The sequence below is a fragment of the Equus przewalskii genome, chromosome 8, assembly GCF_037783145.1.
Source record: "Equus przewalskii isolate Varuska chromosome 8, EquPr2, whole genome shotgun sequence".
NCBI lineage: Eukaryota > Metazoa > Chordata > Mammalia > Perissodactyla > Equidae > Equus > Equus przewalskii.
Genome location: NC_091838.1, coordinates 25,888,280 through 26,176,637, shown reverse-complemented (window position 1 = coordinate 26,176,637; position 288,358 = coordinate 25,888,280). Strand labels below are relative to the sequence as shown.

Sequence of the window (288,358 nt, the reverse complement as noted above, 5' to 3'; positions counted from 1 at the left end):
TGAGATTATCTTATCTTTAACAACTTGGTAGACATACCCTGTGAAGCCACGTAGGCCACTTTGGTTGGGGGAGCTCTTTAATTTCTTTATTCTGTTGTAGTCTGTTTTGACTGTCTCTACTGCAGTCAATTTTGATAAGTTGTGTTTTTCTTTAAAAATAATTACCTTCTTTTAAAATAATTTTCAAGTTCACTTATTCATCATTCAGTTATTTCACTCACTATGAGATTTGTTTTGGCCAATGGAGCTTTGCAAATGTGACACCAGCTGAGGCTTGAAAAGCACTTGTGCGTTGAGGCTCGCTGTGTTGCTACAGTTGAAGCATTGTGACCACCACGTAAAAGAGCCTGAGCTGGCCTGCTAGTAGAGGCCACATGGAAGAGAACCAAGATGCCCCAGGCCTCAGCCCACCAGTAGTCAGACATGTGAGTGAGTCCGTCTTGGATGACCCAGACTCCAGCTGATCAGAGAGCCCAATAAAAATTAGCCAAGTCAGTCTAAACCAGAAGGCCTTTCAGTCAAATCACAGAGAGAGAAGAAAAGGTTGATTATTTTAGGCTGCTAACTTTGAGGTTGTTTGTTAGGCAGCATGAGCTTATTGATACAGAAACCAACATTAAACAGAATTACAAAATTTTACCGGGTGGCACTTTAAAATAGAGAATCACTGAAGAGGTGATGTTTAAGCTGAGACCTGAAGGATGGAGAGTCAAGTTTTTGAAGGAAGTGAAGGTGGGAAGGGGATGAGGATAAGAAGGAGGAGAATAACAAATGCTAGGGGTAGAGCTGCAAGACTAGGCAGGAGATTACCAAACAACGTGCGGAGTTCGGATTTTCACTGCAGTAAGAGGCCATTAAAAGGGCTATCTGGAGGAATATGACGTGATCTGAGTTTCAGGTTTTTTGTTTTTTTTACAGTTTACAGATGATTCCAGTGTGTAGGCCAAAGTTAAGAATCACTGGTTTCGAAATTATAGAAAAAACCCAGCAAGGACACCTCTGAAATAAATTGCTAGCTACTTTAACCCATCCTTTTATTCGTTTCTTCAGCCATTTATTTAGTTTCTACTGTGTACCAGGAATAGTACCTGGACCTAGTAACTTTGCCTAGGAGGTACTGATACACAGAGGAATGATAAATGGCCTTAGTCTAATGGGACAACAAAATTAAAATAAATAATATTAATGCTAATTAAAATGTAATTGTAACTTGGACTGAAGTCAATACCGTGGTTTATGTGCTGAAATTTTCTTACACTTTTATAATTTTAGTTATTCATTTGACCTGTGAACACTGAACAAGAGTAGGAGAAGGGCGGGGGGAGATGCACAGGGAGATAGAAAAGGAACAAAGGCCGTGGCTAAGGCATTGTTGTAACATGGCAGGATCCACACATGTACATCGTGGTGGAGGTAAGAAAGGAAAGGAAATGTGGCACTAGCACTGGGGATCGACCTTAATGCCAAAAGGCAAGTGCCTAGTGGGGAAGGAGAGGGTAACAGTTCAGTTCAGACAGGCCAGGCTTCAACTTCCAAGAAAGAGTGATTTTGTTGGCAGCAGCCCAAGCTTCCTAAGGCCTGGGTGTTAGGAGAGCAGCCCTCTGGGGCCTGGGCACAGTGGACTTTTTCCAGCAACATCACCTCCAGCCCAGCCCCCTCTGTGCCTGGTATCGCCAGTTTACAATCTGATCTGACCAGGGTTGACTCAGGAATTAGGTGGGATCACAAGCTAGGCTGTCATTTGAAGATATATACTCAGCAGGGTAGACCAACCAAATGCCAAAAATGTAAGAGTCAGGCAAGTAAAGCACAAGAATAAAGCAGGAAAGACTTTAAAGTTTGGGGCATTCTACTATTATTCTATTGGTTTTAATTTTCTGTTTTCAACCATGTGTTGAGAGATAATAGAGAGTGGTGGAGACTGCAGCAAACTGAAACACACATGCCTGACTAGAGGTGGCTGCCAAGCCTCTCGTAGCTTTTTAAGTACAGGAGGGACGCCCAGTGTTGCTACAGCTTTTGATTTTTCAAGAAGTCAGGAGATGACCAAAGGAAATCTTTCCATTTTGATAAAAAATATTGCGACCTTTTAACAGTTTGGTTGCTCCCCTCCCCCAAACCTGCACAGATAACATATCCGTATGCTGAATTAAATCCTGGAAAAATTTCAGGTGAATGGGAGAGAAAGGGGCAGAGTCTGACAAGTGAGGTTTTCAGCAAGGAAATGACTTCCTGCTATTCCCAGGTACAGACAGGAGAGGTGCAGGGCTTAAAAGAAAGTGGGTGGACGAGGCGGGAACCAGGCACTCATAATAGGGGCCAATATCAGCCAGTGTTTGGGGGTTGTTAGGGGTTAAAAGCAAGCCATGGATATAGAACTGTAAAGGAAAACTTCAGGATGTCAGTGACCTCAAGAATCTCTTTTTTCTCTATCCTCTCTCTCTGGTCTATTTAGCAAGTTATTCCTCTCTAGCTTTTCTCTAAATCCTTCCAGTTCCCCAGTCAAATAAGTTTATTATACTCCTTTCCCATTCCAGGATTTATTGCTTCAAGATTCTCCAAATGAACTATACTCCTAACCTCAAAAGTACATCTTACGGCAAATAAGCACATAAAAAGATGTTCAACATCATTAGCATTCAGGGAAACGCAAATCAAAACCACAAGGAGATATTACTACACGCTCATCATTTGGTTGAAATAAAGAATCGTGACAACACCAACTGCTGGCCAGGATGCAGAGAAACTGAATCACTCACATATTTTTGGTGGGAATGTAAAGTGGTACATAGAGCCGCTCTGGAAAACAGTTTAACAGTTTCTTATAAAACTAAACACATAATTACTTTGTGAACCAATAATTTCACTTGTGGACATTTATCCGAGAGACGCGAAATCTTACGTTCACGCAAAAACCTGTACACAAACGTTGATAGCCGCTTTATTCATAACAGCCAAAAACTAGAAACAAGCACATGCCCTTACGAGGTCAAGAGCTCAACAGATGGTGGCACAAACTACTGGTAGGAATGAACTATTGGCTTTATAATTTTGTCTTTCTCATTGAGATCTTTCATGCACCTAGACTTCTCCTTTGCAAATCGTGTAATAAAGAGGTTTATCTTTATCTGTCCTAGTGAGTTGGTATTTCCAGTACCCTCTACTGAAAAGGCCACATTTCCCCAATGTCTTGAGGGGCCTTCTCCCCGTGACCCTCAGTGTGGGGACACTAGTGCCAACTCCTCCCTGTGACACCCAGTGTTGGGGCACTAGTGGCTTCCTGCTTGCTGGTCTGTTCACCATCCTGTGCTTGGCATTCCACCCACTATCTGTGTAACAAATCCCCTGCACTAAATTTCCCCTGTTGTATATATTAAAGCGTTTCTGTTTTTCTGGTTAGACGCTTGGAAAGTTGGATAAAAGTTAGAGTCTTTATAGTGTTGATGGATCTCCTTCTATGGCTAGTTTTCTGAAAATGTTTTCAAAATAATAAAAAAGTATTACATTTTATCAAATATTCTGCACCATTTGAAATAATCATATGCTTTCTCTCTTCTGGCCTATTAATGTACAGATTACACTGACAATTTTCCTACTGTTGAATCCTCAAACCATTTGGTTATCCACGATTTCATTTAAAGTGATTGGAGTTCTCCTGCTACCAACTCTGGCCTGAGTTATGTCTAAGCTTCTATGCTCCTTGGATAAGGCTGCCCTGGACAGCCCAGCAGGCCTTCTTGATCGGCTCTGCAGCCAAATCCAGCCTGGCAAAGGCTTCTCCCCACAACCCTTCACTTCCCCACTTGCCCCTGCAAAGGACATGTGCTCGTGGGAGCCAGTGATGCTCCCACTCAGAGCTGGGAGGGAGGAGGTCATCGACGCGGTCTGACTAATTCATGGTCTAAAGGGCCAAATGAGTTCGTTCTTTGTTTTCGTGTCTTTTGTTTTTTTGATCTGAGCTTCACTACTGACCTGTTCTAGGCCGCTGTCTTACAGACACATGAATGTGAGAGTAGCAAGGGGCGGGCATTGGCATCACTTGGAGATCTTTGACGCTTAAAGAAAAAATACCCTTGGGAGCTATGTTTGGCCCCTCTCCCACTGTGTACTGAAGAGTTGGGCTGTGATGAGGCTGATCTGGTGGGGGCTGGAACCGCTCTTCCAGAGGATACCATCTGGGTCTTCCATCTAGAACTATTTATGTGAAGACGCTCACTGTTCATTAATACACTTGATGTTCAAGTATTAAAACCTATGCGACATTTTTTACTTTCTAATAAAACAAAAATGTTTGCTAAAAAAGAAATACCCCTGTTCCCCACCTCGACCCTGGCCATTGAACAGAATTCTCCTCATAAACAAGCTTCCTTTTTTGATGGCGCAAATTTTGGGGGGCTACCATCATGATCTTTCCTAATATTCATATTCATTCAGTCCTTGTAAATTGCTATGAGGTGAAAGGGGTTCCCCAAAAACTTATATGTTGAAGTCCTGATCCCCAGTAGGTCAGAATGTGACTATACTTGAAGATAGAGTCTTTAAAGAGGTAACTAAGTTAAGATGAGGTCATTAGGGTGAGCCCTAATCCAACATGACTGATGTCCTCAGAAGAGAAGGAGATTAGCACACAGACATTCACAGAGGGAAGACCATGTGAGGACATCTTGAGAAGGCAGCCATCTCCAAGCCAAGGAGAGAGGCCTCAGAAGAAACCAACCCTGCTGACACCTTGATCTCAGACTTCTAGCCTCCAGCACTGTGAGAAAACAAATTTCTCATGCCCGGTTGAAGCCCCCCAGCCTGGGGTGTTTTGTTACCTCAGCCCTAGCAAACAATACAGGAGGATATGAGTGTTGGGGTCAGGATGAACCTCGGCACAGGCACTACCCCCATGGGGCAATTTATGCCTTCACTTTCCTTTGTCCATACATGTATAGAAAAAGCGTTCATTGAGGAAAAGACAATCTACATAAAAATCATTTTCAATAAGTAAATGACAACTATAGTTTTTTTTTTTAGGAAACCAATATGAAAAAATAGTAGTAAAAATAAAAAATAATAGTAATAATTATAATTAAAAACATTAACAATAAAAACTAGTTATTGAGCACATACTGTTAGTTACACAGTACCCTGTAAGATTTGCAAAGATCATTTTAGTTTTAATCCTCAGAACCCAGTGAAGCGATTCTCATGAGCCCCATTTAACAGACGGGGAAATGGAGGCTCATGGAGCAAGTGACAGATCTCGAGTAACGCAGGAAAAGGCAAAAGCAGGTTTTAACTGAAGACCTAACCCCAAACTGCATTCTCTTGCCATTTCAGCTGATATGTTTTAAAAAATTATTCTATCTCCAGTCAATTTTTCTCAGGAGGAATAAATGCAAACATGATTTCCTCGAACACGACTGTAAAGTTGGAAACGATTTGAAAGCTTGCCCTGAGAGGAAAGTAAGCCTGCAACCAGCACAGGATCAATCATCCTTACCTTTCACAGAAATCACTATCATCAAAGCTGTTCTCATAGCTCGTTGATGCTCACCTCCTTTTTAACAGCTTGTATTTCAAACTTGAGCTCAGGCACAAATAGAAGATAAAATGGAGTTTGAACACATCTGCATTAGCCAGAAGAATTCTCAGATTACCTAGTGTTGACAATTTTATACTCCAAAAGTATAATCTAAGTGTTTTACCCACATTAAAGATTATACGAAAAAGAAGTTTGAATTCAAAAATTTAAAAATACAAGGCGGGCCTGGTGGCACAGCGGTTAAACGCACACGTCCCGCTTCAGTGGCTTGGGATTCACCAGCTCGGATCCCGAATGGGGACCTATGCACCACCTGTCAAGCCATGCTGTGATAGGCGTCCCACATAAAATGAAGGAAGATGGGCACGGATGTTAGCTCAGGGCCAGTCTTCCTCCGCAAAAAGAGGAGGATTGGTGGCAGATATTAGCTCAGGGCTAATCTGCCTCCAAAAAAGAAAATTTAAAAATACTATCCAGCTTCAAGTGGATGCAAGAACTTTAAATCTCCATAGAATTTAACATAAGAAGTGGTAATGAAATAAATAAATAAAACTGGAATATAAGTTGGAAAAAAATGAAGCATAATTTATTTATTTTTTTTTTTTAAGGAAGATTAGCCCTGAGCTAACTACTGCCAGTCCTCCTCTTTTTTTTGCTGAGGAAGCCTGGCCCTGAGCTAACATCCATGCCCATCTTCCTCTACTTTATATGTGGGACGCCTATCACAGCAGGGTGCGCCAAGCGGTGCCATGTCCGCACCCTGGATCTGAACCTGCAAACCCCAGGCCGCCAAGAAGCTGAACGTGCGCACTTAAGGGCTGCGCCACTGGGCTGGCCTCTGAAACATAATTTAAATACACTATTAATATTGGCATGTTTTGGGGAGATTGTGTTTTTTCCTTTCAATTATCCCCATGTATTCTTTATTTAATTTGAGGGGATCTATTTAATATAAGAAGATAATAGGAATCATCATAATTTCATCAAGCAGTATCTTTTTACCCTTTGTATTTTATCCAAACTTTCCTAACGTAAGAGAGCTGTGTCTCATTTTGCTATCATTAGGAATTGTGACTGAAGTCTTCATTAAAGTACCCTTCCATTTGCCGTGTAAGTAAGGCATTCAGCTCTGGAGAACGACGTATAAAGAAAGCATACAAAGTATCCTTTATAAAGGATAAAGAAAGTATAACTTAATGAATGTGCTTCAGAAGACAGATGGAACCAAACATTTGAAAGAATGATGTTGATATCTTTTAACTACATCAATAGAGCTTTTATCTTTGAACAAGGATGAGTTCATATTTTACAGGTAAGGTCTGGTCTGAATAGAATGTCTTGTCTCCCACCCCCCACCCCAGCCCTCCAAGATGGCTGTGCCTGGGATTTTAATGCTATATATTTGGGTTGTTTGTTTTCCAGATAAATGTTCTGACTTTAGAATCTGAAATTAAGAAGTAATTAAATCATAGCAGTTTTTAAAGAACTATGGAGAGATTTACAATTGAGCAAATAATTTTCTGTTTCCTTCTAACGGTGACATACTTGAAGAATGTCCTGGTGACCGGCTGTTTTGGATAATACTGTTAGTATTTCTCCGGGAGGAGCATACTTACACGGGGTACATGAGATGAGTTCTATTCTTATCCCCATTGTATAGTGAGGAAACTGAAGCGCAAGTTTTCTACCCAAATCCTCTGATTCGTGAGCGGAGGATGTATTAGTTATCTACAGGTGCGTAACAAATTACCCTGAAATTTAGTTTAAAGTTACAAAAATTCATTATCTTACAGTTTCTGAGGATCAAGAATTCGAGTGTCCCAGCTGAGTGGATCCAGCTGCAGGGTCTCCCATGAGGTTTCAGTCAAGAGGTCAGCCTGGGCTGCAGTCACCTAAAGGCTTGCCCAGGATAGGGGGAACCACTTCCAAGATGGCTCACCTACAGGCTGTTGACAGGGGCCTCAGTTTCTCTTTGAATGTTGACAGAAGGCCCACTTTCTTGCCATATGGCCCTCTCCACAGGGCTGACTATGTGTCCTCAGATGATGGCAGCCAGCTCCCCCAGAGTGAGTGATCCAAGAGAGTGAGAAAGGAGAAAGCCCTAGTGCTCTTCACGGCCTAGCCTCAGAAGTAACACAGCTTCACTTCTGCCACACTCTGTTCAGCAGCAGTAAGTCTCTAAGTCCTCAAGGGGCAGGAAATTGAGGGCCACCTTCTAAGGGAAGGGTATTAAAGACTTTGTGGACATATTTAAAACCACCACCCAGAAAATCTATCCTACCTATTATGACATTTTTGAGGCACACATCAGTTCAGTAAGGTGTGCCTATCTTAAGAAAACAGCTCAGTGAATACATACATGCATGTATGTGTATACATAATACACATTATTATACATACCACACAGAGCAACATGCGGAACATTCTCTGCACAGAAGAGTCCCCAAAAACAACTACTATTTTTTAACTACTATTTTCCTTTTAATAACTACTATTTTTGACCACTATTATCTGATTTCTATCATCATAGATTAGTTTTGCTGAATCTTAAAATACACACAAATGAAGTCGTTCAGCATATACTGTTTTTGTGCCTGGCTTCTCCCACTGAACGTTGTCTATGAGGTTGGTCCATGTTATTTCTGTGGTTGTGGTTCCTTTTTTGTTGTTGCACAGCATTCCATTTAAAAATATATACCATAATTTTATTTATCCATTCTAGTTTTCATGGACATTTGGGTCGTTTCCATATTGGGTCTATTACAAATTCTGCTCTATGAACACTCTTTTTCATGTCCTTTGGTGGGCAAAAACACTCATTTCTATTTAGTATTAAACTAAGACCAGAATGGCTGGGACACGAGATAGGAGATAGTAGATAATGAGAGTTTTCCAAAATAGCTGTACCAATTTACACTCCCAGCAGTGAATGGAAATTCCAGTTGTTAACATCCTTGTTAACACTTTGTGTTGTCCATGCCTAAGATTTTAATCTTTCTGGTGGGTGAGCATGTTTTTAATTTGCGTTTCCCTGATTAGAACTGATATTGAGTATCTTTTCGTATGTGTAGAGCCCATTGTAAAGTACCTGGTCAAGTCATTTACCCATCCTTTCACTTAATGTCTGCCTCATATTAATTTATAAGTATTCTTTATGTATTTGAAATATGAATATGAGTTACATCTATTGAAAACATCTTCTCCAAACCTTTAACTTGCCTTTTCATCCTCTTCCTACAGTTCTTTTTGATGAACCTAAGTTCTTAATTGCAATAAATTCTGTTTTTCACATTTTAGAGCCTATATTCTTATAACTTATATGATCGGATAGGTAAAAAAGTAAAATTTAGGAGAAATAAAGGTTAATACCTTTTGCCTTCTAGATAAGTCATCCAAAATATACATTTCACACTCAGTCCTTCAAAGAAAGGAGTATCATGGTTTTCAAGGATAAATGAAGTGAACACAGGAAAATGTCCCATGTATGGGTGAAGAAATCTAGGTGAAGATATGATTTTAGGAACGTGGCTTGGCTCCTGTCAGGGATGGGGTGGTGGGCCCCACAGGCAGTGCCTGACTGGTAGCTCAGCAGGATTGAAACTTAGGAAATAGGTACTGTGTCAGTCTTGTTTCCCTACTTATCTTGAACTCCTAGAAATGTCTGGTAAAAAAAAAATGTGCTCAAAAATATTTGTTTAATAAATCAACAGAAATGAGCCCCATCTCAAAATGGAATGTGCCTCCCAGCAAAAAGACATCCTTTAGCGAGGAAAATATGTTTTGCTGAGTAAGGTGGAAATTTAAAGGGAGAAGTAATGAGAGGACATTTCAGTGAGGCGCATATTCGAACTGCTCATACACACACATCAATGAAACAGAATAGGGAGCTCAGAATAAGCTCATGCATAAATGGTCGATTAATTTATGACAAAGGAACCAAAAATATACAATGAGAAAAAGACAATTTCTTCAATAAATGGTGTTGGACAAACTGGATGGCCACACACAAAAGAATGAAACTGGAACATTGTCTTACACCATACACAAAAATCAACTCAAAATGGATTAGAGACTAGAATGTAAGACCTAAAACCATAAAGCTCCTAGTAGAAACCACGAGGTAAGCTCCTTGATGTTGGTCTTGGCAATGATTTTTTTGGATTTGACACCAAAAGCAAAGGTAATAAAAGCAAAAATAAACAAGTGAGATAACATCAAGCTATAAAGCTTTTTCACAGCAAAGGAAACCATCAACAAAATGAAAAGGTAATCAACCAAATTGGAGACAGTATTTGCAAATCATGTAGCTGATAATTAGTTAATATCCAAAATATAAAGAACTCATACAACTCAATAGCAAAAAACAAACAATCTGATTTAAAAATGGGCAGAGGATCTGAATAAACATTTTTCCAAAGAAGACATAAATATAGCCAACAGATACCAGAAAAGGTGCTCAACATCACTAATCATCAGGGAAATGCAAACAAAAACCACGAGACATCAACTCACACCTGTTAAAATGGCTATTATCAAAGGACAAGAAACAACAAGTTTTAGGATGTGGAGAATGTAAACTGGTGTAGCCACTATAGAAAACTGCATGGAGTTTGCTCAAAAAATTAAAATAGAACTACTATATGATCCAGCAATTCCATTTCTATGCATTTATCCAAAGAAATGAAAACACTAACTTGAATAAATATATGCACCCCTATGTTCATGGCAGCATTAACTACAAAAGCCAAGACATGAAAGCAACCCAAATGTCCATTGATGGATGTATGGATATTCAGCCATAAAAAGGAAGGAAATTCTGCCACTTGCAGCAACATTCATGGACCGCAAAGACATCACGCTATCTTAAATAAGTCAGAGAAAAACAAATACTATATAATCTCACTTATATATATGGAATCTAAAAAAAAACAAACAAAACAAACTCATAGATACAGAGAACAGATTGGTAGTTGCAGAGGCAGGGCGTGGGGTTGAGAGTGGAATGGGTGAAAGCGGTCAAAAAGTACAAACTTCTGGTTATAAAATAAATAAGTCCTGAGAATGTAATTTACAGCATGGTGAGTATACTTAGTAATACTGTATTGTATATTTGAAAGTTGCTAAAAGTAGATCTTAAAAACTCTCATGGCAAGAAAAAATAATTTGTAACTATGTGGTGATGAATGTTAACTACACTTACTGTGGTGATCATTTTGCAATATATACATATATTGAATCATTATGTTGTACACCTGAAACTAACATAATATTATACGTCAATTATATTGCAATTTACAAAATAAAATGAAATATAATAAAATAAAACTACTCTTACTGACGGAATAATAGCCTCTCAATGATGTCTAAATCCTAATCCTCGGAACCTTGAATATGTTACCTTATGGGGCAAAAGGGGCATTGTTAATGTGATTAAGTTAGGATCTTAAGATGGGAAAATTTTTCGGGATTATCTACATGGGCCCAATGTAATTGGAAGAATCCTTATAAGAGATAGACAAGAAGATCTAAAGAAGAAATAGAAGATGTGACAATGGAAGCGAGAAGTTGGAGTTATAGGAGGAAGGGTAACCAGGCTAGGAATGCAGATGGCATCTAGAAGCTGAAGAAAGCAAGGAACAGATTCCCCCTTCTGAGATTCCAGAAGGAGCCAGCTCTGCCAACATCTTGACTTTTGCCCAGTGAGACTGATTTTGGACTTCTCCAGAACTGTAAGATAATAAATTTGTGGTGCTTTAAGCCACTACGTTTGTGGTAATTTGTTACAACAGCAACAGGAAGGTAATGCAATCACGGTGAGATATTATCACATACCAACCAGACTGGCAACAATTAAATAGTCTGATGGTACTTGTGCAGCCAAGAGTGTAAAGCAATAGGAATTCTCATACACTAATGACTGAAGTACAAAAGGGTACCACCTTGGGAAACAATTTGCCATTAGCTGGTAAAGTGGAAGTATCTGTATACCCTTCAGTGCAATTCTCTTTCCAGGCATGTATTCTAGAGAAATTCTTGCATAGGCACACCAGGAATACCTGTGCAGTGAACTTTACAGCAGCACTGCTTGTAATACCCAAATTACTGAAACATCCCAAATATCCACCGAGAGTTGATTGGAGAGAAACGACGTTACAGAAGCATAGAGTGGGAAACCACACAGCCCAGAAAGTGGGTGCATTAGGATCATGTGCATGGTTCTGGAGGCATGTCCAAAGTGGCTGGCTGGGAAAGAGCACATATGATCAGATTCCATTTAAATAAAGTTCAGAACAGACGAAGCTAAATAAACAGTTCAGGGTACATAACTATGTGTTCAAGAATAAATGAAAGCAAAGGATCTGGAGCAGGCAAGGCAAGAAGGGACTCCAAAGATACAGACTGTTACGATGGTACTTCTTAGGCTGGGAGGCAGGTATTCCATTTTTTTAATTATGTTTTATATTTACACTTATATACATTCTTTTGCGTAAGTGACGTATTGTATTTTGAAATACAAAATGGCTACTCTCTGATATCTTTTGATTATTTTTCATAATGTTTTCAACTAAGTTCTTGAACGTCTTTTGTTAGGTTTGTTCCTATGTATTTTTGTTTACCTTTTTGTTGATATTATAAACGGCAGCTTTTTAAAATTGCATTTCTTGCTAGTCAGTTAAAATATAACTGCCTTTTGTAAATTTTTCATCTATCTGGGGACATTGTTAAACTCTCTTATGCTAATAATTTGTCTATAGATTATTTGTTTTTCTAATGTAGATAATCACGTCATCTGCAAACAATGACAATTTGTTCCTTTGTTTCTCATCTTTATAACTTTATTTTTTTTTTCTTGTCTTATTAGAATGAATAAAAGTTGCAGAGTGGGGTTTAGCAGATGCTGTGATAGTGGTTGTCCTCAGCTTGTCCCTGATTTTAAAATCTCATTACTGAGTACGATGTTACAGTAGGTTTCTGTAGACGTTCTTCATCAGGTTTTGAAAGTTCTCTTCTTTTCCTAATTTGCCAAAAGTTTGTAAACTGGATGATTGCTGAATGTGACTAACGCTTTTTCTAAACCTGCTGAGATGATCATGTAATTTTTCTCCTTTAATCACTTAATGTAGTAAATTACTTTCATAAATTATTCAGATTTGGTAATAATATCTATGGCATCTATAGTTATATCCCATTTTTATTCCAAATAATGGTAAGTTTAATAGAGAGAGATATGTAGAGACCTACATGGATCTATATATCTCTCTCTATAAAACACAGCTAAAATCAGTCTCTAATAGAAAAGTTAAAAATTGATGGGATTTATCTTTACAGATTTATCTTAAGTCCTTCACAAAGATACAGAATCTAAGATTCTATAAAATCATCATCAACTTCATTGCCTAGGAAATTATTGCTATGGTTGTAGCAATAGTAGATTATATTTGAAAAATATCTGGTAGTATCATTAGAAATGCCCACTAAGTGTTCAGTCCTTATCTCTCACTTATAAGCAAGGTCTTTCCAGGATTGCGTTAAGTACTTTTCAAGGCCTGGGGTAAAGATTTTGTGTTAGATGTTTTGACGAGTCAAGAAAAAGAAATTTGTCATTTTTTTCTCTTGATTCTATACACTATGTAACAGCAATGAAATTCACACATATCTATCTGTTGGCTGTCTATATCATTGTCCGTATTGTGATTCTTTCCCAAATGTATCACAAGGAGGAGTGGCTTATGATTCCTTTACCTGACTTTGTACTATGGGATCATCAGAACCTGAGAAAGAAGGAAACTCATAGATATGGGGCAGTGCGGGCAGCACTCCATACTGTGACGTGAGACAACTCAGTTCCAAAAAATGGAAGGATTTACCCAAATGGCGTTAATAGTGGGTAGGAGTAGAGCCAGGGTTTGTGTCAGAGCCGGGACCCCCAGTCCAGGGCTCTGTCCAGACACAGGCATGTCTGAGGATTTAGCCATGCCTTAATGGGATGGCCACAGATAGCCTGCTCTTAGACGATAACCTTCATTCCTCCTGGCAGGTCAGACGTCAAACATAATTATCTATTCCTTTGAAATCAAAATGAAGTATATTGAAAGGGACCATTATTTACCGAGTTTTGCCCTAGCAAAGTGTCACCAGTCTCTGATTGACTAAAAGGCTTTTATTAAAGCATAAATAAAAAGTGGACAGATGGCATTGAAGTTTTCCTGAGAGGTTTCAAAAGACCATATTCTTTAGAAGAACTAGGACTTCCCTTGGAGCAAAGCAATAGGTTACTAGGCTCTAGAGAGAATAAATAAAATGGTCTGATGTTCATTTTTTATTCTCAGTAAAATATTGATGGAGTACCACTGTCAAAATCTATTTGGCAAACTGCACAGTGTGCCTTAAATTATAACCCTTTATGTTTCCAGACACGAAGAACATCATCTTTTGAAATGTTCCAAAATAATAGGTGTAGGAAAAAAATACCGAATTCTGGTTTATACATTTGCTAATAAAACCGTCAATATTGTATTTAAAGAAATTTGTGTATGCTACAAAGTCTAGTAAAGGTCAACGAACCTTCTGACTGTACTTACATATGTACTGAATATTTATTTTTTCTTCCCATTTAATTTCAAAAAGATCATTTGTTTCAACAGTTTTACAAACCATTATTAAGTATTTTAAACATTTTATTTCTAGCATTCTTAAGCATACGCTTTGCCAGTTGAAATCCCATAGCAATAAGAGAATAACTCAAACCTAACATGAATTTACTTACCACCACATATATAAAGACTATTCTTTGGGGATTATAGTCGATAAAATGTTTTCATATGCAGGGACAACATTTTTCCAGCAGCAGTATAAAAACACCAGAGAAAGCGTTTGTCTTCTTTTTCACGTACAATATTCCCTTCAGAGCTCACCTTTAGTTTAAAATGTCCTTATTGCTTACAGAGGACACAGAACAGGCAGCCAGCCTGGCAAACTTTCAGCAGGTAATTAAGGGTTCTATTCTCTTCCGGTTTCTTGTACTTTAACAATTACACTAAAACAAAGCACGTGAAAAACAGGAAGAATAACCATCTAAGTTTAATAAAGCATTTGAATTACTTTTGCCAGCTTTAATTGGATCCATTTCTTTAAATAAAACTTTTATTTTAGAACAGCTTTAGATTTACAGAAAAGTTGCAAAGATGTTACAGAGTTCCCATATACTGCACACCCACTTTTCCCTATTATTAACATCTCATATTAGTATCTTACATTTGTTACAATTAACAAACCAATATTGATAAATTATTATTAACTGAAATTCATACTTTATTTAGATTTCCTTAGTTTTTACCTAATGTCCTTTTTCTAGGCCAGCATCTCAACTGATGATGACAGTTTCTCAGACTTTCTTTGTTTTTGAGGACCTTGACAGTTTTGAAGTGTGCTGGCCAGGTATTTTGTGGAGTGTCCCTCAATCTGAATTTGCCTGATGTTTTTCTCATGGTAGGTCAAGGGTTATGTATTTTGGGAAGGAAGATCAGAGAGACAGAGTGCCATTCTAATTACATCATATCAAGCGTACGTACCATCAACATGATTGATCATGTGATGTTGAACTTGATCACGTGGCTGAGATAGTGTTTGTCAGGTTTGCCACCTTAAAGTCACTCTACTTTGTCCTCTTCCATACTGTATTCTTTAGAAAGAAGCGACTATGTGCAGCCCACACTTCAGGAGTAGAGTTATGCTCCATCTCCTTGAGGGTAAAGCATCTACATAAATTATTTGAATTCTTCTGCACAGGAGATTTGTTTATTCTCCCCCTTTATTTATTTATTCTTTTATTTATAACCATATGGACTCATGGGTATTCATTTTATACTTTGGGTTATAGTGCAGTATTACTTTATTTATTTTGTTGTTCTGATTGTTCCAGCTTTGACCAATCAGAGCTCTTTCAGTTGGATTGCGTCCCTTTGACATGATCCTAGCATTATGTGTGTATGGGCTTTTTAGTTTGGTTTTGTTTTTTAGAACTCTCTTACTTGCTGGGGCTATAAGATGCTCCAAGATCATCTTGTTTATTTCCTGCCTCAGTCCTGGAATCAGTCACATCTCCATAGAGCCCTAATTCTTTTTATTAGAGAATGGTATTAGAAAAAAGATCTGGGCACTAGGTCTGCTTTTTGTTACTGTAGCATCGTTTATTTTAGGCCCTCTCAGCTAACAGAGCAAGGAAATATATGTGTGTATAGTAATCTGTGTATATAACATATCTATAAGTGTATCTAATATGTAACCATCTATGTCTATATTAAGCTAAATATGAGCTCATACTGATGTCTCCAACTCCTATTCATTATACCATGGGTCATTCTAGCCTCCTCTTCTTAAATACAGTAACCTCCCACTCCAACAGTGACAGAACTATCCATCATCCACTTACTTAATTGCTCAATTGCAGTACACATGAGTAGCAGTATCAGAATGGTTAACACATATCCCCACGGGAAAGATTTTTATCAACTGGAGTACAATGCCTACGGACAGTTGCTTTTGCCTGAGTCTTAAAGACTCCACTCATTTCTGAAATTACTTACGTTAGCACCTGCCTTCCCTCCACCTCCAACAGACTCTTTTTTCGAAAGAGAAAGAAATCAGGAAAAATCAGCCAGTAAACTTGTACACTTTGGTGTTTCCATTTATAAATTATAAAGTTGAAGCAGGAATGAAGAACTCACCATGCAGATCACAGTTCTAATATTTTATGTAAAAAACAAATTCTTTAGAACAAGAATTAGACAAGTAGGCTCTGTAAGGAAATATTTTCTTTCCTTTTTTTCTTGGTGAGGAAGATTAGCCCTGAGCTCACAGCTGTGGCCAATCTTCCTCTTTTTCCATGAGTAGATTGTCGCTGAGCTAACATCTCTGCCACCCTTCCTCTGTTTTGTATGTGGGATGCTGCCACAGCATGGCCTGATGAAAATGTGTATGTCTGCACCTGGGATCCGAATCTGCAAACCTTGGGCTGCCGAGGCAGAAAGCACAGACTTAACCACTATGCCAATGAGCTGGCATCAGGAAATATTTTCTTATATTTCAAAGAGAAATTTAGAACACAGCAGTTCAAGACATTGATTTTATTTAAGCTTAACTACCCAGCTATCACCTTGTGTCAACAGACCAGCCATATAAACAAAAGCAGAGTATACAAAAAGAGAAAGGAAAGGACCCTTATGATGGAAGTGTTTTGCAAGACTCCTGTAGACTAGCCGTGATAGAGAGCACAGCTGCCTAATTTATGTTTTACATTCAATATAGTCGCATATTCAAATAGATTCTTCTAACACACTTTTGGTTATTAGTAATAGGATTGTGAAATAATAGCTTAAAGCTTCTTTAGCTACCAAACTTTAAGGAACATATCCTTTGTAAGTTCAACTCTCAAACTAAACTAAAAATTTGAGTACAGTGTTGATCGGAAATGAAGGTTCTTATTAATAATTCTCAACATCTCTTTAATTACTGGCCACCTGCCTCAGGCTCTGTAGCACTTACTTTAAATAGTGCTTCCTCCAACTTAATTTTCCTTTCTTCTTGGTTGTATGACATATAATGACCTGACAGACTGTTTTGAGCAAAGGTAAATAAATTAGTCATTTGTGTCGCTGAATGTATTTACCATGGTTAAGAAGGAGTGAATATATTAAATATATTAATGTATATACTGTCCTAGCTCAAGGTAGAATACCGACCAAAAACAACAACAAAATCTAATTTCTAAAAGAGACTAAACTTTCCTCATTTAAGGTTATGTGATCAAGATAAAATTTCCACATTGTGGAGTATTCCATTTGGAATCTTAGTAAGATTTTAAAGCTGTTTTCTTTATCTGAAATTAAGTTTGGGGAATGTTAGAATTGACACAAAAAAATCTTCTTCTGCCTTCTTCTCTCTCTTATCTTCAAATTTCATCTACTTTTCTTTCTATGTGTAAAGAGGCAAAAGAAAATTAACCATTTTTCTACATTTAACACCAAACAATTAGCTGAACTTTTTCAGTGAATTGATTGATTTCTGTTGAAATAAGAAAGCCCATCTTTGTTATACAGTGGCATAACAACTGCTTGAAAAGTGATCAATTTACTCCTCGTCTGCAGTCACTTGTCGGATAGCACGTAAGTGTGTACATACATCTCACGTGCAGAAGTCCAACTGATGGCTAGATGATGCTTAGCTTCCTGCATTGAAAAAGATTCTGAAAACACAAACATGATGAGAGAAGGTGTTGTACATGACTAGCAATGCCTGTCACCAGTGAGGAAATGAGAAAGAGTGGCAAAATATCTGTATTTACCTTTTCTAAGTTATAATATTGACTGTTTGTGATGCAATTAACTCATATTTTAGAATCAAATTAGTAAAACCAGTGTTACTTTATCTGATAAGCATTTATGACTTTTTGCTTTACATAAAAATGATTCCATTTTTGTGCTCTGGTTGTATCAATTTTTCCTCCTCCTGAGAACCAAAGGCCATAAAATACATTACATAATGCCACCTAAGACATAATTTTTCTCAGTAATTCTTCCTAAATCCACATTACTGGACTATAAACTCCATGAGGGCAGGAATAATGCCTAACTTCCTGCAATGCCATAACCCAGAACTTAAAATGATGACTCGGCTGCATAAACCGGGCTTCCCATCCACTGATAAGGAACTCGGAAGTCGTTACCAGGACCCCCCAGCCCCTGCCTGATCTGGCTCCTGACCACTTCTCTGACCTGCTCCCCCTCTGACCGCCCTCACTCCAATCCAGCCATTCTGACCTTCCTGCAGGCCTTCTTAGAGGGTAAATCCAATCCCGCCCAAGGGTCTCTGAATCTACTCATTCTTCTGACTGCCACTCCCTGCCCACAGGCATCTGCATGGCCTACTCTCTCAGTCACTACATTAGGTCCCTGCAAATGTCATCTCCCCAGGAGGAATGTCCTAAGACAGTGACCTCAGCCCCTTCCATCCCCTTCTGCTTTATTTTCCTCCAGCACTTATTGCTCTCTCATATTACATTACAGACTCATGAACATTTTATCTTTCTACCACTGGAAGGTAAATTCCAAAGGGCAAGAAATGTCTTTTTTGTTCACTGGTGGAGCCCCGGCACCTGGAACACCAGATGACACTTGTAGATGCTCGATAAACAGACTAATTGATCAACAAAACACTGTTAGAAAGAGCTTCTCCTAGAGTCCAAACCCCAAATCACAATGTCTGCCTAGACCCCAGAGGCCTTAATGTTGAGGGAAAGAACTAAATCCCTAACGTTGAAAACCAGGGTTGAGTGGTTTCCATTTAAACATTTTTTGCAGCAAAACCTTCCCTTCACGTGCACACAAAATATCAAGTCCTAAATATATAGAACAGGTTAAATAGCAGTCACGTTGGCCCAATCCAGGGTAGAGGGCCTCAGAGCACTCATCATCCTCCCCGAAGGTTACATTAAGGCGCTTCTCCAGGACCTTCCGGCTCTCAGCACCTCCACTGGCCTCTCCCAGCTGCTGCCTGCTGAGCCCGGGCGTCTCTGGCATACATCGTGCTCTGGACACAACCTGCTGTTCACAGCAGCAACTCGGCGAGTTTACACTCTCTCATCTTCGAGCCTTGAATCACAGAGCCACCAACCTAAAGCGTCTTGTTAGATTTAACAGGGCCATTGCAGACAGACTTGACCGCATCAAGCCTCTCAAGTACAGATGTCGACTCTCTTTTCTCAAGCAGGCGTACTAGAGTGTGTGCCTCTTAATAAGAAGGGAAGTATTCTCACTAAGAATTGTATATGTTCTAAATGTATTTGCACTTGAGATAGGAATTCTTTATATTTAATAAGGTCTCAGGATGCAATTGACACAGAGCACTTATAGCAGCAATGTTTAAATATTCATGAAAATATTATCATACTGTTGGCTACTTTTTTCAGCTGAAAATAAACCATTAATAATCCATTTCCACCTTTTGAGAAGACATCAAACAAGGAGTCTGCAAAGTCAGAAAGTGTATATTTAATTGAGAGCTCAAGAAAACCGCTGTGACTATAAATATCCAGCAGTAGAAAATGGACAGGTCTAAATGGACTAAAATTATAGTGGTTTCAGAAGTTAAAAGCTGTGTAAATAAGATAGATAAATGGAATGGGTGGGATGGAGAGAATGTAAGCAAGCGTGAGAAGGAAGTAACATCTTGCCTTACTGTAAAATTTTCTTATCGATGTAACTTCACCTGCCTCTCATCCAGGCCTTCCAGCTAATTTTAAGGTAACATTTCATTTTAATCTCCAATTTTCAGATAGAAATAATGAAGGGAGAGAAGTTAGGTGCTTGGTCCAAAGTTCTCCATCTTCCAAATTTTTTCCAGCTCTAATCTCCCACTCATGATACAGAAATAGGCAGATCTTTAAATTCTATTGCTTATTCTCTGTCCTTTACTAATACAGGAAACGGCTTTACAATCTTCCACGTAGACAATCACCTAATTAGGGAGCTATGGAAAATCACTGCAGGCCCAGCTCACAGGATTCTGCCAGCTCCACTGTACTCTTTGGCTATGAAACTTCCACTCAAGACATTTCCTGAGCCTGTAACTTCATCAGCTGAGGTTCAGCTGGAATGGTCTACAAATACATCAGTATTCTCTGCTTTGTAGGCAGAGTCCAATTTAGAAACAGGTTATATAGTTACTAAGCTAATGTGTTAAGGCAGTAATTTGGATCTGGAATATATTTCCCCATGGAAACGTTATTACATATGGTAGTTTTAAGACAAGCCCACAAAGACTATCTAATCCACAATGAACCAAAATTAACATACTAATGCACAGTTTCAATGATGTGGAGCCCATCTGCGACTTTGTGTCTATAGAAAAATGTACTCTGAAACCCACATGGGACCCCAGGAATCTGTGTTTCTCAGGAGGTGACACTGGGGAACAGGAAGGCCATATGGGATGCAGGAAAAATACTTCAGGCAGCAGTAACTTAGAAATCTCTTTACCACTTTGTAAAGGAAGGCAGCTAAGTCAACCAGAGCCCAAAGGTTATTCCTGATGGGCAGACAAGTCAATGCTGGGACTCACCTGCCCGACTTTTGCATTTGGGATTCTTTCAAGGTCAGGTCATTGCATAGTGTGTACAGGTTGAGGTCTGTTAGTGAGGCAGGCCCTGCCCGGAGGCTCTGCAGGTGGTTTTCAAGGTGAGCACGCTATGAAGGGTCTTGAATAATTCAGCTTCCCAAAAGCACCTTTGCATCAGCTTGTTTCTTTCTCTGCCATGACACTCCCACCTTAGAGTACCTGAGGGCCTGGCAAGCTGCACATCAACAGGTACACAATGGCAACTTCCACATTGAAAATCAAAGGGTAAGGCTTTCCTGCTCTCTTCTCTCCTAAAACATCAGAAAACAAGAAGGAGGAGAAACAAACAGTAAACATCCCCATGGAGGAAATAAGTAAACTGCTATGGAAATCTCCCTTAGCCCCATGTGACACTATGGGGCAGCAATGGAGACAGGGCCGAGGAGGGAAGAGCTGACCTTTCATCTCTGCACCCATGCCGTGGGGCAGCCCTGCAGCCACCACCCTTGGTCACACCGGCAGAAGGAAATGCTAAAGTCCCATGCACAGAAGACCCTATGTCATGACGAGCTTCATGGAGAGCCAGGAAGCTTTCCCACCAGCCATCCTAGGAAGAACTCCCCTTTTCAGAGATGATGACAATGTAGCAGGCTGGCCTCATGCTTCTCTGTAGATGCCCGAGGTGCTGGAAGACAGTGGCTCTATGTGTGACCTGGGAAAGGAAGCAGGACCCAGGAGGTGCATGCCTGCTCAAAGACAACATCAGACAAACTCAACTTGAAAGAATTCTGCAAAATAATTGATCACTGCTCTTCAAAAATGTTAAGATTGGAGGAGATTGGAGGAGACTATGGAGCGAGAAGAAGTGAATACAATGTGAGATCCAGGAGAGGATCACGGAACAGAAAAAAAATGATATTAGTTTAAAAACTGGTGACATCCAAATAAGGTCTATAGTTAATAGTATGGGACCAAAGCCAATTTTCTGGTAATTGTGCTATAGTTATGTAAAATGTTTACACTAGAGAAATCTAATGCTACTTTTGCAATTTTTCTGTAAGTCTAAAATGAGTCAAAATAAAATGCTAAAAAAGTAAGAAAGCAGATAATTATGTTTAGACATGCAAGAACTTAAAGAATATAATTCCTATGAGCTCTTCTTGAATAAACATTAGAAGATGAATTTGAGCCAACGAACAGATGATGGGAAATCATGACGAAAGGACAGCGAGCACTTGAGCATTGGATCCCTTACGTAGGACTGAGATTCAACCAGCCTGTGGCTATAAAGAAAAGCGCAAGTATTTTTAAAAATTATAAACTGTGATAATGTATAAATATAAATATAACTATGAAAATGTTGGAGTGGTAGTCAGAGAGGAGGAGCAGTGGAAAGACAATGATAAATTTATGTAGTAAAGTAGAGTTTCAAAAGATATTTAAAACTGATAAATCAATTAATAGAATTATGAGTACTTTAAAAATACAAGAGTAAACACTTGAAAAACTAATGATAATGACATAATCAAAATTGAGAGGAGTGAGAGGCAGACTGGTAAAAAGTGAAAATACACTAATATTGTTATTGCTTACAGTAGGCAATAAATAGATGCTGTCCGATGAACAGAGGATTAAGTATAACGCTGTTTATGAGGGTAGTAGTAAAGGCTTGAAATTAGACTTTCTAAATTATAATAGTGAACACAACTAAAATAAGGGGAATTTTTTTAAAACATAGAGAGGAATTGGAGTCGGTCCAGTGGCATGGGGGTGAAGTTCCTGTGCTCCACTTCAGTGGCCTGGGATTCATAGGTTTAAATCCTGGGCATGAACCTATACATTGTTCACCAAGCCATGATGTGGCAGCATCCCACATACAAAGTAGAGGAAGATTGGCACAGATTTTAGCTCACGGCCAATCTTCCTCACCAAAAGAAAAAAGAAAAACAATAGACAATAAGATAATTATATTAATTGCAGCATTGTTTTATAACAGCAACAGACTGGAAACAATCTAAATGTTTATCATTGGAGGACTAGCTAAACAATCTGATAAACAGGAATACAACATAGGTATTAAAAAGAATAAGGCAGCAGATCTATATCTTGATATGGAATGATCTCCAGGATGTAGTAAGAAGAAAAAAAGTTCAGTACAGTTTGTGTAGCAAATAAAAAAAGAAAGAAAAAGCCCCTGCATGGATGTGCATGTGTGTTTGTGTGCTTGTATCTTGGAAGAACAGACAGAAACTAACAGCAGTGGTTTTCCTCTCAGGGAAGGAGTGAATTGTAGGACACGGATGCAAAGGAGACTTTTGCTTCACTCTAGATAACCTTTTGTGCCTTATAAATCTTGCATTATAAAAATCTATTTCCTGTTGAAAACAATGGATAGATGATGATGACGAAAGATAGATAGAGAATTAGATAGATAGGCAGACAGATAGATAGATAGATAGATAGATAGATAGATAGATAGATATAGATATAGATATAGATATAGATAGACAGATAGATACAGATAGATAGATAGAGGGGCCAGCCTGGTGGCATAGTGGTTAAGTTCGTGCGCTCCGCTGTGCGGCCCAGGGTTCACAGGTTTGGATCCCAAGTGCGGACCTACATGCCAGTCATCAAGCCATGCTATGGCGGCATCCTACATACAAAATAGAGGAAGATTGGCACAGATGTTAGCTCAGCAACAATCTTCCTCAAGGAAAAAGAGGAGGATTGACAACAGATGCTAGTTTAGGGCCAATCTTCCTCACCAAAAAAAAAGATAGCTAGATGATAGACAGAAAAAGATAGATAGATGATAGAAAAAACTAGCCACCAGAAAGAGTGTTTAGAATAAAGCACAAGGAAATGCTGATTCCCAGTATTTTTATACCTACAAAACTGTGCCAGTGATGGAGGCTTCCATAGTTGGCAAACCTGGCTTCTGGAGAGAGGCACGATTCACTTGGTGGGTGAATGTGAACACAGAAGGGCTTTTGCCCATATCCAGGGTCCTGCTGAGCAACCAGAAAACTGTTCCAGCAAACAGAAAGGGTGCCCTGGTCTTCTTATAACCTTTCTTGGGGCTGAGGATCTTGTGATAGAGAATGGGGGTCAGGAGTAACAAGCAGTCAAAGATACCATTTGCAGTCTGGCTTAGGAAAGAAGGTTGACTGTGGCTCCATTTCCAAGATAAGGAACAGAGGGGAAGTGGTTTTCCTGGGGGTGGTGAAGGGCGAGTGGGAGTGGAGGTGGGCTTGTTACTGTGAACAAGAAAAGTTCTTTCTCTTTGCGGTAGGTTAGGTTGAAAGTGCGGTAGGTTAGGTCTGTGCCTGGAGAACAGACATCCAAATGTAGATGCTCATTAACCAGTTGGACTTATCAGTCTATATTTCAGAAGTGAGATCTGGCCTGGACATATAGACCATGTAGACATCAGTGGATGACTTTAACGTCAGTCTTTGTAAAGGGTAAAACTGACAGCACGGTATGCAGACTGAGGAAGAAATAGGCAGATGGAGGAGAAATAATCGAAAGGAACCCTAAATGTAAGGATGGGCAGAGGAGGAAGAGCTACGAAGGAAGCTAAGAAAGTGAAACCAGAGAGCTCACAGATTTCACAGCAGCCAAGGAAAAAGACCTTGTCAATTCTTTCAAGAAGATTGGCTGTGCCCAGGAGAGATGCAGGGCAGAAGCCAGAGGAGAAAGCAGAGTCCAAAAGGGACTTTGGTAAGACAGAAGAGACTTGGTACATTGAAATGCTAATAGTAGGATCCAGGGGATAGAAAGAAGTTGAAGATGCAGGAAGGTGAGATGAGAGATGTTTCTTGTGAGGACGGAGAAGATGGATTCTGAGCCTGAGAGACCTGAGCCTTGGACAGGATGGGGACCACCTCTTTCATTGTAACCAAGGGGAGGAGGCAAAGCAGAGGTGCAGGTGCAAATCAGCTTGTCAGTGCAGCAGCAGGTAGGAGGGCAGTCCTGACTGCGAATACGATGACATCTCTTTTCTCATTGAAGTAGACAGTGAGTCATCTACTAAAACTGAAGGGGTAAGTGGTGGGGTTAGAAGATATTTAAAAAAAGAGTAGATGTTATTATAGCTTCTTTGCAGAAAAAGAGAAGCTGCTGACTAAAAAAGATTGGTGGAAGAAGTTGGAGTCCAGAAATTTGGAGAGCCAAATGTCAGCAGGGTCATGTGGGTTTGGTTTGGTTGGGTTTTTTCAGCATCACTCAGCAGACCAGATATAGACGCAAGAAAAGCGAGGTCGGTTGTATGGATCCAGAGTGAGTACAGGGGAGGTGACCTAGTGGAAGGACTTGTAGAATATGAGTAAGAGGTTGAAATAATGGACAATGGGCTGGAGACCAGACAGAAGACGAACAGAAGACAGAAGAGAGCTGATGAATAGGAGCAGAAGGGTCAAAGATCTGGAGGTCTGAGACTGGTAGAGAAACACATGTATAAAAAGAGCTGGGCAGATTGGAGACTGAAGGACAGAGGCAAGTTTTCAATAAATAGCCAAGTAGGATTGTAAGAGATGCTTCAGCATATTTTTAAATGCAAATCAAAATATTTCCACTTCTCAGATTGGCATACAGAAAGTAAGTTTAATAATGAAGGGTTCAATGTGGTGAGGATATGGGGAAATGAGCACCATTCCACACCGTTAGTAGGACCACGAATTGGCACAAAACTTCTAAAGTGGATAATTTGGCAATATCTGCCAAAATTACAAGTGGGCGTACTGACTGAGCAGGCAGTTCCATAGCTAAGAATTTAATCTAAGGACTTAGACAAGTTTTCCAAAACGCACGTAAGGGACATGCTCCATATCGTGAATTTACTCATTCAGCAGTTATTTACTGGGCACCTAGATGTTCTAGATCATGATGGTCAAAATGTAATTTTCAAAAATGAGAAACATGACTCTCAAAGAAATATAGAATGAACATGCCACCAATTTAATTCAACACATTAATGATTGAGACAAGCAGTAATATAGTAAAGCTGGTTCAAAGGAAACCTTGAGGAAAGGAGGTTTATATGATCCTTTAAAAAGAGAATGCTAAAATAAGATTGTTAGGGTACATACAGACTCTTAAGTTCTGTAGGGAAATAAACTGTAACCTTTGAAGATATCTTTTCTACCAGACAGAAATAATTTGCATCTTGACTGGACACAAATCAACAAGTTAACATGTGCCTTTATAGAAACTAAGCTCTTAATTAATAGTAAATTGCAGTCAAATAATGGTGTATTCTCTTAGAAAATTAAATGATTTCTGTGTAGGCTTGTTAAATGATGCCCTAATATGACATGAAAGGATATGGCACACTCTTACACGCTTATTTTCAAATTCAAACAATTTTTCTTAGCATGACCTTGTTTTTGGGGTACAACCATGAACAAAGCAATCAAGTTCCTTGCCTTTCTGGAACCAGCAATGCAGGGACCGCCCCCTCAATGTTGGGGATGGTTATATAAGATTTGGTATGTACATTCAATGGAATATGATGAATTCTATACAGTCTTTTAAAATACTAAAGTTGATCTGTCACATTGATAGCCAGAGGCCAAAGAAGGAAGTGGTTTTTCTTTTCCATAATAATGAGGACTTTGCATATTGGACTGGAAGCAGCACTCAGAACTAGAAGTACTATGTCTTCACTTCATCACAGGGAAAGTGAGATGTGGGGGAAGAAGGCAACAATGCCACATGAGAGTTTCCGGGAAAGCTGGATCAGTAGTTGGGAAGAAATGGAGTCTGTCTAGCTGGGAACAGAAATTTGAAAGGGCACACTGAAAACCCTGAAGGAAGAGGAAGGAGGAAGGGAAAAAATAAGAGTTTGAGTCTTAAAGCAAAAGCGTGAAGCGTATGGAAATTAAGAGGATGAAAGAGGCTATCAGAGTCACTCAGGGTTGACATTGGTGGGAGTGACCAAGGATAATGGCACACAATGAGATGATTTCACCCCATTTCTCAAAAGAATTAATCAACTTCCAGTTTCAGCTTCAACATATAAAGAGCGTGGATGTTATCAACAACTGTCCTTACAAGAAAAAGCCAGAAAAACTAAAAATCAATGACTTCTCTCGGACCTGTCAGAGAACTGAAGTCACTGGGCAAACTGTCACCCTGGATTCTTGACAGTCAGGTGCATCTAGAGAGATACAGAGACCAAGATCTTCTTCCCCAGAGCAAAAGCCACTAGAGCCATAAACTGGTAGGAACAGTTAAATGGTAAGGTTGACAAATTGCTGGGGCCTCAATGTGGAACATCATGAAAGTAAGAAAGTCCCAGAGGAAGTTTTAGGGAGATCCCCTCACTTTCATGGGTTTTTTTTTCCAGAAACCCCACCAGATTCTCAGTGAGAATGCCAAAGAGACCCCCTCTTGACTCTGGCAGATGGAGGGGAAGAGCCTTCTCCATAACAAAGGGCTACTCTTCACATAAAAAGACTTTGTAAGATCTCAATTCTGAAACCTCATCTCAGTTGGAAAAAGAGGATTCTTTCCAACTCCAGTCCCTCCAACCTTCCTGTCTCACCTGAGGCCACACACACACACACACACACACACACATAGTCAACAAGGGTCAGGACTTTGAAAAAATAGATTGGGAACCCTGTAGTCAGGGAAGGGAGTAGGGGGCAAAGGGTAAATGCAGGGTATACCACTGCAGAAACACATATGAAGGTCACAGGCCAGAGACACAGGCCCTCAGAAAGACTGAGATTTTATCAGAAGATTATAGGATGCTCTCTTTCCCCTACACCTTACCACCACACCCACAGGGCTCCAGTATAATAACACTGGTTCCCAGGTGAAAGAACTGCCAGACACATTCTCTGAGGAAAAGCACTGTGGTAAGCCAAAAGTGAAGAGAGCAGACAAAAACAAGGATGGAGAGGAATTTGATGCCTCTGGTACTTATAGCTATGATAAATATTAATACAACCCAACATCTAATCAGATTAGTGTAAATTCTCACACTAAAGACATATTTATTTCAGTTTTTCTTACCCAAAGCAACAAGCTTGAATTTCAGCAAGAAATTATACGACACACTAACAGGCAGAAAAAAATGACGCATACACACAGTCTGAAGAGACAAAGCAATCATCAGAACCTCACACAGATATGACACAGATGTTGGAATTCTTGGATGGGGAATTTAAAATAACAATGATTAATATGTTAAAGGCACTAATGGAAAAAGTAGATAAGATTCAAGAACAGATGGTTAATGTAATGTAATTTAAGCAGAGAGATTAAAACGCTAAGAAAAAAATCAAAAAGAAATTCTGGAAATCAAAAACATCACAACAGAAACAAAGAATGCCTTAGACGAGCTTATCAACAGACTGGACATGGCTGAGGAAAGAATCAGTGAACTTCAAATAGGTCAGTTAGAAAATTCTCAAACTGAAAAGCAAAGACAAAAAAGAACAAATAAAAGAGAAGAGAAATAGATAGAACATCCAAGAACTGTGACCAACATCAGAGGGTATAACATACATGCAATTGGAACACCTGAAGAAGAAGAAAGAGAGAACGGAATAGAAGAAATATTTGAGGTAACAATGGTTGAGAATGTTTCAAAATTAATGACAGACACCAAACCACAGATACAGATGCAGGAAGCTCAGAGGACACCAAACAGGACAAGTGCTAAGAAAGCACCCACTTAGGCATGTCCTATTCAAAAGAATTCATCCCAGCAGTCACCTGCTAAGTGGTTAGATGATGAGACTCAAGCAGCCTAGAAGTTCTTGTAGGCACTTCAAGCAGTGTTTGATACTTTAATTCCTCCCTCTTTTTCACCTTCTATTTCAAGTTGCTCACGAAATGCTGCCAGTTGTCTCAGAAAGGTCTTTCAAACCCAGCATCTCCTTTTATCTTCCTATTGCCACTGCCTGAATCCAGGGCCTCATCATCTGTTACTTGGAACTATCACAACAATCTATTCATCTGTCTCCAGTTTCTTCACTCCACATGTAGGCCAGAGTTATCATCCAAAAAACTCAGTTGGATTTTTGGTACCTGCAAACTGAAACTCAAAATTCTGCTGAAAATCTGGCTACAGATTCATTTCCATTACCCACCACCAGGCACCCAAACTGAACTCAGTACCTTTCATTCCGGGCCTTGGCATTCTATTCCCTGTTCCTGGATCACATCTCACCCTATTCTTTATCTGTCAACCTACTCATCTTTTGATGTCTAGTTCAATATTACCTTCTCAGTGTGCTTTACCATATTCCCATTGTTAAATTAGTTGCTCTGTATTGCTGTGCCTCAATGGTATTTTATTAATACTTGTGGAAGCAGTTACAATGTTATATTACAATTTATTTGTTGATGTGTTAATCTGTGTCTCTAGAACAAGAGATCCACAGGGGCAGAGACATTTGCACATACTAGTCACTAAATAAACGTGTTGAAATAAAGAGAAATAAAAAGATGAGATAATTTTTGGAAAGGTACTGATAGTCAAGATATTCATCACAAAGATAAAGAAGGAAATTTTCAGAGTGCAAAGAAAACCAATCGAGAGAAGGTTATCTGGGCATTTGATTTAACAGTTAATTTGGAAACTAGAAGCTGTTTTTGCACTGCCCAGGAAGTCAGACAGTTGTGGCATTCGATACTTCACTATTAGGAGAAACAGCAGATACCGAATACGCAATTTTATATCAGAGATTTCTTCATCAAGCAAAATCTAGGGAATCTCCTGGCATTGATGTTCCTTCTTTCCCGTTGCCTTGGTCTATTTTGGCTGCTATATATAACAAAAATCCGACAGAGTAGGTGACTTAGGAATAACTGAAATTCATTTCTCACAGTTCTAGAGGCTAGGAAGTCCAAGGTCAAGGCACCCACATGGTCTCATTCTGGTGGGGCCCTCTTCCTGGTTCACGGCTACGTTCTCACATAGAGGAAGGAGTGAGGGAGCTCTGTGGGGTCTATTTTATGAGAGCACTAATCGCATTCATGATGGCTCCACCCTCATAACCTAAGCCCCGCTCAAAGGCCCTGTCTCTTAAAACCATCACCTTTGGGCATTAGGACTTCAACACATGAGTTTTGGGAAGACACAAATATTCAGCCCATAGCAGCCACAGTCTGTCCTCACTGCTCACTCTTGTCTTTACAGGAAAGCTCCATGCACCATGCAATGCCCAATATTCAAACTTTTGATAGCCATGAATCATCAGAAAACTCTGTTAATAAATACTGAAATAATACATTTTTAAAAACATTCCCAACAAAAACTTCTTTTTTGAAATCTTACCAACTAAGAAGTTAATTGATTTTTTAATATTATTATCTATTTTATTTTGTTTTGGTCCCTAACTCAGGATGTAAACCCAATGATAATCATTTGAACATTCTCTGGGCAGTTTCCAAGGAGACCTAAATGTTTTCAGCTTGGACCTTTCTAGACTTCCCCAAAGCTTGTCCGTGTGCCAAGCACCACCAGAGTAGCAGTCGAGAGCAGAGGCCGTAAGTCAGGATGGGAAGGAGCAAGGAGTGGCTTCACCAGCTGGGCCCAGGGCTTAGGCAAGAGCGAGGCAGGTATCCCAGGGACACCAAGGCCTTGAACTGTCAATAGCCCCCTTCCCTCAGTGCGGGCGTTCTGGACTTGGTGTCTACAGACAGTCATGTGATCTGTGGATAGAACTGTATGTCAATATCATTTATTTCCTTTGTAATTGTATGGATTTTATTTTACAGTTTAAAAACATCATCTTGAGAAGGAGTCCATGGCATGAAAAAACGTGCAAACTCCTGCAGGATTTCTTTATCAAAGAACCATATTTCAGGGAGATAGAATACAAATTTTATAATACTGTACGTGCATTTTCCTGAGAAGGCCTAGGGCTTTCCCTCGCCACAGAACAGGGTCTAGAGAGTCAAAAAGCTCTCAGGTGTGTCAGGTTTTAGGGTGGGTCCTTTAGGCACACCAGAATCTCTCTCCATCCAGTTTCTAAAACTAAGGACTATTTCTTTCAATTTCATCTAGGTTTAGTAAAAGAGTGACTAATAAGTGATCTGCCTGCTAACTAATCATACCTTTTATTTAAATTCACTAGGCTCAGTCTAGGGCTTACATTCTCAGCTCAGTGCTTCAAGCTGTCCTATCTATGTGACCTTCCTGCCTTAGGGACAAAACAAGTCATTTTGGTCCCGACATTTTACTATTTACCAATCCTTCCACAAGTGCTATGTCACCTTATTTTTGCAGTAGGCCTGTACAATAAGAATTTGTACCCATTTACAAGGGGAAGAATCTAGCAATGGTGTGATTTCAGGCAAAGGCCCAGCCTTAGTCTGACTCAGCGGGAGAGCTTTGCAAGGGAGCCACTCTTTATACCCCTCCACCACCCACACCCTATGTCCCCGTCATTGGTCACTGGCAGTGAGCTGCCCCTGGGTAATAAGGGGTGGGAAGTGTTGACCTCCAGGCTCTTTGGGTTGTCTGGCATGGGGAAAATGGGGTCCAGGAGCCCCAGAACAGCTCTCCAAAGAAAGCAATGGGTGCCAACCATTAAAAGCAAAAGCACAAAGAAGGGAGGCGATGGTGCAAACACAGGGTCAAAGGTACTCAAGGGGTTTGGGTGGAACATTGGCAGTATCTGCTACAAAGAGACTGTGATTTTCCCAGGTGAATCTGAAATTAACTACAGGTCTTCAAATTTCAACTGTCACTTTTGCATTGAGTTTTCCATCATCTAGAAACCACACTTTTTCAGAACATTCCTATTATTCCTACTATGGCATATACCTGAGACCTAATTGCCACTCACTCTGTGCAGCCTCTATTACAAAGCTACCAAAGTCACCTAATAAATCCTGAAAGATAAAATGACATGCCCTGCTAACTTGATTGAGTAAAAAAATAAGTAACATACTTTGTCAGGTCACTGGTGATGCCTGTGGCTTCCCTCAACATAACACAGACTGGGACAGAAGCAGAAGGGACCATGACTGCTGAAAGAATGACTTGAATAGAATATCTAATGTAAGATGAATTCACAGGAAATCAAGCTTCATTAGCTCAGATGCCTCCATATGGAACTACTTGTTGGGTCAAGAGCTTTCCAGAAAACCATATGAAACCCTGGGAAATGTCTGTTTTGGATGTAAGAAATCTCAAGGGCTTTTATGGATTCAGATCTTTGTTATGGAAAAAGGAACTCTGAGGGGAGCCTGGGAAGTGTGCGTTCTGGGAGACATGCCAACTTCAAAGCTGACGTGATTTGCAATAACCCAGTTAATCAACCATAAAAATCAAGGCTTTATCATTTTTTAGAGATAATCATACACTGTAATTTTGAGTAGTAAGACTTATTGTGAGAAAACCACATGCTTTAGCTAGCATGTATGTTTGTTTAAAAGACAATTAAATGTAAAAATCTCAGCCAAGAGCTTGCCCTGTTCATAAATATCCAGTATATTGATGTTTTCAGATACCATTTGCCCATATTTTTAAAAGATAAACTGACTTCAGAAACCTTTCATGACTTAAACTTGGCTTTAGCAATTAGGGAATCATTTTTTAAATAAAAGAAATTGACTGTCACTGACGAAAGTCAGAAATTCTTACGTGTAGTATGAAGCTGAATTTTTATGTAAACAAATCAGAATTTTGAAACTACAACACAGGCAGGCTCATTCTTACTAGCACGACTGTCTGAGACTATTTTTACCTGCTTTTTTTTTTCTTAATACAGACTATCCGGGATCTTAAGCTGAAATTTGATAAAGGGCCTAGCAAAATGGTTTAGAGAGTCTGGCAGGGAAAGAGGGTGAAATTGAAGAGAAAAGAAGATCAGAAACGTCAATCCCAAGAGAAATAGTGAAGAAAGCAAAGCTGAGCTTTCTGTCTCCCACTTCATGCCCCCTCCCTTTTGAATACCTAATGCTTTGAAGCTGCTCGGGGTCCCACAGTGGATCTCAGCCAGATTATGCCCAGGACAGTAACTTAAAAAGATGAATAGAGATAAATAGAAAGATAAATAGAGCTTAAAAAAATGAATCCAAGTTCTGGAAACTTCAGGTTTCCAAAGTGTGTTCTAGGTACACCTAAGGATCCCTGAGACACTATCAGAAGGCTACCAGGTCAAGACTATTTTCATATTCATTTTCAAAACTATTTTCATAACAATGCTGTATTCAAAACAATAAATGTTATTCACTTTTCACTCTTATTTTCCCTTAAGTGTATAATGGAGTTTTCCATAGGCTACTTAATGTGTGATATCATAACAGATTGAATGCATGTTAAAAATAGCTAGAATAATAACAAAAGAGTCAAAAAGTATGTAATTTCCCAATAGGTGTTGATTTTTAAAAAGTAGTTTAAAAAAAAAATCTCGATCCAAAAGAAGGGAAATAAAGGGGGAGTGGAGTAGCAGGGAAGAGAAGAAATAGAAAAATATGGAATAATATGAAATAAACCTAAACATATGAGAAATCACAATAAAAGTAAGTGGATTAAACCATTGAGTTAAAAGATAAAAATTTGTGAGACAAAATATTTTTTTTTATAAACTACATGTTTGTACAGAACACCAAAGCAGAGGTGGCAAACGACATCCCACAGGCTCTGTCCAGCCCTTGCCTATTTATATATGGTCTTAGGCTGAGAATGGTTTTACACTTTTAAATGAATAGAAAAAAAGAAAAATATGTGACAGAGACCACATGTGACCTGCAAAGGTTAAGATATTTACTATCTGGCTCTTTACAGAAAAAGTTTGCCAGCTCGTACTTTAAAATATAAAATCGTAAGGTCCAGAGGGGAGACAGAATGGAGACAGATTTAGAGGAGACAGGTTTAGGACAGAAGATGGTTTCCCCCAATATCTGGATACTAGCTGGATAGATGCATGTCTTACCACATTTATTAGCCTCCTTGCAGCTAGGTACAGCCAATAGGAAATTAACTGCAGCAACTTATACAACTTCCAGGTCAAGATTTTATTAAGGATACAGATGCCTCCCACTCTACTTTCCCTCCTTCCTACAGAAGAGAGAAAAATGAGCCAGGGATGGAGTGAGCTATCTTTGATCATGAGGATGAAGTCATTGCTTGGAGGCTAGCAAAGTAATGAAGTAGGAGCCTGAGTCCTTAGACAATTTATAGAAGCAGAGATATCTGATAATCCCTGTACTGCCCACCTCCAGATCATTACAGATTAGGCAGAAATAGACTTCTCTTTCACTTAAGCCAAGGAGGTGATCTTTGTTACTGTAACTTAGCCTGTATCCTAACTAATATATCAAGCAATGCAAGCTAAAAGAAAGCCATGTAGCTGTGATAATATCAGACAAAATAGGCTTTACAGCAAAAGGGTCATAATGAGGGGCTGGCCTGGTGCCGCAGCAGTTAATTTTGCCCATTCTGCTTTTGCGGCCCAGGGTTCGCCAGTTCGGATCCCGGGTGTGCACCTACGCACCACTTGTCAAGCTATGCAGTGGCAGGCATCCCACATATAAAGTAGAGGAAGATGGGCATAGATGTTAGCTCAGGGCCAGTCTTCCTCAGCAAAAAGAGGAGGATTAGTGGCAGATGTTAGCTCACGGCTAATCTTCCTCAAAAAAAAAAAAAGGTCATAATGATAAAAGGCTCGTTTTACTGGAAAATGTAATAATTCTAAATTTGTATAAACTTCAGTTCCACACTCATATATCTTCACAGAACTACAGGAAATTAACAAATCCACCATTCCAGTGGAATAGTTAACACTTCTCTCTCAGTAATCAATAGATCAAAAAGAAAATAAAATTAGCAATGAAAGATTTAGAAAGAAAAATTAATATGCTTTATCTAGTAGGTATGTAGAGAATATTACATCCAACAATTGAATAACTTATGACTTTTTAAAGTACAAATAGAACAGGTTTGAAAATTGACCACATTCTAAGTCATAAAGCTAGCTTTAACAAATTTCAAAGGATGGTAAGATATGGAATGTATTTTCTGACCACAATGTAAATAACAAATAACAATATAAAACAATAACAAAATAAAACAAGAGAAAAAACACATTTACAAATTTTGTAAAATTCTAAACAGCTCAGAGATTAAAGAAGAAAGAATAATGCAAATTATAAAATGTTTATAAATGAGCAGTAACTAAAATACTATGCAATAAAATTTGTTGAATGTAGCAAAAGCATTGCTTAGTGACAAATGCAGCCCATGTTAAAAGATGAGTTTCATTGAAAGGTAAAATCATGACTCATACAGATAGAAAACTGAACACATGTTAACTATTTTATTCTATTCAGTAATCAACAAGGGAATCAAGCTGATGTTATAACTGTTCAAAAGAGAATCCAAAGAATAAACACATTTATACATCGGGAATATTGAAAAGAATGTGTGAATGGAAGTAAAACTGGTTTTCCCAGAGGAGAAGAGGAAGTCAGTTGAACTTCGACCAAGCAGGACAGAATCTACATATCCATAAACAAGAATTATTTTGTGCTGTTATCAGCTACTTGCGGTTTTATAAAATAGGTCAAAGACAATGACTATAGAAGAATCAGATAACCAGGAGAGTGTGCCGTATGTTGGAAATGCATAGTTTTCCATGGAAGCATAAATTTTTCCTTATAGTCACCTCCTTATGATCAAAAATACCATACAGAAGGGTTATTCAATATCACAAAGTAAGGCTGGTCTCTTTAGCTTTGGCTCTACTATTTACAGAGACACAGCGAGAATGCTATTTTAACATTTAGATCTCTTTGAGTTTGTTTTGTTGCAATGAACTAAGCATATACCTTATGAAATATGGGAGAGAAAAAAACACAGCAAAATAAACCCAAAGAATAAAGGTTGTAGTGCATAAAGATAAGTGCAAAAAGTTAGGAACTAAAAAGCCAAGAGTTCCTGGATCTGCCCCAGGAAGCAGAGAGCTGGAAGAGCCTTGCTTCCACCCTTACAACAACTTCATCCATACTCACTTCAAGCTCATGACTATCTTTGAACCCACTGGAGAACTGAGGTTGCAGAGCAGCAACTGGTCCAAAATCCAAGGAGGATGGCACACGCAGGGTGAGAGAAGAGATGGGAACATTCAACCGGGATATATCAACTGTGGAAGATGTAAGCAGACACTAGTTAAAGTGTTAGGCTAGAAGAGGTGAAAAATTGGTGAAAACCAAGTATGGAAGAGCCAGAGAGTGTAAACCCCTGGAGGCTGCAAAAATTGAGTATGCACCCTCTTGCAGACTCTTTCTCTACAAATCCCCTTGGCCACTCACAGAAAAGATCCGAAAGAGCTCTAAGAAGCAATCACTGTGATGGAGGAAGGAGAAGAGCAGGAGTGTAGAAGAGGCAAGAAACTACTGCTGCCCTTAGGGGCCTTTGAAAACTCATGGCAGCTGGGGGGAACTTTATGCCTAGAGAGGAGCAGGATTATACCAACCTCACAACTACCACCAAGGGAGGGCAAGGAGAAGTCCACACCTCCAATAAATAACAACCCAGATAAATAATGCATGCCTAAGTCAAAGGGTTAATCAAAACAACAGAGAACAACACCCCCAACTGCAACCTAATAATAATTGAAAAATTGAAATGATAAGTAACAGTAGAATATTGATGGGAGGGATCAGGAGAAGAACAAGAGGATTCAAGCAATCTTCATGGAGGCACAGTGCAAACGGAAGACCTAAAACTCAAAATTCAGCAGACAGGCCCCCATCCTAAACAAAACGTATCTCTCAGAGCATTTTGAAGCCTGTGATATACTGATAGTTGTCATAGCAACAGCAAACCTCAAACCCAGGCAATCTCATGCTGGGCCATGAAACAAACCTCAACAAATTTTAAAAAATAGAAATCATAGAAAATATGTTCTCAGACCACAATGGAATTAAATTGAAAATAAGTAACAGGATACATGAAAAATCTCAAAACGGTTGACTATTAAAACTGTAGTTCTAAATTACCTGTAGGTCAAAAAGGAAGTCTCAAGAAAATTAGGAAATACTTTGAACCGAATTGAAATGAAAATAAAACATCAAAATTTGTGGCATGCAAGTAAAGCAGTGCTTGGAAAGAAACTTATAGTATTTAAATGCTTGTATTAGAAAGAAAAGGGGGGAAAAGATCAAAATCAGCAATCTAATCTTTCATGTTGAGAAATTGGAAGAAGAGCAAACTAAACCCAAAGCAAGTAAAACACAGGAAATAAAGATAAGTACACAAACAGATGAAATCATAAACAAAAGTCAGTAGAGAAAAATCTATGAAACCAAAGTTAATGCTTTGAAACATCAAGAAAACTGGTAAATCTCTAGCCATATTGACCAAGCAAAAAAAGATAGATTATACAAATAACCAATATTAGGAAGAGAGGATATCAGTACAAACCCTAGAGTTATTGAAAGAAGAATATGGGACTATTGTAAAACTCTATGTACATAAATTTTACATCTTAGGTGAAATGGACCCATCCTTGAAAAACACAAATTACCAAAAGAAATAGATAATTTCAATAGTCCTATATCTATTAATTAAATTCCTGCTTTAAGAACTTCCAAGAAGAAACCTCCAGGTCCAGACAATTTCATTGTAAATTCTATCAAACATTTAAGGAAGAAAAACTACTGTCTCTATAATCTCTTCTAGAAAATGGAAGAGGAGGGAAGACTTCCCAACCTACCCATGAAGCCAGCATTACCCTAATACAAAAACTAGTGAAAGACATTATACGAAAAGAAAAATACAGACCAATAGCCCTAAAGAACATAGACACACACAAAAAACCTTGAAAAAAATTAACCAATCAAATCCAACAATGTATAAAAAGGAAAATATATCATGACCAAGTTAAGTTTATCCTAGGAATGCAAGGCTAGATTGGCATTCAAAAATCCATCAATGTATTTCTTGTGAATCTGTAATTATTTCAAAATGAAAAGTTAAGATAAATTTAAAAATAAAAATGAACAGAAAGAATCCATTAATAACAATGAAAAAATCATTTGACAAAATTCAACAGTCTTTCATAATAAAAACTCTCAGAAAACTATGAATTGAAGGGAAGTTTCTGAACCTGATAAAGGGTGTCTACTAATAAAAAGCACCATCATACTTCATGGAGAAAAACTAAATGCTTTCCCATACGTTCTAGAACAACACAAAGATATCTTCTCTCACAACTTCTGTTCAACATCCTACTGGAAGTCCTAGCCATTGCAATATTGCAAGAAAACAAAAAGTTGTATAAGTCAGAAAAGAATAAAAATATCTCTACACATAGACAGCATTGCTGTCTATGTAGAAAGTTAAAAAAAAAAAACTCTACAAAATAGTTCCTAGAACTAATAAATGAGTTTAGCATGGTTACAGAATAAGAAGGCTATCTACAAGTATCAAATAATATTTAATATCTAAACAAAGTCAGTAGGAGGTAGATAGATGTGGGAAGGAGAGGGGAAGAGAGGAAGAGGGGAAAGGGAGAGAAAGGAATTTATTGCAAGAAATTGGCTTATGCAATTGCAGGTGCTGGCTAAGCAAGTCTGAAATCCATAGGTCTAGCAGTCGAGACAGGAAGATCACTGGTGAGCTGGAACTCACAGGCATGGGCTCATGCTGTTCTCCACAGGCAGCCAGGAAAGGAAGATGATGAGCAGGATGGACTCCACAGACAGCCTACCAAAGCTGCTGTCAACAAGCAGAATTTCTTCTTTCTTCTGGGGAAGCCTCAGCCCTCATACTAAGGCCTTTCAATTTATTGAGTCAGATCCACCCAGATTATCCACGAAAATATCTCTTACATAAAGTTAACTAATTAGAGAGAGGCTTTAATTATATCTGCAAAACACCTTTGCAGCAACGCTGAGGTTAGAGTTTGGTTGAGTGACTGATGGTTGTAGCCTAGGCAAGCTGGTACATGAAAAAAGCCATGACAGATATTGATTCTTTCCAATTTGATCTATACATTTAATGTGATCTCAATCAAAATCCCAGCATGCTCTTCTATAGACATTGAAAAACTGATTCTAAAAATGTACATGGAAAGGCAAATGAACTAGAATATATAAAATAAATTTGAAAAAAGGGAAAAAGGATGGAAGACTCTCACTACACTTATTTGTTACCACATAAAATTGGACTTCTCTTGCCTGATGCACATAAACGAGTCAATTATTATGGCATTAGCTTTGGGGAAAAGAAACGTAGCTTTATTTTGCGAGATCAATCTGTAAGGAGACAGGGAGCATGTGCACTCAGATCTGTCTCCCTGATGCAGGGCTTGGGGCACTACTTACGGGAGGAAGGGCAGGGCGGTCTGAAGTGCGGGGCGAGACGATTAAACATGAAGAGAAGTGGAGTGACTGACGATCTGCACAAATTTCATGCCTCTTCCTAGGACGCATGGTCACAAAATGGTGGTGTTACCACGATCTGAGGGTGGGACTTTTAGCAACTTGATGTCAAAAAGGTCGCTTATCGAGCATTTGTGCAGGCCCAGTTGAGGGGTTGGTGGTCTCAACCAGCCTGAACTGGACAAGGGTTCTCAGTTCCTAAAAGACAGCTCTTTTTTTTCTTTTTTTTTTTTTGAGGAAGATTAGCCCTGAGCTAACATCTGCTGCCAATCCTCCTCTTTTTGCTGAGGAAGACTGGCCCTGAGCTAACATCTATGCCCATCCTCAACTTTATATGTGGGACACCTGTCACAGCATGGCTTGATAAGCAGTGGGTAGGTCCGCACCCAGGATCCTAACCAGCGAACCCTGGGCCACTGAAGTGGAACGTGCGAACCTAACCATTCTGCCACCAGGCCGGCCCCTGAAAGACAACTCTTAATTGCTCTGTTGATAAGGTGGAGTCAGTTGAAGTGGTCCACAGTTACATATTCAAAACACAATAATCAATTGTACTGATTGAATAATGAATAATCATTGACTGATGAAATAATAGGCACATATATCGATGAAATAGAATAAGAGCCCAGAAATAAACTCTCACATATTCAGTCAAATGGGTTTTTACAAAGACAATATGATAAAGAATAATCTTTTCAACAAATGGTTATAGAATATTTGAACATGTATATGCCCAAAAAAAGCCCCTCAAACTATACCTCATACTTTATGCAGAACTTGAGTGAAAAGAGATCATAGACCTAAATGTAAAATAAAACATTATACAACTTCCAGAAGAAATTATAGGAGAAAAATCTGTGTAATTTTGGGCTATGTAAAGAGTTTTTACATTGACACCAAAAGCACAATTGATAAAAGAAAAAACAGATATTCTGGACTTTATTAAAACTAAAAACTTTTGTTCTGCAAAAGACACTAGTAAGAGAATGAAAACACAAACCACAGTCTGTGAGAAAATATTTGTAATCGTATTGCTGAAAAAGAGATTATATCCAATATATAAAAAATTCTCAAAAGTTAACAATAAGAAAACAAATGACCCAAAAAGAGGAGAGGGGAAATATCTGAGCAGACACTTTATCAAAGAAGATGTATGGAGAGAAAATAAGTATATAGAAAGATGCTACACATCATTAATTATTAGGAAAATGCTAATCAAAACAAAAATAAGGTACTACCACATGCCTAAAAAAGATGTACATAAAAAAAAACATCCAAAGTTCGCATGAATGTGGAGCAATTGGAGCTCTCCTACACTGCTGGTGGCAATGGAAGACAGTACATCTTAGAAAGCAGTATGGCAGTTTCTTGTAAAGTTAAACACGCACCAACCATATGACCCCCAGAAAAACCCACACATGAATAGCAGCTTTATTCATAGTAGTCAAAAATTGGAACAACTAGATATCATTCAACTGGCGACCAGATAAACAAACAGGTACAACCATACAATGGAATACTCTGTGGCAATAAAAAGGAATGGACTACGGATTCATGCAATAATATGGATGGATCTGAACTGCATTTAGCTAAAGTAAAGAGCTCATGTTGTATAGTTATAAGGCTACATGTTGTATAGTTCTATTTGTATGACATTCTGCAGAAGAGAAAACTATAAGAAGGATAAGAAATAAATGACGCCATGTGCCATGGGGTGGGCAGAACTGTTGTCTATAAAGGCGTAGCACGGGTGAATTTTGGGGAGAGGAGCAGCAGAGCTGTTCCACGTGGAACTGTGGTGGTGGCTACATGACTGTATACATTTGCCAACCCTGTAGATGCATTCACCACAAAAATGAAAAGCTATTACTGCACGTTAACAGAAGATTCAACAAGGACGTGAATAAAGATGAAATACAGACTCTGACAAATGGCTCTAATTGTCTTACATATAAATCTCACACCTCACTAAAGGGGATGGGGAAGAAAGGAGCTAACCTAAGTAACTTTGAAAAAGGGTGTTTTGCCTGAATACTGTACACAAACAGAACTGAACCCAAACATTGTAGTCTAATTGGTAAATTTTGTTCTCACAGAGTATGGATTAGGAATTTTGAAGCATTTTTATTTGTATAATAATGTTGAACAAATAAGCAAATACATCATAGATAAGGAGAACCTGATTTTTGATTGTTAGACAAAGAAGCTACGAATAAGGAAAGGAGAAAGGCTAGAAGGAACCCTGTGATACTAGTTCGGAGCCTGACATGTCAATGTGGAGTCATAGTTTATTATCTTCACACACGCACAGAGATAAATTGATTCGAAAATAAATGTAGGTGTGTATATATACATGTGTGTGACTCAGTATACACACGTATGTTTCCTAGCTCTGTCCAGTGAGAGGGGCTAGAAGCAAGAACAGCCCAGTAGCAATGAGCACACCTCATGCCCAGATCTTGGTTTCTAATACCATTCTCCAGCAAAAGAAACCAGGGGTTCTTGGAGACCTCATTGATTCCAGGGATGAGGTTGGGAAAATACAAGGTGAGCCCGGAACATAATGTGACTAAAGAAAGTAAGAAAGAGCTGAAAAAGAAAAAAAGAGGAAAGGGGTGGGGAAGGAAGGATGGAAGAAAGGAAAAGAGAGCAGGGAGGCAGGGAGGGAAAAAAAGACAGAAAGAAGGAATGTGACATAGCAAAAGGCATAGGAGCCAAGCTGACAGACTTCCCAATGGCCAACATTAGAACAAGTGGAGCAACAAATAAATAAGAAAACCTTTGGATTACAGACTGAAGAATAAAATAAACATCCATGAATTCATATTGATATAAATAAACATTTTTGATCTATAATCCAGAAGTATTATTTATTTGTTGTTCAGGTTTTCCTATTTTTGCAACTCTTCTTTAAGTCTAAACTCATCTCAAAATTTTTTTAAAAAGCAAAACACCCTATAAAGAATCAACAAAGCTAAAATTAGTTGTTGGAACAGAGTGGTGAAATGAACATACTTCCCACAAGGCACTAGAGATGAGAGAGAGAAGGCACTAGAAATGCAGGTTCCTATCTGCAGTATCCTCCTCAAACTCCAGTTCCAGTTCAGTAGGTTTGGGACATACCCCTGACCCAGACACCAGTAGATTTTCAGATATCCCCAAGTGTTTCTGGGAGCCAATGAGACAGTTTCATTTTGAGCCACAACTCTCAGTATCTCCAAGTACTACTTTAGTTTAACTCTTTCTGTATTTCCCTTTGGCCTCACCCCTCAAAGTCCTGTTAGATGAGCAACCAAGTTGAACTCAGGCTACCTATGACTTCTAGACTATTCTTTTCAGAACAGCACCCTTAACTATGTGACGTAATGTGTGAAGAAGCCATCAAGGCCTTTGGGGAATTCAAAAAGGTCTGCCCAATCTCTGAGTTCATAAGATTGGCACAAAGGTCAGTGGTGGCAACATCTTATTTTGATACAAGGAAAATGTATGAAAGCAGAAAGGAAAAAGTTGTCTAAACCTTAATCAGTTTGCTGAAGCATAGGTTCTATATCCTGGAGTGAAGTGGACCTACCAGGGTGCAGACACTCCACTGTACTTGTTTCATGTTCTCCTCACAATAGTCCCGCCCAGAAATGTATTTATCCCCCTTTTACAGATGAGAATCTTTCACTCAGGGAGTAACCCACTCACAGTCACACAGCTGCTAAGTGGCAAACACAGGATTGAAGCCGGATTTTTCTAAGACTTCAGCCCACGATAATTCTACCGTAACTACATATCATCTACCATGATACTTCATCCTAAAGTTTAGTCACGTGGGTAACGTGGTTTTTACTTGTTTTACTAGTTCCAAGGCTGGCTTCATGTTCTTTATTTCTCCATGATGAGTCTTTATCTTTAAAACTAAAGAATGAGCCCCATCCTCCCATAAAACTCTCTTCCCACGAAAGGAATTTTCATAAATCCTTTCTTGATTGACTCATCCTAAGGGTGTTGAGTAAGAGGAGAGGCTTTCCACGTCTATGTAAAATTAGCCCAGCTCGGCGTTGTTATGCACGAGTCTTGGCAGCAATTCTTGCTTTTCAAAGTGGTAGTGTACCTTGAATTCATTTGGTGTAGCAAGGCATTCTAGTCTGAGCCATACTGATGAATTACGTCCCCAGTGGGTTTTTTTTCTGAATAATGTTGAATTAGATTTAATCTGAGACCTTCTCCAGCTGGCTTATTTTCTTCAGCAAGTATTGAAGTGAATCTCTCTTCTGACTCCCTTGGTTCTTTTCAGATGAGAATAGCCCATCTAATCAGTTCTACATCATTCTTGGATTTGAATAAAACCTTCAAAGCTTGTGTGATTTAGCAAAGTAATAAATACCTCAAATGTAGCTATAAGAAGCGAAAGTTAGAAAGAGTTGCCAGCACTAAAGGAAAAGAGGCAGAGAGTAAAAGAGATATTCTTTGTGGTTAATTGCAAATTGACTCTGTCTGACAAGAAAAAAAGAACTCTTCCTGGTCTATATTTTCCCCCTAAGGATCTTAACACAAGGTTATGCAACATCTCTTGATAGTAATTGCCAATAAATATGCCATTGTCTTGATACATATTATTTGAAAATTGGTGTATGGAAGTAATACTCCAGAGCAACTTTTTATTTGGATGTTTTCTCATCACCCCAAAAACATCATATTCTAGACTAAATGTACCAGCTCCTTTCCTCTTACTTTGTCTCAAACCGTTTCTCTTTCTTGGCTTACCTCTCCCTGGCAATGGCCTCACCACTCCCATATTGAATTTGGAGTCATCTCTAAACTTAATCTTCTTTAAGAGGAAGTACAGTGCTGAGGGAATGGGCTTTGGATTCAAATCCTGACTCCACCCCTTACTGGTTATGTGCCCTTGACCAAGTTATTTTAACCAATTTGAGCCTCGGTGTATTCGTCTGTAATATAGGGATCATAAAGTCAGCCTTACAGCATTATTGTGAGGATTAAATGACATAAAGTACCCAGAACATCAAGTATGGGGCCTGATGCATATTAGGAGCTCAAAGTATTTAGGTTCTTATTGTTACAAATAGAGAAAAAGGGCCCTTGAAAAATGTGCCTGATTTTTTACCCAAGCCATGGAGATAGTAAGTCAATTTGAAATTGCACCAATAAGCTGCCACATGCAATCTATGTCAAAGAAAGGGTTCAACTAAAATACTCGATAAGAAGAAAACATCTTGGTTTATATCCACTACTTAAAGGTCACCCAGGCTGAGAGGAGAAATGATAACATTATTCAGAGTAGAGTTGTCAGAGGAGGATTTGCAGTGGCAACTGGTGGTTGTGAAGGGCCAACCGGTGGGCAGTGAAAGGCTCCAACAGAGGGGTCCTTTCCTTGTCTCTCGGGTGAATGCAATATCCACTTCCACAGTAGTTTTTTCTGTTTTGTGGGGAAGATCGTCCCTGAGCTAACATCTCTGCCAAAGTAAATCTTCCTTTATTTTGTACGTGGGACACCGCCACAGCATGGTTTAATGAGTGGTGCACAGGTCCGCACCCAGGATCCAAACCCGTAAACCCCGGGCCACCAAAGTGGAGCATGTGAACTTAACCACTACACCACCAGGCCGGCCTCCCCCACAGTATTTTTAATTTCACATTTGATTAAAGGCTATTTATTAATAACTCACTATGTGAGTTATTAAAAGTGAATATTATTTGAAATTCATAAATAAAATGAGTCCATTTGTTCAATAATGATTCTGAGTATTCCACTAAAAAGTACCACCCAAACTTAGCAAATTGTAAACTTCATACTGTCCACACTCATGGAGTTAAAATGCCTACAATTTTCAAGAAAATTACTTTGAATTGGCAACATAATCATCACTTTTTGCCAGATACTTATGTAAAGGATATTTCTTTTATATAATACCTCCCACATAGCAAGTGCTAATAAGTAGTAATTATTACTGTTACTTAATTCCCCATAACCATTCACTCGCCAAGTCCTAGATAGTTCTCCAAAAAGTTTCGCTCTCTCCATTTCTACCACAACCACCTTAATCCAGGCTGGCATCATCTCAAACCAGACAATACTTTCCTACTAACTTCAGTTTCCTTGACCTTTCTGTTAATCCTCCTTAGAGCTAAATCAAACTTCCTTAAATATCACGTTATAGTAGCATTGATTGCCTTCCACTTTCTTAAGATATCTGAATCTAAACACATTTATGTACCTGATTCTTAGGACCACCCTCCATAATCTGCTCTTCCTGTCTAGCCATCCTTAATTCCCACAGTTTGCCAATAAAAATTCTCCATTCCCAGCAAGCCACACTCTTCATGGATTCACAAGGGCTTTTGGGAATTCAGGAGTGATATTCCGAGTAAGAAATGGGTGGAGCTTTAATAGGCGATAGGTGGAGTTTTTTGCTCCACCAATCCCAGTATTACCAGCCATCAAGATTCACACTAACTGCCTCCTCTTTCAAATATTCTTTCCAAATCAATCTAGCCTACATTAATTTCCCCTCACCGAAGCCTCAGAGCACTTGAATACTGTGCCACCCAATTCAACATTTAATTATGCATTGTCTCACAAAGTTCTTTAACCACTCCATGTGTACTTCCTGTATGTTATCCTTTCCTCTCCAGTAGGTAATTTCTTCAAGAATACAAACTAAATTTTAATCATCTCCCACATTTTAAATTAGTGATGGACATGTAATATAACAGGTTATCACATAGTGCACAGTTATTACTATCAGGCAAATTGCTAGGCATTTTAGCTTAATTATTTAATTTAATACCCACAATGATCCTATATGGTAGATGTTTTACTATTCCCCATTGTAGAGATGAGTCTTCTGAGATTCGAAGACAAATCTTGCCCAAGGTCAGAGAGCTAGTAAACAGCAAAACCCCGAGGTGATTCCAGAAAATTCTGATCTCTGAGTCTTGGCTCTAGCAGGTATTCAACACAAAGCTGATTGTTGATAAGTCTTTAATACCAATTTTCTCTAATACAACTTCAATAACTTCCACACCTCTGAATGCAGAGCGGAGTCTCAAGTCTCAATATACACTTGTTGCTTGATTGACTACAGCAAAATGTCATATAAATTAGCCTAACAAGCTTTCGGTATCTCAATGAATAACAGAGCACATGACCACATTTTCCAAGACCACTGACAATTTCTTCAGCTTATTTTCAAAACCTTGGAGTTGTTCCTCACATTTTCCACTTGGGGAAATAAACGAAGACTACCCAAACGAGAGCAAATGGAGGCCATTTATTCAGCTTGTTAAAGCGAGGGAGTCAGCCACCACCACTTGCATTTGGCAGAGGCTCATGGCATGCAGGGGAGTGGGAAAGCTTTGTAGTGGGGAAAAGGGCAGCTCCAGGAATGCCCTGATTGCAGGTTGTTGGCCTGGGGTAGCTGGAGGCAGCCTGACTGGAACAGGATTTCTTATGTGACTGGTTTGGGGAGCATACTTGTCTTTCTCTGGTTGTCCTTGAATTGAAATGACATAGGTGAAAGTGGCAAAAGACAGGGATCGGGCGGTCACTGACCGAGTCCTGACTTTCCTGGGCCAGTTGCTGCAGAGGCTGTGGGCCAGAGTCCCATTGTCCTATGTGGTCTGGCCATTGTCTGTTGGGCTATTCAACCTCTCACACTTAACTGTAAACCATCTTTTATCCTAATTTACATTCTTCAGGTATTTGGAATGCTACTTCTAGTTTTTGTTACAAAGAAATCCAACTTAACTTATTCCCAAAGACTGTCCAAAGACAAAGTTTTGTGGGTTAATAAATTGCTTTCTTATGAAATGCAATTTTGTTTAGAAGCTCCCTGTTTCTTAAAAAAATAAGCTTTTCCCAAAAAAAGGATGAAGAAGTAATTAGATCAAAAAACGACTACAAATATCACTTTTCCTACATAAAACACTCAGTGAAATTCTAGTGCTAATAAAGAATGTTATTTCAGCAACCACAGATTAGAAATAAGGACATTGGCCTGGTTTCAGTATATACTACAGTGAAAACACTCCCATAACCACACTCAATATTATCTTAAATCTCTGAAGGTTTTGACATTTGCAAAGTTATCAGGTTTTTACCCCACTTTTACAAAGTTCTGCCTAACTGGATTCAGATAGTACCCAAAAAATAGACGGCAAAACCCTATAAAGTAATGCATGTGGGGGGGAGGGGCTATGTGGGAAATCTCTGCACCTTCCTCTCAATTTTGTTGTGAGCCTAAAACTGCTCTAAAAAAAATTGTCCTAAAATAAAACTGTAAAGTATGATATTATTTTCCTGATAGCAACTTTGTAACTAGCTCATTTTAATTTTTACCAGCTAGTTTTGTCACTTCCAGGCATTTAGGGACTTTGATTTCTGAAACACTTAACTTTTTTGGATGCTACCTTTACTGAATCGCCAAGTCAATCTCCTCCGCACAGTACATTAAATGTACTACAATCCTCTTTATGCTGCTCACGTCGAGTTGGAAATTACAATTGGTTTTATTCAAAGCTTTAGTCCTGGGTCCAAGAGGACATAATACTTCATTATTTAGAATAGTGCCATTATCTCTTACCTGGAAATAAAGGAAAAGTCAGCTTATTCTCATCAAAAAATAAGCAATTGTCTCAGGAAAAGGTAAAATAAAAATCTTTTTAAAAAATAGGATTCTTAAAAATAAGAGTCCATTAGCATACAATGCTTTGTGCTACTGAGTAAACCAAAGAAACTGAAGCTGACCTTGTTTTCAAGTTCTGATCTAGTCAACTCTTACAGTCCTGTAAGCTCTCCAAAATCACAAGCCCACGCGAAACACTGGAATGACCATCAAATGAATGGGGGCGGGCAGGATGGGGTGGGCCGGAACCGGAAGCGCTCATGATTAAGGTTTCCTGAAGGAGGCTAATCTTTAGCCAATTCTTGAATTGGCAGAAATATCTATGATAAAATATATATTGTAATGTATTTAAAATATATTCTACACTTCATAGGTGGGCATGATCACGCACCTGACCACTTCTACTTAACTCGATTTCAACTTCCAAGCTGTAAATTCTGCCACTATCAAACTGTGAGACTAATTCAGTCCCTAAATGGGATAATATAAGGAAAATTTGTTCAGATATCAGCATTACATCAGCCCAGATGCTAGTAAGAGTATCATGCCTTAGGAAATAATTTAGCATACTCTCTCCCAAAAGGGCCTCTGGGAAAATTCTTTTCTTCTTCCTTTCTTCTTTTCTTCTGCTGCCATAAAAAATAAAAATAAGAAATTCCTATATGTGTGAAGTCAGAAAGGCAAGAATAAATTGAGCCACATTAACACACACACTCAGGGACACATCTTAACTCCTGCAGCAGTGTTCGCTTTTTAACCCCGGTGAATGGGTAAGTGGTGTGGTTCAGGCATAATATGAAACTGTCTCAATCTGCTTCTTCTAGTTATTACTAGCAACTGAGTCATATGCATGTAAGGTCAGCCCTGGGAGAGAAGGAGAAAGCTTTGTTTGTGGCCCTTAGGCCACACTTTCTAAGGAAGGAGAAACACTTTCTCATGTCAGTCCCATTGCAACCGTCTCTTTACCTGCCTGTCTTCCCCACACGAGACTGGAACTTCTCCAGGATAGGGACTGAATTCACCCCAGGGACAGAAGGAGAGACTTTATCGGGCGGCTGAGATTCCTGCACTGGGTATCTGCCCACCTGCATCACTTTCTTCTCCTTGGCAAAGTCAAGCTTTCAACTTTAAAGCCTTAAGACGTTTGGCTTCATGGAAGCCACAGTGGAGTTACTTCTAGTTTGGCAATTGCTTCTGGAACTACCAAAGCGGCTCTAATGGTCCTCCCGCATGTGTGGCTGTGTTATTCCTGAGCCCGGCGCAGTCAGTGTGTGATCTCCAACAGCACCGCCTGCCATTACAGTGGACAAGCATTTGGGGAGTTAGATAACCGCCCTTGACGGCCGCGTTTGACTGGGTTTTGATGATGAACTAGGCTAGAACGAGCCTGCCTCCAGGGTAGGACGTGAGGACCCATCTGTTTAAGGCTGATTATGAATAACTGATAATGAGTGAGCAGACTGAAGTCATGCCCTGATAACAAGACTGTTTGGAAGAGCAAATACCACTTTTTTTAAATATTAGAGATAAATGGTATCTCCCTGAATGCCTGGTCTGGTACTTAGGAGCCGGTTTACAGTTTTCCAATTAAAGTGATTCATTCCTGGTTGCATTAGCGGCAAAAACAATTGAACACTTTGGAAAGAAGAGCAAATCATTAAGGTAAAGATATTTTAAGTATAAACAAATGATCTCAAGACCAATAGTAAATATTTAACCCCTTTCTCTTTAACTTCAGTACCAAAATACTGATGATCATGAAATGCAGCTAAAGAATAGAGAAAAGACAGGTAGTAAGGAAGGAAATAGCTTTTGTCCTTTTGGAGTTGATTTGCCAGCTTTGCTCTTCCCAGCACTGTAGCTATATTATTAAAAGTATAGAATGAAAACCCATATGAGTTAAGACATGTTCATTATGCCCATGGCAACCTAGTTTAGGAGAGAAAGAGTAACAAAAATTAATCCTAACACAGAAATAGAGAGAGAATTAGAAATCCAGGTTCTCTCAGCGGTAAATTGTTATTTATATCACCCTTATAAACTAAAAGGGAAAAATCCAAAATCAAACCAGTAAATGATAGAAATATCTTCTAAAGATGCAGCAACGAATTTAAACTTTCTGCACACAATTTTAATGGTAGTGTTGTTTTTCCCCAAAGTTTCCAAAATCTGTGGCTTTGAGCCGAGCCCCATGCTGTCAGCCCACTTTAGCACATTTTAATGAAGGGAAAATGGCAACACTGCTCTCTGAACTGTGTCACAGCACTTTCTAACACAGTCTCCGAGTGTGCGCTTAGGATCTTGGTGTTAACACTTGATTTAGAAAGCACTTTGAAGCTTTGAATTAGGGTCATCAATATAATAATTTGACAGCATCAGTTCTACTTGGTAATAAAAAATGATTCTTTGTCAGAATTCTCAGCATTACAAAGAAACAAAGGCATTCACATATCTCCAAGAAAAGTTCCAGCTCAAGGGCACTTGTGTTCTAATATATATTCCTAATATATGTTTGTGTTTAAAAGATATTAAAATCCATTAGCCGCTCATAAATTTCATCATCATCTATCTTTATCATTAATCTCATATGAATTCTGAGGATTAAGGAACTGCAGTATAATTCACTTTGACACATTCTGTGTCAATAGACGCTCAGCTGAAACCAGTTAAATATGATTTTAGGTTTTAAAGAGGGCATGGATTGTGAAAAACAAATTAGTCATTAAGACATCTAAGATGTTATGGCTTCAACCAAAAACCCTGATAAATCAGGAATGAAATAATGGCACAATCTGTGACACGATGCGAAGAAGAACAAGAGGATTTCAAAGTGACCTAGCGCCCAGATCCCTTACACAGGGCCAGGAGAGGTGGGAGACGAAATAACACACTTAGGGCACTAATGACAACATTCCCACACACATTTCCAAGATAGCTTCAATAGTACAGAAGACACTGACTAAATTTTTCTGTTTGCTTCTTAAAATATAAGCACTGTGAAAATTTTACTCAGAATTGAGTTAATTTAGTAAAGCAAAAAGTAAATTTGACTGTTGAAACAGGTGCAAGCAATTCTCTAGACTAATAAAATTAGTGAGCTGTAAAAACTATTGAAAGTGTTAAAAGATGTCTTAAAGCTCCATTATTGTCATTGAATAATCATAATGCCATAACAAGTCAAAATTAGGCTTGGTAGCCTGATGTAGGTTTTTGAGAAAGCATGCTTTGGAGTTAATTGCTTGCTCAAAGTTAAGTGAAATCAGAATTTGTGGGCTCTCCGCCAAGTTCTAGGAGGCCAAGAGGTCTGTTTGTGTCTCAAACTGACCGCCTGTCCTTCTCACTGGACCCTCCCACTTCTCTCAGAGAATCCTGCCTCCATGAAAGTCCAGCTAAAATGCCACTTCCTCCAGGAAAACTTCCCTGAGCTTTCCCTACTCTGAAAGTTCACTGTTCTCTCCTTTTTCCATACTTTGTGGCAAACATCCCAGCAGCCTTGTCCATAAGGAACAAAGACTGACTCTTCACATTTGAATTCCCACACTGGTACTCGGTGCTGACCACATGCCAGGCTCCGTTCTAGGCACTGCGGATATATTAACTCACGTCTTTCTCATTGCATCCCTCAGGGAGGTACTACTTTGTTCCCCATTTTTCCAGTGAAGAAACTGAAGCACAGAGAAGTTAGGTAAGTTTCCCGAGGTCACGGACTTGGGACCTGCCTGGAAAACCAAAATTAGCCATGGGATCATGAAAAGTTTACTAAAGACCCCCATTCTTAACAATTTATTCTTGTAGGGTGTGTGTGTGTGTTTATGTGTAGAAAATCTAAACCTATTTAGCCTCATAAGATGCAAATTTGTTTTCAGAGTATTAAGACTTAGTACCATACCAATTAAATTCTGGCGCAGTCTCCCACAGCCTAGGACAGAAGCTGAGGATGACCTGGCCTGTGCCTAGCAGTTCAGTGCTGTGACTAACCACAAGTACTGTTACCAGTCCTAACGGCTGCGTACATGTAGGGGTATCAGAAAATGTCACATTCTCGGTTTTTTTCTTTTTTCTTGTTTTTTTCTTTTCTTTCAGTATATGGATTCTTTTTATTTACATGGTAACAAAGCAGTTATATTTTGTTCATCTTTTATTAGTTTTCTATTGCTATCAGAACAAATCACCACAAAGTTCAACAACACAAATTTATTATCTCGTAGTTCGTAGGTCAGAAATCTGCGCAGGCTCAGCTGGGTTTTCTGCTCCAGGTTTCACAAAGCAGAAATCAAGGTGTCAGAGGGGCTATGTTACTTTGGGGAGGCGGTGAGGATGATTGTGCTTCCAGGTTCACTCAGGTGTTGACTGAATTCAGTTCCTTGCAGCTGTAGCACTGAGGTGGGTGTTTGCCTGTTGGCTGGCAACAAAGGGTCCCTTCTCAGCTTCTAGAGGCCTCTGGCACTCCTGAGCTCAGGGCTCTCTTCCTCCATCTTAAAACCCAGCAACGGTGGTAGCGTTCTTCTCTCTCCCACTTGGAATCCCCTGACCTCCCTTTGTGCCTCATCCCTCTGACCCTTCTGCCTTCCTTTTTGTCATTTAAGGTCTCACGGGATTACACTGGGCCCATCCCAATAATCCAGGCTCATCTCCCTATTTTATGGTTAGTTGATTAGCAATCTTAATTCCTTCTGAAAAATCCCTTCACAGCAGTATCTAGATTAGCGTTTGATTGAATAACCAGAGAACAGGAATCCTGGGGGCATCTTTAGAATTCTGCCAAGCACTCATGTTGACCCTCAAAATGTAAACATGAAAAAAATGTTTTCTTAACCAGAAGTTAAAAACTTTTGTGTGTTTTAATTTCGTTACTCACATTCTGTATTTTCCAACTAAATAGCTATGTTAGTTATTAACAACAAATGTATTGAAACTAGGAATTTAGGTACAATTCTAATAAAAAGATGCTTTAATCAGTGAGTGTACTACTTTGTATGACATCCCTTTATGATTTGTAAATATATTAATTGAGTTGAATGATAGGAAATTTATATTAATGTATTAATTGCTGGCTTTTTTTTCTTTGACTATCAATAAAACTTTCTATAAAAATAATTTCAACAATATGATTAAATTTTACTTCCAATTTTACATGTAGCACAATGATACAAGTTTAGACAGATAGTAAGTTAGGTGGGATACAAATATATTTCCTAGAGATAAGCTAAATTAATTAAACTGTATAATTGGTCATAGTTACATCACCCTAATGAATAGTTCAAGAATTTATAACAATTTTATGTATTCTGAAGAAGAAATCGGCGTCCTCAAAATCATTTTTGGCAATAGGGGCACACAGGAGTGCTCCATTTATGCTGTTGAATGAATGAATGAATGAATGAATGCGATTTGGTGGTGGCAGGAAGTGCACGAATTTGTTCTAGGAAATACTCAAAGAAATGATCCAAGAATTAACCTTTGTTTTCTTAGCCATGGAAGAAGGTTATAATTAGATGTTGTCTAAGAGTCTTCCTAGCTTCACATTCTATAATCACAATTTGCAAAAATTTTCATTCTGAATTTTCACCTTTTGTTCCATTCAAGATATTCACAAATGCACATGGAAAGAATGTAAATAGAATTTTTCCTAAGGAAAATTTAAAAAGCAATTAAAATGGGATTGCACAAAATTTTATTAAGAGCTTGAGAGATGCAATTTGCTTTCAGTAACAGCTGCCTTTCCAAAATCTGTGAATTCTCAAGATATTAGTCCATAGCCCTGAATGGGGAGACAAAAACAATATGGCAAGGAAGAAATGGTATGGCATTTCTGGCAGTTTACTGAAGGTGTGACTTTAAACAAAGCACTTAACTCTTCTGGACTCCACTTTCCTAATCTGTGAGAGAGACAGGGCTCCCTAAATGAAAGGATATTGCATCTAAATAAACAATCTCACTCTAATGGGGTATCAAGCTGTTTCCAGTGACTGGAATCTTATGGGAAGTGGAGCGATAGCCCCACACCAGGTTGTTAGGAGGTTGCCATGGACATTGGCTGTCAATATTAAAAAAAAAAAAATCTTTGCAAGTTGATGGTACACAGCCTCTACATGTTGAATGGCATTGTGCGCCTAGAGCATTAGAGTAAGGCAAGTGTCAATGTTTTAAAATTCTCCAGCAATTATTCTACTGTATCACACTCTGTGTTCACGTTTCCTCTCCTCTGACATTTCTACCGCTACAACCAAAGGCCATTTCCTTTTTGGTCTGTCAACAGTGGAAATTGAAAACAGCTGCTCACCAATCCTTTGGATAATAGGTTCTCTGTGCACATCGCATTATGGGGTCTTTAAGGTCACCTCCAATACCTGAAGAGATCACAAAGAAGAATTTTCAAGTTGAGTTGGGCCTTAGTAATCATCTAATCCAACTTCCACCCAAGGCAGGAGGCCCATCTGTAACTTCCATCCTCCAGCCACCGTTTGGCCTCTGCACAAACACTTGCAGAACATGGGATCATGCTCCCCAAAGCAGCACAGTTCTTGTTACCTCACTTAAATTGTTAGAAACATTGTTCTTATATTTAACTGGAATCCCACTATAGTTTTTATAGGACCTTATTCTGTGATCTAGAATCGGGTAGAATGAGTTCATGCATTTTCTTTATAACAGCAGTTTACCTATATGAAGAGAGCTCTCCTCTGACCACAAATGGTTAATTTTAGTTCAAACTTTACCGTTTCTTCATGTGAAATGGTTTACATGCATCTTACTATCATTTTTATTAATTTCTGCATGTTCTCTATTTTCTGAATGTTCCTCTTTTGAAAAATTATTCAAAGAATAAAATACTGTACAGTTCAGTAAAAATAAATGACCTACAGTCACAGGCAAAAATACTGCTGAAACTCACAAACAGAATATTTAGTAAAATAATCAGGACACAAAAGAATATAGTATATTTCCACTTACATGAATTCAAAACCTAACTTGTTTAGGACTGCATATATAGATGATAGAACTATAAAGAGAAGGCAGTTAATAATTATTATAAAAGTCATGATAAGTGCTTACCTCTTTTTTTTTTTTTTTTTTTTGCTGAGGAAGATGAGCCCCAAGCAAATACCTGTTGTCAAACTCCCTCTTTTTGCTTGAGGAAGATTGTCCCTGAGCTAACATCATGCCAGGCTTCCTCTATTTTGTATGTGGGATGCCACCAAATCATGGCTTGATTAGTGGTGTGTAGGTCCATGCCAGGGATCCGAACTGCAAGCCTTGGGCCACTGAAGGGGAGAACGTGAACTTAACCACTACACCACCAAACTGGCCCCAGTGCTTACCTCTTGAGAAAGACCAGAGGTGTGATTAGGGAAGGAGGGCTAGTTTTGGGGATATTTTGGAGCATCAGCAATGTTCTCTTTCTTGATCCTAGTGGTGATTTCATGATAGTCATCTTATAGTTTCATTAACTGTGCATATATGTTGTGTCTACTTTTCTGAATGTGTGTTATATTTCACATTTGTGCCATTTGCATATTACTCTAAAAATGTACATGCATGCATTTTGACTGAAGAATTCACTTTCCAAATAATTGTCCCAAGCAAATAATTAAGGCTATACACAAAGATTTAGCTCAATGTACTTTTAATGTAATAATGATTATGATTGGGAAAAAAAAAACCCAGGGTAAATTAAATCTGCAAAGTTAAGGTCACTTCCAATTCCTGATTGAGTTATTTATGATATATGTGTCTATTGATATGAAAATATATTCATGATTTTTTGCTGAATATAAGAGAATAAAATACAAATCTGTAATGATTACATTTTTTGAAAAAATCTGGAAAGGATTTTAATGAAATACTAACAGCAATTCTCAGAGGCTTATTATGGTTTATTTTTTATTTATCTCTCTTTTTCATCTCTGATTCTAGATTATTCTGTAAGGATTTGTGCATTGTACTATTTTGTAATAGAAATATTATTAAAAATGGTACTAAAAACGAATGGGCCTAATGCTCTAAACATGTCAGGGGTCAGGCCCCTGCATCCTACACAGAGTCCATTCTTCAGTGCAGCCTAAGTTTTGCACATACTTTGTAGGAGTAACTACAGGACACTGCGTGAAAAAGAAATGGGGAGAGTCAAGCGAAATACGATATCGACTGACTGTAACCCTTATCTTTTTAATTTAGTTCTTTTAAATCCAAGTTATTCAACAGCATAAGATTCAAGCAGTCTTGTCAAGGCCTTGTTAAAAAAAGCAACAGTCTCATACCCCTCCTTTTCTCTATTTCCTGTCTCCAGAGGCAACAGTTTCAACTCTTTCGGCTGACGTATGACTTCCTATTCTGAACAACAGGTTTTCATTGCTTCATTGTATAGCTTTAAGCATTATCTGTTGGCTTCCCGCTACAGAAAGTGAATATGTATCTCTTTTTTACTAACACACCCTTGCCCACACTACACACGTGACTGTTCCTGTCCTCACAACCTACCAAGCACAATTCTGGCTATAAATATTTGGTTTGTGTGCACCTCATCTGGATGGGGGGGTGCAATAATCACAGCTGAGTCATGGAGTATCTGTGGTCCTGCAAACGTCTTTGTTTTCCCTGGAGCTCATCATTGTTTGTGTTTGTTTATTTGCCCAGTTTTCACTCTTCTTACCTCCCCCAATTGTATAAACCCCAAACTCTTCCCCAGGTGTTTAAACCTCCTCTCAATTCATCCAATATATTCTGTATTTATCAGCTTAACACACCTTTTAAAGAATTCTTTCCCAGAACATCTGACTGTCTCTAATGGGACCTGCAAGCTTCACTCAGGACATTTTTATCATCTTGGGTATTCTTTCCACGCCTCTCTTTTGTTGATCTTCTCTTTCCCGGATCCCACAACCTCTTCCTTGGTTTACTCCCATACTTTCGTGGAATACACTCCTTTGTAACTTCCTAAAAAGGGATGCATGGAAAGCAATTTTTTTTTTTCAGATTTTGAGTGTCTAAAAATGTCTTTATTCTACCTTCTCAAGTAATTGATGGTTTTGTAAACATAGAATTCTAAACTGGAATTATTTTCCCTCAGAATTTTGAAGGCATTGCCCCACTGTCTTCCTATTGCTATTGAAAAATCTGATATCAATCAGATTTTTGAATTTTCATATGTATAATTTTCTCTCAGAAAAAAATGTGTTGATCTTTTCTTTGTCCCCAGTACAATGAAATTCTACAATAATATATCTTGCTATGGATCTATTTCATCACTGAGTCTGGATACTCTGTGAGCCCTTTCAACTTGAAAACTTGAGTCCTTCCGTTCTGGGACATTGTCTTGAACTTATTTAATAATTTCCTCGCCTCTGTTTTCATACATCTTTCTTCCTGATTCCCCTGTTATTCAGATGATGACACTTCTGGAATAGTCTTTTAATTTTCAATAGAACAAACCAGCTTTCAACTCCACCAGGAGTCATCCAGTTCAGCCAGAGATCCATTATTTTACCCTTCCCAAAAGACTAATATCCAGTTTTCTACCAGAGCAGGAAGGGAATTGGGGAGCTACCAGCTTCTTGTTACCCCAATTAAAAATTAAATAAATAGGAGACCAGCCCAGTGGTGTAGTGGTTAAGTTCATGTACTCTGCTTTGGGGCTTGGGGTTCGCAGCTTCAGATCCCAGGTGCAGACCTAACTCCAGTCGTCAAGCCATGCTGTGGCAACATCCCACAAAATAGAGGAAGACTGGCACAGTTGTTAGCTCAGTGACAGTCTTCCTCAAGCAAAAAGAGAAAGATTGGCAACAACTGTTAGCTCAGGGCCAATCTTCCTCACAACAAATAAATAAATAAACAAGAATGATCTTGAGAAAAAGAAAATGTTTTCATGAAGTCTTTCATGTTCTAGCCTCACTTTCAGCCATCTTCCGGGGGTACTTGGTGCTGCCAACCCTTAGCTTCCAGGAGTTTGTTCAGCTGAGATTCAGCTTTCTTAAGTGTGCTAAAAGAGTAACCATCCATTCACCTGCTTTCTAGCTTTCCAGTTATCTTCTCTTCCACTCTCTTTGCCCTTGTGAGTATTTATATATATATATATACATATATATATATAATTTTTATAGTACTCCAATTTATTATGAATTTGACAAAATGCACAAGTAAACATATGTCTAATTTGCCATTTTAATTGGTAACTTCTCACATATTTTGTCACATGAACTTCTCTCATGACAAGTTTTTTTCATATTTTATATGTTCCAATCTACTTCTCAAAAAAAAAGTAGAGATCTATACTTTTACATTTTAATCTTGTGCATTTTGCCCATTTTTCACCCTTTGAAGGTAATTTGAAAACTCAGTCATGTAGTAGGAATGACAATAATAATAAAGAGAGCTACTATCTTACGTGTATCTGGAGCTGTAGCATATCAAAGTAACAAGTATCCCTCACAGTTTTGTGTTATCTACACATCTGATAACCATGTTCTTTGTCTTCATTTAAGTCATGGGTTGGCAAACTATAGCCCACGGCCCAAACCTGGCCTGCTGCCTGCTTTATAGATAGTTTTATTAGAGTATAGCCACGCTCATTTGTCTACATATTGTCTATGGCTGCTTGTGCTAACAGGAGAGTCCAGTAGTTGCAACAGAGACCATATAACCTGCAAAGCCTAAAATATTTCCTCTCTAGCCCTTTACAAATAAAGTTTGTCAATCCCTGCTTTAAGTTCTTGATAAAATGTGTAAAATATGACAAGGCTAGATCTAAGCCCATTGGCGAGGTACCACACCTCCCAGACACTGATTCATTAACCAGTACAATTAGGCAACTAGCAATAAATCTATTTAACTCCATGACTTGTAGATAATGCAAATCAAGTACATAAGGTGAAAAAAACTCACAAAAATCCATGCTGACTTTAAATTGAATGAATTGTCCTATAAGATATGAAATCCCCCATCACTTTGTGCTTAAACAGTGACGACACTCAAACACAGAAGAATCTCTGTGGGAGATACTTATGCACAGGCTTCCTGAATCCTCTGCAGGTTCTAAGGAACATGGAATTCTAAGGGATTCTAAGAATTCACAAAATGGGTTCTAAGGAATATTAGACCCGTGGAAGGGAAAAAAGGATTAATGCTATAAGTTTGTGAAATATTGCTACATTCTCTCTCTTAGAGATTTACAGTATGTTAGCACATGAAAGATTTTGAAAATTCCTTCAAAAGAAAAATCTGAATACCCTTGTTTATGCAAATGGCACCCATTGGAAAGTCTCTCTTCTAATTCTGAGACTCTTTGATTCCATCTTATCTGAATTTATATCATTGGAAACATCAAATGCTTTGCTGACATCATTGGTACTAACCAAAATGATTAAAAATATTTTTCATGGTTTTCAGAGACTCAAACAACTTTATGGTTCTCTGTCTGTTCAGCAGTGTTTTACCTGGAAGCTAGTCTAAAAGAAGCTGACGGTTAACCAAGACAGAGGCAGAGCGCTGAGATAAGTGGTGTTAATCATTCGTTGCCTCCCTCTCCCTTCTTCTGAGCCCAGCAGAAAGGAATGAGGGGAAGATAAAAGCAATAACTATTTAGCTGGGGACAGATGGGATCACTTACCGCTGCTGGAAGCAACTGGAATGCTCTGCACTTAGCAACCAACAAAGCAAGGACAGCCCCTCTGCAGGTTTATAGTGAAGCTTATCTGTCCAGTCCAGGACAGCGTTGGCCACTGCTTTTATGCTTTATTTGGTTTAGATCTCTTGAGGGCCATTGATAATGACGGTTCTGTCATCTCTCTCTCACATGAAATCCTCTCCATCATGCCAGCCTACCTGTCAGAGGTGATTCTAATCATTAATAAAAATAATTTATTTGAGCACCATCTTAGGCTTCAACTTACATAGTAATGATGAAATATTATAAACCTAATACTTCTGCTCACTACACAGGTACACACAGAACGGAGCCAGCATTCAAACTCAGATCTTCCGTGTACAAATTCCACGTCCTTTCTAACAAACCATATTGCCTGTCCAAATACTCTTTATTTTTCTCATTCTCTAGTTCTGTCAGTATAGTAATTCTATTTTTTTTAAAAAACCTGCCACTAAAATCATATGTGATTCACATTATATTTCTACTGAACAGCATAGCCTGATATATAGATTCAAGGCAATCCCAATCAAAATCTCAGCAAGCTTTTCTAGAAATGGACAAGCTAATTCCAAAATGTACATGGAAAGGCAAAGGACCTGGAAAGAGCGAAACAAATTTGAAAAAGAAAAAAATTGCAGGACATACACTCTTTGATTTCAAGAGTTACTATAAAGCAATAGTAATCAAGATAGTGTGGTACTAGCATAAGGATAGACAAATAGATTAATGGGAAATAATGGAGCACAGAAGCAGATCTCCGCTCTTATGGGCAACTTGTGGATTTTCAACAACTACCAAGGTAATTCAATGGGGAAAGGATAGTGCCTTTAATAAATGATGCTGGTGAAATCGTATATCTGTATGCAAAATAAAAATAAAATGAAATAAAAACGAACCTTGACTCTTACCTAACACCAAATACAAACATTAATTTGAAATGAATTATAGGCTAAAATTTAAAGATAAACTACTAAACTTCCAGAAGAAAAACATGGTAAGATGCATTCATGAAGTTGGGATTGGAAAAGATTCCTAAATAGAACACAAAAAGCATAAACCATAAAATAAAAAATTGATAGACTGGACATTATCAAAATTCTAAAAATCCGCTTTTTGAAAGGTACAGTTAAGAAAATGAAAAGGCAAGCCATGGACTAGATGAACACAGCCACAATATATACATCTCACCCAAAAACCTGTATCCAGAATATATAAAGAACTCTTATAATTCAATAAGAAAACAAAAGAACTAACAAATAATGAGCAAACTATCTGAATAGTTTCATCACGAAAAAATACAGCGGTGTGCTAACAAGCTCATGGAAAAAAATGTTCAACATCATTAGTCATCGGATAATCCAAATTAAAGCCACAAAGAGCTATCACTACACATCCACTGAAATGGCTAAAATTAAAAAGATTGACTCTACTAAGTGTTGACAAAGATGTGGAGCCACTAGAACTGTTATACATTTCTTTTAGGACTACAAAATGCTACAAACACTTTGCAAAACAGTTTGGTAGTTCCTCATAAGGTTTAACATACACTCACTATGACTCAATTCAATTCCTAGGTATCTACCCAAAGAAATGAAAATGTATGTTCCCACAAAGATTTGCACTTGAATCTTCAACAGCTTATTCATAACAGCCAAAAACTGTCCAATAACAGCTGAATAGATAAACAAATTATGGTGTAGCTATTTAATGAAATGCTCTTTGGCAATGAAAACAAATGAAGTACTGATACATGCAACAACATGGATGAAGCTAAAATAGCTGAACAAAAGTAGTCGGACACCAAAGAGTGAATGTTGTATAATGTCAATTTATGGAACTCCAGAAAATAAAACAATGTACAGTAACAGAAATAGATCAGTGCATGCCTCAGGTCTGCAGTACAGGTGGGATTGACTTTCTATGGGCAAGAGGGAACTTTTTGGGGGTGATGGAAATGTTCTATGTCTCAATAATGGTGGAAATTGCGTGGTTGCCTACGCTTGTTAAGACTCATCAAACTTCACCCTTAAAATGAGCATACTTTATTGTATGGAATTTATACCTCAATAAAGTTGATTTCTTAAACGTGTAAATATGGAAATAGAAAAAAAATCCAGGAGTGCACATATCAGCATTGTAATGCCCAGGTGGTAGAATTAAGGGTGATTTTTACTTCCTTTATTTTGTTCTTCTGCGTAACCTAGTATTTCCATTATTATATGTAGTGTTAGTGGTACGAAAAGATTAAAGTAAAAATGACATCCATTCATTAAAAAGGACAAAAGCCATGTATGTGCTTTTCTCATCCCCTGTAGTGATTTTCTTACCTTCTCAGGAGAGCAAGGCCAGGCTTCATCGCTTCATCACCTTCTGAGCCCAGCGCCCCCAGTAACAGCAGGTGAACTGAATTAAAATGCTAGATTCATTCTGGTTAGCATCCATATCTAGACTGCCCAGCCTGCTGTCTCTTGAGAATCATTTAGAACTTTCTCCATCACTGCTCTTTTCTGGGCCTTACCTATGTCCTCCACCTAGTTTTACAGCTCCACAGGGTGTGTCAAAGAAAAACCAGAGCTGGACAGTAGTTACAGCGGTAAAAACAGATTTTACCCAAGAACTATTGCAATAGGGGAAGAGAAATCTCAGTAAAGGACTAGGCTCAACTCCAAATATAACAAGGAAAAGTGTGGATTTATAGCCAAGGAGCAGGGTGGAAATTACTGAGGCGACATTACTGGTAAGGGGAGATTTTGGCTAAATCCACTTGACAGGATTCTTGCAGAAGGCAGGCTGGGGGATCAGACATCACCTGGGGGATGGTGGAGGATGAGGTATTTGATCAGATATCAAGGGTGATGAGATAGTGAGGGGAGGGGATGCTCAGCAAACTGACTTAGCAGGATTCTTGCTCTTGAGGACAAGGCCCAAGGACGGGGCTTAGTCTCAAAAGGGCTTAGAGGAGCCTGCCTCAAGTTTGGTCTTTGTCAGGTGCCTTTTCTCTTCTCCCATGTTGGCTGGCTCTCCTTCCCTGTAAGACCCAGGTGGATCACAGCCCCTGCAGGGAGTCACCAGATACAAGGACAACCCCTTCCTCCAGAATGGGGCGGTTGCCCTTTCCAGGACCCTGTGCAGGTTCCTTGCTGGTGAGAGAGTGCCTCCTCCTTCAGAAGATCCTCATACAGGCTTCCTGGGAAGAATGTCCAACCTGGGAGAGCCCCGCTTGTGCAGTTTCCTCCGCCTATTCCCTTCCCTCCTTGAAATCCTTTTTTCTGCATTGGCTAGCTTCTGCCATTGTTTTCTGATCCTAGGAGGCATTCCTTCCTTGCCTAGAAAGTTAGGTGATACAGAAATGTTACTCAATGCTTTTCACTTCCTCATTCTTCTGGCAGGCAGAGCAGTTTCACTTGCAGCACAGGCCTTTGGTGCGCGCCTCCTCCAAGAAAAGACAGAAAAAAGTATCTAGTCCATCCTGTACAACGCAGGAGGCTCCTCTGGGCCAAGGTGACAGGCCTGATAAACTGAATCAGGGACAATGGGTGCATTCCCAAGCAGAGAAAGTAAACTTCTGACACAGCAGGAAGCCAGCCAGACATAAGGCAGCAAGCTAGCAAAGTTCCCTGTGTCGGACCATCTTGCTTCACAGTACCTCCTCTAATGTCATTTTTTCATAATGTTTTTATCTATCGTGTCAACAAATCAACAAAATATCATCTCAAAGAATTGCTGAAAAGGTGCTAGTTTCAGAGAGTATAGTCAGGAGACTTGCACCCCTGCCTAGCTGGGCTTCTGCTCCTAGGATGGAATAGGCAGGCACCACAGAGGGGACAAAGTCCTGGTGGCATTGAGCTATTGGTGCAAACAGGACTGACAGCTGCGACGAGTGCTGGGCTGTCGAAACTCTAGTCCAGGTGCCTGAGAAGTATCCCAGACACGTGTAGGACAGGGGGGTGGTGACAGGGGTTCTGTGTCCCCTCCAGTGTGGTGCACTGCCTTTTTGATTCTAAATATGTGCTTGCGCATAGAAGGAAACACAGTACCTAAGCTCTATGGGACTCAAATAGTTGCATATAGCTCAGTTACTAAATAATTCAGAATTACTTTAGTTCTTACAGAAAAGGATAAAACCGAATTTAATTCTAACGGGAAAATCTGTGGTATTTGAAATGCTGTGAGCCTAGCCAGGTCCCTGTCATATGCAATATTTGAGAAAAGCATCTGTAAATGATGAAATGGGTCTTTGAACAGTGGGGAAATAATCTCTTTAGTGCTGCACTGGGTAATCTCCATGAGCCAGTGCTCAGCGCTGAACAGAGGGTTAATGGAGAGAAACACAGCACAATCAATGCATCATGTCAAATTCGAATCCAAAGATTTGGAAAATGCAAGCCTCTCCTCTTTCCCTTTATATTTCCTTTTACATTTAAAGGGAAGGCTTTTTACATGTCCTGTCTACTATCAGCACAACATGCAAGGAGCAGGAGCATTCAAGTTAAACAGTTGCTAACTGGAACTCAGACTGTGTGAGCTCTTCCCTCTCAGCTTAATGCTCTTTTGTCTGCCTAAGAGAAAGGCACAGGCCTTTTAATTAAGTGTGATCAATGAGATTACCCTTTGTAAGTTCCTAATTAGGTATAAGGTTGAACAATATATTAATTCACATTCAAATGGCTATTTTCCTGCAATTTATGGAGTTAGCAATTAAATAACATATTTTCAAGTCAAGATCTTCAGTTACGTGAGATCAGGAAATTCATTTATTCTAAAAAAAAAAGAAAGAATCATACAAATTAAAAAAAATTTAATTTTTAAAATACATTTTTTCTTGCAAAAAAATTTTTGTAGTATTTCAGTAAAGCAGGTTCACAATAAAGTTAGTCCTCAAGATAGATTAGAAGGCCATTACATGAAAGTAAAATCAAAATATATGCATAATTTGCCAACTTTCCTATTTTGGTATGAACACATTTTTATTTGAGAAGGAAGGTAAAATATAGTAAGGTGTTCTTCAGCAGCCTTCCCTAAGAAATAAAAATAAAACTGTGCTTTGGAAATATGATAATTCATCTAGTTCTGAAAATACTGAAGAATATTTGAATTTTTTGATTAAATTAATGAGATAAATAGGTTTGATATGTTGACAGCTTAAATGTGTAATTTTCATCAAATTTATGTCTTCACTCTGAGTGTATAATAAGTAGCTATTTTGGGATTGATTGGCACTCACTATTGGGAAGGGGAAGGTAGGATATGGCTAAAGAGTCTTAGGACTATGTTGACAGTCTGTTACCTATGCCCAGGAAAGGGGGGTCATCATGAGTCTAAGCCTTAAATAACCGTACTCTGCACAGATCTTACCCGGAAGGACCCATCCAGCTCTAGGATTATGTAATTTTACAAATCAACTAAATTCCACTTATTAGTGGAACAGAATGGTTACCTGAATGCTCTTTGTTATTCTCTACAGTTTATACTCTTCTACCTGTTGGAATTTTTAAGATGGTGCAAAAATCAGCATTACTTTCATGTCTACCAAAATTCTAAATAATTGAAAAATAGTATGATGGAAGAAGGCAGATGAAGAATGAGGTATGATTGGAGAACGTGGCTCAATTCCTCAAACAAATGGATTTCTTAACAGTGACCTGAATTCACTAAGGTAGCTTGGGATGAAGAAAAACTTGGGACCAGACAGGCCTGCCCCTCACTTTTCCCCTACGTTTTTATCCCCTACAGAGCGTACTCCTATAGAAGTAGTGAAGGAGAGTGCTCATTCCTTATAGGCAACAAATCTCAAATGGAAGTGGCCAGGCTAACATGCTCAGATTCTCCTTCGAAAATAACCAGATGGGCCACTCCATCTCTCTAGGGATAGAATAATTAAGAGACATAGATATACACTGATATTTTTCCATCTGGAAGGGCACATCAGGATGGGTTCATCCTCTAACACTGTCCTTGGGAAGACTACAATCAGGTTAGTCCTGTATTAATGTTGGGAGGTCTGGGACTGTACCATTTTTATTGTCTGATCCAAGGACCGCAAGCAGGTTTCATCCTGCTTGATAAATCTAAGCTCTGTGACAGTCTTCCTGGAGCACTGACTGGTCAGGATGGTGAAGACATATGTATCCTCTGTGGTAAAGAGTATCACGATGGATTAGTAATATCTGCCATAGACAGGCACAGGAAGGTGAGTGACCGAGTATGTGCCACTGATTTCCCATCATAGCCCTGGGGGCCACGAACAGGGCTCTGTGAAATGGGGCTCAGGAACCATCCAAGGAGATGAGGAGAGGCTGCATAATCTGGACTCCAAACCTTGCTCTTGTGATTGTTCCCCAAAAAGCATTTTTATTATGTTGCTCCACAACTCAAAACCCTCAAAGATGTTTGCGTTAGCTCTGGGATAAGGGTCAAATGCTCCACTTCTACCCCAATATTTCCCTCCATGGTCCTCTTATGACTCTTCTGTGCCAGTCAATGTAGGCTCTGTCTCCTCTCCCATAAAAATAGATTAGCCAACCTCTGCAGAACCTTCCAGCTCTTGCCTGTATGTAGAACACGGTCAGGAATCAAGTAATTTGTGTGCTATGATCTGAATGTTTATTTCCCCTCAAAATTCATATGTTGAAATCCTAACCCCCAATGTGATGGTATTAGGAGGTGGTAATTTTGAGAGGTGATTAGAAAATGAAGGTGGAGCCCCTGTGAATGGAGTTAAGGTTTTTATAAAAGAGGGCCCACAGAGATCCCTCGCCCCTTCCACCACGTGAGGGCACAGTGAGAAGGCATCAGCTATGAACCTGGAAAAGGGCTCTCACCAGAATGAGACCATGCGGGTACCTTGATCTTGGACTTCTAGCCTCCAGAACTGTGAGAAATAAATTTCTGTTGTTTATAAGCCACCAAGTCTATGGTATTTTTGTTATAGCAGTCCAGACAGACTAAGACACTGTGAATTCTTTAAAATTGATTGAATACATATGTACTCTTTTTTGGGAGAGGGTTCATGGCTTTCATTAGACTTTTCAAAAATCTGGACTCCAAAAGGTAAACATTCCACTCATCACAGCTCCTGGGCCACATAATGGACCAATCATAGTTCCAGTACAACACGGTCTCCTAAAACATCCTCTTTGTCATAAATACTTTTGCCTGGACCCCTTTCCCACATGGAAACGTGTCATATCACAGGAGGAACAGGGAGATATTTTGCACGTTCTGAGAGCTTGGAGGTGTCCCTTTACCTTGCTAGCTACAATTCTAGCTTGACTTGTCATCACCAATCACTGCTACAGTGTAGACCCGACACTGCTGAGATTTCTATAAACACCACCAATCCCAGTCCTTTTGGAAATATCCAGTGACCCTGCTCACTGAGAATTCCTTAACTCTGTTTTTGTACCAATCCACGTGTCAATCCAGTTGAGCACTTTTCCCAATAGGGACCTGGGTGAATTCTGGTGGTACTGAATTTCCCCTCAAACTATAAGAGTTGGACATGGAGTAAACACAGAAGGGAACTCTGGCTGAGATGGGGTCCACTTCGAGTTCATAATACCTTCTAGTAGGTCAGAAATGCCTGCTCTGCAAGTGTTTGCTACTGTTCATGGACACAATTTTTAACACAGGGAAGAAAGTAAACCACTGTTTACCCAAGTTCTCCACCTATTTTGGAACTATGAAAAATTCCCAGACTGTCCCTTTACTGGGCTCCTTTCTCCAAACATCTTCCCAAAGCGTGGCCTGTAAAGACAGTATAAGTTATTGGAGAAAACTTAAATCTGCCCTTTTCTCCACATAAGTTTCTAAGATTTCCTATTTTCCATGGAGATAGAAGAATTACTGGAAGAATTCTTACTCTAATGTTTTGCACTTCTTTGCATATAATCCAAACTCAAAAATAAAAGAGAGTTCTTTGTGGAAACTTCAAAACAAAGGAAAACAAAACAAAAAACCCACTTTCTTAGATCTCCAGTTGATGAAGCACAAATCTTTGCAATTCTCTTTGACCTACCATTTTAAAAAAGTACTTAATTCTGGAAAAAATACTCAAAGAAATATTTCATTCCATTTGAATTTAAGAGAAATGTTGGGGGAAAATGAGGCGGGTACATAAATTTGAAACTTGATTCAAATTGTTCCCCCAGATTCTCTGATCCTCTTTCCTCTATTCCCTTACATGAAGTGAAATATCTGTTTATAGACAAATCTTAGTTTATAAGGGCCATCTGCTGAAATGGCCATTCATGGTTTTCTTCTCCATTTCTCTTTCCTTTATCTTTTCCTTCTTCTTGGCTTTTGATTCCTCCAACCAACTTCACCCCAAGGCTAAATTGTTTAGTTCCTAAATTATTTATTCATTATAATTTTTGCCCAGTGCCAAGGAGTCTCTTCCTTATCCATACTCTAGAGGGGCTCACCAAGCTTCCTCTGGTCTCAGCGAGGAGAGAAGGACGTTGGATTCCTCCTCTTCCTCTCTCTTCCACCTCATGAACAGGGAAAGAATTGTTCCTATGCACTCTCCAGAAAACAAGGCTGCTTCTTAAGCTCCATCCAATAAATGTGCAAGGAACTTACTCCGACTTAAAGGTGGGAAAGATGAACTTAATCTTGTCACCAAGCAGACCTGGTACCTTCTGTGGAAATTTCTCTGCACTCAGAATCATGCCCCTCCACACACACACTCCTGGCCAGACCCCTACCCCCACCTGGACTCATAATTTAGGACTTGGAATCTTCTGAGGGAATATCATCTACCGTACATCCTCAGGAATGCGTCTGGTAATAACTTCCTCACCCCAAGGAAGCAAGTCAGGCACAGTTGAACTTGGAAAGTTTTCAAATCAGAACTCTGAAGTCTCCAAAATCGCAGTGGAATCAAATTCATAAATTTTCACTTCCAGAAGTGACAAATTCTTGTCTCAAATCATGCCATTTAAGAAAATAATTCAGAAGGATAGGTAATAAATTAATTTGCTTGCTTACAAAGTTTATGTCAGGTTGCTTAATTACACTAATAATTGCTACTCACTACAAAATATCAGTAGGTTAAACACATGTTCCTCTTCTGTTTTCGTTTCAAAGGCTTAGCAGGAAAAAATCGGTTGAGAGATCTTGAGTTACACTCAAATAACAGAAAAAATATTTTCAAGGGACTTCTTAGTAGAAATTTTAATGGACTGGTTCTTAGCTAAGAAGAATCCACTTATGAAAATATTTTTAGTGGCCTATGAAACATCATTAAATTTAGAATAATGCCCCTGGGTAAAATCAAAGTATCGGATTGCAATGCCTAACTTCATTTATATGATTGTTACTGTGCTGAGAAGTTCCCGAAAATTGTGACATCAGTTTTAGTGAAGATGTACTTGGAGTGAATGTGGGCTTTCCTTCGCTCAGCATTATACATTGAGTCCCACTATGAACTGAGAAGTGCACAAGGTACTGAGTTAGACAGGACAGTTTTGGTCTCGAAGAACTTCCCCAGCAATCAAAACAGATATGGACCAAATTATTGCAGTATAATATCCGTGCAGAAAAGGAAGTTTGTACATAGTGCAGCGGCAGCTTGAACGATCTAGAAACACAACCCTGGGTAGTCAGGAAATGTTTCACCAAGCTGACATCATGTTTGGTATATGAAGGATACAGAAGAATTCCCTAGGCAGAGAAGAGAGAAAAGGGGCAATTATGATACAAAGATGTGCAAAAGTGCCTACGTGCATACACACACTGAAGTCTAGTGGTGCGCAACACAGTGGCTGGAATTTTTAGGATGCGTGACAAGAAAAGGGGTAGGTATGAGACAAGAATGTAGATTGAGGCCAGTGGTGGAGGACCTGGACAATCAGCAAAGAATCTGGATTTGCCTCACAGCCCCTGGAAGACACAAAATGTTTCGAGATAGAAGAGAAAGGGAAGGACAAGAGTAGACTAAAATGGGGAATGGTTGGCTGGTGGGCAATCATTTGGGAGGCCTTCCTAACTATCCAAGTGAGAACTCAGGGAGGCCTCAAACAAGATTCGGAAATGAGTAGGGTTAGGAGGGGAGACATTTGAGAGACATTTCAAAAGCAGAATGAACTGGATTTTTCAACTGGGTGAGAGGAGAAACATGACATCTAATTTACCTGGGCTTGCTACCTTGATAGAAAAGTGTGGACAATGGCATTAAGTGAACTACTCGCAGCAGAAAGAACAGAGTTGGAACAGGTGTGGAGAATTTGAGTTGAGGAAAGAGACTGGGTGGTGTTGGGGGGGGAGGGAGGAAGGACCAATGGTGAACTTGGATAGGATTGGGTAGCATCTAAAATCAGGCAAGACAATCCCGTGACTATGCTAAAAAAAACTTTGAATTCTACAATTTAAATGAGTGAGTTGTATGCTATGTGGATTATATCTCATAAAGCTTTTTTTTTTTGAGAAGGATTAGCCCTGAGCTAACTACTGCCAGTCCTCCTCTTTTTGCTGAGGAAGACTGGCCCTGAGCTAACATCCGTGCCCATCTTCCTCTACTTTATATGTGGGATGCCCACCACAGCATGGCGTGCCAAGCGGTGCCATGTCTACACCCGGGATCCGAACCGGCGAACCCCGGATTATGTGAACTTAACCCTTGCGCCACTAGGCCAGCCCCTCAATAAAGCTCTTTTTAAAAAGTCAAGCCAGGGAGGAAGAATCCACAAAAATGACAGAGCAAAGGTAACAGAATTTCAAGGAGGAGAAGGTAAATTATCCTTTAGATTTTTCCTTACTTTTTCTTATTCTATTATTTCTTATTCCTATTTTATCATTCCTTATTCTATTTTCACTCTCAAATTTCCTATTTTTATTCCCTACCAGAAAGGGCCTTCAGCTCAGTTTAATGGTTCCCAAATTCTAATGACTGATTCCTCAATAAATTCACAGATGCTAGTAGTAAACTCATATATTCACATTTTTCGCGAAGGGGAATATGTGACTGGAGAGAAATTGTAGTTTTTATTTGATTGAGCATATGCAGAATGTCACAAGAGTTTAATATACTATAATAAAGTGAAATGTTTTATTTGCTTAATTTTTTTAAACGATTTTGACCAACTATATCAGGGAAACGTAAAAGTGAAGCTTTTAGTCTGACATACCATTTCCATATATAAATACTAAAATATTTGTTGAGCGAAATTCTTTATATTGCATAACTTCATAATCCTGAATGTTTTTTACACCGGTGATGAAGTGTTGTTACGCTCACTGATATGTAATGGACCGATGCACGATATCATAACATGCAATATATTTATACATGCTAGAAAAGGACAACAGTAAGTCTTCAAAAAAAGAAGAATGACATTGACACCAAAATAGAACTATACTCCAATTTTTTTAAAAAAGGAAGAGAAAAAGCCAATTCAGAGCAATCTTGTTAAAATGAAGGTGAGGTCTTGATCATGTCACTTTTCTGCTTGCAACCTTTGCAAGCCTTCCCTTCTTATCCAGAATAAAAACCAAGGGGCTCCCCCTGGCCTATAAGGGCCCACGCTCCCTGTCCCCTCCTTACCTGCCTGACCTAGTCTTCTGCTCTCTGTCCACATGTTACATGCTCCTGTGACTCTGATTGTCCGTAGGCCTTGAACATGCCACTCCTGCCATATGGCCCCGACTCCTGCTGCGCCCTCTGGCCAGGAAGCTGTTGGGTGGGTAACCACAGCGTCTGCTCCCTCATGTCCTTCAAGTCTTCGCAGCCTCGCCCCTGGACCTTCCTGTCCTCCTCTACTCTACGTCTCCCCATGGCACCTGTCCCTTCAAATGACCATATTACTTTTTCTTTCGTTTCCTGTCCCCTCCCCACACTTGAATGATGGCTCCACGGAGGCCGGGATGTTTGTTTGTTTTGTTCACTCGTGTTTCATCAGCCCCAAGAAGAATGCCTGTCAGCAAATACTTTTTAATGAATGAAAAACTCTATTCCTTTAAGTTTGAGCAACGCACGTTTATCCAGTAAGCAGTGTAGAAATCAATACCTTCTGGAAAATTAAAAAACACTTTTCTTACTAACATGTATTGAAAGGTGCAACATACTTCTAATCAGGATTTCACGTGTTTGAAGTGCCGAGAATCCAGTGTGAATCTTAAATATGTGAATAACGTGCACCCTATAAAGGAAACAAGAACATACAAGCATGGTTTTAGTCCCTCTATGGTCCATTGCTATAAACATCTATACACATCAGACATCTATGAGAAGCTAACTCAAACAGTGAGTGATGCTGAAATCCTAAGTATATTTCTATATAAAAATAATTTTTAGGTAAAAATAATCTTAGTAAAGTTTCTTGAATTCTTTTGCATGTGTATATGTGTTTTCTTTAAATATATTCTTATGTTTTTTTCCCACGTATTGTACTTTTTGTATCGCTCAGTTGTTAACTCTGAGTACAGAGAATGTTTATCTTTTTTCCTTTGTATTATTTTCACAAGTTGTACCAAATAGTTTAGAGAGAGCCCATAATATATGTAGCTGAACGTTTGAAAGCACCTGGAGAGGAGACTGAGGAAGCAGTGCACATCCACACGGTTGGCATCGTCCCTAGACACAAGTAGTTTGATTTTCTCAGAGTTGCTTTGTCCAGGACTAATGCTTCATAGAGCTCTGAGCTGCTTAAAAAATGAGTGTAAATAATTGAAAATCCTTGGCATTTATTTATACTGTGTGAAAAAATAAATCGAGATAGCAGAAAACACATACATATGCACACATACACACACACGTGCACACAAACACTTTAATGAGATCTTCTATTTCAGGGTCTAAAGAGCATCTGGCTCATTTGGGGACATATATATAATCTTAAGAACACGGAGAGCCTAAAGCCCAAGAGAACACGATGCAGTGGAAAGCATATTCAGCATTATTCGAAACGCATTTTATTGCAAAACAGTAAAGATTTATGACTGAGTCATGAGGATTAGCAGTAGAGTTTTTTCACTTTCTTTAACAAATCATATTAATAACAGCTTTATAAAACATCGGCAAGGCACAGTATAATTTTTGAGTCACATAATAAATAGCGACTAGAAACATTACTAAGCCAATTAAAATTTACATTCAGAATTCCCTAGTAAATTTACGTATAATTATTTTAGAGGTCTGTGAAGGTTTCCATCTTGCTGACCTGAATTTAATTACTGTTTAATGTGTTTTCTGCACATATGTTTAAAAAGTTTTTAAGTTTTACATAGATTATTAATCAATATGTCATATTCTCCCAGTCTAGTTGAAAGACGCGTGAAATTAAGGAGAACTAACAAAGAGTAAAAGTTTGTTGTGCATTCTTTCACATCCTGAATTTAACAGAGTGTAAATATTGCCCATTTAGAAATCCATTCTTCAAGGATAATTTCTCTGAGCATAAATAAAAGACATTCGTAATGTTATCAAGACAAAGATAGGCAGTCAGCAGCAAGGTAATTAATTAAATGTCCATTATGGAAAGCAGATTTTCTGACAGAATGTAATGGAAGAAATATTCCAGGATTTATAACAAGTATTCTGACTTCACAATTTACAATATTATTTCCTTTTTCATGAATTTTAAGAATATGGGTGGAATTCTTCTGGAATTCTCAGAGCCCTGTGGTTGGTGAGGTCTGAGCAAGCAAGTTTTTCAAAGCCAGGTTTCCCTGCACAGTCTGCCTCACTGAGCTCTGTATACACCATCTGCAGACTCTTTTGCCCCTAAGTCCATTTGCTCCTTTTAGAGGAGCATATAAGGGATTTATAGGAGCATGGTATAAATCTTAGGCAACGTTCCTTCAACAATTCAAAATTCAGATAAGAATATCTCTTACAGTGAGGGTCAAATTATAAAGCCTGGAATTCCTGGTAAAAATATGCTAAGCCCCTACACCTAAATATCCCAAGGGCAAGTTACCTCTTCCACAACTTTTCTCCCAGCCTCTCTCTGACCATAACTTTTCCCAACTAGCATCTGCTAAGGGAGTTTCCTCCCTGGGAAAGAGTGTCTGAGAAGCAAGTATTGGGTGAGCCCCCTGAGTCCAGTTTAGGGATGGTTTTCATGGGCCTTCAGTTGCCCAGATGTGTGCTCCTCGTTCCAGAGCCCCTCAGATAGAGTTCTTCCTCTACACTCCGCTCTCTGACCTTTCAGAAGCAGGGCCAACTCTACAGGGTTAGTCAACTGAGTATGTACTGTCTCTTGGCAGCTATTGGGCTGGCTCTCTGTCTGGAACTGTCTCCCTTTATCCCCTTAAGACAACTGACATTTCATCTTCAAAGAAAAATTCACATCTTTGAGTTTCCACAACAAGGAAACACCACTGGAAGTCTAAATATTTCCAGACTTACAAGTCTGATGGACACAGGGAATAACTCACGCATTAAAAGAACAATTTGCCAGGCTTCCCATTTAACAAAGGGTCCAAGCACCATGTGGTTCACTTTTCCCCAAATTTCCATTAATATCTTGAGACAATATACGGAAAAAAACCTTAAAAACTTATATCCACATTGCAAGCTAAGAATGACAGAAAATGATATGCCAAAGAGTCTAGGCAAATTTTTACTAACTATCTCATTAATAGGGTTCAACTGAGAAAAAGAATCATGGGTCACCCCACACTCGAACCAGTACAGTGTGGTTCAGAAGAAGGAATTAGTAAACATTTTGATTTCTGCTACCTCATTTATTTTAAACTTCCATCCTTACTAGCCATCAGAGACAGAAACTGCCAGTTAAAAATACAGCCTGCCTCCTAGAAGGGGAAGAAAAAACACTATAGGCCAGAAAAAAGTCCTCACAGAAATGCATACTAAGGGATCTTGTCTTTTAGGTTCCTACCTGGACCAAAAACAACTACTGTCTAAGCAATGAAAACGCAGCAGGTAAAAGAGAATAACACAAATTTCACTTCTCGCCTTAGTCTAAAAGAATGGTACTAAATAAATATTGTATCAGTCAAAACTCTTTCTGTTGGAAACGACAGAAACCTAAATCACCTTAAGCCCAAGAGGGAAGTCTACTGGCTCAGATCTCCACCCTGCAGAAAGGGCAGGGGTGAAGCTGGTGTCAGGGGCAACTACATCCCAGTCTCTCTCCTTCCTCCCTCCCTCCACCCTTCCTCCCTTCCTTCCTCCACCACCCTTCTTTCCTCTCTTTCTTCCCCTTTTCCTTCCTGTCTCCTTTTCTGCCAACCTTCTGCCCTCTATCTCTTCTTTCATTTTCCTTTCTGCACGTCGGTTTTATTCCTTCCAAGTGCAGTCAGACATCCTCCACACAGGAGGGGAACAAGGCTTCCAGCAGCCCTGTACTCGCACTATAATGGCTCTAACAGCAGAAAGAAAAGGTGTCTTCTCTGCTAGCTCCATTTTAATCTTGAGAAGAATAAAGGCTTGTTTTGGGTTACATGCCCATCTCCGTGGCAGGGGAAAGGGTGATATGATCAGCACAGCCTAGATCACATATCCTTGTCTCCACAGTTGGAGTAGGAGGAAAGGAAGGGGCAGATGCTTTAGAAGAGATGGTGAAAATATAATGCATGTGTTTACTGCAAATGCCTGAAAGCATCAAAACTGTTGCTAGGTCAGTATTAACCTTCTCTGCAGGTATAGATTTTTTTACAACTTTATTTTGGTATAATTGAAGCACATGAAATTTCACATATAAAAATGTACAATTCGATCAGTTTTGACATACGTATACACCCTTGAAATCATCACCACCATCAAGATAATGAACATTTCTATTACCTACAGAAGTTTCCTCATGCTTCTTTGCAACTTATCCTTCTCTACACACCCTTACCTAAACAACCACTGACTTGCTTGCTGTTACTATAGATTAGTTGGCATGTTCTAGAATTTTGTATAAACAGAATCATGCTGTGAAAGCTCTTTTTGGCCTGAATTCTTTTACTCAAGATAAGGTGTTTGAGAATCATCAGTGTTATTGTGTACATCAGTAGGTTGTTCCCTTTTATTGCTGAGTTGTATTCCATTGTACGGATATACCATAATTTTTTAATCCATTCAACTGTTGATAAATATTTGGGGGTTTTCAATTTGAGGCTATTAGAAATAGAGTTGTTATGAATATTTGTGCACAAGCCTTTGTGGGAACACATTTTTTGTTTTTCTTGGGTAATTACATAAAAGTTGAATGGCTGGTTCATGTGGTTGGTGTATGTTTAACTTTTTAAGAAACTTACAAATTGTTTCCAAAGTGGTTGCACCATTTCGCTTTCCCATGAGCAGTGTATGAGCATTCAAGTTGCTCCACATCCTCGCCATTTTCTAAGATTAGTCTGCTCAAGTTTAGCTATTTTTTTGGGTGTGCAGTGATATTTCATTTTTGTTTTAAATTGCACTTACCTCATGATTAACGCATTGAGCATCTTTTAATGTGTGTATTGTGCATATTTGGAGTATACACTTAAATCCTGTTTAATTAGATTGTTTAATTGAATTGCTATTAGTTGTAAGAGTTATGTGTCCTGCTTACAAGTTATCTGTGTAATATACATGTTGTAAATATTTTCTCCCAGTCTGTGGCTTGTTCAAGTAAAATGAAAAAATAAACAAATTTGGTGTCACAGAGATCCTAAAACCCTTGGAATTTCCTGAGTGATAGGAGTGTCTTTTATTATTGATAACAAGCTCCTTTCAATCCCACCTGAGTTTATGCTAATGAGGTGACTTGAGTTAGGGCCCCTAGATAGTCTCAGGATGGGGCTGTTTCCCAGAAAGACCAAGAGGATTGGACCTTTCAGCCCATCTACCTGACAGGAAGGGATCACCTGGAGATTGAGTTCTATAAAAACTCTCGAACAAGGAAATATGGAAAGCTTTTCAATTGGTAAATACATCCATGTGCTGGGAGCTTGGCACACCCCACCGCCACAGGGACAGAAGCTCCTGCACTTGAGATCCTTCCAGCCACACCTTATGCACCTCTTAATCTGACTGTTCATTTGTGTCCTTTATAAGAAACTGGCTAATGTAAATAAAACGTTTTCCTGAGTTCTATAAATCACTCTAGCAAGTTATCAAACCTTAGGAGGGTAGTGGGAAGCCCTGACTCATAGCCATATGGTGAAAAGTTTAGGAGGCCCGAGACTTCCAGCTGGCATCTGAAGTGGGGGACAGTCTTGTGGGACTGAGCACTTAAGCTGTAGGGTCTGTGCTAATTCTGAGTAGTTAGTGTGAGAATTGAACTGAATTGTTCAACACTCAGTTTAGTGTCTGGAGAATCAGAGAATTGGTTGTTGGTGTTGAAAACCATCGCAAACCTTTTCATTTTTGATATAGTTCAATTTATCAATTTTTTTTTTGTCTTTCATACTTTTGATGATCTATCTAAGAAGTTTTTGCCTAAACTAAGGTCTCAAAGATTTTTTCCCCATGTTTTTCCCTAGAAATTTTATAGTTCTAGATTTTTTATTTAGCTCTATGATCCAGTTTGAGTTACTTTTTGTTTATGATGTAGAGTTGAGGTTCTTCTTTTTTTTTCATGTAAATATCCAGTTGATCCACCACCATTCGTTAAAAAGACTTATCTTTTCCGCATTGAATTTAAATTGGCACTTTTGCCAAAAATCAATTGACACATATGTGTGGGTTTATTCACAGAACATAGGAGTAATAAGAAGTATCCCAATGAATCTCCTACATCCCAGACACACTCTGTATTCTGTTCCCTTGAGCTGTATGTTAACCTTTTCACTAATACAAAAATTTTTTGATGAATCTAAAGTAAGCCTTTAAGTCAAGTAGGGTAAGCCCTACTTATGAGAGATTGATCATCATTTTCAATATTGTTTCATCTATCATAGGTCTATTGCATTTTAATATATACTTTAGAATCAACCTTTAAAATTTGCACACAAAAAGACAAATGGAATAAGCATTGGGATTGTGTCAGATCTATAGACCAATTTGGGGAAACACATTTTTACAATACTGAGACTTCCAATCCACGAACATGGTATATATCACTCCATTTATTTATTTTGGTCATTAATTCCTCTCTGCCGTGTTTTGTAGCTTACAGTGTAAAAGTCTTAAATCTCTTTTGTTAGGTCTATTTCAGTGTATCTGTATCAATCAGAGTTCAATCAGAGAAGCAGAGCCATTGTATAGACAGTCATGCATCACTTAACGACAGGGATATGTAGTAAGAAATGCATTGTTAGGCAATTTTGTCATTGTGCGCACACCATAGAGTATACTGACACAAACCTAGACAGTATAGCCTACTACACACCTGAGCTATATGGCACTAATCTAAGGGGACCACAGTCATATATGTGGTCCGTCATTGACCGAAACATCATTATGCAGAACACGACTGCATATGAATTTCTAACAGGAATTTGATCTAATGCAATGGTGGGAATCTCTAAGGTTGTTGTCTTTGTGTTTAACACTGGAGCCTGAAAACACAGGGCAGGTAATCCTGAATGGAAGGTAGGTGTAAAGTGAGGAAGAACAAAGACAAGCTGGAATCCGTGAGTACAAACTGGAACTTATGAGTATGAGCTGCCTGAAACCCACAAGGACATACTGGACCCCTTCAGTGAGTCAGTTCTCATTGCAGTCACTGTGATGAAATGCATGTCCTGTAGTAGAAGCTGACACCCTGAATCATGAAGATAAATATACACCTGGTTCAGCAGTAGGAGCTGAAGGAGAATTCAAGGGCAAGTAAAGCAGTTGCAGGCCTAGGTGTTGCCCCATGCCAATGAGATGAGCAGGCATATGAGCAACAACGTGAGTGAGCTATAAAAGATGTCTGCCCCAACCTCACAAGCAAATATTCAAAGTGGCTGCTTCTTTTCTTCTGCATCCCAAATCTTGCATGGAAATCTCTCTTGCGACCTACTTAAACTGGAAATATACAGGGAAGGGAATTCTGGGAAACAGTTTATCCTAGATAAGTTGACACATTATAAAACCATACCAGTTCACTCCTTGTCAACTTGTCACTCAAGCACATCTCTTTAAACCATATTTAATTTTCAAATAGAAATAATAACAAAGTCACATTTCCACCAAACATGAGGGATACAACAAAAAAGCAGAGTAACTCTTTCCCCAAAAATGGAAGCAAAGACCCTTTTTGTCTTAGGTTGATGTTCATTCTTCTTCCAGATGATTCGCATTCTCTTAATTTGATAGCTTGTAACTTAAACATGAGATATAAATTAAACTGCTGTTAACACATTTTACGTTAGATAGGAGGATATTGGGAAGAGGGAAGAGAACAAAATATTGGTTAATACAAATATTCATATCAAAGTAAGGAATAAATGCTCTTAACTATTACAATATTTAGTTCTCTAAATCGTCACGTCATAGATGGTATTTATAACTAAATTCTTCCATTATCCTTTCAAAATTCCCTTTGCCTTCAGGAAGTGCCCCAGCTGGTGGTGATTGGGGACTCTTGGGCGACCCAAACCTTCATTCCTGAGTGGTCTGGTCATTAGCAGTCCTGCCTGAATTGGGTTTTTGTAGCTTCCATTGACTTTAATCTCAGGACATGAAAGTACTAAGAAGGGCCCCAGGGGATCTCCTACATTCCAAAAATACTGCTCCTTACCCCGACTGTTGAGTAGCAACCCAATTGTTCCTTAATGTTCATGATCAATCATCCCAGCCAATATAGTAATCACCTTCTCTGTCTCGTGGTTCACCGGCTAGAGGATCCCAAAGTGGCCAGGTGATGGTCTCAACATCCAGTTTAATGGAATTATTGCTGTTTTCCACGGTGTAAGCATTCCTCCCTTTGGAATTAAGACCTCCAGACAAGCAGAGTCTAAAGTTGCAGAAACAAGGGCACAAAGTATTTGCATTGATTAATAAGAGTTAGAGGAAGACATTTCCAATCCCTCATTCCTGGGTATGGGAGAAACACCTGATTTAGAGTATATACTGCATCCTGGAGGAAATTTTCCCAGCTCTCCAAGGTTGCTGCCACCTAACTGATCCTATGAGTCTTCAAAAGGCCACTCTACCAATTGCTTCAGCATGGTGAAGAACATGGTAAGATTATGAATTCCATGAGCCTGGGCCCACTGCCACACTGTATTTGCTATGAAGTGAGTTACCTGATTGGAAGCAATGACATATGGAATACCACCATGGTGGATAAGGCATTCTATAAATCCATGAATGGTAGTTTTGACAGAGGCATTGTGGGCAAGGAAGGCAAATCCATATTCAGACTAATTGTCTATCGAAGTGAGAACAAAGCACTGCCCCTTCCATGATGGAAGTAGGCCAGAGTAATCAACCTGCCACCAGGCAACTGGCTAATCACTCTGGGGAATGGTGCCATAGCTGGTACTCAGTGTTAGTCTCTGCTACAGGTTGGGCACTGAGTAGTGGCTGTAATCAGGTCGGCCTTTGCGAGGGGAATTCCGTGCTGCTGAGCCCACGCATAGCTTCCATCCCTGCCACCACAGCCATTTTGTTCATGTGCCCATTAGGCAATGAGAAGAGAGGCTGGGCATGAAGTGGACTGGTACCCACAGAACAGGTCATGCTCTCCACTTGATTATTAAAATCCTTCTCTGCTGAGATCACCCTTTAGCAAGCATTAACATGGAACACAAACGATTCACATTCTTTGCCCATTCTGTTGGGTGTTTCCACTTCTTCCTTCTCCCGATGGCTGGCATTTGCACTATCCTGAGAGCGAGAGCCTCCTTAAATTTGTGCACTAGGTACCTCACTTGTCTCACCCTAGTCCCAGCCCAGGTTTCTACCTTCAAGTTACTGAAAGACCAAGAAAATTCTATTTTAGAACTTCTACTATCTAAGTTTTTAGAAATCAAGGAAAATGGGAAAGATGCCAGAAGCCTGAAGAGGAATAACTAGTGACCAATCCTGCCCAGATATTTCAGAAACCATTCATTCATACATCCCTTTACATCATATCTACGGCGTGCCAGGCTTGGCAGTTTGGACTTATTGCCCAAGATAGTGGGGACTCATTGAAAAGATTTAAGCTTATGGGAAAAGACTGATGTCATCAGATTTACAGTACGCATAGAAGTTTCTCTCATTGCGATGTGGACTATGGAACACAGGGGGAAGGGACTGGAAACAGGAGGACACAAGTTCTTCCTCAGTGAGCTTAAAAGAAGTTGTGGTCAGTTCCTCTCAAGCTAGACTAGACTAGGGGCAGCGTAGGGGTATTACAGGAGTGGGAGCAAAAGAGAAGTTTCAAAGATGAGATAATACTTACAGAGTCTTAGAAAAATATGTAGATAACTAAGAGATAATTAAAAAAAAGAAGAGAAGGCACATTGTAGGTAAAGAGCGACCTGGTGATAGAGATCTAGTTTAAGAATTATCAGAATATGTACAATGACTGAAGCCACTAGTGGTTAATATGGCCAAGTACAAGATAATCTTGGGGAACATCAGCCCCTAGGGAAGAAATAACATTGTTCATCAAACGTTGGGAAATTCTAATGCAGACAGTGGGACCCACATACATAAATGAGTACTAACTGTTCTTTTTCGTAGTTGTAGTCCTCAGGCAATTACTTCATTTAACCTCTCTCAGGTCCACGTTCCTCTTAGGCACACACTTTAAAGCTTGCTTAGAGAACTATGCAAAATCCTATTCCATGCCCTCTTGTCCTAGTTGCTCACAAATGGCAGTTATCATTATTACAATTATTAATAACAGTAACTTGAAGAATGGTGTAGTTATGTAAATTTGTGGACCCCTCCCTGAAACTGATAATTAAAGGATGTTGTCCTGAAATAAGATTTTTGAATTGATTCTCTCTTTGAGTTTTTCTCGATTAGGTCCTATTCAAAATATTAGTAATAGCTTTAGTGAGAAATAGAATACAGTTTTATTAAAGACACGGATGACATCAAGCTCAGAGAAAAAGTATGTTTCATAGCAAATTAGGATTCAAACAGGAAGCAAAAAATGTTTGCAAGTTAGACTATTAGGTATAATGAACAGATTAAAACAGAGAGAGAATAAACCTACATTACTTTTCTTTCTGTTCTTCAAACACACTGAGTTAATTCTTGCATTACGGCCTCTGCACTAGTTATTTCCTTGCCAGCAATGTTTCACTCACTTGGCTGGCTCCATTGTGTCATTTAGAGCTCAGCTCAAAGATCACCTTTTTTGTAATGGCTTCCTTGAGCATCTCATCTTAAACAGAACCATCCTCCTACCTGACGGCAAGTTACAGTATCACACTACATCATTGCCTTTACTGTATTTATCGAAGTCTAACAGGTTTTTATTTTATGAAGCTCAATCGGAATATGGCAGGTGTTTCCCTTTGCCTAGTGCATATGTCCCTGACAAGATTCTTTGATGGCATTCACAAATCCAAGGCCCGGTATACACTGTTATCTGGACTCTTCACATCTAGACTCCACTTAGACTCAGAGTGTGCCCTGCAAGCCCCATATTCCACTTCCTTCCTCCTTCTTTTCAGGGAGTTTGCATCTCCAAGCTAGAAAAAGAGCCATTGGTGAAAGTGGGGAGAACAAATAGAAAGGCCATTGTCTGTTCTCTGAATGGGGCAGACTCTTGTTTTCTGTTTTGGTTGGCAGGAAGTGAGGGAGAAATTGCTGGATTCCAACCTTGATTCTTGCCAGTAGCTTTGCTTCATTTCATCTGACCAAATAGCTTCAGGCTAGCAACCGCAATTCTTAATTCAACTCCACCGATTTTTTCTTTAATACTTTATGTAAAATTGTCTCAGAAAGTTGACATGTTTATATATATTTAAAGTATAATTTAATAAACAAATCTTGAATGTAAACTTGTTGAATTAGCACAAAATGAATCCCCATGTAGCCACCATCCATTAAAAAAACATCAAATTACTGGCACTTCTTAAGCACCCCTTGTGCTGCCACCCAATTACTAACACCACCCTGTGCCCCCAAAGCAACTTTTTCCATCCTGACTTCTAAAGCCATAGATTAGTTTTGCCTTTTTAAAAACATTATATGAGTGGAATCATGGTACACATTCTTTCATATCTGGCTTCTTCTATTTAATGATGTGTTTGTGAGTTTCATCCTTGTGGTTGCATATCACAGTAGCTAACTCGTTTTCATGCAATATAGTATTCCATTGTATGAATATACTATCAATGATTTATCCATCCTGCTGTTGAAGGACATTGGTTTTTGCCAGGGTTTGGGTCTTGCAAATAGTGCTCCTCTGAACATTCTTGTGCATGTCTTCTGGTTTACATATGCATGCATTTCTTTTGGCCATATATCTAGAAGTAGAACTGCTGGGTCTTAGAGTATGGGTATGGTTTACTTTGACAGACATTGACACAGTGCTTGTACAAACTTCCACTCCTACCAGCTATGAATCAGAGTTCCAGTTATTCCACAACCTGTCAGTTTTTTGTTTTTAATTTTACCCATTCTGGCAGTTGTGTGGTGGTAATTTATTGTGGTTTTAATTTGCATTTCTGTGATTATTAATAAGGCTGAACACATGGTTTTCTATGCTCACTGGTCATTTGGATATCCTCTTTTGTGAATCCTGTTCAAGTCTTTTGCTCATTTTTCTTTGTCTGTGAGCTCTTTACATATTTTGCGTAGGAGCCTTTTGTCAGTCATATTTTTGCAAATGTCTTCTCCTACTCTGTGGTGTTCCCTTTGATGAACAGAACTTCTTAATTTTAATGTAGTCCATTTTATTAATCTTATTTTAAGTGTTAATTACTGTAGCTTTATAACAAGTCTTGGTATTTAGTAATAAAATTCCTCCAACTTTGTTCTTATTTTTCAAGATAATCTTGAATAAAATTGTTGAAATGTTGTTTTCTTTATGCATTTTTTTATCCAATAGATTACCAGTTACTAAAAGGCAGGATCATGATTTTTTACTAGGAAAATCATCTACAAATTTTGAAATTTTCACATCTATGTGACAAAATCTCTCTTCCTCTGTTCTTTTCTGTTAACTAGATTAAAGTCTTTGCTGACCCCAAAATGGGATCAATAGCATTTCTGTTACACTTTGGTCTGTAATCAATCACATCTGGGCAACTGGGAGAGTTTCAATTCACTTAGCAGACATATAACCCTGTTTTAACATTAGAGAACCATATGGCCCTCTGCTTTTAATAGATGGTCTTAATTACCTAGAACTAATAGTCTTCTAACTTAGTCTTCTACAGCTACAAGACTCAAAAGAATTTTGACATATTTTGCTTCTCAAGTCCACTAAGTTCTTCCTGATAGCAAAAGAGAATATTTTCATTTCTAACTGATGTCATTTTTGCATACTTAGACCTTTACAGAAATTCAGAACAACGGATCAGCCTGTGGTCTGCCCCACCACCCAAACTCACATAAACTTTAAGAGTATTCTCTCCTCTCAGTTCTCCAATGACCCATTTCCAATTCCCTTAAAAAGCATCTTTGCTATCTTTAAAATGTGATGATAAAAACTAAACACAGAAAGTAAGAAATTAACATTTTTTTCAAATATACCTTTCCAGTATCATATTGATTTTCTGAAACAAAAGGTCTCAAAACTATCTCATAGTCAGCTTGTGCTCAGCTGAACGAGGTGGGCCCTCATTAACGAAACAGCAGTTTCCAAAGGTGCTCTCATCCTTAGAATGTTTAAGCGAAAGCTGCCTGACCATCTGCCCACTTTGGGTATGAGATTGGACTAGATATTGTCTAAGATCGGAGGCTAAGAGTATTTTCCTTTCAGCATTTCCTTAGCCTGCATTACATTACATTTTCTATTGTCAGTCTGTATCATTAAGGGTTATCATTTTTCCTCATTCTATATCACTCCACCTAAATATGCAATCCAACTTCAATCCCATTGGCTCTACTCCAAAAAGACAACCCAAATTCATTAAAAGTTCTTCTGTCTTCCTTATTGCTACCTTGGTACAAGCCACCTCCATTTGCTTCCCTAGACCACGTGAAATTTCCAAACTGACTTCCCAGCTTCCATTGTTCTCTCTCTTCTCCCATTTGTGACATCTCAGCTCCTGATCTTGTAGTCACATAAAGCAGATTATACACTTTCCAGGGTTTCTCATCACATGCAGAATACAATGTAAATTCCTCACCATGGCCATGCCTCTTCTCCAGCCTCACCTTCTCCTGCCCCTGCTTGCTCACTAAACTCCGGTTAGACTCATCTTTTTTCTCGAACACACCTAGCTCATTCCTGCCTTAGGACGTTTGCCATAGCTATGCCCTCTGCCTGGAGTGCACTTTTCCCTCATCTGTGCATGGCTGGTTCCTTCTGCTTCCTTAGGTAGCTCAAATGCCATCTCCCCAGTGCGACCTTTCTGACCAGGTGATCTAACTTAACTCCACACTTCCATAGTCATCTGCTTTCCATAGCACCATCCTGTTTAAAACAAACAAATTCATCCTCATCTGAGATTATCTTACACATCTATCATTATTTGACTACTTTTGCTCTCCTGCCATGAGAAAACAGTAGCTCCATTAGCACAAGAATCTTGCGTGTTTGTTTGCTATTGTATCACCATACACAGAGAAACTTTGCAATGTATGCTGGCTGAATGAATGAGTGAATTAATAAATAAATCAATGAATGAGGGAACTCTTTTTATGTTATGCCCATTCTTTCTGCATTTTCCTCTACTGTCTTCTTCCTAATTCTGATTTGCTATTGCGAAAATGACAATACACGTAATTCATGCTTTCAGCTTGTTGAGTACATAACTGCTAAGGTCTCATCTTGCTTTGTGAATTCTATGAGTCTATTTGCATACACTCATACAAACATTATCTTCAGCATATAAATGTTTTAGATTCTTTAATCGTTGATTGGTCACATTGTTGTCAATGACTGGAAGCCTTTGCCTCTCATTTGGTGAAGCACCAAAGATACTTCCAACTATTGCTGCAATCCAACTAAACTTACAGATACCTGGAATTTTTCTTACGTATAAAATATTATTCTCAGATTCTCTTTTAAGAGTTTTGAAGCTTTTCTTATCATTGCAGAGGAAAGAAATCCAAGTAAATTAGAAGGAACAGAAGCTGGAAATATGCAGGCATATTTGTGGCTTGAGTTATTCCACTACTTGTACATTATGTGGTTTACCTCAACGTGTGGAAAAATACAGTAAGTCCTCCATTGTATGGGGTGTAGTTACAGTATCGTGTAACTTAGATGGTTTATTCTTCCTTGCAAATATTTTGTGATAAACACACAGTATGCTGAAATCTTCTGAATAATTAATTTCTATTTGCTTAAAGGAGCATTTTTTTTTAATCTATAAAAGCTCTTTTTAAAAAGTGTGTTTCTGCTTGATCCTTACCTCTACTAAAAAAGTTCCAACTCCACAAATGTGGAAAAATGCCTTTAGGTTTATTGAAGTTATTTATTCATGGGAGTATATGGAATAAGGCAGATCTGTCCATCAGGAAAGACAGAATGGAAGAATTCCGAGTTATTACTACACCAGATTTGCTTACAACAGGAAATTTACAACTTTCCTACTGCAGATAGCATAATTTCTCTACTATTATTGGGGGGAGAGGGAAATTAATGTGTACAGTGCATCCAGAATTTATGCTCCACATATTACTTTCTTCAATATAAAATATTGTTGAAAAAAATAGTTCCCAGAAATCATCAAAATATTTGATTTAGCTTGCCACTTACAATAGCTTCATCATTTCACTAATAAAAAATCCCACTTCTTTTTGTATTTGGTCTTGAGGATTCAGAAGGTCTTAAAGATCTATTGCTTTATTTTTCTTTGGAATCATGAGAATTCTTGGGAACTTAATATTATTTTGCTATATCTGTAGTATTCTGATTCAGACATTCTCATCTGAATATAACATTAAGATGATTTAAAAAATAATGGACTAGAGACTGGCCAGGTGGCATAGTGGTTCATCAGCCCAAGGTTCAGAGGTTCAGATCCTGGGTGCAGACCTATACACCGCTCATCAAGCCATGCTGAGGTTACTCCCACATAGAAGAACTAGAAGGACCTACAATTAGGCTATACAACTATGTAATGGGGCTTTGGGGAGAAAAGAAAAAAGAGGAAGATTGGCAACAGATGTTAGCTCAGGGCCAATCTTCCTCAGGGGGGAAAAAACAGACTAAAACTTTTTCTTACTTGAAAATCTTATAGTTGTTTCCATGTATAATTTTAAAATATCTATTTTTATACAAAAATTTGTTGAATATTAAATTGTATAATTATGATTCATATTACTGTATGCTTCAACTAATCCTGTCTTTATTTGTACATTTAAAAGTCTTACTTGACCATTTAATCATGACTATCAACAGAGGTCAAAAATATTCAACAACAATATTCTATATTAAAGTCAGAGGTAAATGACCAATGACTGTTATGACCACATAGAATCTTTTGAAACACTGTTTAGAAGCAACCATCCAAATGGCTGGCATGCTATTTGCCATTCACTGATGACTCTTATTCTTGACATTTCTGAAATTATCTTGCTTTTTAAAATCTTTGCCTACCATAGATTCTTTAGAGCAGTTATCTTTTTTTTTCTAATTTATGCCTTATTTTATTTACAATTGTAATTTCTCTATCAGGAAAATCCCTCCCTCCTCTTTTTAATCTCCCTATTATATAAAGTCCCATTAAAACTTAATTTCCTCAAAACTTCCATAATCATCCTCCACCAGATTTCTCTATTCAGGATCTGTTAGGCACTTAATCGAAAATGACCTTGCATTATATTTATTTGACCTCGTTCATCTGTTCAATTTTTTCATAGGTATGTTCTGTTACTTAAAGAAATTGAAAATTACTCATGGCTAAAAATCACCTCTTATAATTTGCTTATGACTTCCCTCAGCCCTTCTGCATCATAGCACAAACGGACAATATACAATTTAGTGACTGGATCACTGGAAAATCTCTCATTATGACAGAACACAATTATTGACAGAATACTTCTCTACAAATTACTTAATTGCTTTATTTTAGTGTTACAATTAGGGCAGAAGATTGCAACCTACACGTACCAATCTATTCCTCATGCAATGGTTTGTTAAAATGCCTTTTAAAATACAGTAAACTCCTGCATTTAAATAGATTTTTCCATGTCTGAAATATTTTATCATTAAGAACAGCAAAGGCTTTCTCAATGAAATTATTAATACATGTACATATACAGAAATAGGCGGATAGCGAGATGCTAGCATACACATAGAAGCTTATGAACAATACGGTTATTTACTATTGTCAATAAGTCACAAAACATTTCGCAAAATGATTTACAGTACATTTACATTTATAACATTGGGTCTATTGTACCAGAGAGGAAATCAAAGTCTGTCTAGAGAAAAGCCAGAAAAATTCACAAAATAAAATTTTCTGGCACCAGGGTTGGAGTGTGCACTCGCCCAGGGGGCACCATCTGCAGCATGGCCCGTAGAGTTGGGCAAGGGAGGCTGCGTGGTTTTGTGTGGCAGCCCGGCAGAGACCAGAGGGTACAGAGAAGGATATTATAACAATTTAAACTTTAGTGCCACTCCTTAGTTAAGTAGTTTTGAAATTCTTAGGGATGTCTAGTCAATCTGTTATGACGGATGATGTTAAAATGCACAATGATACTTACCAGTCATTTAGTAGAGAAGAAAAATAAGGTGCAACAGTAAAAAGTAAATTATCTAAGATACATATAAATAAGACAGAATTAAGGGATAAAGCACAAAAGGTGATATGGACTAGCATCTAAAATTACTACTTAAACTTACATGTGTTATATGTCAACAATATCTCAATAAAGCTGGGAAAAAGAAAAAATGAATGTATAAAATTAAGTACTTTTCATAGTCTAAACTGTTTACAAATATACCATAAGCATTCAAAATGTGTATTGCTTATATGAGTCTTATGTCTCAAAATAGGAAAAGATTTTGTAGTGACATTTCATTCTCCAAAAAAACTATGATCCAGGAAAGTTCAAATTATTTTATGCTAAAGTAATAGCAGATTATGAGTTTTCATATTAAGTATACATTCTGGGCTATTTCTCAGTTATATAACAGTGTCTTTTAGACATGAAAGATACTCAAATTCAAATTTTGTTACCTAACATATCAAAGAAAAAAATGCTGTCTAACTTAAATCGTTTTTAGAAGTTGAGGCACAGGAAAACATACATAATATTTATTACAGTAATATTTTACTCTGCTAAATCCAAGTCAAGGAGTAGATTGTATGTAGTTATAGAAGATAACCTTTCTGAATTTATAAAGCTGTATGGAAAATGCAACTCATCTGGTGGGCTGTAGACTGATGGGAAAAAAGTAGGCATATTAGGTTCATTCCCACTTTAATTAGGCCAATTTAATTAACCAAGAATATAAAATATATGCTGTGTATATAACCACCTAGATGAAGCCACAGATACCCGTGTCATACAGGAAAGCATCTCTCAGGATTTTACAAGCTCAGTGATGTTTCTGCCCGTGCTCTGTTATACTTGGGGTTCACATCTCCACTCTGGAAGAAATAAAAATATGATTTAAGAAAATGTTATTAAAGAGACTGTCTTTTCTCAGGTGAACATTCTTGGCTCCGTTGTCAAATATTAGTTGAGCGTATATGCATGGGTTTATTTCTGGGTTCTCAATTCTGTTTCACTGGTCTATGTGTCTGTTTTTAAGCCAGTACCATATTGTTTTGATTACCATAGCTTTGTAATATAGTTTGAAAACAGGAAGTGTGATGTCTCCAGCTTTGTTCTTCTTTCTCAGAATTGCTTTGGGGTCAGAATTATTTGGAGTCTTTTGTGGCTCCAAGTGAATTTTAGGATGCTCACTGGAGAAAAGACAGCCTCTTCAATAAATGGTGGTAGGAAAATTCTTACTCACATGCAAAGGAATGAAACTAGACCCTTATCTTCTACCACTCACAAAAAATAACTTAAAACGGATTAAAGACTTAAATGCAAGACCTGAAACCATAAAACTCCTAGAAGAAAACATAGGGAAAAATTTCCTTGATGTTGGCCTTGGCAATGATTTTTTGGATATGATGCCTGAAACACAAACAACAAAAGCAAAATACACAAGTGGGACTACATCAAACTAAAACGCTTCTGCACAGCAGAAGAAACAATTAAAAAAATAAAAAGGCAACCTGTGGAATGGGAAAAAAAAATTTGCAAACTACATATCTGACAAGGAGTAAAAATCCAAAATATATAAGGAACTCATACAACTTAACAGCAAATAATCCAATTAAAAAATGGGAAAGGACTTCAATAAATATTCTTCCCCCCAAAAAAAGAAATTCAAACGGCCAACAGGTACATGAAAAGGTGCGCAGCATCACTAATCATCAGGAACATACAAATCAAACACAATGAGATACCGCTTCACAGCTATTAGAATGGCTATCATTAAAAAGACTTATCATCTCAGGTGCTGGTGAGGATATGGACAAGACAGAACCTTTGTGCACCGTTGGTAGAGATGTCAATTGGTACAGCCACTATGGAAAACAATATGGAAGTTCTTGGAAAAATTAAAAGTTTACATATACATGAATATTATTCATTCATAAAAAAGAGGGAAATCCTGCCTTTTGTGACAAGATCTAAGAGAGTAGATCTTAAGTCCTCATCACAAGAAAAAATTTTGTAACTATGTGAAGTGATGGATGTTAACTAAACGTAGTGTGACAATCATTTCACAACATAAATATATTAAATAATTATGTTGTACACCTTAAATTTATACAATGTCATATGTCAATTATATCTCAATAAAATCAGGAGGTTGGGAGAAAATATTAACAAGGCCACACACTCCTAGGGGAGAAAGTAGAGTGAGGTGTGAGGCACACCCAAAGGACATCTCTGCCTCCAGACTTCCAGTATCCTGAAAAGCCCCTTCTCCTGTGGTTCCCCCACCACCTCCACAGCGGCCCCCCACCCCGGTGATTCATATCTTGTTTGATACGAGAACTATCATCACATCTCTATTTTCTCAGATATAGCATTTGCGTTTAGAGAAAAATAACACCTTATTCAGAGAAGATTAACAAAAACACTTTTACTATTCATATTCTCAAAGAATGGCTTTATGCATCTTTTCAAATCCAGGAAAGAGTTAGATCTTCCTGCAGTCCCCCAGTCTCATTCTCTCCTGGATTCTGACGTGTATTGCCAGGTGGGAAAGATGCCCCGGTGGCTGCCGGGAGCTGCACGCATCTTAGGGGCTTCTCCAGGGTGACTGCATTCTCAGTGCTCAGCACTCTGTCGTGCAGGAAATGCTACAGTTTAGAGACTTTATACCAGTTCCCAGGGATGGGAAGTCAATGAACACAAAATGACATAATAATTATGAAATTATGCCACTATCACAGCATGAATTTACCTCAACATCTGATGAAATTTTGCTAAGTAGTGTGGGAAATTTCAAAAGGGGTTAGCTACATCCCTCCTTCTCATACAGCTTACCACCTAGGGAGATTAATGAGGAGCCACCCAAATACCATTAACTGAGCAGGACAATGTATCAGTTCATAGTGAGCTTTGAGTTCTGAGAGATATGCGATCTAATCAAATGTAACATTGAAAGACCCTCTGAGAGAGGCATGATTAAGACGTTTATGAAGAGTTTGGGAACCCAGCCAATCCAAAATTGATAAAGGTTATTATAATTTATGATTAGAAGAAAATTGTGCTAGTATTTAAATTTTCTACCTGCTACTTTGCATAAAACTTCCAACTAACTAAATAAGAAGTAGAGGCTGTCAGAGGAAGGCGTGCAGGTTGATAAACGCCATAATTACACACTGACATTTTTGTACCTTATGCTGAATGTGCGTGTGTATCCATACTTCTGTTCTATCAAAAACACCAAAATGGCAACATCTGCTGATGTTTTTACCCAGAAGATTTCAACATACCATGTTTCAGTCTTCCTGTACATTCTCCAGCAGAGTTAAGACAAAGCTTTTTGGATTTGGTGGCCTGGTGAGCTGGGGAGTAGAGACACTCTCTCTCACCCCATTCTGTCTTTTCCTAACCTGCCTCCTTCTGTTCCTCTACCTCATCCCTCTTCTATGACAAACTGACTAGGAATTTCAAATGTTGATGTTCTAAAAGGATATCTACTTAGAAGTCTTGGCTGCCGGTGGCCAAACTAGCAGAAAATTAAGGATACGTATAATTTGTGAGTAAATAAAATGAGTTCGAGCTCCTCAAAAAATTAAAAATACAACTACCTTACAATCCAGCAATTTCACTTCTGGGTATTTATCCAAAGAAAATGAAAACACTGTCTCGAAGAGATATATACACCCCCAAGTTCACTGCAGCATTATTTACAATAGCCAAGATATGGAAACAACCTAAGTGTACATCCATGGGTGAAGGATAAAGAAAATGTGGTATACATATATGAGGGAATATTATTCAGCAGTAAAAAAGAATGAAATCTTGCCATTTGCACAACATGGATGGACCTAAAGGGTATTATGCTAAGTGAAATAAGTCAGATAGAGAAAGACAAATACCATATGATCTCACTTATATGTGGAATCTAAACAACAAAAGAAAACCAAGCTCTTGCATGCAGAGAACAGACTGGTGGTTGCCAGAGGTAGAGGGGCGGGGGGGGGGGGGGCAAGTAGCAAAATGAGTGAATGGGGTCAAAAGGTACAAATTTCTAGTTATGAAATAAATAAGTCCTGGGGATGTAATGTACAGCATGGTGACTATGATTAATAATACTGTACTGCATATTTGAAAGTTGCTAAGAGAGGAAAAACAGTTCTCACCACAGGAAAAAAAAATTTGTAACTATGTATGGTGACGGATGTGAACCAGACTTACTGTGATGATTCAAAAAAAACAAGTTACAGTCGTTGAACTACTGCTCAAAAGATTGATTTTTACCAATTTGAGGAATGGAAGAACAATCATGGACGAGGTAATGAAGAATACGTTTGACTGGTGGTGTGATTATACACTGAACTGGGAAAGCCATTGTACTAAGTGCAGGTAAGATGTGAATAGATGGATGAGTGAAAACACTGAAAATGAGAGATTTGGTGACAGAATGAGTGAGGGAGGAATGTGTGGGTGAATGAGCTAAAATTCACATCTATACCAAAAGCATTGTGACATTTGTTACAATTTCCCAATAATTTGCAGGTGATTTCTACAGATGTCAGAAATACCATTGCTCATCCTTTAGATTAATACCAGGTGACTGAAAAATAGAATGCCTACATGAAATTCTGAATATATCTTTTGCAAACATGTAGAAACCATCACATACGCTTTAAAAAGAGTTCAGGAAAAAAACACGTTGAACCCTAAGACTCATGACTCTGTGTACCTACTTTAAACGTGAGTTAAATAGAGGAAAACGGTTATTACGCATCTACCATCTGTGGCTCAGAGACCTACTATTCCCTTACTGGTCCTTTTCTCCTTGTTCTCTCCTGCTTATTACCTATTTTGCTCATTAGCATCTCTACTACATAATGGTAGAAAGGAGGAGAGGAGTTCAAATTAGTTCATTTTTCTGGCTACTAATGAACTGGTTTAATATTTGATCAGGAAGAGGTTTGAATGAAATTAGAGATTTCAGTTATTCATGCCACCTCTGGTTTTTGATTCCAGGGAAAATGATAATTAGTGAGCTCTGCACAAAATAGATGGATTATATATTTCTATTAAGTAAGTAGCTTAACGTTCTAAGTTCACCTTGCCACAAATAGTTTAAAAATGCTCCACCTACTTGGTACATTATTTCACACTGTCTATGAGAACACAGACAGCGTATATATTAACCTCATATCCCACATACTATGCAAGCAAATTTTGACAGCTTAATCCTTTCGAAATAGTTGAAAATCTGGAAGTAAGTGAAAGTTCTGTGTGAAATAAAAATAAGAGCTCATGTATGTATTTCATAGAAGCAGACACAGCCTCTCAGCTCTGAAGCATAGATCAGTTTTATAGCTGAAAAGGACCAGAACAGTTTCAATTCCCTCTGCATAATTAACTTGTTATATGCAATATTTGGCAATCTAGAGTTCCTCAGGAAATTTTTTATGTGCTTGGTGTCAATAACAGAATAAGAGAATCAATTCAGTTCAGTTCAGTTCAAGTGAACAGACAGCTTCTGTGTGCCCTCCATGGTCTTGGCCTGGGGGGCAGTTTGCATTCTTCTTTGTAATTGATCAGTTCCCTTCACCGGCTCCACCTCCTGGGTGCCAATGACACCATCTTCTCCTTCACCTGTGCTCTTTATGGTAGAGTTTCCTGTGCCTGCTAAAATCTAGGTTGACTCACCTTCCCTTGTTTGTCCTTTCAGCTTCTCCAACACTTTTGTAAGTAGTTCCCTGTATTCAATTCCCTGTTTCCTGCCTGGAGCATGACTGATGATGCATGGGGGGATAGTAATCACGTCAGTTAATGACAGGTGGTGGTAATGGGCATTAGGGGCCTAGGAGATAGCTGAGTGGAGTTAGATACACCGTATGCTTTTTTGTTTGTTTGTTTTTAATTTCCAATCCATTGCAGTCTGTTATTTACATACATACTATACAATACCATATAATGTCCCAGGGATGTCAAAATGCTATAAAAGTTTCCAAACACAGGCTCCCACTTTCTAAACTCGTCTTGTCTGAGGGCAGTAACAAACAATTCAGAAACCACTGCTGGCTGCAGGCAGCACCTTGAGCAGCACTAGTCAAGCAGAGAGCTAGAGAAAAGAAAGTGCGCTGAAGATCAGAAAACGAGGCAGAAGTGACAGGTCAAAATTCTGAAGTCACTGACAAATCAGTGGTAGTTAGAGATGTAGAACCAGGAAAAACCCCATAGGAAGAGTGCATGGACAGAAATAGGCACAGGCTGTGGGCCGAACATCAGCGAGCACCATGATGTGGCCAAAAGCAAGCGGTCTGAGAGAATCCAGAAGTGAAGGTGGAGAACAGAGATGCCAGAGGAGGAGAGAAGCAGAGGCTCCATAGAATGCCATTAGGGTCCACTGAGGTGGGCACCTTGCCCTGAATGCCTTAAAGAGGCATTTAGTTCATGTGCTTTGCTGATTAAGGCAGGCTGCTATGGTCTGAATGTTTGTGTACCCCAAAACTTACACGTTGAACTCTTAGCTCCGCTAAGTTATTAGTAGGTGGGGCATTTGGAGGTGGGTAGTTCACGATGGTGGAGCCCTCATGAATGCTATTAGTGTTTTTACAGAAGAGGTGGCAGAGAGCTCCCTGCTCCCCTCCCCTTCTGTCATGTGATGACACAGTAAACAAATGTCCATCCATGAACCGGGAAGCGGGCTCTCACCAGACACTGAGTCTGCCGACATTTTGATTTTGGACTTCTCAGCCTCCAGAACTGTGAGAAAATAAATTTCTACTGTTTATAAGCCACTCAGCCTATGGTATTTTTGCTACAGCAACCTAAACGGACTAAGACACAGGCATATAAATGTTTCAGAAAGAATTCCATCAAAACAGTTAACTTAAAGGAGTTGGAGTAATTTACTGGAAAAACTCAATCACAGAGAACACTGCCCTCACTGATGATAGGCAAATATGTGAAGCATCAGTGCTACCTAATAGAAATTTCTGTGATGATAATGGAAATCTTTTGTACCTGCACTGTCTCACAGGGTAGCCATTAGCTACATGTGGCTATTGTGCACTTGAAAAGTGGCTAGTGTGACTGAGAAACTGAAGTCTTCATCCAATTTAATTTTAATTCATCTAAATGTCAATAGCCACACGTAGCTAGGGGCTATCTTATCGGATAGATGATTCATATGACTTATAGGCAAGTTGGGTTTAGAGTAAAAGATGCATAGTCTTTGGGGTCTGCCTTTAAATCCCCTAATTACCATCTCTGTGACCTTGTATGTGCTACTCGCCTTTCCTGGCCTCAGCTTCTTGTTCATAAAATGGGGGTCATAATATTTAGGTTTAGAGCCATTGTGATGACTAAAAACGAGGCATGTAAATTGCCTAACACAGACCAAGTATCCAGTAAACAATGGCTCTTACTAGTATTAAATGCTGTAGGTCAAAATTCATGAACGTAATTCAGTTGTTTTGATTCCTCTGATCATCAGCACGAACGTGTAATAAACTGTGAAGTATGCCATAAGAGAGAACCTCCAGAGGCTGCTGCCTCTGCTGCAGGAGGCTCTTCTCTAGTAACTGACAATGTTTTTCTAGTTGGTGATTCTCTTATCTCAGCCTTGCTGTGAGCTGTCCCTTTTCAGTGCGATTGCTTTTAGCAAATCCACCCCACTCTAAGTAGCATTCCTCACTGCTTTTTCTATAACCTGGGAAGAACCAAAGGCTGTTCAAGGGAAAAAACAAATCGAGCTTGTTCAATCGATAACTTTAATTTTACATACAATTCTAAGTCAATGGAGTCTGACCGGAGGGTTTCTCACGTCTTTTTCTGTGGAATTAAGAGCACAGATTCAGAGACCTTATTTACCTTAACCCTGGCTGATGGTCACAATCTCTTGGGGGAACATTTAAAAAATACACATGCCTTGCCCTCCTCCCCTCAACCTGGAGACACGACATTGTTAGGACCACTCCAGGCGATTTTGTTTCATGTTTTGAAAATTACTGATGTACACCATGTTCCCATGGTGGGTTCCAGACAGAAGGGGTTGTCTGAGCTCAGGTTAATTGAGAGATTGCTGTACCACTCTTGGGTAAGGAAATGGCACAGATGTCACACGGATCCAGCACATGGATGTGGGGAAACTGGAAATTTGACTGAAATTTTTCCTGGGGAGTCATAGCCAATCATTTGAACAAGTGTCACTCAGAGATAGGCCTGGATTCCAAAACTAATTTTTCTTTACTTTTCCTCCTAGGCTACCCTGTCATATACAAGCATACCTCCTTGTACCGTCCTTTCCTGGGGCTCATATCTATTGACGATATATTGTTATTTGGCTCATGGGCTTTTATACATGAAATTTCACTAGTTGTTGACACAGTGAGGTACATTCCCATCTGAAGAAAGACTAATGAAAACTCTGAACTGGTATCGTATTTTCCTATAAGAAATTGTTCCTGCAATCAGAGGCTCAGAGCAACGCCTTCACATCCATCTGGCTCACTCTCTCACTACCAACACTCCTACAGTCACAGACCTGTGAGTAATGGTTAAGCAACGTACTGATTAGTGTATGGATGCTTCTTAGGGTACTAGTCAAATACTGTTACATACTTTTAGAGACAAAAATCTCTGTGAAACAAAAGAATTCCAAGCATAGGCCAATGGCCCACTTCTCCTGAACAATATGCAACACAGTAAAATTCCAGCACAACAGACCAATTTCAACAGTCCCAGAAACTCTGTAGTAGGCCCTAAAATTTTCAGTCCAGAAAAGAGGAAATGTCCTATATCAGCAAATGCTGGAGATTATGTTATATTAGAAAAAATTGATGAGACAAAAAATTTACTGGGATTTCTGATTTAGATGTGTTATTGTTTTCTCTCTGGTTTTCTAACCACATCTTTTATTAATTTTTTGTTTTGAGGAGGGCAATATGAAAATATTAAATTACACTGGGCAATACTAACACCCTAAATGAGAATCTCAGTTCTATTAAAAGTTAGGTCTTCCTGCTAAGTGACCTCCTCGGCCCATACTTTATTATGAAGTAATTTAGGTGATAAAGAAGTTAGGACTCATTGGTTATGGTCTTGATTTTTAGAGCACAGATCATATGGGAATCTTTTATGGCTTTATAAGTATTTTGGAAAGAAACCTAACTCAAAATAGAATAAGCTAGAAAGACAATTCATTGGTGCATTTCTTCAGAAGTCCAGGGGTTTCAAGTGGTTTCAGAGATGGCTCTCTGGAGGGACTCATTAATGTCACGCGGACTCTTTCTGTCTGAATTGCTCAGTTGGCTTTCTCCTGCTTTGGCTTTATTCTCTAGTAGGCTAACTCCAGCTGCTGCAGGCTTACATGGCATGGTCTCAGACACTGCCCTATCAGGTCCGAAAAAGGAACCCCCTTTCCGTGATTACACCATGTGTGTTCCCCACCCACCCCTTCTGTGCCCAGGAGATGACATACTCTAACTGGCAGGCCTGAGTCACATGCCCCTGCAATGGCAAGGGAGCAATTCCCCAAAGGAAGAGGTTGGGACAAAAGAAGTTACAATAAAAATTTAAGAAAAAAAAATTGCCTACTTTGGAGCAAGAGAAGTTGGTTCCATTTGCTACGGGAATGATGAAAAATAACTTCATTCTACTGTTACATGACTTTTGGAGTTAATGGAGACCACAACATAATCTGTGATCACATGGAATGCAGTAGTATGCCAAAGGAAAGTTCCACTTAAAACCCAGCATCATGTCACTTTCTTAAAATGGTTCTCTTGTAAATAACCAAAAATTTATTATGGAAGTCTCAGTTTTATTTATTTGATAATTTCGGAACTAGAATGAAACAACAGTCAGGAGAAATATTTAAAGATGTAATTATGCTGTGAATTTGTATCTCATTCAAATTCAATCATTTTGATGAAGATGGGCTTCATCTTTTAGAATTCCCAGTAGCAAAAAATAAACCGGATGTGTTTAGTCTTCCTAAAACAACCAAATCTTCCAAAAACCAATCTAATTATTAAGCAAATAAACAAAAAGCATTACCAACTCATACATCATGAGATGAGTAAAGAAGCACCCCAAAAACGTTTACTTAATTTTGAAAAATGACCTGGCCCATGCTGCAGAGGCAGTACATTGTGCTTGAGGTTTTTTCTATATTCTTCACTCTTTGCTCTTTTTTTTTTTGAATCTTAAAAATGCCTTCACAAATTAAGTCTACAAATAATAAGATGGCCCATCTGAGTATACGAAAGTTAGTCAGCAGAATATGCTGTCTGGCATCAAGATCACCGGGATGGGTTGACTACGAGGTGGGGTTATCACCTTCAAGAAAGAGGCTCTAGGTCTCCAGCGCTGCGTGATCTGGTCCCGGGTTTCCTAGCAGTTGCGATCCAGCGGATTCTTCGCCCCGGTGAGAATGCGGGTGGGGGTGCCGGAGGGCTTTCGGGGGTAGGGGTGGGAGTGGGTGGAGGGGTTTGGAGGTGCGAGTGAGGGGGAGGGGTTTGGAGGTGGGAGTGAGGGGAGGGGCTGGAGATGGGGAGGGGGAAGGGCTGCCTGCGGGGGCCGGACAGGGTGGGGGTGGGGTGAGGGGGTGGGGGCGGGGTGGGGAGGGGGCGGGGCGGGCCGCTCTGGGGGCGTGCGCGCTGCATAGGGACACGCGCTCTGGGCCACAGCAACTCGCCCCAAGTTCCCTCCCTCGCTCTCCGGCGAAGCCTGCCTGAGCCCTCCCACTCGGTGCAGAGCGAACGAACCTTCGCGGCCGCCGCCAGCCCGGGCTCTCCGTGGCCTCGCTTCCCGGGCCCCCTTGGCCAGCGCCGTCCGCTCTCAGCCAGCGGCCCCGCGGTGGCGGCGGCGAGGACTCGGCGGCCCCTGCGGCCCGCGCTCGGCCCTCCGGCGGCCCCGACCCTCCTTGCCCGCCGTCCCCGGGAACCCGGCGCCCGGCTCGGGCCGCACCGCACCTCACGGGCCAAGGAGCGCGGCCGAGGTAAGGCTGGGCCGGGGGCCGGGGCCGGGTCGGGGGCCGGGTCGGGGTCCCGGCCGCGGACAATACCGAAGCCGCGCGACCCGAACGAAGCCGGGGCCGCCCCTGCAGCCTGCCCGGCCGGCCTGGGGCTCCGTCGAGCCCGGCCCGCGGCCGCCCTGGCCCGGACGGCCCCGGTGGCGGCTCGCTGCGCCCCTGCGCTGCGCTGCGCGGCCCGGGCGCGGGCGGCCCGAGCGGGGTGGGCTGCCGGGCGCTCGCCGGGCTCCGAAGGCGCGCCTGCTTGGCGCTGCTGCAGGGTGGGTCGGCGGGGGACGGCGACTGCGCTCCCCCGCGTCTCCTTGCAGAGTCTCTAATCTCGGCTGCTAAGCACTTGGGGTGTTAATACTTAATCAGTATCTCTTGCACGTTGGCTGGGAATTCTTGCAAGAAATGCACATTCAGAGGCTCTGAAAGTTTGTTTTTGGTTACCCCCTCCAGCTCCACCCATGGCCTCACTTATCTCTACTTTCTTTGAAAGCATACAGATTTGAAATACAATTAAATTATCCTTGGCTCACTCGTGCCCCCATCACCCAGCGGAGCTCATAACTTGGCAACAAAGCGCGTGCAGGCTGTGGGAAGCGGCTGATGCCCGCTGGCCAGCCTAGTGCCCTGTGACTGTTGGGAGAACAGTTGCTGCACAGCGTAAATAGCAGTGACACTTCTCCCTCTGTGCAGGCTTGTGGGGAGGGAAGCAGAGATAACTTTGCTGGATGCTTAAATGACTCTGGAAAGTGGAACGAAAACACCTGGTGCCCCGCTTTTTAACCCTTTCAAGTTGTTATTCACATTTGCTGGGCCACAAAAACGAGCAGGCTTTCTTTCTTGCCTAAGATGCAGGCAAACTCTGGGTTTTTCCTCACGGCCATGTCCTGTGAAAAATCTGGCACACATCTATGACAACATTGCGTGGCTGGCGTTGTAAGGACTACAAGTGTTTGTTTTTGAGAAGGGGACTATGATAGGAGAATAAGCATTTTTGCAATATAAATAGTGTCACTTCCATTTTTTCATTTCCCTGTTGGCGTTGAAGTATTTACTTAGTATTGTCCCCCCAATTTATGCTTAGAGTCATTCCATGAAAAATACCTGTATTAACTTGTTGTGCTTATTTTGTGACATCACAACCTCTGGTGATTCAGATGAGTTACTTATTAAGCATAGTTATTTTAACATCAGAGCGAGTTAATGGTAAGCCAGAATTCTTTCTCGGTAGCATCCCATTGATTTACCGTATGGCATTTAGCCTGTGGTATTACCATAGGTCGTACAACAGTAAAGTCACTGATTGGACAGGGAGGTGGCGATGCTTTGTCAACCTGGTAATCTGTAAAGCACTTAGAACAGTGTCCGGAACATAGTGCTTGGTAAGTGTCAGCTAGTTTTCCTTCTAATTTTTATCGTCAGTCTATGTGTTTTTTCTCTTTGGAAAATGGTTGTTTTGTTTTAATTCCAGATCTTTTAAATCATGGTCCATTTTAAATCTATGGTATGATTTCAGATCAGAATGAAGGTTGGGTTGTTGTTTTGCTTATGACTGATGAGCTGTTCTGTATATTCTTATGTACCACATATAGTGGATTTGTAAGGGCAGGAAAGTCCTGAACTCAGCCCTATCCAGGTACATTTCATAATAATGACAGCTGATTATCCTTAAGGGCCTAATTGTCTAAGGAGAAGCCTAGACATTAGGGGGAACGTGGGCTGGGAAGCGCATCCTGAACCTTCTTGTTCTCTAGGTTTAGAGTAATACTTCCAGTTCCTAGCGCAGAAAGAACCATGTTGGCACAGCGGTTAGGTAACTCACACTGTGTCACAAGGTAATAACAGATATCTGTACTGTATATACATCAACCGGAGCGTATAATTCTTACTCGTGCTTTAAAATTTTTAGAGCAGGATTTATAGCCTAATTAGCTAAGAGAAAAAAATTAAAATTAATTACTTGCCGTGTGTCAGTAACCAAAAGATTATGTTTGCTACCTAGTCATTTGAAAAGATGTCAGGAGTTTACTTTCATTTTGAGGTTTTTTAATTCCTGTTTTAACTTTGAAGTGACATCTTTTTCATTCCTCAACAGTTTACCTCGCTAAGCAAAGACACGGCGTTAACCCTTGGGGCCTTGCAGAGCTGAAGCTGCTGTAGGCACAGTGTGGCAGTAGATGGTGCTGTGGATAATGCTGGTGTACAAGGCACATGTGTGGTCAAGTAGAAGGGGAGGGGTTCATTTCGCAGTCCCATTGCTTGCCCTCTCCCCAAATAGACACTCACCGCACAGACACTAACAGTCTTTTTAGGAATAAACTTTTTAAAACGTTTGTCCTTTATATTTTCAACTTTTTAAGACTAGTTACTTGGCCAGATTTTTTCTCTCTGAAAACCATAGTATTCCAGGTGTTAGGACAAACGTTGCCTGTAACGATATTATTTAGTCAACTGGACTCTTTCTTCTTATTTTCCCATAATAGAGTAAGATTGATTGTTCTGAGCCTAGAGGATCTCCAACTCACCTGGATTTTTTTCAATACTTAACTTTTAGGAGAGAGAAACAAATGATAAGAAACCTACCTGCATCCTGACTTTATTTAAGAAAACAGTTTCCTGGAGTGAATTCTCATTTATTCTGTTTTTTCCCATTTTTCTGACTCCCCGTATGATGCAGTGAGAATGGATATTCAGGATGAAGATTCTGATGCTCTGCTTTAAAAGCCATGACTCATTCAAGAAAAATATACGCGTTCTATTTAGTAGAGCACCAAGTGGAGAGAGTGAATAAGGACACTTGGGATAAGGGTTTTCTGGATTGTAGTCAGTTATCTCTGTGGGCTGGCTCTGGGACTGGCCAGTCCTCGGCAGTTGACTGTGTTCTCTTTTCTCCTCTGACACGGGGCAGTTGCTGCTGTCTCCTGTCAGCAGGTGGGGTCAAGTGCCTTGGCGGAGTCACATGGCTAATAGCAAAGCGATTTTAACCCAGGGGTGTGTGTCCCTCTGGTGCCCCTGGATCTTTCCATCACGCTATGTGGAATAACCTCTGTTTTGCCCATTCAGGATGCATTCACTGTATTCTTTTTGAGTTTGATACCAATAAATCTCTTCTTCATAACTCAGTGATGTGCTTTGAATTTCCTGGGTAACGTTTGGTCATTAAAAAGTCCAAAACAGGAGAAGTTAAGCTGTTTTTAATTGTTAGAGGAAACCTAAGATGTCACAATACCTTGTTAAAGGTTGCTTATTTTAGGTGGGTTGAGGAGAAGGATGGCAGGTTTAAGTTCTTTGAACTATGTAAAGACCGATGCAAATGGCTCAGATTATGAACTAATAATGTTGGACCTGTTTTTGGCTTTGTTGCTCAAGTGATCTAGCGAAAGTTCTGACTTCCTTATACCCCCAAAGACTTTCTTTCCCTTGGATTAAAGGGAGTTTATTCTTTTTTATTGATTAAGAATATCTGAAAGGATTGTGATGATTAATGAAACGTTGGATCAAATCCCCAGTCTGAGTATTCCTTTTTTTTTAATTAGCTAGAACGTAATTTAATTTTTTAAATGGTGAATTTTTTTCTTTTTTTGCATTGAAAGAATTAAAGAAATACAAAAAAGTAGTATCTGAGGGGCTGGCCCGGTGGTGTGGCGGTTAAATTCGTGGGCTCTGCTTCGGCAGCCCAGGATTTGCCAGTTTGGATCCCAGGCATGGACCTACGCACCGCTTGTCAAGCCATGCTGTGGCAGACGTCCCGCATATAAAGTGGAGGAAGATGGGCACAGACGTTAACTCAGGGCCAGTCTTCCAAAAGTAGTATCTGAGAATTGTTCAAAGGAGAACACACATTATGCCTAGTGTTTATTAAAGAAGCTAAATGTAGCATTGACTCTGATCTTTGAAAGGATGAGTGTGTGGGATGATTTGGCTTATGGGATGGTGGAAGTTGGAGGATAGTAGTAAGAAATTTAGTTTTTCATTGTTTGTGAATGTCATAATCCAACCAGTTAACTACAGATGATTAAAGATACGGACAAGGCTTCAACACTTTTGCAGAATATATTTTCCTCCTGTTTTTAGATCTGAGTTTGTTTCTGGGTGATCTTTTGTGATGCAAAATTAATGAACTTCATTAAATCGTGCATACTCCTATTCTCACACCTTAGGCTTCCTCCCACTGTGTGTGATTTTTACATTAACATTTTGCAGTTTGAGTATCTTAAGGAGAATCACCTAGGAACACAGCATTCAAAGACATAAGCCTTATTTTCTTTTATTTTAGGAAACTTTAGTAGATGAAGCAATTTGCTTCCTTTTTCCAGTATGTTTGGTGATAAAAATAGTGACCATGTGGATGATTAAACAATTTTAAACTGAGACTGGCGCTAAAGCTGCGATTTTGAAATTGTAAACACTTTAGAGAGAAGTTCAAAGGTGAACTCTAAGCAAAAGGAAACAATATGTCACTTGGCAGACAGGTTTCTAGAAGAATTATAGAATTCTGTGGTGTGTTTTATGCATCAGAGCAAGATCAATGGTTTTTGAAATTGTCCAGTTCCAGATAAAGCTTTTAAAATACAATTCAGAAGCATATGGGAATTTCTGAGTGGTTATGTTGTAATGCAAAGCATTTTTTCCTAGTAGTCCCATTAGAAGTTTGTTTCGTCTTTTTGTCTTTTTCAGAAGGAATCACAGATATGCTTCAAAATGATCATTCTTGCCAGCAATTTTTTTTTTGTTTCATTGACTAGAACTTAATGAAAAGGAAGTAATTATGGAAAAGAATGTAGTTTTGTAATTTCTTCTATTTTGATTATTATGTTAAATGGATATTTATAGAGAATTCATTGTGTGCCAGATACTGGGGATAAGCAGTGGCCAGGAAAGCCATGGTTGCTGCCTATTTGAGGCTTTACAGTGTAAAGTGGGGGGGAAATAAAATAAAATAAATAAATGAAAAGCTAACTTAAAGTAGTAATAAGTGCGGTCAAGAAGGAGGGTGGTTGGGGCTGGCCCCGTGGCCGAGTGGTTAAGTTCGCGCGCTCCGCTGCAGGCGGCCCAGTGTTTCGTCGGTTCGAAGCCTGGGCGCGGACATGGCACTGCTCGTCAGACCACGCTGAGGCAGCGTCCCACATGCCACAACTAGAGGAACCCACAACGAAGAATATACAACTATGTACCGGGGGGCTTTGGGGAGAAAAAGGAAATAATAATAAAATCTTTAAAAAAAAAAAAAAAAAAAGGAGGGTGGCATTCCCATCTGGCCTTGTGGTCTGGGAGGCCTCATGGAGGATGTTTGAGCTGAGACTTAAGTGAAAAGAAAAGGAGCAACCTCTGGAAGGTCTCTGGGCAGGGAGGATGGCTTGTGCAAAGGCCCTGTGGCAGGTGGAACCTGCCTTTGTGAGGAACAGGAGAGTAACCTGGTCAACAGCAGAGTAACCGGGTCAGCAGGGCCTTGTAGGCCATGGGGGGCATTTCCGTTTGTGCTGAATGTAGTAGGAGCTGCTGGAGGTGTGACGCAAAGAGGGCCAGGCTCTAATTTGCAGATTTGACAGCTCACTCTGCCTGCCTTGTGGAGCATGGATCATTGGAAAGAGTGGAAGTGGAGAGCCAGTTAGGATGCTGAGGTGGTGATCAGTGCCATTTGGGCTGGAAGGAAAGGAGAGGAGATGGAGGGAATCCTGTGTTTGTAGGATCTTGAATTTCTCCTAACCTAACACAGCGTTGATCTTAAGATGCGTCCTCATTATATATCACTAAGAAACAAGACATGGATGCACATTGCCCATTGTGATATGCATCCTGATTTCAGGTATTAAAATGGGACAGGAGAAGTCTTAGAATTGGTGAAATACAATGTACTCTGGAGATCAAGCTGAGAGGCCTTGCCGATTTGTATTTTCTCTCTATTTGTATCTGAACAATACAAATCCTGTTATTTGGAAGGACCTGGGGGTCATGTGTAGTGGAGTCACCAACCTCAGGATTGGAATCTGGTATAGAAAAGTGCATCTGGTGCAAGTAGTCTTTCTGATGCTTTAATATCATGTAGAAGAGGCATTTACAGATTTTATTGCTTCCACTTGCACTACAGACTGTTGGTGTCAGAGATCGAGGAAACTGGGACGGCCCAGATTTGCCAGGTTCAAGGGGAGGCACAGACCCTGTGTGCATGTTCAGAAGGGGGCGTAGATCCATTGGGAGTTACAATCTTTGTTTCTCTCTGTCACACACTGGGAGCTGGGCAGGATGAGGGCTCCCTCCCAGCTGTGGGGATTCCAGGCCAGACACTTAGTTGCGGGCCAGCAAAGAGGAAAGTCAGTTACCTAAGGACTGAGAGAGTACAGGTTTTCTAGTCGAGTCTCTCTGGGTGTGAAGATTGGCTCTGTGTGAGGTTGAGCAAGTTACTGAGGCTTCTGGAACCTCAGTTTCCTCATCTGTAAAGTGGGGATAACTGCCGTACCTACTTCTGGGATTGTTGTGAGGGTTAAGTAAGGTGACGCTTGCAAAGAGCCGAGCTCTCCATCGAGGTTAGTTGCCGTTAAGTGTTACTGTCTCAAGGATTTCATATGTCATTCTTTCTGTCTTACATATTCTCATCTTATGGGTCACAGGATGAAGGTCACTTTTTCAGAGACTCACCCAGACCACAGAAGCTAAGGTAGCCCCTTCTCCAGCCACTCTCTTTCCCGTTGTCCTATTGTAGTGTATTCATAGCCCTCGTTCCTAATTGAGATTGTATAGTTTGTTTACATGTTGAAAGTACATTTCTCCACATTAAAAGGGATGCTGTCATGTAAGCTGCTTTATCCACAGCACCTAGAACTGTACCAGGCCACATCGCAGGGCTTAAGACATATTTACTGAGTGGAGGGTGTGGTTGACACTGCTGATTTTTGAGGTGTTTGCCTATGGGACCTTGAAGGCACAGCAAAAAGGCCAGTTCTAAAGCAGAGTTCTTCTCTTGGACTTGGTTTTTAATTTTTTTTTTGCTGGGAAAGATTTGCCCTGAGCTAACATCTGTTGCCAGTCTTCCCCCTCTCTCTCTCTTTCTCCCTCTCCAAAGCCCCAGTACGTAGTTGTATATTCTAGTTGTAAGTCCTTCTATGTGAGCTGCCGCCACAGCATGGCTACTGACAGACAAGTGGTGTGGTTCCTCAGCCGGGAACTGAACCTGGGCTGCTGAAGCAGAGTGCGCCAAACTTTAATCGCTAGGCGGTCAGGACTGGCTCTTGACTTTGTTTTTTTGCTCTGAGATGACTGGCTTTCCAGCTGCCGCGAATCTGCCTGCTGTCCCGTGGGCAGGGTCCGACCGGTCCTTGATAGAGTATTTTGGGGAAGCAGGGTGGGAGGAGAGGGAGAGTTTACATTTGGAAACTTGGGTTTCTTGGGGTAGCAGGACATGCTTGTCGTTTGCTTTGGCATTTCAGAGGGTGTCACTTGCTTTGGCTTCAAGCTGAATGTCACCTGAGGCCTACCTACTGTCTGAGATGCCAGCTTACAGGCACATGACTCCTTCTCTGAAACCCACAAGGGTAAACATGGTGGGGAAACCACTGTAAAAGTGACCGATGCCTGTCCAACTGCTCTGGCCACCTTGCTAGCTGGCGCTGAAGTTGGGGCCTAGCCTGCAGCCTGATAGACTGCTCCGTCAGCACTCTGGACTGTGGTGGCTCCCTCTGTCTCTAAGTTACGTTGTGTTACTGATGATACCATATCTCATTATAATGCCTTTTGTTAGTGCATTGATTTTGATGCTATTTGTATTTTTCAAAAGGAAATCATTACCCATTTTAGAAATAAGAATGTTTAAATATTCTCCAGGCTTTTATCTTTTACAGGGCTGCTTCTTGACCACGGTCTTTGGGTGAAGTTTAGTGAGTAAAGTGTACAGACTTATTTTCAAATCCTTGAGCAGACACTCCGCAATCATAGGTGTGTTGTACATATTTTTTTGCACATGTGTGCAAACTGTTAGTTACCTTCCTTTTCCTGGCTACCATGGGGCCACCGTTTCCACTGGTGGTCACAGACAGACAGCTGGACACTGGAAACTCAGCAGTGTTGGGGATACCAATGAATCCTGACGGCATTTCTGTGTTTTGACTACATAGTTAGAACAAGGTGAATTGGGAGGTTCATTGTACACTTGACTGGAAGTTGAAGATCTTTAAAATCCTTTTAATCTATCTCTGGCCTGTGCTCATTCAGATGAGCTTTAATTGGAATGTTGTGATTTTTAAGAATCAGATGTTTTTCTTCCCAATAAATTTTGTTCTTGTTTAATGACCCTGAGAGAAGAAGAGGAATGATTGTGTTGGTTTCGAATACGACTGGTCATGGGCGCTCTGCCCAGTCTATAGGCTTTCTTCTGACCTACAGTGTGACTTGGGTGTGTAACCATAAACCTTTTTACAAATTTTGGTCAAAGTGGCCACCGTCTTTGAGGAGATAGACTGGCTGTCTAGTGACTTAGTTCTTTAATTTAGCGAAGATTTTGTTTTTTGTAGTTCTTGTTAGCAAATGTGTACTTACAGCTCTTATGAGGGAGAGTATTACAGTCGTGTAAATCTGTATTTTGCAGGAGGTTGAAATATTCTTTCAGGTAGTGCTGGAGATTTGTGGTCTACTTGTACTGTTTGCAAATTGGTTTTAAGTGAATTTTCCGTAGAAGTAACGGAAGCCCCACGTGAATCATGTGCTTAGTGTGTATGTGTATGTACGTGTGTGTGAAGGCCCAGTGTTCAGTATGAGCTTTACAGTGGCCACGTCGTCCCAGTTGGAAGTGGCTCTGCCCTCACCCCTGTGTGATGTGTTCCAGTTCATGTGGCCTGGTTTGCTTATCTGATTTCTCCCACAGGTATTTTTCCTTTCAGAATTCACCAGCACAGGATTGAACTGCTTTGGCTGTTAATCCCCCATTGCTATTTCCACATGCCTTTTCCAGAGTAATTTCAGGGTGAAGCATTCAGCTGTTGAAAAGCTCTGTTCGTTCTTTGGACCTTTTTCAAAAGGCGTTTAGGTACGGTGAGTTAATGATAAAGAGACCGCATCGCATGGCCTTTTAAAACAGCATACCAAGACATTAACAAATATTTTTATACACTTTGTGTCTGAAATACTTAAATATCTTCATTTTAATTTGGATTTTTCATTTTACCAGAGAGTATTTATTATTCACATATATCTTATATTAGTTGGAGTTCTTCAGAGAAACAGAACCAATAGGATCTCAATCTCTGTCTCTCTGTCTCTGTCTCTATCTCTATCTCTATCTCTATCTCTATCTCTATCATCTCAAGGAGACTTATTATAAGGAATTGGTTCCTGTGATTATGGAGGCTGAGAAGTCCCATAGTCTGTTGTCTGCAAGCTGGAAACCCAGAAGAGCCAATGGTGTAAGTTCCACTGTGAGTGCCGAAGACCATTGTCTCAGCTCAACCAGCCAGGCAGAGATCTGAATTCTCCCTTCTTCCACCTTTTTGTTGTATTCAGGCCCTCAACAGACTAGATGAGGCCCACCACATTGGAGAGGGCAGTCTGCTTCACTCTGTCTACCGATTCAAATGTTAATCTCACCCACACACATCCTTACAGACACACCCTGAATAATGTTTAACCAAATATCTGGATACCCCATGGCCCAGGCAAGTTGATGCATGAAATTAACCACCACACACTTGTAGTATAATCAGAGTGTTTCAGGAATTAGGTAAGCTGTTTTGAAAACATTTTGTAAAAGTACTGTTTCCCAAGCCTGTTTAAGTGAACTGACTCCCAGAGTGTTAAGAGCAGGTACCCTTCTCTAAGTCCTACTCCCCCATGAAGGCCTTCTCAGAAGTTCTGGCACCGTTCCACCTTACCTTCCTCACCGGTACTTCCTTTACTGGTTCAATTGATTGCTGTATTTTATGATATGTTCTTGGCTTTGTGGCATCTCTTTGTTGAGACAGTGAGTTCATCAGGCTCAGAGACAGTGTCTGTATTTCTCCATGAGTGTTGCCTATGCAAGAAAATGGTGGTGGTGTTGACATGCCTGTCCTCCCTGCTCTGTGCAGTCTTTGCATGGTGCACGCACCTGGAGGCGATGTTCGTGGCGATAAGCTTGATGGACTAAGTCTCCACGTGTGGTTTACCCCCAAGACAGTTTACGTTCAGGTTTAAAGTGATAGTAGTTACTTTGTATAAGTATGTCTGATTTACAATTTTCACTCTTATTTGGCCTTCACATTTCAGCCAGGTAGGGAGATGTTCTCGAAACTCCATTTATTGCCTAACGTAGTAAATATAGGAAGAAATTGAGTGCTATATCATTTTTAGAAGCAGATTAAATTAGATTAATTTAGATTATTCACACCTCTGATTTTTCCTCCATTAGCGTGTGCAATCAACCATAGTAATAATGATAATGATGTGATTATTGAGTCAGACCCTTATGTAGTGCTTCTCGTGTTCCTGGCACTGTTTTTGGCATTTTACTGATATTTATTGTATTTGCCTGATGGCTCCATCATTTTCTAGTTGAAATAGTTGATGCATTTCTGCTCATACCCGATTTTAGCTTTGTTTTTTGAGACATTCTGCTTTAAGAGGTGAAGAACTGATTCGTTGCATATAACTAAAACATTAATTTCTATAAGAGTTCACTTTTAGATTTGTTTGTTTAGAATGATCTGAGCTTCCTTAGGCTCCTTATGTGTTCCTGTTTGGGTCATGAGTTGGTTTGAGACTAGAATCAACCACAGGCAGCAGCTTGCTACAAGGCCTCGGGGACCATGACACTGTTGGGTGGCCTCATGACTCGGCAGTGTGGCCTTGGTAGATTCCAGTAGACTGACTTGTGGGTCCTAATTAAATCCCAGGGGAGAGTTTTTTCTAGACACCTGACCTCCTAAGATGAAACTGGCTGGGGCCAAGGGTACGAGCTGAAACTTCTCACCTAGCAGTTTCACCATTAGGACACGGATGCCATGCTTAGTTGAACTGTTTGCCAAAACCACTGCTCAGATTTTGCTCAGCTGATACAGTGACTAGCAGTGTCCCTAGTCACTGACACCGCTTCCATTTCCCAGTCAATAAATATTTGAGTGCCTGCTCTTTGCCAGAGACCATGCTGCTACCTGGTTGGGTGGAAGTCAAGTCTTCACTGGTCTTGAAGTTGTGGGTAGCTCTAAGCCCTATGGGCCTCCTCTCTTAGAACTTCATCTTCCTCTTTAGCCATGTCTTGGAACTCCAGTTAACCAAGTCACTGCCTGTTGTAGGAGAAATGAGGTGACCTCATTTGTGCTCCTGTCCTCATCCATCCTCTGAAACATCCTGTTGCCCTTGATGAAATTGTCAGTGTGCCTTGTGAATGGGGTCACATGCATCACGGTGTTGTCTCCTTGATATGGGGGATGCAGCATCAATGAAGCAAAGATTCATCTTTTTATTATAGGAGAAAAATAAAACTTCATCAGTTTTTCTTTTTACCATCGCTTTTTCGGCCCCTCCATCCCCTCTTTGAACAAAAAGTAATGCAAAAGGAACATTATGTCAGAAGGTATTTTTTTCTTTTATTTTGATATGTCAAGTAGCAAAACTCCTATAAGAAGCTTCCTTCTGACTAAAATAGCAAACATAGTAGCAAGCAAGACAACTTTTGTCTGTTCTCATAGGTTTTTAATAGATTGGTGCTTTGTGGTCTAGTGAAGTGACGGTATAGGAATCCTGAAAAGCTTACATTTGGAGAGGAATGAATTGTTCCCCCTGCATCTGAGCTGAGACTGACATCAGGAGTGTGGCCTTTGAGCAGGAACGGCCTCCAGATTGATGGTGGAAGACAGGCCAGTATTCATCAGCCTGGGCTCCTGCCAGCTGATACTTAGCTTCTCACCATCACCTCCATACTGAAATTAGGACCCTGCTCCCCATTGACATCCCCTCTGGGCTTTCCCCTCTGTCTGACTCTGAAATGTCTCTCCTGCCTGGCCCCTCTCTGCATTCCTGGTGCACCTTCCACCTTAGTTCAGGCCTTGGTCATCTTTTCCTTTCCTCTCATAGCCCTGTCTCAACCTTCTTCCCTTTCCTGCCGCTACTGTACTGCCTCCAGAATTAGCTGAAATATCCGTCTGTCACATTGCTCAGCTGCTCCAAGCCCTGACCATGTACCCAGAACAAAGTCTTGTTAACATACTCTGCCACCTTCTTGGCCTCCGTGCCCTTCCAGCCCCTTCCCTGCCATTGCCCCTGCTGTTCCTTCTGCCTGAAGTGCCTGTTCACCTCGGCCCTGCTTTGTGCAATCCTGGTCATCCTATAATGCTTCCATCCTGCCTCCTCTCTAATTATTTTCCTTGACCTTATGTTGTCTGAGTAAAAAGAACAGAAGAAACAATCATATCTTTTATGATGCTAAAGTTACTTGAACGCAAAGGCATAAAAGTATATCTTCCTGCTCACTCCTGTAAGGCTGGACAGAGGGACATAAATCATGTTCAGAGCAGCAGCAGCTTGTGAATATCTGCTTCAGCCTTCAACCCTGCTGTTCTAGAGTAGTGTGCGTCTTGAGATTGAGGAGAAGTGATCTCTCAGGTGCTGAAGGAGTTTGCACATGGGCTCAAGGGACCCCTCTTGATAATATCCTGAGAGATCCTGGAGAAAACAAGAAGTGCCAGAATCAGGATATATGCCCTGATTTTTCAGAAAGCACCAAGAGATCCTAGACCTGCACTGTCCAGTATGGTGGCCACTGGCCACATGTGTCTGCTGAGTACTAGGCATGTGACTGGCCTGAATTGAGATATCCTGTAAGTGTAAAATAACCAGATTTTCAACCTTTAGTTTGAAAAAAGAATGTAAAATAGCTCATTAATAGTTTTTTATTTTACATGTTAAGGTGGTAATATTTTGGATTGATTGCTTAAATAAAATATATCAAAATTAATTTCACTGTTTCTTTTAAATTTTTTATGTAGCTATAAGAAAATTTAAAATAACATATGTGCCTCACACTAATGGCTTGCATTATATTTCCATTGGAGGATGCTGTTCAAGACACTACAGTTCATTGATTTTACTCCATATCCTTGGCAGCCTTCTAAAACATAGTGTTAAGCAGATGGTTGTGTACTTGTAGAAAAGGAAGTAGTAATAACTAAAAGCAAGAATAGTTTCACTAAGAACAAATCATGCCAGGCTGACCTCATTTTTTTCCGTAAGGCTACTGGGCAAGAGATCAGAACAATTCTGTAGATTTCTATTTGGATTTCTGTGATGCATTTGGAGCATCTCCTCTCATAAGTCAAGGACAATTTAGGGAACTGAGTGCGGTTGATAGCGTGGCTGTGTCTGGAGCTGGTTGAACTCAGTTCTCAGAATATCTTGTACTGATTGTCTGACGGGCTGGGGATGCTCTCGGGCTCCCCATAGAGCTTGTTTCATTTCAGTGACATGAGAGAACATAGACTAAGATCATTTGTGAAGAGGTCAAGTTTGATCAGGCTTCGGTGGTCTAAGAGAAAGGTTGTGCCACACCGGCCGTGTCTGCGGAAAGGTCTGGAGGCGTTCATGGACCACATTTATTGACTGCATATGTGCCCAGGCACTACGCTGGTGCTGGGAATGAAGATTAATACTCTGTTGGCCCTAACCTCACAATTTCATCCAGGGGGAGAGAAAACTTAAATAAATCGTGGATCCTGTGGCAGCACGGCGACAGAGGCACGTATGAGTCAGGTGCTGGGCAGTCAGAGAATGTCCCCACCTCTGCTGATTTCAGACCACTTGCCTGGATCCTGGTTTCTAATTCTTGCCACAAAGAATGACTTAGTATTAATTGGTCTAAAACTAAAATCATTATCTTTAATGGTTCATATCCAACAACTTAATATATAGCAACTTAATTTGTGTGAGGTTTTTTTATCCTAATCGGTTTTATTTATGTTTCCAGCTTTGTTGAGGCATAATTGACAAATAAAAATTATGCATATTTAAAATATACAGTGTGATGTTTTGGTGTATGTATACATTGTGAAATGAGGACCACAATTAAGCTAATTAACACATACATCATCACACGTAGTTACTTTGTTTTTGGTGAGAACACTTAAGATCTATTTTCTTAGCAAATTTCGGGTAGACAATACAGTATTATTAGTTATTATACAATATATAAACAATTTATACAACAATAAAAACTGTATACAGTACGGTTATTCTTATTAACTGTAGTCTCCATGTTGTACATAGGTCTCTAGAACTTATTCATATTATGATCGACAGTTTGCTCCCTTTGACCAACATCTCCCCATTTCTCCCACCCCCCCCCCCCGCCCCAGTCCCTGGCAACCACCATTCTACTCTCTGCTTCTGTGAGTTCGACTTTTTTAGATTCCACATATAAATATGTGAGATTTTTTTCTAAAGCTTTGGTAGAAAGCTTGGTAATACCTGCTTTGAAAAATTTCCAGGACAAAATCATCTTGACAATGTACTTTTGGGGGTTTACTGGTAAGGTCCCATGTACTAGATAGAGTGGCCGTCAAACTGTTATTTCTCAAAGAACATTCTGGCTTTGGCCCCTAGGTGCCTGTTTGGCTGCATCCATACAGAAGCTGATAATTCTGCTTTCTGGTCAGGCTTTTTGAACTTTAGTTGAAAGTTATGAACCTACTGAGCTCTTAGCAATCTAAGGGGCTTATTTGTTGTGGAAAATTCTTTCAAGAGTTTACATAGCCCATCGCTGCTTTGGTTCCTTCAACTTTGATTTCCTAAGTATGTAGTAAGTGGCTCTGGGAACTTTGAGGTGGTGAGGAGTTACCCCAGACCCTCCCAGGATGGCCTCCTGACGGAGCGGCCCTCTTGTCCGTGCTGCTATCCAGTTTGGTTGACGGATATTCCAGAGGTGGCCACATGCCATCTCTCCCTGTATTTTGGTGGAGATGTTGTCAGTACCTTTTGCATTGTTATCGCCTGTCTACGGTTTACACGCTTAAAAGTTTGTCGAAAACATGCAAGGCAAATAATTTGATCATAAACAATAAACTTTAGGCAAAATTGAAGCTCCACGATAGCAACTTAGTAGGAAATTATGGCTGGTTTCTTCTCTATCTTGACCTCTATTCTAGGCTTTAATTTTCTCGAGATCCTGGAATTTTAATTTTCTGTTTTCCTCTGATTTTATTTTATTTTATTCTTGAAGGTATCTCATCTTTTTGTGAAAGAAGGCCAGGTTTAAAGTAAAACTAGAGGCTTTCTTTGTATTTTTTGGTCTATAAGTTGGTTGTTTAGACTCTTTACCTTGGGGAGGTAGGAGTTATATATTTGACATTTATATATTATATATATAATTATATATATAATATATATAATTGTATATATACATGTATAATATATATATATATTATATATAATTGTATATATACAACAATTATATATATTGTTGAAGCTTTCATATTAAATATCAAAACAGTGGTGGGCAGCATTTTTATTTTTTGTGTATTTTTTTTGTAGATGTTAATATTTAGAGGCCACATTTTTTTTTTTTCTGTTCAAAATTACAAGTTTTATCAAGTCTTATGAGGGGGGAAAACTTCTTACAACTTAATTATCTCTTAAGTAGAAAAAAAGGGAGATTTGGTGATGTTTCTGGGCCGTGACGGGGCACTCTCTGGGCGTATTTGGGTGGTCACAGTGCCTGGCAGCCAGACCTTTGGGTTCCTGTGCATGTGTGGGGCTGATGGTGTTCACCTGGGGTTATCTCATTTCTTTTTCAGAACAACCCTGCAGGGGTGGTATGACTATGGTCCCATCTTACTAATGGGGACACCAGAGGTGAGATGGAATCTTCAAGTTGTTGGGGAGTGGAAGATCTGGTATAGCACATGCACTCAGTGAGCCAGGGCTGCAGCCTTGCCTGTGCTAGAGAGGCCCCCACTGCCCTCCCCAGCCTGGTCTTCCCTTTCCTGGGGGCGCGTGTTCATCCCCCTGAGTTGGCAGGGTGGAGTGAGCATTCCCATGTTTGCCTTCCCTGCCTGCAGCCTCCCTGCCTGCTGCTCCGAGAGGCTCTGAGTTCCACTCCACTCTGGGATGTCCCTTCTGCAGGCCTGGGAGTGCTTGTTGATGACCCTCAGATGGGTTTTCCTAGAGGATCTTCCCCTCCTGAAAGGCCATGTTTGGAATTAGGCTGTATACTCGAACTGAGGTTGGCTGGGCTTTGCTTAATGAAGATTTGTCTCAATACTGCAAGAGAAGACAAATACCTGTTCCAGGATCTTTACCTAAATGTATCAAAGATGGAATATAACAGCAAGAAATCTCAAGGCCAGCATAAAAGTATGAAGGGGGAGGGTTTGGGATGTGCCCAATGGCTACCCTCAGATGCACACTAGGGGCTCATGTGGGTGTGCAGTGCTGTCTTGTGCAAGATGACCACCCCAGCCTGGTGCACACCTGGGCTTCATACACAGTAGTTGACTGTGTTGGGAAGGCCTTTGTGGGATGGAGGGATTATCGAATTGTGTGTTCTGCAGATTGTCAAACCAAGACCCATGGGGGAAAGTGATAGGGAGGCAGGTTTCAACTTAATGACGGTCAGAGGTGCCCCAGACCAGAATGGGCTGTCATATGAAGTGGACTCTATTGTTGAGATGGGGAGGAGGGGTCTGGAAGGGCTGGACAGTTGGCTTTCTGTCCGCCGTGCTGAGGCCGCAATTATTTTTATCCTGACACATGTCAACTTCACCCATAACCCACCATGGCTGTTGCCATTTCTAGCACCATCTTTTTTACTTCTCATTTTGCGTTTATTTCATCCTTCTTTAGAAGCTCTGCTCCATGGTAGACTTAACGGAGTCTATTCAGGGCACTCTCTGAGGGGCACAGTGTTGGAAAACAAAGTCACATCTCTCTTTAACACTGAAATAAACTGATAAATGCTTGTTAGCTGAGGAGGAGAGGAGTGAGGTAGCCGGCCTTCAGTTCTGGAGCCTTTGCCACTATGCTAGAAATGAGACTGGAACGTGGGCCTCCTGGGAACAGGGTATTTCTGTGCATTAAGATCCCGGCATCTACGTGTGCAGTTAATGCTTTTGCCTTCTGTTCTCTCTGGCTTGGCAAAGGGCCAAGCAAAATGGGAACTATTGGGGCCATCAGTTCTTCCTTGAAAGGCCCTTCAGGATTACCGACTCCGTGGTCCACTGTCGAGCCAGTAAGAACACTTGGGATTGTGTAGTGTCCTGGGCTACCCTCCCCCAAGTGGGAATTGAGGGGACTGTGAATGTCGCGTCCGAGGTGACAGTGACACACAGGTGGCTTTAGGAGGCCGTGATCTCTGTGAGTGGTTTGCACACTGTAGCACACCAGAGTCACCTGGAGGGTTAAACAAATTGCCAGTCTTTCCCCAGAGTTTCTGATCAGTGGGTCCAGGGAGGGCCTGACAGTTTGCATTGTAGCATGCTTCCTGATGATGTTGAACTGCTCGTCTGGGTGAAGGCCTCCTTTTAGAGGCGCATGGTGCTAAACTGGAGAGCCGCCCGGTGTGGTGAGCTTTGCAGGATCCTGGGCAGGAGGGAGGATGATTAAAGGTGGAAGTTTTGTAGGGAAAATGCTGAGTAGGGCATAAAGGATTATAAGAGTCCTAGAGACGACGACCTGTGGTGTCACAGGCTTTAACCTTCTCATCAAGAATCTGAAACAAAGTGTGTAATTTTTCTTATAACACTTCTGCTTAATAAGCCACACATATGTATGTTGTCCCCAACCATTTTGCATATGTTTTTAGTCTGTGCAGATTTTCATGTTTAAAATATTAGTACAGTTATAATTTGCTTTTGGGGTTGCCATTTATCAAGCATTTTTAGACACTGGGAAGCAAAACTATGATCTTCATATTTTATTTTAAAAGAAAAATTTTTAGTGGAAATCTCTTCTTGGAGCATATTCAGCTTTTATAAAATATTTTTAAATGTAGTGATTAAGAGATATCTTTGTTAACATCAAGACTTTGGGCTGTGAAAATGTACTTATTTCCTAAGATTTAAAAAAAATGTTTTTATGAAAGAGTATCCTTTTCTTGGGAGTTGTCATTTTTTTAGCTGATGAGTTGATGTTCTTTATTTTCAGACAGCTTGGCTCTTTTTTGTTTTAGAGTACATAAAATTTACATTCTTGGAACACTTTTTCTTATTTCAACAGAAGTTAATGTAGATACTATTAAATTGATTAAATTTGGAGGAATATAGTGGAGATAATTTTGAAGTTTAGTCTTGGGTCCTTAAGTAAAAATGCGCTTAGTGAACTGAAGCATGTTTTTAAAAAGTTACAAGGATTTAATCTGACATCTAGTGACATGTGTATTCTATAATTAAAATAAGTCCTATTTGGAAACAAATTTAACTCATGGAATATTGAACTATTTCTTATTATATCATTCGACTCATTCTATTTTTATGGTTTAATTATATGGTTGACCCATTTAATCTGAAAACCTCACAAAACAGAAACTAGGGTATCTTTTAAACAATTTTAGAATCTGAGAAATCCGATGTCTCTTTGGTGAGGGAACTAGAACATGTATTCTCTCTGCCCCTTTGATGATTTTTTTTTATCTGTGAAATAGATACTTTTAGATAAATGATTATACTGGTCAAAAAGAAACCTGGGAGTTGAAGTAAAATCTGTGTTATCTATTGTTGCATAACAAGTGACCCCAAATTTAGTGGCTCACAATGATAAAGGTTTCCCATGTTGACATTTCCGTGGGGATTCAGGGTGTCTCAGGAGGCTGCAGTCAGGGTGTTGCTGGGGCTGCAGTCTCCTGAAGGCTGGACCGGGCCTGCAGGCGCTGCATTCAAGGTGGCTCAGCTAGGGGACAGGCGATGCTGGTTGTTGGTGGGCAGAGGGAGCTCCGTTCCTCTCCACCTGGGGCCTTTCCTGGAGCTGTTGGAACTGCTTTGGTTATAGGTCAAATTCTTGGCCAGGGAACTGCCGGAAGGATGATCTTTCATAACGTCCCAGACTGGCTTGCTGCCTAACTCCACATATCAGCAAGTTTCCTGAGGTGCTGCCTTGCACTGGGAAATGCTCCAGGCAGACATCTGCCATGTTCTTTGCCCTCCAGGAGCCCAGGAGAAGATGGTACAGTGAGTACAATGTGCTCAGCCTAAAAGGTGGGGGAGGAGATGTGTCCAGGGAGGCTTTCTTGAAGAAGGTCCCATCTGAGCTGAGCCTTTTAAGGAAAGGTAGGTGTTAGCTAGGTGGCGGAATGAGCTGGGAGTGGGAAGCTGAGGGAGAAATTCAGGAGGGAAATTCTAGCCAGAGGGTCAGACCAAGTCAAGGGACTGAGGCGTGAAACAGCATGGCAAGTCTGGGGCATTTCAAGCAGTTTAGTTTTGCAGTGTAAAGTGAAATGCTTGAATTGGGGAAAGATTCGAGGAGTGGAGAAACATAGTGTGGTGGGTAGCGGAGTTTGGACATCATCCTGTAAGTCTTTGCTTCTGAACCACGCAGCATGGGCATGACCTTGTTGCCTGCCGTGCATATTTTCTCATCCATTCCTTCAACAAAGGTTTGAGCACCTGCTCGGTTTACGGCATTGTGCTGCTTCCTTTAGTCCTTTACTCCTGCAGGGTAGGGATGTCTCCATTTTAAAGATGAGCGACTGGTGGAAGGAGATTCATTGACGTGCACAAGGTCTTGTGGCCAGTGAGTGCAGGGCTGAGTGTTTATCTGCATCTTTGTGAAAACCTGAAGGTAGAGTTAAGGTGCAAGCTGGTTTTTCATAAGAATCACCTGAGATACATATTTAAAATAAAGACTTCGGGGCCCCACCTTAGGCTTCTTTATCTCTAGGGAAGGGCTTCAGGTGGTGCTTACTGTGGATGGGGTTGAGAGCCGAGCCTTGCTTCAGGCTTGAACTTTGCATCGTTGTGGGTGGAGAGGGGAAGCAGTCTCTTCTCTGTGTGGCTTTGAGGGGCATGAAGACCAAGGGGTGATTAATTGGGAAAACTCTGAGTGTAATGACAGCAGACATTATAGCAATGTTTTCTGAGAGATTTCCAAAGTCTCTAAAAAATAAATTGTGAAAGAAGATACTGATAAGCCTCAGTACCTTGGAAAGCAACACAGTTTGATTTTTGATAATAGATTTGATTTGATATTTCATTTGAGTAAGTAGCTGAAAGGTGCTAATGATGTATTTAATACTTGTGTCAGAACCAAAGCTGAAAAATACCTGAATACAAGAGCCCAGACCAATACTAATGTCGTGTAGTTCCCTAGGACTGGGGAAAGCCATAAAGAATAGGATTCATAAGAATTATTCAAAAAGGATATTTTAGTGTTTAGGATTGCCCTGTATTTCATAATGCACTGTTATTAGCACTCACATATTTCGATCATTTTATTCTCAAACCTGAAAGAGTAGGCTTCTGTTTCCATTTCACAGGGCTATAGAATGTAGTGTTTATTTAGGAAAGAATGTACATACTAGTTAATTATTATGTTTTTAAATGCTCAAACATTAAAGTTTATTTAGGAAAGAATGTACATGCTAGTTAATTATTATGTCTTTGAATGCTCAAATATTAAAGTTTTCTTTATGCTTATCAGTTTTTTTTTGTTTATTCTATCAGTTATTGAGTGTAGAGTGATAATCTCCCAACTATGATTGTGGATTTGTCTGTTTCTCTCTTTAGTTTCTAGATTTTTGCTTCATTTAGTTTGAGATACATACCCATTTAAAACTCTTAATGTCTTTGTGCTGAATTGACTCTTTTATCACTATATATTGCCCTCTGTTATTTCTGGGGATACTTGTTATCTTGAAGTCTACTTTGTTTAGCCACACCAGTGTTCTGTGATTAGTATGTGCATGACATACACACACACACACACACACCATGGTATATATATTTTTTATATATATACTTTAAATATATGTATTTTCTATTCTTTTATTTTTAACTTATCTGGTCTTTATACTTAAAGTGTGCCTTTTATAAATAGCATATAGTTAGCTGTTGCTTTTTTAATCCAGTCTTAAAAACTCTCCCTTTTAATTGAGGGTTTCATCCATTTACGTTTAATATAATTATTGACACAGTTCATTTTAAGTCTGCTCTCTTATTATTTGTATTCTCTTCTTTGTCTGATGTGTTTGTCCTTTCCTGCTTCATCGCTTCATTTTGGATTAATCGAGTATTTTTTAGTATTTCATTTTATCTCCTTGGCTTTTTAGGCCAGCTTTGGTTTTATTCTTTTGACTAGTTGTTCTAGAACATGTATATAGTATATAGTATATAGTATATGCATATTCTTTACATATATATGGTCCTCTACGTTGAATTGATATTATTACTTTGCATTGTATCTAAGCATCTTACAACCGTAAATTTTCGTTTACCTTCCTCCCATATTTTGTGCTGTTGTTATATATTTATGTCTACATATGTTATAACCCCACAATATATTATTATATTTTGCTTTACAGCCAATTATCTTTTAAAATTTTTTTTAAAAGAGAAAGATACTTTTTTATATTTATTGATACTTTTACTATTCCTGCAATCTTCATTCCTTCCTGTACATCTGAGTTTTTCTATTTGGTATTATTGCCTTCAACTCGAAGATCTCCTCTATCATTTATTATAAAGTGGGTCTGCCAGTGGCAGATTTTCTTAGCTTCCATTTAGCTGAAAACTTCTTTAATTTGCCTTCATTTTTGAGGGATAATTTTGCCAAGATTAGGATTCTAAGTTGACAGCTTTCTTTTTTCCTTTTATCTCTTTAAATATGTTGTTGCGTTTTTGCTTGTCTTGTTCCTAATGAGAAACTTGCCATCATTAATTATTATCTTTGTTTCCCTTTGGGTGATGTCTTTTTTTATCCCCTTGTTTTTAAAAAATTTTTCTTTCTATGTTTTGTTTTCAGCAATTAGACTATGGTATACCTAGTTCTGGTTTTCTTTATATTTATCTGCTTGGAATTCATTGAGCTTCTTGGGTTGGTGGGTTGATGTTTTTCAAATTTGATACAGTTCAGTCACATTTCATGAAATATTTTTAATCTCATTGATCTCTCTCCTTTCCTCTCCTCTAATTATCCATATTTTTGATTGATTGATATTATTTTCCAAGTCACTGATACTTAGTTAATTTTTTTCCTGTTCTTTTTCTCTCTTTAATTTGGAAAATTTAAGATTATTGACTTGTTCTTTTTTAATGTCCAGCTAACAAACCCATCCAATAAATTTTTTATTTGAAATATTATATTTTTAGTCCTCGATTTTTATTTAGTTCTATTTTAGAGTTTCTATGCTTTCTTAAAATAACCCATCTCTTCTCTTACTCTATACTTATTTTCCTATAAATTCTTTAACATATATACCATAGTTGTTTTAAAGTCCTTAACTACTAATTTTATTCATGGAGTCATCTGTGATTCTGTTCTTATTAACTGTGTTAATTCTTAATTATGGATCACAATTTCCTATTTCTTTATATATTTTGTTATTTAAATTGTATTCCAGGTGTTGTGAATAAAATGGTAGAGACTGAAGTATAGTATTTTGTTTCATTGCTCAGAGAGCACAAGCTCTTCCTCTTTTTTTGTTGTTGTTTTGATGAGGAAGATTGTCCCTGAGGTAACACTTGTGCCAATCCTCCTCTATTTTATATGTGGGATACTGCTACAGCATGGCTTGATGAGTGGTGTGCAGGCCTGTGTCCAGGATCTGAACCTGTCAACTCTGGGCCAGTGAAGCAGAGCACCTGAATTTAACCACTATGCCACTGGGCTTGACCCAAGCTCTTCCTTCTTAATGGAGGTTAGGGTGAGGAGCTGAACATTCAGATCCCTCAGAATTTAGCTAAGGTGTGAGTTGCGCTTTAATTAGAGTGAGCTCATCTAATATGCTTTTTGTATCTTTGTCAGGATTTCAGCTGGGAGTGGATTGGACTAGGGTTTTAGACACTTTTGATTCGCCTTTGGATTCCGAGACTGAAGCAGCATGAGAATGCATGGGCCATGTGATTTCCCTTGGCCTCCAACCTTTCCACTGTTGCTTTTTTATCTCATTTTGGGGATAGGGTAGGTCAGAAGACTTATTAGGAAAGGTAATTTGCTTTTTTGCATTTGTTGTTCTTCCAGATTCTACTCTGTCCTGCCAGCTCACACTGTAAGGCTCTCTCGTCGTACCTGTGAGTCTCTCTGTGGGCTCCCCTTTGCCCTGATCCAGCCTAGCTAGGCGCAGCCCTCAGATGTGCAGCCTAGAGTGACTTTCAGCTCACCTGTGAAGGCCTTGTTTCTTGTTAAAGTGTGGGTCATCAGGCTGCTTCGCCTTTATTACTCTTCCCTAGACCCACAGAACAGTATGTTTTTATTTTGCCCAGGTGAAATTTACTGTTACCATAAGTTAAAAGGCCTTTCACGTGCTCTGTAGCCTAACTGGAAATGGAAGTCTCATATGCATTTTTAAAGTAAATGCTCAGAAGTATGTAGACCATCAGTGAGTTCTCCTGCCCTCTGGTTTCTGGTTGGGTTTGACCGTGGAAAGTACTGGCAGATGATCAGTGCCCAGTTGAAGTATTGAGTGACATTCTTCTAATTTTTCCTTTTTCCAAGACTAAAATTTATAATACTAATGAGCCACACCTAGTTAGTGATGGCTGCCAACAAAATAGGCTATCTGAAAGGGAACAAAAAATAAAATCAAACATTGTTCTCTAGGACTTGCGTGAGACCAACTCCTTCTCAGTTATGAAGCTGCCCAATCAAATGCAAGTCAGAAAACAGGAAAAGTTAAAGATACATACAGCGGATCCGTAACTGTCTCAGTCTGTTTGCACTGCCGTAGACTGCGTGGCTTAAACTGCAAACATTTCTTTCTCTCAGTTTTGGAGACTGGGAAGTCCAAGGTCCAGGTGAAAGCCCACTTCCTGGTTCATAGACGTGACGTTCCTGTATCCTCACAGGGCAGCAAGGGCAAGGGAGCTCTCTGGGGTCTCTTTTATAAGGGCACTAATCCCATTCATGAGGGTTCCATCATCATGACCTAATCAACTCCCAAAGGCACCACCTCCTAGTACCATTACATTGGGGTGTAGGATTTCAGCATACTAATTTTGGGGGAACACAAACATTCACTCCATTGCAATAACATTTCTGCTACTAATGGTTGAAGTGTAATTGATTATTTACTCTGTTTAGGTTACAAGCCAGTGGTGTTCAATGTATTGTCATTTAATTCAGAGCAACCCTGAGTAGAACTGCGATTCTAATTTGGGATTGTTTGACTACAAAACGTATGTCTTAACCACTAAGCTATAAATACTACCTTGTTCAACTACTTTTTTTTTCCTGATGATTAAGCAGTTTATTTTTTATGTATTTGATTGTCCTATCAGTTACTTTTTGATCAGCCAGTAGTATTTTATCCGGTAGCTCCTTTATTGTGGACATTGATTTGAGTGTGGAACATAATGGACATAGAAGAATTCAGACTGTGTTTGTGAAACATTTAATTTAGTTGAGGAATAAGGCTTACCTAAAACAGCCAAACAGCCAAAGAAACATTGCAAAAGGTCATATAACAAATGCTGTATTTTATGGAGCAAGTTGTATTTTTTATCATGCAATTTAATATCGCCGTTAAGATAGCAAAATTGCCTTAAATGTAATGGAGCCATTAATCTGGTGTTTATTCACAGTGTCAGTCTTTCCTGTCCGGTCATTTATCTTGACATTAATTTCCCTGAAGCCCTAAAGATAGCATATAGCAGACAGTCAATATGAAACCTTACCTTACTTGACAGAGATGGCCTGCTCACACACTCCACTTGCTCCCTTGCTGGGAGCCAGCATTGAAGGTTTCAGGGGTGCTCCAGGGAGAAGGGAGCTGTGTGCAGCATTCTGTGACGCGGTTGATGCTGGTAGGCTCTCTGGATCCTCCTAGTGCGGTCAGGCTCTCGCTTTCATAAACATGACGGCTTATATTTAGCCATTCACAAGGCTTCACAGGGAGAGGCACCTGGCTGTATGTTTCTGTTCTGAGGCTAAGGCTTTCCTGTCACATGAGAAGTGAGAAGTGCCCAGTAGATACCTGCTGCCTTGTGGACCAACCTTGGGGACTTAGGCTAAGTGAAATAAGCCATCACAAGAAGACAAATACTGTATGGTTCCACTTATATGACGTATTTAGACTGGTCAGATTCACAGAGACAGAAAGCAGATCAGTGGTTGCTAGGGGCCGGGGGGAGGACAACAGGGAGTTAATGTTGACCAGGTAGAGAATTTCACTTTTGCGCGGTGAAAAGCTTTCTGGGGACAGCTGGTGATGATGGTTGGACAACAGTGTGAATGTACTTAATGCCACTGAACTATACACTTAAAAGTAGTTAGGATGGTAAATTTTATAAGTATGTATTTTACCACAATTAAAAAAGTGTCATAATATAAAACATGTTGTCTCAATAAAGCCTGTGTTTAGGCATAAAAAAAAGAGAAGTGCACAGTAGATTGTATTACATTTTATTAACATTACGCTTAATTTTTGTAGGATAGCAGAAAATACCAGTGCTGTTGTTAGCATTGTCTTACACTTGCTTATTAATGAGATGAATAGCTTTTTTTAGAGAAAGCTAAAAGAAGAGATTCTTTGGCCTGAAATCGTTGCCGCCTGCTCTGGCAAGCACTTGAAAGGGACTCCAATTATGCTTCTCACCTAGACAGGAGAGCTCCAGACCTCAGCGTTGTTAAACAGAGATTGGTCTCTTGAGGACCAAAGAAACAATGTGGGAAAGCCGTGCCCACGTGCTTGATGAGAATGGGGAGCGTGTGTGTCTTTCAAACAGCTTACGTGATGCTTAGAGTCCCTATTGTAGTCCAGTACTGAATGTTTCATGGAGACTAATTTTTTAAGGAAAAAAGAAGGGAGATTTGAATCTCATCAACACTCTTATTTGTTATTTGGAGAGCCCTGGAAGGATGGAAAATTGCCAGTTTATAATTGTAGCAGAAAACAGATATTTGTTGGCATGATTTCTTGCTATGATATTCTAGCGTCAGTTAAATAATATTACATAATTTCTATTTTTATTTTTTAAGGAACATAGTGACCGATTTAATATAGTCATTAAAAAATGATTATTTGTACAAGTAGAATTATCATCTGACCCAGCAGTTCCACTTCTGGGTGTATATACCCAAAAGAACTGAAAGCAGGCTCTCGAAGAGAGATTTGTACACCCGTTCATAGCAGTGTTGCTCACAGTAGCTAAAATGTGAACGCAACCTAAGTGTTTATCCATAGAGGAATGAAGAAACAAAATGTGGCATATACGTGCAACGCAATATTAGTCAGCCTTAAAAGTTAAGAAAATTCCGACATAGGCTACAGCATGGGTGAACCTTGAGGACATTATGCTAAGTGAAATAAGCCAGTCACAAGAAGACAAATACTGTATTATTCCACGTGTATGAAATACTTAAGAGTAGTCAAAATCATAGAGACAGAAAGTAGAACAGTGGCTGCCAGGGGCTAGGGGAGGGGAGGGTGGAGAATTATTATTTGATGGGTGTAGAGTGTCAGTTCTACAAGACAAAAAGAGTGCTGGAAATGGATGGTGGTGATGATTATGCAACATCACGAATGTTTTTAATACCACTGAATTGTACTCTGAAAAATAGTGAAGATGATAAATTTTATGTTATGTGTATCTTACCATAATAAAAAATTGAAAAAAATTTTAAGATCAGCCTCCAAATAAGATAAATGCTTTCTACTTAGATTGTAGTGAGTTGCTTACTCCTGTGTTTTATCTTGAAGGAGATGTTTTCCATAATGTAGGTGAATAAGGGATTTTGCACATAAAGATTTGAGTGACTGTAAAATACATATTTTCTACAACAGTTTCTGCTGGACAGAGAAGTACAGTGACTTTTGAAGAGCTGTGCTGACCAAAAAGAAAATCTCTCTTCCTATCTTTGGGATTTAGGACATCACTGGGGGTGTACAGCTCGAAAATTTTTGAGGAAAGCGGCTCCTCTCTTCTTTCTTCCCAGAGCAGCATATGAGTCCCACAGAGTGTATCAAAATCACTCTTGTTTATATTCATCCTCCTGCGTCTAAATAATAGTTCCATGCAGCTGCTGCCGGCATTTAGGCTGGAGACTGCTATAAACTGTGTTTCTTTGTAATTTTATTGATCTTTTCCAAATGAGGTATTCTTTCCAGCTACTGACTTAAAATCATTAAAACCTAGAAAATGACAATATTAGTAATTGGATCATAACCAGTTAATAACGTTTTAGGTTTAAAACCATTTATTTGTATAATAAGTTGTGTGTCTAAGTATCGTTTTTAAGAGTGTTAAAAATGAACATTTGAGGTGTGTGCAACACTCTGTAAAAAATGTATTATTTGGAACCAACTGCATTTATCCTTAAAAGAAATTTGTGATATTGACATTGTAGTAAGCATTTTACAGGTTTTCCATTATGACACTTTTCAGAAATTTCTCTCTCAGATATAACATTTCTTTGACCTATGTGGGTTTGCTAAGTGTTACTGTTTATAGAAAATCAGTGAACGAAAGTGATGCGATACATTTGAGTGAATTTAATGAAACTTTTCAGTGTGCTTTATCTCTTTTGTAAAGCCCAGAGAAATATAGGGATCTGTTTTAACTCAGTGCAAATCAATTAATTATTGAAATACATAAAAGGCCTCTTTTTAAGGTGTCTTCACAGCATTTGCGGAGCATTACAGTGATAACGGTATTTTTAGTTTGAACCTCCAGAAGATGTTTCTAATTGTATAATCCTGCCTTTTGGAAAGGAAAGGTAATTTTCTAGAATGTTCACAAATCAATGATCCATAACTGAAAAAGAAGAAACCTTTATTAAGTGACTATGTGCCTGGCATTTTTACACATTTTTGTTGAAGCACTTTACTCCAAAGTAGATTTTATTTCCACTTGGTGGTGAAGAAGCGAGCAGCAGGAGGTTGCTGAGCAGTCAGCCCACATTTAGGGAGTGCCATGTACTGGTTCCTTTGCTGACTCCCTTATGATACATTGGTATTTAGTCCTCGCAGTGACGCTTTGAGGTAAGGGTTATAGTGATCTCCATCTGACAGACTGGGAAACTGGTGCTTTGAGAGGTTGAAGTTAGTTACTCAAGGTCACATAGTGAAGGCGTGGAAGCAGGATTTGAACCCAGCTGACTTCAGAATGCCCCTTGATGTCCTTTCAGTAATCATTTTGGCTCCAATACTGTATCCCAACTTAAGGCTGCCTGAATCCTTTGGAGAGTTGTCCACCTTCTAGCTTCTGTAGCCTCAAGATGACAGCATTTGCCTGAACTTACTCTGTACCTCTTGCATAACCCAAGTGGATACATTGCTGATGGGTATAAGGTCAGACAGGACATATAGAACTGGACTATCTTGGAATCTCTGACGTGTTCAAAAATATCTATAAAGTGTCACATTCTGGGCTAAGTCCTGGAGATTAAGATAACCAGCCAAGGGTTTATGGTTTATTGGGGAGATAACAGCCATAACTAATCTCTAGATCTAGGGTGAATGTTTTCGAGGAGATGAGGAAGTGGTAAAAGCACGGAGAGGCCAAGGGAGTGCTTCTCGATGGAGGGATTGTCTCAACTGTGGGCTAAGGACGAGTGGGTTACAGTATCCAGACGCACATTAGGAGACATGAAAGATATTTCAGACAGTGAATGGTATGTGCACAGTGTGAAGGCAAAAAAAAGCATAGCACCATGAGAGGGTTCTGCAGTGGTGCAGAGTTGCTGGACGCAGCATATGAGGGAGAGTGGCAAAGATTTGATGGGGGGCCCTGTGTGCCAGTCTGAGTGGTGCTTGGCCTTCATGCTGTAGGTGGTGGAGAGTCACTGAAAGAGTGTAAGGGCAGTAGCATGGGGGCACAATAGGAGGGCGTGATCATAACTGGATATGAGAAAGATCAATTTTGCTACCACCTACAAGGTTGAAAATCTGGGCATTGGGAGACAGGTTGTGAGGTGATGGTAGTGATCCAGGTAGCACATTACGATGAAATATTGGGAATAGAGTATGGCTAAATTCTTAGTTCAGTAAACTTGCTGTTGCCAGGTCTCCCTACCTTATGAGGCTGTATTTCAAATTTGAGATTGTTCAATGCTGGAATTCTCTTATCGTGAGCCATGTTGCCTCTCTATAACTTCTGCCACTCAGAATGATGTCTCTTCCATTATATGACAGTTCACCTTTCACCCCGACTCCCAGGCACTTCCCCTTCCTGTCTGCCCATTCCTCCGATTGTCAAGATCTGACAGTGCTCACATCAGCTTGCATCGTGTAGCAGGTGCAGGGTAATTCCAGGCTCCTGCATCACCAGAGGGATTTAGTAGTGGGGAGATGGCAACACTGCAGCAGATTCAGGCACCTAAACTGGGCTTTGGAAGGGGGCTTGTAATGAGTACATCGAGAGCATGGTAGAATGTTACCCGGGCCCCTATAATTCAGCAGAGTCAGACTTGTGTGTGTTTGTATTGAATTCGATACTTCTTTTAGTTCAGTCTGCAATTTTGCTAGTCTTTATGCCATACTTAAGAGTTGAGTGATACACGCAAACTCATAGTTCTTTTTCAGATTAATTAGTTTATAACTTCTACCATGGGGTGCGTTACTTACATTTTTTGGAAGATTAACTTTGGAAGGGTAAGGGCTCGCCCTTAATCCTGGCATCTTTCTCTATCTAGTGTAGTGACCAACACATGGTAGCCCTTCAGGAAATATCTGTTGAAGAAATGCAATTTGGTTTTCTTGACCTGTGTTTGATATTAATGCTATGAAATTGTTCCTTCCCCACACATTTGGAATCACGATTCTGTTATATCACATTTTAGCCACTTTTAACGTAAAGTCAGCTATAACTTTGATGAGCCTGTCTTATATCTTTATTCACATCGTGGAGAATTGTGTCCAGTTTTCCAGTTAATATGTCAAAGCGTTTTAAAGAATCATTTTGGAGTCAACTCATAATCTGGCCATATTTCTTCGAGTTTCTACACTTGTTGGTTTTTTTCTAATATCTCTTGGTAATTTTTTTGTCTTCTATGTGTTCCCTCCATGGATTATCAGTAGTGTTAGGAAGATTATCCTTTTACATTGAGGTGAGGAAGTTTATCTTAGAATAAATATTATTAGGCCACTTTTTGGAAATCTATTATAAAGGCAGAACCTATTGGAAATTGTAGAAAAATGGAATAATTTAGTATCTCTATTTTTGACTTGGTTTTTCTCTTTCTTTTTCGGTGGTCTCAAGGTACTTAGCCATTATTGATTGCTGTAATCCTTGGTAAGTATTTGAGGATGTTGAGTACCATCTGCTGAAGGAATTTCAGGTCTTATCGATGAAGTTAATGATTTTCAGGTTAAATGATGGTGGCACTGCATTTTGTTTTGGTTTTAATCAGTTTTGTTGAGGTATACTGCATATATGAATAAATTCACTGATGTTAAGTGTCTAATTCAGTGAATTTTCACAAATATGCACAGTCATGTACCAGCAATTACAATCGTGATATAGAACACTTCCATCCCTCCAACATGTTCTGTTAAGCTTCTTTGTGGTCAGTCCCTTCCCCCAGCCCCGTTACCCTTGGCTGCAATTAATCTGCTTTCTATTGCTATAGTTTTGCTTCCCTAAAATTTCATATAAATGGAATTATACATTTAGTTGTTTGTGTTTGGCTCCTTTCCCATAGTATAATGTTTTTGAGACTTACTTATGTTGTTGCACACATCAGTAATTCTTTCCTTTTTATTACTGAGTGGTAGTCCCTTATGTGATATACCACAATTTGTTTATCCACTCACCAGATGATGGACATTTGAGTTCTCTCAAGTTTTGGACTGTTATGAATAAGGCTGCTATGAACATTCTTGTATAAGTCTTTGTGTGGGATTTGTGTCTTTAGCGTTCTCATAGGTAAATACCTAGAAGTGGAATTGCTGGGTCATATGGTAAGTATGTGTTTAACATTATAAGAAACGGCCAAATTATTTTTCAGAATACCTGTAACATTTTAAATTTTCCACCAGCCTTGTATGAGAGTTCCAGTTTCTGTATATCCATTGCAAACACTTGATATTTTTGCCCTTTGAAATTTAGCCATTCTATTGAGTATATAGTGATATCTTATTAAGGTTTTATTTTGCATTTCCCTATAATTAAGTTGAAGATAACTTCTTGTGCTTACTTGGCATTTGTTTATTTTCTTTGTTGAAAGTGTGTGTTTCAATCTTTTTTTTAATAGAGTTTGTCTGGCAATGAGTTTTAATACCATCAATGAGTTTATATGAAGAAATATAAGGAAGGTATTTTGTTGCTGGCGTATTTTCATGAAAGGAATCCCTTTCAATGGATGTGTTGTTTCTGCCCTTTGTTTGCTCCTTTGGGTGTGTGTAGAAGGATTCTATTGTCCTCTGTTGCCTATTTTAACTTAATCTTACCTTGCTTCTCCACTCTCTACCGAATGTCAACTCATATTCTCTGGGAAAACCACATGTGAATTTACTAACTACCCCTCTAACCGCACACTCACACGTATATATTCGTCACGTGCAAAGCTTGGCTCAGTTGCCACCACGAAAGCCTCCTTAATGATCTCAGTCATCAGGCTACACTAGGCAAGGACGCCATCTCCTGCTTTTTGGTTCTCCTGCATGTAGCATTGTACCATGGAGATAACCAGGGAGTCCGCAAATGACTGTGGAATGTAATAAACTGCTGAGCTAGGTAAATTAAGTGCTCTTGAATGATTCCAGAGTTTTAGAGAATAAGAGTTCTTTCTCAACTGATGGATCGAATAGTAAATTATATTGAAATTCTTATTCTAAAAACTGCTGATGTAAAACTTTGCCTGTAGAATACCTGTATTTTGCTTGATAGCTATCTATAAAATCTGCTTGAAAATGTATTGTAGCAAAGCTATGATTGTGATTTGACTATGAATACGAAAGGGAAATTCTATTTTTAGAGTAGATTATCTAGGATTGACAACCTAAGAGTGTCCCAAATCTCATTTCAGATTTCTCATGGGCTTTAATGGTTTAATCTAACTTTATCAGTGGTACAAAATGCAGAGAATGTTCTTGATAATTTTGAGTACTGTTTCATATTGACATAAAGTTGAATTGATTCAGCAAGTCGTGTTCATGCTCTGTAGAGTAATAGATATATAGAAAAATAGATGAAATTACAAGCTCTTAAGAGGTTGTTTATGAAAATTAAAGATCAGTTATGATCTAATAGAGCTCTGGATTGGCACCTAGGAAGTCTGAGATCTAGGACCAGCTTAGCTCTGTGACTTTGGAGAGGTCATTTGACCACTCTGGGCTTTCATGTCTTCAGATATGAGATGAGTAGATTGGAGCAGAAGATGATCCCTTAGCTTCAAGAATATGTGCTGTGACTTATTTTTATTAGGATGGTTTGGATATCACATGGCAACTTTGAAGATAAATCCAATCATCAAATTCTTCATAGGTGGTATTATTCTCCATTCCAATCAAAATTGTATGACTTTTCTATCTGAATCATTAGAGTAAGGGTTCAGCTCTGTTACTTTCTCTTTTCAAAAGTATGAGAAAGAAAAGGCAAAACTGATGATAAAGATGAAAAGGAATTTTTGATAGAATTTTAGGGAAAAACAAAAAATACTGGTTGCAAAATAGTGAAATACAAACCTTTTTACTTTGTTATCGTGAGTCACAATCAATTTCAATTGGGCCCAAAGGTATTTTGGATTAAAATCTCTCCAACGTCTTGTTAAGTGTGTGTGATATTATTCATTTGAATTCCTGGAATCCCATATGTTTCAGCAGGCAGAGAAAATAAAATGTTAAATTGCCGGTAGTAAGCAATCAAAAAGAGCCATAGAAATTGGAGTTTTTATTTTTATTTTAATCTAGTACTAGTTTTTGCTTTATGTTCTTGTTGAACATTGTTAGGTCATGGGACAGGGGAAAGTAGATTGTTTTGAAAGTGTTTTAAATGTGAGAGTGGGAGGTATCAGTCTTGTTACTTAAATAGACATTTTCAGGCTTTCTTTTCATTTTTTTGAGGCTGTACAAAATCTAGGTCAAGATTTGCAGCCTTACTGATAAACTCCTGGCATATGGTTCATTACACATCACTCCAGAAAGGAGATCACGATGGTCGGGAAGCTGGCATCGATGTTAATGAAGTGGTTGTTAGCCATCATCTGTGGAAGTCCCAAGTGCCTCCTTAAAATATTTCACTGTGTATTACTCCTGTGACCATGCAAAATATTGAGTAAATCTCAACAAAAAAGATAGCTACTGCAATCAGAGCATTTTCCTTCCCTACCTGCTAGCTCCCACTTTCAAGTCAACATAAAGAGGTAGTTATTTCGACTGATGGCATACGACGAGAGCAGATGCCAGAGGAGAAGACGGTTAAATCTTCCACCGTGATATTTTCTTTTGCGTTGCCAGATGTCCAGATAACAATCACTTTCCTGATTCATTCAAGTGTCTCCAAATATAGTAAAAAGCTTTACGTGTCAGACAGACCTGGCGACACGACTCCGTTCAGAAAGCCTCAGTTTGTTCCCTCTTTGTAAAGCGGAGTCACGTTGTTTCTGAGCTTGAGTGTGTGCCCGGTCAAGGTTAATTGTTTCCTTCCTGGAAATGAAATGTTGTATTTCATTTGGGGCGGTGTAGCCTCCAAGGTCTGTCCTTGCTCCGGGGAGGGGAGTCCCAGGACGACTAGGTGCGTGCTTATGAGTTGCTGTTGGAACTGCATTTGGAAAACAAGACAAGATGAGATGCTGATTTGTAACATATTATTCCCCTTCAACCATTAACAGAGTTTCTGAAGTGTAGTCTCTCTGTTTCCCTCCCCAGTTAGACAGTTGTCTGCGAGGAGGCTGCATCCTTTCCTGCCTGATTTTGTGAACTAGAGGATGTGGTGGTTCCGGGGGTGCGGAGGCACCCCGGCGTCTCCACAGCTGATGGCAGTACACAGGCTCCTTGGGTTTGTTTTCCATTAAATGCACGAACAAAGCCTACCCTAGGGTTGATTTTTGTTTCCTTCTAGAATCAATTTAAAGTTTGCTAGAGCAACTATATTTGAAAGAGGCTTTTAGACCCAATTTTTTCCCAGGTATATTAGGAAATATGATCTGTCTGTTATTAAGTGAAAATTGGTTTCATTTAATGATACTTTAAAAATTAATCGTTTTTAGTCTCCAGAATAATTTTTAATATGTGTCCTTTTCCTTTAGAAATCCCCAACTGGACATCCAGAGCACCTGTCCTGTTCTTTCTGGTCTTGAATCGGAAGTTGACAAGACTCTCTAAGACCTGAAAAGGAAATAAAAGGTAATTACATGTTAAAAATTATGTTATTAAATTCATGTATAACTCTGATGGTTATAAAGCAAATACAACCTTTTATTTTTTGAGTATGGTTTAGGTGTCCCCCTCCCTGATTGTCCCCTCCCTTGTCCATTCCTATTTACTCTCCCTCCCTCCTTCCCCTCCTCTTCTGCCTCCATTCTCTTCCTTCCTCCTTCTCTCCGTCAGCTTTCTCTCCTCTCCTCCTCTGCTCCCTCCCTCCGCTCCCCTCCCTCCTTTCTCTGTATTCATTCAGCAAACATTTGTGGAGTCTGTCCTGTGCCGGGCACTGTTCTGGGCACACACTCTTCATCCCTATCTCCCACGCCGGGGCAGGAATGGGAGGGCTTGGCCAAAACCAGCTCAGTGAAGGTGGCCGCCTCCCTGACCACTGCTCTGCTATCTGGCTGCCAGGCTGGCCTCAGCTCCTGCCCCTAGCTCGCTCTCTCCCTGCTGGCCCTGAAATGCTTGCACTTCTCCGGCTCTCTTGGAAGCGGCCTGGGTGTTTGCCTGCAGTGGCTTCTTCTGCGACTTCAAGGATATTGAACCTTCCTAATTTGGACTGTTAAAATCTCGGTCACTCTTGGGGACAAGTAAAGCAGCATCAGGGTACTGTCTTCTGACTAGTGAAATTGCAAATATTCTCACTTGGCATGAGTCCTGGTATATTTTTTCCAGCCAACTAACATAGTACATATGTTGCAAAAAAATTAAAATGTTACCGATCTATAGCATAGAATGTGACTATCAACGCTAAAGCCACTACTCCCCAGAGATAATCCTGGTTAAATTTGGGTGCACACACCTTAATTATTTTCTTCTCCATGCCAATGTTGTTAATAAAGCTGTGCAGTCTGTAATAAGTGCCTTAACCCAGTGAGCAAAAATATTTGGCGTAAAGATGGTTTCATAATTTCTGCTAAAAATAGCACCTCATTTCTTTCTTGTTCTTGGCCCTTGCTAATTGAAACGTCAATTTCCGTGAGTTGGGGGCCAGTGGTGTCCCCACGTACTTGGTTCATTTTGGTGGTGTCTTGTAGTCACTTTGTAGTCGAGCTGCCACTTACTTCTCATTGCATTAATAATGCATTAGTCATTCTACTATTCAGTGGAGAACCTGGACCCAGGTGTTGCCCAGTCAAGGCGAGCACCCTTGTTTTGGGTGCTGGGTGGGTGGAACTTCTCCCTAAGCTGAAAACCTCTTTTGTGGTATGTCCACTCCAGCATGGCTCTTGAGACTAGTGTCATTTCTTCATCGTGCCTCTGTCTGTTCTTAAGTTGACAATTGTTAGTTGGTTGATTTCCAGTTGTCTTCCTCCTAATGGGACTGCTACTTACCATGGCTTCCTGGCTCCCTCCTGGGATGTAGGAGCATCACCTTACTTCCAAGACCTGGCTCCCCTATGATCTTTTTCCTTTAGCCTTTGTTTGCCTCCTCACATACCTGAGAATTGGCCCCTTCCCCACACTTGATGCCCCCACTCTATCCAAAAACGATTTGCTGTGATTCCTACAGCCCTTGTTCCACCGTTTACCCAGTTTGTTTCCTCCGCTGTCAGTCGCTCAGGCTTGTTTAGCGCGCTAACAGAGAGCCTAGTGTGGTCTGGCACATAGTGGGCCATAGTAACTACGCAGCGACGATGACCGTTGAATGGACGTAGGGCATCTGCCCAGACCAAGGCTCATTGTTCTATGATGCCTTGTGCTCTGGTCAGTTAGAAGCCCTGGCCTTTAGGTCATGTGCTCCTGGGACATTGAGCTGTGCCAGCTTTGAGGCAGGACTTCAGTTTTCTTATTGTGAGTTTCTTCAAGGAAACTTAGGGGAGGTCCCAGGCAGGTTTATGAATTGGCTTGTGGATTGGGTGGTCCAGCTCTGGCCAAACCAGCCCTGGTCCCCTCTTGTCTGCTGTGGTAACTCTTCTCATCCGTGAGACAGAGGGCAGGCCTGGAGAACCAGACTCCTCGGAGTTGGTGGGTGAGAGTATGGCTTTGGCCTTTGTAGGATCTGGGTGAGCATCTAGACTCTGCCACATATAACATATGTGACGTCGGGATAGCTGTTTACTCTCTATGCCTCTGTTTCTTCATCTGTCAAATCAGGATAATAGTCGTACCCGTGTCATAGGCTTGTGTGAACGTTGAATGAGTGAGTTGCTACACAGACTGACACATGGGAAATATTTAATGCATGTTAATAGCTTTTGTTACTATCATCTTCTGTGGAATGGAGATAATAATATCTACTTCTCAGGGTTGCTATAAGCATTAAATGAAGTGGTGTATATAAAATGCATTGTACCGGGCACATAGTGAACTCAATGAGTGGTATCACTGAGTGACAATGGTAAAATAACAGTAGCATTAGCAGCAGATGTGTTCAGAATGGGACAGATATTGTGACCCCAAATGCTGGCTAATCTCAAACAGTAGTAGACAAGAACCGCTACAAGTTCAGTTTGCCAACCAGACAGGATGTATTTATTAGCAACTTATGTTGTTTAAAATCTCATCCTTAGTTTATTACATCATTGTCTACACTTTGGTCACAAGTTAGTTCATAAAGAGTTTGGTTATGATTGACAACTGGAGTGAATAGTTGAGTTATATACTCCTATAATCCTTTTATTTTTGTCAGTGTCCACTTTTTAAATATAAAGGGCAGTATTTTCTTGGATTTTTATGAAATTTTAAAACTAACTTAATAAGGATGTTAGCTCTTGAATAACATTAGCCTCCGTTAGCCTACATGTGTCTTTGATCACAATATATATACGTAATTATTTTGGTCTCTCTCATTAGATAATGCCTTTCTTTCATCATTCTTTTTTTTTTTTTTTTTTTTTTTTTGAACAATGAAGAGGCATTGTATGGCCTTCGCTGTTTATTCTCAAATATGAAGACCATGTCACAAAAAGGCCAGCTCCAAAAATTTGCATAAAATTAAGAAAATTCTAATCCCCACAGATTTCTTTTTTTTTTTTTTTTTTTTTTATTAATGTTATGATAGATTACAACCTTGTGAGATTTCAGTTGTACATTTTTGTTAGTCATGTTGTGGGTACACCACTTCCCCCTCCGTACCCTCCCCCCACCCCCCCTTTTCCCTGGTAACCACCAATCAGATCTCCTTCTCAATATACTAATTTCCACCTATGAGTGGAGTCATATAGAGTTCGTCTTTCTCTGACTGACTTATTTCGCTTAACATAATACCCTCGAGGTCCATCCACATTGTTGTGAATGGGCCAATTTCGTCTTTTTTTATGGCTGAGTAGTATTCCATTGTGTATATATACCACATCTTCTTTATCCAATCATTAGTTTCTGGGCATGTAGGCTGGTTCCACGTCTTGGCTATTGTAAATAATGCTGCAATGAACATAGGGGTGCAACGGACTCTTGAGATATCTGATATCAGGTTCTTGGGATAGATACCCAGTAATGGGATGGCTGGGTCATAGGGTATTTCTATTTTTAACTTTTTGAGAAATCTCCATACTGTTTTCCATAGTGGCTGTACCAGTTTGCATTCCCACCAACAGTGTATGAGGGTTCCTCTTTCTCCACAACCCCTCCAACATTTGTCGTTCTTGGTTTTGGATGTTTTTGCCAATCTAACGGGGGTAAGGTGATATCTTAGTGTAGTTTTGATTTGCATTTCCCTGATGATTAGCGATGATGAACATCTTTTCATGTGTCTATTGGCCATATTCATATCTTCTTTTGAGAAATGTCTGTTCATGTCCTCTGCCCATTTTTTGATCGGGTTGTTTGTTTTTTTGTTGTTAAGCAGTGTGAGTTCTTTGTATATTATGGAGATTAACCCTTTGTCGGATAAGTGGCTTGTAAATATTTTTTCCCAATTAGTGAGCTGTTTTTTTGTTTCAATCCTGTTTTCCCTTGCCTTGAAGAAGCTCTTTAGTCTGATGAAGTCCCATTTGTTTATTCTTTCTATTGTTTCCCTCAACTGAGGAGTTACAGTGTCTGAAAAGATTCTTTTGAAACTGATGTCAAAGAGTGTACTGCCTATATTCTCTTCCAAAAGACTTATTGTCTCAGGCCTAATCTTTAGGTCTTTGATCCATTTTGAGTTTATTTTGGTGTGTGGAGAAAAAGAATGGTCAATTTTCAATCTTTTGCATGTGGCTGTCCAGTTTTCCCAGCACCATTTGTTGAAGAGACTTTCTTTTCTCCATTGTAGGCCCTCTGCTCCTTTGTCGAAGATTAGCTGTCCATAGATGTGTGGTTTTATCTCTGGGCTTTCAATTCTGTTCCATTGATCTGTGGACCTGTTTTTGTACCAGTACCATGCTGTTTTGATCACTGTAGCTTTGTAGTATGTTTTGAAATCGGGGATTGTGATTCCGCCGGCTTTGTTTTTCTTGCTCAGGATTGCTTTAGCAATTCGCGGTCTTTTGTTGCCCCATATGAATTTTAGGATTGTTTGTTCAATTTCTGTGAAGAGTGTTCTTGGGATTCTGATTGGGATAGCATTGAATCTGTATATTGCTTTAGGTAGTATGGACATTTTAACTATGTTTATTCTTCCGATCCATGTGCAAGGGATGTCTTTCCATCTCTTTATGTCATCGCCTATTTCTTTCAAGAGAGTCTTGTAGTTTTCATTGTATAGATCCTTCACTTCCTTGGTTAAGTTTATCCCAAGGTATTTTATTCTTTTCGTTGCTATTGTGAATGGGATAGAGTTCTTGAGTTCTTTTTCTGTTAGTTTATTGTTAGTGTATAGAAATGCTACTGATTTATGCACGTTAATTTTATACCCTGCTACTTTGCTGTAGTTGTTGATTATTTCTAATAGTTTTTCTGTGGATTCTTTGGGGTTTTCTATGTATAAGATCATGTCGTCTGCAAACAACGAGAGTTTTACTTCTTCGTTACCTATTTGGATTCCTTTTATTTCTTTTTCCTGCCGAATTGCTCTGGCCAGCACCTCCAGAACTATGTTGAATAGGAGTGGTGAAAGTGGGCACCCTTGTCTTGTTCCTGTCCTCAGAGGGATGGCTTTCAGCTTTTGTCCATTGAGTATGATGTTGGCTGTGGGTCTATCATATATGGCCTTTATTATGTTGAGGTACTTTCCTTCTATACCCATTTTACTGAGGGTTTTTATCATAAATGGGTGTTGGATCTTGTCGAATGCTTTCTCTGCATCTATTGAGATGATCATGTGGTTTTTGGTTTTCATTTTGTTAATGTAGTGTATCACGTTGATTGACTTGCGGATGTTGAACCATCCCTGTGTCCCTGGTATAAATCCCACTTGATCATGGTGTATAATCTTTTTGATGTATTGCTGTAATCGGTTTGCCAAAATTTTGTTGAGGATTTTTGCATCTATGTTCATCAGTGATATCGGCCTGTAGTTCTCCTTCTTTGTGTTGTCCTTGTCAGGTTTGGGGATCAGAGTGATGTTGGCTTCATAGAATGTGTTAGGGAGTTCTCCATCTTTCTCAATTTGCTGGAACAGTTTGAGGAGAATAGGTATTAAGTCTTCTTTGAATGTTTGGTAGAATTCTCCAGAGAAGCCGTCTGGTCCTGGACTCTTGTTTTTGGGGAGGTTTTTGATTACCGTTTCTATTTCCTTACTTGTGATTGGTCTATTCAGATTCTCCATTTCTTCCTGATTCAGTTTGGGGAGATTGTAGGAGTCTAGGAATTTGTCCATTTCTTCCAGGTTGTTCAATTTGTTGGCATATAGTTTTTCATAGTATTCTCTTATGATCTCTTGTATTTCATTGGTATCTGTTGTGATTTCTCCTCTGTCATTCCTGATTTTATTAATTTGCGATTTCTCTCTTCTTTTCTTGGTGAGTCTGGCTAGGGGTTTGTCAATTTTGTTAATTCTTTCGAAGAACCAACTCTTTGTTTCATTGATCCTTTCTATTGTCTTTTTTGTTTCAATATCGTTTATTTCTGCTCTTATTTTTATTATTTCCCTCCTTCTACTGACTCTGGGCCTTGTTTGTTCTTCTTTTTCTAGTTCTGTTAGGTGTCGTTTGAGGTTGCTTACGTGAGCTTTTTCTTGTTTAGTGAGGTGAGCCTGTATTGCGATGAATTTCCCTCTTAGGACTGCTTTTGCTGCATCCCAAATGATTTGGTATGTCGTGTTCTCATTTTCATTTGTCTCCAGATAATATTTGATTTCTTCTTTAATTTCTTCAATGATCCATTGTTTGTTGAGAAGCGTGTTGTTTAGTCTCCACATTTTTGCACCTTTCTCTGCTTTTTTCTTGTAGTTGATTTCTAGTTTAATAGCGTTATGATCAGAAAAGATGCTTGATATTATTTCAACTCTCTTGTATTTATTGATGTTTGCTTTGGTTCCCAAAATATGGTCAATCCTTGAGAATGTTCCATGTGCACTTGAGAAGAATGTGTAACCTGCTGTTTTTGGATGAAGTGTTCTATATATATCTATTAAGTCCATCTGGTCTAATTTTTCATTTAATTCTATTATTTCCTTGTTGATTTTCTGTCTGGATGTTCTGTCCATTGGTGTTAATGGTGTGTTGAGGTCCCCTACTATTATTGTATTGTTGTTGATGTCTTCTTTTAGATCTATTAAGAGTTGCTTTACAAATTTTGGTGCTCCTGTGTTGGGTGCGTATATATTTATAAGTGTTATGTCTTCTTGGTGGAGAGTCCCTTTTATCATTATATACTGTCCCTCTTTGTCTTTCTTTATCTGTTTTGCTTTGAAATCTACCTTGTCTGATATTAGTATAGCGACACCTGCTTTCTTTTGTTCGTTATTAGCTTGGAGTATTGTTCTCCATCCCTTCACTCTGAGTCTGTGTTTGTCTTTGGGGCTGAGGTGTGTTTCCTGGAGGCAGCATATTGTTGGATCTTGTTCTTTGATCCATCCTGCCACTCTGTGTCTTTTGATTGGGGAGTTCAATCCGTTTACATTTAGAGTGATTATTGAGACGTGGTGGCCTACCACTACCATTTTGTGTCTTGTTTTCCGGTTTTCTTCAGTTTCCTTTGTTTCTCGTCCCATGGTTTAATCTGTTCTGATGTAGAGCTGCTACTCTCTGTTGTTGTCCTTCTACTTATCTCCTCTGCTCTTGGTTTTGTAGTCCCTTTCCTTTTTTGGATTTTTCAGGAATGAGGGTTTTCCTGAGGATTTCCTGAAGAGGAGGTTTTGTGGCAATGAACTCCCTTAATTTTTGTTTATCTGGGAAAGTTTTTATTTCTCCATCGTATTTGAAGGATATTTTCGCTGGGTAGAGAATTCTCGGCTGTAGGTTTTTGTCCTTCAGATTTTTGAATATATCATTCCACTCTCTTCTAGCCTGTAAAGTTTCTGCTGAGAAATCTGCTGATAGCCTGATGGGGGTTCCTTTGTAGGTTAGTTTCTTTTGCCTGGCTGTCCTTAATATTTTCTCCTTGTCGTTGACTTTTGCTAGCTTCACTACTATATGGCGTGGAGTTGGTCTTCTTGCATTGATAAAGTTTGGAGATCTATTGGCTTCTGTCACCTGAAGATCCATCTCCCTCACCAGATTTGGGAAGTTCTCAGCCATTATTTCTTTGAATAGGTTTTCTGCCCCTTTCTCCTTCTCTTCTCCCTCTGGTATACCTATAATCCTTACGTTGCATCTCCTAATTGTGTCTGATAATTCTCGGAGAGTTTCTTCATTTCTTTTAAGTCTTGCTTCTCTCTCCTCCTCTGCCTGCAACAATTCTATATTGCCATCTTCCAAATTGCTAATTCTTTCCTCCATATTATCGGCCCTACTGTTCAGAGCATCTAGATTTTTCTTAATCTCCTCTATTGTGTTCTTCATTTCCAGTATTTCTGTTTGGTTCTTCTTTATCGTATCAAACTCTTTTGTGACATAGCTCCTGAACTCGTTGAGTTGTCGGTCAGAATTCTCTCTTAACTCAGTGAGTATTTTAATGATGGCTGTTTTGAAGTCATCATCATTTAGGTTATATATCTCATTTTCTTTGGGATTGTTTTCTGTGTATTTGTTACTTTCTTTCTGTTCTGGAGATTTGATGTATTTTTTCATATTGCTTGATGATGTTGATTTGTGCCTCCGCATGGAGATAGAGTTTAGTTGCTCCTTTCACTTGTTTCAGCTGCTGCGGTGGGGGGAGCAGCTGTTTATACTTCACCAACCAGGAACCCTGTCCGTAGTTGCTAACTGGGCCTGGGCCCCTCTTCGTAGCCACAGTGGCCCTTTGGATTCCCTCCTCTGCCGTGGGGGCCGTCACGGGGGGCTTCAGACTGCAGGTGCCTACTGTTGTTGCCCACCTAGATGCGCTCTCTCCTTGGGGTCTGCAACGGTGTTATGGGCTTTTCCAGCGGCCAGGGGTGGGATCACTTTTATTTGTCGCTCGGTTGCTGTCGGCACCCACCAAATCTCACTTGTCCTCTATGGGTCGCAGGAGAGCTATTGGCATCTTCTACAGTCTGTGGTTAGTACACCTAGCTATGCTGCTTTTGCCCTGGGGTCTTCCAGCCTTGTGGCTGGCGGCTGGGTGCCTTCTACTGGTGCTGTGCCGAGGCTTTCCCTAAGGCTTCTGTGAGCCTGTAAGGTTTCCCCCTAGGCTACTAAGCTGGGTCTCTGGAACTCTCTCCAGCCCCAGTCCTCTCCGAGATCTCCGGCAATCCCTAGCCTCACCTGGTGGGCAACGGCAGCTGGGGGTCGCCCCGCCCTCTGGGCTTCTCTCCGGGCCTCTGCCGGGAGCTCTGAATGCTCAGCGTGGCCCCTCTGCTACCGGCAGACAGAGAGTTTTGTCTGCTGCCCAGGCGGAGCTCCGGCGCTTCTCCACCGGATCGCCGGACCCGCCTTTGAAAGTTCCCCCGCCCCGGTCCTCTCCGAGATCTCCGGCAATCCCTAGTCCCACGGGGCGGGCAACGGCAGCTGGGGGTCGCCCCGCCCTCTGGGCTTCTCTCCGGGCCTCTGCCGGGAGCTCTGAATGCTCAGCGTGGCCCCTCTGCTACCGGCAGACAGAGAGTTTTGTCTGCTGCCCGGGCGGAGCTCCGGCGCTTCTCCACCGGATCGCCGGACCCGCCTTTGAAAGTTCCCCCGCCCCGGTCCTCTCCGAGATCTCCGGCAATCCCTAGTCCCACGGGGCGGGCAACGGCAGCTGGGGGTCGCCCCGCCCTCTGGGCTTCTGTCCGGGCTTGTGCCGGGAGCCCTGAGTGCTCAGCGTGGCCCCTCTGCTACCGGCAGACAGGGAGTTTTGTCTGCTGCCTGGGGGAGCTCCGGCACTTCCCCTCCGGGTCGCCGATCCGGCCTTTGAAAATTCCCCCGCCCCGGTCCTCTCCGAGATCTCCGGCAATCCCTAGTCCCACGGGGCGGGCAACGGCAGCTGGGGGTCGCCCCGCCCTCTGGGCTTCTGTCCGGGCCTCTGCCGGGAGCTCTGAATGCTCAGCGTGGCCCCTCTGCTACCGGCAGACAGAGAGTTTTGTCTGCTGCCCGGGCGGAGCTCCGGCGCTTCTCCACCGGATCGCCGGACCCGCCTTTGAAAGTTCCCCCGCCCCGGTCCTCTCCGAGATCTCCGGCAATCCCTAGTCCCACGGGGCGGGCAACGGCAGCTGGGGGTCGCCCCGCCCTCTGGGCTTCTGTCCGGGCTTGTGCCGGGAGCCCTGAGTGCTCAGCGTGGCCCCTCTGCTACCGGCAGACAGAGAGTTTTGTCTGCTGCCTGGGGGAGCTCCGGCACTTCCCCTCCGGGTCGCCGATCCGGCCTTTGAAAATTCCCCCGCCCCGGTCCTCTCCGAGATCTCCGGCAATCCCTAGTCCCACGGGGCGGGCAACGGCAGCTGGGGGTCGCCCCGCCCTCTGGGCTTCTGTCCGGGCCTCTGCCGGGAGCTCTGAATGCTCAGCGTGGCCCCTCTGCTACCGGCAGACAGAGAGTTTTGTCTGCTGCCTGGCGGAGCTCTGGCGCTTCCCCACCGGGTCGCCGGACCCGCCTTTGAAAGATCCCCCGCCCCGGTCCTCTCCGAGATCTCCGGCAATCCCTAGTCCCACGGGGCGGGCAACGGCAGCTGGGAGACCTCCGTGCCCACCGTGTCTCTCTCTGGGACCCTCCGGGCGCCCCGAGCACCAGGCCGGGTCTCCCCGCCAATGGCGGGGAGAGACTCTCCCCGCGGGCTCAGGTGTGCAACTCCAAAGTTTCCCTCTGCGTTTAGGAGTAATTGCGGGGGGTTTAAGTAGGGTTCTGGTCACCTGTTTCCACCGTCGCTCCTCTGTTGTGTTCTCGCTCCTGCCCTAGATGTGTGTGGATCCTCTGGGGGCGTCCGTTGGAAGAAAGCCGCTTGCGGGTACTAGGCTGCCCGTCGGGGTCGGAGAGTTTTCACCTATTTCCACATCCTCCCGGAGGAAAGTCCGTCCACCTTCCGATGTATAGTCGCGTGGGTGTCTCAGACGTCCTGAGATGCTGTCTGGATATCCTTTGTCAAGCGATAAGTGTCCAAATAATTGTAGACTCGAAGGGCGAGAGACAAAGAGGACTACTCACGGCGCCATCTTGGAAGCCTCTTTCATCATTCTTAAATGTGAAGAATACTGAAATAATATCACCCGTGCTATATGTGGTTGTCCCAAAACTATAAAAGGAGAAACAAATTAATAACGTTTGGTTCCGTTATACCTAAATTAAATGAGGCTTATAGGAAAAACTTTGACATTCTTTTCTCTCTACTTTGAACCCACAACACATTTGAATCATTGATGTATTAGAATTTTTTACCATTTGTTTTACACATTTGCTTTTTGTATGCTTGAAACAAGTAACATTACTTGGCTTAAGAATGTCTTTTAAAGAAGAGAGTGTGTGATTCCAGTGACTGAGTCACCCTAGAAGGTGAATGTTTTGAACCCTTCTGGCAACAGAGACCTGTCTTGTTATTTTTACACCCATGCCTGGCACCAGGCATGCTCAGTGAAGATGGGAACTAAATTGAGAACGCAGCAAGGGAATTGGAGAACTGAAAACGCCTTTATGAGAATGCTGAGAATAGGATGACTTTTCAAATGTGCCTGTAGTATTGCTGTAACACAGCTTAAACTGTAAATAAAGACATTTCGGTGGGAGTGATATTTTGTGTATATTTGCAGTGAAACTAGTTCTCGTTCTCTCCTAAGTTTAGGATGCCGATGGGCTGAGTCTGTCTCTTCTTTCTTTCTGCCCTCCCTCCCTGTTCCTCTCGTGCCCTGTCTACCCTCTTCTCCCTACCTCCTGCCTCTTTATGAGGTGGACTTAGAGCGAGACCCCGTCTGTCCCTGCTCTCGCAGTGTTCCCTGGGCTGTGGCCTGGACTTCTTCTTTGGAGGTCCTGAGGAGAATTCAGATTAACAGCAGTAACCAGCCTTGAGCAATAATGCCCCCACGCCTGTCCTTTCTGCTGCTGTGACTTGTATTCTGGTAAACCCTTCTTGATGCTTGAACACCCAAGGGAGGGAGCAGTCAGCCTCTCTGCTGGAATCTATGATGATACATCCCTGATATTGACTTAAATCTACCTCTTAGGTGGTTTTGTCAATGCCCTTTGCTACATCTTTTCTCAGCTAAGTTGGGAAGAAAACATTCTGCCTCTATTAGCATCCTTATTTTCTGGCAGAGAACAGTGTTGTGGCCTCGTTTCACAGGAAAGACCCAGGCTCAGCCAGATTTATGTTCTGTTTGAAATCAAGAGTTATTCTCTTATCTGCCAGTTCTTATCTTAGTGTTCTTCCCAACTGTGGACGTTAGCCTCTTTTTATTATGATTTTTTTCTGGAAATTTACGCAACTTTAAAAATTTGACTTTGTTACATGGTTGCACATAGGTTTGCACATAGGTTGCACATATGGTTTGTCCTGAGATTAAAGATGTAAAAAAAATACAGCTACTTCTCAAAATTTGTATCAGTGCCAACTGAAAGTTTCTGAAAACCATGGAGTAGTTCACTTGCTGCTCTGAATGGGACAAATTAGTGAGACCCTCCCCTCCATACACACCCTTCCCAGAGGTAACCTTTGGTTTAAGCTCTCACTGAGTTTGCCTCCTTATTTACTTTTGGTGTTGATTGTACCTCAGTACCATCAAAGAGTAAACCATTTAAGCAGGAGATACAGTTCTTCAGACCCTTCAAAGCCCAAGAATTTGACTTTTTCCTCTCCAAGTACTGAGGATCCTATTTTTTGAATTTCTGTAATGTAAACTTAGATTTTCCTAGCCTGACTTTCCCTGATTGATGTCCAGTCCTACGTTTATTTATTTATTTATTTTTACCTTGTTTTATTGTTTAGTTGAAGGAGAAAAACATCTGAAGGTAGGTTTCGTTTTTTCCATGTTTTTTGAGACCATTAAGTTATTGATGTATTAGTGGCGTTAAGATACAAGTATGTTAAAAATTTTCTCCCCCCAACGTGGTCTATAGTTCTGGGCTCTGATTAACCTCCTACAAAGCCTGTTATTTACAGCAAATGAATTCTCATTGTTTCATATGATTCTTTAAAAAAAAAAATAATACTTAGCACTTTTCCAGGGTTTTGTACACAAATATGTAATTAAGCTTTCCTTCTCTAAAAGGATATTTGTTTATTTTATTGATTTAAAATGTTTCCAAATTAAGTTGCACACTTCAGTCATAAAGACGAAGTTCTGTTTTAATGAGGGATACTGTTTATAATCATTTTTTTTAGCAGCATCTCTTTTCAGAGAGTACTGCTCTGGGCAGTGTTTTCTGACTTGTTGTCTAAGTTGATCAGAATTGGAACACAGGTGTTTGTTTTCTCTTTCTCTCATTGTTGTTCAGGGCCACCGCCACTGTGCTGCCTTATCTTGATTTCTCTCTCTCTCTCCACCCACTGCATCAGCCTTTCATCTCAGAGGCTGCTCTTTCTTTGGTCTCCGTCAGCTGAACAGATAGACATCACCCAAACGGGACACAAGCAGGGACTATCTGGTTTCAAATGCAGGATGTATGGGATCAAATGAATTGTAGGTTTTTCTGACCTGGTAACTCACCCAGTTTTTGTTTCTTAATCTTCAAAAGGTACTGCTAGGAGGATAATTGTAGCTACTGAAAACGCGTGTCGTCCTTCCCTCTGTGAGTGATTGCTGATGACATAGAAATGTGTTGTGACCTCTTTTCACTTAAATTTTAAATCTCAGGTATCACTCACCCTGTATCAGGTGGCGAAGCTGCCATCACTCCTCATCAACCCTGGGAACATTATTGATGACTGTTCTCTTTAGTCCAAACTGTGTGTTTTTTGCATCTGAACTCATGGCATGTTTAAGATAGAGATAGTGCACATTTGACTTCAACTCCTTGATTTTACAGAGGAGAAAATCGAGACCATTTTACAGTTCCTGTCATTTAATATATTTATAGGAATGCAACAAATATATCTTTTTCTACTGTTGTTCTTACTGTATTTTTCATGTGATTGAAGTATTTATGGAAAGTAGTGCATTAAATCATATTAAAAGTGATGAGCCTTCGATATCCACCCCAGTATGGCACACATGTGCTTCACCTGGGACCTGTAGGAGCAGAGCTGGCATTCAGCAGTTTCCTCAACAGCCATGGTCTGCATTTGTTCATTCAGTTGTTCACTTAACAGATGTGCCCTGGGCACCACAGTACCATGTGGAAACACAGGGCTCCTGCCAGAGTTGTTGCCTGATCCCATATTTCGCTAAATTTAACATCGACAGGGCTACAGAGATTTTTTGACAGAAATTCCCTGAGGGAGCAGAGGAAAGCATGTCAGCATTGCATCAGAGTTTATGAAAGGCATTTCTCCAGTGTCCTTCTGAGGTGAATCTGCGAGGTGTGGTCTGCCATGCCCGGGATCAGGTTACAGTTAACCTGGCTGGCTGGGGATCCCAGGGCCCCCGTGGCCCTGCTCTAGGGAGGTAAGATGAGCCCTGAGTCATCCTCCTGCAGTGTTGGGAGGACCAGCTCCTTGTGAGATCCCCCTGTGTGTGGGTCACGTTAAAAATGCAAAAAGAGCTTAGATTAGTCTTAATTTGACTCAAAGAGTAAACTCGTTTCCCTCAGAGTGAATGTAATGTGTTCAATACCTGTTTGATTCTCTGCTGATTGGCAGGGGCGTCGAGGCAACTCTGAAGTACCACGGGCAGTGGTCCAGTGAGCAAGAAGGGTTTTGTCACCTGCTCCATTTTCTTTCTGTTCCCTTTCAAACTTCTCACCCTCTGTGTAGAGAAAATCTTACCAAGGTGAGATTGCCTTGAATTGACATGGTCTTGAAATTTTATTCCCTGGTACTCTTTTTGCACAATTTGAAAAACAGTAATTTAATAAACTACTTCTGTTTAATAGGCTGTGTTAGGAGCCAGGCCAGTCCTTTGGACAGTGGGCAGTGCAACAGGAATTTCAGAGCTGAATTCAGAGGTTTGAGTCACCTGGAGAGCAGTCAGCCTCCTCCGAAGGTCGTGTCTTCTTTGACAAACTGTACCTGCCTCACTCGCCTTGAATGGTCCCCGTACTATTTTTTTCCCTGCAAAACCTTTATCTTTTCCTACTCTTGGTTTGGGCACAAATTATTCTGTCCCAAAAGCTAATCCGTCTGCATTCTGTGACTGTTTATTTCTTAAGCATATAGCAAGCAAAAGCAGTTTGCTTTTCTTTAGGTATTTCATTTTACCAACACCTAAAATAATGCTCACAAAGAGAAACTGATGTACGCGCACATAGAGACCCAGGAGCTCCTGGATGGTCTCTCCCTAACTCAGGACCAGCGTTTTTTTAAACTCAGTTTTTAATGAGGCTTCAAATGTTCACTTGTGAAAAGTTTCCTTGCTCTGCTGTCCATATTTGAGCACCCTTTTTGGTGTATGATGGTTTATTGGTAAAATAAATTTTAGTGACAAATGCACACTTTTTTTTTCAAGCAGGGAGTTAGAAAGGGGAAAAATCTTAATTGCTGGGGCACCCCCCAGTAACATAACCACAGGAATGAACATTACATGGAAATGTTCATTCCAGCAAGAAGTGGGACCACCCTTTTAATCTAAAACATGATGACCTTTCCCACTCTTCTCCTATTCTACCTTTTACCAAACCTTAAAACATCCTATCATGATTATATATTTTCAGTTGTCCCCATCACTTAACTGGTGGTGATATTCCAGCCAACGTGTTAGCAAGTGTGCTTTCGTGTTACTGTGTGTCGCCCCTCCCCCATTTTGCTTTGTCATTATTCTGTAGCTTCTGACCATTTTGGGGAGTCCACAGTCAGAGGAAATCAGAGCAGCCGTGCTGTAAGCAGAGGAGTCTTGTTGCCAGGTCAGCAAGGTGAGGACGTTACTCTGGATGGTGAAATTTATTCACCATAGTGGTCACCAGCTGTCGCAGACATGAGGCATGAGGTTTTGTGCCACACTGATTGGCAGAGGAAGAACTTTGGGTCAACAGCACTTCCTGGCGTGAACCATCTGGGAAGTGAGGACTTTCCCTGAAGTAATGTGTGCATCAGCACTCTCTCAGTTTCAGCGGTAGGACTCGGTGATCCTCTGCTGATCTGACTACCAAGTGGTTGACAGACAGCTCACTTCTGCTTTAAGTCGAGAAGCAGTACTCAAAATTGAACTTATTTCCTGGTACCCAGGTCTTTCTGGTATGAAATCAGCAAGGGGCTCGCTTCAGTTCTTAGTAGGATTTGGCCTCTGATAAGCTGGTAAACTTTCCAAGTTTTCCTTTCCCCATGATCACCATGAAGAGAAATAAATTCTGATTTCGCTGCTTCCCTAAGACATAGAATTTTTGATTTGACTATTATAATCAGGCAGAAGTTAGAACACATAATGTTATTGGACTGAAAATAATGTTATTCCTTCTTTTTAGATACCATACTCTATACCTGATCCAGGATATTACACTAATTGCTTTTGTGATGAAGATACTTTAAAATCACAGATGTTATTGATTTAAAAATAGAACATAGGCGTTTTTATTAAGCTGTTGAGAAACAGGGTTTAGATGCTTTTTCCTGATTTTCTGGCTAAATGCAACAGTAATGAGAATTGTGGGTGAAATGTTAATGTCGTGCAGAGATGATATTTTGTGACCCATTTGCATTTGGCCACTTTTTACACTGATTGTTTTACGCAGCATATCTATTCCTAGTTTATTCACACTTCTAGTTAGCTTGGATCTTTTGCTTTACAAATTGTAATCTTGCCCAGTGGGATCTCCCAGTCTCATTTCTTAGGAGAGGGGAACTAGATAGGGGATGCTGATGCAGCCCCTGGAGAATGGTCTAAGGGGTTCTCTGGACTGTTTGGCCCCCCAGATGATGCAGGCACCGTCTGTGTACTAGAGGCTTGTGGGGCAGGGCTTACTTTCCTAGTACACTAGATGAAGGTGCGAGTGGAGAACTTTCTTCCTGCATATGTTGTTTTGTTTTCCACTACATAAAAGCTATAATTTTTGTCAAAATTGGTTATCGAGTCTCCCTGGGTCTTGAAAGAATTGAAATAGATAAAAAGCATCCACTTGTTAACATGTCAGGACTTTTTCTGATTTCTAGCTGTCCCACTTCACGTTCTGGAAATACACCTGGCTCCTTTCAGCCTCAGAGACTTTGCATGACATTTACATCTTCATAATGCATACACTTCTTCCTCAGGGCACCAGGAGCGAATGCTTGTACTAAATGAATGAGATGATTTTCCAAGGTGTGACCATAATGCACCAGGGATTGGCTGATATTTAAAGAACGTGAATGAAAGCAATAGACGCCTTACCAGGGCAGGACGCAGGAGCTTTTCACCAAGTATGCCCTCCTAGGACTTGAAGTCTTACTGACGGCTGATTGTGTAAACTGGAGTTGTTTGTCCACTGTTTGTACACTAGTGAATGTCAGCCCAGGTGCTGGGGTCACATGGGTTCAGAGCACCTTGTGCGTCAGCCCAGGTGGCCTGTTAGGGACAACCCGTGTCAGTAGTCAAAGTGCTTGGGTTCACAGGAGTTTGCTTCTCAGATGCATCACCTCAGGTCGTGGGTTTTCCCTCTGTCAGAAGGTTGGAAGGTAAAGCAGTATGATACGCCTGAGGAAGACTCTTCCACGTAAATCAAGAGCTTTCATTTCATTCTGGGATGAATCACTGACAAATTCTTAAATCCGTGAGAAGTTACTTCATCTCTTTCCGCTTTGATTTTCTTCCTCAATGGTACTAATACCAAATCTGAACACTGACGTAGTGTTTCCTGTTGCTGGGCACTGCTCTAACTGCTTTCCAGGGACTGCCTCATTTAATCCTCATAACAGCTCTGGGTTAGATCCTGCTGTTATCCCCATTTTATAGATGAAGAAACTGAGCCATGGAGAGGTGAAATAGCTTGTCCAGGGTCGTGCATCTAATAAGTAGTGACAGAGGATTTGAACCCAATCAGACTGGCTCTAGAATGCCATGCTCTTAACTGCTATACTGTACTCCCTCTCAGAAAAATGTGTATAGTGTCCCTGATTCCTTTGTATTTGGTTTGACGGTGTGAATATACATTTACCCTTTTATGGAAGGTATTTGAACCAGTGAATATCGCTACTATTTCTCTGGTACCTACATATGTTTGGGGTGGCTTTCATGAAACACCTTGTCTGTGCTGCTTGGGAATTACTTTCTCTATGGTATGGGCTCATACCCACATCTGAGTGCTCCAGGGTACCACATGCATATATACAAGTGAATCATCTGCAGTCCTGGGCGCCACTCACATGGACCACTATGGTCATGGCGACTCCAGATTGTGCAGTACACAGCCTGTACAACTGTGTGCACAGCCCTTTATAAGCAATAAATACACTTATAAAAGTGATAGCCTTATTTAGAAAATTTCCATGAACATACAGAAAATTAATGTATTGTATCTATGATAATAGTCCATGCTTTATGAGCTTGCCTTAGTGCATCAAAGCCACCTTTCACAGACTTCATATGCTCCAGTGTCCATTTGAAGGCAGCAGCTAGTAGGTAAATAAAGAAGCTGGATTGCAACCGAAGAATCAAAATAAGTACGTGTACTGATTTCTGATTTAGGTGGACACTAGTTGGCCAGACTGTGGACGTTATACTTACAAAATAATCAGCTTAGCAGTTTTGTAAATTATGGACTTTATCCAATAAAATAAAAGCCAATTTGAAATATTTCAGGTGCCACTTAGCTTCAAGCCAACAAAACTCACTTACACATCAGATTTCCGGGATTCATGGATGTTCTTTAGTAAAGTACCAGCTGTGGTTAAAGTCAGGCAGCACTTGGAAATTCTCATGAGAAAAGGACAAAATACCGTGCGGGTGAATGGAAACAAAGCCCTCAAACTCTTTTAGCAACTAAATAGGTTCGGTATTAAATAGGTTATACAACATTTATACTATTTAGTTTTAGAAAATAATGAGTTAGCTGGCTAAAATAAAAAGCTCTTTTAAAGCAGCTTTAATTAGTTAAAAGTCTGTTAAAGAGTTATTTTAAAAGTTAGTGAAGTGACGTTAGTTGTACTCCGACAGTGAGTCGGTGCCGTGTAGGTCTGGGCAGTCAGGACAGCTGTCGCCACGTTTATTACAGGAGGAGGAGAGGCACCGAGCCGACCAGGTTGTGTGTTCAGAGCACCTTAGAATTAGGTTCTCTTAACCGCTTAAGGCAGCGCTGGATACGTCAGCAGTGATCGCGGCTGCACAGTGCTGTCCCCTGTCCCTGACAGCACGATCACACTCTCCCTTGCCGCTGTGTCCTCTTCAGTTAGAAAGTTGGCTAGTAGAGCTACACGGCAAGCCCCGTGAGGACAGCAAGTTTTGTCTGTTTGTTGGCTGCTCTATCCCCACGGCCTAGACCAGTGCTTCATACCCTGCAGGTGCCCCATAAATAGTGACTCATTGAATGGATTGAACTGTTTACTGGTCTGACTGTGCACTCTCTGTACTCAGGAAGCATAGATCTTGCATGTTTTGTGAACAGCTTTACTTTATGTGACACCTTTTAACACCTCGGACCCATTTTGCACTGTACCCCTCGGCCCCCAGCTCCATCTGATGGCCGTATCCATTAGTTGATTACAGCAGTTCAAGTCTTATCTGTTGATTAGAATTCAGGGGCCACCTGTGCAAACCACTGCAGTGTGGAGCACAAACCAAGGAGTGTTTTCATTTTGTAAGACTAAAAGTATGGAAAAGAAGAAGTGAAACTGTCATTGTTTACAGATGACATGGTACTATATATGGAAAACACTGAAGATCACCAGAAAACTACTGGAACCAATACATGAATTCAGTAAAGTTGCAGGATACAAAATTAATGTACAGAAATCTGTTGCATTTCTATACACTAATAGTCTATCAGAAAGAGAAATTAAGGAAACAGTCTCACTTAGAATTGCATCAAAAATAATAAAATACCTAGGAATAAATTTAACCAAGGAGGGCGGGTGAAAGACTTGTACTCTGAATACGGTAAGATGTGGAAGAAAGAAATTGAAGATGACACAAATAAAGGGAAAGAAATTTTGTGCTCATGGATTGGAAGAATTAACAGTATTGAAATGTCCATACTACCCAAAGCAATCTACAGATTCAGTGCAATCCCTATCAAAATACCAATGGCATTTTTCACAGAAATAGAACAAATAATCCTAAAATTTGTATGGAACCACAAAAGACCCAGAATAGCCAGAGCACTTTTGAGAAAGAACAAAGCTGGAGGTATCACATTCCCTGATTTCAAACTATACTACAAAGCTACAGTAATCAAAACAGCATGGTACTGGTGCAAAAAACAGACACATAGATCAGTGAAATAGAATAGAGAGCCCAGAAACAAACCCACAATTATATGGGTCAATTAATCTATGACAAAGGAGGCAAGAGTATACAATGGGGAAAAGATACTCTCTTCAATAAATGGTGTTGGGAAAACTGGACAGCCACATGCAAAAGAATGCAGCTGATGTCCTTTCTTACCCCGTATACAAAAATAAACTCAAAATACAGTAAAGACTTAAATGTAAAACCTGAAGAAAACATAAACAGTAAGCTCTTTGACATCAGTCTTAGCAGTATTTTTGGGATATGTCTCCTCAGGCAAGGGCAACAAAAGCCAAAATAAACAAATGGGACTACATCAAACTAAAAAGCTTTTGCACAGTGAAGGAAACCAACAAAACAAAAAGGGCAACCTACTAAGTGGGAGAAGATATTTGTGAATAATGTATTTGATAAGGGGTTAATATTCAAAATATATAAAGAACACATACAACTCAACTGCAAAAAAACAAACAATCCGATTAAAATATGGGCAAAGGACTTGAATAGACATTTTTCCAAAGACATACAGATGGCCAACAGACACGTGAAAAGATGCTCAACATCACTAATCATCAAGGAAATGCAAATCAAAACCACAATGAAATACCACCTCACACCTGTCAAAATGGCTATTATCAAAAAGACAATAAAAATGACAGTGTTGGTAGGGATGTGGAGAAAAGAGAACCCTCATGCACTGTTGGTGGGAATGTAAATTGATGCAGCCACTATGGAAAACAGTATGGAGGTTCCTCAAAAGATTAAGAATTGAACTACCATATATGGTCCAGCAATTCCACTTCTGGGTATTTACCCAAAGAAAACAACAGCACTGATTCAAAAAAATATGTACACCACTGTGTTCATTGCAGCATTATTTATAATACCCAATATATGGAAGCAACCTGAGTGTCCATCGATAGATGAATGGATAAAGAAGATGCGGTATATGTATACAGTGGGATATTACTTAGCCATAAAAAGATTGAAATCTTGCCATTTGCAAGAACATGGATGGACCTTGAGGGTATTTTGCTGAGTGAAATGAGTCAGAGAAAGACAAATACCATGTGATTTCACTTACATGTGGAGTCTAAAAAACAAAACAAACAGACAAAACAAAACAAATAGACTCATAGATATAGAAAACAAACTGGTGGTTGCGGGGGGCGGGGCACAGAAGGGGAGCCCATTTGGGCGAAAAAGGTGAAGGGGATTAAGAGGTACAAAGTTCCTGTCAAAAATCTGTCACAGGGATGTAATGTATGGCATAGAGAATATAGTCAGTAATACTGTAATAACAGTTGTATGATGACAGGTGGTAACTAAACTTATGGTGGTGATCATTTCATAATGTATATAAATATTGAATCACTATGTTGTATGCTTGAAACTAACATAATATTCTATGTCAACTATACTGCAATAAAAAAATTAAAAGAAATTATATTAAGATTGTAATACCAAAAGGTAGGCATTCCTCTAAGGAGAATTTTTCCTTCTTTCAGCTAAGAGCATAACATAAGACAAGTAAAGTGCAACACTCATTGAGCATGGTAACGAAGTTAGCATTATCAGATTAGCTGTAATTGAATTTTCATATTTTATGCAGATAAAATGTCAGAACTAACCCTTACTATATATTAATACTGAACTATAGACTTTAAAATAAAATCGTAATAATTTAGTCCTCTACAACTTCTGGATTCTCAGAAATCCTTTGTACATTTTGTGGCATTTTCTAAGAGTGCCTTTTTCGTAAATGAGGAAACTGAGGCACAGAAAGATTGTAGGAGCCCAGGCGTTAACTGTCAGGTGTAAACTAAAGCCTCATAATTCCACGTATTGTGTTCTTTCTGTTACATTATGTATACCAAGAATCCTCGTTCAGCGCATGGTCACCCATTAACAAGCCTGAGAGAACCAGAATGTCTTAGTACCATTTATGCATTTATAATTTCTTCTCTTCTGGTTCATCTTTGGGAACCCCCTTAGAGCAGAGATTCGAAGAAGGAAATCTGTGTGCACATCTTACCATGGATGAACACAGCAATGTGTGTTAACAACACTTCGTCATCTTTGACCTGTATCACCTGCTCACGTTCACTTTTGTAAGAAGAGTGATTGACGCCATGTCAGGCAACCCTTAGTTGTGCAGTTTTAAATCTTGCATCTCCAGTCTCTCGCTACACTGCGGCGTTCTGCCAAATGATGGCTGTGGGGTCACGATTTACTGTTGTGGTGGTGGTCCAATTGAATGTGCGGTGCTTGTGGTTTTGCAAATGCTGCAGAGAATTTCCTTTATAGGACACAGGGTCTTAGGTCTTATGGCTTGAACTGAGGGGGCTGTTATACACATGACAGATTTCTAGAGCTGATGTTGTTGACAACCATAATGTCAGCACACCCTCAAAGCAGAAGAAAGCTGGATGGAAGAGTTGTGAAGAGAAAATCATGGTCATGGTAGGGAGCATTTTCAAACAATGCTTAAATAGTATTCCAGGGGTGAAGCTAATTAGGTAGAAAATGGAAACTCAGTCAGTTTCTTTCCTGTGAAGACTATGCAAGAAGAATGAGATACTCCACGTCTTTTGGAATCAATGACACGAGCATTCTGTAGGATTTCAAATGGTGAAATAATTCTTATGCCTTAGTCCAGGAGTTCCAGCCTATCTGTAGGGAAGAGGTGAATATTAAGAACTTGAGCTTTGACATCATGGTCTGTGTTTGGGTAGGATGCTTGTGAGGCTTGAGGACTAGAGTGTGTTCAGAAACTGTAGCTCTATCTTGGGGTGGACTTGAAAGCTGCCGCTGTTCTTTCTTCTTTCCCTCACCTCAGCGTCATCCCTGGAGGCCACCAGGCCTGGGCTGTGGTTCCATCACTGAGGCGCAACAGTTGACCTGAGGCACCAGAAACCTCATGGGAATGTAATTAATTGTTGTCCTCTTTTCCTTTCCCTCTCTCTCTTCTTTTTAAACTGATATTAATCAAGCAATGATACTTAATGTTTGAAGAGGTAACTTTCTATCAAACGGTAATAAAGGAGTTCTGCCTTTGTAAGTTTATATGTGTTTTGGTAAATGACTGCTCTCTTGTAAAACGTGAGAGGCTGTTTAACGTGCATAATGAATATTGAGATTTTACTCTTTTTAAAAATAGCTTCTTCATGTAGGAGGTTAGTGTGCTTGGCGACCAATTTGAGAATTTTGAAAAAAAAATTTTTTAATGTCAAAGTAGGACTTAATTTAAATTTTAGCTTCTTTGCTTTTAACTCTCTTTCAACTTCTCCAGAACAGTTATTAGCATAAAAGCTTAATGGATTCACGTTCCCTGGGTTATATACATGCTGTTGAAATGCAGAGTCGATTCTAAATGCTTGCGTAATAATCCTAAACCCAGCCTGAAGCTCCAGAGTGCTTACGCACAGTCCGTTATGACACAGCCAGGCAGTGGTGAATTGTTTAGCACAGTATTTTGCAAAGGTTTTTCTCTTAGTCCCTTTCAGAAGCACCTGCAAATTCTGTTCAGGAAAATTATCTGTTCATATTTTGAGGGTAAAAGTAGAAGCATTGAATGTTCCTTTAGTGCAGGTTTGATAGGGTGGCGCTGAACGTTTTTTATTTTAAAAGGAATATTAACATGGATCTCACCATTGTTCTTACCCTGCTGAGCCCTGACACCTGCGCCCCCACAGTGGAGTTTCCACTCTATGCCCCTCCTTGTCTCACCATCTAACAATGCGTCTGTGTGTTCTGTCGTCCTATCTGTGGCCATCTTTCGCCTTCCTTTCCCCTCTACCTTCCCTCGGCTCTGCCTCTTTTCTATACTTTCTCTAGGATCTCCATCTTCTTTTACAAACCAGGGACACTCATTCCTTTTTTCCCTGACCTCAGGACCTTGTGATTTGCTGCTCCGTCTTGTCTTCTGTTGTCCTCCTACGTCAGAGTTTCTCATCTCCCCTTCCTGCCCTCTTTGTCCATCGACTTCCTGTGACCTAAGTGTGTCCATCCACCAGGGCTCTGTCTCAGCCCTCTTGTCATTCTTCACCCGGAACATCATACCTGCTGCTGGTTCTAACTGTGCTTCATCGGTTATCTCAACATTTATGCCACTTGCTAGATCCACTTAACTGATATTCCACTCCAGTCTCAAATTCACCATGTCACGAATGGATCTCCTGACCTTCCTGCCAAAGCAGCATCTCTCCTGGCTTTTATCCTGGAGTGCCACTGAGCTTTCATTACTAAGGAACCAACTTTGAAGAACCTTGGAGAATCACCTGAACTCCTGGGCATTCACTCATTAAGTATTTTTGTTCTTTGACTCTTTCTTATTTACCCTTTCTCTCTTTCCAGAATGTTCCAGGTTAAGCCCTCATCTTCTTTTATCACATAGTATTGCTGAAGCCAGTTCTGATTGGCTAGTCTGTCCCTCAGGTATTTCCTTTTCACTGTACCCTGAATGTTGCATATAGGTGTTGATAAAAATCCTATCTTCATGTCCCCTTCATTCTTGAAAACCTTTTACTAACTCCCATAGACCCTGGGGGTAAAGCAATAGATGTGGTAGGTTGGGCGCTCACCTGTTGCCGTAGTAGAGTTCTAACTCACCTCTCCAGCTATCACTGTTCTTCTCCTTGGAGCCCTTCTCCTCATCTGGATTGATCTGTTAAGGCCCTCAGTGCTTTTTGCAGGCCTGTTCTTTTCCTTTGCTCACATCCTTACTTAAAATCCCTGCCCCCTTTCTTCACTTAGCCAAGTCATGGTAATACTTGCCATTTACTGAGCATGTCCTGTTTGCCTGGCAAATGCCAGTGAGCACAGTACATTTATGTTACTTAATCTTTGCAACGACCCTATAGTGTGAGTACCATTCTATGATTATTCTTATATTATTGTCCTCCCAGTACCTGCTTTATAAGGGTCTATTGTGAATGTGCAGTGCCAGACCCATAGTGCACTTCATACATTCTGTCATTGTCCCTTTCATTATTCCTTTTGGCAGGTGGAGACCTGAGATGCAGATGTGCAGGCCACACCAGCGGTATGTGGGGGAGCTGGGGTGGGCACTGGCTTGTGGACTGTAGACCCCAGGCTCCTCAGTGCTGGGCTAGGGACCCCTCAAGCTTGCCTTTCGGTGCCATCTTTGGTTCTCATTGGCAAATATGCTGCTAGTCTTTAGATTTTTCTTCTTAAGAATAAATGTTTACTCATTAGTAACTGAGTTAAAGGAAGTAAAGTAGCTAAAATCTGGTATCCATTAACTGAAGAGGCCCCATTTCTAAATAAAGTGAGTGCTCCACTCGGCTTTCCTGAGTCCCCTCTGCGTTGTCCGGCCACGGAGCAGCTGGGGGACTGTGTTGCCAGGCAGGATGCCTGCCTTTTGGGACGGAGCCCCTCCGCAGGGGTCATCTGTTTGGGGTCTTCTGTGCCTGCTCCTCTTGTGTTAGTTCATGTGTTTGTAGAATGACTGCGCTACACGGTATTTCTCCAGGGGGCCGAGTTCTCCTGGTCTCCATGTAAGGCACAGAGGGAGAGTTGGCCTCCTACCTTCTTTAAGTGGACCAGTCAGAAAAACTGAAGAGTCCTCTCATGCCTCGATTAAACACAAAACTCCAGGTTGAATTGATAGCATTTACTGTTTTAAGATCTCATGGTTAGTTTTGAATTATCAATGAGGTTTCTTTTTTCTTTTATTTTTAATGTGGTAGAAAACCTGTAAGGTCAAATTTACTGTCTTAATTTCTAAGTGTAAACTTCTCAGTGATGCTTTGTTTTTGTTTTATGTTATTACTTCTTAATTTTTTGTGTGTCTATTAGTGACATCTCTCCCCCCGGTATAAACTGCTTAAGGGCCCGGGTCAGGCGGTGTCCGTTTCGCTGCGTCCAGTCAGTGCGTTTGTTCCCTGTCTGTTATTTCTGAGCACGTGTTTTGCATCCCCGACTTTGTCTAGCACACAGCAGATGTTAAACATCTAAAGACTGAGTTTAAGAAATTTCTTTTAGGAATGATTTTTAGTGGTAGAATTCGAAAACAGCTTGCGTGAGGAGTCACGCTCATCCTTTTAAAAATAAATGCCAAATAAGACAAGCATTATCATGGGGAAGTTTCTCCCCTAGGAAAAACCGTTATAGAGTGATAAGGATTAAGATTTTTATTTCTTCCTAGCAGGACTAGTAAAGATACTGTGTATGAGTGTGTGTATGTTCTTGAACTGTAATGTTAAATATTTTTTATTTTGATCACTGTGTGTCTCCAAGAATACAATTACAGCTGTGTGTCACTTAATGACAGGATATGTTCTGAGAAATGCATTGTTGGGTGATTTCGTCATCGTGTGAGCATCATAGTGTACTTACGCAAACCTAGATGGTATGCTGCTACTCTCACGGGACCACCATCGTATATGCGGTCCGTCATTGACTGAAATCTTTTGTGGTGCGTGACTGTATTGTCATTTTACATTGTTGAGTCAGGAATAAAAGTTTAGTGTGTTTGATTTAGGTCCCAAACTCTCATATGCTCCATTCTGTTTCTGAGGAGTCAGTTTGGTTTCAATATAACTTTCTATTTGGGGAAGTTTAGAAGTTAGTGAACAAAACAGTGTTTCCTTCTCATGGATGGGCAAAATTTTGTTGTGCTCAGACTGTTGTATTAGACATGTGCAAATTTAGTTGTGGCAGATGAAGAACTGTCAAATATGCCTTTCATATTTAAACAGACTACAATGGATGCAAGTATTTAATGAAAAGCTAGTTTTCTTTAATAAAAAAATGTAGTTGGTCTCAGTCCTCAAGCACACAACAAATGCTGGAACTGCCCTTGATTAGACCAGATGTTTCTGTTTCACTCGTAATAGTTTTGGATGGGTGGATGGAGATGTACACTTTCTTAGTTGATCGCTCACCACCGTCGTGCCAAACATGATATAATTCCTGGGCTACGCTGCATCTTCCATAACGTGCATACCGCTAATGTTATACTGATTGAAATTGCTTTTTTCAATTCTTAATAGACTTGTTTCTCTCTCGGTAGACTGGGGGACCGAACATGAGGAGCTGACATAGTTATGTATGTTTTTTTAGTGCCTAGCGTGGAGTAGAAATGAACAAATGTCTATAAATTGGAATAACAGCAGGATTGCTTATAAAAGCAAAATGAGATGCAGAATACTTATATTTTAGTATTTAATGTTTATTCTTAAGAAAAACAGTGGGGCAACATCCTCTAATGTTTACTTTTTCTTGTAATAATATGTGAATGCCGTGTTTTTCTTAGCATTCTCTGGCATTACTCAATAAGCACTTACAAAGGCTACTGTATATAGTAGATAATCAATTGCTATTTTTATGAATAGAAGATGAACACTTTTCCTAATATATGTCATAGAAACCTAGATAAATTTTAGTGTCGATGTTGATATTATTGATATAACATTAATAAAATATCATGGAAGGGCTAATTCCTATTTTGACATTTCTGAAAAATATTGCTTATGTATAATCTTTAGAATAGTCACTATCATTAAAGATTTGTATGTTCTGCTGGTTGCTGGATTTCATGGTTTGTGGAAAGGATAGAGATTTCTTTGGAGGCCTCTCATACTTTTCTTTCTTTTTCACCTGTTGTAACGGTCAGAGGCTAGGCTTAGGAGAAAGCCCATTAGTTCCCTGTTGCTTGCATATCGAATTTCCGCAAACGATAGCCATTTCTTAGCTCATGGTTCTGTAGGTCCTGGGTTCTCTGCTCAGGGTCTCACACTCACGTGTTGGCCGGACTACATTCTCAGTTGAGGCTTTGGGGAAAAATCTTTTTCTAAGCTCATTCAGATTTTTGGCAGGACTCTTCTCCTTTTTTCCCCACTCTTAGCCAAGGGCTACCATCAGTTCCTATAAGTTTCTAGAAGCCTCTCTTAATTCCTTGCCTTGGGCCTTCTCACGTATCTTCTCACAGGTTCTCTCACAACATCGCAGCAAGATCCCTGGTCAGATCCCCCTCATTTCTCATCTCTTTGGCTTCTCTTCTTTGATCAGCCAGAGAAAACTCTGCTTTTAAAGGATTCATGAGATTAGGCTGGGCCCTTCCAGATAATCTCCTTATCTTAAGGTTAATGTGCCAGAGAATGTGCCTAATCAAAGGAGTAAAACTGGTTATATTCACTGTCCTGGGATTTTGCAGGGTGAGTCCACCAGGCAGGGGGAGTTCCTGGAGTTTGTGTTAGAATTCTGCTTCCACAGAAAGTTCGGTTAAGATGCTTAGGAAATGCCAAATTTACCTCCATGCTTATGGTACTTTGAGATGCTGAAGACTGTGTTTTATGGACTTTTTTCTTTCTTAACCGTGTGTATTTCTAAGGGAAAGAGAAGCAGTCCGTCCTTTGTATAAAGGGATGTTTTTACAGTCAGTTAGGGCTTAGGGTTTAGGTTTATGATTGTCTTTCAGCCATTTGCCCTGGAGCCTGGTCAAATGAGGACCTGGTCAAGGGTGCAGGGTCTTGCCATTAACGTAGAAACCAAGCTGACCCAGGTTAAGGGCTTAATCCGGGTTAAGAACTTGACAAGGCAGGCCATAGGGAGCTGCCCTGAGTTCATGACCACAGGAGTGACTTGCCAGAATCACTCTTTTTGGCAGATGAACGTGGGAACTGTACATATGGTTAGAGAGGATAAGCCAGAGCAGAAACCTGCCAGGAATTCAGAAGTGATTGCTCATTTATCAGTGGCAAGGGAGATTTAGAAATTTATTGTGTTCCTTGAATTATATTAATAGTAGTAGTGCTAGTAAAATAAAGAAGAGTGGGCAATCTTGAACAAGGTAAAAGAGAAAATCAGGCTGCCTTTTATGACCTGTGATCACCTGAGGAGCATTTGGTTACTTCTAGTGGAGACCATGTGTGAATGGTTTTTAGGCTGTGTGGCAGGTAAATCATCAGTTTGTTATAGAAGTTGGCAATTGCAGTGGGTTTATGAGTATTGTTTTAAGTGCATATACATTTTTTTTATCACCTAAAAAACCTTGCTAACTAGAAGCACGTGAGGTGAAATGGATATACAGTGTGTATTTTACATGGACTTGTATTTCACTTTTACAGCCTCTGGCCTTGCGTGTTCCCCTACCTCTTGCAAAAAGCCGCATACCTTTAAATGAGATGGATAATGGATCTGTAATATATATTACTCTAGCGATAGGATATTCATTGCTTCTGAATGCCACACCTCTCTTTGTTTAACTCACCCCCCACCCCAGTCATATATGCATGGTTTTCTTGGAGTCAGCATTCAAGGGGAGTTTAGTCTTTACTTCCTATTCTCTCCACTGTTTCACTGAAGAATTTTTAAGATAAACAAACAAACACAGAAATTATCTATGGGCCTGGGAACCGGACACTGAACGTCTCTGTTTTCACATAAGTATAAAATGCTGGTTTTGCAAATATTCACTGTGGAGTTCTCACCACATAGTTGGCTGATAAAACTATCAATAAAATAAAACTGGATAGTGCTGTTGTCATGGGAAAGAGAACATTTAGTTTCATGTTTTGTGTCTGAACACAGTCCTGCTGCAATGCAGTGACAGTCGGAAGAGGGCATAGCGATCTGTGGCTTAGCCGTAGAATCAGGGATGTGAGATGCTGACGCTTTGAAAGGAAACCTGTGTAGTAAATCATTTATTCCTTCAGTAAATATTTATCGATAATCTGCTTTGAGCACTGTTCTTCTACAGGCAGGGGATATAGCAATAATCAAAAACACAGGAGGTTCTGCCCTCCTGAGGCTTGTTTCAGTGAGAGGGAGCAGACGTACGGACGATAAATATATAAAATATTTAGTCTTTCAAATGGTAAAAAGAAGAGAGTAAAGCAGGGCTGGGGATGGATGTATGATGTAGGGGAGAGGTGGTGGGTGCACTTCGGGGAGCGTGGTAGGCGGAGTTCTGAGATGACCTTGTGCTGAGTGGGTGAGACTGATCCAGTGAAGGTGATGATTTGGTTCCATCTTGTAAGTCTCAGTCTCAGGACACTGGAGTAGAGATTGTCCTGCCGACCTTGGAGAGGTGAGCTGTGGGAGGGCCGCATGGCAGGGACGGTGAACAGCCTCTAGGGGATGAGAATGGCACAGCCAGCAGGGAAACTGGGATGCCAGTCCTCCAGCCACAAGGGACTGAATTCAGCCAACAACCAGAGGAGTGGCACCTGAGGCAGGAGGGGCCTGGCAGTGCGCCTGGGAGCTGCCAGGAGAGCAGTGTTTAGGAGTGGAGGGGGCTGTCATGCTGTCGGAACTGAGGTCAGAGGGTTTACCTGGAGCCGGAGTGGAAAGGGCTGTAGGGCTATTGTTAGGATTTTGACTTTTGCCCTGAAGGCCGTGGGAGGCTGTTAAAGGGTTTTGGACAGAGGAGTGACTTGGTCTGACCGTCATCTTAACAGGGTCTCTGTGGCTGCTGTGCTGAGACTGGATGAGACCAGTAAGACAGTTGCAGTAATTTAGAGCACAGGTGACAGTGGCTTGGGCCAGGGTCCAGCTGTGTAGGAGGTGAGGAATGGTTAGGTTCTGGAAATATTTTGAAAATTGGGTGTATAGGATTTAATGACAATTTGGATGTGTGGTGTGATAGAAAACATAAAGGGTGACTCCAGGGTTTCTGGCCAAAGCACCCAGAAGAAGGATGCTGTGGTTAACTAGCGGAGGAGAGAATGGTGTGGAGAGATTTGAGAGTGGGTTTAGCAGCTCAGTTTTGGACCCTTTGAGTTTGAGCTGCTGATGCCATGCAAATGGAGACGGTGAGTTGCTGGTGAATACACCAGTCTGGAGGTCAGGGAGAAGGCGGACTGGAGAGGTACACGTGGGAGTCGTTAGCACATCTGTGGGATCTAGAGCCGTGAGATCCCTAGGTCAGTCACTATAGATAGGCAAGAAAAAGGTTTAAGACCTTTTTTTTTTTTTTTACTGGTTCAGTAAGATATTTTCAATTATTTTATCTCAGTGCCTTTTATGTTTTACTATAAACTTTATTCAATATTTGGCCTGCCTGAAAATGTTTTTCTGTTTTTCACTGGAATTTCACTTCATCACTTTTAAAATTTTTCTGTTTGCTTTCAATATATAGTATTATATATTGTATATATATACCTGGCGGTGGGGGAGTGAAGTTGGATATGAAACCCTGTTGGCACCTCCTGATAGGAGGATTCTGGCACCAGCCAGGAGCAGTCTACACCCAGGGGGCCAGATCCCTTCTCCCTGAGGGCAAATGGATGCAGAAGTCTGAAGTCTCCTTCCAAGCCCAACTGAACAAGAGCAAGCGGAGTGTTTATATACCTCCCCCATAGTCCTCTGCTTCATTACCGAAGAATCATAAACGATAATGTGATTTTTCAAAATGGGCTGTGCAGAAGACCTGTTGCTAGCTGGGTATAGTTTGCTGTGTTTCTTCAATTAGACACAACTAAGCAAAGATACACAAGAATAGGAGGGAACACTCTGGGGATTTAGTCGGTAGGAGAAGATTGACACTGCAAAGAGCAGAGCAGTTGAGAGGAGGTGAGAGAGTAGTCTCTGGACCCGTTCATCATCTGTGTTTCCCGAGGGGCTTGGGACCAGTGTATTTGGAGCTAGAGCTTGTCAGAGTTGATGGTGGGAGTGGGGAGAACTATGTCCCTCAAAAAGCAAAAGACCTCTGGGGCTCACCTGATGGCGTAGTAGTTAAGTTCACACACTCCGCTTTAGCAGCCCAGGGTTCTGGGGTGTGGATCCTGGGCACAGACCTACACACCACTCATCATGCTGTGGTGGCGTCCGACATACAAAATAGAGGAAGACTGGCACAGATCTTAGCTGAGGGCCAGTCTTCCTCACCAAAAAAAAAAATCAAAGACCTCTACTGCTGTATACATCTGTTTTTATACAAGTAATCCCTTTAGTTCATAAATTTCTTATTCCGGCTAATGACATGTTTATTCATGTATCTGAAAAATTAACAATTACTTCATAGCACCTTCTCAGCTCTTTTTTTCCTTTCTTTCTCCATTTTTCTACACCATGTTATCAGATGGTATGTAGTATTGAATTGCTGCATTCTCAAACTAGTGGCTTAAAAAAAGAATCACACAGACTGTGATATAAAATCTTGGGAAACTGAGATAGTTATTCATACCCTCTCTTGTTCCAAAAAGGACTCCAGTGGCAAACTCGGAGAGTTTGGGTTTCAAGTAGTTTGCTTTCTGTAATGAGGGCACCAGCCCGAAGCAGCCATGCTGGCCTTGTCAGCTGGGCCAGTGAGCAGCAGGGTTGGAGAGCAGCCGTGTTTTCCTGTATGCACCTGAGGTGTGGTGCTGGAAGCACGCGGGACTCTCCACTCTGCCTGCAAGAGCGTTTGCAAACCTGAGAGCATGGCGCCCAGCTGAGGATGTTGTGTTAGCCGACTTCATTTGAATAGCTTCAGTCTTCTCCCTCCTCTCTCTGTATCTTTTTTTTCCCTTTCCATTTGGGGTTATGTTTCTTCTTGGCATTTAAATAATCACCATTCCTGATCTAAAGATTGCATTTTAATTAATTTTCCTTACACCTGTGGACACACATTCTTTTGTGTCATTTGGGAAGGGTACATCATGCGTCTCCCCACTCCCTTAGTGTTTTGTGTTTTTCAAAGCGTGGCATTTTCAGTGCCCTTTTGAAGTTGAGTAAATCAGTTGTGCTCTTAAGTGACAGAAGTGGCATTTTTCTTTTTAAGGTGCCTTGGGCCTCTTGAGATCCAGGGCTGGTCAAGTGAAGCCTTCCCTTGTGAGTAGAACGTTGTTAGCCACCTCGAGTCACACGTAGGACAAGCTCGGTTTCCAGCTCTGATCAGCATTAACACCCATTAATGTGCTACGTGCAAGAAAGGATGAACACCCTCAAATCTTATGTTTCGTGATAAAAATTAGCAACTTCCAGAAACTCAAGAAACATTTGCCTTATACAATTGGGTACAAGGAGTTGCTTATTTATAGTTCTTTTTCACTTGGAGGTGTCAGTTTCCATATATGTTAGAGACCACCTTCCGTGCTGTTTTAGTCTGGTCTAGATCAGAGTGCAGCAAACGATGGCCCATGGGCCAAGTCCAGCCCACTGTCAGTTTTTGTAAATAAAGTTTTATTGGGCCACAGCCATGATCATTTGTTTACACTTTGACCTTCGCTATTTTGTGCTGCAGTGGCAGAGCTGAGAAGTCATGACAGAGACTGCGTGGCCTACAAAGCCTAAAATATCCCCTATCTGGCTCTTTACAAAAAGATTTGCCAACTTATGGTCTAAAATAATAAGTTTTTAAACTAAAAATTTCCAATCATAATGCAATTTGGAATCATTGACATCTCTAGCTTTTTGAGGTTGTCAGGATGAGTCCATTGAGAATATAGCCAGTAGTTTAAAATAAATACACATTAAATGTTTAGCTTTCCAGTACTGTTTCAATTTCTACTGGTTATCAAAAGTTAAGTTAAGTGAAGTGTGGAAATGTAAAATAAAAAGCATCAAGTCACACTAAAAAGAGAACACTGACATTTTACGTAAACCCAAGTATTCAGTTGCATTTTCCTGGGGCTTGATAACATTTAAAGCTAAAATCTTCATAAAGGCATAATTCACACATCTCCTGAGGTCTCCCTTATAAATCCTTATAAATCGCGCAAGATGGCATGTTTATAGCCCAAAGTGAAGGCCGAATTTGCCTTGACTAAAATCAAATGAGAACTTAGTTTGCTTAGGTGCCTGTGTTGTGCATGTATCTGTGAAGATTCCGATGCTTTTCTGATAGGTTAATTAAATTTTCCTACTAATGCATAGTTTATTTGAACTGCTGTTCTGTTTTCCGTAGGCTTTTGGTTGTTCCATTATGATAAGGACAGATCCCCTTTCTCCCGGAGATTTTTCCATCCCCATCCTTGGTGTCATTGCAGGGTATTGTCACGCAGCCTGGACCCTGAGAGAATGTTCTCTCCGGGGCTGCCTTGTACTTTGAGGGTGAAAGCAGAACACAAGGCTCAAAGTGAAGAAGCCTGCATACTTGGTGGGAATGGTCTGCCTTTCTTTCCTGTCCGTTGCTGGTAAATGAGGGCAGAGGGGTTGTGCTAAATGCTGCGAAATCTAATTACCACTTGATTTATAGCCACATTCACACCGTGGCCAGGGGCGAGTTCACTGCTGTGAAAACACACGCAGTCCTGCGCGCCTGGAATGCTCTGCTCCCCTCTGCTGGCCCCTGCAGTTGGTCGCTGCTTTCCTTGGCAAGAGCACTGGGCCCACTCACAGGTCCATGGCCCCAGGGAAGCCAGGCGCAGGCTCCAGGCGGACACGGTGCTGGGCCGGGCTAGCTTGTAGAGCGCCTGAGAGGAGCTTGGCACTCGCACGCAAACACACACACACACAAACAAACAAACATGGTGCATTTAGGCAGCTGAATGCAAGGTTTTTGGCAAGGCTGCTCTTCTCCATTTCCTGGATATTGGGAAATTAGATCGTAGTTTATTTTCCTAAGAACTATAACTGGAGGCTCTGCCCTTTTAATTATTCTTATTTCTTGTACTGTTGTGATTCAAGCTTTGAGGATCCAAATTTTCCAAAACAGACTGTTATAAATTGAGAGTCCTTCTTTTCTGACCTTCCCACTCCTTTCGCAGTCACCTTTTAAAGCCCCCGGGAAGCCTTGGAAGCTCGGAACCATAGTGCAGCTTCAAGGTTCAAGTGCACATGTTGGGGTCAACTGCCGGGGACCCCAGATTCCACCACTCACCAGCTGGTAGCCCCGAGAAGGTGACTGACCTCTCTCTCAGCTTCCTCCGCTGTGAAATGGCAGTAGTATCTGCTTCATAGAATTGTTGCGAGGATGAAGTGGTTAATGTGTTTTAGCGGGGGGCCAGGCACAGAGAAGGTGTTCAGTGGAGGTCAGCTGTTCCTGGGCCAGAGCTGAGTGAGACCTCAGGCTTGTGTTACTTCTGCTCCCTCCCTCAGAGGTGGCTGCCAGACTGTGTTGCTTTGAATTGTCATATGTAGTGTCACTGGGATCACTTTGCCCTGTGGGGACAGGTATTTGATCACTGGTATGTTTTAGAATTGTTTGCATGAGGCTTTATTATTGTTCTTTAAATTCTCTACAGACAGAACCCTCCCTTACTAGCTGCTGGGGCCAGCTCCTACCTCCTGTCCCCTTTTGAAGCCATAAAATAGTTATTTTTATTTAAGAAGAAACTGAGTCTTAAAGAAATGAAGTAATTTAACCTAAACTTGTATAACTAGTAAGGAACAGAACAGATATTCAAAACCAAGACTGTTCTTAAAGTTTCCATTGACCTCAAGATGCTTAGCTGTGTGTTTTTAAGAGTAATATACAAGTCAGTTAGAAAAAGAGGTAAGTGTATATATTATATTCATATAAAATGCATATTAATTTCTTCCAGAAAATTCCTTTATTACAAACATGAGACAAATAAAAGGAAAATTGGTCAAGTAAAAGCTGAAGAGGCAAAAATAAAGGTTTTAAATGGGTATTAATGATGGCTAACTGTTTAAAATAAGCTTTCCAAGGGCCTACAAGTAGAAAAAATTATTCTCAGGTCCTGATAAAGTAATCTCATGGATAATGGCACAATATGACATTAAAATGAGTAAACTATAACTGTCATAAGTTCATATGGAATCGAGTCATCATGTTTTCTTTATAAATACGTGGCATACTACATATAAATAAGAGGTAGAAAGGTTCAGAAGAATTTAAAAATAATTTTATTAGGATATCAGATCAGTAATAAAACCTTTTTAAAAACTTTGTACTAAGACAGTGTTGGTAATATTGTTTTTTTAATACAATATGGGGGTTTTTTTTAAGTAAAATTTACAAATCTTAAGTGTACAGTTCGATAAGTTCTAACAAATTATACACAGTCATGGCACCACCCTAATAAAGGTATAGAACATTGCCATCACCCAGCAAATTCTCCCTTGGCACTTTCTAGTCAGTTCCTCCTTTTCCACCCCAAAGAAGAAATCGTTGTTCTGATTTCTCTCACCATAAATTAGTTTTATCTGTTTTTAAATTTCTACAGTGGGGATCATGCAATAAATACCCTTTGTGCTAGTTCCTTTCCATCCATGTCATGTCTTTGAGATTCATCCTCGTTGTATCCGTAGCTCGGTCCTCTTATTCCGTTGTGTGCGTATACTGTAGTTTGCTTGTCGGTTCTTCTGTTAATGGATGTTTGGCTTGTTTCCAGTTGGGCATTTTGAATAAAGTTGCTATACACATTGTTGAACAAGTCCTTTTGTGGACGTGTGTTTTCTTTTATCTTGGATGATACCCCTGAGTGGAATCTCTGGGTCATAGGGTAGATGTTTGATTAACTTTTCTGTTAGCAGTGAGTGAGTTCCAGTTGTTCCACATCCTTGCCAACATTTGGTATTGTCTTTCTATTTTTAGTGATAAGAGGGCTATGAAATGATGTCTTTTTCTGGTTTAAATTTGTATTTCTCTTATGCCTGGTGACGCTGACTACCTTTCCATCCGCTTATAGGCCTTCATATTTTCTACTTTTGTGATGTATCTGTTTAAGTCTTTGGCCCTTTTTTTAAGTTGAATTGTTTGTCATTTTGCCTTTTCATTTTCTTAACAGTGTTATTTGATAATTCTTTTAAAGACCAATTGGTAATTCGTTTTTTTATAGTTAGTGTTTTTTGTTAGGAAATTAGGAAATTTTTACCTACTTCAAAGTTGCAAAAATATTCTCCTGTTTTTTTCTGGAAGCTTTGTGGTTTCAGTTTTAAACTTTTATGTCTATGATCTATCTTAGGTTTATATTTTTGGTGGGAGGTAGGGGTGAAAGTTGACAGTTTCCCAAATGAATATCTAATTTTTCCGTCATCGTTGGTTGAAAATTCTTTTCATTTTCCATTGAATTGTCTGAGTTCATTTGTCAAAAATCAGTGGTATATTTGTGGATCTATTTCTGGACTCTCTTCTGCTTCATTGATCTAATTCTTTATTCTTATTAATACCACAATGTTGGGATTCCCGTGTCTTTATGGAACAGCTTCCTGTCCTCTGTGTGGAGGATACTTTCTTTTCAGTGAGAATGCAGATGAACCACCTTCTAGGTTCCTCACAGTGGATCACATTTCCACCAAGTGGGAAACGTCCCTAATCTGAGATTCTGACATGGAGTTTTGCAGGTGGAATGTGTTATGCGGTTGAATGACTGCAGTTTGTTCAGATATGAAAAATTTGGTGTAATATATTCCATTTCACTGTGATTTAGGTCAGAGAATAATGCTGAAAAGAAATGTGTATGAAGGCATGAGTGAGCAGACTACAGAGGAGCCCAAAACTGGTAAATCAAAAAGGAAGATAGGCTAACTGAAATTCCAGTTATTCTCACACTGAGACCAACCAATGTTTAAAATAATGCTTTAGTATTGCATTTTCTTGGTTGCCAATGGAGTATTTTTTTTCCTGTAAAATACCTTCTCTCCAACGATACACAGCATCAGCATCTTTTGGAAGGACTGAAATTGTTGTTTTTCAAAAAGAAAAAAAAAAGAAGAAATTCTAAGTTCCTTTGCTGCAAATGAGGAAATTTTAAGAAAAGGAGTAATTACAAATCAAATAAAATCTCTTTTCTCCATCCTTCCTCCCTTGGCCTGTCCCGGGCTGGTGTTTAGGGCAGGAGACTCCGCCCGTTATGCAGGACCCAGGCTCTCTCGCCTGGAGCGTCTCAAGGAGTGGGAGTATTCATTCTCATCAACTGCACCGCTCATCATTTCTGATGCAGGACCGAGGCCTACAAGGTTTTCTACTTACTTTACCCAGAGAAGCCAGGATCCACTGTTTTGTGAGAATGAGCTGCACCCATTGTAGACAAAGTGAAATTAACTAACCCCCCACATTTTCCCCCTTCCCCCACCTTTTTAGGATAATGGAACACCAGACACCATCTTTTTAAAGCCTAGCACTGACTCAAATTACGGATTCAAATTGTTTTTCTTCTTAAACAACAATAAAGACAAATGTGAAGATGATGCTTACCCTTTGGGTGAAGATGATTAAAACGAAAATCTTCTTTAGTCTGAATAACATCAAGCTATCAAGTGGCCGCTTTGTGTCACTGCTCTCTGGACTCCTGTGGTTCTTTTCCACTAATCTGTTAGGTACTTTATGCTGTTTATTCCTAATACAGAACATTTCTGCAATGTTAATTTAAAAGCCGTGTATATAATTTAGGATACAAAGCATTTTGTAGGCTTGACTCAGCCTTTATGATAAGAAACCTTTGTCTTGTGCTATTTCATGTAAGAGGAATTTAAACTGTCCCCTTCATTAGAAGACCTGCCTGCAGTGGAATTAAAATAGCTTCTCCCTGAATGGGAGCACTGACTTGGCAAAGATCGTGAGCAGTTATTCGAGAGGAATGTAATCGAATACTTGAAATTTAAATTAGCTTCTAATCTGACTTTGGAAATAAAGTCAAAGAGAAACCCAAGAAAGTTTCCTTAAGGTGAATTAATGTCCTTTAAATCACTTGCAGTTTCAAATCTAATGACATACACATGATACAAGTAAGATGCAATGAAGCTTATCTTTTCCATAGGCTTGTTCTCCCTGATACACTGATACAGAGTTTAGAAAAGGTGCCTTACATAGAGAGAACCCACATCTGCAAAAATGCCTTTCAGGGACCAATTTGGCAGCATAGTGGTTAAATTTGTGTGCTCTGCTTTGGTGACCCAGGGTTTGCAGGTTTGGATCCCAGGCACGGACCTAGCACTGCTCATCAAGCTATGCTGTCCCACATAAAATAGAGGAAGATTGGCACAGATGTTAGCTCAGTGACAATCTTCCTCACCAAGAAAAACAAAAAAAAGCCTTGCAAATATCAGCAGAGATTTACAAACTGTTCTGGTAACATTTGGAGGAAGAACTTTTTTCTTTATTGTATCCCTAAAGCATACATTATTAACCCAACAAAGAACCTCAAATAAATGACAAAGATTTTCTTCTTCATTTGGAAACTATTCACATATTCATATTTCCAAAGGATTCTTTCTCTTCAAATAACTTCTTCCTCATTCTTAAAGGACTTAATGTGTTTTCTGTTACAATCACTGAGTGGTAAACATTTCAGGAGACTAACACTTGTTAAATGAAAAAGGTCCCATCATTACCGTCACTGCCTTTCACAGGATTACATAATGAAAAAGTTTCTTTGCTATAACAGAAACATAGAAAAGGATCTCTACATATGAAAATAGAAACAGGAGAAATATAGGGAATCTAGATACAGAAAACTAGTCACCATTTATGAAAAACTTATTCAAAAAAGAAATTGGGGTATGATTATTTTCAGTAGGAAAAAAAGTCTTGGTTTTATAGGTAATTTCCCACTTAACCGTACAGATGGAATAGAGCACCAAGGCAAATTTCTGTTAAACAAATCCCACTTGCACATTAATTTCTATTGTGGAACTTAAAAAATTGGTCCCCAGATATAATAAAATTACCTTTAAAATGTATACATATAAATGGAAATATCTTTCTGACAAAACCATCAAACCATTATCTATGAATAATACTGAGCTATGGTTCGTAAGATTTTAAAAACATAAAAGTAAAAATAGAGGCAGTATAGGCAGCCATGCTGGAGGTGATTCCTCTGCTTTCCTTTTTTAAACTCATCTTCCACTATGGTAAAAGAAAGTAGCAATCCATAATGCTTCAGAAACTTGCCACGGTTCCAGTCAATCTTGAATCATGCTAATGTTTCTAACTTTATAGCCAAAGAAATTATTTTCCATTTTCTCCGTCACTTAAATTTACTGGCTTCTTTGTAGACGTTTGAACCTGACCATATCTTCCAAATGTCTAAGAATGCCCTTTGATAAAAGGAGAGAGTTATCCAAATAAATAACTAAGGAAAGGAATATCTGAGCCCTCCTTAGCCATGAGGACTTGTACCAGGGCCAACAGAGACTTGCCCTCATGTCTGATAATCATCAGTAAATTGATTGACAATCCAGGCTGAAGTTTTGGTTCCCACCCTAGTGGTTTCACTTATGACTGGGAATGATGAGCACATCAAAACGTTGTTTGCTGAGGCTGCCACTTACTAGCTGGTTAGCAAAGCTAAGCTATACCCTGTCAATTGGCTGTAGGCCAGATCCTATGACCAGGGCCCAAGGCAGCAAGAATCTCCAAGCCTGAGGCTTTAGAGGGGCTACTCATTAGAAATGTGCCAGCCACGGTTTTTTCTTTTCCTTGGGTAAAAGTGGGGAAAAAAATAGAGTTTTAACAAATAGTTTATGTTCAGTGTTAGTGATAACACAGTAGAAAAATTAAACAATTCAGAAAAGTTAAACCATGCAGAGATTAAAAACTATGCACATTGTGGCATTTGCCCTTTTTCTGTATATATATTCACAGAGCTATGTGTATATATATAATAGAGATAATTTTAACAAAAATGGAATCATAATATACATCGATTTATGACTCTCACTTAATATTCAGCTATATTTCCATTTAATAGTCTTCTATAATATCACCTTTGATAACTGCATAATGTTCCATATTTTTATTTATACATCATCGTTTATTTAACCAATTGGCTATTGTTTAATGTTAAGATTTTCAATTTTTTTTTGCACATATCTTCAATTACTTGTAAGGTTTTTTTTTTGCATGTGATCCCAACTATTTCCTCTGGATTATTTTCCCAAAGTGAATGGCCAGGGGTAAAGAGAGAGACGTTTGTAAAATTTTAAGAAGCTTTTCCAAATTGTCCCAGGAAAAAAGTTGTGCTTTATTTAAGTTCCAGAATTTCTAGATGTTATTAACAAACTCTTATCCGTATAGCATGTTCCATCTGGCTTGTGCTCTGGACGTGATGGTTATATGTTTACATTATATACTTCTTTTTCTGGGAGAGGGTCAGTTTTTCTAATAACGATAATATCGTTTGGCCTGGATGTTTTAATTTTGCCATCAGCCAAGCAAGGAGAACATATATAGAGTAGTCCCCCACCTTGGAATGTGGGCATATGTTCCAAGACCCCCAGTGGATGCCCCAAACCATGGACAGTACAGAACCCTATATATATACTGTGTTTTTTCCTGTACATCCATACTTATGTTAATGTTTAATTTATAAATTAGGTACAGTAAGAGATTAACAATAACATATTGAATAGAACAATTAGAACAATATACTGTAATAAGAGTACTGTAGATCTTAGCAACCTCATCATAGGATTTTTTTTCTTTGCTTGTTAAGCTGAGAACTTTCATCTTTTAGAAAGCACTTGAAGGAAGCACTTTCCACTTCTTTTTGGCAGACCCAAATCCCCAGCATCACTACTCTTGTGCTTTGGGGCGGTTATTGAGTAAAATAAGGATTACTTGAACACAAGCACTGTGATAACGCGACTGTCGATCTGATAACCGAGACAGCTACTAAGTGACTAATGGACAGGTAGCATACACAGCACGCATATGCTGGACAAATGATTCATGTCCCGGGTGGGACGGAGCAGGACAGTATGAGGTTTCATCACAGTACTCAGACCGGTTTGCAATTTAAAACTTAAGAATGGTTTATTTTTGGAATTTTCCTTTTAATATTTTTGGACCACAGTTGACCAAATGTTACTGAAACCTCAGATAAGAGGGGGCTTCTGTAATGTTTACGAAATGCTGGGCACTCCCTAAATGCTTTCTGTATATATTACCTCATTTAATCCACACATCTTCATCCTCATGTTACAGAGGAGAAAATTCAAGCATATAGAAGTTAAGTAATTTACCCAAGGTTACCAGCTGGAAAGTAGCTAGATTCAGATAAAATATAATGGGGTAGAATGTGAGAAGTATATGGCGATATTGTTCTAGCAACATAATTCCTCCCAAGGAGTATCATTCAGGAAGTAACCTCCAAAGTTTTGATATGACCCTTTCAAGACAACTGTCCTTTCACCTCTACTGACTTTAAAAGTTTCAGGAAGACCCCAAATGAATTTCATAATAAATTATGTTCTGTAGTTACATATTTGTTTGGACAAAAGTCTGAGCTTTCAAAGTTAGTAACATTAAAACATAATTATGAACATTCGTGCCATGCATACTTGAAGTTTTTCCATGAAGCTTTTGCTTAAAATAGCCACATGCATTACTCATGCAAGATTATATACCTTGATGTTGGGCTGCAAGTGTGGAGATATGTCCAAGAACTGGTGCTGATGTTGTACAGAACTATTTAAAATGATAAAAAGTTCATTTAACTGAAATGTGTAGGTATTCCACTTTGGCAGATAAAGCCAAAATTTAGGACATTAGTCTATTTATTGTAATTTAAAGTTTTGTAGGAATCAATAGAGAGAGAGTCCAATCCTGGGTCCTTTTGATAGTACAGAGATGATTTCTGAGGTAAATGCTTCCCATCCTAGAAGATGCCTGTTCGCACTCAGAAAACATGGTATCATCTGAGAACAGAAGGAAAGCTAAGTGGCTCAGGACTGCTGCTACAACCTAACTCATAGCTCTTATTAGATAGTAATATCTAATTGTTTATTATATTATAATATCTATTATATTATTATATATAAAATTATTTAACAATATCCCATTATTATGCCCACAGTAATTAATTTTTTGTATGTAGGAACAAACATGGTTTTAGTGAGAAGAGGAGCAAAATAGGAGCCAGTTGAGTCTGGAGTCCCTGAGCAAGTCCCGTAACCATCCCAGGCCCCTTTTCCTCATCTCTAAACTGAGGATGATAATAATAATACCTCCCTGACAGCATTTTGGGGAGTCTCAAAGCAGAAAATGCATGTGAAACTTCCTTGTCAATTTAAAGACTCTGTTCAGGTTTAATCATTGGTGGTGTTTTATCTGTCTCCTTCCCTGGTTTGGAAGGTCCATGTCCTCATCCTAGCACAGTATTTGACAAATGCTGAGAGCTCAATAAATACTAGTTAAATGTCATTATGAGCAGAGGGAGGAAGTATGTAGATAACAAGGAACCCTATTTGAGAACTGAGTAAGTTCCAGGCACCAGCACAGGAGCAATGGTAACCTCTCAAACATGGGGTGTTGCCATGCAACGGGCAGCGTTCTCTGTGCTTTACAGGTAATTCCTATTTAATCATCACAAAAATCTTGCGAGGAAAGTTCTGCTGGTATCATTTTCTTGCTAGATGAGGACAGTGAGACACACATGAGGTTCAATAACTTGCTCTCGGGTGTTGGAGCTGGACGCCCTGTGGTCTGAGTCCAGAGCATGCCTGACTGTGGGCCGGCGCCTCTGGAGCCTCCTTGCTAGCACCTCAGCAGTGAAGGCGCTTGTAATTATCTTCAGGTTTTCGGTGCCCTGCACGTTGAAAAGCACTCGTGTTTCCTGAGTAAAGACATGAAATCCTTTCAGTTTCAAGTAATTGTTTTTCTTGTGGCCAAGAATCTTTACAGACCACCCTGAATGACATATATATTAAGATTGCCCCATTTTATGTGGAAAGTCTGAGTGGAAATACAATTCATGGAGAAAAAGCAATATACCCATATATCCATATATAGAGGACAAGTCTTCCTAACATAAAACTATGGTCTTTGCTCCTCTGCTCCTCCCCACTGTGAGAGTCTAAAGCTGTCCCCAGTTGGGACTCTATCCACCTTCCAACCTCCTGTCTTGCTCTGTGTCCCCGGGAACCTGTGTCCTCGATGTCTCAGGTTTGTCATTGGTCGGTGGTGGTGAACACACTAGAACATTAGGACAAATTCTGTGTTTGAAGAAAATGCCTGCCACAAATGCCCGAGACAGCATCTTAAGGTACACCCAGCGCGGTGGCTCCCCTTTCTGAAACCCCTGCCTTCCTGCAGGCCCGCAGGTGCTTCCTGCCTCCCTCACCTGTGGCTCTGGCAGGGGAGGGCCATATCCCAACCCATGATCACATAACAGGTTCAATATATATTTCCTGAATTAGTGAAGCAATATCACCTTAGTGTTTTAGGTTCTCAAGTAACTCTCTCTTCTCTGTCCTAAGCTTTTATTTCTTAAGAGCTACAAGCAGGATGCTAAGGATTAATCTTATTCATTATTTAAAATCACTCCCATTAAGGTATAAATCACTGATGTCTTAAACCACCGCAGTGGCTTTGTTGTTGTTAAAGAGAGTTGTTGGTAACAGTAATTTTTAATTGGCAGAACGTCCATTCATGCAGGGCTCTCTGCTGTCCACATGCCATTTGGACATGCGTGTTCTGAAATCAACAACTGCTTACACATGTATGAAATGTCCATGTGCATCCTACCTTATCAGCTGAACAAACCCATGTTTGACTTATAGACCTATATAAATATAAATGAAAGGATGGTGGCAGTTTTTATTTCTGGAGACTATAGAAGTCCTTTTATTATGCAGTGCTTAAATTTGTGTACAATGAGAGATTTTTTAAATTCCCTGTAATTGATTATTTGACTGTGTGATTAGGAAACAATTATTTGGGTAAAAATGAGCTGTTCTGGAAGGCAGGTGAATCAAAAAAGATGCTTTCCTAAGAATACTCTGTTCATGAGATGCAGAATAAAACAATCTTAATGAAGATTTTTCTGAATCGAATTGTTTGTTAGGCAAATAAGTGTGCTTTTTGCATCAAAATTTCAAAGCTTTCTGATGTTACCCTAATTGTTCAGTTTTCTCAGATTTTCAGGGAAAAGTCATTTTTGCACTACTGTATTCCAGCTCTCTTCTTAATTCTGTCCACCTGCACAGAAGCACCTCTGTGGATTCTTCTTAATTTGGGACATTGTACTGAATGCTGTGGTTACCATTTGTTTAGTAGGGTTGAGAGCTCACCTCCAGGGCAAGAGTCTTGTGTACTTCTTATAAAAGTACACAAGGCACTACAAGATGCTCAACTGGATTATAAACCGAGCCCCACAGAGGAGACTCAGGTGATCTGCTTATGCAGCCTGGCAAGATGATCGTCCAAACATAATCATCTTTCTTAGTGGGCAGCTTCCCAGGAGGCCTGAGAACGGACTTGCCCAATTGTGTTCTGTGCAGACATACAAAGGAACCTCTGAGGTCCTACTGAGGCATTGGGGTCACTTCATGGTAAACAGGACAGGATGCTAAGAGTCTGAAGAAAGAGGGAGATGAGAGCTACGCATGGCCTTTGGAGCAGCTGTAGTAATTTCCAGCAGCCTAATTCAATCGTTCCCAGCCCAGCCACATTACAACTGCATTGAGTGTCCTGTATGCCACGTTCTCAAAGAAAGAAAGAAAGAAAAGAAAAGAAAAGCCGATGTTTGGGTGTTAGGAACAGAAAAGGAAGGGACACCAACTATCCTTATGCTTTTTCACTGGTTGTCCTACACCCAGTAGCCAGAGCAGAATTCCATAGCCTGGGCATTCTTCTTTTCCTCGAAATGGGGGTAGGTGGCATGCTAGAGATCCTAGCATGGCTTTGAGGGAGCCAGCTGTTGGCATCTATGCCCAGCTCCTCGTGCAGTAACTTCCTGTTGGTGGCCTAAGATACCACAGTGGAAATGCTACAAGTTGTCTATCCCAACACTTGCTGGCCCCCACTCTCTGCGTGGGCTGGGTTGTTTGGCTTGTCCTGGACCATCCTGGGCTGCTGATCCCTGCTCCCTCCTTTGGCAGAGCTGGGAGTAGAGTTGAGCTGGGGCTTCCCCCAGCCAAATGAGAGAAATGTCAGCCATGGTGGCCCAGCTTGTGGTCAGGCTTCCCCATGCCCAGGTCCTCATGCCCAGGTGTTCCTCAGAGCAGAAGCAGGCCCCCTGGGTCCCTCTCAGCAAGTTGGAGTTTGATAAATAGCTGAAATGGAGACACTCTTAGTCAGAATCTTCAGACAAGTCTAAAGTTATCTGGGAGCCATGGGCTTAAACAGAATCGTTTTTATTGTGTGAACCCTGATTTCTTTTCCAAAGGAAGAAAACTCTAACAGTGTTCTGTATGGAAATTCTTGATACACAGGCTTTCCTCTCCTCATTCTCCAAGGTTAGAGAATCAAACAGAACTTGGGGAAACCCATTCGGTGAGGTAAGCTGTTTCTGTGGTGACTGTCTGCTCCTTCTTGGCCATTGTAGGAACTGTGAGATGTACACATTTTCATTCTTTTCAAGGAAGGATAAGTGAGGGTTTTGATTTAGAAATAATAAGAAACTATTAACTAGAAAGAACTGGAAGGAATTCACCAGCAGTCAGATTTCCAGACAGCTTGGACCAGACCCTTTTCCTCCTCTCATGTATGCAGTTTGCAGCTGTGTGCCCCCCCTCCCCCCCTTGTGTCCTCTGGCTCCCGCTGGCCTCTCCAGGACCTTCACAGCACTCAGCCCTCACCCATGCTCCAGCCAAAAGCCTGCTTCAGCCGCAGACCAGACTCTCCACCCAACTTACGTGCTTTCACAGCATCCTGCATTTCACAGCAGTTTCGTCTACCGTAATTACTCATTTGTTAATGAATCACTTAATGTTTATCTCCCTCGTTAGAATGGAAGCTCCACTAGGAGTCTGAGCACGGTCTCACTCCCTGCTGTGCTCCTAGTGTCCACCACAGTCCTTGCACGTAGTAGATGCCAAAAACTATTCATCGAGTAAATGAATGATTTTTCAGAATGAAGGATGAGTTGTCTGAAGTTCAAAGACAAAAGTGCTATTCCAGAGGTTAAAAAAATATATCGGCTCACCTCGCAGGGTGGCAATGAGACAGATCACCAATTAACTGTTACTCAGTTTCAGAACTAATATTGGTTCTCAGCATGTTGACAGATAAGATCTAAGAAAGGACAGTTTCTTCTTTCTCTTAGAAAGCGTCTGTTTAATGTCTTATACAAAACAGGCATGAGACAAATTAATCAAACAGCTTTTTAAAAGTACCTTTTTTTGAGCTAGCAGTCTGTTAAATGAAGAGGAAGGCAAAGTGGTTGGATGTTTCCTAGATAAATGCCTGGAAGTGTTACTGGTCTGTATCCTGGCAGCCTCCAGGGAGCTGTGCCTTAGGCCAAACCACTGAAGCCAGTTGCTCTTAGAGTTTTCGCTCCTGATGATGGTGATTGCGCTTTGATAATTCACATCGACGAGGCTTCGTGGTAGCACGTGCAGCAGTTATTTCCTTCAGCAGACTTGTCTCCATCCTATTTTCCAGAGTTTGTGGATGTGTCCACATTTCTACACAGTTGTTCACTCTTGAATTTATGGGCCGTGAGTTTCTGTGTTTTCCCTTGAAGTTTATGGGCCATGCCATTCCTCTCACTGGTTTATTTCCCAAACAGATTGTGGTGCACAAAGATTGGAGGATGAATACTGCCCTTTAGTCAATATTTCTTTTCCATGGCTACTAATTAATCCCTGAGAATATTTGGTTTCTTAGAGTAAATCATTATGGCTGTTGAAGATGTCAGCGCTTTGTAAAGGTTTTCAAATAAAAAGCAAGGCAAAACAAAACTACCGAAATGAGAAGTTTGCATATTATCATTGGATTGGAACTTGACTAGACCAATTTCTGGGAATTAGGAAAAATAAATTTAACAGATTAACAGATTTGATTTAACATCATCCCAGAACTGTTAATTTTGCAAAACATACCAAGAAGAAAGAAATGACTTTAAGGGAAAACAAATAAATAGGCTGCAGGGACATAGGTTGTATTCAACTAGACGTCTCTCCCTGTTTCACATAAATTTGTCATTTTAAATTTAATCAACCTCTTCATTATAGACTTTCCTCAATTTATATTCCATAGGAAACACTTTTCAAGTGTATAATACCATTTAATCTATTTTGCAAATTAATGAAAATTAATTATGAGACCAGACTTCCTAAAAATTCCTTTTAAGATTGGTTCATATAAAATTAATTGAAATTAGTGACTATTACATATCCAGAAAGAAGTAGGTGAAATAAGTTTTGTTACTACAGTGAATACCAATAATGGTTCTGTATGATTAATCATCTGCTGTTAGCTTGTCACCATGAATTATTTCTAAATGGTGTTTTTGACAAAGCTGTACGATGGAAAAGTGTTTCGGTACTTCTTTTTTGAGTAGTATGGTACTAGAAAAGAAGATAACCAATGTGGTATGATGAAAAGATCACTACTGTTAATAATAGATTAATTTAGAACTCACTCTGTTCCAGGCCTGGTGCTGTGTGCTTAGTACTTAATAGCTCATTGGCAATAATCCTGCAAGGTGTCTCCAGTACTGTCTCTGTGAGACACATAGGAATCCAGTCAGTTGCCCAAAGTTACGCACGTGGGAAGTACCTTATCCAGAACTCAAACACAGGCAGTCTGGCTGTTAGAATGCATGCTTTTTACCTATGCATCAAGCTGCCTCTCACAGGATTTGGCTACTAGAATTAATTTTACCATTAAATTGTGCAGTGGCCAAATTTTTTCCTGTTCTTTAAATATATAATGTAAATATGGTATTGGTAGTATAAAAATTAAAGGCTTATGAAAAACTCAAGAAAGGTCAAAAGGCATACAAGCAAGTGTAGTATACAGATCATTTACTTAAAAGATAAATTTTAATATGTGGAATAAAATCCAAGATTTTATTTTTCACTTTCCCCAAAATTTGTGGGCATGAATGCTTCTGAATCTGACCAGGAAAGTTTGTATTTTGGTCCGATACATTATTAGACTAACTGTATGGTCAAGTCTGGCTTGATTATCATAAATCATAGAAATGAACAGAATTTACTTTAAAATTTTATAGATGGTGGATTTCCAAATTTTTCTTAGCTAGCAGTTTTAGTCATCTTTAGCCTCAGAACCAGATTCAAAACAAAATATCTTCTCTGACAGCTGGTCATCATTTTATGCTTACTCTAGGCAAATTATTTAATACTTAAGATTGTAAAAGAACTCCACAATGACTTTAACTCCATAATAATTTTACCTGGATTCAAGAGTGGGCAAATGTCTTTAATTTTTGCTTTTACAGTTACTTCTGATATCTCTTTTCTGTCTCTGGTAACTCTGAATTATTATTCATCACTGTAGTCAAGATTATGATTTTTGACACCTTGATTAGCACTTTTCCACTCTGGATGGAAATTTGCATGGTATTTCAAACTACATTGAGAGATTAATTAGCACTTTAGGACAAATAAGTGGCAAATTGCTAATTGGGATAAATAAAGTGAGACAGATTTTATAGCACTACCGCTAATGTCTTCAGGGTATCGATTTTATTATTTATTCCCCAGTGCTAGAATCTGTTAAGTTTAAGTATGCTGGTGGTACTGTACATTGATTTAACCACTCTTTGTTTCTCTAGATTGGCGGAAAAACAAGAATGCACTTTAAAAATCACTTATAGTTTATAAGGTGATACATTAATCCTCAAAATGACAGGAAATCAAGATGATTTTGTCAGTGGGTTTAATTTATTAAAATCTAATTTGCTCATGTGCTTTGCTCCAATAGCTCTGTGCTAGCAAACTAGCTATAATTAGATTAGCAGCCAGCTAAACGCTGGTGACAGCCTGCGCCTCAGAGAGCATGTGCTGGATTCTGCATGAGCCTCTCCTCATTGGTTGCTAGCCTTGCTGCTCGCTGGTTTGATAGGTTTCCACAGTACTCTCTATGCTGCATTGGAGACATAGATACAGAGATACTCGTCTGTGTTCTTGCAACGGTGGAGGTGCTCAGCTGGTAACGTTAGAGAAGGAACAAGGCACTGAAGAGAAGGCGTTCGTCTTTGTTGTCAGAGCATCGGCAGTCTCCGGCTGCCCGCTGCCAAAGGAGATCAGTGAAGAAGTTTCAGTTCATGGTAATTACTTTGAGTCTTTATCTAGCAGGAAGAGCAGGGCCATGCATGAAATGAAGCGTGTTCATCATGTCATCTGTTTAATTTGATCTTGCTTTTGTTAATATCATGCGTATTCCAGCGTTCCATGCTAAAATGTGTTCTCCCGGAAAAGGCTTGGCTGGTAAACAGCCACCGTGTTCATGAAGGACTATTGTTTCTACCTGGATTCAAGAGTGCATGTGCTGGGGAGTGATTCTTATTGGTTCTCTTCTGTTTTGGAAAGCCTGATGTTGCATCAATTTGGGTGTCTTTGGAGATGCGTTTCAGTATCCGGTCGACTTTGTTTGCTTTGAGACCACACTCTCTTGAATAATGAGCAATCAAGGAGAGTTCAGAAACACACTTTAATTAGGACAGGGCAGTGATCCTCCTGAGTCGACAGAGGGTCTTAGCAGAAGTAATGTGCTATTGTTTCTTCAAAAGATGTGTGCAGCCTTCATTTTGGATGGTTTTCTTTGTTTCACCTTTTGTAGTTCTCATTAAGCCTTTTTGGTATAGAGAATGTTAGAGTATCCTATTCTGCCAAAAATACTTATAGGTGTGTATTCAGAAGTGCCAAGAGAATTTTTGACTCTGGGCTTTGTTTAAAGGGACGTTGCTTTTGGAGTGGAAGTGAAATCTCAGGAAGGTGGGGTTCTTCCCACTTAGACGGATGTTTGACATTTAAAAATTTCTGTTAATGGTCACGTGAATTTTTTGGCAAATCAAACAATAAATAATCTTAAGTTCTGTAATAAAGATGGTACATTCTGAAGGAAAAATCTTTAAATGGCCAACGCTGAGCTTAAAGAAACCCAAACAAATGCCATGCGAGTTTTTGCTTCTCAGTGCACCTCCTCCATGGAGTTCTATTTTATTCCAGAAGAGCCCCCTGCTACCATTTAGTCCCCAGACTTAAAAATTGATGTCCTGACCATATCAGACTGTGCGGCCCACAGAAACTTGTGTATTGAGTCAACGGTCACACGGCTGGCAGGCTGCCACCATGCGTCTGGTATCAGTGGAGAGCCCTGCTGATAGCTGAAAGCTGTCGGGAATTAGTTCGCTGCTCCTGAAAAGCCAAACGATGCCATTGAAGTATTTGGTTGAAATAACTCCTTTGGTTTAGAACAATATGCTGGTTAAGAGGGTTCAGTATATTCTTTGGTAGAGGAAAACTTCAGAATATTAGCAGTGCCTCACTCCCCCTGCCCCAAAATTCCCTCCCTAGTCCATCCTGAGGAGTGGTAAATCGTCTAGTGTAATATTTCTCTCAAAGAACAGTTTTAAGGAAAAAAATAAGGAATATTATGAAAGTTTGTCATTTGTTGTAATGCAGTATTGTCTATAATTAGAAAGTTTGAGAGTCGTTCGTTGCACCCCAGTGTCTCTATGACTTTAAGCAATCTGCAGTGTTTTCAGTGTTAAGATACCATGTGTGGCGCAGTGAGCATGGAAAGGGTCGCTCTGCTGAGAGGACTTGCTTCCCATTTGGACTCGCTCGCTGCAAACCACGCCTTGTCGGATTTCAGAAGGTGCGGAGCCATGGGGGAGAGCGCAGCTGAATAGAGTAATTTTGCTCTTCTTCCCATGTGCAGACCCCGCCTTCATTCTTTGCCTGATGCGCTTCCTGCTGCGGATACGGAGAGTAACCTTTCTGTGTATCAACAGTTAGTCTTGGACACTCATTTTGGGAAGAATAAATTGATATAATTCTATAATTGTCTCTCCCCCTCCTTCTCTTGATCTCCTAAAATCCTTCCTAAATTATCTTGGTCTTAGAGAATTACTAAGAAGTAGACTGCCTTAAAAGTAAGTTATTGTTGTCCAGCGTAAACATTGTCAACCTTCGGTGAGCAGACCCTGTTAAGCCGTGTGTCACGGAAAGCTTGGGAAGTAGTTCTAAGTGATGACTCTCAAGGGCTGGATCTTAAAAGACTTTCTGTATTTAGAAGGAACTTCTTACAAATGTAAATATCAATGTGTGTGTATATTGTGTAATATACTGTGGTATCCCAAAGGACCTCTCAACGTACATACTAAAGGGGCATTTTTCTAATAGCACTAAATAGAATGTTACTTACATTTTTGCAGAGTAACAATATCTGCACTTTTAGCTTCAGATGAATCACATCTTAACTTTTTTTTTAACTACATTAAGGGGAATCTTTATTTATTTCTGAGAAAAAATAAATAAATTTCTTGGACACTGAAATTTTTTTCTCTTCCCTTCTTCTAATTCTGTAGCTCTTTACTGATGAGAGAATGACATTTCTGACCAATCAAAAATAGGTCTATTGGCGTGAACTAAAGTATAAAACATAACATTTTAAAAGTAAAACATTATCTGTTGTAAGTGATACTTTCTAGCTTTTTCTCTTGGGGGCTTATAATCACAGCAGGAAAAACGGTAATCAGTTTAAAAATGAAATATCATTCCATACAGAATATGATGTGCCACAAAGCAACTTGGGCTGAACAAGGCCTGAAAATAATTGTGAAAAGGAAGGATGTAAGAGTTCCAGGGGAATACGTATAGGTGGCTTTGTGGTTCGTCACTTGGGCATCTGTGATATCAAAAGAACTAAGGGATATTTGTCATTAGCAATTGATAAATATTTCAGGGTTGACCCTCCAAAATTTGCCTGGATTGGAAAAATATTTGAAGAAACATTAGGCCTCTCATCTAAGTGTATTTAGTTTTTCTTTCATTATTTTATTCTGTAATTGTGGGTATCTTCCACGTACTAGATTCTGTGCTAAGCGTTAGTGAGGGAAGATGGAGGGCACAGCCCGCCCTGCCAGAAGCTGCCTGTTGAGGAGGAGAGACAGCGAAATAAATAGTAGGGGTGCAGGGAGCAAAACAGAGGCACTTAGCTTGGCCATCCTAAGGAGAGGTGACCAGTTCTTTAGAAAGGTGGAGGAGGGTGCCAGGGAAGTGTGCAGGAACAGAGAGAGTAGTGCCCAAAGCCTGTTTCCCATCCATTTTGCACTACATCCACTACTGTTAATGTTAAGTAAGAGTTGGTGAGGACCACAGATGTCTCATATTCTATATTGATTTTTGGTTTCACCATGTCATCTTATTTGTGATCTCTGATAAATGTAATAAATATGAACTATCATTTCTTTTCTTCCTCCTACTACCTCTTTTCAGAATACACAGCACATTATTCCATGGAAGTATTTGTATTTTAATAGATTTACATCACATGGGATTTGAAAATTTTTTTTAAAAGTACCCAATAATTTAAAAAGGCATCTTAAGGGGCTGGCCCCGTGGCTGAGTGGTTAGGTTCGCGCGCTCTGCTGCAGGCGGCCCAGTGTTTCGTTGGTTCGAATCCTGGGCGCGGACATGGCACTGCTCATCAGACCACGCTGAGGCAGCGTCCCACATGCCACAACTAGAAGGACCCACAACGAAGAATGTACAACTATGTACCGGGGGGCTTTGGGGAGAAAAAGGAAACAATAAAATCTTTGAAAAAAAAAAAATATCTATAAAAAGGCATCTTAAAGGAATCAGAAAATTCTTTCATTACTGTTGTACTCTTAAGTAATTTAATGATTACTCTGGAACTATTTGCTTTGCCTGGAATTATCATTTGCTATTAGATGCCTGTTGACTCTTTTATTTAGTTGACTTTTATTTATGTTGTATGTACTCATTAAAGACAAGCTTATAAAATTTGGGTTTGGATTATAACACCTGCATTTAACCTTACTGTGTTTAAGGCCTACTGCTCTCCTTATACATTTAATTTAAATTAGACATATTTTAAATCTTGCCAAATTTGGAGGGCAAGTCCACTTTACACATCATATATTTGCTTTAGATCTTGCTGCCAGTAAAATGTCTACATGAAAAGAGACTCTGCATTTCCGATAGTGCAGGATCCTCCTAATTCTATAGTGTTTTGCCTTAGTCAGGCTTCCTCACTTACTTTTTCACAGCCCGTCCTTGCCCCATCCTACTCGCTGAGTTGGAAGTATCATTCTTCAGAGCTGATTGCCAAAGCCGGCAGCTCTCTGACCCTGTGGCCTCTGGGAAACAGCTCCTTTCTCTTTTCCTCGTGTCTCTGATTGTTCCTTCCCTCTCTCCATTTCTACCCCCCTTTTAAGTAGACATTCTGCAAGGTTCTGTCGTTCATCAGCTTCCCGTCCCCTGCTTTCCCTTGGTTGGTTCATCCATTGCCACAGACTTAGCTGCCACTTCTGTCCTCTCATGTCCCTCTGCTCCAGCCACACTGGCCTCTTGTGCTTTCTGCCTTGGGGCCCTGGCTGTGCCTCTGCCTGGAATGCACTTCCCCCAGTAGAGCCATGGCTTATTCCCTCACTGCCTTCAAAATTTTGCTCAAATATCTCCAGCTGCCATCCTGGTGGGACATTCTGAGTTAGTATCTGTTGTATTTAGTCTCCTGTCTGGATTGTAAACTTGGAAATCAGAGATTTATGTCTTAACTCCCAGAGTCTTGAACAGAACTTGGTCTGTAGAATGTGCTCAGTCAGTACTTGAATGAATGTCGAATGAGTGACTATCAGCATGGGAGTGTTACAGTGCAGGTGAAGGGTGATCCCGTGGCTGTCAGGAGCTCTGCCCCAGCCAGCTGAGTGGTTTGTACCGAGCCCTAGAGCCTAAATGGGCCTCTGTTTCCTGTTCTGAAATGAGGATTGTGTACCAGATGGGCTTTAAGGCCTTTTGGAATTCTTAACACTCTGTCCTACCTTGGGGAGGCCCAAAGTGGGGACGGGCAGAGCAGCAGTTCCGAAATGAGATGATGTTGTGTAAACCTTTATTTATATGACTTCTCACAACTTGATGTTTTATATTCTTTTTTCTGTATAATTGCTATCTGTGGTTAAATGTCTCCTCTAAAAAAAATTTGAAGTGTGCAAAACACTTATCTTCTGACTGAAAAAGTATGTAAAAACTAACAATTTTGGTTAACTAACATGTTTATCTATTTTTTAAATTTGTTGACCAATTTTTAAAAGAATCATCACTTTCTGTTGCTATATATAGTATTTAATAGCCTGCCTATTTTTGTCAATTACAAAGGCAGTCGCAATCTTTTTCTTCTCTATTTTTAGATATTTCGTGCTGCAGAGAGTACTTCAAGACAGGAAGGATTCCCTGTGTCTTCTGCCTACCTTCTCTAAAATCCTCATTCCTCTTTCAAGTAAGTGTACTGCTTTGCTTTGATCCATTCTGAGCAGAAGGTATTGATTCACTCTGAAAACTGGTGTCATTATTATGTTAAGACAAAGAGGGTGAGGTTTCAGATATTTCGCTGTTTAACAACAACAACAAAAAAGAGTCCCACCTTTGAGTCCACTGCCAGAACCACAATACCAATAATGGTGATTTGCTTTGCCAAGGGTTTCCAATGATGTGTCTTCTATGTATCTGCTAGTATTATGCTTTCTTAAATGCTGTGTTATATTTATCAGTAATCTCTCAGATATTTAGAAGTGCATGGATTTGAAGACAAAATTAAAAAATGAACATATTTACACTCCAGTGAGAAGTACACTGTCTGTAGTTGGGGAATGAGATGGTGTTTTCTGACAGGCCAGATAATGTGGGACTGGCAGCAAGTGCCCTGGGAGAGATTTTTGCAGTATGGCCTCCCAAGGGAGGCTGTGTCAAGAGGGCAGAAGCTAACGCCAACTGGGAGACAAACTGAGAGGGTAGGGCAGGTGTTGGAGGACAGCCAGCGGACTTGGGAATGTGCACGCTCCATGGAAGACACTACTGGGTACATGGCCCCACGTCCACACCATTCCCGGATTCCTTTCTAGTTTCCACAAGCTGATGGAAAGCGTGGAAACATCCTATAGCCAGATCCATCTTCCCACGAAGGAGCTGAGGAAGTGGATGAACAGTTGTCAAGGTCCAGATGGTTCCTCCCTTTTACAGAGGGGCTGGGAGTTCAATATCACCAAATGAAGAGGTTGGGAATGTTTAGGAAAGTGGGAGACAGCTCTCCAGTCTCCAGCAGTAACCTGAGGAGTGGTAAAGAGCAGCCCTCACGAGAACATACAGGCTTAACCTCGGTGCCCATATTCCAAGTGATCACATGCTTTGATTTGATTGACAGCCTTCTTGAGCCTCCTTTTCAGCATCCATATGTCGTGTGCCATTGCCTATATAGTATGCCATGCATTTTATAGTTGCATATAATTATTGTTGCATTATGCAGGACATTGTTAGGTAGAGGTTAAGAGGTTATTGCTTTCCAGGAACCTCAGACTCTAACTTAGGCTGACAAGTAAGAATCAACCTGTGCCAGGTGGAATTCTGCAATCTCTGGAAAGAGAGGAATTAAAGGAAAAGCCAACAACACCCCTCAGTGATCCACCCTGAAATTTATCACTTTTATCACCATATGACTTTATTTTCTTATGCCAGATATAAGATGTTCTGATATGAAAGCTTGGGCTCTGGTTGGCTAGAAGGAACTCAGCCTCTCCCATCCCCAGGCCTTACAGAGCCGAGCTTGTAGAATTGCAGCTGAGCACAGGTGAATTTAATGGGGAATGCCTTCTAACGGGCTGTGTTCTCTACTCTGCGTCATTCTGGGGAACCCATCCCTGTCTGCCCTCAAGTGAGGGGGTTCCTGGGACGTGGGACGTATAGTACTAAAAGCCAGAAGAGTCACCAGTAAACCAGGGCCTGTTGGTCCCCCTTCTGATTCCTAGCAGCCCTCCTCTCTGGTACACAGCCGTGTGAGGTTAATGCTCACCAAGCTGGCTCCTGACAGCAGTTGAATTTGCCGCCCTAGTGGCCAGGAAGGAACTGGGGTTGAGTAGACATGGTTCTAACTTCAGCTCCACTGCTTACTAACCCTGCAAATGGAGTTGACTTCTCTGAGCCTCTGCTTCCTGTATACCAATAAGAATAACAGCAAGCCAGTAGGAGTTTGGGGAAGGTTACATGACAGCTCTGGGAAGTGCCTAGCACAGCATAGGTGTGTGAGAAGTGGGGGCCCCTCCTTTCCCCTCAAGATGAACTATTTAGAGAAGACAGTCAGTACCTTCACAGGCATAACCATTTTGAGCTTTGTCAATATTATTATTTGGCTAGGTCCTGCATCAGAAAGATTAGCAAGATTTCAACCATGCGACTCATAAGCATAATGTCGGTGGGTTGTAGACACTAAATCTTGGTCCCTATATCTAATTCTTAAATCGTGTCAGGTCATTGTGTGCAGGTCACTTTCTGTTGTTTTTCTATCAGTTTTCCCATAAATAAGATAGAAATATTTTTTTAAAGTGCTCTAAAGAATGTCGTGAAAAGCCGAGTTTTTGTCTTATTACCCAAATATTTTCAACTGTTCTAGGCGATTATTGTATTTAAAGTTCATTAAAACTTTGTTTTTTTCTAAGTTCTTAAATTTCAGATAAATGACCTTGTGAAGACATATAACAATACATATTGTTATTGTCATTAACATTTTTCATTACTCCTCGTGCATTCAAGATTATTTTCAGAGTACAAGGTGGGTCTTTTTTTTTTTAAGTGGTTCCTTGTTTAAGGAAACTAAAAGAGAAGATAAAGGCATAATATAAAAAGACCTTGTAATGTTCTTTTCGTCAAACCTCTGAGTTTTTTCAACCTAGAACATGAAGGCTCCTGTGTAGTATATATGTAAGCCATCTTTAAAGGAATATACAAACGCCAGTTTCTGTGAGTTACTCATGTGACTGCAATTGCAGGAAATAATTTACAAGGTCCTTTTGTTTCTGATTTCGTGTTATCTTAATCAAACGTAAGTAATTGATAGTTTCTCCTGGAAAGTTTCCTTTTAGAAAACTTCTCTGGGATGGAGTTTTGTTTTTTATATTGTGAGTGTTAGATACTTGAGAAATTGTTGGGAGTAAAACCAAACTTTGCACATTTTTTTGTGTGTTAAATAGTCCTGACCAAAAAATATATGTTAGTTTTCCCCAAATGCCTTTTTTTTTTTCCATTTTTGTGTTTCCTAAAGCTGGTCCTCCATAGCGAGTGATTTGTTCCTTGTCCATGACTCATCCACCTTTCACGCCAGCATCTCTGACTTTTGCCTTTTCCAAGATCAGCTCTTTGCCAAGCGAATGACTCAGAGCTCAGGTTCCACAATACCGTCAGGTGTGGCTCCTCTGAAGCCGTCTCAGCTGACTTTGAGCAAGGTCTCCCTCAGGAGCCAGCTACAGTAATGAGACCCACTGGGCGATCTAACCGAGCCAGGCTTTTGACCTTGCTTGCTGGTTTTTGAAAAAAGAAGAGGAAGAAGAGGAGGCCTCGTCTGGAAAAAGTAGCTTGGTTTTTAGTTGTTTTATTCTCTTTATCCACAAAAATCGTACAGCCTTCTGGAAGGATAGATATAGAGATACTCATCTCTCTAAAATACTCCTATACTTAGAAAATATAATTCTGTTTTTGAAGATTTAACATATATTTAATACGAAGTTCAAGAGGCCACACTTTAAATTATTAAATTACCAATTAAGTTACTTCGTATATTTAAAATGCTGTTTTTTTAATCAAGTGAAAGACAAATTTTGTGTTACTGTGGAAAGTTTTTGGTGGTGGTTGTTCATTAGGCTGTCACAATGTCAGTTCATTGTCAGTGTGGTCATTGCTTTGTACAAAGAGCAGCAGAAAAGTTAACTCCATCATCTGTGGAAGGCCTGCTCTAGGAGCACTGTGCTGGAAGTGTGCTGAACTCAAAAAAGTAAATTGGCCAGAGTTTTACCCGCAGAACAAGTTTATTTGGGAACAAGTAAAAGAATTGCAATTCAGGATATGCACACTATGGCGGACCATAGGCAAATCCAGAGAACAAAGGAGGGGCGCTTGCTTTTATAGAGAAAAAGGGGAGTTGGGAGAGGCTGTAATAAATGAAAACTCAATTGGAGGAAACTGGGAGGCCAAAGTGTAGAGGCTTCTCATTGGCTAGGTTGCTACAGTCTCTCATTGGCTGGGCTGTTGCCAGGCCAGGGGGAGAAATCTTCCTTCCTCTGCTAGATGGTAAAGTGGAAAACACCTTCCTGTTGGAGATGCAAGCATACCTCTCTTCCTGTTGGCAGTAACTGGCAACTTATGCTAGAGTGTGAGAGCTCCCCCTACAGGTCTTCCCAACTCTAATTTAGTTGCGATTTCTTCTATTAATTTCACAGACGTCATATGGCTCTGCAGTTTTCACTTGCCCTGCAGAGAAAGTATTAGAATCTTCTTTGTGTAGATGAGGATATAAGAACCAAAGAGGTTAAACTTCATTCCAAAGGGCAACCATGTGGTAAGACAGACGCTGGGTCTAAACTCCAAGTTTACCCCAGGCTCTCCTATTAAACCCCTTACCAGACCTTTCACACCATTTGATTTCTTTACAATGATGGAGTCATAAATGGAACAGGAAAGTTGGTTGAGGGAAATTGGGCAATGGGAAAGGTGGAGTGGGAAAGTTACAGGAACACATGGATGTCTGCTAGAATATTAGAATGATTTCATGGAAGTCGTCAATTAATAAGAGAACGGAAGAGACCAAACATCGAGGAATGACAGAAAGAGACCATAAGAGCACACACGTTAGAGACAGAGGAGGACACGTGCAGAGTGATTGCATTTGTGCCAGGAGAAAAACTAGAATATCAGGATTTTCACATTTTATGTATTCTCCAACCTGTTAAGTGTCTGCTGCCATCATTGGTTTGGATTGAGAAAGCGTTCATGTGTTCTGACTGCTCAGAGAAGTTCAGAGAGAGACCATGCTCCCCAGGACCATGTGATTAGTGAGCACTGGAGTATCCTCTCCACGCTGGTCTCTCTCTTCAGTAGCCTAGTGCTGTAGTCTGAATGTTTGTGTCCCATCCCCCCAAATTTGTATGTTGAAATCCTAATGCCCAATGTGATGGTATTAGGAGATGGGGCCTTTGGGAGGTGCTTAATTCGTGAGAGTGGAGCCCTCGTGGATGGGATTAGTGCTCTTATAAAGCAGGCTCCAGAGAGATACCTTGCTCCTCCTGCCGTATGAGGACACAGTGAGAAGTTGGTAGTCTGCAGCCCAGAAGAGGCCCTTCACCAGGATGCAGCCATGCTGGTGCCTTGATCTTGGACTTCCTGCTTCCAGCACTGTGAGAAATAAATGTTTGTTGGTTTATAAGCCACCCGTCTGTGGGATTTTGTCATAGCAGCCCGAACAGACTAAGACACCTAGGATAAAAGTATGTTGAATATTCAATTCTGCTTTTCTTTTGTGTATCTGTGTTCAGAGATGCAACAGAAAACCTGAAAAATACTCTTAATCCTCATTTCTTCTTCTTTGAGAACTCCTCCTACTTAGCAGGGGAGGAGATGCTGCTTTCTCGGTGCATGGTCTTTGGGTAGTATTTGGACTTACCTACTCTCACAGCTTCGCATAGCACTGGTCCATCATCGTCCTGACATATTTATCTCTTGACTTTACTTGAGTCTGATGGGTCTAATTCTCTGTAGGAGACATTTACAATAGAGCTCAGCATCATCCTTGGTCAAAGAGAAGCAGTTTTCACCATGACAGTCAGTCCTCGGGAAGGAAGCCCATTGAGTGACTCCCGGTTCTTTACTACACGTGCCCAATCAGGCATCAAGCCTTGGTGACTTTTCCTCCGGCATCATGCATCATTTATTGGTGTTGCCATCTCTTCATCACCAGAAAACTCCGATACTGACTTAAGCTTATGCTAGTCAGCCTGCCTGTAGTCTCTGCTCTCAGACCAGTCCATTTAGTAACCAGAAAATTCTTTTGCAAACACTCTTTTCATTGTATTACTTCCCTGCTCCAAAACCCTGTTTCCCCCCAGTTACCTGTAGATCACATTTAAATTTCAGAGCCTGCCAGGTAAAGCCGCCTCTCCACTGGGCTCTCCACATTTATCCAAAGTCAGTATCCATTATTCTTCTCATGTTCTTCACACACTGGGCTCATCAGAGTTTATGTGTTTTTTCTTGCCTGGAATTCCTTCACAATTGCTTTCTCATGAAGTCCAAAAGTTCCTTTCAGACCATGTCCAAAGTTACTTTTTATTTTAAAAGAAAGCTTTTTAAAGCAAAATCCCAGAATTTTTACTATTCATTCAGTGAACAGGTTTCTTCACAATTTATGTACTTTTATAAGTAGTCTTGAAATTATTCTTTAAGCATTATATGATTCTCAAATTATATGATAAATTCATTAAAAAAATTTTCCTTAATGAAATTGTCCCATTCACAACAACATGGATGGACCTTGAGGGTATTATGTTAAGTGAAATAAGCCAGATAGAGAAAGATGAAGTCTGTATGACTCCACTCGTAGGTGGAAGTTAAACATGTGGACAAAGAGAACAGATTAGTGGTTACCAGGGGAAGGGGGGGTGGGGGGTAGGCACAAAGGGTGAAGTGGTGCACCTACAACACGACTGACAATAATGTACAACTGAAATTTCACAAGGTTGTAAACTATCATACTCTTAATAAAAAGTAAAAAAAAAATTTTTTTTCCTTAACGCTGTGAATGCATGGGCTTTCAGTGGTTTGAGAGGATGAATAAACAAGCAGTGCTCTTCCAAGCTACCTCAGGCATCCAGATAGTGCACTGTGAGAACATGGGCTGGGGTTGAAATCCTAGAGGAGATTTTAGGTCGTTTTGCAGCCTTAGCACAGTTCTGTGAGCTGATTAACTTTCTGAGGAGTAGGAACGAAGTAATTTACTAACCTGGGAAGCTCTTCATAAAAATAATTTTATTCAACAACACAGAAGGGAAAGCTGTTGTCAGTTCTTAAATATCCATAATAGAGTGATATCTAAAGTGACGTATAGAAAACATAATCAGGAGGAACATAGCAGCATCTCCTCTGAAGGGAAAACAGACCGACTGACAGCAGGAAGCACAAGCAGAAACTCGATCGAAACCCCGCTCATTTGTGAGGCCCGTTTCAGATTTCCCCTCCTGTGTGAGGGTTTTCTTATCTGGAAATCTCCATTTATTCAGAATTTACATTCTGTGGGTTCATAGTCCCTTAAGGCTCTGAGTCCATAGTCATATACTTTTTTCAGTCTCTGGGAAGGTAAATGGCACTTATCATAATCTGATTTATGTTACAATAAGTTGCTTCTGCCTCTTTCTAGTAGATTATAAGCAGTTTGAGAGTAAGAGTTATGTTTTAACTTTTCATCTTTAGAATACAGCACAGAATGTAGCAAACCGTAAGGATTAAGAATGGTTTGTGGACCTTTAAAGGGCTGAAGGACTTTTTGTGCATGTAAAGGAAAGTCACTGTAAGTTTTTCGTCTGCCTTTTTATAAGCTCTGATAGCAGCATCTACAGATATAAGACATGGTGACACGGGGAGTTAACAGGGGCAGTGGCATCATTTCACTAAAAGAGTGAGAAACAGTCTGCTTGTGGAGAAAGGAAGGAGAAAACAAAGTCAGAAACAAAGGAAGAAAAGAACAGGAAAAATTGAGTTGTTTGTAGTTCAACATTATGGTATGGAATTCTAAGAACTTGAGCTTAAACTCTAATCAAAGTAGGGAATAATCAAGGCATAATTAGTTTTATGAAAAGGCTCTTTAAATCTGGACTCCTCAACTGCATTTAAAATACGGTTTTATTTACAAAATGAAGTTTAGATACAGTTCTGTTTTTAGCTCTAATTGAGTGTTCCACAAATTCAACATTCAAAAACTCAATTATTTGTGATTGGCTCAAGTTCAATAATTGCCTTGATTCTGCAGTTTGGGGGAGGTACCACCTCAAAGGACCACACGTTGGAGCTGATGAAGGATGAAGAGTGAGCGCAACCATCCCCCACTCTTCACACTCACCTTCACGTCCTGTCTCTGTGTTAATCCAGTCATCATTTCCATTGAAAAACGTCTATCTGGGGGGCCGGCCCAGTGGCGCAGTGGTTAAGTTCGAACGTTCTGCTTTGGCGGCCCAGGGCTCGCCAGTTTGGATCCCAGGTGTGGACATGGCACCACCTGGCAAGCCATGCTGTGGTAGGCATCCCACATATAAAGTAGAGGGAGATGGGAACGGATGTTAGCTCAGGGCCAGTGTTCCTCAGCAAAAAGAGGAGGATTGGCAGCAGATGTTAGCTCAGGGCTAATCTTCCTCAAAAAAAAAAAGAGACAAACTCTTTTCAAGCATCACTTTAATGGCAGTTGGCCTATAAATAGTGTCAGTTTCTAATTTTAAGTGATTTTATAAGATTCTCATGCTTTCTTTCCATCCAGTTAGCAGTGGACTTGAATTTCAATTTTTTGAAATATGACATATTCACTAAAAGCTTAGCACCCCATTCACCCTATCACTCTCCATCTCCTAGGTAAAGAGGGGGTTGTGAAACCTCACTCCTCACCTGTTAATGTTGATTACTTCTCCAGAGGTTCCTCTCAGGTGCCAGTGGAGTTTTTATAATGTCATTACTGGGCAAATTATGGTAAATAGCCACCAAGTAGCATTAGATTCTAAGCACAGCACAAGGAGTAGCTCCTACCCTCTGTTCTCCCAGGACACCCTCGAGGACACTCTCGAGGACACTGTCTTACAGGTACGTCAGCGTAGTCATCCCTGATCATATGAGGCACACAGGTCGGGCAGTCAGAGTCGCGATTGAGGCCTGCCTCCCTGACCCCAGCCCACCGCCGTCTCTGCCTCTCTCTCAGGCTCTGCTCTAAACCTGGCAGCAGACAGCAAAAATAGGAAAAAGCAGGGCTTTGTTTTCTTTTCCTCTCTTACTTTTATTTGTAGTTCAACATTTCATGCTGTGTTTTTAAGGAAAAAAATCTCCCCCTTTCCATTTTTGGTCATACCCTTCCACTTAGCCAACCAAAAAATGTTGGAAAACTGATACCCTTATAGATTTAATTTAAGCTTTTGACCATTGGCTTGTCATGAACAAGAAAGATTTGTGCATTTGTTGAACTCTGGCCCGAAAAAGTTTCACATTAGTTGTTTTTAGAGAGTGTAATGAATTTTCCTGAAATACACCTGGCACATGTATTTACAAAGCATTTCAAGACTATGTTCACTTTCTCCCCCACCAGACGTATATTTTCTGTGCTTTGACCATTCCGCAGGACTTGGCCCCGTTATGCAGTGTGCTGCATTCTGCTTTCATGGAGCTGTTGATTCCTCACTGCATTCCTTGTGTGCTGCCCATTTGCACATGTGGCCTTGCCCACTATACTGGGGTTTATCAGCTGTGTGCAGTGATCACTTTCACAACTGGATCTTCAGCCCTTCTAAGGTAGTCTCCAGGAGTGCTAGGCCGAGGTAAATTGCCTCATCTGGAGCGTTTGAGAGCATCTCTCTCTTAACATACTTTGGTCACTAAGCATTCGACTAAGAGATGCTAATTTACGATTAAGGAAAAATATATGAATATGTGACTGTAGGTCTCCCATTAAGAAACAGGAAATTAAGAGATCACTTAAGGACATTTTATGCCAAATTTGCAGCATTTTAGAGTTTCTTATTATACCTTGCTAATGATACTTGACATTATACATGTTTGCAATGTATCTTATTATCTTAAATACAACTATGTTTCCAAGCTCTATGATCATTAGACATTTCCCTCCAATCGATCTCTTATTTTTAAGCCTTTTGAAACCTGGTTTTGAAGTGCTATTTGAAGTCTTCTTATGTTTTAAACTAAGTAGCCACTTTATTGGCACTTAGCCTTGTACGTAAGTAGGACCACCATGTGCTTTTTAGGATATTTCATAGAAAGTGCTACTTCTCTTTTAAACTTGTGCATTGTTGCTGTGATGTGTAAAATACTTTACAAACTGCGTCTTTTGGTTTCCAGTCAGTAATGGATGGTGATGCTCTCTGAGTACATTTCAATACTAATATATTTCCCAGGGAAGACAATGGAATGTAATAGCTCCATAGTGTCGTGACTTACATAATGTTGCACACGTAGAACAATGTGGAGCTGGTGTTTTTCTTGGCATTTATTGGGCGCTTTGCAGGGCCAGTCATGGTGTCAAGTCCTTTATATGCGTCATCTCCCCTGATTCTCACAACAGGTAGTTGTTGGAACAAAGCAGGTAATCACGGGGCGAGATTTGAGCCCATGTTTTTCTGGCTACAGATCCATCCTTCTTACAAACCTTGCCAAAATGTGTCGAGTGTGATAGTTTTTGTGCACCAGGTGTTTCTCAGTCTTTGGAGGTAAATGCTTTCTTCCTATTTAGAAACCATATTCTTTTGACAGGTTAGATTTACTGAAGGTTTGTCTGAAAAAAAGAACTTGCTGTAGATGCCAACGAAGACTTCCCCTTCAGGCTTGTTTATTGGATAGTGGCCCCAAAGAGACCAGTGCTCTCCATCACCTTCATCCTCATCTGGGAGCCTTCAGATGGGTCTCCTAACTTCTGGGACTCAGGTCACAGGACTCTGCGCCCAGCTGTCTGATTTGAGGCTACTGATGCAGCAGTAGCAATTTGCATTCTCCTTAAAGACTTAGACATTTTATAAAGCACTTTCACTTCAACAGTCTTGAGGAGTAAGGGGGAACTATTATCTCAACTTTTAGATGAGGCAACAGAAGCGTAGGAGAAAAGTGACTTCTCAAAGTTTCATTGCTCACAACTGGAAAAGCCAGAATACAAGTTCATCTGTCTCCTTCTACATCACAACTCCAAATCGAGACCTCTGTCGGGGGGGCAGCACCTCATTTGCTCATCAGTAGAATGAATGAATTAAACTTCACCAGTGGCTTTCAAACTCTGTTCTCTGGAGTACCAGAGGCTTCAAGGCCAGCAGGGCATTGAGATTGCAGCCTCTGCTTAGGCAAAACCACCACATCTGTGTATTTTACATACTGAAGTTCCACATAACCTTTACTCTAGGGAAAGCTTCTGGAGCTAAAAAAAAAAAGACTCCTGAACATCAAGGTTCATATTATATTCTAAGTTCTAGCCTTTAGGGGCTCGTGCCAATTAAACAAGTCAATGAAATTAATATAAACATGAGAGAATTGTCAATGGGAAAATATGATCTGGCTCACAAAATTAATTTGCAGCTTTCCAAAAATACATCTTTTGGGCGAGGCCCAGAGACTCCCCCAGATGCAGAGCTCCCTAATGCCTAGTTCAGTGCCAAGTACCTAGTTCAAGCCCCAGTCCTGCCTGGTCTGGGGTTTTGCAGCTTTCCTCACCCACTCCGATACACTCCGCACACTCCAGAGAGTGCAAGCGACTTAAAGCCAGGTTGCTCACTGCACACCACCCTTCACTGGCTCCCATCATTTACAAGGTCGAGTTCAGGCCCCTTGACTTGGATGAGAGATTCCCTGTAAAGATCTGTCTCCCTCTGCTGCTCTATCTTTCTCCCTCATGAACTTTCCCTGTAGGACTGTGAAAGGACCCACAGCCCCTGTGAGTACTGGGCTCTCTATGCCTTTGGGCTTGGGTTTTTTCTATTCCTGTGCCTGGCACTTGGCCTCTGGAGTCTGCTCAGACTTCACTTCTTCCAGGATGGCTTCATTTAACCCTTGGGCTCTGTTATGTAACCCCATGTACCCCTCTCTGATAGTTTCATAGCCTCTCATGTACCTTCATCTCCACTCTGAAACAGACCCTTTCAATTCAAATGATGTCTCTTCCCTCCATCTGTGATCTCCTCAGTGACAGAGCATAGATTTCAGTCATTTTTATATACCTCATGGTTAGAATAGCACCTGGCTCATAGGAGGGGCCCAATAACTGTTTGCCTAAATGAAATTAAATGGAACTATACATTTTATTGTATATATTTTAAGCAATGCACAGAATATAAAAGATTTTATGTATTTTACACCTTTTATAGTATGCTAGGATTATAAGTGATTTCATAATTAATTTTAAAAGATAATCACAACTTTTAGTTTTTCTGTTAAAATCTCATTTTACTATGTGCATACATATATTTAGTGAGTCTGTATAAAACAGGAAATTTCCACACCTTTCCAGTCACTCCACAGCTGCTTTCATTATTTTACTGACTTGATGAATTCCTAGTTGCATCAAGGCCCAAATGATGTTTTCAAGTCATATATCTAGGTTAGAACTCCTACGATAAAATGACATTTCCAGACAGAATTCTCCGTCTTTCATAGTTTGTCTGACTTCAATGAAATATTTGTCTTTCTTTCCATAATACGTTGTCTGTCTTATCTTCATTTTTGAAAGAGATTTGAGTGGAGGGATTGTATATGCTTCTTTTTATGGGATTCTATGAATATGAGCACTTAGTTTAATAAACCAAGTTATATTTCCCAAACTTTAGAAAGGGTTATGATTGTGTGCACTAGACTTTGTGTGGAAGTTCCAAGAACACCGTACCCCTTCAGCCTGATGCCCTCATCCTTGGTACAGCCTCATCCTTTGAGTGAGAGCAGGAGGGCACGAGAGTTATGACCGCCTTCCAAGGGGAAGCGATATTTTGTCCAAAAACCATCAAGGACAGAGTTTTCTGCTTTCCATACTAGCTTTTTGATCTGAGGGCTTACAAGGTGAAACCCATGCACATCAACTTGCTGCCTTGTAAATTTGATCCCTTGTAAATCTGCGACATTTTTCCTTGTTACAACAGTTTTATATTCTCATGTACGTAAATACTGCCTTTGACAGGAGCAGAGCCTCGTGCCATGAATATTCCTTCAGCAGTGGTGAGAACTCTGCAATAAAGCTTTGAAGTTTTAGGATGACAATCAAATGGTCCAACAAAGGGCAGAGAGAAGCTAAAATAAAACCTTCACAGATGAGTGGTTTTATTTCTCTTCAACTATGTGGTCCTAATACTACTGCCTTTGTGCATCGTCCACATGAATTGGTGAACTTTAGTGTGCAAGGATGATAAAGTATTTCGTCAGTTGAAGGTCATCTATGGCTAAGCTATAATTTCTACAGTTCTGAGAAAATCAGAGATCTCTGTCAACCTTATCATTTGCATTGGGGATCTGTTTAGATGTTTAATGCTTATTTGACTGCTGCCTTCCTCAGTTGTAGTGCTTAAAATATGGTGCCTGAGATTCACAGTAATTTAATTTTGTGGTTTGACTTATTTGTGGGTGCCTTAGTTTTATGGTTCTTGCTTTCCGCGGAAAAACATAATAGAATCTGAGCTCAAAGCCATTACCTTCTACTACCCAAAGTGCATTTCTTTCCCTGGTCATTTTTTTCTGATTAGCACCCATAATTTTAGTTTGCAGTTTATTCAGTTGGATGTGATAAATGGATTAGTACCAAAATAATTATTGACAATTTCAAAAAACACTTGCAGGGGGAAAATGGTAAACAGTCTAATGATGCAATGACGATACAGAGAATTTAAGAAGTAGCTATAATATGGATGCATTGATGATAACTTACTTCTAAGTTAAAGTTACTCATTTTAAAACTTCACATTGTCCTTGTTTATTTTTGGATCAGGAGATCATCTTTTAGAAGAAAGCATTTCATAGAAGTAACATACCACTGAAACTAATTTTTACTTTACAAACATATTTTTGCCATTATGGAGTCTTTCAGAAAATTTTATTCTTTAGAAGTATGGTTTCTGCCCTTCTCCCCAAAAATGTCATACATTAGCAAGATTCAGTAGCAGAGCTTCAAATAACTAGTTTTATTCAAAATAAAGGCTAAGGTATCTGTACGCTCCTTTGAGAATCTCAGGATTTTCATCTCATCATTTATACAGATTGACTTGAGTTTTTCCCCACAAAGTCTAGCAGAGGAAACTGCCTATTTTTTTAATATTAACAATACTTATTAACAGTAGTAATTATAGCAGCTAACATTTATTGATGCTTGCTATGCTTTTTGCCCCCTTTTAAGCATTTACCTGGATTTTCTCACTTAATCTTCACAACATTCCCTTGGTACAGATGTGGAAACTGGAGCACACGAGTCCCCTCCCCATGGGACTGCTTTCTGCTTGGGTTGGCCATGCGTTGCAGGTTTGTCGGCGGACTTCACCCTCCTAGGCAAGGGCCCTTCTAGTAAATCGTGTCCTTTAGTTGACCGCACAGTCTCTGTAGTGGACCAAAAGTTAATGCTGTTCCAGAAGGTAAACACTGTAAGACAAGAGAGAAGGGCATTTTCGTGCTCATCTCTCCAGCCAGAATTATATTTGAAGCAAAGCAGAATGACAACATTTCCTTTCAAAAAAAACCGCCAGTGAAGGCGCCCTTGTTCAGGGTTTTGTGGCCACTCAGTTTCAGATGATAGAGCATCTCCTGCACTTGTTTCCAGTGGGACAAAAGCCTCTCCCTCATCCTTGCTTTCTGCTTGATTCTTCTCATGATCACTTGGTCGTTTTCACAACTCAGTTGTCCAGCTGGTGTTCATGAGGCCCCTGCTGGACAGTAACCACTCGTGCTTCATCTACTTGGAGGGTGTTGCCCATGTCCAGCTTTTTGGCTCAGCCCCTCCTCTCTCTCAGGACTCAGGATCAGAATTTTGTAATCAGGTGTGCTGAGACTCACATCATGAATTAAAGCGAAATTTGTGGATGGCTTTATCACCACCATGCCTCCATCAGAACACATGCCTGATGGTTGTTCATACACTAAAGAGTAGAGAAAAAATTTAAGCTTAGGTAACTTGTGAACATTAATGCCATATGCATTCTCATAAAAATAAAAATCCTCCCCCAAATCATAATTGATAGTGACCCTGGAAACCCAACATGCAGATCCCTCTTCTCCTCACGTGGTTGCTGAGTTATAGGGAATGTGTGAAATAATCTCTCCATGGCAGAGGAGTCTGTTACCATGGAAACACGCTTACTAGTTTCTAAACCCTTCTGGCTGGTTCCAGGAACATTAGCTCTATTCTAATATTAAAAAAATAAATCTAAGATTAATATCTGGCTTTTAAATAGTTGTAATTGTTTAAAGAAAAGCATTCATTTCAAATTACACATAGACCCTTCTCATCTGGAGAAGTGTTACCTTTGATATTATTTATACTGGTATTTCATACAGGCAGAGTGACCACTGCTGGACCACTCACATCTGTTGCCACTAACTGAGCCTTCGTTTTCCATATTGTAATTTGGGGCTTGGCATTAGATTGATCTGGGAGAACATAATTTTATTTAATCATACTTTACTATTTATGTACTATTTTTCTCTTTTAAATCTCTGCTTCCTTATGGAGACATGCTATATTTGTCAAGCCTACTGTCCCCGCACAGACAGGACGATTAATTGTGTGCTTTTCCCGTTGTCAGGAGATCGTGTGTACAGTGTCTCTATTCCCACCAACTTCTTAGTTTGAAACTGGGAATAACATCTAAAGGAAGGCTCCGAAATATTCAAAGTTTTATACTAATGAATTGTACTTAAATATTTAAATGTAGTTTTTAAAAGTGAATAGTTAAGTTTAAAAAATTAAACATTTGACTCATTTGCAGTGTTTAAATATATTTTTGAAACTGAGCAAAGTAAGTTTGTTTATTCATTCTGTTTGTTGGGTTCTTGCTTAATATGCAGTACACTTCTGGTCCTCCCTCCCTCGTGTCCCTCAGGGTGGATTTAGTGCTCTCATCGACCACGTTTATTTGCATACGTTTATTGTGATTTTATATATGTGCTGTTAAAGTGTTTAATGTATGTGGATATGAATACTGTGTAATACACACACACATTTACTCATATATATATATATATATATACGCATATCTCGAACTGTATTGTCCTTTCCTTTCAGAATAGACCTCATCTATTTCTTATGTATTTTCTTACTACGGTATTTCTTAATATCTGTTTTCTTTTCTATTGTGTAGCATGTGGTATTACATGTAGGTGGGCCGAATGAAGGCTGTGTGTTTTATGTGCTTCATTTTCATTTAAAAAGTTTTTGTTGATTTCTTTCAGTCTCTTCATTCTCTCTCCTTCTGCCTGATTGCTAAGCTTTCAAAAGTATTACCCTTTTGTTCTAGTCTAGTCACGTTTGTGAATGTCCATGCTTTCTGCCTCTGGAGTGCTCTGTCAGTTGTGTCTGGCTAAACTTTACCTTGCCCTAATCCCTGGCCCTTGTCTCTTTCTTTTCTCTTAGAATTTAGATTCTAGGAATATCTTTTAGAGTCAGGGATTATATATAAACTCTCTTCTCTAGGTTCTGTGTAAAATCCAGCACATTTACCTTCACAAACTATAAATACTGACATAGCACCTCTTAAATTTTAATCTGGTGCTTCCTCGTATACTTTGAACAGTCATTAATTCAATTTTGGGTACTTGTAGTTATTCCCATAAGGTACATTCTGAAGGTGGGCGGGCTCCTTCAAAGAGAGCAATACGCAGGTTGTTGCATTTTGGTTCTGTTATCAGTTGAATACATTTCACATATTGTGTTAGTCTGCTAGGGCCGCCTTAACGAAATACCACAGGTTGAGCAGTTTAAACAACAGACTTTTATTCCCTCACAGTTCTGGAGGCTAGAAGTCTAGGTTCAGGTCTCCAGGGTTCATTCCTTGTTCCATACCTCTCCCCTAGCTTCTGGGGTTTGCTGGCAATCTTTCCCGTTCCTTGGCCTGTAGAAGCATAACCCCGATCTCTGCCTTCATCTTCACATGGTGTTCTACGTGTGTGTGTATCTGTGTCCAGGGTCCCCCTTTTCATAAAGACACCAGTCATATTAGATTAGGGGCCCACCCTACTCCCATGTGACCTCATCTTAACTAATTACGTCTGCAGCAACCCTATTTCCAAATAAGGTCACATTCTGAGGTACTGGGGGTTGGGACATGAACATATGAATTTTAGAGGACACAATTCAACCTACAACACATATCATTACAATAAAACTTGTTTTATATCCTAAGTCTATTCAGTGATTTTACAGCAAGTAGACCTTGTGTTAGGATCATAATACAAATCAAACACAATTGGTGCGGATGCATTTACTAAGCAAAGTCTTGAGCGTTTATGCCTTGGCAGCTCCGCTCAGCGCTCTGATTGCTCTCCTACTTGGAGGGCCCATTTATTCCTAATCATACTAGCGTAACCTCATTTAAAGACTAAATTAATTGTTTCTAAATTGTGCCAGCAATTGTTACTCCTGGATGCCAGCGAGATCTCTAAACATCTTTTTAACCTTTTTATCAAATGATAATTTCATTTTAATACAAAAAAAAATGACCGTAATGAATTTTAGTCAGAATAAACCACTGTATATTATTTATTGGAGCTATATTTATTTCCAATCTAGATAATCTGACTTCCTCCAAAATCTAGTATTTGCTGTTTCAGGAATTAATTTTTTGAGGTACTATGCTACCTTGTACTTTAATCATGGTGGATTTAAGTCACCAGCCAGTAAGACAGCCAGTTTCTAAATGGCGAACAGCATGTACTGGCTCACCATTGTTTCTGCCTCTTGGCACCATTTCCTCAAAGTTACAGGTCGGTGCCCACCAGCCGTGAGGCAGTAGTGACTGTCTTGGTTGGAGTCCCAGGGTACGTGCTTCCTTTGTTCCCCATGGGAGACAGTAAAGCAGTAAGCTGGAGCTATCGCATTTGCCAGCTGTGTTTATTCTATTTAAATGGTGCTCAGGCCCTACATCTAAAACTTGAAAGGAAAGGAAGTCTTCAGTATTAATCCCTGCTTTTAGTTATTTTCTGGACCATCACATCTTACTTTCCTGTCATTCAACGATGCTAACGCATTCACCAACACTTTTCAAGAAGGTGTTTACGTTAAAGCAGAGTGAGCATGTTGAGAGACGCAGATTGCACGTAGCTCAGCCACTGCTTCAGTGGAGTTCAGGGTGAGTCGCCTGCCTCTGTTACAGAGGGAGGAGCTCTGACTGACAGAACGTGGAAAAGATGAGACGGAGCAGCAAGTGGGTATTCCCACAAGTCACTTTGCTTCCATTTTACAGCGAAAAGTTGGGAAGTTATCAATGAACGGTGTACCAACTTCTTATTGTGTGATTTGATGTTAATGTTAGAGGTTTACCATTGTTGATATAATTTGATTTTCAATAAAATTACATATTCCTCATGTCCAGTTTTGCTTCAAATTATGTCTAAATTAACTAATTAAGAATAGTTTTTAAATGTACGAAACTACTTTCAACCAGGATATGTGATTTCAAATTATGGAAAGGAATTTATTTGGGCAAGTATTAATATGAAGCTAATTAGATTTGTTGCATAAACAAGTTGATTTCCACCAGGATCATAACAATATATCTGACTTGCAGCCACTGGGCTGGGCTTGTTCGAGCTTCCTCCTCAGCTCCACCATCAGCTGCCATTCTCCCTTTGTGCTGCCATCTCTTGTTGGTACCACCCGTGCAGCCTCTGCTTTCGTTCATTCTCATTTCACATATATGTTCAGTGGGCATCTCCAGTTCCCTGAGTTCCCGCCTTTCCCTCCTTCCCAGAGGGACCTGCACATCTGTCCTCCACACTAGCCCACTGCCTTCTCTCAGCTGTTGCTCCTCACATTGATCAGTCACTCAGGCTAGAAACTTCAAAACCATTGAAGAGGTTCAAGAAGAGAGTAATATGATCAGACATGGGCTTTAGAAGAGTCAGTCATTGTCTTTATCTATGCAATATTATATAGTGCAGTGCTTATTATTTTAAAAAACCAATTGAATTAAGCAACTCTACGAGGCAAAAAAGGGATGAATATGTACCTAAGGGTCTTAAACCTGAATTTTAAAAAAATTGTGTTTGTTTTACGGCAAGTTTCAGTTCTCAAAAGTGTTAAACTTTGTAAGGATTGTACAGAGAGAGATTTATAAAGTTGACTCAATTAATGCAGTATAGACAGTGTGATGTGTGTTTCTATAAGCAAATACCCATGTCATTTCCTGGACATCAATCAACGTTCATGATAAACCACACATGCAATACCCCATGGTCCCATCATTTTCAGTACTGTGACCCCTTCCAGGAAGTGTAAAGATACAAAAATGAGTCATAATAGTTTTATTTTTCTAGCACATCCTGTTTCTTTATCTGGCACTCCGTAGAATGTATGTGAATGTGAATAAGGATCCAAGTGACTTCTTATCCTTTGAAATCCAGCTCTGGCATCACCACTTCTAGAAAGCCTCTTCTCTTCCACCTCCCCGAGTCCCACACTGTTCATTCAGGGCCTTTCCTTGAAGTTCCCCTGGTGCTGTGTTCCTAGTTCTAACAGACTGTGTGTCACACTCTGGTATAACTGTCTGGTTGCCTTGCCCAGCTAGAGCACAGCTCATTAGAAACTAGAACCATGTTCTCTCACTCACTCCTCACCACCTCATGCCGGGCTTATTACTGGGCCTACTCAGTTTGTATTTGCAAAATAAATGAGTGAAGGACCAAGACAGGGATATATTGACCCTGTGTCCAGCTCCTTAACCTTTGCTTCTCTGCATACTTATATTTTGTGCTTTGATTTTTCTGAAGACTAGTCTTTCAGGGATTACGTGTCAACGTAAGAAACACATTGCTTGGATAGGATGTTTCTTGGAGGTGTAATGTGGAATCGTGTGGTTAAAAAGGGACACTGTAGTTCCACCTGTTCCTCTCCAAGAATTGCAGCGAAGCCTTCACAACCTGACGTGCATGCAGCGAATTGTAAGGAAGTCTAAGAAAGATTATAGAACACTGAGAGCAGGCTGGGTCCAGGGCAGAGCAGAAAATCATCTACTGAAACTACGAATAAAATGAAATGTAAGTTTATCTTTTTATATACTATTTTCTTATTCACGTCTTTGCACCTGGGAGGGAGAAGACTACAGGGTAGAGGACACTAGGTTGAAAGGGAGTGGCTGTAGAATTCTTTGTAACATATAAAAGTGATTGTAATTGTTAAACGTCGACGTGAAATAACTGGTTTGCAGCTTTCTATGATGTAAGACAATATTCAACTGCTTTTGAAGTAATTACTCCCCACATTTTTTCTACTGATACTCTTATTTTTATGCTATATTTGTGTATTTTCAAAAACTTATCATTTGATTGCCTTTTTCACTATCCTTTAAATACTTGAAATTCTGTTTTTACATACAGATATAAACAATCGATATAAAATTACATCGTATAGAATAATATTTTGAAAAGGTTCTCAGATGACATGGCTCAGTGATTTCTTAAAGGACAGAAAAACACCTTATTAATGGAGAAAACCAAACATCCATCTTCTCCTGGGAATACAGGTTGAATTTTAATTGAGTAACTTGCATCAGCCACATCATGTTACTGACGTCTATCAGGCAAGTGGGCTTCTATACCAGGAGTTCTTTACAGAAAAAGAAGTCTTTCTTTTCCTTTTCCTTTCCTGGGAGATGATAGCTTCCTCCTATGGGTAACCATCAACTATGCGGGCCGAGAGTGGTAACTAGCAATGGAACTGGGTGCTCTGGGGCGGCATTTTCTTTTGTATGGGGAAGGCAGTAACTAGTTTCAGAGACTTGCCGTTTTCCTAAAATTGCTTTGGGCTCCATGTTACCTAAGCTTCTGGAACAAGTCCTGGAGCCAGAACACTTGAGTTTTATCATAGCTCTACCACCCAATGTGGGGTCATCTTGACAAGCTAGTTAACGTCTATAAGCTTACATTTCCTCAGGGTTATGTGGATTAAATGAGAAGATGAATATAAAGCATTTAATATATAGTGTTTTTTGCTCTTGTTTTGATGGTCCGGTTTTTTTGCATTGTAAAGGATGGTTGAGTTATTTTTCAGAATGTTTCATTTTTCCTATATTCAGATGTCGTTTTCAGCTCTGAATGTTGATGCAAAGCTTGGGAATTTGGTTGTTTCCTGAGCGTAAACAAATGTGAAATACTCTGTTGTAGCCCATGGAGTTAGAACAAAAATCACCAGTGGATTTGAATTCTGCCCAGTTGTTTCTCTTTGCTTTACATGGCTCCAATCTGCATGAATTTCAGTTAGATGTTTTAGTTAAATAAAACCAGTTGCCCCACGCCACAGTTCGAATTTCAGTTAGCGTGGTATATTAACTGTAATTGCGTAAAGCACCAACTTGATAGTTAGCACTTCAGTCTACAGGTCACTATATAAATAGCAGGTGCTCATCGTGATGGATGACCAATCACGTCATTTCTTTCAAAGTCTGTCCGTGATGGTCACTGCACGTCTATCATTCAATTCACCCACAGACAGGAAAGCATGTCGCTGTGTTCCCTCCTTGTCTTGCAGTGATAACTCATGTGACGTTTTATAAAAAATGGATACTTAAAAAGGGAATTGGCCAAGCCAGGTGGAAGTGCAGCAGAGCAATGAAAAGTGATGATGCTGGAAGTGAAATTCAAATCAAACATATATGGAAGAAATAGCTCCGGGGAATGTTGACACTGCCGTCACTTGAGAGACTGTAGATGTGCACACGGGAGCCGAGTGAAGGGGACTTATCAGCATGAATGAAGAAAGTGGTTGTGACAGAAAGGATGAAGATGTCCCAGAGGAAGTGACGCTATCAAAAACTTCACATGAAAGGATTTCTTGGACATATTCACTCCATTGAAGGCACAAAGGATTAAATGTTGGAAGCTGATCCAAACTTAGACAGGTGTGTGGCGATTCACTAAGGCATAGAAAAGATGCTCACCCCATAGCGTGTGCTGTAGGATGGGATGAGGACGGCAAGCATGGGTCGCTCAAACTACTCTTGGTAAATTTTTACAAAGAAATCAAACGTTCTCAATGTGTTTATGTTGTCAGTTAGAGTGATTTAAATTATAGTGTTCATTTGTCTTTATAACTGATAATGAGAGTTTTAAACTTTTGTCGGTAAGTTTTTAAAGGTCACAGAGCCATTGTAATTGTTGCCATTGATTATTAAATACATATTGCTTGGTTTCAGCTTATATGGTTCTTTTTACAGTCATAATCTTGCAAAGCGAGGGACCATCTGTAGTGAAAAATAGTCAAGCGAATCCTGTTGCCGTTTGGATTTTCTATTACTGAAAAATTAGTTCACACATCCTCTTTAATATTGTCAGTATTTTCAGGTACTTTCCCAGCCTATTAAAGGCAATCCATCTGGTAATAGATGCTTTATTGATTCTAGAACTTACCTGACTTTGTAATACTTATTACTTTTGATTTTCAAAAAGTCTAGAAATTAAATATTCAGAGGCTTAGGTTTTTGTGGTACTTTTAGTGAAATATGTTTGCACTATAAAAGTTTTCGTTTGTTTGTTTTCGTTGTAAAAGGAGGCCCCACTAGTATGCTCCACAGGCAAACAGCCAAACTGCTGCCTTATATATAGCATATTCCATGACAGTTCTTTAGTGTTTGCTAGATTTGCTGCTCATGTCTGCGGTCTCTTGGGGGTGAGAAATGTAATCTTGCTAGCTAATGTAAGTCAACAAGCTGTGGGGCATCGTTGTCTATTTTGTAGTATTCATGCAGAATGTTTTGATTTTAAAATGTTCAGAATACTTAAAACTGTCTTATATCATTCAACTTCCTAATAAGTACCTATAATTTAAAACCTCCAAATTGGTTGGTTTTGAAATAATGTTAATATAATGAATAATAATAAGAGCTTCTGGGTTATTTTTAATGCATCAGATCCTGTGCTGTGGGCTGTGTAAGAGAAAGGAACTGTGATTACCATTTTGGAGAATGTCCCCATGGCCACCAGCATGCCCACGTCATTGTGTTGTTCCCCACCGGGCTGCACACTGACAACGTGCTTTCTCACATACAGTAACGAAAAGCCTGTGTGGGAATGTTTGTGCTTTTAAAGATTGGATTAATCGTGTCCAGGGAATGAAGCAGATTTAAACACAGCTCAGAGTAATTCTCAGAATGGGAAGATTGACTTCTGCTCTGCCATTTCCAACTTTTTACTAAAATAACGTCCTTACTAGTCATGTAGCAAAGAGACTAGTTGATTTTGTTCTTTTGGGGATCTGCCCTCTTTATATACGTGAATTTTTATAGTTTTTCCTATAATTTATCTTATCATGTTCATCAGCTTTATAAAGAAAAAATAAAATTTTTTACTCCAAACATTTTTGCCTGAACCTGAGGTGAAGATTACCACAAGGAGCAACAAGAAGATGCCAGTGATGGTAAAGAGGGATCAGAAATGGTGATTTTGAAGATCCTGTGCTAATTTTTAGATTCTGGCTATACTTTTACTCACATTGATAAATAAGGGCAATTTCAGGAATAGGAAAATGGGGACTACATGAACCTAAACCAACACTACCATGGGTGACACCTTCAGAATCATTGCAGGACCACAGGAGGCAGCCCTGAGGCCACTTCGGGACAGGCCTTAACTGCAGACCTGATCTAAAAAATCACATGAAGCCTCTCCTTTGGCTTGAATCCCACGGGAGGCTTTCTGGTACATTCAGGAAAATGGTGGCTTGGAATTTATTGCTCTTCCTCGCCGGCTTCCAGGCCAGCAGAGTCCCCTGCTCCAGGGGGGCTGCACCTTGCAGCCTGGCTGCCCGAATGCAGCCAGGAGCTCCTGACATATCATAAGCACAGCCTGCTCCAAGAAAGCCCTTCAGGCTCCAGCTCCTGCTGTCTTCACTTTCTGCCTACTGCTGTGAATTCCATCCTCCTTCATTTGGCTTTTGGTGGGTCATGACTTAGCCCAGATGGCTCCTTCTGCCAGCACTGCCTGCCCCTTCTCCCAATTTGTCATTTTGTGAGCTGCAGTCAAAATGTTGAAGAATTCTTTCCCACCCTTGCCAGGAACTTCATTACTTCTTCACCTGGATTCTGGAAATAATTTATTCTTAACCACCATGATACCTCCTGTTTATTGGCTGTCTGTTACGCGCCAGGGCACTTGACATGCATGATCTCAATTCAGCAAACAATCCTGTTTAACCCTATTACAGACTCTAGTAGGTGAGGAGACAAGTACCTTGCCCAAGATGTCACTAGTAAATAGTGGAATCTGAATTGAAACACTTGTCCTCTTTATAGCACATCACACATTGCATGATTATTGTCTCCCTGCTTCATTTTTATCCTCCCCACGTGACTATAAAGTTCTCTGTCTTATTTCTTTATCACTTCCATCTCCACCCTAAAAATCCAGCCCCATGCTTGGCACACAGCCCTTGTTCCATAAATAAAGTTTACTGGAGACCACATGAGGGACTGAATGAAAGTTTGAATCAATTCCCAAGAGCTACAGGGTAAGAACAGAATCAGCAAGAAAGACTAAAATCCAGTTTTACAAAATTAGCATAATATGTGCAAGAATAATTTTCTGTTAGAGAAATTTGGCCATGGTGAGAGTCTATGTAAATAGAACTCTTAAAGACCCCAGGGCTCAATTTCCTTACTGGTCTCGAGCAAAGGCACAATAGCTGTTTCGTTAAGGGCTCCTAAAAATGGTGATTTCATTTTCTACAGTACTATTCCTATGTAGGCACCTTTTCTGGTTACTGGCCAGGGGGCATAGGAAGGCGTTTTGGGGAAGAGGGCTTGCTGTTGTCTAGAGTGGCTCACACTCCTCCCTAAGTGTGTGCTCCACTGCCACAGTTGAAGGACAGACAGGAAAACGAGGTCAGCAATCCTGGACAGTGGCAAGGTGCCCGGGACACGGGTGGGGAATCCAGAGGGCCAGCAGGCATCCCGACTGACATCGGAGAAGCAGAAGGCTGTGGGATTGCCAGAGTGGCCTCTTGAGCCAGTGCAATCCAGCCTGCCGTGATTGTTGACCCTTAGACTGCCTAACACCCGACTGCCCTTGAGTCATTAATCTGCCCTTCCGAGCAACTTATTTATCATGACAGTGAGCCAGGCTCGGAGAAACAGTCTACTGTAACCTATTCAGTTTATTTCTTCAAAGGTTGTAGTGAGTGGCTCAGAGACAGGGCCAAATAGAAAATTCAGAACATCATGCCTTCTGTGTTTACCCTGATGATTATTCTCTTCCATTACTGTCAACTGAACAGCATGGGGAACAGAATTCCCTGAAAAATTGAGATATGGGACACCAGCCAGGTCTGAAGCTTCCATCCAAAAGAAATAATCTGTGATTTGGGGCTAGCAGGAATTAAACGTGCTATCTACTTAAAATCCATTTTTTATATTTGGACTGTTTAGAATTATTTGTTCAAGAACCTCGTTGAGGCAGATGATTATATTATCATACTCATTTGTTTCGAGGAGGAAAATAGCCTTATTTGCCTCAAACCAGAAAGTGCTACTAAATGCTGTGATTAGAAAAAGGAGAAAGAAATCTGTTTATTTAAAAAATTTATTTATGACATTATTATGCATTTTAATTTGTAGAGGAGAAAAAGGAAAGGAACTGGTTAAGACGATTAAAATTTAAATTTCTCTCTGGAGAATCAGTGACTCATAAAATGACTCAGAAGGTGAGCATAGTGGGAAATGTTACACTGATTTATGTGTAATGAAAATCCAGTTTTAACTAAAGGTAACAGTATTTAGCATTGTTTTTCTTATCATTTCTTTCTTTACCATAAATCAGAGCCCCTGACAAAGGATTCTTTTTATTCTGGATAAATTATTTCCAACCTTAATTTGGGCTGTGTTATTAGCCAAGTGTTACACTTCCTTTTTTCTTTCCAATGCAGACCGATAGGGAGTAGAAAGCCACGTTAGAACAGACACAGTTTTTTTTCAGTTCTTGAGGAAATTTCCACAAAAAGTCAATAATATATTAGGCATTTGAATGTGTCACTTGAGCAATGCTGTAAACTTGTGCCAGACACTTTAAGGACTAACACAAAGGGGAAACACTGATGGTGACTATTCCTCAAATAAAAGCTTAGTCTTTAAATAGCTATAAGAGATGCGATAGGAAAATAGATTCCAAATTATAATAGGCCAAACATAAAACCTTCTAAATGTTATTTTGGAACTTCACTTTTCTGAAGATAGCATTATTTCTAGTTCTATAAAACTGATTTGATTGGATATTATTACTTGATTAGAGCAATTCATAAATTTCATGTTAGGAGAAATATTAGACTTTTGAATGAATTAATCTTTATAGAAATTCTTTGTTTTGTATTTATTTATTTATTTACATCTTTTGTATCTCTTGTTGCAAACATAAAGCAAATTCTAAATACACACATTCGTTTTGTACCAGAGCCAACCTTCCTCCGCCTGTCAGTTTAAAAGGTAATCTATGCTCAGAAAATGGCTCTCTTAATATAACGGCACAAAAATACATGCTTCACTTCTAAACTGTCCATTCAGTGCCCTATTGTCTTATATTTAATGTGAATTTTTAAAATTTCATTATCTGGTTTTTGAACTCAGTAGGTTAGAAGCAGGAGTTGTGAAGGGGTTGGGAGAGTCCTGGACACAAGAATAATGACAAGACAATTAATAACTAACAGCCTGCTTCCTGCTTTCCACACCAGAAATCTAAAGAAGTCGACGTCTACAGACAGTGTTTACGTGAACTGTAGTCACGTAATAGCCGTGAATTGGCGATAAACACATTCAAGTATATAAACTGCTATTAAAAGATTCCATCACAAATGCTTATTTAAGCAAACTGTTTGGATCCTTAAATAAACATGTAGTGAATTAGTGAAAGGACGGACATAAGCTCCTATTTTCTGTGTCCCCCAAGAGTTCACAAGCCCCTCCTTCCGTGACAGTGGGCAGTAGTTGAGGGAATAACGCTGTGTCCTCTCCGCCACTCACTGAGCACCAGGTTGGTGCCTGGCCTTGTGCTGGGCACTTTCTGTGTCTTGTTTAACTGAGATAAGTGAAAACAGATTCACCCATGGATATCCGTACTTCGGATTAGTCGCACTAAAAGCAAAAGGCCATTGGTAAAAAATATAATTCTGTTTCCGGTTGTTTTTAGTACAGTTTAAAATTATAATGATATTAAAGTTTAAAATTAGTATCTTCACGTAGACAACTTACTTAGTAATTTTTACAAGTAAGTTGTAACTCATTTTTCTTGAAAAGTCATGAGTATCACCTTGTATGAAGCTAGGCTTCCAAAGTCTGAGTATCAGAACCTGGACCTTGAGCACTCGTTTGGAGCATTAGTGACGACCCCCACTCGACCTGGCTGTGATTTCCATTTTGCACAGTGCAGGGTGGTGCTGAGGGCCGTGGGGCCAACTCCCTGGGCTTCCCGAGGGTTTATGGCCCCACCTCGTAGTTCCACAGCCCCGGCCTGATCGGGCCTCCTTCCAGATGAGTGCTTCCCATTAAACCTGGCAACAGTTTCCAGCACTGTGTTCCCAAGAATATTCCCGTAGGAAATATCGTCTGGCTTTATGGTTTTAAGGGATCTTTTAAAGATTTCTGCAAAAGAAGGAAACAAATCTCTGACTGAGAGTGCATCATTAGTAAATGTCTTCTGGGCACGGATCTTTAATGGCATTTCACAGGTATCTGTATCCACAGTTGCTTTGGATTCATGTCTTGGCTAAAACTTAGTGAGCAAAGAAAGAAGATAAATGTCAGAGGAGAGTAGAAGTGACTTCTCTATCATTTTTTAAAAGGCTCATGCTCACTCGTAGCCCTTTTTCCTTTATTTTGGCATTCTGTATTTTAAAGTAACTCACATCTCGCCTTCCCATTGATGTCATCTGCAGACTTTGTAAGTTTGCTCTGGCCGGCCCTCAGGGTCTTCACGGAGTGCACCCTGTCCCTTAAGAAGGGAAAGACTCACTAATCACTCAAAGGCTAATATTTGTATAAGGAGACACTGTTTTCCCAGATTATTGCTATGATGTGAGATGGAATCAAAAGTCCTGATAGATTCTATGACTTGTCCCTTTTTCCATGGCAAGGGATTATCTTAGTGTGAGAGAATTATTTCTAGAAGCCATAGTTGCTCTTCTTCAAGTCAGATTTATATTTAATAATTATTCTGGTAATGATACAAGAATAAATTGCACATTTCTATGAATTCTCAGAACCTTCTTTGAAAGCTATAATTATGTATAACACTCAAAAAGAGATATTGGCCTTCTGTCCAAGTGTGTTCATCCCTGGGCCCTGTGGCCTCTGTCATCGAAGCCAGCCTCACACTGGCCTCGGTGGCTTTACGTTCTTGATAATGAGACTCCAAGTTCATCTCTCTTGAACCCCAGGCCTAGGATGCAAGGCTTCTCCTTCTGGACTCAACCACCTGAAGGGAGTTTCCTCCCTTAGTCAGCTGGACAAGTTGAGAGGCTTTAGATGCATCTGCTGGTGCCTGGGTGAGAGACCAGCCCGCTGGGTGAAGTAGCCAGTGTTCAGTAAGGGCTGACTGTCAGGAGCCAGGCACTGGTCTAAATGTTTTGCATGTGTTAATATATTTCATCCTGACTTAATAATCCTAGGAGATGGGTAATGTTTTATCTCTTTATACAGTTGAGGAGATTGAAACACAGAGAATTTAAGTATCTTGCTGAAGGAGATTTAGCCTGTCAGGCAGAGGCAATATCTAAAGCCAGCAGGTGCCCCTCCAGACTTCGTGCAGTGCTGTCCTGTGATTGAAGGCAGCATGAGAGCTGGTCTTAATTGACATCAGCCCTCTGGAGTAGCTGAGTGCTCTGGGGTTACCTATTCCTCTCCAATGGAAAGTTTGTCGTGTTGTTGTTATTTTAATTTGTAGTTGGGTCACTGTAAATTCCAGGAAAACCCACCTTCCTTAGAATCTGTGACTCATCTTGACTAATACTGTTTTCTAAAATATTCCATTGCTCACCTGCTCGTGGCCACCCTATCCCCTCATGCAGTTTCTTAAAGCCTACTTTTCTGGCTTGTTTTCCATTTTCTTTAGAACTACAAAAAGGAATTCCTGTGCATGTATTTTGTGTAACTATAGAATGCTGTTAATAGTATGTGTGCCAGACAGTAACTTCTGTACACACACAAACCAAAGGCTCATCTGGAGGCCTGTTAGTGTAAGCAGGAGCTTCTCGGGACTTTGCCGTCTCCGACCTAATCTTCCCAGTGTCAGTACTGTGCGCAGACCACTAATGATACAGTGCGCCTTATTCAGATGTTGAGAAATGCGTTATGCTAAGTATAACTTAGAGTGGGGGAAAAAAGGTTTTATTCCTGATAAAAAGTAATGTTAGCAGAGGCTGAATAGCATAGTGATTATGAACTGGAATTTGGAAGTGAGAAAGGACTGGAGTGGAATCCTAGCTCAGCCACTTGGCAACACTTTGAACTTTGGGAGGTTCACTCACTTATTCACTGGACAGCTGTAGATTCGTATGTGCCAGGTACTGTTGCTCTGGAAATGCAGAGAACAAAACAAGGCTGCTCCAGTAGAACTTAATATGGGAGACAGTAAATAAATAAATGTGTGATAATCTTGTTGGCTCCACCTTTAACATATATCAGAAAATGACCAGTTCTTGCCACCCCACTGCGGTCATCAAGGTCCTAACCCCTGGGATCCTTGCGATAGCCTGTTAACTGGCCCCTGCTTCCATTCTGGCCCCCCCACAGCCTGTTCCCAACAGAGCATGCAGAGAGCCCCCTCCAGCTCCTGAGTCCAAGCTCTCACTCCTGGGCTCAAAATGCCACAGTGGCACCTGTTCTATGTGGAGATAGTCATGGTCCTTACAGCAGCCCACAGTGCCCAGGTGGTCGTGTCTGTTAGCTCGCTCCCATGCCAGCCACATGTGTGCCTCCAGGCCTCTGCGCTTGTCTTTCCCCAACATCTCTGTGATCACTCCCTCACCTCCTTCAAAGCTTTGCTTTTGAAAAGATATCCCCTTATCCGTGAGACTGCCTGTTTGACACACAGAACAGTACCTGATCGTGGGAGGAGCTGACATATTTAATGAATATACATAGACACCAACCCTAAAATTCAGACCAGATACACTCCTTAATACTTGAAACAGTTCTGTAACCCATCAGTGGAATGAATTAGCCTATTTTGAAGGTCTTGGGAGTCCTCTTCTTCCCAAACACTGAAATTTGGTTGTGTCATGATAGTAAACCCAGAGAATGTGAATGAAAGAGCATTTAGCTTCTTAGGAAGAAATAAAGAAAAGATAAGTAAATTACCTTATTTTTTCTCGTCCAGAATTTATTTCGTTTCGGGCTTATAGTTCTGGATTCCAGAGGCCTGCAGAGCATCAGGAAAGGTTTGTTAACCCAAAACCGTTTCAGGCTTCTCCTTAATGTGATGCACACAGCACACGGGGGCTGTGTCCCGAATTCTAAGCCTAGCAGCTCCCTCAAGACCTAAAGAAAAGCAAGTGAGAAGTCAAAAAGCGCATGTCTTAGGACCCCAGGGGATGGCTTAAAGCGAAGAGCCTCTTTTGTGGCGGTTTATTTTATAGCGTTTTTGTGCAGTTCTGTCCAGAATCCCTTAAGCTGAAAAAAAAAAAGATCAATAGTAGGTAAACCAATTAGGGAATCGAAGGGAAGTCGTTTCTCCTAGCCTAATAAAGCGGAAGGCAAGCTGAGCTACATGAGAGGGTTGATATGATTCTGTGTGATGCCTTCTTGGTGGCAGCTGGACAAAGAGACAAGAACAAAGAGTAGTTTGTTCACGTTAACTCCTTGGTGGGACGATCCATGAACCAACATTCAGGAAGAAGCCAGGGAAGATTTAGAAAGGGGAAGCTACAGAGGCCTGTTTTTATGTGTAAGCACAGAACCACAGAACCTTTGCCAAAAGCGGGCATGGCAAATTTGGGGGAGTACTTAACCTCTGAGCACTTCAGTTTCTTTGTTGGCCAAATCGTGATCATGAGAGGCATCTAACTTGGGGCCAGATTGCCGTGTTCACATTTTAGCCTCACTTCTTTCTAGCTGAGGTAGAGTGAACATTTTCTTGGGCAAATTATTGAACGTCTTAACATCTTGGGGACCTCAGTTTCTTCATTTCTAAAATCAAGGACAGTAATAGCCCCTGTATAATAGAGTTGTTGTAGAAATTAATGTGTTAGTATTTGTCAAGTCCCTTAGAACAGTTCTGGCACACAGTAAGCACCATCTAGGAGTTATTTCCATAATCATTATTTTTATGTAGTATGTACCTAATGAATATGTATGTTAATAAACATAGTCTGTCTTTATAACCAGAAGGCGTTTTTGGAATTTGCTTATCTTAATAGGGACTTAGGTTTCCTGTTTCTTTAGAAAATAAAAAGAGATTAAATATAGGACAGCGTTTTAAAAGTTTAAATCAAAAAGCATCTATCTTTATAAATACTTATGCAATACTGTGAAATCTCTTGGCCTCCAGAAAGTATGAGAAATTCTAAAGTAAGATCCTTAGATAGGAAAAGATAGATCTTGTGTGCACACATCATTAAGTTTTAAAAGTGTTTCCTCAGGGCTGGCCTGGTGGCATAATGGTTAAGTTCATGCACTCTGCTTTGGCATCCTGAGGTTTGCAGGTTCAGATCCTGGGCGTGGACCTACACGCCACTCATCAAGCCATGCTGTGGCAGCATCCCACATACAAAATAGAGGAAGATTGGCAACAGATGTTAGCTCAGGGCCAATCTTCCTCACCAAAAAGAAACAGAAAGTTTACTCATTTATCATCAATCTCATTATTGATAATACCATTTCCATTGTCCCAAGGGACTTAATTCAATATATTCCTTTTCTCTTTCCTCCTCCCTCCACTGACCTTGTTCTGTGACATCATTTTCCATACCTTTGATGAATGAGTGCATTCTGTCTGGGACATCCAGACCCCTCTTGGTTGGGCAGTGCAGGCACATCCAGCCAAAGAGCAGGCCTCAGTCGAGTCTCAGGTGCCAGAAAGCTCTGGAGCCTTACTGACTGTGAGAAGGGAAGCTCGCCACATATTCCCCGTCTTTCAGATTCCAAACACTTTTCCCATCCTGAAACCAGTCCTTATTTTACAGGGTGTGAGGGGCCCCCTGGACGGTGCTGTGTGGGATTAGTGGTGGGAAGTTTCTCCAGGTGGCCAGCTTAGGTGGAAAGCTTCTTCATCTCGGAGAGTTACTGATAAGCAGTGGCTCCTCCTGCGGGGGCCGGGGGGTGGGGGGAGCGGGGGGCAGCGGGGCTGTGGTGTGAGGAGCCGAGATGCTCCAGAGAGGCTGCTCTGAGGAGGCGGCTTTTATTCAACACATTCATGTTTTCAGTTGCAAAACAGCAGACTCTGCAGCAGCTTCAGGTGTGAACATCTCTCAGGCCACTTACAGGTTAAAAAGTCCAAAAATTCCCTTTTGAGCATTAACAGTGTGGTTTGAAAAGTACCTCTTTTTTATAGATACAACTGCAGATGTCAGTTTGGTGCGGCCTAGGGAAAGCGACTTTGCTACTCTAAAACAAGTAACAATAGTAATAATGATAAATTTTAAAAAGCTGCTTGACAGTATTTGTGCTCCTAGCCTTGCGATCTCATTTTTAGGTTCTCATTTTAACATTGCCTACAGACATTATTCTTATATATTCCTTTAAACATTCAGAATTAATATTATTCGTGACTTTTCTCAACAAGTGGGATAACAAACAGTAGCCTCTCCAAAAAGAAACCCAGTCTGTTAAGTGCTCATACACGTGCCCGCACTCTCAGGCTGCCTGCACAGAAATCCAGGGTGAAGCGAATAAAGATCAGGCAGTGTTGCTGAAAAAAGTATGTATGCTCCCCCTTCTCTTAATTTGTTTTCTGTTCATTTGAGTTTGGGGGAAATAGTGGTATGTACGTTTCTCTTTGTGATGGAAGATCTAACACTCCAAAAGACTTTCTTCTCATTGCGAGGTTTTGATAAGTTGGTTGAAATCTATTCTTTACTTTTTCTTGCGGTTCCTTGTAGTCTCTTTGTTGCAGTTGCCGTCAAATGTATTCAGACAGCTCCGATGGCTTCAGTTCTTCCCACTGACCTGTGGGCAGATATTCTTTGGGACTGTCCGGCCCACCTGTGAAAGGAGAGTAGGTGCTGGCTGTGATTGCTGCAGCCATTTCGTGCTTCCTGTGCCTGGCGTTGTGCTCAGTGCTTTGTACATGTTTTCACATTTTAAGTCCACAGCCATCTGGTAAGGTAGCTTATGCACCTCGTTCTCTTACTGTCAAGAAAGCCGAGGGTCAGGTGTGAGTAAATAACCTGCTTCAGGGACATGCAGCCAGTAAGCGATGGAGCCCAGGGTTAAGCCAAGGTCCATCTGACTTCCAGGTTCATACTTTGAGTCAACATTTGTACTGTCGTTGAACAAGTGGGTAAAATGTTCTGCCTCCCAGGCTTGTGTCCCTGACTCAGTGACTCCAAGGGCACCTTATACAAGGGCATGTGGTTTCTACTAGAACGAGGACTAAGGAAAGGCACGTGGCCTGAGCATGTTTAAAGTAAATAGCCAGACTGCATTTGCACATAAATATTTTATCATTTTGTAAGATATCCTGTACATAATGTGCCGCTCTTATTTAGATTGCTTCAGGAAACCTTCTTTATGTATTACTTTTTCTAGATGCTTCCCTTGTCCTTGTTTTGTTGAGGTATAATTGACATGTAATATTATATTAGTTTCAGATGTACAACGTGATGATTCGATATTTGTCTGTACCACAAAATGATCACCATGAGTCTAGTTAACATCCCTCATCATATATAGTTACAAAATTTTTTTCTTGTGATGAGAACTTTTAAGATCTACTCTCTTAGCAACTTTCAAATATGCAATACAGTGTTATTAACCATAGTCACCATGCTGTACATAACATCCCCAGGACTCATTTATCTTATAACTAGAAGTTTGCCCCTTTGGGTGCTTCCCTTTTGATCTTCCTGATCTAGCTTTTCTTGTCTGAATTATCCTATAAACTGTTTAATAGTGAAGAGTGATGGAAGATGTGGAAATAAGAGAATAGCCCCACCGATACCCATTCCCTACCAGGAGAAATTCCGGGAAGGGCACCTCAGGAGGCATCTCTGGTATTTCAACAGGTGAACTTCTTTCTCTGTAATTTATTTTTGTGTCAGAATACGCGCTTACTTACTGCTGGATCCCATCCCAGAAGTGGCTGCCCCGTTGCTATAGATAAGGATAAATGCTCAGGAACTCAAAGGGAGAGAGTACCTGTCTGTATTGTTGAGGTTTTGATTTATCTACCAAAGAGCTGGGTTATAAAGAATCTAGCATTTAAGTGCATGCCGATGGGATCCATGAAATTCCCAAGGTGAGGAAACAGGAATGGGTGTAACTGGGCTCTAAGACTAGGTGGTAGTTATTGGAAACACTGGAGGGCTGGCTAGAATTGAAATCAGCCGAGACAGTCATTCAGCAGACACTACCTGGTCCATGCAGACATCCCATCTGCATGAGATGGAGTCTGAGGGTTAGTGATTCGGAGCATCCCCCATGAGAAGAACCAGTGTAGGGGATGCTCAGCAGAAGCTGCTTTGGAGGCATATCAGATAGATATTTCTCCCCTCTACTTACCCTTTGCTCATTCAATTACTCGACTGTTAATGATGCTCCCTGGAGATACAGGGGTAGTAATAGATGCTGTCATGTCCTCATGGAGTTTATATGTTCTGGTGCAGGAGACAAACGAATAAGACTTCAGTTAGTGGCAAGTTTATGCAGAAAAATAAGCATTGTAATAGGATGGGAAGTGATGGGAGTCCAGATGCTGTGTGGTGGCTGGTCTGAGGAGGTGTCATCTAAGCAGAGGCCCAATGAGGGAAACCAGAGGGTCGCTGATCTCCTTTGTCCATATACGTACACAACAGCTTAAATTGTCTCACTGACAGTGTAGTGAAGCCTTTGGTTTATTCTAATGTGGGTCTGAGAAGCCTGGTGGAGTTCATCAAACGAAGGAAAGGTCGTTTGGATTATAGTCAATATTAGGCTTTCAGATTCCAAACATTCCATCTGAGAATGCTCCATATATAAAGTTTTGAATCCAAAAACTTTAATCTGCACTGTATGCAGATGCAATGGAGTCATGTTTTAAACCAATTTTTTATTGCTTTTTCCCTTGAATTGCCCAGGAATATGCCAGACAACAGAGATTATATAAAGTTTAGAGTCGTTATAATTAGTTTATTTTTAAGTTAATTTTATTATGAGAAATATAATATAGCTTCACATTCTGTAGTTGTTGTACTTCAGCCACAGCTCCTTTTTTCAGAAAACTGTCCTGTTTCGTAGAGTTATTAATGGCCTCCTTTTGTCTTTTGCCTTATTTTCTAATATACCTAGAGTCAATTTTTTTCCCCAAACGTTCCAACATTTCTGCCATATGCCTCTGAATACTATTTCACAAATACTCACACACGCCTCCTTGCAGGAGCTCTTTATCCTCGGGGTCATTTCTGGGCCAGTCGCTCTCTAAGCTGCTCAGCAGCTGCTGTGCTGTGACTTCTCGTCAGCCTAATGCTGGAACTGCCCCTGGCTGCTCCTTGCAGGGGGATCCCCTCTTCTCTTAGATTCCGGGATCGGTTCTTTCTAAGTTTATTCTCCCATCTTACAAAGCACATCCCCTCTAAGCCTCCTAAGGAAAGTGCCTGGGAGGCATATTTTTAAATCCCTGCATGTCTGAAAAGTGTTTTTATTCCATTCTTGTACTTGAAGAAGGATTGCCTGGGCAGAGGTTATTAAAAAGTATTTTGAAGACATTGTACCATTGTTTTCTGGAATCTAGTGCTGCTGTTAAGAAGTACAGTGACATTCTGGTTCCTGTATGTGTCCTGTTTTTCTCTTGAAGCTTTTTAAGATCTTCTCTTTTTCCTGATGTTCTGAAATTTCACAGTGGCATGACTTGCTGTGGATTTTTTGTTTGTTTCTTTATACTTGGACTGCTATTTCTGGCTCTGGATGCCTGTATCCTTCCATCTGACTGTCTTTTTAGTATTATTTCTTAAATAATTTCTCCCCTTCCACATTCTCTGTTCGCTTTGTCTAGAATTTTTATTTCTTGAGTATTGAACCCTCTGGATGAGTGCTCTCATTTTTATCATCTTTTCTTTCCTATTTTCTAACTTTGGGGTTTTTTGCTCTATTTTCTGGGAGATTTCCTAGGTTTTCCTTCATATCCTCCAATGGAATCTTATTTCGATTAAATATTTAATTCCCAACGCTTATTTTTGCCTTTTCATTGATTTTTTTAAGAGCATTTGGTTTTTATTTTAGGGCTGCAATAGCTCTACTTTTTCCTCTAGACGATTTCCTAGGCCTTTTGAAGTTTCCTTCAAATGTCCTTTGAATATCTCTTTTCCTCCTGGTTCCTTTTTCTTCTTTGATTATGTGGGTCTCTGACTTTCGTGTTAGAGACTTGGCTGCCATTAGCACTTAAAAGGGAGTTGCTGAGAATGGAGTTGGGATCTCCTGCGTGTGAAGGTGAGAGTTGTTGATGGCGGAATGCACTGTATAGAATCGTATGCTGAGCCAGCCTTCTCCAAATTAGAACCCCTAAACTTCATAGGTGCCCTGTTCCCCCTACCCAGGCACAACACACACCCACCTACCTTGGGCTGATCAGTTTCTTCAGAGGGAAAAAAATTCCTTTCTCGGTGGTGAGAGCTCAGCAGAGGCAGCAGTGGAAGGCTCCACCCGTGGCACCTTCTTTTAACTCAATCCTGCTTTCAGCCCATTCCTGCCCAGCTGGGAGTCCTGTGGGTGCTGGCAGAGGCAGGATGGGGGGCGGCTTGCCTCTGTGCTGTGTCATGATGGGGTCTCCGGCCCACCAGTACTGTGTCTGGAGTTTCACAGGCCCCATATTTTCAGCTTGGTTTGTTTCAGCCCGGATTCTGGCCTGTCCTGCTCCAGGGTCCTGCCTCTTCGGAAGGCGGTGCCGGGAGAATCCACTGGCTTTTCACTGGAATCTTCCACCAGACACTTAGAGTATAACTTCCACCGTCTCACTAGGTTACTTACTACCCGTCCCTCTGCTTTGTGTCTCTCTTATGCTTTTTATTGTTTTATTCTCATTTCAACAAGATTTGGGGAATGAAAGGAGATAAACAAAAGAAGTCATGTTAGTGTTTTGAACCAAAAGTAACATTTCGGATTTTTTTCACTTTCTTTATATATATTTCACATTATTCATATGGCAGTCCGGTTTTTTAGCTAATATTCTCCATATGATGCTTCAATCTTTAGAAACCATTGTGCGGAAAATGCTAAATTCTGTAACACGTGAACATATGGTAAAGATTTTATACACTGTTAGTAATTATAAATTATTTGATTAACATGACTAATGCTTTATAAAGATTAATTGAGAAAGGATTTGTCAGTTGTGCCAGACTTGTTTTCATAGCTGTCCTGATTATAGATTCTGAGATGCAGTTTCTTCCTATACAGACTTCCTCTAAAAGACAGAATAAAAGCAGATTTCTAAGTTAATTAATAGTGTTTGTGACAGGGATTCAATTTTGTCCTATTTATATAGAAATGTGTTTTTCTGATTCTTTACAAATGAGGAGGATATGCTACACTATAGGACAAAAGGCCTTTTTAATTTTATATCCTCTTTTGTAACTCTGCTAATCTGCCTTTATCTCTCATGTATCTATTTCAGTTTCTTATTTGGAGTAAGGGGGTCCCTGGTTAGTTAATAAAAGTGTTAGCCTAGAGAAAGTGATAATAGAAATATTCAGCCCTAAATGGGGACACTGGGTTCCCGAGTAACATCTTGGCCACTAGGTCTAATAATTAGGAGTGGTCTCTCTTCTACATATTAGAGGCCACATACACTAGCAGAACCTTCAGTACTGGATTAATTAGGATCCTCTGCTCATTCCGCAGTAAAATGAATTGGACTAGATGGATCTTTTAAGTCTCTTCTGACTATAAAGTCTGACTGAAATCCTGGGCCTTCTTGATAGCAGCACACAGGGGACCACTGCTAAGAGAAGTTCTAATGGATCTATTCTTGGTTGCACTGTCTACCAGAAAAATGTCATCCTCACAGCCAAACAGATCTAATAGGCAGTTATAGTTAAAGATTGGAATTCCATATTACGCTGCACATGTGACTTTTTTCATTAGACCTTTTTCTAATCATTGCTTATAGTCTTTAAATCCCGTAAATGCTGTAATAGCTGCACCCTAGTGATGCGTGTAAAGGCAGGTGGACAAGAAGAAGTAGGATGCATCAAGAGCTGGTCTGGGGCATTTTGGAGACATGTAGAGGGTAAGAAATAGGCATTGCTATTTCTAGAACAGATTTCCATGTTTAAATGGAACTTAAATTTGCAAAGCAGGTATTGTTTTAAAACTTTGCCAATCACTTTATGCACATCTCTATTAGAATGGTCATTTAAAATACAGAATTAATGAAGAAGACTTAGGAAATGTCAAATGTAATATCTCTGAATCTTGTTCTTCTAAGTAGATTGCAGAGAGACTGAGGAATTTAAAAAGAAAATGATTCATTCTTTGTAAGTTTGGTAGACCAAAAGTCAGTTCTGCCCAAAATCCTTTTTCTTTGATGCTGGGTTTTTTAAAATGTCTTATCAAAACGAATTTAAAGCACTTAGTTCGGAGTAGAAAATCATTGAAATCTTGAATTGTTCTGTTTGAATTATGAGAAATTTTTACATGAAAATAATTTTTGACAAATGATTTCAAAGAACACTATGAATGTATTAAATTTCCTTCGTTTCTAATCTCATCTTCTTACACACTTTCAACTTGGTATCTTCATAGGCATGACTAAGTTCATACGATAGGGCCTTACTGTCTCCGGTACTATTTAAGTAACACATTCCAATCCATGCCATATTCTGAACCATAAAAAGGCAAAGACACTTTTTTTCAAAACAAAGTTTCGTTTTAGAATTTTGCAGGAATTTAGGAAACATGGTCCCATCTTTCTGATTTCGAGGCCAAAGTTTAAGCCTTAGGTTGTTTTCTCAAGATTAAGATATGAAAAATGTTGGGGACCGGCCCTGTGGCTGAGTGGTTAAGTTCGCGCTCTCCACTGTGGCGGCCCAGGGTTTCACGCGCTCCACTGTGGCGGCCCAGGGCTCGGATCCTGGGCGTGGACATGGCACCGCTCATTGGGCCATGTTGAGGCAACATCCCACATGCCACAACTGGAAGGACCCACAACTAAAATATACAACTATGTACCAGGGGGCTTTGGGGAGAAAAAGGAAAAATAAAATCTTAAAAAAAAAAAAAAGAAAAATGTTAAAGCCTATTTCTCCATATAAAATGACGTACAATCTGACCAACAAATTAAATTCTATTGTAATTTAGCCTTCTGTGTTATTTTTTAAATCGTGATTGTTCATTTCTTTTGGGAGAAAACTGTTCCTCCTCCTCCTCAGGCTTTTTTTTTTTTACTTCTTATTTTGAAATTACAGATTCATAGGAAGTTACAAGGAGAGCAGAGAGGTACCATATACTGTCACCAGTATCCCCCATGATGGTGCCATCTTTTATAATTATTGCGCAGTGTCAAAGCCAGGAATTTGACAGTGGTACAATGTGTTGTGTCTAGTTCTGACATTTTGTCACTTGTGTAGTTTCATGTAACCGCCACCACAATCAAGATACTATCCATACTATTCCAAAGTATGAAGATCTCTCTTTCCAGACCCCTTTATACACACACATACAACCCCCCATCCCTAACCCCTCACAACCATTTATCTGTTTGCCAACTAACTCTTTAATTTTGTAATTTGAGAATGTAATGTAACTGGAATCATACAGTGTGTGACTTTTTTTTAATTGGCTTTTTTTACTCAGCTTAATACCACTGAGATATATCCAACTTGCTGCATGTATCAGTAGTTCCTTTTCATTGCTGAATAGTGTTCCATGGTATGGATATGCCACCGTTTATTTAAGCATTCACCTATTAAGGGACATGTTGGCTGTTTCTAGTTTTTAACTATTACAGATAAAGCTGCTTTGAACAAGTCTGTACAGGCTTTTGTGTAGATATAGTTTCCCGTTCTCTGGAATAAATGCCCAGGAGTGCAATTTCTGGGTTCTAGGTAAGTTTACATTTAGCTTTCTTAAGAAACTGCCAAACTCATTTCCAGAGTGTCTCTACCATGTTACATTCCCACTATCAATGCGTACAGTGATCCAGTTTCCCTCTATCCTCCCCAGAACTTATTTGGTGATGTTACTTTTTTCTTAGTTGCTCTAACAGGCGTGTAGTGATGGCCTATCGTGGTCTTAATGGCTGGAGACATTGAACATCTTTCTCATGTGTTTCTTTGCCCTTTGTATGCCCTCTTTGTTGAAACCTCTCTTCATATCTTTTGCCCATTTTCTAATTGTATTGTTTGATTTTTTAAAGTTGAGTTTTGAGAGTTATTTGTATATTCTAGATATGAGTCCTTTCATGTTTTTGCCTATGGATGTCCAGTTGCTCCAGCACCATTGAAAAGAACTTTGACCTAAATCTCACACTTTATGCAAAAATGAACTCAGAAAGGATCACAGATTTACTTGTAAAACAACTATAGAATTTTTAGGAGATCACACAGGAGAAAATCTTTGGAATCTGGGACTTGATGAAGGGTTCTTAGATATGACATTGAAAGCATGATCTATAAAAGAAAAAAACTGATAAATTTGACTTATCAAAATCAAAAAACTTTTTCTCTGTGAAAGACTATGTCACAAGGATGAAAAGATGAGCTACAGAGTGGGAGAAAATATTTGCAAAATGCATATCTGACAAAGGACTCATTGAATTACTTTTGCACCTTTGTCAAAGTAAGTTAACTGTATGTGCGTAGGTCTATATTTGGGTTCTCTATTCTGTTCCCTTAATCTGTGTCTCTCCCTCCACAATAGCACACAGTCTTGATAACTGTAGCTATATAATAAGTTTCAAAATTGAGTATAGTGATTCCTCCCACTTTTATTCTTCTTTTTCAAAATTGTTTTAGCTATTATAGTTCCTTTGCCTTTCCATGTAAAGTTTAGAATAATCACTGTATGTTTGCGTGTAACTCCTGGGAAGTTTTGCTTGGCAATCCCTCTTCCTTCCTCTCTCATTCTTTTAGTCCACTTTGCTCATTTCTGCTGCTTCTTGGTTGTCTATCTTCTCTAACATGATTGTCTACTTAGAAAATATCAAAGGATCTACAAAACAAAGAACCAAAAAAAGCCGTTAAAACTAAGAAAGTGATTCAGCAAGGTTACATGATACAAGATCAACATAGAAAAGTCAATTTTATTTCTATATACTGGTAATGGGCACATGGAAGCTGAAATTAAAAATACAAAGCTATTTACAATGGCTAAAAAAATGAAATACTTAAGTGTAAATCTAAGAAAACACATATAGGACTTGTATGCTGAAAACTATAAAACTCTGATGAAAGAGATTAAAGAATATTTAAATAAATGGAGAGACATACCATGTTAATGAACTGGAAAACTCAGCCTAGTAAAGATGTCAGTTTTCCCCAAGTCTTTAAACAGGTTAAATGCAATGCCTGTCAAAATCCCAGGAAGATTTTTTTGTAGATGCATTTTCTGTTTTGATGTGTTTCTTTTTTACAAGAACATCTGGAATTTCTGTGTGTTTTGAAAATGATGAATTGACCAGGGAAATGATTTTCTAATAATATGAGGTAGTTTCAAAACTTTCAATTAGAAAGAACACTTTAATTGTGAAAATGTAATGCATGCCTCCTGTCTGCCAGGTCCCATGCTAAGTGCCTTCCATCCTTTGTGTCTTGTTACCTTCACAACCACCCTGTGAAAAAAGTGCTGTCATCATCCCCGTTAACAGATGGGACAATGGAAGCACACAGAAGGGGTTTACTTCCCCAAGAAGCAAGATTGAAAGGTAGACCAGCTTGAGTCCAAAGTCAGCTCTGCATTCAGTGTCACTGCCCCTCTAGGGGTCTTGGTGTCTTCCTTTTGTCAGCAGGGAACTCATACCAAGTACTCTCTCATATAATTCTGCTTTTTGAAAATCACTGTAATCCTCCTATCACTCCACTCCCTAATTCCCTGCAAGGTTCTGTTTTTAGTATTCCCAGTATTTTCTACCGTAACATCCCTCTTCCAGCTAGAGAGCTGAACCCAGGGATTATATTAAATTGTCCAATTATGAGGGAACATTTGATAGATAGTTTTCAGAGTAAACTTTCTTTTCTTAATCTTCATTTAAAAGAGCCTTTCCCAGGGCTAACCCAGTGGTGTAGTGGTTAAGTTCGCACAGTCTGCTTCGGCGGCCCCGGGTTCACGGGTTCGGATCCTGGCAGCAGACCTACACACTGCTCATCAAGCCATGCTGTGGCTGTGACCCACATACAATATAGAGGAAGATTGATACAGATGTTACCTCAGTGACAGTCTTCCTCAAGCAAAAAGAGGAAGATTGGCAACAGATGTTAGTTCAGGGCCGATCTTTCTCACCAAGATAAATAAATAAATAAAAGAGGCTTTCCTATCTGTCAGAGGAGGATAACTATAGAAATATTGTCTTTTGCCCTGCAGTGGGAGACATGGATTTTGGAATGACACATCACTTTTCTTAGGTGTCAGAAGAAGTAGGTCACTTTTTAGTGTTTACCATAATGTTTGAAAAAGCTGGCATTGGAAAATGAGAAGTTGAATATTGAGTAGTTCTTTGTCCAAAGACTACAAATGGACTACTGAACTATTTTCTGAGATGGACAATAGCTTTTTTGGTAGTTTCTTTTTTCCAGTGTCTCCCTGAGATAAATTTTATTTTAATGGTCAATTGTAGCTTGATAAAAAAGAGTAATTTAGTCTTCATATATATATTGGCTTCATTTATTGAAATGTTTTTCTAGATATACTTGTAAACACAGGAAAGCTCTAACCTCTTTGAGTTCTAGAAACAAGGATTGGGGTGACCTAGAGTACCTTAGAAAGTGAAATGCTTCTATCTTTAAAGCTATTAAACAAAAGAGAAAAATCCAATCCCCTCCCTCTAGAAATCAATAAAGAAAAAAGAATGTCACAGAAGAGTTAGATTCCCTTTGAGTTAATGGAGGAGGAAATTACATGAATCAAAATGTTCATTTGGAGATGTAGGCATTGCATCCAAAGTGCTTTCTGTCACTGTCTCAGATGGGCGACGGTGGGCTCCTGTGGCAGGTTTACCAGGTGCTGACTGCAGGATTTAATAACTCGATTACTAAACTGCAGTTGCTGGCAAAATGTTTTCTGAAGAATTTAAGATAACATGATCTCAAAAATAAGCAGACACATTCCATGCAAATAGAGCACTACTGTCAGCACAGTTTGCTATGGTAGCCATCCAGCTCTTGTAACATTAGAGGCTGCCTCTGTCCTCCGGGTATCAACCACCCCCTCCTTGCCTTTGCAGACCATCTCTGAGCCCAGTGAATGGCTCCTACGTGGCGATTTCCTTGGTCACCCTGTAAACTCATGGCGCAGTTTCAGAAGCCGTGCACTGCTGGAAGGATGCTACATTTTCTTTACACAGAAACATGCTTTATAAGGAGTATGAGAATTTCAGGGACATAAAGGATATAAGAGATCTACTGTGGTGCAGATCCAGGACTTCTAGAACGGCATGGAAAGCAAGTTTACCAAGGTCCAATCAGGTCCCCGTGGGTATAACTGATGAGATGTCCTGCTCCCTCCTCCTTCCTCTGTCTCACATTCGTCTAGCCCACTTCGCTCACTCCTTCCTGCCCTTTACTGTCTATATCTTGGGAGACTTAATCCACTTATCAAAAACAGTCTTACCACTTCCTTAATATGTTCTATTCAATTATTCTTTCAGTGCTTAATAACTTATTACAGTTTATCTTCAAACTATTTTTCTGTCTTCATGTTATGTCTTCATGTTTTCTCTGTCCTCATGTTCCTGTCCTCTTGCTTTGAACATAGTAATTTGAGTCTGGGCAGTGAGAAGAGTTTCAAAGAAACACAGAACTTATTGGAAAGAAACTTGGCATTCATCTGTCACCCCCTCCCACCCGTGACAGGAATCCCCTCTAAAATTTCTGGGACGGATGGTAAGCCTGCATCTGCACGAACCCTTCCTGGGATGAAAAGCTCCCTCTTTACAAAGGAGTTAATTCTGGTTTGGGGCAGTTTTAATTGTTCAAAATTCTTCCTTAAATCAATTGGCAAATTGCGTCTACAGTCTATGACATTCATCGGATAGTATTTTCTTTTCTCCAGCTCATTAAAAAGAACAGTGGCTAACATGTAGTGCCCCCTGTGCTAAGATAGGCCCTAGTGTCATCCCTGTGGCACAAGTCAGAACCTGAAGGTTAGAGACACCTGAGGTCACACGGAGGTAGAGAGTAGAGCAGGGTGGAAACTTGTGTTGTCTAACCCCAATAGCCCCTTCTCCTTATGGGCGCTGCCCTCCGGGTCACACCTGCTCTCTGGGCCCCTTCTTTCCTGGTTGTTTACGTCCCGCTCTGTGATCTGTTTCTCTCAGATGCCTTTTCCCTATCTCGCCGTTGGAATGGTTATGAGGTAGGTATTCTCTCACTTTTAACTTCGGTGCTCCCCTGCCGTTGTTCCTTAGAATCCAACCTTAGAATCTCACCACATTTACTCTGGATTGTGCAGTCTGCTTGCTGGAATGTTGTGAACGCCACATTGTGTCTGTTTCATTTGTGTCGCTATCTCCTAGAACAGTGCCTGGCACATCGTGGCACTTGATTGGTATTTGTTGAATGACTGAGTTCCCTTCCTTAGTCATTCTATAGTCTACGAATTCTGAACTGTTTTTCCCTACGGTTTCTGATTGCCCATTGGTAGACTTTAAATGCACAGAAACAATCCCGTCTCCTGTCTTACAGGAGGTAAATTATAGTTCATCAGAGGATCTGCTTTTAGCAGAACGGGAAGCACATGGAGAGCTACCACTTCCCGTCACTGTTAGGTTTTGCCTCTGCGACAGTTTATAATCTGTCCTAGAGGTGACTGCTGACTCACTGGGGTCTAGTAACATTCCCACAGCAGTATCACTGGTTTTCTTTTCATCTGTCAGCATCGGCCAGATGCGCTCTGCCCCGTGCCCACGCTCAGGCTCCGGGGGTCTGTATAAGTACTGCCTTGACCCTCAGCAGCACCATCCCCGGCCACTCCCTTAGAGCTGTTACCATTGAAAAACGTCTCCTCCGATCTCGCAGGCCACTTATGAAAAGTCTCACACAAGCTTCTGACACCTCTAAGCCATTACTTACCACCTTTGTTAAAGTTTCTGGTTCTCGTTTATATTCTCCTGTTCTCAGTACATTAGTGTGAAGTCTCTCTTCTGCATCGTGTGCATTTTCCTCTTTCTACTGTATCATGCCTGTCAGCATACCAGTATGCTGTCATTTCTGCTGACTCTTGATCCTGCTTACCCCTCCAGCGAGCACCTCATCTCAAAGCTCCTGAAACAAGCCCTCAACACTCATCGTCTCCTTTCTTTCTTTCTTTCGGTTCTCTCCTGGCACCCTCCCAATCACTTTACCAAATTCTTGTTGATGTCAACAGTAATTTCTACCTTGCTAAATCCTTGCTCTCCTTTTCTTTTTAACACTTATCATGCTACATAGTTTATTTATTTATCCTATTTATTGCCGTGTATGTGAACTCCATATCTTGTTCATTTTGTGCTCTGCCTAGTGTATAGTACACGCTCAGTAAGCATTTTCTGAATGAACAAATAGGCTGCTGGTGCTTCCTGCATTCTAGATCTTCTGTCTGTATAAACTTGCTTAAACATGTCCCTTTAGGGGTCTGTTCCCTTGAGGGCAGGAGGATTATAGAAAGTTGTCGTTGTCACATTGAAGGACTGGAGGATTCATGCCCCTCTGTAGGCAAGCCCAGAGGCGGGCTCAAGCTTCGTCAAGACGGAGTCTGATTTTTATCTAATCCGGTGATGACTAGATTGTTATTTTCTGTTGTTCAGAAGATATTCTCATTTCCTTAGCAAGCTATTAGAATAATTATTTTTCACTGAGGAGGATGTAGTGAAATTTTGAGAGCCCCTTAGAGAAGCTTAGCAACCAAAGAGCTTTTGTTGTCACTGCTACAAATTGGTTATTTGGGCCTATTTTTTATATTTTATTAATGCCTTCTCCACAGTTTTCAGAACATCTTCCTGCCTCTTGGTCCCCCTCACTGTTCCATCCGCCTTCACAGCAAGCACTGCTAACCGTGACGTCTCCTACAGAGGTGCACAGATGTTGCCACCGCAGCAGGGAGGAGGTTTGGTTCTGAAAGCAGCCTGGGGCCTGGCCTCGGATTTGGGGTTGGTGAGGAGGGTGCTAGCTAGTGTTCTTGCCTCGCCCCCTTCCTGGCTGACATCCACACCTGGTCCCTCTGCACTTCTTGCCATCAAGGATGTTTCCATGACTATTCAGAGCAGTAGGAGGGCACAGACAGACCTGAGGTTGACAACCAGCTCCTCAATTGACCAGCTTCAGGCAAGTCACTTACACCTCCTGAGGCTCAGTTTCCCTATCTGCTGTGTGGACAAATGATACCTTACCTTGGGCAAGACTGATAAATATAAGGCCTCCAGCTCGTCTGCCATGAAATCCACCAGAGGAAAGGTACTCAACAAATGATTGTTACAGTATTTCTCTTCATAAACTTAACTAATTAAGCCCAGAATCAAAAGCTTGAGAGATCATAGGGGCCAGCCAGGTGGCGCAGTGGTTAAGTTCTCGTGTTCCACTTCGGCGACCCGGGGTTCACGGGTTTGGATATGGGTGTGGACCCACGCACCACTTATCAGGCCATGCTATGGTAGGCATCCCACATATAGAGTGGAGGAAGGTGGGCACGGATGTTGGCACAGGGCCAGTCTTCAGCAAAACGAGGAGGATTGGCGGCAGATGTTGTCAGCTCACGGCTGATCTTCCTCAAAAAACAAAAGCAAAAAAAGCTTGAGAGATCTTAAAGCACTAAACATCAACAACCAGCTTTTGCCACAAGCAAAATAATTCTTTCTTGTTAAAAAGTAATAGAAAACTCCATTTCTTGCTAAACAAACAAAAATACAAGAGACTGAGGAAGAAAAACTATTTCTAAAATCCGACTCCTTTTTCTCACTTTGGATGAGTCATTTTTCTTTAGTAAACAGGAGTGAGAAGCCTCAACTCAGTCAGGATGGAGGCAGATAGTATCACATTGAAGTAAAAGCAGGAAGGAAGAGAGGAAGAAGGGGCCTTGTGTTTGAGTGCACATTGCATGTGGAGTGTTCAGATCGAATGAGAGATGGGTTTTGTCCATCCAGCAGTGTCTTTAGTTTTTTAAATATTTATCAGATTACTTTTAACGTAGATTTCGGATGGTCGTATTCCTTGGAGAGCCTGTGGGTGAGCTGGCCCTGTGTGCGTGTCTGTCTGTTTTGGCAGCAGGGGTAGGGAGGTGGGGAAGTATGCAAAGCCTTTTTGATAGTTTTAGCTTTTTGTTCTTTTACACTGAGGCAAAGACATCCTAAACTGGACACATGTCCGACAAGGGTCCCTACAGGAGATTCTGGGCTCTGCTGTCCTCCAGCAAAGGAGCTGGGGTAGGGCAGATGAGAGCCAGGCATTCTGTCCTCAGTGCCCGTGGTTGGGGGAGGGGGTACCACCCCCACTCAGTAGGGGAAGTGCCAAGGGCAAGGATCGGACACAGAATGAGAGGTCAGAAAAAGCTTCCCACAGGGGACAGTTTCTTCAGCTTGGAACACTCTAGTCAAGGCCTGGCATAGGAGGCAGAAGGAATCCAGGACAGGGAGCCAAATGTGGAGGCAGGCTTCAGAGAGTGGGACCAGAAGGAGGGCTCCAGGTGACAGGTGAGGGTGGACAGGTGCCAGGTGCGAGAGGGCCTGTGGCTGCAGACCCAGATGCATCACTCTGTCACCAGCGTCTCCCCCACCCTCCTAATGCCATGTCTGCCTCCAGACGCAACTAGACCACACTGCCTAGCAGAGCAGCGAGCTCCGGGGCAGAGCTGGGGCAGGGTGGAGTGGACCTATTAGTCATTCCCGAGTGCCTTGTCACTTGGACCCAAAAATAATATTTCAACTGAAAATTGTGGTGAAGGCTTACCTTGTACCATTCTAGGCTTGAAAATGATTTATGTAAAATGTGTTGAGTGCTAAAGATTAAAATATGTGCTGCAAAAATAGGTGTCTGTCGACTTACATGTCTTAGTTTGAAAATTATTATTTGTCCCAAAGACGAAGAATCCTTAAAAATGAAAAAATATTGTTTGTCTTTTCTGAGTACACTTGAAAAGAACTAGTTGTTCTAACAACCGCTGTACCAAGAGCTGTTCAAGAGGTGGAAAATAGCTCTAGGTGTTCCTTGGCAAATGACAGCCACAGTAGTCATTATTTTTGTAAGTGAACCTACTGCTTCTGCTTTAAAATTCTACCTTGTGTTGATTTCCCTTTGCACCATATTTGTGTTCTAAGCACAATTCAGTGCTAATGTGTTCATTCAGGTATGAATAAACAGTGTCTCTGCATTCGTGTGCTGTTGCACCATGCTCTCCAGTCAAGAGGAGGTACTTCGTGTTGTTTCAAATTTGTAAACAGTGTATTTCAGATTTCACTTCCCGAGTTGTTTATCTGACATGTTCATTGAGCCTTTACAGTCTATACAATGGTGTGCTAGATACTCTTCCCAGTGGTGAGCCCTGGCGTTCAACTCAGCGAATGTTTGAGTGAGTGCCTCCTATGCACATGGCTGAGGGCGTCGGTAGACACAGCGATAAGGAGCCTGTGATCCCTGCTCTCCAAATGCTCTGTGTAGTAAGATGGAATGAAACCACAGACTTACGTTGCTTACTGTTCTTTTTAATGGATCTCTCATGATTTTCATCGAAGTTCAGCTAACTTTGATAGATCTACAGTCTGTGATGTCAAGAAAAAAAATTAAATTAATGGAACCCAAATTTTAAACATTTTACTTCCTCTGCTTATGCATTTAAGCTGTTAGCAAGTAGCATGGTTATTTGATTTAACAAAAAATTAAAAAGATTTCTTTTCCTCTTCTACGTTCTGGGGGAAGCTGGTATTCAGCAGTGAATGGCCAAAAGAGTAGATTTTAGGAACTAAAATATCATTAGTTTGGATTCTTGAGCTCTATTATTTAAATATAAAGCATTTTAAAATACATCATATCTATATTTTTAAGAGCTGGAGCGACAATGTGACCTGGTGAGGTGGGCCAAGGCGTACCTATCCAGACCCGGGTGTGGAGCCCACAGCACTCGGTAGCTGAGTATCTTAGGCAGCTTTGTTAGTGTCTTTGCATACAGTTACCTCATCTGTAAAGCAGGGATAACAAGACATGCTTTAGAGATACTGGTGGGATTGAATTCAAAAACCTGCGAAATGCATTTAGTTCAGTTGTGGGACATCATATGTGCTTAATAAGAAATTATTATTGGCCACTTTTTAAACATAATTTATACAGCTATTTCCCTAATATGTGTACAGTGAACTTGTTCCACTCCCCAAAAAATGCTGCTTTACTTTTTCTCCCTTTAAGTTTAAATGTTTCACAATTTTATCTTACCACATTTTAATATTTATTTCAGAGCTGTTCACTAGAAATTATTTATTTCCAAGGCTGTTCACTAGAGATTAAAAATATTCTCGGAAATAAGTGTTCTATCTGTATGCCATCCTAATCGTTCTTGTTGTGTGTATGTGCTACAGCTGCTGTAGAGTACAGGTTTATGCAGCTAAAGGGAAAAGCAGTCATATACTAAGGGCAGAAGCTGAAGATAGATGTTGGTGGGAGAACTGGGTACAGCATTCTCAGATCCACACAGCCCTGGATTCCGGTGCGGGGCTCTCCAGGTGCCGCTCGCAAGTACTTACCCTCTGGCTTATACAAAGGGGATCAAACTACCTGTTAAGGGGGTAACTGTGAGGATGGATGAGGTGGTGAGTGCTAGCTCCGAGCACCATCTCTCCATGAACTCCACAGATTGCTACTAGAGTTCATAATCACTGAGTTCGTTGAGTTGTTATTGCTCCTGCTGGAAGGTACTCCTGCTCCATCTAACTGGGGAAACCAGCTAACTCTTAGACTCATGTTAACTCGCAAGTGTTCTGAAACTGTGATTTCGGTGTACTGGTTATAGAAAAGGACATTGACCCCTTGAACTCCACTTTTATTTAGAGTTTGGCCATGACCTCACATTCTCACAGCAAACATAGAGCTGCATACAGCTCTCTCCAGGAGGGGACAAAAGTGGCAGAAAGTGGGATCATTTTGTGTTTGTTTGCATAAGGCAAGCAGTCTATTGGATATTCATTAAGAATTCTAGTAACCCTGCTTTTTAATTACTTGTAGTTATTTTCATCGAGCAAGTCATTATATTTCCAAATGATTTTTGGTGCTGACTATACACAGCATCGATTTCTGTAATCTCAGGTAAAAGGCAAGGCCCACATTGATTCAAGTTGGGGGCCCACTTACAGCAACACTTTCTTTACTTTTGGCCAAGGAAGAATGTTGAACCAGAACTGTGATTTTTTTTTCTGATTATCTATTTCATTTTAACTGTCTTAAATAAGAGAAAGACATTTTAAGGGAAACTCATAACATTTTTTAAAATGGATTACTTACAAATGAAAATGAAGCATGTGAACAAGTTTCCTAAATGACCCTGGAGAATGACATTAAAGTAAGTAATCCATCATGGATTGAGACTTGACCTGCTGTTTTCGCCTACCAAGTTTAGGTTTATTTCATTTTTAATAATGGCTTTATTATTTACTCTAAGCCTGTTTCACTCACATAACTGTTTGCTTTGAAATTTGAAACCACATATTTTCTTTGTAACTCAAATAAAAATGGGGTCATGTGAGTGACCTTTTAGACAGAAACTACGCAGTCAATCCACTTTGACAGAAATAGCACACACACTATCACTCGAGAGTAATGGAATCATTTAAAGACAAAAGATCATTCAGTTACCGTAAAACTTGAAATCTAATGATGGTGATTATCAGTGCCAAGTTGGGGACACTGGGGACGAAATTTAATAACAGCTCACATTTACTGAACCAATTTTGTGCTGAGCTCCATGCCGAGCACTTTCAGTGTGTTACCTCATGGAATTCTCACATCAGCCCCATGGAATGTAGGAGTCGCTATTACCAATGGCCCATAAATGAGGAAACTGAGGTACACCAAGAGTGAGTAACTTACTCAGGGTGGCAGAGCCATAAGAGATCTGGTTATGGTAAGCGCAGTTGACCTTGACCCCTGGACCTGGCTCTGAACTGAGGAGGGGCACGGCGTCCGCAGACACACAAACAATGCCTGAAGGATACCACGTGGAGCCGGTTTATTTTCTGGCCTGGATTCATTAGGGGATAAACAGAAAGTGAACTCTTTCCCCTGCCCTAAGAATTCACCCTGCTGAATTCTCGTTTCCGTCCCTGGGATGAAATCTCAGACAGGACGCATAGCCTCTTTGGTTCATCTTAAATAATTGAAAGATCAGTTGTAGGCATAAAAGAGCCCAGTCCAACGTCATGACCAAAACTCCAACTTCTCAATCAGTTTAAATTAGCTTCTCCCTCTCCCAGCTCAGGACTTCGTTGGCTTGGAAATCTCTGTGGAGGAGCGCACTTAATGAATGTTGTGGGTTTTTTCCCTTTTTCCCTGCAGCTCCACTCCCACTCGTTATGAGGCATCACTTCTAACCTCTCCGGGTCAGGCCCCAAGTGGGCATATGAATGTGATGGGCGGGCAGGGTGTTAAGAGGAAGGTGACAGGTTCCTCTCCTGGACTTCCACACCTGTAATCTCGTGTCCCCTGGGCCTGGGGGATTTCAGAGCTGGTTCTCTTTGGCAGCTTTGGGGTTCCCTGGGGACCCTCTCCCACTGCGAGGGGGTGCTCACAGCCTTCCCTTCAGTGCGGGGCTGTTGGCTTCCTTTGCGGGAGAAGTTTTGGGGGCATTTCCTCTTGAGATAACCCCAGACCACCTTTCCCCAAGTACACATGTGGGCCCAGAAAACCCTCGCCCTAGTACTCCTGGAAACACGGCTTCCTCTTGCCTGTGCGCTCTGGTTGGACAGTCCGGCGCAGACTCTGCCTTTAGACCTCTCAGAGGCAAGCTGCAAGCCAGTCCATGCTCCTCAGCTCCAAGAGACCTGTGTTGGACTCTCTTGGTGGGCCCTGAGGCCAACCTCAGCCTGTCTGAGATAAGAGTAGGTACACATGGCCACTGTCCACACCACAGCACTGCGGGAAGAGCTGGAGACAGCCCTGATACTGCTCTCCTGAGGCCGAGTTGTCTCTTGTTCCCATTGCTGTCTTTTTTTGCCCACCTGACATCATGGAAAAATCTCGATAGGTACCAAATTGTACCCCCTCCGCTCTTCCCTCTAGCCTTGCTCAGTTCACAGGGCCACCTAAAGGATATTGCCATAACACAGTGCATACTTAATAGTCAGAATAATTTTCACACATTTATCAAAACACTTATGCAACTTTGTGCCGCTCCACCAGCGTGCCTCAGCACACCATGCAGGAGCCACCACAGCAGACACTATTCCCTGGTCCGAATCCATTAAGTCGTTAGAAGGTAAGAGTTGGTCTCCCCAGTGGGAGCATCTCTGCACTCATTCCAACATTTGTTTCCCATCCTCTGGTGGGATAGAATGAATGTGTCAAAAGAAACAAGGTTACAGGGGTTGCTGAAAAAGCGGGGAAATAGTTTACCCAACATGTGAAAATTTAAAACAAAGTAATGGAAACCCAGGTCAGGAATTTTTTTATTAAATAACATTTGAAGACCTACTCTAGCCAACTGAAAGAATTAGCCAAAAAGGCTAGGATCCTGGAATCAAAAGTTTCACTGTTATTAGGAAATAGTCCGTGGTTTCCAAGAATAGACAAAGCGATGGTGGTGTTGGCAAGAAGATTATTTCACCTACAGTTTGGAGCTGATTGCTGACGTAAACGCCGAGGTCAGGAAAGAGAAGATTCGGCGTCAGAATTATGGATGGTGAGGGTTCCACCAGGCGATAAGAAAGGGGGCAGGTCATTCAGTACCCGAAAAAGCGCAGTCCTGAAAGGTGGGGGTACGGACTTCATGCTTCCAGATGGCTGGCCCTCCAATTTCTTAGTTTCTGTTCAGTCTATAGTGTGCAAATTCAGTCTTTTTTTTGACACATAAAAAAGATTTGTTTTGTTTGTTATTTTTTGTTACTCCCTCATTCAGTTTTTCACTTTTGTTATTCTCCTTTTGCGTTCTTTATGAGCTATTCTCTCAGTATAAAAGGAGTTAATAAAAGTGGCTGTGCATTAGGAAGAGAAGGAAAGGGAAGATGTTGAAAAAATGGCACATTAATTGAAATGGATAAAGTAATGTCTTCCAAATGCAATGGCATTGCTTCCTTCAACCCTAAGGATTACTTATGCACACATTTTGCTTCTAAATGTAATTTTTGGTGATAACTGCAGTATTGCTCACTATTTGTGATACATATTAAGGAGGTGACAAATTTTACAAAACCCTCTTGGTTAGAAACCGTCTCCAGCGGAAGGCAGGGCAGATGTGTGAATGTACAGGGCTGGTTTGGAGGGGCTGCCCCAGTTCTCTGGGGCTCAGGCCTGGGGTGCAAAGGAGGAAGGGGTAAAGGATTAGACAAGAGTGTGGACTTCCCCATAAAGTACTTCTCAGTAGTCAACCTGGAAGCCCAGAATTGTCCTCAACACAGCCTCTCACCCTCCACATCCAGTCCATCTCCAAGTCCAGCCTAGTTCACCTCTTGAAAATCTCTGGAAATCGTTCACACTTTCTCCATCCCCAGAGACACCATCCTCCCAAGGGTTACATGAATGAAAGTGTCTTTGGGCCCTTATTTAACCTTTTCACATCCCCTAAAGAGGTAGGAGCTATTATTGTCCCCATTTTAGAGATGGGAAACCTGAGGCACAGGGCATGAAGTAACCTGCCCAAGGCTACTCATCCATTACAAGGCAGAGCCAGGATTCAAACCCAAGGGCAGGGCTGTGATGGGCAACCCCTCAGAGCCCAGCTGCCATCTCCCCTCCCCTGGACGGCTCTCACTGGCCTCTCTGCAGCCGTGCTTGCTCCCTCTCATCCTGTCCCCTCACTGCGGCCAGGGGGATTTCTGAAAAATACAAATCTGACCCTGGCACTAATGCTTCGTTACCCGTTAGTGCTCTTCCATTACCCTTAATTTACTCCCATTACTAGTGAAATCCAAAGTCCCTCTGCCCCTCCTCCACTCCCCCAGTAGTCTCTTGCCTCTGTCCCCCTGGCGCTCTGCTGCGGCCGTTGGATGTCTTTTAAGTTTCTTGACTGTGCCAGGAGCTCCATAGAGAGCTGCTCTGCTGATGGGTGCCGGTCCCCATCTGTGCCTTTACTCCGGTTCCTCCCCTCCTCACTGTTCCCTCATCTGACTGCTGAGAAGTGGGTTGTGGGGAAGTCCTCTGTGACAGTCCTGCCACATTTCTCATCAGCATTAGTCAACTAATATTCATCTATGTATTTTTGAATCTTTTCTCTAAATTGTCATGACTTTGCTGTTTCTTTACATCTTACACATAATTGCTCAGTCAATAGGTACTAATTGGTTGATTGAACACAGCCTGTAATTTAGTAAGCACTCTTAGATTTTGAGTGCATTTCTCTTAGATTTGTAAGGAATTCAAAAGTTAACGTTGTCATGTGAGACTGCATTTTTACTTCACTGACAAGGACGATTCTCTGTTCTTAAATGGGAAAAACCAAGAATGTGGTTATGAGTGACCCCAGTCAAGTTGGAATCTTGTGCTTAAAGTCAGTAAACACAAATACTGTCACAAAGAATCAAAAGGCAACATGGGATGATTTTACTCATATTGTAAAATGTTTGTGATCTGACATGTTAGGAAACTAGAGGAATCAGTTCTTCTAGAAGTCTTAGCAACCTCAAAGGTAAACTGCCTCCTTTGCTATTTGCCTCCAAGTATGTTTGAGCTGAAGACATTTCAGGCTCACCAAATTCAACACACTGATTTTTATAGATAAAAATCAAGACACTGAAATGTTAGGTGACTTAGAGTTGAATTCATCAGGCTCCCTCTTTTTTTATTTTAATTATGCATGTGACTCCCTTTACATTTTTTTTTTAAGAAAGATCAGCCCTGAGCTAACTACTGCCAATCCTCCTCTTTTTGCTGAGGAATACTGGCCCTAAGCTAACATCTGTGCCCATCTTCCTCTACTTTATATGTGGAACGCCTGCCACAGCATGCTTTGCCAAGCAGTGCCATGTCCGCACCCAGGATCCGAACCAGCGAACCCCGGGACACCGAGAAGTGGAACGTGGGCACTTAACCATTGTGCCACCGGGGTGGCCCCAGGGTCCCTCTTTAAAACAATGTTAGGGCCTTTTCCTCCTGTAACACGCACAAGCAGGGACCAGCTTTCACAGGCTCAGGAAACCTCTGTGGGTGAATCTGGGGTGACTGTTCGTGCTCTGGCTGCAGTGCTCTTTTCCTACTTAACATTTAAAGACTAATTAGGCATTAGCTCTCTTTTCCTTTTTACTTACCAGAAGCACTTAGCCCTCAGTGTTTTATAATATTGAATTTTAAAATCAGGAGAGTTTATGCTGTGATCTGGATCTGCTACATCAATGGGGAACCACACTCCCCATGGCAGTCCTCAGCCAGAGGCCCCTTCACACAGGCCAGTCCCCTGTGACCTGCCTGACCTCAGAGGCTCTGACGCATGTATTGCCTGGATTACAGGAACATTGGCTTTAAGCATTTTTCATATAAACTGCATGTATTGAGGCTCATTTTCTATCCCTAACTGCCTCCAGGGTGCAAATGTTCTTAGACCCAGTGTGCTGGATCTCCCCAACATTACACATCAGCTGAGGGTCCTGGTCTTTACCTAACTGCCCCTGTGAGCAGCAGGCAAATTTGAAGTTAGAAGGATTCAGGCCACTTTGGTTTTAAAAGCCTGGAATACTCTGGGATTGCTATTCCCTGCCTAAAAAGCCCCAGACTTTTACTCACTTAAGAGACAAGAAAGCTTGGCAGTTTCCCCTGTGCCAGAGGCGTCTGGGTTCTAATCTGATGCTCACGAGTGCAGGAGAAGGCTTCATTCCCTTCCCCTCCCCGCTCAGTGCTGGAGCAGCTTCTAGGCATCACCTGGGATCTGTGAAAAATGCACCATCTGGGCCTCACCCCAAATCTACTGAGTCAGACTCTGTGTTTCAGAGACTTCCCCAGGGATGCGCAGGCACATTAAAGTTTGAGAAGCACCACTAGAGTGAGAGGGAGTCACCATTTCTTTGTCCCTGTGCCCTCTGTCCCCCAGCTGCCTCTGTGCCACATCAGCCGTCCCCACAGACCGGGACGCCCACACAGATGAAGCGATCCCACCGGCCCCGGTTCTCCGCGGGGAAGGAGCTGGCAGGGCTCTGCCCCACCAACCACAGTCAGCCCCAGGCCAGCTTGCTGTTGAGTTCACGTCTGCCCTCGTTCAGTGGGCCATTTTGTACCTCGGCTCTGCCAAGTTTTTTTTCCAATCTTTTTTATCCCTTCATGAAATTTTCAAGTGGATATTAAACAGGGTAGAACGTAGCCAAAGTGGTTTATGAATGGAAGTTTCTCTGTCCCTCAGGCTTGTATTCTCTTTCTTTAGCTGTAAGTTAGGGATCAAGCAAGGCTGTATAATTACTTTTGTTTATGAAACCCTACACAGCTGAAATCTAATTTTCCTTCTCTGAAACAAGATGGAGAGGAGTTAGAAGGCCCTCCTGGCCTGCTCCCATCACGGCCCGGCCACACTCGAGGTGGCTGAGTGGGTGTCAGGGGCCTGCAGCAGGGCTGCCGTCAGCGGAGGGTCACGTGCCACAGCGCTCCCTGAGCACAGTCCATGGTGATCACGTTTATGACATCGAGATGTGGCTCCACATGTCCTGGTGTGTCATTTGCCATTGGAGTGGTCTGGAATGTGCCTGGTCGACATAACGAAACCTACACTACACGACTCTGAGACTGTGCTGCTCTGTCCAAGCCGACACTGTCTATACATCGAAAGTAAAAGAACAGAAGCTAAGGACCACATAAGTATTAGGAGAAGGAGCGGCCTAAGCCACCTTCATTGTTTGTGAAGTAGGTTCAGTTTGTTGCCTAAAACAGGCAGAAAACTTAGACTATGCCTTATCATCCTGTAGCACCCAGCTAGTTTGTACGGCTTTTTCCGTTGTTTCAGTTCTTCTAGTAAGAAGCTTTTCTTTTTTTTTCTTTCGTCCTCAAAGAGTTCAAATTAAAACTTTTAAACTCTGACTATGGTCATTTCTAAACATCATCAGTGTGTTGGTAATTATTAGGGAAATTGGGAATAACAGAGGAAAGAGGGAGGGGTAGAATGAAAAGGAAATGAAATGTAAACTAGTTGCCACTTGTTACTATTTTTCTAACAGAATCCTTTCCCACTGGTTTTGTGTCTAGTAATTGCTTCTAGGCTTGTATGGTGTGGAGTGCTTAGAGGAGCCATCTTGAGGGTGTCTGCCTCTGTTTGCCCATTTCCATGCCTCTTCCATGGAGAACGAAAGTGTGAAAGGAGGACAGTGAACTTTCTGAGAAATGCTTCCTAGAAAACAGACTGGCATTCCTCAGGCTTGTGAGTTGAGAGTAATGGTTTTTATTTAGTGTTCCCAGCAGCACCTGCCCGCCCTGACAGACAGACGGGCATGCTGGAAAGTCGGGGCAGTACTGATGGAGATTTGGGGCTTCTGGTCCTGATGTGATGGAATTAGACAGGTGTGCAGGCCAGCATGAGCTTTAACGCCAGTGGACATTATATGATAACCACAACTCATCATTCAAGAAGCCTTTTCCTGAAACAGCAAATGCAGGAACCATAGGGAAGTTCCGTCACAGGCCAATATTCCCATGTGCCATTTTGAAATTGGAAATAATTCGTTCATTCTTAGCTCCTCAGAATCACGTGATTTTAGGGGGAGAAGCGATAGTGGGACTCTCGTCCAAGCACCTCACGTCATAGATGAGGAGACAGGGCCCCGGGAGCAGAGGTACAAGCTCTGGCTCCTTTCAGCCCGTGGGCCATCTCCCCGCTTGCTGGAGATTTGCTTTGGTCATTAGACACAAAGCTGATGAGTGCACATCTCAGTCCTGTCCTTCACTCTGTCCCTCCGTGGATGCATTTGGAAGCTCCAGAGGTAATCAGTGGAGACGTTACACACACATGGGAGAAACATGGCCTGTCCTGGGGGCAGCCCCCTCTTAAGCGCCCTGGGTGTGATCCACTGAGGTTGCCTCCCAGCCCAGGCTCTGCAGCCTGCTCTGGCTTGAGCCCCCTAGGTGGAGGAGGGTGAGATGGTGTGTTGACCCAAGCAGGGTCCATTCATCTTCCCGTGAGGTGGACCCAGAGTGGATGAGCATATTTCGAGGCTCCAGGGGGAATCGCCACTCCCCTTCTGGCATTTCATTCAAAATATGTTCAAAGAAACAATCTCAATCTTCAGGAGAGGAGGTGGTTTATTAAACTAAATTGAAATATCATGATAGAACCACACAATTACAGGAAATCGTATGTGGGAATTGCCTTGGGGCTTCTCAAATGCTGCATAGGAAAATATTTTTATTAGAACAAATCCTTTTGCAGATTACCAAAATTGTCTCTAACAAAACATGGAATGGGTTGTATTTAGAGATTGAGTTTTAGAGATGATAAGGAGAAATATCAGTTCCTTTCCAAGCTTGTTATTAATAGATACTTGATTTTCTGACCATGAGAGCACATGATTTTATGGTAATATCACTTTATTTATTTTGTAAATTAGTTATTTGACATGTTAGTTAAATACAGTACTCTCTTAATATTCCTAATTATAACCCAAGATGCTGAAAAGGTCTTTAACCAGTTGCTTTAGAATGCTGATGTGTTAGTAAATGTTCTCTGCCAGCAGTAACAGGCAGAGAGGAGTTGTTCCCACGGCTGCAGAGAGAAATGCTACGTTATATTGTGTATTAAGTAGGCAGACTCCTTGTAGATTTATATTAGGAGTATTGATAAGTGTTTCTTTAGAGTGGTTTTGGTTGGGGGGTGGTGCTAGTCAAGTTATTCAGAATGCCCGTGACTAAGTCCCATGAAGGCTTAACTATTACACAAGTTTTCTACAAAGTAACATATTTAGGTATGATTGACATTTTAAGATTTTGTTCTCAGTACCTAGAGGATTGGGGAAAATACATACCACAAACAAATTTTTGATTTCTTCTTACTAAGTGTAAGAAATGATGGAGCATTTATAATCAAATTATCTACCCATATGGTTAATATAGAAGTATTTCTAGATTTTTAAATTAAAGAAGCTTCAATTTAATGGGCTGAACTTCAAACAGTCTTGGTTTTCAGGAGAAAGTGGTTTCAAATATCTTGGTTGGCAAAAATAAGATAACAAACATTTGACTTTTGAAAACTTTTTTCATTTCTACTGCCAGTCCCATTTCTTGCTGTTCTCCGTTTTTGAAGAGTTCAAAAAGTGCTTGTTTCCAGTGTTATTGAGAGATTGGTAGTAAGAAGTCAGAAGTTTTGCTTCATTGCAAAAGAGACATATTATAACTCATCCCTCTAATAGCCTAAAGCAGATGAGGGGTTCTTCGGAACCGGCAGCCTTTAATGAACTGGGAACCGGGCTTTGCAAAACCCGCCTTTCTACATCATCTAGTATTTCCTGGGTTTTGCTATAAGTAATGCCAACCGGGCGTGATCAGGAGACGGTTCTCACCAATGGGGAGGCAGCTGGAAGAGTTCACGCGTGGGAAATCTCAGCCCCTTTCTTCCTCCCGGACGCCGGCATCTGACTGCCGCGCGCTGGGGCGCTGGGGCGCAGGCTCGGCGCGGGTCCGGGCGCTCCTCGTCCTCTGAACCGGGAATCGCCTCCTGGAACGGCCGGGCGCCCTCGGGCTGCGGTCGGCAGGCGGAGGCGGGGGCGCCGCGGGGTTTCTCTGTTGCTACAGCCGTGATGTCACTCGCCCATCCTAACCCGCGGTTGGTTGTTTTGTGTTTCAGCTCTGCCTGCAGTTGAACACAAAGACCTGGAGGAGACTCCCACATCCTTCGGGGAGAAGAAAGGAGGCAGCGAAGCAGATTAAAGGAACTTGTGGCTTGTGGCCTTTTTGTGCAGGGGCTGCCTGTAAGGGGGAAAGTAAATTAAAGCCACAGTGGCGGTTAATGAGCTGTGAGATGAGGCGCTGCTGCTGCTGCTGCTGACACTCAGATTCCAGGATCCGTCTGCTGCCCTTTGTGCTTCATGTACATGTGTCTATTCAGCGCATCCGGAGGCGCCCAGAAGAGAATCCAACACGGCTGCCGGGGAGAGACCACCCACCATGCCCACGGAGACCCTACAGACAGGTAGCATGGTGAAGCCGGTCAGCCCCGCCGGCACCTTCACCTCGGCGGTCCCCCTGCGCATCCTCAACAAAGGGCCCGACTACTTTCGCAGGCAGGCCGAGCCCAACCCGAAAAGACTCAGCGCCGTGGAGAGGCTGGAAGCGGATAAGGCGAAGTATGTCAAGAGTCAGGAGGTCATCAACGCCAAGCAGGAGCCCGTGAAGCCGGCCGTGCTGGCCAAGCCCCCGGTGTGCCCCGCCGCCAAGCGCGCCCTGGGCAGCCCCACGCTCAAAGTGTTCGGCAGCAGCGCCAAGACCGAGAGCGGCGTGCAGAGGGAGAATCTGAAGCTCGAGATCCTGAAAAACATCATCAACAGCTCCGAAGGCTCCAGCTCGGGCTCCGGGCACAAGCACAGCTCCCGAAACTGGCCGCCCCACAGGCCGGACGCCACCGACCTGCACCGGCACTCCTTCGCTGAGTCCCTGAAGGTTTACCCGACGCAGGGCCGCGGCAGCCCGCAGGAAAGCAGCTCCCACGTCGGCAGGAGGCTGCTGGACCAGTCGGCCGAGTCCTTCCTCCACGTCTCCCACAGCTCCTCGGACATCCGCAAAGTGACCAGTGTTAAGCCCTTAAAAGCGATCCCCTGCAGTAGCTCCGCCCCTCCCCTGCCGCCCAAACCCAAGGTCGCCGCCATCGCCACCATGAAGTCTCCCGAAGCCGACCCTGTGGAACCCGCTTGTGGAGTCAGCCGAAGACCCTCCCTCCAGCGGTCTAAGTCAGACTTGAGTGACAGATATTTCCGGGTGGACGCAGACGTGGAGAGGTTCTTCAACTACTGCGGACTGGACCCCGAAGAGCTGGAAAACCTCGGAATGGAAAACTTTGCAAGGGCTAATTCTGACATAATATCCCTCAACTTCCGCAGCGCAAGCATGATCAGCTCAGACTGTGAACAGTCTCAGGACAGTAACAGTGACCTTAGAAATGATGACAGTGCCAATGACCGGGTGCCATATGGCATTTCTGCGATCGAAAGAAATGCTAGGATCATCAAGTGGTTATATAGCATCAAACAAGCTAGAGAGTCACAGAAGGTCTCCCACGTGTAAGAGAAAGTGCGTGCGGAGGAGGGAGGGGTGGGTCTCTGTTTGTGCATCCGCAGTTGTGAAGGTTGTGAGGTCTCCTTGAAGTGTTGTGAGCTTCTCCACTCTCTTTGTGTTGCTTGTTGTGCAATGTTTTCAAGTTGCATGCCTGTCAACATGGGGACTGACCTGGCTTCCGCGTCAACCATCGCTGCCGAGCCTGGCTTGACTCAGTCATCTGCCAAAAGTTTCAGGCCAGAATCTAATTAGGGCTTCAATCTTAAGCAAAACTGTTTACACGATACAGTATACAACTTCTTCAATATTTATGTGGTTCTTGTGTTTTTATATCCCACGCTATTGTGTCTTAATTAAAAGTTTTATCAACTGGCTTTTAAGTTGAGAGTAGAATCTTTTTCAAATAAAAAGCTAATTTGCCTATATGTGAGATGGAAACAATGGGAAAATACATGGGATCTGCTATCAAACAGATGTAGTGACTGACCTAGGGTAGAAGAATCAGGCTGGGTTTCTGAGGAAGAAAGTGGTGAGCCTGGATGTTAGTCACTTACATATTGAAATTCTCCTGCCCTGCCGCTTACTAAAGTCACGGTTGGGGCAACAAAGCTACGTTTTGTGTCCTATTTGGTGTGTAAATGTTGGTGGTTCTATGTAATACTGACCCTAAGGAAAGACAATCAGATACAATGAAGGTGATTACATCTGGGAGGTTGGGTGTTTGGGGCTTTTATTGATGTTCTGGTTTGGGTTGATTGAGAAATTTCTATATTAATCTTTTGACAGGAATGATCACCCTAAAGTTGATACTGAATGTCTTTTTTTAAAAAAAGTTTGTTTTTTTGATCAAGAACTAATTCCATGCTGATTCTCTTCCCTCCCTTTGTTGTTGTTGTTTTTTTTGGGAGAGCGGAGTGGGGTTTGGGCTTGTTGGGCTATACGAAGACATGAACACAAATGGAAATAGCAGCCATATCCGCAGAGAGCCTCCTCTTCAAAGTGGATCCCTTTGGGAGCTGAGCCCTGTCTGAGCAGAGTGGTGGCGGTGTCTTGCATACGTTACTCTCAGGCTGTGGACCTTCGTTGCAGCTCTAGGAAACTGTAGAAACCCGACACTATGTAGCTTGTCCACCCTGTGGCTCCTAGTGCTGCGTATCACCTTGTTCCCGCTCCCCGGTAGCCTGTCTTCCAGGTGGTGCAGTCCGCTGCCAGCCGACGGCCGGTTGTGGTGTGGTCCCAGAGCGGGAACCTGCAGTGGTCTGCTTCATTGCTCTTGTAGTCTTGCTCTCGAGTTCTCAGCAGCACTACCTTAGACTTCATCAGCTGATAGGAAACTTTTTATGGTGTAAATGCTGTAAGACTTTGTACATACTTCGGTTGTTATGAAATCTTTAAGGAAAAACAAGAAAAAGTTACACTAATAAATCGCTCTGGTGCAGGCACTCGTGGTGGTGGTTTCTCTTTGTGCTTTCCTTCATTCCCTCCACGAAGGTTAACTTTGAACTGTGAGCCAGAAGCAGATTTTCGATAGTCTTGAAGAGACATGATTTCTTGTTATTTTCACCATATCCCAATTATTCTGAACAGCACTGTTCTTAATTGTAGCTATCGCAGTGTGCTTTTGCTAAAATGGTTTCATCAAGGTTCCTAAAATATGCTGCTGCAGCTTTACTTAGTTCACACTCCTGTTATTTTTATCTTTTCTTAAACATCAGAATTCTTCACACCTTCCCCAAGACTCTTCAGTTGTAAATATTTATGAGTTCTTTCAGTGGAGACACACCTTTGAAATTTATAGCCTTGTTCTCATTTGTACAAGCCCAGCATCATTCACAGGACACGTGTTCGTACATTTGTCCACTCAGTGATTCATCCCTCTTTCTGTGGGTCATTTGTTGAGAGGCCCTCTCGTTCAAGCCTCACGTAGGCACGGGACTGCCGCCATCCCAGGCACAGTCTCTGCCTCGAGCAACTGAGATTGCACATTTATTTTAAGAGAAATATCATTCCTCTTAGTGGACGTGTAGGACATTGAGTATTCACTGAGTACTCACTGCATCACGTTATTTGAAGATTAACATTTCCTCAAAAGTTCCAAATAATATGTAAATGTAAAAGAAAGCATTATTTAAAATCGTTTTCAGAAACAGAAATGATATGATTCCCAACTATTAGTTTTCATAAACATTTTTTTTCTGAAAATCAAATTTGGTTTCTTGACTCTCTCTACTGGTTTTGAGTTCTTTCTGGTTCTCTGATTAATTTCCAGTTCAACTAAAACTCTGCTTCCCAGAAGAAGCATTTTGAAATGCAGCTATGAGTGGTGATGGTACAATGCATTCAAGATGATAGAATGAAAATAAGTTTAAATGTATGTATGTATATACACACATTTTCCTCTCTCACATTGGGGTAGAAATGTGACCATTTAAAATATTCGTAGCTTAGCATTGATATATCCATCTCTTTCTGGGACTATTGAAATACCAAAAATAGATGTTATTTTCCTAAGGAAACCAGTTTCTTTGGGAGATGAACATTTCTTAGCTAATTTAATATCACTGTTTATGCTGCTTTAGTCATAGATTCTGTTTGAATCTTCCAACATTTCAAAACCACATTTAATCTGTATTTCATCAGAGCTGTAAATCACCCCACTGTAATTCAATCTAATCTTCTGTGGCCTTATTTGTACAATGGACAAACGTGAGGTTTTTGGTTCCTACGGAAGATAGGAGTTCATTATTTTCTTTTTCTTCTTGAAATTAGTGTTTCTAAAAAGGACTATTTCAAATGCTTAATATTAAATCCTAAGAGTGAGACATTTTTGTCCTTTTTGCAAAATGCTCATTCTCTTAGCTCATGGAAGTAAGTATCTCGTGTGTATGTGTGTATGATGATAATGTTGGTATAAACACAGGGTTGTCATATAGTTCACACTTTTTTTCACCCACACAATGCAGAGTGAGGCACACTTGCACTAGATGACCCTGGAAATTGGTGGTTTCTCTCTGAAAACCAGCAAATGGTAAGACACTTCTCTCATTTCCACTCCCTCTGCCATTGCCTTACTTGGGTTCTCATCTTATCTTACCTGGACCATTGTTCCTAGAGCTTCCTAACTGGAAGTCCCCCCCACAACCCTCCCCAGCCAATCTCTTCCCACCCCATTTCATGCCAAAGAAATCATAATCGACTGATCATGTCACTTTTCTGTCTAAAAACATCCTTCAGCTTGAATATGCTGCCGATAGGAAAAATCCTAACTGCTTAAGAGAGGATGTTGGGCATTTACCTCTCAGACCCCATCTTCTGTGTCCATTTCAGCCACCCAGACTAGGCCTCCAGGCTCCAACCAACGGGAGGTTTCCCTTGGGAACTTTTCACCACTGCATTAGTGATCCATTGCTGCATAACACATTTTATGGTCCAGTATCCTAAGTCACACATCCACACATTCAATTCCTCAGAAGCATGTCACTAAATAGAGCCCACCCTCATGGAGAGGAGAGTTAGGCCCTGTCTTTTAAAGGAAAGAATATCAGGGAATTTATGGACATACAATCTCCCTCTATCTGTGGGAGATTGGTTCCAGGAACCCCATGGATACCAAAATCCGCCCATGCTCAAATCCCCTATATAAAATGGCATAGTGGGGCCGGCCCAGTGGCATAGTGGTTAAGTTCGCACCTTCTGCTTCTCGGCAGCCCAGGGTTCGCCGGTTTCGATCCTGGCTGTGGACATGGCACCACTTGGCAAAAGCCATGCTGTGGTCGGCGTCCCACGTAAAAGTAGAGGAAGACAGGCATGGATATTAGCTCAGGGCCAGTCTTCCTCAGCAAAAAAGAGGAGGATTGGCAGTAGTTAGCTCAGGGCTAATCTTCCTCAAAAAAAGAAAAAAATGGCATAGTGGTTGCATATAATCTACACACATCCTCTGTATACTTCAAATCATCTCTAGATGACTGACAATACCTAATACCATGTAAATGCTATGTAAATGGTTGTTATACTGTATTGTTTAGGGAATAGTGACAAGAAAAAAGTCTGTGCACATTCAGTACAGACATAACCATTGTAGGCCTTTCCATCCACGGTTGGTTGAATCTGCAGACGCGGAACCCACTGTGTTTAGGATCACCACTACTGCTGATGTTCAGTACTCTTCATTCTGTGAGGAATGCTGTCTCCTCCTCCTCGACCTCACATACTTTTGCTCTTTTAAGACTCAACACAACTATCAACCAGGGAGACTTTTTTGAGTTTTTATGTTGCCTTTTCCCATTAACTGGTAATTTTTGTCATGACCACGGGCCCAGCCTTTGCTGGCCTAAATAGTGACTGTGTGTGAGTTTTTAAGTGGTATGCTTTCCTCAAAACATTATATTTCCGGCCAGGAAAAAACCCTGTCCTAATAAATTAACAAATCTCCAATGATGATGATGTGAACGATGGCCCCAGAGTTGGGCAGTGCACAACACAGCAGCCCAGAGTATATAGCAGATGCTTCATAAATGTTGCCTGGATTGTTTTAACCCATCATATTTAAGTCCTGTGCTAGTTACAGTACAAGTGTTATCACAGTTTACCCAAGGTGGTAGTTATTGCCCCATTTTAGAGGTTAAGATCCTGAATTCCATGGAGATTAAGCCCCTTAACCAAGATCCCACGGGAAGTGGCAAATTGGAACTTGAACTCAACCCTTCGGTTCCAGCTTTGCTCTCCCTGCAACCCAGCTCAAGACAATGAGAGGCAGACTGAGTGGGTTATACTTAAAAACCAAAGTGCCCTTAAATTCGTCTTGATAATTTTATCTGCCACCTGTGTATAATAACATGCCACAGACAGAATTTCAACAATTTCGCTCTTACCTAAATGGTAACAATAAAATTTAGAAAAAGACCTCAGCTGTTCCATTATGAGTAACATACAGCCCACTGAGTTCAAAGAGACAAGGCTGTTAGAATCACGTTCTTTCAGTTTTGAGTGTACTGTGTTCTGAAGCCACATCCTGTCTTTTTTGATCAAGGACTTTAGAAGGGTAAACAATAGAGAAAAGTGTCCGCCCACAGTTCAATAATCAGAAAACACATTTGGACGATTTGGTGAATCAGCGTCCCTCGTTCTCCCAGCCTTGAGGATGGGCATGGTGCATTCTAACCAGAAGATGTATTGGGGAAGGAACAGAAAAGGCTAAGTGTGCTCCAGAGGAGCTGAGTAGATTCTTAGAAAAGGTGACTGATCTCACCACGATTTTGAAAATGTCAAACCTGCGTTGTCCACTTAGCCCTGTAAGATGACTGGGAGTTCTATCAGCTTCTGCAGTGCCATCGAAGAGCTAGGCTAGGAAGGACCACAGGCTTGGTGGCTGCATGTTCTGCTCTGAACAAGTCACCTTCATGGAGGATTTCTCTCGTGTGTTCAGTTCACACCCCCTTGCTTTGGCAGAAACACAGCAAAAGGAAAAGCCCGAGGGAGATGGGCCTCAGCAATCTTTTGGAACCCCTTCCTCCAATGACTGAGACCCATCTACCTAAAAGTTTGTCTTCATTGCCATTCCCTCATGTATGAAATGGGGGCAAAGCCATCTGATGTGTGTGTTCCCTTGGCCTCAGGGCTTTGTGACAGCACTGAGCGCTGTTTTGGGAGCATTAGGATGAGGTGTGAGGTTATGAAAATTCAGAGAAGCCTGGGTTCATATCGTTGTGCCAAGTGGGGTGGCAGGCGAGGCCTGTGATGGGGGCCAAACATTTTATGCACCAGCTGCCCAAGAATTTTGGTTGGCGAAAGAAATGAAATCTATAAAAGGATTCTTCTCTGAACGAAAGGAATCTGAATGAAAGGTTTCAGAACCTGACAGAATTGAATGTGTCCAGGTAAGCACCAATGTACAAAGCTACGAGGATAATAGGAATGGTGATACAGTCTTTCACTACTTTGGCATTTCAGTCATTCCATATTCATGAAACAACTATCAGTATGTCTTAGATGCAGTGCTAAGCCTTTTGTCACATTGTCTCATTTTATTCTCACAAGAACCTTAGAAGTAAATAAGGATCCATTTTGCTGATTAAGGATCTGAGGATGAAGCAACTTCTCAAAGTCACACATCCAATAAGTGGAAAAAGTGAAATGAAAACCCAGGTTAATAAGGCACATCTTAAGATTCATTCCACAATGAATTTTTAGCATCTAGTATGATACGAGCCATTTTTGTTCCTTTGCAATAAGTTGTGCTGCAGAACACTTCTGAGAAGCTTAAAACACTATTGCACGTGCTAGTTTGTGATTCTTCCATCCAGTGAGTGACTCAAAACTATTCATCCTTTGATCACATCAGGACTGAAACTTCTGGTTCTTCTGAGAAGGACATTAGTGATCAACTGTCCCTCTTCATCTTATTTTACAGAGGAGAAAACAGATGCAGAGAAATGGGATGGTGGGACTCAGCCAGGGCTGTCGAGCAGCTGGCAGATGGGGCTAGAACAGAGGAGACTGGTGCTCCGTCACCCTCACTAAGTACCAGGGTCAGAATAGTGGGACTATGTACCACAAACAATTCCATCACTCAACATAGGAGCAACTTGATTAATATACACTCTATTATTCCTATGCACTGTTCCTGTCTCAAAACTATCTTTCAGATATTTAAAGAAACTTAATTAGGAGATTTTCCATTAATATACAGCAACTGTTTTCCAATTAACTGTAGCAGATATAAGATACTAAAGATTAGGAAATTTCTCTAAGGCAGTTTTTAGCAATTTTGGAAGTAATTCCTACTATTTTAACATTATTTTCGTAACTCCACTGTCCATAGATGCCCAGTGTTCCTCAAGAGCTTAGGAACCATTTTCCTAGGCCTGATTCCTCTCCCTCCTGTATCCTCTGGGGCAGACATTGCCACTGGTTCAGATATCCATTTCTGTCTCCTTCTGGGCTCACAAGAGGATTGCATTTTCACACCCCATGGCCTTACGTGTGGCCAATGAACCGTGAATGGAAGTGACGCATGTTACAGTTGGGAGGAGGCACAGAAGAGCCAAGCCCTTACGCTCCATCTCCTCATCTCCCAAACATGGCAGCCAGCAAAGTTCCAGAGGGTGGAGCTGCCGTTGGGATCCTCAATGAGGACAATGTGGAACAGAGCCCTCCGCCCTCACCCCATAATGGATATGTAGGCCCCAGGGGTGAACTTTATCCTCGTAAAATCACTGGGAGTTTGGGGATGATTTTTTACTGCAAGACAAAACTTGGCTATTGCCTCAGTTGAAAAATAACCAATAGAGACCACCATGTTATTCCAGCAAGAGGCAAGATCAAAGAGCCAGCTTTAACGCATTGTTTCCCAAAGTGTACCCCAAACACTGTATTTGAATTCCTTGAGGTTCTCAATACAAAGCAAATTCCCCAGCTCCACTCCAGGCCCCCTGAGTCAGAATTGGTGGGAGTGGGCCCAGGAAGCTGCATTTTTAATAAATGCCCTCCAAATGATTCTTAGGCGTGTTACAATTCCAGTGTCTTCTACGTTCAGATAGTTAATTAGCTTTCAATATTACTAACTAGAAAACAAAATTGCCAGATATTTGAAAATAATTTTGGGGGCTGGCCCCGTGGCCGAGTGGTTAAGTCTGTGTGCTCCGCTTCAGTGGCCCCGGGTTTGGCCGGTTCAGATCCCGGGTGCAGACATGGCACCGCTCCTCAAGCCATGCGGAGGCGGCGTGCCACATAGCACAACCAGAGGCACCCACAACTAGAATATACAACTATGTACTGGGGTGCTTTAGGGAGAAGAAGGAAAAAAAAAAAAGATTGGCAACAGATGTTAGCGCAGGTGCCAACCCTAAGGAAAAAAAACGAAAAGAACTTTGATGCATTTTAGAATCATAATTACAAGCACTAGCCTTTTGAAGTCTTATTTTGTGAAATGAAAAACACATACAAGACTACCTGCCAGCTGTGATAAGCAGACTCAGCAGATTGGAATCATGCAGCAACCTCTGTCCATTTCCGGTGCCCAGCCTGCACTGGCCTCCGTGACCTTTCACCTGGACTACTGCCAAAGCCTCTGAGTGTGTGCCCCAGTCTGTTCTCACGCGCCTCAATGTATTCCCATCAAGCAACCAAAAGAGATCTTTGAAAAACGAATATCACGTAATGTCATTCCGCTGCTTAAAACCTTTCAGCAGTTTTTCACTGCATTTATAACAAAATAAAAAATGTGGTACCTCAGGCCATAAGACCTTGCGTGTCTCCTGCCTACCATGCCCCCTGATCCCTGGGGCTCCCCGTCCTTTCCACTCTCCGTCTGAGTTTGTAGAATGTACCAGCTCTTCTCACCCCGCCGCCGACGGTCCAGGATCACGCTGCCCTTCCTTAATAGATCATTTCCCCTTCACAGTCCATCTTCATGTTGCTGACTCATAATCTTAGAATTCGCTTCAGTTGTCATCTCCTCAGACGGCCCTTCCTGTCACTTTCTGTAGATTCCTTGTGTTAATCTCTATCCTTTGCTTATGTCCTTCCTGGTTCTTACTACAACCTGAAATTCTCTTATTAACTAACTTATTGTCTATCTTGGGCAGCCTTTTACCCCCTTTACCTAGTTCAGTGCCTGGCACAGCGTTGGTGAATATGTGTCTTAGGAAGGAATGGATCAATCCAAACCCAATTCCTCATCTGATCCCCCCTCCTGGCTGTAGCAAGGCCCTTCAGCTTGTCCTGCTGCCCCTCGTGTCTCTGTCAATGACACCATCATTCTACACATGGGAACTGGCTTGGCATCTAAGAGTTTCTTTCCCTAGTTTGTTCTTGGAAAATGAATAAAACAACATTTTTAAGGTAATGGGAGTCCACAGTATGAACCTCTCAGTACAAAAGGATTTTTTAAGCAAGTATTCTCACTCACTGTGCACCTACTTTAAAAGGAGGTGGCAGTCCTTCCTGTTCACAATGAACTATAACTCAGAGCAGTAAGAAGCTACATAGTATGTGTGTGGGGGAGTGTGTGCTGGAGGGGCAGCAATCCAAGACTGCAGACGTGATTTTTATCCTGACTTCTTATATTTGTCTCAAAGGTCAACAAGTAGCATATCCCTTCTCTTTGCCAGAATACAAAAGCTCACCCTTTAGGGGAAACTACATACTCCAGGTGACACTAGTAGATATTAGCCACCGAAGTGCCCTCCTGGCAGACTGTCTCCAAGGCAAATCTGGTTCAGAAACACCTCCCATGGTAGCCTTTCAATGTGTACACACTGACCTCTCAACCACGGGTTCACCATCCTGTTCTCTGAAAATTCTGCTAACTGGGGAAGAAAAAAAAAAGCAAGCCATGCATGATTGCGATTGCTCCCTCAACTGAATAACACTGTGGTGGCTCATAATTGATAACATATGGAAGTTCAACTGGGCGAAGGAAACACGAGAGGAGAACTCTCATTACATCACCTCCTGAAATGCTTGGGTTAGCATGTTTTGCCTTCCCAAGTGTAAATAAGTTTGAAGCTTTCGAGGATTTCCAGACATCCTAATCTTTTCCGGTTGTTTCTTCTTTTTGATAAGAGATGGAGCACAGCAGCCAGGTGAGTTATTTATGTGCATCGCAAGCGCAGTTCTGGCAGATAGACACTCCAAATGTTTCCATCACATCGCTTTCCTCTATTGAGTTCAAGACCATTTTAAGGACTTGAGCTACTGAGCATGTTCTGTTGGAGGAAGATATTGTAACTTTCATTTAGTAAGTTCATGGGTGTGTGGTTATTTTACTAAAGGCCTTTCCTATTTTCCCCCAATGAATTGACAGCTGCACATGGCTTAGGAATGTGGTGCTAATGTCTGTGGCTACAGGAAAATTACTCCACTTGGTCTGGACAAAGGCTTGAAGTGTTTTACCCATGTTTTGAATTTCTCAGAGCCTCTCAGTGTACAAGCATCTGATATAAAACCAACCCCCCTGCCCCCCCGCCAAAGACCCCTTGCTTGAGTTTATGGGTTTGCTTCCATCTGCTGAGAATTTGTTGGTTTAAGGAATCTGTGAATTAAGATCTGGACAGCATTTCAGGTTCCCAAGGTTTTGTTTTCAGCATTTAATTCACCACCTGATGCCTTTTAAATCCAGTTTAATAGTTGAAATGGATTTTTGTGCCTTCTGCACTTAAATGATTATGTGTTCATATGCATGCACATGTTAGATTTCTTAAAGAATTTATTCCAGACAAATGTGCTGAGGGTCAAATTACACTATGGTTATTTTTAAAATTTAACTCCTGGTGATTTTGGGGGGGTCTGTTGAGGGGTATTTGAAATGCTCTGCAGACCAGCAGATAGTTGGCTCATTTCAAGCTGAAAGGGAAATAGAAGGCTGCTTCTTTTCTTTAGCATTCCTCTGCTCATAACCCTCTTTTCCTGGTGATCGGGTGGCTTTTTCACAATTCAGGTTTAGGGGCAAGGAAAAAGATGGAGAGCAGACATCTTGCCCGGTGAGAACACAAAACTGCAGCTAATGTTGTGTCGTAGTTCTGCTCGACTTTCCTCTTTCTGCCCCACTTTCCTCTTTCTTCCCCGTTCATGTGCCCACTAGAAGATAACCTCCCTGAAGACAGGCACTCTCTTCCCTCTACTGTGTCGCTGCTGCCTAGTTAATGCTCTGGTATGTATTGGGTGTGGGTGCTTAATTTTTGCTGAATGAATATGCTGTAGAGGGAACCCAAGATCACTGTAGGAGTCCTAATCTGAGGGGATAGGCCAGGAAGGCTTAGCGGGGCGGCTTCCCACCAGTTGTGTCCTGTCCCCTCACAGGGCTCCCCAGACACACGAGCTCTTTGTTCTTCCTCTTTGGCTGCCTCCATCTCATTTCTCCTCCAGGAGTCGCTGCTCTGTACCAGCCCCTGCTATAGGCCTGGGGATGCAGCAGTGAGCCCAGCAGATGGAGGGCCCACCCACAAGGAGAGCTCGCTTCCGTGTGAGACAGACGGTAAATAAGCTAAATAAGTCAGAGAAACAGAATGTTAGACAATGACACATGCTTAGGAAAAAGGAGTAAAACAGGAATGAGAGATAGGAAGTGGCCTTCCTGGGGATGTCCTTTGGGTAAAGAAGGAAGGAGGTGAGGGAGGAACCATGCGGATATCTGGGAAAAGCAATCCAGGCAAAGGCCCATCAAATAGACCACAGGAGGCCTGTGGGACTGAAGGGGAAGGGCCAGGGGGCAGGCCCTGAGCTATTTAGTAATAAGTGTCTCAGAAAGAGAACCGTCCTATCGATCCAATGCCATTTAGGGGAAGATCCAGGTTAAACAAACCTAAGTGGGTTCTGGCATCTTCACTGGAGGAGCCTTTAATCTCCAAGAGTCAGTTTTAGTGCAAACTGTTTCCTAAGTGTCCTTGAGTCAGGAACCACTTTTGGGGGGACTCGGGTCTCTAAAGATCCTAGAAACAAGCTGAGGGGCCAGGAGGGTGGGTGGCAGTGGAGGCTGACTTGTGGCCCTCATCACTCTCATCACCAGCTGTGTCCCCAGTGCATCCTAACCAAGACCACAACGTTCACATGTCCCAGAGAGAGAAAAAGGAGGGCTAAAGTAACCTGCTGTGTCGGACACCAGAAGGAACGTTATAGAAACGTTATGTTTCGTTACACATATTATTTGTTTACTTAGTCTTACTATTAATTATTACCAATTGCCGCTGTTAGCTAGTCCTATTTTTATGATGTTTAATTAACATTTGTGTAACAGAAAAGTAAATAATACAAAATAATATATGATTTCAATTAAACACAGATTTCGTATGTTTATAATAAAGTAATAACACGTGTATAATTATATATACATATATATACCTACATAGTGAGTATATACTATATATACATATATAACGTGCATGTACTGTACATATGCACATACTGTGTATACACATATACACACATATACTATGTATACATATATATCATACAAACATATACTATATACACATATTAACATACATACATAACTATATGTATACATATACCATACATATACTATATGTACACATATATAATGTACATGCATATACTATATTTTCATACGTGTATATGAAAACCTGGCCACCCTGCTTGAGCTCAGAGCTCAGTTTTCAGCCCCACTTGGAGAACAAAGACAACAGAAACCGACAGAACAGTGGAGACCAAAAGACCGCCGCAGAGTGGAGTCTCCCGGAACCACAAAAATCAGGAACCCAGACTGGAGCCAACCGCAGAGGCTGAGGCTTTTCTGAGAACTTGAAATTCCAGGCTGGGCGGCCCAGCCAGTGGCACCATCTCACACTCTCCCATCTGCTCCAGAGCCATGTGCTATAGAGCTCTGTGCCAGAGCGCTCCCTGCCTCCCCACACCTGCCAGAGGGCTGCAGAGGGAGGGAAAACCTGCGTGGGATTTTTTTTTTTTTTTTAAAGCTTGGCCCTGAGCTAACATCTGTTGCCAATCTTCCTCTTTTTTTCCTTCTCCCCAAAGTCCCCCAGTACAAACTTGTATATTCTAGTTCTAGGTCCTTCTAGTTCTGCTATGTAGGATGCCACCCCAGCATGGCTCGGTGAGCTGTGCTAGGTCTGCACCCAGGATCCAAAGCAGTGACACCCTGGGCCAACAAAGCAGAGAGCATGAACTTAACCACTTGGCCACAGGGCTGGCCCCCTGCGTGGGGATTTGAGGATTCAACTCCCAGTTCCTTCTCTTCCTGCTATGAGCCTTCAGCAACTCGCTCAAATGTGCTAAGCCTCAGTTTCACCATTGGTAAAATGGAGTCACCATGTTACAGGCCCTGTGCCCTCCTCCACAGTGGTCATAGGATAGTGCTTTTGTGAGGGGTAAATGTGTGTACACAGGAGCACACGGTGGTGGGGCCGTTATCTCCCTTCCTCCTCTCTGTACTCTTTCATTTCGTCAAGGGCAGAACATATTGTCACCATAAATGGGACCTGAGCTTTAGGAAATGATTAGCCACTGGAAAACCTCTTTCTTTCATTCATTTAAATAAGAATTATCATTAGGGCTGCAGGCCAGCAGGTCCTGGATTTTGTGGAACATAAAGAGAAGTGAAACAGGTCAGGAAGCATAAGCGAGGACAGGACTCCCAGAGGCATCCCATCTGCTGGAGCTCCTGGCCCCTCCCCTCCTCCAGTTCCAGCTCAAATCCTCTGAAACCCAAGTCAAACTACCTCCATTCCTACCCTTCCCATTCCTGCTACACCCCATACTCCCCCCGCAACGTCTTCCCAGCAGAACTCAACCTCCCTCCTGCCTATGCTTATGACAAGTATTCATTCATTGCAGAGAACATTGAGGATAAATCATGTGTGGCCCAGTGGCATGTCTTCCATTGTTTAATTGTTGTTAAAAATTGTCTTCTAAATCTTAAGTTAATCTATTTAACTTTTCCTGCTGAGAAAGCAATGGGAAAACCCACCCACCTAAATGTTCCCACTGTGGCTTCATCTGGGAAAATCCGCTTTTCACACGCGCTGCCCTACCTAGCATTAACTAAACTCGAATTTCCTTTGTAAGACTTTCTGGGTTTGGTTTATCTGTAAAATTAGCTGTAGTTCTAGAAATCATTTTGGTTCAAATGGGGTATAGAGATGTGCAGATGGGTGCAGTTAATTGAAGACCTAGATAGACAATCCATGCTCCGAATTGAATATTGCTCTTCCCTTCATTGTGAATGCCTGCAGTCAGTAGCATTTAAAGCAATTAGGTTTTCCATTGTGCTGCATTGTTACATTGTTACAGGAAAAGGAACTTTCCTGAACTTGAGAGTGGGGGACAGGGAACCAAGGAGGAGAGAGATTTCCCTAAGTGCTTATATTCTGTTGTGAGCTTAACTTTTTTGAATTGAAGCTTTTTGTAGAACTCATTATTTCAAACAACTTTCCATGGGCTAGAAACGACGTAGTAGTACCTAATAGATAAGTATTTATACCTATTCACAGTCATTCAGGGCTGAGCTGTGCAGAATTGTGTTAGGGCTCTGAACTTGAATTAGAAAGAGGCAGTTTGCTGGAAAACAGACCAAGAATGGCACCTGAGTGAAAACACCCATATTTGCAGAGCATGTTTGAGATCAGTTACGCATACGTCTCCCACTGCGGGCCCAGAAAGGCCGAGGAGCTGCAAGACCATCAAACGGGATTAAAGGATGCTCTAGATGCTATTGGAAAGGCAACGCTTTGGAAGATTTAGAAGTGTTGAAACTGAAAGGATTTTTTGTGTGAATGCTTTTTTACAGATGTGTGTGTGTGCGCGTGTGTATTTACACTTTTGTTAGAGAAACTGTACTCTATAATTACAGAATTTGAAAGGGTGAATAGAGGGGACAGGAGTCTGCGACGTGGGTTTTGTTTACCGTTTCTTACTCCATTGGAGCTGGTATTTTAAGCACACTGATCTCATTTCCACTCGGAGACCTTGCAGATAAAATGGATGTTTCACAGATAACACACAAGGCTGGAACACAAATGGCACCGCACCTGGGGCAGCTGAGAGACCACTCACGGGGGCTGTTCCCCACACACCAGGCAGTCGCAGACCATCCAAAACAATGGCCCTGTCTCTCCAAAGAGCGCAACTCGTTAAACTCCACCCACACTGATCTCTGCGCCGGGTGGCATTTCTTTTAAATGACAGCAGTTTGTCAGTTTGGTAGAGGAGATGCATAGCTAACGAGGGGACACCCGTGCTCTCCACAGAACAAAGAGGAAAGTTTCAGGGACATCCACCCAAGAGATTTACTGGCAGGGCTGGCGGAGAGAGGCAAGCCAAGGGCACTTCCAGAACTGAGTCTAACCAGTTCAGGTAATGATCCTGGCCTGATTTTGTTGTTGTTGTTGTTTTGATTTGTAAGAGCTCGGAGTATGTTAAGCTCTAACAACTATTCTTCTCTTTCAAAATAAATACCTAAATATTTTGTCAAGCAGCACTGTCGCTGATGAGGTCTGATTGCTCCAGTGTGACAACACTGAGTGCATTCTCGACAGAAGGGGTTCAGCCAGCCTACAGAAACTACCAGGATCCCTGGCACTCAGCCCTGGAGCTTAGGCCACATAGCCAATAAAAGGGAGGTGCACACACAGGGCCTGCTCGCTGATGTCCTTTTTTCATTAACTGTTTCTGTTTCACTTACTGTGAGGGGATTATAAATGGTCCGTTAAAAACCACATTAATTTCAGATCTTCCTCTGAGTGCCACGGTCCTCAGAGCTCAGGCTTGTGGACATTGTTGGTTTCATCTATGCTGTTCCCACTTCTCTTCTCCTCTCCCCTGTTGTGGAAACAATACCCCTAATTTCCTTAAGGTGCCAAGGCTACCCCCTGCCAAGGCTACCCCCTGAACCACCACATCCCGTCACCCTATCCAGCTCTCACCAGAAGGTTTGCCTGTGACCCAGGCAGGCTCAATGATTGAGGGCCCATCTCCCGGGCCACACAGCCCAATCAGAGGTCCTCCCAGTGAGAAGTGGGGAGAGGCCCCACTAGAATAAGACAGCGGGGGTGATGCTGGAGCTTCTGGGGGCCACACCACAGAGGGAGGCCCCAACAAAGGCAATGCTGGCTGTTCAGCCATGCACATCTGACTTCAGTTCCGTGAGCCGAAAAAGAAACTCCCCTCACTTTTTTGCATTAGTCAGTTTGAATTGGGTTTTCTGTCGCTTTCAACAAAAAGCGTTCTGACTAATGCACTATGTATGGTGTCTTTGAGAGAGTCTGTTAGTTTAAAGACAATGAATAATCGCGCAGGGCTTGAGCCAGTTTCTTAGACTCTTGCTCTCCTTGGAAACTTCGTCCAAACAGAGACTTCATTAGAGCGCTAGAGCAGAGCCAGAGGGACTGGTCAGTGGACTGTTAAGAAGGGTCTGGACAAAGAGCTCCACTCAGCCCCCCAAGTCAGGGGGCTCCCTCTACCAAGAGATAAGCTTCCCTCTGAATTACAGGCACTTTCAAACATAAACTTGTTTGTTCTTGTTATGCAAGTAATACATAGTAGCTATAGAAAAACTGGAAAAAACTGATGATAAAAAGAAAAAAGCATCATTTCTCCCCAATTCTCACTATGCATGTAGATGAAGATGTTGCTAATTCTTGTCTATCCCTCTGTTGCACTTTAAACACACAGACAGGGCTGTGTCTTGTTTACTATGATCATCCCAAATCTAGCACTATGCGTGCCTCATGATAAGCATCTTAATCCATTAAAATAGCGGGTGAGTGAGTGAATAAATGAAATGCTACAGCACACCCAGTACTTCCCAACCTTCCAAGTCCCCATGACAAATCATATTTGCAAGGCACTCTGGGCACTCAGGAGACACAAAGTTAGGGATGCTGGGTGCCCGAGCCCTACTTTGCTGCCCGTCTCAGGCCCATCTCGTGATCAGTCTTGTGAAGCTCAGGTGTAGTTCTGCACAGCAGCTGGCTCCGGAGTCAGGCTCTCATTCAGCCTTGGCTCAGAGACTTACTAGGCTTTTGAGCTTCGATCAGTGTCAGATGCAATGATCTCATATTCTGGATTCCGTTCTCCCAAGATCCCCAACCATGACTCTTCTTTCCACCCAAAGGATCAAAGCCCAGCTGCACAGTAGCTGTCCTTAGCCCTTGTCCCAGCACAGGGAGTGTCCTCCTTGGTGTGTGAACTTGCACCTGGGCCCAAAGACCTGAAATAGGATACATTTCATTTGGGATAGATCATCCTCATATTTAGAAATTGGATCGGTTTGGAAAACTACAAAAGGAGAATAATATGAGTGATCAAATTTTATTTTTATTTTAGAATAAGATATAATTCTAGAGTAAATGATACATTGATCATTCTCATGCAATTTTTCAAAATGTATCTTGAGAACCATTCCCGAAACAAAGTTCCGGGATATTTTAAGAAATGACACCTCTGGGAGAATGCGTATATCCTCTCCCACAATAACTACTCTGAAGGGTGAGCCTCATTTAGATGTATGAGTTCCAGCCAGTTTATTGAAAAGCATATGTCCTCATCGTAATACCTTACAACTGCCACCATTTTAGAAGTACCCAGTCATCTTGGTTTGGGAACATGGAAAGTATTGTTTGTATCAAGTTGAGTCCCTTCACCGTCATATCAATTTATGGTCTGAGAGAGCATTGGTAGTGCAGAGCCAATAAATATGTGTTTTTCCTGCCCCTGACCCAAACAGAGCCTGGTGACCCTGCTCAGCCTCGCTCGGTCCCAGGTGTGGAAGGGACTGCAAGGAACAATTTTTAGATGTCTGCTTTTATGAACAGCCCAACTATTATCCTGAGCAATTAAGGGCAAGGACACTCTTTAACTTTGATATTTGTCAACTTTTAAAAATCATTGGCTAAACCTAAGTTCACACTATGGCTCTTCAAATTCTTTTTCAGAAGTAAAGTAGAGTTCAAAAACTGTGTTGGTTTTCTTTCTTTATGATGTAAACGTACATCAAAAAGCAATTTTAATGAATACTGCATTGACATAAAATATATTATGTGATGCTATATTATAGACGTTAGTGGCATTCTTAGGCCATACCATATTATATTAATAGATGGTTTGTTATGCCATATTAATAATAATCACCAAAATACAGCCTGCCTCTAAATGAGAAAAAGTAAAGTCAAGTGATAAAGGGGGCCAGCCCTAAGTATGTGCATCTTGTTAGTTAGGTGCGGGCGCTGAGCTGAGGGCTCTCGAAGCATAACCACACTTAATCCTCGCAACAACCTTGAAAGGGAAGGTCTGATTCACCCCTTTGTGTGGCTGAGGAAACCGAGACTCACACCACCTAGGGAGGATTTTGGCTGTGCATCCTCAATCTAGAGCATTCTCTCAGGACTTGAGTTCCCTGAGTAAAACCCTTGGGATGTTGAGGTCTCACCCACTACTTCCAAGGAGATCTTTCTTTTTTCTCCCTCCAAGACACAAGCACATCCCTCTGACTGAGGCTGTCTGGGACCAGAGGCTGGAGGTCTGGCAATGTGTCCCTCCAGAGAGGCGAAGCTGACCCATGGGTGTTCCCTCATGGTGCCAGGAGTTCAGGCACAGTGGCCCTCAATTCGGTGTGCCAGTGGAGGTGGGCGGCTGGGAGGGGTTGGGAGGGGGACCCTCACTCAGTAAGAAGGGCAATGCTGAACAACCCCTAAAGGCTGCTTGTCTCAGCCTCTGCCCGTGAGGGTCCCTTCGTCTCAAATGTGCTTGTCACCCTCCAGCCCCCTGACTGTGAAATGCCTGCTCCTTCTTCATGTCTCAGATTAAACACATTTATGGAAATTAAACAGCCCTTCCTTGACACCCCGGTCATATGATCCCACAGCACTTTTTGCAGATTTTGTCTACTTTTAATTGTTTGCTGGTGTGTTGATTGTTATCTTAGGCATCAGAGAGTAAGCTCCATGAGGAGAGGGACAGTGATGTCTTGTTGTCCTTTGTACCCACCGTGCTCAACCACAGTCCCCGGGACATAGCTAAGGTTACTGATAAATATGTATTGAAGGAATAAACAATCTACGTACATTCCCTGAGGCAAAGTCTTTGTCTTATTCACTGTTATATCATCAGACTTCTATTTAGGCAGCTAATGAATGTGGAAGGAATGATGGTTTTAGAATCTCACCATTTTACCACCAACAGGGCAATAATTGATGCAGGCAAGAATCATCAATGGATGCTAAAACTTTGGATGCATGTTTGATGAGGAACAAGGATATTTACACAGCCTCAAAGAATCCTCCCACAAATTACTGGTTTATTAGAAAGGGACAAATAGTAACCTCATAGTGGAGAAACCTGGTGAATGCCACCTTAACCAATGGATCCAAGTTAACATCACGAATGTTGGGACAAACCAATGTCATGTGATTCCTAGTGGGATGCACCAAAAATGACAGAGCATCACCTATGTGGAGTCCACATGGAAGAGGAATTGTAATGTGGAAGGAGCAGAAAGACTGTTATTTGGTTCTCATGACAACCCAAGTGACATAGGAAGTGACAACCCCCTTTGCTATAAGAAGGACTCATTCCCATGTTATAAACAAGGAAGTAGATTCAGTGAAATTAGATGACATGGCCAACAATCAATGCTAGAATGTGTCAGAGCTGGACCTCTAATGAGGACTTCCAACTCCAGCCTAAATCTTCCCTCCGCTTTCTGCTGCCTCTCCCAGGGCTGCAAACACACCACAAAGGTGAGTGAGTGGCTCCAACAATGAGAGGGAGGCCTAGTGATTAGCATATGGAGAAGGACATTGCGGACTTGAGCTCCTGTCCTGCACCCACACCAGCTATCAAAGGGAATGCAGGGGAAGGATCTTCTGCAGCCCCGGGTTCCTTTTCTGTAAAAGATGGTTTCTGCTTTGCCTGTGATTCTAAGAGGCAGATCTTCCTGTCTAGACTTTCATTTCATAGACTTGGCAACTATTCATTTTGCAGTATGATTTGGAAACTTGCTATGAATGTTTTAAGAGAAGCAATTTCCTTCAGAGTCAGATGTTTTGACGAAATGACTATAATATCTTAGATTTGAGACAGGGACAAAGAAAGGAGAAACATGCCCCATTAGGAAAACTCTTCCAGGTAGAATAGAAAATGAAGTAAAACTCCCAGCCTTCCCCAACAACAGGTCAAAATCATTCATTCATTCATTTAATCATTTCATTGAACCGTAATTTCCAAAACCACATCTCTATCAAAAAAGTCCTCATTATGTAAAAATCCTCTAAAGCTTAGAAACCTAAGTCTTGATTGGCTGAACCAAACAACAAAATGACGCTGCCCTCATCCTGAGGAGGAAAGTTTTTGCCTAAATGTCTTCATTCTGCAGACATTTAAAAAACACCTATTATGTGCAAGGCCTCATGCTTGGGGATCTCCAGGAAGGCTTACTGATTGACCTGAATAAGAGGGCATGAAGGATTGGTAGACCTTGTGCATGTGGAGATGGTACATAGGGGCCCGACAAGCAAGAATAAGAGGTGGGAAGTATTGGGCTTATACAAAGAACCCCTGGTCATTCAGTTCAGTCTCCTGTCAGAGTACATGAATATCAGTTGAGGGCAACAATGTGGGAAAGGTAGCTTAAGTGTTAAGGAATTTGAACTCTAGGTTGCAGCCATTTAGGATTCCTTGAAGATGATGATCTTTTTTAGCAGAAGTTCTATGCTTTAAGAGTTGTTTTGTTTGCTTGTTTATTTATTTAAATGATGCTGGCTGAAGAAACTTTGCAATGTTTGGAATGCCCCCTAGCAAGGGTGATACAGGAAAGTGGAAGAGAACTGGAGTCCAGACCATGACCTCAGAAGTGCAAACCTCCCATCTGAACGGATCCTGGAAGCAGAGTGAGCTGGAAGGGTTTCCATGCTCTGCCTCTGCTGGGTCTTGAACCCCTGTTCCAAGCCTGGAGCCCCGCATTCCTTGGGAAGCTTGGATCACACCCTATGCCAAGGTTAGCTAGAAAGAGCTGATGATAAAGTCACAGCTGGGAAGATCCACTTAGATCATGTGGCAAGCTACTGGAGAATCCAGAAGGAGACAGGAGTGAACCCCACAAACACTTGATGCTCAGGCAGTAGCTCTTGTCTGGGTTCTCAGCAAATTTTATAGACGGTCCTGGGAGCCTCTGAAAAAGTACTCACACGTTTCTGGCACAGGCCAACCTCTTCCCCTGTGGTGATGGACCCTTGCTGGAAAGGTGTGAGGGTCTGAAGCGTCCTCAGGGGCCCCGAACTGCACACTGGAGAATTCTTTGGAGCGGGCCAAATACTGGACTCACAGACCTGCATCTGTAGCAGCTTCTGTTGTGTTTTTACAGGAAAAGCAGGCAGTGGAGACAAATGATCTGAGAGAAAAGTATTGACAAGATAAGTGATGGTTTTGCCCCTTGGATCTAAGTTTCTGGAAGGCTCTTAGAAGGGTGCGCCTGCTTCTCTGCATACTTTACTTGGCAAGGATTTCCCACCGAACTGTATAATGAGGAAACTCACAAAATGTAGAGCAGCAGTATTCAAAATGGGGTCTGGGAACCGGTGCTGCTCTCTGATTGTCACTAATTCACCAAGAAATAAGTACAGAAATAACGAGTAAAGTTTAGGCTCTTATGGCAATTTGACATGGCTGCAACATTCAAGCTTACGATCAAGGGATCTGTCTCACTGAACAGAGTGGAGACAAAAAAACACTGGTCATTTCCCACAGATTGGAAGTGAAATTAACAACAACAAACAAAAACAAAAACCCAAAGCGATCCTTGACTGCAGCTAGGTTTATCAGCAGTGCTGTGGAGAACACAGCGGGCAGGGGACTGGATTTCAGTGGTTCATCATCAACGTCCATTGATACCAGCTGTGTGCCAGCAGCCGAGGAAAGAGAGATAAATATTGTCCTTGAGGAGCTCACAGTTCCATTGGGAAGACAGCCCCCCCAACCGACTCAAGTAACCCAATTGGATGGATGCTAGGATAGAGCTTACTCGGGTTTACTCCCCAGCGCGTCCAAAGTAAGGCTGCTCGTCTTGGCCATTGGGGATGTCTACTGTCAATGGTGATAGTGCCCATCTGTTAAGCATTTCCATTGTGCTAGATGCTCAATTTAAAACTTTACATGCGTTACGTATTTAATCCCCACAAGAACCCCCAGGGATAGGTACCTTATTGTCACTTTCAATTTATAGATGTGGAAATTAAGGCTCAGAGAGGATATAAAATCTTGTCCAAGATCATAGATATCATAAATCATTGTTCATTTTGCAACAATACTTCAATAACAAAATGTTCAAGAAATATTTGTTGAATAAGGAATCTGAGGCAATGGGGGCATGGAGAAAGTACTGACTCAGTGGAAGGAGAAAGAAAGGAGTCCTTTTAACCTTGAGTTGGTTATTTATGAAAGTTTATCCATGAATGGATCCCCAATGCTTCACCCAGCGCCCAGCACCAAACAAGGGGCTAACATCAGTTAGATAAATGAACACTGAAAAATTAGATGAATATAAAGTGATATATATGAGTTAGAATAAATTTTTTAATCTAAAGTATTAAAGTTATTAATAGCAAAATTTACAAACTTAAAAGCATAGTGTCCCTTAAATTTTATAGCAATTCATTGTCTCAGATCTGAAATAGCCGTAGCCATCCCTTCGTCCCTGTACACCCAATAATGTCACATAAAGCCAACGCTAAAAATGCAATCCTTCCTTTCTCTCTCAAAATGTGGGTGTTTACTCAGTACCTGTGTCTCTCCTTTGCTGCCAGGGCTCAAAGCAGAAGTGACAAAATGCCATGAGATAGACCATTTGCATAGGATTGCCAATGTGAAAGAAAGCCGGAGGTGCCAGCCAACTGCCAAGAAAGGCTGCTCTCAAAAGATTCTGGCCAGAGTTTTGCAGATGCAAGAGATTTAAATAAACATCCAAACTTTCGCTTGCTTATCAAGACTGAACCTCTGAACCTGTCACACAGGGAATGATCTAAAGCCAGCAAATAAGAAAGCCTGAGAGAGCTCATGAATGAAAATTATATTTAACTGTAAATGCCCTCTTTCTCCCAATGGCTTCTCACAGAGGAGAATAGACAATATTTTGAACAGATCAGTCAAAATCATCAGCGTATGTAGCTTACATCGAAAACAAAGTAAAAGCATGTGACATACCCTTAACAGATGCAAACCTAGCGACAGAATGCAGTAGACTTGTGTGTTGTGGTACATCTAGAAGTACAGCTTTTTTCTAAAGAATGTATTTCTATGAATATTTGATGCACACATATTCCTGGGTTTTCAATTTGGCTGCTGCATAAGCAGATGGCTAATAGTATAAAAACTTGGAACTTACTAAAACATCTAAATCCCAGGCCATTTAGTTTATTTTGAATACCAAATTGAGTATTTGAATGTTTTAAATTAAAGTGCATAATTCTTACCCCCTTGATTAGATGTTTAAATGCTGTACTGAGATTAACTAATGAAACCACAAATCTTGGAAGAGTAGAGACTAAGGCATGATAGGGCATTTTTAAAAAATAATTTATTCCTTGGGATAGAGGAAGTAAAACATTTTATGCCAACCCCTTCCACCCTGATTATTTATATAACACACCTTATAAAGGAATCTTGTTTTCTTCCCTGTCACTCAAAATGTTCTTATTTTATTGTGCATTAAAACAAGTTCCAAAAATCACTGGATGTGTCCAAGTTTCACTGGCTTTACCTCCTTTCATCACGAATATTCTAGTCTATTCTTTCTTCTACCTCCTAACCAATCCATTTCTTCCTGTGGCTTCTCAAATTATTTGACAGAGATATTGGCAATTAACTAGTGCTCTATTGCAGTCAGTGACTTTGCAGTCACTGCAAAGGGGAGGGCGGGAGGAATGAGCCTGTAGCTGTTGTTGACATGGGTAGCAGGAAAGCTGTGTGCTGCGGCACTCTGCGCCCTCCGATCTGGAGCGACTTCTCCCACTAGCCAACGACACAGTTCCTGCAGTGACCCTGTGTCCTGTGCAGCTGTGTGGTCATGGCTCTCAGCACTTCATCCTGGTGTGGAATCCCTGAAGTGAAAAACACTAGCAAACAAACAAGCCCCCTTCCCTGGGGTGACCCATCTCCTCCTTCAGCTACCGTACCTCATTTCTCTCTGTCTATCCAAAGTCAAACTTCTCAGACTTGCCCACATTCTCTGCTTCTACTTTCTCATGTCCCTTTCACTTCTTAACCCATGGCAGTCAACCTTCTGATACTTCCAGGTCACTGAAACTACCCTTGTCGGGGTTCCTCGTGGCCCCTGTGTTTAGATCAAACCAGCGCTTCTCAGCCCGGCCCTCCTCTTACCACTTGGCAGCAGCAATGGCGCCTGCATGCCCCTCCTCCTTCTTGGCTCGCCCTTACCCTCCTTGCGTTTCTGGTTTCATGGCACCTCGCTCTCCTGGTTTTCCTCCTGCTTCGCTGGCCACTCTTTCTCGGTTTCCTTTGCTCACTTTTGCCAAAACTTTAAAAATGGTGGAGCGCTTCAGACCTCCCTTTGGAGCCCATTTTCCTACCGTGCTTCCTTTTTCCCATGTTCTCATTCAGTCTTATCAGTATGCTGATATCTTACAGATTTGTTTCTTCAGTTCCAACATCTCACCTGAGTTGCAGACTTAAAAAACTCATTCTCTGCTTGTTCTCTCCACCTGTATAACTTAAAACCAAAAATGAAATATGCAACAACGAAAACCACCTAATTATTATTTTTTTTACAGAAATTCAAGAATAATTCCTTAATATCATGAAATATCCAGCCAACGTTTACATGTCCCCAATTGTCTAATGAATGTCCTCTCCCCTTTTTAAAAAAGTTTTGATTATTTAAATCAGTATCCAAATGGGTCCAGACCTTTTGATGGTTGATGTCTCTTAAAGTTTCTTTTAATCTCTACATTATCCTTCCATCTCTCTTTATTTTTGCTTGTAGTTTTTTTTGTTTTGTTTTTTAAGTGAAGACACTGTATTGTTTGTCCTGGGTTTTCCATGGTCTGGATTTTCAGACTCTCTTCTTGTGTGCGTGTTGAACTTAGTCCTCTACCCCTGGATTTCCTGTAAATTAGCAGTGAGTTCCAGAGTCTGATCAGATTCAGACTTGAGAGTTTTCTGTATTTGTTTTCACAAGAACACTTCTGACGTGGTGTTGAGTACTAGCAAAGGCAGTGTCTGATTGTCTCTCTTTTTGGTGATGTTAGTGGCCTTTGATGGTCATTGCCTGGACCCCCTTTAGAGGGAACAGCTGCTACTCCACTCCAGCTGGAAAAAACCACCTAATTATTGATTTAACTTCCCAACCTACCTCCCCACCCCGCAGTCTTCCCTGTCTCAGTAATTGGCATCGCTTACTCCCCTTGCAGTTCAAGACATTTCACTAAGCCCACTTCAAATCACTAACTCCTATGGGCTTCATCATCAAAATGTATCCCCAAACTCTGTACTTCTTTTCACTACCCGGCCAGCTACTGCCCTTGTCTACCACCCCGCCCCCCCCCCCAGCTACCAGCTTTGTCTAAAACATTATTGTCTGTCACCAAGAATACTGCACCAGACTAGGGGCTCTCAAAGTAGGGTCCCTGGACCAGCAGCATCAGTATCATCTGTGAAATTGCTAGAAATAAAAATTCTGAAATATTGAATTAGAAACTCTGGGTGGTGCCCAGAAATCTGTTTTAACGAGCCCTCCTGGTGATTCTGATACAATCCAGAAGACTAATTTGTCTTTCTGCTTTTTTTTTTTTTCTTTCTTTCTTTCTTTCTTTCTTTTTTTTTTTTTTTTGGCTGAGGAGGATTTTCCCTGAGCTAACATCTGTGCCAATATTCTACTTTTTTTAGTATGTGGGCCACCAGCTCAGCATGGCCACTAAGAGAGCAGTGTAGGTCTGTGCCTGGGAACTGAACCTGGGCCACCGAAGTGGAGTGCACTAAATTTAACCACTAGGCCACCAGGGCTGGCCCATCTTTCTGCTTAATTTTTGTCTTAGATCATACTGTCTTGCAATAAAACTTCCAATGGCTACAACTTATAATTTTTAAGTTTTTTTTAACCATAGCACATAAAGTTCTGCCTGTTCTGATCCCTTTCTATGTCTCTGATCACACCTCATAACACATGCTCCATCCCACCCCAATGCTCCATTCATTGGCCTTCTGTCTTCCTTGATTACACCAACACACCTACTTCAGTGCCTCACATTGACTGTCCATTATTCCTCAATACCCTTCCCAACTTCTCCCCATCTTCCACTTTCTTATCATCCAGCTTTCAGCTGAAATGTAAACTCCACAAAGAATCTCCCCTAACCTTCATATATGCACACCCAATCACTTTCTATTGCGTAATTCTTTTATTTTGTTCATAACATTTATCACTACTTAACTTATATTATTTATTGGTTTGCCTGGTTATTGTTTTGCTCTCCTGATAGAATTTAGGCTTCAGGAGAACATGGACCTCATCTGTCTCATTCCTTACTCTATCGCCAATGCCTACAACAGTGCCTGACATGTACGTATTTGTTGAATGAGTGAGGATCTGTGTTCCAGTGCTAACCCCACTTCAAACTTGCTAAGTGCCTTTGAGTTAGTCCCCTTTCTGCTCCTGAATACCTTGCCCTCTATCAGTAAAGAACTTGGAGCACTTAATTTCTAAGTCCTTATCCATCTCTACAATTTGTTAAATCTGCAAATGTAAACCCTCATTCTGCCTTATTCTTTAAGAATCATTAAAGACATTTCAAATAATTATTCTACATACAGTAAAGAAATACCAGAAAGGATCTTTTAAGAAGAAGAAGAGAGGGGCTGGCCTGGTGGCGCAGCGGTTAAGTGCGCACATTCCACTTTGGCGGCCCAGGGTTCACCGGTGAGGGTCCCGGGTGCAGACATGGCACCGCTTGGCACGCCATGCTGTGGTAGGCATCCCACATATAAAGTAGAGGAAGATGGGCACGGATGTTAGCTCAGGGCTAGTCTTACTCAAAAAAAAGAAGAAGAAGAAGAAAAGAAAGATAAGAAAAGAAGGGATAAGGAGAGAGAGAGAGAGAAAGAGAAGAAAAAAAAGAGGAGGAGGAAGAAGAAGAAGAAGAACCACCTATGGTCCCACAAGCCAGAAATAATCAGTTAGAATTTTTGTGAATTCTATCCAGTCTTTTTACTATGGGTATTTCCCGTCCCCATCTTTAGTTACATTGTACTTTTTTGTAAATTCCCAATTTCACTTAATGTTTTGCAATCATCTTTCCATATGTATTAGTCAGGGTTCTTATTTGCAAGCAACAAAAGTTGACTGTGGCTGAAATTAGCAGAAAAAGAATTTATTAAAAGGATATTGAGTAGCTCACAGACTAACCCAGAGGGCTGGAGAATAGGGCTGGAGTTCCATGGCCAAAAATAGTACCCAAAATGATACCACAAAATTGAAAAGAATGGATATAGCTACTGCCACTCGTGCAATCCATCACCAGAATGGATTTTTTTGCATCACCAGCTTTCAGTTCAATACGTGACTGGCAAAGGCCTATGTTATACACACACACACTTTAGCTGCAAGAGAGCCAGGAAAACAAGTATCTGTCACTTTCAGCTTCTATAGTTGGGGTCCACATGATAAGAAATTCTCCCAATGTAACTCCTCATAGATGATAAGGGCCTAAAATAAAAGACAAATTTCCACTACAGCTCACCTCTTAAGACAGACAGACAGACAGACAGACACACACACACACACACACACACACAGCAATTATAATGCAATATACAATGCAATTAACCTTCTCACAACAAAAATATGCTCACCACTTTCTAAAAGTGATCAATCCAAATTCTCATTATTTATTGCAGCCATCATGAGCCAGAATGTCAAAATTGTCTACCTTCTTTCTTTAGTATGTCATAATGCTGTCTTTTTATTTTGTAGCCTATGGACTAAATGGTCCAGTCAATGACCAATAACAAAACTACACATACATACACACACACAAAGATAAAAGGAGAAAAAAGAAGAACAATGGTAGTTAATATATTTATGCATGCAAATACAAGGAATAGAGTGCAATTACATGCTACTGTTCTTGTTTCTGCAACAAGTCCCCGGGCTTTATTTAATAGTTATATCTTGCCTCTTGCCCTACCCAGACCTTTTGCCTGCAGCCAGCATTTTATGGGATGATGACAATTTTTGTTCCTAAGGGCTGTGTTCCATTGGTGACACTTCTTTTATGGGCTTTCTTTAGTTTTTCATGTAGTAGCAGACATTTCCTAACTACCTCTGTAGTTTATTGGCAACCTGGTTTCCTTAATCACCCCAGTAAACCGCAATCCTATTTTCTTACCTGTTTGTCCAGTGAATGAAGAGTCTGAAATAGGCAGGTAACAATCTTAGCATGACTAGCTACGTAATTTGCAGAGCCTAATGTGAAATGCAATGTAGGACCCTTGTTAGAAATGTATTAAGAATTTCAAGATGGCAACAGTTGAGCATTAAACCACTCATGGGGCCCCTCTAAGCTTGGGGCCCTGTGTGACTGCTGTGGCTACATGTCCCTGAGCTGGCCCTGAGTCTCAGATTTGAATTCAGTGGAACAAGTATTGTATCCTACAGTAGATTGTATTTTGTTGCTGCATCAATATATATTCCATTCCACATGCTCATCTTTCAATGTGCCATTAACATTCCCCCAGTGAGAGTTGAGGTCAATGTCCATCCCTTCCCTTCGAACCTGGGGAATTGGTTTGACCAACATAATGCTGTGCTCCCTCTCTCTCTCTCTACTTCCCACCTTCCCTCCTTTCCTCCTTCTGAGGTATCCTGAGGAACTCAGAGCTATCCTGAAGCTGCCGCGCCAGAAGGATCACATGAAGACACCACATAGTGAGATGCTCAAGGAGCCCCAGCTGTTCCGGCCCTCGGATGTTCTAGTCTTCCCAGTCCAGGCACTAGACTTGTGAGTGGAGACTTGGAGAGGACCCCAGCCCCAGCTACCATCTGACTACAGCCTCATGAGAAATCCCAAGCCAGAATTATTAGGTCAAATATACCCAAGTTTTTCCCAAAGAAATCATGATAAATAATAAATGATGATTACTGTTTTAAACCATTAAGTGTTGGAGTGAATTCTTTTTCTATAACAATAGGTAACTAATTCACGTCCCTTGAGCAATAAGATCTCCAATGAGTGAAGTCCAAGTCTTGGATATGAGAAGCAAAAAAATTATGCAAGAGGGTCATTAAGTTAAATAGTGAGAGATGTCATTCCTCCTTACATCCATTGGTTCCTGGACCATCGTATTTTATTTATAGGAAGAACAGCACCATTACAAAGATGGGTTAAGACCTAATACTGAATCCTAGAGGACAGCATCACAGCCTTGCAAGGGTGGTTTCCCAGTTAAAGCTGTAACTGAAATGTCAATAAGTAGAATGACCATATAATTTATCACCCAAAGCAGGCCATTTTGAGAGGAAAAGGGAGCACATTGAATAATTCTTCTGGAAAAATAGGCATAAACCAGGGTCATCCTAGGCAAGCATATGGTCAGGACATATGGTCATCCTATCAATAATATGCTTCTGGGTCACGAGGTATATAGTAAGACTGGTAAATCACATGAACCTCAAAAATCATCTTACATCTATTGAAGTGAGTTCCTTGGTCAAAAATAATGTTGTCTGGAACACCACAATAGAGAATAAAGTCTTCAGCAAATCAATGATAGCGATACTGGCAGAATGGGGGCGTGAAGAGAATATGTGTATATACTTCTCTGGGGACAAATTGCTGATCCTCCATGAGAGGCACACCACCCTGCTGCCAGGTGACTGGCTGGTCCACCCAAGATCTGTTACTCTATTGGGACTCATGGCAGTCATTGCGGCTGCAGTTCAGCAGCCAGTTGACCTTAGTAAGTGTTCAATAAATGGTGGCTGGTGATTACAAGTTCACATTTCAGGATCTGATAGAAAAGCTCCTATCTTACACTTCTTTCCCCCTAAACATTCTTCGCTTCTTGAGCATGTATTATTTTAGTTCAATTTCAGAATTCTGTTTCAGTTTACAAAAATCTCCAAAGGGCTTCTGATTAGAATTTCTATTGCATTTATAGACTAATTTGGGATTTAATGAGGGCAATAGAGGAAAAGGTGCATTCTTAGACAGGCCAAGTAGTAAAGGTATTCTTGAGACGATTTCCCACTGCTTACTCAATACCGGGCACATGTAAATGGATCATAATAGGTCCCTTCACAAGCATTATAAAATTCACTGTTTTCAAATATTTCCTGGAAGAAAATAGAATCAAGCCTTCCCAAATGGCTGTTGAGATTTGTTCACAGGAACAATTCAAGAACAATGTATAATAATTGTCAGCCGTTCCATAGAAAGTATCAAGCGGATATTTTGATGTGTTGATTCCGTCCAGGCCTGGGAACTGTAATCACACATATGCTCTTTGGAGCTTCATGTGACTTATGTAAGTGATCATTTCAAAATGATTCCTTTAAAATATTTCTTATATTTTAAGTGAGTAGCTTTTCTGGTGTGCCAGCTCTATTGATACAGGCTAGGATTCCGTTTCTGACAAAAAATTAATATGCAACATTTCTCTTGCTTGGCAAGAGAAATAAGATGTAAACAAAACATTATTACCATTTATTTTTTGAGAGTGGGAAAAAACTACATATGTAGTAGATGAGAAACATATTTTAAAAAATACAGAGTTCTTAAAAACCGTAAATTAGTTATGTAGTTATAATTACAGTAATAAGATTCTGTCTTGCTTTCTTATTCTCTTGAGACAGCTTACTTCATAAATTGTTTGGTGAGGTTATAAATCTTAATTGTATTAGCATCTAGAATAATTAATATTAAAGTGCATTTCTGTGGCATTTCCATATTAGAAATTACTGATTCTAAAGTGATCTAAGATGGGCAAATACATATGAGAATTGCTGCAAAATATTTGGCTTTAGTGGGAGAAAAAAATCTGCAAAAACTTACTGTATAGGCGTTTATCCTTGTGACTCCTGAAGACTCTAGTTAGAAATGAGTTTATTGAACTTCAGCTGGAAGGAGATAATATCCTCAAAAATGAAAGTCATGCAAAAGAGGTTTAAGGTTATTCAGTTACAGAGACATCTAGGTAAAGAAAGAAAAAAGAAAAAATTCCTTATTATGCACGTATTAGAAGACTCATGTTAGAGCACACTATTCCCTTTTATTTACATTTGTATTGAGGTATATACACAGTAAAGTGCACAAATCTGAACTGATGAATTTTAACATGTGTATACACCATGAATGACGCCGCCCACCCCTGATCAAATGACAGGACATCCCAGAAGGCTCTCTCGTGCCCCTTGCAGCCAATATCCCCCCAGCCAAAGGTAACCACTATTTTTACTTCTATCGCTGTAGATTAGTTTGCCTATTCTTCTTCTTCTTCTTTTTTTTTTTTTTGGAGGAAGATTAGCCCTGAGCTAACATCTGCTGCCAATCCTCCTCTTTTTGCTGAGGAAGACTGGCCCTGAGCTAACATCCGTGCCCATCTTCCTCTACTTTATATGTGGGACGCCTACCACAGCATGTTGCCAAGCGGTGCCGTGTTTGCACCTGGGATCCGGGCCAGTGAACCCCGGGCTGCAGATGCAGAACGTGCGCACTTAACCCCTGTGCCACCGGGCGGGCCCTGGTTTGCCTATTCTTGAACTTCACGTCAGTGGAACTTCTTATAAATGTAGTATGTACATTTTTGTGAGTAACTTCTCTTACTCAACACTGTGTGAGATTCATCCATGTTGTTGCATGTAGCATCCATTCAATTTTTTTCTGTAATTGAAGAGAAACAGTGAAATCTTTGAGTTTAGAGAAGAATAAAATAATAACTATAATTTGATTAGTCAAGCATTGGTTTGCATCTACATTTAAGTCCTAGATTTGCAAATGAAAAGCACTGGGCTTAGCTCCTTACTGTTCATAGCTCTCACATCTCCAGAATGATCAACCATGAACCCCTCAGAGACGTCAAACCAGACAGTGCCCACTAGGCTGGATGTGTAAGAGTAAGGAAGGAAAGAGATGGAGGGACTCATCCTACAGGATTAGGATGGTGAAACAGTTTACAGAGTAGTAATTGAATGAGTATCTTGAATATTTTGTTGACTAAGGGGGAGTAATTCTCATTTCTGCTGAAAACATGGTAACAGGCTAGAGTCTTAAATTATATGGGGAATGACACCAAGTTAAAGATGAGAAAGAGTTAACACCTATAAGGACATGGAGTAATATGGAAGGGGATTATACTATCTTCTTCTCTGGGAGTTTTGGAAAAAAATAGGAAATAAGCATTTCCAATAAGCTCATGAAAATATTCAACTTTATATCACAATAAAATATATATTAGAACAATAATAATGACAAATTTTAACATTCAAATTTGCAAAGGTTCAGAAAGATGCCAGTATCAGTGCAGGCCGGAATGTGGGGAGGGAGCCCCGTGAAGCACGGTTGGTGGGATATTAATCACTACGCCATTTCTGAAGAACAGCTCGTCAGTATGAGTCCAGGGCCTTAAACATCTTCATACTCTAGTTCACTAATTTCATGTCTGGTAATTTCTTTTAAAGCAATAGAGATGGAAACAAAGTTATATGCAAAAAGTTTATCATAACATTATTTATTTGTTGTTAAAACAAACATTTAAAAAATCTAAATGGCCAGTAATCAGAGAATAGTTTAAGGAATATGATACAGCAAAATGGTGAAATGTTATATAGCAATTTAAAAATTATTTTTCAAAAAATATTAAATGACATGAGAAAATGTTTATGAATGGTGCTGGGTGAAAACGAAAGATATACCACTACATGTCATAGATGTCATAAACTGTTCTCTGTTTGAGTTACGTAATACTTTAAAAAATTAAGCTTCCAGGGACCTTGATATTCTAATTTCCTGCAGAACATCATGCTGGCCCCCTATGTCAATGACATTGTGTTGATGGAAACTGGTAAACAGGAAGGAGCAAGTACTCTGGTGCCCTGGTAAACGACAGAGTGCCCAAGAGTAGGAGATACACCTTACAAATATAGAGTGGCCTCTGCACTGTAAAGTTGTAAGGGGCAGAATGGTCTGAGCAAACCAGGTCATCCCCTTTATGACAAAGGACAAGATATTGCATTTTGTACCCCTGTCACTTGGATTTGTAGGCAGCACATAACAGACTTGGGACTACTATGCCAACACATTTATCAGATGACTTGGAAGGCTACCTGTTTTGAGTGGAGCCCAAGGCAAGGAGACTTCTGTTGTAGGCCTATACCCTGCCACTCAGGCCATATGGCCCAGCAGACCCATAGTGCTAGAGGATTCTTTGTGTGGCAGTTAAAGATTTGCAGCTCAGATCCCTGGAGTTCTGGGTAAGATCCTGCCTTCTGTAGCAGGAAACTAAACAACAACTCCCGTATGCTACTGGACCTAGCAGAGACTGGGCACTTGATGATAGGATATCAAGTGACAGTGTGACCAGTCTGCCCACCAGGGACTGGGATTTGTCAAGGTATAGCAGGTCTGGGAGCAATTTGCTGTGCTATGGAAGTGGAACAGTGGGGGATCTTGCCAGAGCAGATAGAGAGAGCACAAGTAAGATACGTAAGTATGCCACCTCCCTTAGCTCATACCTGTGGCCTCAAAGGATGTGATGGGGAGGAATAACTTGGGGCTCCTCCTGAGTTGGCTCAGTGTACATTTGTGTGAGATGCGTAGGGACTCACACCGTGCTACAGCCAATTTTGACAAATGGCAACATCCAGGTAACCCACATCTCTATCAAGACAGGTCATCTACTTTTAAGGAATGACTTTGTATACAGACTTTCTCAAAGATGGGAATATAGACTAATCTCTCAGAACTTCTATGTTTCGTGGAAAAATGACATCATTCTGTGTTTACAGTACCAATCTTAACTTAACTGTGTCTTTACTTGTTATAGCCAGATCATTTCATTAGAATTAATGAATAAAACTTGCAATTTAGCTAGTAAACAATTCCTAAACTTCTTAGGCCAATTTTAAATGAACTGTCAAAATACTTTACATACACATATAGATATATATATATAAACAATAAATATACCACATTTATTTCTTTGTATTTTACTATATTTCTCAGGATAGTGTTTTATATTCATAATATTAGACACATAACCCATTACTCATCTATATCTTTCTTTCTACCTATCATCTATCTATCTATCTATCTATCTATCTATGTATCTATCTATCATCATCTTGTTTTCTGATACCTTTTAGCTCTGCTAGAGAATAACATTTGGGTTACATTAGTTTATATCGCAAATCAGAGATGTCCTGATTCAGGTACTCATGAAGTTTTAGTGACAGTGTTTTTACTTGTATTCAGTAACAGAAGGAATAGAATAGATTTACAAATGGATTCTTTGGTACTGGTGCTGCTTCTAAACATATCTAATTTGAATTTTTCATTTGCACAGTTGGTTTTATTTGCTCTGAGGTATTACTGTAAAAAGGATAAAGAAGCACGTGTGTTACACTAACCTCAAAACTCATTTAAACATTTAATCTTCCAAATCCTGAACTGCGATTGACTTCATCAAGGTTTGGTTTATACTTACTCCTCGAATTATTAAAATTCCAGTTTTTGTAAAAAAAAGTTACAGAAAAAAATACTGGGAATAAAATCTCTCTCTCAAAACTCACTAAATAATTATAAATAGAACCAAAATTATTAATTTAATTTTCCTTAAATAACTCTAAAAAATATGAGTTAAGTACACAAGTAAAGCAATTCTATCTTTGCTAGTATTCTATTTGTTTAAAATATTGTTGATATTTGTTTCTACTTCTTTGTTATGTAGACTCCTGATTCAAAAAAGCCAGACACAAAAGATCTCTTGAATTTTGTCTTACCTTCAAATACTAGAAACCTTACCTACGAATATTAACTTTAATGTTTTGGTGATGACTTTTATGGTATCTATTACAAAGCTACCAGAGAAAGAAATATAGCGATGGAACCATAAAAAATACATAAAGTACATCATGGGAGTATTTTATATTAATCTTAAGACTAAAATCTACTGTGAAGTGGGATATTCTGATGTAATAAATCATTTCTTTGTATATCATATTTTTTGCCCAGTTTCACTTTAGAAAGATGAAATGCATTATTTGTAAAAACACTGCTCACCACTCCCCCCTCCACAGGCACAGTTGCTTACCTATGGAAACAGAAAACATGCCTCCAGCAAACTAGGAGCGAACAGTGTGATTTGCATCAACATGAAATGCTTGCCACCATAATCACTCCCTTTGTTTATTGATTTATCACACTCTTGGAAGAGGGGGTGGGGAAAGTTAAGGAGGAAGATGATGGACGTGAAGGTACTGGCAGGACCCAGAGTATGAAGGCAGAAGAGCAAGGGGCACATAGTGGGAAGGGCATATGTTTTCCTACAGCAGGAGCCTCTGGCGCAGGAGCCCAGATGGTCAGACCTGATGGGTAGAAGATGTGCGCAGGCGTGATGCTCTTGGATGCAGGGAAAGAAGGACTTTGCATTGTAGGTAATGGAGGGGGCTATTGAAAGAAGGTTTTTAAATAGGTTTAGGCATAAGCAGTGACTGGTGTAGGAAGATTACTCTAACATGTGTTTCTTCATTCTTTTATTCAACAAATATTGCTGAACTCCTACAATGTACCAGATACATCCTAAGTGCTGGCAACACAAAAAGACTGTCGTATGGTCCTTTGCCTCAGAGATTTTGTTAGTCTAAGAAGACTATATTGGATAAAATAGAGAAGAAAGATAATGAGGGCAGTTAGGGAACATGTTCAGCAGTACAGGAGAGAAAACCTAAGCTAAGTTAGTGGCAGTGGGAATGGGGATGGAGCAGTTGGGCTGGCTTTGCGTTATAAAGCTATGGAAAGTTGATAAAGTTAATAAATCATTTTATGTGGAAAAGAAGGGGAAATTTATTATTTTTCCTTAAGATTGGCACCTGGGCTAACAACCGTTGCCAATCTTCTTTTTTTTTTTTCCTGCTTTATCTCCCCAAACACCCCTCCCCCGCCCCCCTTACATAGTTGTATATCTTAGTTACAGGTCCTTCTAGTTGTGGGATGTGGGACGCCACCTCAACGTGGCCTGACAAGTGGTGGCATGTCCACACCCAGGATCCGAACCCTGGGGGGCCACAGCGGAGGGCACGAACTTAACCACTCGGCCACGGAGCTGGCCCCAAGAAGGGGAAATTTTAAAAAAGGTCTCAGTAATTTGATTAGTAAATTTGAGATACCATTGACACAAACAGAATCCTGCAAGTGTAGGTGTTTGGAGAAAAATTTGGGTTAAGATTGGGATGAACTGAGCTTTGAGGTCTTTTGAGATATCTAAGAGTGTCAGGAATTAGAGCAGGAAATCATCGTTGGGCGAGGGAAAGAGTGACCATATAATTTATCATCCAAACCAGGACCCCTCTGAGAATGCGCTGGACACTATGAATACCTACACCAGGACAATAAACATAAATTGGAGCTGTCTCAGGCAAACCAGGATGGATGGTGATTCTTAGTTATGATCAACCACATCATCTCCATAGATGACTTTGTAAGATAGGACAAATTGTTAAGGGAGAATGTGGAAAAAAGGAGCAGCGAATGAATGGCCATATCTACCCCATGAAATATTTCATTAAATTGTGGTTCAGGAGACATTGTGTTAGGTTACATCCTGGGAAGTTTTCCAAAGCTGTATAAGAGGGTTTTGCACACCTAGAGTTAAATGCCTCATTTAATCTTTAGAAATCTATTTTTATAGTTACCGTTTGCCACAAAAAATCAAATGGAGGAGGAGAAGGGATAGATAGGTAAATTACACCTTTTTGTGTGTGTGAGGAAGATTGGCTCTGAGCTAACATCTGTTGCCAATCTTCCTCTTTTTTTTTTCACTTGAGGAAGATTATCAATCTTCATGTCCAGGGATGGAAGTGGAGGCCCTCCTACCCTGACCAGTTAGGGCAGCATTATGGGCTGTGGTCTGGACGGGAGAGGGCAAAAGGAAAAGCGCAGTGACTGGACATGCTTTTTCTGTGATGGGTACACCCTGCAAAGGACGGAATGTAACTGTGAAACATCATGGATCAATGATAATGGATTTGTCCACAGGAACCATTTATTTCCTCATTGGATCCCATTCACTGAAGATGTGTGTTAGAAGACACGTAAAGAGCTGGGAAGGGCTGCTGAATGGAATAGTACGTCTTGAAAGCACTAATATAAATACTACCTGAAGGCCCTTTAAATTTTCATCCTTTAAAAATGAAATGTTTTTTTCTCAGGGAAAATATTACTTAGTTCTGAAAGTCTTACCACGATGCACTGGAGCCAGCTCAAACTAGTTCACAAGGCTCAATTGTTAAGTGTTCAGGAATTTTTCAAGCTGGTTGTCCAACACAGCCCTTATTAAAAGTTATGTATTATACAATATTACAGAATTATATAGAAATGTATAAACACTTAAAAGTCAACAATTTCTAATTATTTTATTGCATTTTACTGTACTCTATGCTCTTGAAGTTCTTTCCTTCTTCTTGCACCCATGCAGTAGAAATGCGATAGAATGGCAGCTGCTGTATGTCTCTCCCCAGCTCCACAATCTGTGATGTCCGGTTGGCAGCTTGAAATTGGCCATGGTGGGTATATTTACACCCAAAATATAGGTAAATGCTACAAATCAGAGCAACACTCCTACCCTCAGCTTCAAGAACTTGTTATTAAATATTTATATAGATAGTATCTATTACTTTATCTGTACCTTTTATGACAAAAATTAATTAAGGGTGTTGCACTTAATATTAAATACAATACAAACCAGTTGTCGTGTGACTTGTTAATTGCAAATATGGCAGACAGATTGTTAAATGCATCTATAGGACTCCTTTTTAGAGGTTAAACCCTCAAGAGTGACAGCACCATGTTAGCACTCATTGCAAAAAAACACTATTTAGGAACAGCCAGACCATTTCCTTTAGCTGAAAACATCTTATAAACCAATATTTCTCTGGGAAAAATTTTACTCTAGTAGTCATATATTCACAAAATCTCAGAATCTTAGCTTGGACACCACTGTTTATTAGAAAATGTGGATTTTTATTCTGTATTTCTGGATTTTAAGCAATAAATCTCAATTTTCTGGAAACTGGCTTCTTCCTAACTCAGTTGCATATTCACAGACTGACATGGCTCTTGTCACATTCTATGTATTATGTTTACACTTGTATTTACTGCTTTATCACTTTGGTGATTTTTTTTCTTGATAAAAACATCCTGACAGAGAAAGCTTACCTATAAAATCCAAATGAATTTGTTTCTAACCACAGTAGTTTTGCCATGACATGTTTATGTGCTACTGTTAAATTAACTTATTATTTAACTTTTCCGACCAGTGGATGTAGACCAGATTTAAATAGCAGTCGCCCCAGAAACATTGCTCCCAGGAGAACAAAGCCGAGGCCATCTGCATTCCCAAACATGGAATCTCAAGGAGTTGATAATCAGCTGATTTTGATTATAACTTTACAGTGGCTCCTTTTGTTTGCTGGTGTAGATTTCACTGAGACTCCTGTATCAGACTGGATGATCTGACAATAACTGAAAAGTTTGGTTTAATTTTCTCTAATTTTGTGATTATTTTATTGCATTTTACTATACTCTATGCTCTTGAGGTTCTTTCCTTCTTTTTGTACCCATGCAGTAGAAATATGATAGAATGGAATAGAATTATGGTAGAATGGAATAGAATCTCCCCCTATTTTGTATGCCAGATGCTGCCACAGCATGGCTTGGTGAGCAGTGTGTGGGTCCATGCCCAGGATCCAAACCTGCGAATCCTGGGCCGCCAAAGCGGAGTGCGTGAACTTAACCACTATGCCACCAGGCCAGCCCCAAGAGGTGCATTTTAATTAATAAACCATAAAATAGGTTTTAGTATATCAAATTCAGAGAATCAAAAGGAAAACTGATTTATGTGAGGCGTCTATGATGTAGTGTTATTTAAGAAAAAGATGCAATTTAATATAATGCATTAAATACAGCCATTATTTGTAGTTGGTAGGCTTCATCCTTCCCTAGATTTATGGAACCAAATAGGAAGACATGATTCTAACGACTTTTCCAAAACATCATGTTAACTCTGTGGGCACTTTCAAGGAGCCACCCATAGGAAGAGATCCATATATGAGATTCTAGAAGATCTTACTCTACCATTTAATTTAAGCCCTAGCTGTAGCTAATGGCTGTATCATTCATGATGGACTGGGCAAAGTTTGGAGTTCCTCTTGCCTTTCATAAGGCTTTCTGAAAGGGTGTAAGGTTAGAGGATGTAGCAAGGGGTTATGCAAAAACACAGTAAAAACAGGAGGACAATTTGGACTTAGAAAACCACTGAATCTTTATCTTTTCTCCAAAAATATTTTCAGCATTAGAGCTCAAAAGTGTTTGGCTATAGTTTAAGCAACAAAGTCATTCTCTAACTAACTGCATAGTTACACAT

General features: G+C 40.7%; 1 protein-coding gene and 2 long non-coding RNA genes across 13 annotated transcripts; 1 reads left to right on the top strand and 2 right to left on the bottom strand.

The window, feature by feature from the left end:
* Positions 1–53,294: 53,294 nt before the first annotated feature.
* On the bottom strand, positions 53,295–58,643 carry LOC139085320 (uncharacterized). Its single transcript, XR_011543602.1, has 3 exons — positions 58,519–58,643; positions 53,921–53,987; positions 53,295–53,398 (listed from the first exon to the last, which is right to left on the bottom strand). It is a non-coding gene; the product is annotated as an uncharacterized lncRNA (long non-coding RNA).
* A 16,984-nt stretch (positions 58,644–75,627) lies between these two features.
* Positions 75,628–98,490, bottom strand: LOC139085053 (uncharacterized). 2 transcript variants are annotated; one of them, XR_011543051.1, is made up of 3 exons: positions 98,256–98,490; positions 78,953–79,095; positions 75,628–78,486 (listed from the first exon to the last, which is right to left on the bottom strand). It is a non-coding gene; the product is annotated as an uncharacterized lncRNA (long non-coding RNA). The 2 variants fall into 2 exon arrangements; XR_011543052.1 differs by lacking the exon at positions 98,256–98,490 and having other exon boundaries at positions 78,273–78,489.
* Positions 97,867–250,689, top strand: FAM110B (family with sequence similarity 110 member B). Of its 10 annotated transcripts, none has more exons than XM_070630556.1 (5): positions 97,954–98,343; positions 133,219–133,315; positions 158,126–158,164; positions 188,046–188,134; positions 247,824–250,689. In XM_070630556.1, the coding sequence occupies exon 5, from the start codon at positions 248,144–248,146 to the stop codon at positions 249,254–249,256; it is 1,113 nt and encodes a 370-aa protein (XP_070486657.1). In that variant the 5' UTR covers positions 97,954–98,343; positions 133,219–133,315; positions 158,126–158,164; positions 188,046–188,134; positions 247,824–248,143; the 3' UTR covers positions 249,257–250,689. The 10 variants fall into 10 exon arrangements, with proteins under 10 accessions (XP_070486651.1, XP_070486657.1, XP_070486649.1 ...); XM_070630552.1 differs by lacking the exons at positions 97,954–98,343; positions 158,126–158,164 and adding exons at positions 98,777–98,916; positions 165,848–165,897; XM_070630554.1 differs by lacking the exon at positions 97,954–98,343 and adding an exon at positions 98,777–98,916.
* The last annotated feature ends 37,669 nt before the right edge of the window (positions 250,690–288,358 follow it).

Excerpts from the sequence above, each read along its gene's own strand:
- FAM110B (XM_070630550.1), top strand. The coding sequence starts at position 248,144 with ATGCCCACGGAGACCCTACAGACAGGTAGCATGGTGAAGCCGGTCAGC.